The sequence below is a fragment of the Grampus griseus genome (assembly GCF_964374135.1).
Source record: "Grampus griseus genome assembly, chromosome: 14".
NCBI lineage: Eukaryota > Metazoa > Chordata > Mammalia > Artiodactyla > Delphinidae > Grampus > Grampus griseus.
Window position 1 is genome coordinate 70,373,799 of NC_139008.1, and position 288,358 is coordinate 70,662,156.

At 43.8% G+C, this 288,358-nt stretch overlaps 2 protein-coding genes and 1 long non-coding RNA gene across 3 annotated transcripts; 1 reads left to right on the forward strand and 2 right to left on the reverse strand.

Moving 5' to 3' along the window:
- Positions 1 to 4,371: 4,371 nt before the first annotated feature.
- Positions 4,372 to 10,033, reverse strand: LOC309832368. The gene is made up of 3 exons (XR_014297682.1): positions 9,853 to 10,033; positions 7,840 to 7,993; positions 4,372 to 4,732 (listed from the first exon to the last, which is right to left on the reverse strand). It is a non-coding gene; the product is annotated as an uncharacterized lncRNA (long non-coding RNA).
- A 5,658-nt stretch (positions 10,034 to 15,691) lies between these two features.
- On the reverse strand, positions 15,692 to 227,293 carry CHD6 (chromodomain helicase DNA binding protein 6). The gene is made up of 37 exons (XM_082671502.1): positions 227,256 to 227,293; positions 162,909 to 162,965; positions 144,788 to 145,308; positions 129,661 to 129,808; positions 127,711 to 127,860; positions 114,684 to 114,746; positions 113,808 to 113,866; positions 112,802 to 112,919; positions 108,744 to 108,830; positions 108,405 to 108,539; positions 104,650 to 104,771; positions 103,139 to 103,382; positions 101,773 to 101,949; positions 100,956 to 101,099; positions 97,753 to 98,008; positions 96,755 to 96,965; positions 86,447 to 86,642; positions 72,238 to 72,402; positions 70,791 to 70,970; positions 69,651 to 69,761; positions 67,817 to 68,019; positions 66,540 to 66,739; positions 65,475 to 65,634; positions 59,999 to 60,088; positions 57,622 to 57,725; positions 51,948 to 52,077; positions 50,216 to 50,276; positions 37,210 to 37,270; positions 36,269 to 36,485; positions 34,483 to 34,691; positions 31,796 to 33,379; positions 28,867 to 29,018; positions 28,098 to 28,304; positions 26,635 to 27,087; positions 24,815 to 25,009; positions 23,727 to 23,846; positions 15,692 to 18,515 (listed from the first exon to the last, which is right to left on the reverse strand). Exons 2-37 carry the CDS (start codon positions 162,939 to 162,941, stop codon positions 17,619 to 17,621), a joined length of 8,163 nt encoding a protein of 2,720 aa, XP_082527628.1. The 5' UTR covers positions 162,942 to 162,965; positions 227,256 to 227,293; the 3' UTR covers positions 15,692 to 17,618.
- Positions 155,975 to 157,111, forward strand: LOC309833148 (cytotoxic granule associated RNA binding protein TIA1-like). Its single transcript, XM_082671308.1, is given in 2 exon segments — positions 155,975 to 156,995; positions 156,998 to 157,111. Coding segments are annotated over 2 exon segments (1,035 nt in total). The 5' UTR covers positions 155,975 to 155,989; the 3' UTR covers positions 157,027 to 157,111.
- Positions 227,294 to 288,358: the final 61,065 nt, after the last annotated feature.

A 288,358-nucleotide genomic window follows, 5' to 3' on the forward strand; every position in this document is an offset into this window, starting at 1 on the left:
CTTGATCTCTTCTTCTAAGGACATCAGCTATACTGGATCAGGGCCCACCATATGACCTCATTTTACCTTCATCACCTCTTTAAAGGTCCTACCTCCAAATACAGCCACATTCTGAGGTCCTGGGGCTAGGGCTTCAACATATGAATTTTGGGAAAACACAGTTCAGCCCATAACACCTAATCTACGGTGAGAATAACCTGCACAGTGGTTGTCTCTGGGAGGAGTGACGCATGGGGCTTGACTGGGCAGGGCTGTGGTGAACGCTCTGGGGCTGATGGTGAATTGTCTATGGTAATAGGGGTTTGGGTCACACAGGTATTTGCGTTTGTCAGACTTGCTGGAATCTTACACTTCAGACTTGTTCATTTCATTGAATGTCAGTTTCACCTCAAAGAAAACCAAAAACAAATATTGATTTCTAGTTAATGATATGCAAGTGTTTAGAGGAATAGTATAGTGGTACCTGTAGACTGCTTTTGAATTGACTGATGAGTAAATAGATGGAAAGATACAGCAATGTGTTAACAACTGCAGAATCTAGGCGGTGGTTTCATGTGGGTGTTCATGTTCATGTTCTTTCAACTTTTCTGTATGTTTGAAATTTTTCATCACAAAATATTGGGGAAAAAATATTAAAAGAATAAAATTTCCACTTGAAAATATTAGCCAGACATTTCTCATAAAGCATCCTCATTGCTAGATCAAGGTCCACTCATAGAGGGAACTACCACAGCCCCATGCCATCATTTGTGGATGAATTCCCCCTCAATATTTTAGCCCCAGCCCGCCTAGTCCAAGGAGGAAGGGGAGGACAACAATCCAGGGAGAGGCCCGAGGGTGCTTGCTAGGGAGTTCCGGAGACTAGCTTAGGTGCTCAGGCTCCGCGTCCAAGGAAACAGAGGTGCAGAGCTGTTAAAGCATGGCTGTTTAGCACGCAGGGCAGTCTATGATCTGTTTTCTTGAGCCATCATGGAGAAATCAGGCTTGTGGGGGGGTGTTAGGGTGGGCATGTGAATGATAGGGAGTTAGCAGCACATAGTAGGTACACAAGTGCTGAATAAATATTTGAATGAAATTGGAAAGAAGCATTCCAAGGCCGTAGCCCTCAGGAGATGGTGAAGCTGCCGGGCCGGTAGGGCGGAGTCTGTCCCCGCCTCTTCCCTGGGCCCACCTCTGGCCTGGCCTGAGATACCTTGAGAAATGGGCCCGGGAGGAGCCGCCTGGCCGGTAGGTTCCTGGACAGCCAGGGTGAGGGCTCCTTGCCACGTTCTTAGGAGAGAGCACATCCAAAACAATTTCTTTTTCTAAAAGCTCGGCGTTAACGGGTTCCAGATGTCTGTTTGTTATATAATGGGGTTTGTTTTAATAGCATCAACTTCCAGATGTGCAGCCTGGAATCAAGAAGCCCTTTGGCCCCCGGAGGACACTGAGAGCCAAGCGGAGAGCTGCCCGGGGGAGAGAGGCAGACGTACGTGCAGGACCAGGCATGGGAGAGGAGCTGGCGGTGCCTCCCGCTGCCCACTGGGCCACTCACCTGCCCGGCAGCTGTGCCCCGACTGAGGGTGGGGTGGGGAGCATGATCCAGCCTCCTACTGGTCAGCCCTGACTCTGAAGAGGGGCCCCCGGGGAACAGTCACAGAAAGGCGGCCTGCGGGAGCATGTGCTCGGGAATCCGAGTCACACCAGTGCCGCCGGGTGACCTTGGTTACGTCTCTTGGCCTTGCTTAGCCTCACTGTCCGCGGAGGTGAAGTTGATTAACACCATCCCATCATGAGGGGTCACTGTGGAGACTGAAGCAAGGTGAGGGGCACAGATGGGGTGCTGGGAAGCCTTGGACCTTCCTGCTTGGTCAGAGTGGAAGGGCTGGGCCCTGTGACCCAGCGTCCCTCCCCCCACCACTCCCCCCACCCAACCAGCAAGCCCTTGGGCAGCACAGGCGACATTTTCCCTGGAACACTGGAAAAGTGTCATCCGTGAAGCGCTCCCCACTTCCCCTGGTGGCTTGTTCCTCGTTCCGTGGCCCTGCCGCTCCAACAGACAGAACATTCTTCCTTTCGTGGAGCCAAAGGCGGTCTTTGTGTGACCCCCCAGAGGTCCAAGGTCCATCCCTGGAGCCCTGCCGAGCATGTCTACTCCCTCTTCTACCTGAGGGCCCTCGGGTGCCAGAGGACAGTGACCAAGCCCCCCAAGTCCTCTTGCTCTCAGGGGGCGGCAGCTATAGCATCCCGTGGATGAAGATTAAGGTGCCCTGAGGAGGGATGTTCAAGATCCTGAACAAGAAATATCAGAGAACCTGAATGTAGTCTCAGGAGACAGTCATGCCCTTACTCACGACAGGAACATTCAGTCCCTCAAAGAAGATAACCAGCCCCAGATTAACCCATAAAAATAATGCAAGTCCAACAAATTTTCAATCAAATGGGGGAGGTTTACAATATAAAGTTGACATGGAAAGTAAGTGTAGAATAGCTATTGTTATGGACTGAATGTCGGTGTCTCCTCACCCCAAATTCATGTATTGAAATCCTACCCCCAATGTAATGGCATGAGGAGGCGGGGACTTTGGGAGATAATTGTAACAGAAGTTAGAGCCCTCATGAATGGGATCAGTGCCCTCACGGAAGGGACCCCAGAGAGCTCCTTTGCCCCTTTTCTGCATCATGAGGACATAGTGAGAAGTTGGCAGACTGCCTGCCCAGAAGAGGGGCCTCACCAGAACCCGATCATGCTATCACCCTGATCTCAGACTTCCGGCATCCAGATCCACGAGAAATAAATGTCTGCTGTTTGAGCCACCCCGTCTATGGTACTTTGTTAGAGCAGCCAGAACGGACCAAGACAATCATGACATCCCTGTATATGAAGATCAGTAAGGGAGGCCTTACCCTCCCAGCTGTTAAAACATATGGTGAAACTCTAATACCTTAAACAGTATGGTACCAGCACCAGAATAGCAAACAGATAAACGGCAGGGAAAATTGAAAGTCCAGAAATAGACCCATCCACAAATGAACACAGAGTGTGGTAAAGAAATGCATTTCAAACTAAAGCAAATAGGAAATGTAGCTGGTTACCTTTGGGGCAAGGGACTTGGTGTGGGAGGATAGTGAGTGAGAGAGGTGCTGGGTGTTTTTTTTTTGGCCATGCTGTGAGGCTTGCGGGATCTTAGTTCCCCACCAGGGATTGAACCCGGGCCCTCGGCAGTGAAAGCACAGAGTCCTAACCACTGGACCGCCAGGGAATTCCCTGATTTTTCATTTTGTATCTTTCAGGATGGCTTGACTTTTCCAACCCTATTATGTATTATTCTTTTTTTTTTAATGTCAGCATAATTTTATGTCAGTATATGTTATCTAGAGATTTTGATTCCTCTTGGGTTTTCTCCTTTGTACTTCTCTGTTTAAAGGGAAATCTAATAAGTGTTATAAAACTGATAATAAAATGATATATAACAAACTGTTGAGCCCAGGGGAGGGCTCTCACCTTTTATGTCATACATTTCCATGACATTTGGACTACTCTGCTTCCTCCTGCTCCTCTTTTTTTAAAATTACAAAAAAAATTTTTTTAATTTTTAGATTACAAGTATGACTTTCAAAATCAAGAAGAGAGGAAATGAATTTTGAACAAAATAAACAAACCAGTGCAGAAGTGATGGATTACTCACTAAACAGGACTGGACAACTGGCTCACCATTTGGAAAAAATAAAGTTAGATTCCTACCGAAATAAACCTCAGATGGCTTAAAGATTTAAATGTTGGAAGTTAAACCAGAAAAGAATCCTAATCCATATACAATTTTAGGATAGGCAATAATTTTCTAAGACAACGTCAAACGAACAGATTGATGAATATGACAACAAAAGTATGTCAGGTTTCTTTCCATCAAAACAAAATAAAGGTCAAACTGCTGCAAAAAAAAAAAAAAAAAAAAAAAAAAAACCAAGATAGCTACGTAACAAAGAATCAAGAGTTTCACTATATAAAGAGCTCTTACAAAAATTCCCACCCATAATTTTTTTTTTTTAACCAAAGCCAAGAATAGAGGGAATCTGACCACAGCGAAACCTGAGTTTCCTGGGGCAGGTTGGAGGTGGGGACGGCAAGGCTGAGCCAGAGGGTTCCTTCTGATGGGAACAGGGAGAGCTCAGTGGAGCAGCTCTGGGGCCAGGTTGGGTGCCCTCCATGTGGCAGGGGTTCCCTGCGCACCCTGGCATCCACAGTCCTATCTGGCACCAGCTTCTTCTCCAGCCCAGCCTGCCACACACCTGCCCCGCCCAGCACATCTAACATTTCCCCATTCCTTCACACACATCAGGCACTTCCCATTTCCATGACTTTTGCAAATGCTGGCGCCTTTGTCTGGATCATCCCTCTCTCATCTCTATCGGAAAAATACACCCAACGGCTCCCTGAAGTCTCAGCTCAATGTCCCCGGTCCTGCATAATTATCTTTGATCCACCCAGCCTCCCAGGGGTCTCGCTTCAGGCTCCTGCAGCACCAGCCCATCATTCCATCCACCTAATCGCGCTTTTCTGCTTACCTGTCCTGGTCCCCTGCTAGATGACAGGGGTCTCCCCGGGCTCCCGCTCCGCGACTCCGGGTCTGCCGTGGGGCAGGTGTTCAGCTAATACTGCACGAACAGATGAATCGTACCACGGGTACAGAGCAGAGCACTTGACCTGACACGCCCCACGCTAGGTTAGTTGAGCTTCAGGGTAAGTCATTTCCTAAAACAGAACAACTTTATTAACAAAAGGGACACAGACCCTTTGACTATTATGTAATTATACACAATTATATAACACATTAAAAATACATTGAAAGAGAGGTGCCTAGTTACAGTTAGAGCAAAAGAAAGACACCCACCAAGGGGCAGTGGTAGCTGAACGCACTTGAACTACTGAAAGCCATTGCTGAGTCCGACAATCATGGCTTCATACCAGATCTATGCCAGGCTCCCCCTTCCCCTTGAGATACCCATGGTCTCGGGGCAGGGTGGCCGAGGGGAGAGAAAGAGCTATGATAGTGACATGCCCAAGTTTTGTGGTGTCACAGGAAGGAAGTGCTGTCTGTGCGCGTGGGATGATTACAGCTCTCAGGGTAGACATGGGGGACCGTGTGACGCTCAAGGCCCCCAACAGTGTGCGTTATGGTAATGGTACTGGGACATGAGCTCACAAGGGCGGAGGTTTTTGTCTATTTGTCCACTGCTGAATGTCCAGCATCTGGAACACCATCTGGCGCAGACTAGACCTTCAGTAAATATCTGTTGACTGAATGACTGGAGATAGTCCCGGCACAGTGTCTGGAGATGGTGCCGAAGTCACCTCTGGGTCTCCCTCTGCTGAATCCTACTGAGTTAGATCACGGGGCTGTTTTCGCTGGAGGCTCAGCCTGCAGAGAACGCAGCTTGGAGGGAGCAGGGGGCAGGCTGGATCTGGGGCGGGGGAGCAGGGGGGAGGCGGAGGCACCTTCAGAGTTTGACAAGGAGGCTCGCAGGGGGCCCGGGTGCCTGCAGCTGGGGGCAAGGACCACAAAGGCAGGCGGGCAAAGGGAGGAAGGAGCTCAGAGGGGGCAGCTCCAGGGACTGGGCCTGGGCAACAGAAGCTGGCACGATGCTCTACCAGCCCCACGGCCCGGGCCCGGAGATAAAACACACAGAGAGGGCAGCAGGCTCTGAGGGACCAATAAAGAGGACTTGCCTCCAGGCTCTGAGCACGGTAACAAGAACTTGAACTCAGGGCTCAAAAAAATTAGGTTCATCCCGTTGGCGAGCGGCAGAGCCAGGACTCAACCTCATGTCTTTATAACCCGAGAGCCTGACCTTTTTTCACTCTGCTAAAAAAAAAGCAAGGCCACTGGCACAAGGCGAGCGTGGAGCCTGAGGCCAGAGCCAGGCTTTGGTCTGGGTCAGCATCGCACCAGACCTGGGGGCAGAGCCACGGGGTGTTCTGGGGACAGGGCCAGACCAGGGCTGGGGGTCGGAGTGGCTTTCTGGGCTCTGAGACAGTAACCCAGGGTTGATGCAGGGCCTGCTGGCGCTCCCACTCCGCCCTCCATCCCTGGCCCCGCCTGACCTTCCTCCCCGGGGGTGAGGAACAGAACGGAGTGGGCCTGGCCCTTATCCTGGAGGAGCTGCAGCTGCTCCTGCAGCCCCATCCCAGCACACAAAGGCGCCTTCTTTCCCAGCATGAGGTCTTGATTTCACGTTGCCCTGAGTCCAAAAGCTCCTCTGAAGGAAGTGGTTCCCTCCCAAGGGGTGTGTGTGTGTGTGCGCGCGCGCGCACGTGTGTGTGCGTGTGCGCGCGCGCGTGTGTGTGTTGGGTGTGAGGGAGCTGGGTCATCAGGGTGGTCAGACCCTCTCCCTCCTCCTAGGTGTGGCCTGGAACTTCTCAATATGCATCCTTTGTGTGTATGCACGTGCATATGTGTGTGCGCGGGCCTGTATGTGTGAACACGTTTGAGCACGTCTCTGCAGTGTCTGTACATGTGCCTGTGCATATTTCTGTATACACAGCACATGCCTGTCCATGTCTGCATGCCTATGGAGCTGTGTAACCAAGTCCGTAACCAAGTACTTTTGGGTGTGTGTGTGTGTGTTTCATGTGTGTCTACACAAGACACCTGGGAGCAGGCCCCCATCTCTGCTGCCCCTGGCCATGCCTCCCCAACCCTCACCTCCGCCCTGAACGTGTGCAAGCCTCCTCCCCACCCGCAAGCCCGCCTCTGCGTTTGTCTGGGAACCACCTGGCCCCTTTCAGCTCCAGGAGGAAGACAGGTTAGTTCAGCTTGGCTTGTCCCATACATACTTTCCCAAAGTTCCCTGGATCCCAGCCGAACTCTATAAAAAGGCTCTTGGGGAATAGCCGAACAGGAAGGTAGAGACCCTGCCGAGAGGCCTCAGGACCCCCGCGCCAAGCCCCAGGAGGAAATGGAAGCATCAGTCAACGGAGCTTCAGCCAGAGAGAGGGCCTCGAGTCCTGAGGCTGAGCCTAGACTGAGGACCCTCCACCCGCAGGGAGAGGGACACATCATCTCAGGGCAGCAGAGCTGGCAGGGACCCCAGGAATCCCACTGAGCACAGGGAAGGAGAGACCCAGAGAGGTGCACTGGGCCGTTCAGAAACTGAGTCCCTTCTGAGAATCCTGCTGCCCCCGGAGACCCTTCTGTGGATAAACTCTGGGCCCTCCCACCGTCAGGGAGGTGGGCACTGCTCCCGCTCTCTCTCGGCCTTGCAGGGAGGCTCCGTGGCCTGGCTGTGCTCTCTGCTCTTGGCCTGCAGAGAGCTCACAGCCGCCGGGCTCCAAGTCGGTCAGTGGGCGTTCGAGCAGCCCCCGCATCACAGGGCGGGGTTTACTCAGCACCCACTTGACTTGGGGTGCGGGGCCCTTGGGCTGCTTCCTCCCAGCCCCTCAGAGCACAGTGGGCGGGTGGGCTTTCTGCACTGCTCTCCCCCCACCGATACCCAGGCCCCATCTTCTATCGGCGCAGGGCTCTGGCTGGTGTCCTGGGTGTTGGGAGGAGGGGTGTCCAATGGGGGCAAGAAGGTCTGACCCCAAGTGAAGCCTGGGGCACAGGCGACAGCCACTCTCACTGTCAGTGCATGGGGACATGTTGCTGCTGCTGGGGGTGCCACAGCCACGCGGGAAGGGCAGCCCCACGGGCCCCCAGGGAGGAGGCCAGAGGTCTGCAGGGCTGACATCGCATCCTGCTGCCGAGAGCCAGCTGGGCTCCAGGAGCTTCCCCGCCGGTCCCCACTGACAGATCCTCCTCTTGCCCTCAGGAATCTTTTTCTAGATGGGGCGAGGGGCGGTATGGGATGCTTTGCTCTTACCTGTCCCATTGTGTCCAGGCAGGGGCTGCTTGTGAAAGTCAAAAGACAAGAGGAGATTCTTTTCTTTCCTTTCCTTTTCTTTTCTTTTCTTTTTTCTTTTCTTTCCTTTCCTTTTCTTTTCTTTTCTTTTTCTGCTCATTGTCATATCAAATCCCTGAGAAATGAGCACAGACCCGCTGACTGGCTTAGCACGAAAGGGAGGGGAGCCAGAGGGCGCAAAGAATAATCGAGAACCCCAAATCACAAGGTCAGATGTGAAGAACATTCCCCCCCATAGTCGAATGGGCAGAGACAGTGCCACTTTGGATGGAGGTCTTATCTCCCAACTCCTGCTGCTTACGAGGCTGGGGTGCCGGGGCCAGCGGAGCCAGGGGGCGGGCGGTGGACCATGGCTGCTCCCTGGGCCTGTTCGGGATGGTGGGCCGTGTACTGAGAGCACAGCTCCAACCCCCCCCCATACCCCAGTCCACGGTGGGGGGCTGCGTCTGCATCCCCTCCCTGAATGGAGGCTAATCATCTCCAACTTGTCTAGGGAAAGGAAGGAAGTGGCCACAGGAGCTCAGCTGGCGGGAACTCCTCACCAGGCCCCCCGCCCTCCAGCTGTCTCTCAGATGCACACGCACGCCAGGAGGACAAGTTGAGGGCCCTTTCCCTAGGGACACACAGCTTGCTTCCCGATGGGGAGACTTGACAAGGGACCGCTGTGAGAGTTGGAGGGTCTCCCAACTGTGGGCCCGGGGACTGGGCTTGGGGGCTTTCCTCAGCCCCCTATGATCCACCTGAGAGGCCTGCACATCCCCCCACCCCAGTCCCCCCGAAGGCATTCACTGGGGATTTGGCAGCCCCCCTGGCTCTTTGCCAGCCTGGAACGTTTGGGATCTGTGAATGGAAAAGCCTGGATCAGAGCTGGAGTGGGGATGGGGGAAGGGGTGGGCCGTGGGACCGGGATCTTGCTCTCCCGGTCGGGCCTCCTCTCGGTCAGAGCCAGGACTGAGGCTTAACACCTCTCCAGTCTCCTCTCATCACTGCCTGCAAGCTTGGCTTGGACCCCTCCCCCATCCTGCTCTCCTCCCCCACTCACACCTGCAAGGTGGCCGCAGGTGAGATCACTCACTCTTTCTAAGACCCTGAGGATTCTCAGGAACCTGCATGCGCTGGGGGATGGAGAAGGGTGAGGCCCAAGTATCAACACGACAGGCACACGCACCCAGCCAGGACCCTAGCTCCAGGGGCCCAGTGATGAGACGGAGGAGATTTCGCATGGCTGCTTCAGTCCAGGGGGTGGGAGTGGGTCCCATCAGATGTTGGCAGGTCCCCAGGGCCGCCCCATGTGCGACTGCAGTGCCTTCCTGGACATTCGGGGTGGGGGGAGCTCAGTCCTCCGGGGGCTGCTAGCTGCCAGCACGGCACCGACGTGAGCTCCGGAGCCTCTCCTCGTGTCCTGCTTCTGAGAGCCAGCTGAACACCCCAGTGGGGGACAGGATAGTCACCTCCCTTAAAACACATCCTGATTCTGCTTTCTCACATGTCACCTGGGGGCTGTATCGGGAGCCTGACAGCGCCCATGGCTCTGCCATCGCTCAGGTAGCAGACTTGTTCCCAGCGCCCTGGATCCAGCCTGTCGACAGACATTTGTCTGCCCCTGGAGTTTCTGAAAAATCTGAACTTATTGCATACACTTAAAAATCTGGGGATTCTATACAAATATCTGAATTTCCATCCTCTGTTGAAAAACAATCACGGTATCGGGCAACACAGAGCCCCATTTCCTCTATGGTACCAACTGGCTGCAGCTGGTAGCCGCTGCCCCTTAGTCAGGGCAAGAGGTTTCCAGTTGCCATTGGTCTTACGTTTAAGTCTTAAATCTTAAATTTATTGCCTTAACTCTGGCCTGTGTCACTCATGTATGTCACCTGCCTCACCCGGGAGGCATGCGAGTTTATGAACACTGCAATATATTGAATAAAAGGGCCGGCCCATGAGCCACTGAGGTCTCCCCAGAGGGACGCATACCTGTTTCTTAGTTCTCCTTGGGCATGGCCATTCAGGTCGGGACACATGCCCACAGCTCTCTGTTCCATCACTGTGAAAAGCACCCAGCACGGCTCTCTTCACCCAAGAGTCATCCTCCCAAAAAAGGATGGAGGCGGATGGGGCTTGACTTATTCTAGGTAAACCTTCGGCACAGCTTTAAAACTCCTTTCTACACTTTTGCCCACTTGCATTGATGTCAAACTTACTAGGAAGCCATTAGCCGAATCGCCCATCTTCCTCCCCTGAAAACTGCGGCACTTCCTCCCTCCCGTGCCCTCCCCCCTGTCATCGCCCACGTCTGCGCCCCGGCAGATGCTCCCCACACACAATCCATGCTGGCCGGCAGGAGCCTTGGATCCATTCAGTGTCTCACGTCCCTCTGCCTGGTGCTGGGTCAGGAGAGGGCAACGTCCGGCAGATTCGGTAGTTCTGTGGGTCAGTCCTGTCCCCCAACCAGACTCTGAGGCCCCCAGCAGCAGGGTGGTGCCTGATCTGATCTGTGTCCGGAGCACAGCCCAGCCTGCCGCACAGCAGGACGGGCCGGAAGTCCCCAGGCAGTGTCCTAGGGCCCCGTGCCTTTGGGAGGCCAGTTCACCAGCTCTCTGTCACAAGAGGGTCGAGCTGGCCGTGGGCTGGGGCCCTTTGAAGTGTGCCGGCTGCCCTTAGTCACAACGTGGGAGGGTTTGTGACGGGAACTCACTTGTCCCTGCAGAGACTTGGTCCCAGCTGCTCTTTCCTGTTTCCTCTGAACTCGGCTTCCAGGATGTGGCTGCCAGTGAGCCTTGGCTAGGGCACCCGCCGGCGGCTCCCAGCCACTGCTGCCTTGCACTCAGCTCCCCGCATCTGGTCTTCCTGTTGCCTGAGCTCCGGGTGGGACCACGACCCAAGCTGGCTCGTCCGCCAGGCCCATCTTCAGCCCACACTGCAGAGAGTCAGCCCACAGCCCCTGACGGAGGACCGTCCTGGGGGCCCCTTCCCACGGCGTGGGTGGTTTTGCATTCTGGTCCTTAACCCACATCGTGTGTCTCCCTCTGCCTGTGTCCTCCGAACGCGCGTCTTCCTGCCCTTGTTGGGTCCTTTCTCTAAAAATTCCTTCTCTATCGCTGGCAGCTTCACATCTGTCCTCTGGCTTCCTTCTTCTTTGCCCCAAATAGGACATGGCGTGGAGGAGAGAGAGGGCAGGACAGGCGGTTCTGACTTTTCCTCTGAAGTGAAAGGATGCCCTGGGGGTTTGGAGGCGGAAACTCGAGACAGGCCCCAAGTCCAGCACTTCTTTGAAGTCTGTTTTATCTCAGAAGTAGATGTCACTCTTCTATACTAGTGTATGGTTCATATTTATACAAAACCACGTTTGAATTAATATAAAAATACTTTAAGTGACTTGGTTTTTGCACTGAATCTGTGAATACAATGGATGCTCCAGGACAGGAGTCTGCAAGCTTTTTCTGTAAAGGGCCACAGAGCAAATATTTTCAGCTTTTCAGGCCACGTGGCTCTGGAACAGCCATTCAAGCCCGCTGTGTGGGGTGGAGCCAGCCCTGGACAGTACGTAAAGGAACGTGGCTGTGCTCTAAAAAAACCTCGTGGTCTCTGAAACCTGAATTTGGTATGCTTTTCATGGGTCGTGAAATAGTATTCTTTTGATTTTCCCATTATTAAAAAACATAAAAGCCCATTCTTGGCGTGTGGGCTGTACCAAACCAGGCGATGGGCTGTGTGCTCTAGGAAGACTGGGAGGGGCCTGCGCTTTTGGATTCAGACGCCCCTCTAGGTTGCTGTCCTTCCACTCAAGGTGCCACTGGAGGAGGTGACAACCACCTGGGCCTCGTCCTCGTCTGGGGAACACGTTTCGGATGAGATCATGGGCGTCGAGGCCTGGCACAGTGGGCCGCAGAGCAGGCAGCGGGAGGTGGTGCTGGGGACCCTTAGCGGACGTGAGGCTGGGCCTCGCGGGGGAGGGGAGGAAGGTCACCAGGGCCTGGTGGGTGCAGACGGCACCCTAGGGTGAGAGGCGAGCAGTTTTCACACTAAAAAGCCAGACCGAAGCTCTCGCGGTTGGGGTTTCTGGTCCTGCTTTCCAGGTCCTTAGTCAAAGCTTTGGAGATGGTCTGTTTGCAAGTTGCCTCAGCAAAAAAAAAAAAAAAAAAAGTACAGTTTGGGAATTCCCTGGCGGTCCAGTGGTCAGGACTCCTCGCTTTCACTGCCGAGGGCATGGGTTCAATCCCTGGTTGGGGAACTACCTGCAAGCCAAGCTGCCTCTCTCCTCTTAGCCTCAGAGGACTCCTCCCCTCCCCCCAGACCCTTCTGGCTGAGCAGTTACACATCCCCCTGCCAGCCTTCTTTTCCACCTTCTAAGGCTGGATGCCTCCCCTTGGACCCAGGCTGGGAAGTCCAAGCACCCAGACGCCATGACCGCCCCCAGGCTCGCACAGCAGGATGGGAAGGAAATGCCTTTTTTCCTGGGTGACCTGGCTCCTCTGGCCTCAGGGCTGGCCACTGTAGCCAGGGGGCCGCACGGGCCAGATCAGCCCCTCTCCCCTTGCTCATCATCCCTGTGTACTGCTGTTTTACAAAGCTGCACTGAGGGTTAGCCTCCTCCACGCCTCAGACTAGATGCCCACCCTGACTCCATTATTGGCCAGTTTATGGCTCTGGAATTGGTTTCTCTGTGTCCCCAGATCCCTTGCCATTTATCAGCTGGGTGATTGGGTGTTACTTAGCCTCTCTGGGCCTCAGTTCTCTCATCTGTAAAATGGGTGTAACCTCAGTGTTACTGTGGGGATTGGGAATATGGCCATAAAGCACAAGCCCCACTCAAAGAAGTTCCTAGTAAATGTGCATCATTACATTAAGGGACCGGAGAAAACAGGATGCCTGGTCCCTCAGTGGTTTGAAATCCAGATAAACCAAAAACACCTTAGCATAATTACTTACCAGATATTGCATGGGATATACGTGTACCAAGAATATTAGTTTATCTGAAATTAAAATGTAACTGGGTGTCTTTTTTCCCCTAAATCTGGCAACCCTACCCCAACGGAGGCTACACAGACCCGGGAGCTGCCCTGTCCCCCAGCCCCACAATAGTCTCCTCACCCCTTTAGTTCATTCTGATCAACGGGCTTGCGTGAAAAGGCCCCTTCTTGGGCTTCCCTGGTGGCGCAGTGGTTGAGAGTCCGCCTGCCGATACAGGGGACGTGGGTTCGTGTCCTGGTCCGGGAAGATCCCATGTGCCGCGGAGCGGCTGGGCCCGTGAGCCATGGCCGCTGAGCCTGAGTGTCCGGAGCCTGTGCTCTGCAACGGGAGAGGCCACAACAGTGAGAGGCCCGCATACCACAAAAAAAAAAAAAAAAGGCCCCTTCTTTCCTGTGTGTAGGGTCATAGGGACAGAGGCAGTCAGAAAACCTGTTTCCTGCAGGTGCTTTGAGTCCAACCACAGATCTACTCTGTACTCGCCTCAGGGCTTGGAGCAAGATTCTCCTCACCCTTAATTCCCCTGCTACACCCCTAATTTAACTATCTTATCGTTCAGGGACTGGCAATCCTCACCTCCCCAGCTATTTAAAAGGAGTAAAGGTACATGACTCAAATATAACAAGCAGTTGCACGCACTTGACATTTATCATTTCCATCAACTCCATCAACAACCCTATAGGTTCAAGTTATAATTAGCCCTGTTCTACAGAGGAAACTGAAGCTTAGAGAAGGTGGGAATGCTGCTCCTGCCTCGGCCAGGGGAACCACAGCTCTTCCAGGGCCTCCACGCTCCTCCCCCCGCCCCCATCCTAGTTGCTCCCTTTGTCCTTTTGACCTTGGGAGCTGGGGACACCAGGATGGGCTTCCACAGCACCAACTTCAGTCATTTCCAAACGCATCGCGGGGAACACCTTCCTCACGGGAGCCCGTACTTTATTCATCCCTTTCCCTCATTTCCTATCTTACCCCACGGATACCCCGCTGAGCGTGGATTACGAGGGTGGTCACGATGCCGGCCACTTGGTAGCACAAGCCGTGTGTCCTGAGGACCTGCCCTCACGCTCCTGTCCCTCGGAGACTGGGTTTTGAGTAGCCACGGTCCAGAACCCAGGTGATAGTCACTGAGCTGGGTGAACCCCACTGCTGACCTGAGAAAGAGGTCCTTTTGTGGTTTCTAGACCTGGCAAATGAACAGTAATTCTTGCAAGAAACCATTTTAAGGTATAAATGAATAGAGCATAAGGTTTTCCAGAGGGTAAGACACAACTGTTCCATGTTTCCCGGTGCCAATTTTCCCGAGCGTAATTCAGTCAGAGCTGGTCTCTGAGGCTGAGGGGTCCCAGACTAAGTATCACAAAGGTTGGAGTGTCCTGGCCTCAGGCTGGTGGGGTTGAGGGGTTGTCTATCCCAGCTCTGTTCTCTGTGGTTGAGATAGCTTTGCAGCCTCTCCGCTGGCTTTCGTGAGGCAGACTGGACGCCAGCATCCCTCTACCCAGCAACCAAGATGCTCTGAGGACAAATGAGGTCACTTATGGTAAACACGCACGAAACATTAAAACAGTAGCCCAACGTACATGACTAATTGTACTCTCCCACCCTCGTACGAGGAGGTAGAATCTACTGGGGCAGGCCTGGAGGTCAAGAGTGAAACCAAGACTCTTTACTACTTCCACCCAGGAGGGCTCCACAAATCTAAAGATCTACAAAGCAAGCTGTAGCAGAGGTCCGTCAGGCCTTCTGGAACCATGGCCCACCCACGCTCCAGGCTGTCCATCCACCACCTGTTGGTACCAGCAGGAGACCCAGCAAGGGTGAGGCAGGTGGGGCTCCTCACGCTCAGCCTCACCGAGACTCTGGCACTTCCCTGCCAGCCTCACTGATGACTCCTGACACAGCGACCCAAAGCTGAGGATCACGAAGTTCTCACAAGCCGCAAGAACTTCGGCTACGGAGAGGCATTTCTGTGTTTTGGGGCCTGTTCCAACCCACAGAGGTTCCCTCTTGAAGCCCCAGGTGTGTGACCTGAGGTGGGGCCCATGAAATGGGGCTTAAGAGAGTGGAGGCATCAGCTGCGAGCGTTCAGGCCCCAAGTCTGGGGAGCAGGTGCGGTGCTGCACCCCCTTCTACGGCATCTGTTTTAACTCGGTGTTCTGGTAGCTCAAGAGATAAATCAAGCCAACCCTCCTGAACGATATTTAACAAGCCCCCAACAGGGTGCCCGGCATAAACTGGGCACCTAGGAAAGACAGTGGATTCCTGTGTGCATATGATGCCTTCATAAAAATGCCCAGGCAGCAAGAGACATCCACGTGCCACTGAAGTCCTAAAATAGAAATGTGACTTTTAAACTTTTTTTTTTTTTTAAATCCAGGATCAAGACCACAGACAATTTATTATGTAAGACATGGGGTGAAGAATGATCCAGGAAGGTTATGGCTGTGAGTGACATGGAATTAGATGAAAAGGCTCAAGTTTGCTGAAGAGAGTTTAAATTTGGCTTTTGCTCTTGGAAACGTCAAAATAATCATAAGAAGCACTTATGCCTTACAGAGCAAATAATCCACAGAGTGTCATTTTCATTTTGCAAACAGGGACACAATAACAGTCAAAGAGAAGCCTAAACACCCAGAGAGTTAACATACAGGTTCGATAAGATATAACACGGGATTTAGCATGCTGGTGGGTTTTTAAATCAAATCCATATTGAACCCTGTGACCTACTGTAGGCTCTAAGTGGAACCTGGGGAAAGCAGCTTTTCCATACAAAACAACGACAACAAAGAAAACCCAGGCTCTGCTGGATGTCTATAATACTCATTTGCAGTAAGGCTTTCAAGATACATGAATTTTTATAGCATTTGTATTTTAAGGATTTAGGGCAAATACAGTTTTTTTTTCTACTTGATAAAAAGAAAATTAGTACTTAAAAGGTTCAAAAAATATATCAATTGAGTGATTTTTTTTTTACATAAATAAATTATATTGATTTTCAGGATTTAACAGCTGAAAAAACCTCTTCTGCTTCCACTGGAGGCAAAACTGAACAAAATGTTAGTTAAATAGAGAGAGCAGCATTTCTAAGAAATCTGTTGTCAGCATTAGAGATCATCTATGCTACAAAGATGTCATTAAATAGAATTTGTTCAATTACTGGATTCTTTCTTCTTATATGATCAGTTTATAGAATTTCTGATTTATAACTCTGATTCATAAAACTGGGACTCCAATTTTTGAAAATACAGCTGATTGATTTTTTTTTTCCGGCCACGATTTAACAGACTTCTTTGAGATGCTCATTTTGACATTTACATAATTTATAATCCCAAATGTATAAAAGACAATGACAAAAGCATCATAAATAAATAATGCAAACTGAAATAGTTATGTCAAATTTTTGGACCTTCTGATAAATTATAGCAAAACTGTAACAGAAAAAGTAAAAAATACAGTAAATTGTGACAACAAAAGGTGAAACTGGTACTAGTAACACTTCCAACATTTCTGACGGTCCTGCACAGCCCTGTGCCCCTGGGGACTGAACCACGAGCTTCTTTCAAGTCTCAGAGTGTGAACTGTGGGTGAAAAGTGACACCATCAGAAGGGAGGGACCACGTGGGAGGGCGAAGGAAAGCAGGTGAGGGTTGCTGGGGCCGGCGGGTTCTTGCGGGCCTGGCCTGGGCAGCTGAGGAAGAAGGGGGAATAATGTTAATTTGCAACACGGTCTCCACTAAATTGATGCTTTGGGATCTGGGTCCGACTGTAAAACATAAACCGAGTAGAGAAAAATCTGGAGAGAAGAAAAAAACTTTTCACAGTCGCATTCCAAGAGGTGGTACAAACCTCAAACCCTGGCGAGTCTAAGAGTGTTGAGGGACTGTTTGCTTTGCAGGCTCCAGAAAGAGCCTGATTCTTGGCGAAGGGGAGCGTGAAGTTAGGAGCCGAGAGGCCTGGCAGTGGCCAGAGCAGTCCCTAAGAGGCCTCGGCGGGGGCACAGCTAGTCGTGTGCAGTCCTCCACCCCCATCGTCGCCGGCAACGGCTCAAGGTGTGTACAGCTCTCTCGTACTGAGAACCCCCTGTTAACTTGGGAGAGGGGGGATGCGTGTGTATCAAGTAATGCCCCATCGGTATTTCTTCTTGCTGCAGGTGCCTGAAAACCCACAAAGGTGTTACTACCAGTAAGGTTTCTGTTTTAGAAAGAAATGAACATACGTGGTTTCAACCATTAATTATATACTTCTGCCTATCCTACTCGTTTAGTAATCATGATAAAACTGGGAAATATTTTAACTAAAAAATATGCACCAGCACTTCTTCCTCTGTGCTTTTTGGTTCCCCAACACATTCTTCCCATTCAGCACAGCTCATGGAAAAAAGAGCTGCTCTCTGCCTCTCCTTCGGCCCTTCTTCACTGGTAAATCCCTAGACGGTTTTCCTTTGCCATTTTTCCTCCTCAAATAAGTGGGAAACTTGGAAGAGAAGGGGGCAGGGCGTGTCCCCACGTCTGCACTAACTACGATTGCTGGAATGAACGACTGGGTAACGGAGTGAGGATTCTGCGCCTCCTACACTAGGTCAACGACACTTAGCTGATGACGTGGCAAGACCCTGTGACTATTAACATCTGTTACCATAGTTCTCAGACAGGAAATCAGGTAGGTAATAGTACTTATGGAAACACAGGTTCTTATGACAGTGAAGTGAGGGAAGTAACAAACCTTGATGGGATAAGAAACTTACAAGTCATAAGAATTTCTTCAATGAAAAAGTTCTAATTGGTGACACTGTTAGAGTCTTGGGGGCCCCCTTCGCCGGCCTGTGCTGCGTGTCCTCTCTCTGGAGGCGCGGGGGCCCTGGATTCGGGGCAGCTCTGGGCACCGCCCGGCTCCCTCTCCAACCCGGGTGCAGGCTCTGGGCTGGGGTCCGGGTTGTCCCCTTTTGTTTTCTTCCTCATCCTCTTCTGGCTCTCCAGACCTACTATTTCCGAGTGTCTGGCCTGCTGCATGGCCGGCAGAGCCATGCCCATGCCGGGGGAGACAAACATGGATGGGTAAATGAGTCCGGGGGACACTCCTGGGATGAGAAAGGGGTTAAAAGCCACAGGACTACTCGTAGTTATTGGAGGTTCGGCCTGATCGGAAAATGGACTAGGACCGGGCTTGTCTTCGGCTGACGTGTCCGTTTTGACATCACGGCCGCTGGGCTGGTCTTCTGCAGTCTTTTCAGCCGCCGACGTGCCACTCTTCGTTGTGCTTGACAAAGGCGCTGGCACAGCCGAGGCGCAGGTGGTGGCCATGGGGGCATTGAGGAGCCCCCCGACCCCAAACATCTGCGGCACGGCGGCCATCCCCGGCAGCACCATGGGCAGCATGCTCAACGTGCTCTTGACCTCTTCGCCCGTGGGCATCGCTGCAAAGCTGGCCGGGAACCCCACCAGCCCCGTGAGGGGAATGCTAGGCATGTTTCTCATGTTCTGAAGTCCGACCAGGTCCATCCCGGCGATCAGGCCATTCATGAAGAGAGGCCCCATCCCGGAGGGGGAGTCCGCCACGAGGGCGGGAGCCTTCAGGAGCTCGCTCCGGGGCCGCCTGCCCCTCCGGCGGGGGCCTGAGTCTCGGAGAACAGGCTCAGGAAGGGTGTGATTGAACTTGTTTTCCGGGAGAAACCCCTGAAAAAGGACAAAGAGACACAAGATGCTGAAGGTTACTGGATGGCGGGTGAGCAGCTGGGGGCTCCTCACCGGCCTTTCCTGTCCGCCTGCCCACCCTGAGCTGCACAGCTCTGTGCCCCAAGGGCCTCTCCCTTGAGGCTGAGAGCCTGAAACCACCGAGCCGCTTCCACTGTGCTCACGGTAGAGGGCCGCCCGCCCTGCGGAGTGGCTGCCGGAGCACTGGGAGCTGGAACCAGCCAGAGATCTCAAGTCTTAGTCAAGACTTTCTTATATCGAGGGATAACTGACATAATATTAGTTTCACGTGTAACATACAAAAAAGGACAACTTCATGAGTTTCCGTGTCATCCTTGCACAGGGCTGTGCCAGTCTTCTCTGCTTCACCCTGATCTGAGCGCGTGTGCCGCCTGGGCTGGCAGTCGGGACCTGCGGCTGCGACCCCTCGGCCAGACCCCACATTCGCCTCCCTCCTGACACAGGGCGGTTTTTAACTGAAGCCACAAAGCAGGGCAGGAGGATGGGGCTTGGGAGCAGGAAGATCTCAGTCCTGACCTAAGCCCCCAGCTGTGGGGGGAGAGAGGACAATGGCACCTAAGTCAGATCCTCAGAAGACGCCACAGGTCTCTGCTTAAGAGGCAGTCACAGCGGCAGGTGAGTGGGCGACACGGGTCAAGCTCTCAGCGGGCTGCGTGCACGTGTGTGCACATCTGCCCCGACATGAGGAGTGGCTCAGATGCGCCGCTCCTCTCGGTAGTGAGGGTCTCAGCAGTGAGGGAAACTGGCCGTCGGAGGTGCTAACGAAGGGGGTGGCGATACGGAAGAGCGGCAGGGCTCTCGGCTCTCTGCTCTTTTTGGCGGTGACACGAAACAAGCATCTGCCCTGTGTCAGGCGCTGGGCGACGGGCTCTGTGTGCAGGATCTCAGTTCGTCACCACGCCCACCCTACGAGTCGCTACTACTGCTACAGCCATTTTACAGGGAGTTCAGAGATTCATACACACGTGAAAAACGTGCACTTGAATGTTCCCAAGTCCCCAGGAATAATGCTATTTTTGAGGTCTTGTATTTGTCCTTCGAAGAATTTCCCAAAGAATATTAAAGAAAAACCAGGTCATCATGGGCAAAAAGCTTTACGATGGTGAACTTTGTTTGAGGAGAAAAGTCCTCTCAAAAGGCCTTGCTTTAGAAAAGCAGAAGAGGGAATTCCCTGGCAATCCAGTGGTTGGGACTCTGCACTTTCACTGCCGAGGGCCTGGGTTTGATCCCTGGTTGAGAAGGAATGAAGATCCCACAAGCCGCACAGCGTGGCCAAAAAAAAAAAAAAAGAAAAGCAGAAGAGGGAGAAACCTCTGGAACCGTTGTGTTTAGTCACCTTTCTTTCTCACAAATCAAGAAGGGCAGGATTTGCCCCCAGGGCACAGTTGGTGAGTGACAGAGGCAGCAAGAACCCAGGCCCTGTGGCCCTAGCCCACCTGATTCTCACACGTGACCAGCCACTGACACTTTGAAAGCTGGTTTGTCCTCAGCTGCTGCTTGGGTCTGGGGATGATGCCTGGGGAGCTATTCCTGCTGGTTCCTGTCTCTAAAGAGAGACGGTTGGATGTGATGGACGGAGCCAGGCTAAAAGTATCATTTCTCACTGGTTTATCTTGAGCCCATCAGTGCAGATTGCCTCATTCTGGAGACCACAGCCTCAGGCCCCTGCTGGGAAGCCCATCTCAGCCCAGGGCCTGGCCACGGTAACCACCACTCGACTAACAGGCTTTCCAAGACCTGTTCCCTGTAGCCCAGCCACAGCCGAGAGCCAGGGGAAGGTCCCAGCTGTGTCTTTTCCCTTTATACTCCCAAATGCTCATCCTCACCCTCCTCATTACTCTCCAGTGGGAGGGCCTGTTCAATCTTAGAAGCCTTTCTGTTGGGAAGAAAAGGAACCTCGAACTTGATGAATAACACTTCCATCTTCTTTTCAAACAATCTGCTATATATAAAGCAGACGTTCTTTAACATGCTTTACTTTGAGCTCATCAGGGCATCTGGGGCTGGAGAGCTCACTTCGGGCAACCTGCATCCTGCAGGACCTTTGGTCCCTGTGGCCTTGCTCACCAAGTTCAAGTCGCACTCCTCAGGTACCAGGATGTCCCCACCCTTGTTGGGAACCACTGATATAGACAACGCTGGGCCCTTTCAGAACCGGGAACTTGCCCAGAAGGCCCAGGCTGGCTGCCTGCCCCGCTTCAGAGCGGGGGAGCAGCAGCAGAAAGGCCTGGCTGAGGAGAACAGTGCTTCATCCCCTGCACAGTGAGGCGAGCCGGCAGAGGAAGTCGGCCCCACCTCTTCCTGCGGGTGCAAGCATCACCCTAGCCAGCCCGTGGCTGCCCACCCAGGGCCGACACCCCTCCCAGCAGCTTGGCGACCACACACCGCGGGCAAGGCGGGCTTTGGCAGCTCTCCTTCTTGGTAATTACACCCTGGGAACTGACCTGCTTCCTCTTCCTGGGGAGGGTCTGGGGAGGGCAAGGAGAGGCAGACAAGAAGGGGCAGACGCTCAGCAACGCTGCAGGCGTGGATGACCGCACGGGCACTCCAACCCTAGAACATCTTTCTTCACCAATACACGGCAGCATTTATTCCAAAGCCTGCGTGTTCCAGCTCTAAAACTTAACTCCTGGGCGGAGGCAGAGAAGGAGGTGGTGACCAAAACCTACTTACTCCTCCCAGGAAGGTGAGTAGGCTCGGCCAACAAACATTCCCTGAGTGGAAAGAGGCCTAACAACCAAACGCAGTATGAGGACCCTGGTTTAAAAGTCCTAAAAACAAAACAAAGCAAACCAGAAACTAGCCCTGAAAGACATTTCTGGGACAAGTGGGGTAATCAGAATATGGGCTAGCTACAACATATTACTAATAATGACGTGTGTGATGGTGGTAATAGTGATGGGGGAAAACATTCTCAGGAGACACATGCTTAAGTATTTAGGGGTGACATGGCATCTCTGCAATTTACTGTCAAATGAATGGCTCAGCAAGAAACAAGCAAAAAAAAACCCCACTACACACAAGTATGTAAAACAAACATAACTTCACGTATAAAATAAGAGGCATGTGCGGGTGCGTACACACATTTAATGATGAGCGACCACTATGTGCCGGGCGGGCATCCTTTTTTTTTTTTTTTTTTTTTTTTGGCTGTGTCGGATCTTTAGTTGCAGCACGTGGGATCTTCGTTGCGGTGCTCGGGTTTCTCTCTAGTTCCAGCGCTCGGGCTTCTCTCTAGTTGTGGTGTGTGGGTTTTCTCTCTCTAATTGTGGCACGTGGGCTCCAGGGGACATGGGTTCTATAGTTTGAGGCACGTGGGCTCTCTAGTTGAGGCGTGTGGCCTCAGTAGTTGTAGCGCATAGGCTTAGTTGCCCTGTGGCACATGGGATCTTAGTTCCCCGACCAGGGATCGAACCCGGTCCCCTGCATTGCAGGACAGATTCTTTACCACTGGGCCACCACGGAAGTCCCCCAGGGGGCATTCTTAAAGCTGAGTCCCGCGGCCTGACCGCAGCCTGTGTGATGCTGTCTGTGGGGCTTGGCTGCACACACGGCAGAAAAGGCTAAAGGCAGGAAGAAGTTCCTTGCGGGATCTGAATGTGTTTCTAGGAGAAATGGTAAGGTGTCTAGGGGACGGACACAGAGGGCAGCACACCCCAGAGGCTCCGGTCCCAAGGACCAGGCAGACGCGTGCTTTCTGTTCAGGCCTTACTGCAGGCAAAGGACCCCGAGGCAGGGCCTGAGTTCATTTAACAAAGGAGGGAAAGCACACCTCTGGTAAGAGGCTGGCTCATAAGGACAGCTCAGAAATGAGTTTTCTGGCAGGGGGTCAGCATCTGCAGGGGAGTGATGAACGTTAATTTCCAGAGAATGTGAGGGAAATTGTTAGACATGTAGAAAGAAATAAGAAAGTCAAGGGGGAAACCACGTCCTTAAACCAAGAGGTCAGAGACTCCACCAAGTAAGGACTGGGGCTGTCTCCTGACAAAAGGAGAGCGAGGGGCCGAGAGAGACAGAGGGATGAGAACCGATGCGGAATCAGTCTGTACCGCACGAGCGGGTCTAACGTGTGGGTTCCAGAGGATAAAGCAAGAGAGGGGGGCAAAGGGCAGCTTTTCCAACGCGACAAACCTTCTAACAAGCAGTGGGCCCCAGCCATCCTCCCCGGTGGCCACAGCAGCCTGTGGGGATGAGCGAGGGCAGTGTTTGTCGGGCTGCTGGAGGAGTGACCCTCCAGGCGACCAAATCAGAAACAAGCTCCTTGGGAACATTAACGAGCAGGAAATGACTAGGGTGGGTGGTCTCTTGGAATTAAAAAAAGAAACGGCATCCAGGAAATCCCCCTAAGAAGGGAATTCATACCCAGGAAAGCCGTAGCTGGCAGAGCGCTAAGGAAGGCGTTCAGGAGAGCCTGCCAGTTCAGAGGACAACCCGGGGAAGGGCAGAGCCCCATGAGGATCCTCAGAAGCGCCCTATTTGGGCAGAGCGCACTTTGAGGAGGTTAAAAGCACATTTGTGTATCATCTGCCCAAGCTCAACACATTTTCAGGTTGAAATGTTACCGCCCCCTAGAGGTTACGAGTTTTCTATTCCAAATTTGTACTCATCTGTAAACTATAATTAACTCAGATTCGTTCCACTACAAGTATCTGCAGATGTCTTTGAAGTCGCTTCCAGGCTCATGATTCTATAATAGGAAGAGGGCAATGCTTGGAGTCAGCTGTTTTTCATTGCCAGCAAGGATGGAATAGGAGGAAATGTCTTAAATGGTAGCCAGAAAAACTTTGATTGGAAAATGAAAATTTCCAGTAATGAAGTTCGTTAAACGCTGGAAACAGACTCCTGATAAGGGTTAAAAGGTATTTTTCCCTGAACGGTCTAAAATGGGGGCGGTGGGGGGAGCGCGGGGCAGGGGGAGCGGGTTGGGAATCAGGCTTTGGGAATGGTTTAAGTACAGACTTAACCCAAAAGTTTCGGAGGTAAAGGTTGAAAACAAACGACCACGGAGGCCATGCTGCTGGTGAAAACACCCCAACACCACTTATCACTGCTTATCACCCTCTGCAGCTCCTGGTCCCCCTGGTAAGGTTGCCTGGCTACCGCCTTCCCCTGCTGGAGCTTTCTCTCCGAGTCTGTAAGGCCGGGCTCCGCCGCGAGGTCTGTATTCCTTACCCTCAGGCCTGGCTCCTTGGGGACGGCAGGAACCCTCTCTTCCCCACTCAGGGAGTTGACGTCTAATTTTCCAGGATCCTTACAGCGTGGCCTCCTCTGCTTGGGTTTGTCTGAAAAATTCTAGGAGGTAAATGGAAATCAACATTACAAAACGTTCTGCCACAGATTCTTCTGATGAGGGTGGTGCCTCTCAGCTGGTTTTGCTATTTTCTCGCTCATGGCCCTCTGCACAGGACCCGTCAGGTTAGGCTGAAGGGAACGGCCCCTTGGCCCTCAGCCAGGCTCTGTCCTTGAAGCCACAGTGTTCCTGCAGCAAGCCGGAAGACAAGTCTCCTGTGGGGGCCTCCTGGCCCTCCAGACCAGAGCACCTGGCTGACCCACCAGTTTCCCAGGCCACCGCTTAATCCCTCCGCTTTCCCCCGATCACTGTCTCGGATTCCCTCTTCACTGCTCCCTACTTGGCGGGCTTCGTCTGTCTCTGGAGGGTGTGCATCTGTGAATGCATCCTTCTCCTTTCCTTGGGAGCTTTCTCCTGCCACGTCTTACTAATGAGATGTACCCAGGACAAAGGTGGTGGTGCGGTTGACGAGCAAACGAGAAACAAAAAAACCAAGAGAAGATTTCGGCGCTCAGGAGCCCTCTCCTCCAGGTTCTTAGTGTGGAGGACTGAGGGCAGAGGCAGTAAGAGGAACTGAGGAAAAGTTACCGAGCAGTAACTGAAACTAACCCATCACCTCAAAGTGGAGATGCAGTAACTTGAAAAGAATACACGGGAACATTTCCACGAAGTGGCAGCGCTTATGCAACCTAAAGAATTCTCTGTGAGCTCATGAACGTGATCATTTGGGGGAAGGGAGGGCTGAGCTTGGGCAAGTTCTGTCCTCGTAAGATTTCCGCGTCTACTTTCCGGCATGGCATTCTGATCTGGGCTGTAATTTCTGTTACTGGAAAACGTAACCCGAATTTAAACTGGTTTTCTCCACTTTACAATGATGTCCTCAGTGGACACCGACTTCCCTCAGGCTTCCTGGTCCTCCTGGGCCCCCCTCAGCATCTTCGCGTCAGACACGGCACTGACACACACTCACCGCGCCAAAGCCAGGGACCTCGAGGGGGCAGTCTGCCTGCTGCCGCAGCCAGTCCAGCAGGCTCTTGCTGGGAATGGCTTTCTCGGCCTGGCTGCCGGCTACCGGGGCCGGCTCCGGGGTCGAAGTGGCAGGCACTGGCCCTTCAGGAGGGTGTGAGGTGCTCAGGGGGGCTGGCCCTGGGTCTTCGTGGACCTCCTGGACAAAGGGAAGACAAGTACGTGCAGTTCATCACGACAGAATGAAAACTAGTTTCTCAGAGGAAAACACATATGGTGCTGTTTGCATCTTCCCGCCAGAACATGACTCTGCCTGTGCCTGACTATGAAGCCCCCACAGAAGCTCTGACGTGTTGGGCGTTCCCTCCACCCGACGGCTCCTCTCCCCTCTCGTCTCCGCGGTAGACTTCCGTACCGTCCTGTCTGCTCAGGTTCCCTCTTGCCACCTTTGTCACCATCACTGACAGTCCCGGTGACACTGGCCACCCCGCTCCTCTCCCCCCTAGCACTCGTCACAGGTTTTCCCACAACAGAAAGTACCATGCTGCAGCTGCCTTACCTAGTTCTCTCTCAGCACTGCCAAAGCCTGTCTTACTCATCTCTGTATTCCCAATGCCTATATGGGGTCTGCTGATAAAGTACAACGTCAGTGCTGAATAAATACCTGCATAATACATTTTTCAAAATACTCTGAGGCCAAGGAAAAAGGTTTCACTTCTTCCACTGGAATTCTACAATCATTATAGGAAAACTGGTTTTGCACCTCTAAAAAATGAGACAACCTTCTTATAGACTTGGAGGATTGGACAGGGCAAGAACCTGCCATTTCAGCTTCCCAAATTATATAGAAAGTCTAAGAGGGAAACGTATACCAAGTGATACAGCAGAGCTCTCTGGCTCTAGAGAACCAAGTCCTTGGTTTGGTTCCCTGATCTGCCATTTACCACCTGGATAATCTTGGGCAAATTATTTAACGCTTGTAAGCCTCAGTTTGCTCATCTCTAAAATGGGAATAGTAACAACACCTTCACAGGGTTTTTGTGAAAATCACACAGAACAATCATGTAAAACCCTGAATGCAGTGCCTGGCAAAGGCACTCAATAAGTACTGTTCGTTATTACTCCTTTTCAAGTAAGAAAACATGAAACGTGATTCCTGTTTCGGACTCAAAATTCAATAGATGGGAAAAATCAAAATACAAAGAGAGAAGTCAGTGGTCTTCGACACATTAAACGAAGTCTGAGGGGACTCCTCTGGACCAGGTGTGCAGTTTCTGCCCTTTTCTGTTGTTTACAAGGATCTCTGAGCTGAGAACACCTTAGTGTGACCTCAGGAAGCCTCACAGCGACCCTCTGTGGTAGAAGCTGCAGCCCCCTCTTTACAGAGGAGCAAAGGGGGGCGGCTCAAGGTGGCCAGCAGCTCAAGCAGCAGAGCCAGGATTAATGTTCAGGACATCCTGACTCCCAAATCCCAGCTCCTGGAAAGCCCACTGACCTGGAACAACGTTGTTGCAAACACAGCCCTGTTTCTGCTTTACTCTTTGGATCACCAGTGGCTCCGAGACACTGGAGGCTGGGCTGTTACTGTGTGAAATGGTGAGACCTCCTGGTTCGTTTTTCCAGGTTGCATGCAGGTTAAGGGCCCTCGATGGACTAATACCTATTTCTAAAAGAGACTGAGAGCAACTGATGACGAGAAGATAAGCAGGACAATTGAAATAGGGATAAAAGATCCATAATCAAAAAGCGTTGTGTCTGAGGAAAAAGGGTTTGTCGCTCAGTGTACAGAGGTCAGTGTTTGTACTTAGTGGCTCATATACCCACCAAGATCCCCGCCTGGAGCGTCGGCTCCTTCAGAAAGATGAGGTCCACGCCTCCGTCTACATGCTTCCGCCTCCCTCTCCGCCTCCTGGTGGCAGCGTCATCTCTCCTGAGGCTTCCGTTGACGATCTGTCCAGTCACTGGATGGATCAGGCCGGCTTGCAGAATCCCAGACAAGTCCATGCCAAGGGCTCCCTGAAGTGAACCGATAGCCCCAATCTTAGGGGTGCTGGCACTCACTGGGAAAGGGGATGTGGCCCCCGGGGACCCCTCCGATGGGCAGGAGAGGTCTATCGCTGACTCTCCGTGCCAGCCGTTGAGGACGATGGGGGGGTGCCCGTGGGTGGCGGGGAACTGCTCCAGGCCCCGGGTCTTTGCGTCCCTCTCCACCTCGAACTCATAAGGACGCCTGTGCTTCTGTTCCTCCTTTGTGAATACCGAAGCCAAGAAGCTCTCCTGCGAACACACACATGTGGCAAGAGAGGGTTGAACGCCACCTCTGTGGCTGAACGCCAGCTCTTTCTAGGCCCCATTTCCTTGGGGCTAGTAATCACCTTCTCAGAACTTCTTCTAACTCAAACCTTCTCAAACTTTACTACTAAATCACCTGGACAGCTTGTTGGAATGCAGATTCAACCTCAGCGGGCCTGAGAGTCTCTGCATTTCTAACAGGTTCCCAGATGCTGTGAAAGCTGCTAGTCCATGAACTATATACCTAGAGTTGCAAGATCATAGTTTAGGGAATCTCAGCCTCAGCTGTACACCAGAATCAACTGGGAAGTTAAAAAAAAAAAAAAAAAAAAAAAAGCCAATATCGAGTCTACACCCTGGACCGATTCAGTCAGAATCTGGAGCTTCTCAAGGTCCCCAGCGGAGTCCAGTGTGCAGCTGAGAGTGAGAGCTAGTGTGCCAATAACCACGTGTCCTTAAACTTGACCTCTGGGTTTATAAACCACAAATAAAACTCATGCCTGCTTTGACTCCCCTCCTTTCTATCTGCTGCCACCGTTCTCAGTCCTCAAGTGTTGAACATCCCGATCTGTTCACGCCTCCCCTTCCTCATATAGTCATCAGTCATCACGACATGCCAGCCAACTCCCCCCCTTTCTTTGGAGCCACTCTGCCACTAAGCTGGTCTAGAACTTATCTCTTCCTCAGATGCCCACCTGCCTCCCAGCCCTGGAGGCACAGCCCCTCCCTGACCCCCATCTCCCATGAAGCTGCACACCACTCCCGTTGAGCTGCAAACACACTTTCATCACGCACTTTCCTGCTCCAAAACTACAGCCTCTGCTGCCTACAGGATAAAATCCAGATTCCTCAATGAACACTAATGGCTTGACCCCAAAAAAAAGAAAGAAAAAAATTCCTATCCACTCAGTATTTGTTGAATAAATGACTCAATTCAGAAGTGCAAAGCGTCCTCCTCCTTTGTTTCAAGGTCAAGAACATTCTTACAGCCTCACCTTCTGCATCTGGGCCACCAACGCTGCGCCACTGCTGAAGATATGTTCTGATGCCTCTGGCTCTGAAAGGCTGCTGCGGGGACCAGCGCCGCTGGTTAACACGGGGGTGGGCAGCGCGGCCGAGGGCTCATACTGCTGGTTGGAGGGCCACTTCCCCTTTAACACCACATGGCAGATGTTATCCAGGCGGTTAATTATCACGCGATCCTATAAAAAAGAACAAAAGCTCTGAGGAATAAGTACCAAGTTACCCAAATTCACAAAATCCCCTGAAATCAAGTGGCAAGTTTTTTAACCAGAAGGAACTGATTAGAAAAGGGCGCACACAAATGGACTCACTTTACAAGTCTTAAAAGAAATGGTATCGGGCTTCCCTGGTGGCGTAGTGGTTGGGAGTCTGCCTCCCGATGCAGGGGACGTGGGTTCGTGCCCTGGTCCGGGAGGATCCCACATGCCGCGGAGCGGCTGGCCCCGTGGGCCGTGGCCGCTGGGCCTGCGCTCCGCGTACCGCAAAAAAAAAAAAAAAAAAAGAAATGGTATCGTCTAGACAACGAAGATTACAAGCCACAGCGCTGTAAATACGAAGATAAGCTGACACGTCTGTCTTATGGTCTAATTAGGTGCATGTATCTTTAATGTCACACAACTAGTATCTTTTAAAGATACGAAACATTTGTCTGAGTCTGTTTCTCAGAAATATTCTAAAAGGTTTAAAGGAAAGGCGTCGAAGCTGAGGATGCTCTGGGTGGAGTGTGCAAGCTCTGGGTACCTTTGGCCACTCGGAGAAGGAATAGAGGGTTTTCTCCTGGAGCAGCTGCGCAATGGTGGGAGCCCGTGCCTCCTGCAGGTTGTCCCTGAGGTCCCCTACGATGCCCGAGGTCGAGTTCTTGCTCTCCTCCTCAGAGTATTTCCCTGGATAATCTAGGAAGGAAGGTTAAAAAAATGAATTAGGCGCTCGGGAGATACTAGTGATCTGAAAGATGAGGAAGTCTGATCTTGTGTTTTAATTAGCCCAGTGTGTGCTCATTTATTTTTAATTGAATTATTAATTACCATACTTTCTATTTCCAGAAGCACTCTATCGGTTAAGCCATAAAGGCACGACCTGCTCTAGGGCTACCCATGCAAGTCATCCAATAAGAGTTTGCATCCACAACCGAACAACGACGACGACGATGAAGGACCGCAAAGAGGCTTTCCCATTTGGTGCAGTGGGTGAGAGGAAAGTGAACATTATGCTCTGATACAGAAGTGGGGAGAGTGTAGGAAATGTAACACAGCAAGAGGCTGGTATTAATGATGAAGGAAGAAAAGTCCTGAAACTTACAACGAAGGTAAAATAGACCTGATTTATATAAAAAATGATGCAAAGAAACCCAGAATGTTTAAAGTACTTCACTGATGGAAAGAAGTGGAAATGCCACTCATTCGTTCAGTCTTCAGTGGTGAATGTTTACTATCACTTGTGAAATGGACCTTCAAAGACCCACTTAACGGAGATGACAGGGAATGAACTGTGTGTAGCATAACGTCCAAGAAAAGTTGTGAACCTCTTTCGTGGTGAAATGACACGGAACGTCTATCCTCTGAAACGTGGTGGTCTCACTTTTGACTGTGCAACAAGTCTCCCAGGGGGCCGTAGAGACCCCCCCCCATCCCCCGACCAGGAGCAGGGCCTTGCTAGGCCAGGGGATTCAAGGATAAACAAGACAGATGTGGCCCTGGCTTTCTAGGCTCTTACAGCTCCATGAGGGAAAGACAGTTGGGAAAATGCACTAATTATAAACGAATAGTTACAATTATAAACCAGGGTGAGGGCCATAAAGGGAAAGAGACAAGGTGTCATGATAGGGAATAAGAGGGAAAACCGACTGGTAGGAGGGAAGGCTGGCAGAGAGGACCTGTCGAAGGAGAGACCCCCAGGAAGATGAGGAGGCAGTGGGGAAAAGTACAACAAAGATGAGGCGGAGGGGCAGGATCATCGGGAACATGCTGGGCTCTGCAGGCCAGGACAGAAAATTTGAATTTTATTCTAGATCCAATGGGGAGCACCGCTGAAAGGCTTTAAGCAGAAAAGCTGAACTTAAATTTTAAGAAAAAAGCGGAATGCTGTGTGAGGGAAAACCCTGGAGAAGGAGCCAGGAGCCCGGGCGCTGGCCCTGACAGCTGTGCCAGTTACTGCTCCTTCAGCGGCCAAGCTCCATCCTCAGAAATAGGGCAACCCCCTCTGCCTCACCTCTCCCACATCTCATGTGTGGAGGAGACCCCTGGGGTCTGTCAAAGCGTCTTTAAAAGCACTGGTGCTAGGGACACCCCCCGCCCCCGGCCGAGTGTGCGCGATGCTCACCAAAGCCTATCAAGTTCACTGCTGTCTCCCAGCCCAGCCCAGCCAGAAGGCACGGCCACCAGAGGAAGTCCAGGCCAGCACAGCTCTCCTCTAGCCCATCCTCACTGGACTGTCTACACTGCCCAGGACTGAGTACTCGCTGATTTTCCCCACAACAGAGTTCCAAGAGCAATGTATACATGTAATTCCACACGTGGCAGGGACCCTTCGTGGCCTGGGGCAAGGTCTGGGCTGGCTCCTTCTGGGTCGGCTGGGGCCACAGGCTGATGAAGCTCCTTTCAGTTCAGTTTCTATGTCCTCAGCTTGGCTGGCGTGTACATTTTAATTTGGGTTCAAAACCTTTCCCAAGTTATCACGAGGCTAAAACCAAAGGTGGGAGTTCAAAAATAAAAAGGAAGTGGGACAACCCAGGGCAGGGTTTCCCTCTTTAGATGAAGTCACTGTCCTGCGGGGAGGGGCTGGCCTGACTGAATCCCTGAACATCACTTGGCCCCTGGCACCAGGCCAGGCACCTACAGGGTAATTTTTGTTTTTCTGACAAGGATAAACAGAACTATCTTTTGTTCACCTAATATGTCCTCTTGGGTCTGATGACATAAAGACAACAGTGAAAAAGTTAAGACCCATTTGTTGTTGCTCAGGATCTCTAATCACTGTATTCACATCCCTGCAAAGTATATACAAATCTCAGGGTCACCTAGATTAACATTTTAAAATCCCTTCATTACCTAAGATTTCCCTATTTAAAAAGATCAAATCTATCTGCATTTTTTATTGAGTGGCATGTAATTTGGTTATTCTTATTTCTGTTGAGTTACTTAAAGGAATCTCAACCCAATGCACCGATATTACAACACAGGGTTTTGACATACACGTGAACAAATGGTGCAGTCTTTGCTCACCTTAATAAAGATGACGGTTATTTGTATTTTTGTGGCGTTCCTGAAAAATTACCTGCACCTCCGTTAAACTGCAGGTTCTTGGCGTTCCCTGGCTGTTCTACTTTAACCCACTTTGTAGCACTTTACCTGGTGGAAGAACGAATTCCTTCCCCTCAACACTGTATCTGGCATCTATCATATAACAGCACACAACCCCTGCCCAAATCACGCAGCTGACACAGCCAAGGTGCTACGATTGCCTACAATCATCCTCAGTTTTCTGGAATGATCAGAGTTAAGCTACTCTGCCTCATTTTCAGACCAAGGCCTGTGACCTTCGCTTTTAAACAACACGGTGAGTGTAAGCAGGTCCCTTCCAGAAGCTGTAAAACCCTTAACACCCCCCCGACGCGCCCTCCCTGTCTTGCGAGAACTGGCTTATCCAAAATACAAGATCCCACACACTGTACCTTGACTCTGGCAGTTCCCGTCTCTATCATAATCATCTTTACTCTCAAAATCCACGTCTTCCGCCTTGAGTTCACTCCCTTCCAGATATGTAGGGAAACCTTGTTTCCCTTCTGCACTTTCTTTCCAGGGTTCTTTCAAAAGTTCATGCTTCACCTGAAACAGCTCTGGCGGAACAGCAGTGAGCTCGCCCCCAACTGTGACATTATTGGCTTTGCTTTTGTATGGGTCTGGGTTGTAACCCTGGGGTTTCTCCACTTCAAACTGGTCATTCTCAAGGCCGTGAGTCCACCTCTCCATGTGTTTGCAGTGACACTGACAGGCTGCGGGAAGAAAAGCGCCCTGCGGTCCAGGATGCTGGCTTCTGGCCGCCAGGCTTCCTTGCTTGGCTTCGTCCACAAGAAAGCTGCTGTGGCTCTTCTCCCCTGCCACACGAGCAGTGGGCTCGGTAAGAGGCGACACCTCTGGCCTTTCCCGCGTGCCTGCGGCCAGGTCTAGGTTTTCCTCCTCATTTTCCTCCTCTTCTTCCTCCTCATCACTGTGGTTCCGACCCAAAATCAATTTACTTTCTAAACTTTTGCATTCTAATAAATCAATTAACTGCTGATCTGATGACAGGTTTCTTTTGGAGTCATAGACACTCAGATTGCACATGTCAACAAACCCGCTCTCATTTCCTTGGTCCAAGGAAGGGGAGGCTATGCATTTGGTTTCCAGCTGCCCAAGGCTTTCAGGTCTCTGCCCTGCCTCGCTGCAGCAGAGTTCCCCTTCCTGTGAAAGAGACACCAGCAAATGTTTTCCATTTTTAATGTTCATTTGAGCTACTCCTGCTTCTAATGTATCCATAAAAGAGGGGCCTGAGGCTATTTCTGCCTCGTGGCCACCAGGCTGGAAGTTGCCATCTCTGCTTGTTGCGAGAGCCACGGCATCTTGTCTGGACTCAGTATTGGTACCTGGGCTCTCCTGAAAAGAGACTGGCTCCTGGCTTAGTGCTTTCTTACCATACATCATGCTCTCCAAGGACTCAGGCAGTAGACTCTCATCATGGGTGATGGAAATGACATCCTGAACTTTAGAAATAAAGTTTTCACAAGTCATGTCAGATAAGCTGCCCCGAGGTGGACCAAGATGATCATCCCTACCTTCTATTTTCACTAGATTCTCAGGTTCATTTTCAAGGGACTCGGAAGTCCTGCTCATTTGAGTATACGCAAGAGATTCATACAGTTTGGAGTTGGTCTGGTAAAGGCAACAGAGACTCCCTGGAGCCTGGGGGTCGGTTCTTTTGTGTTGGGCATGGTTTCTGTAGGCGTCCAGGAAGGACAGCTGGGGGTCGGTCATGATGTAGTAGTCGGTGCGGTTCAGCCCGTGCTTGGCAGTGCCGATCAACAGGTCCCGATCGTGCTTTCCACACTCCCACCAGACGGGGAGGGAGAGGCTGGGCCTGCAGAGCTGAAGGCGCTCGTGCAGCTGAGGACACTGCAGCACTTGCTCCCGGACCTTCCGCAACAGTTCAATGCGGTACAGGGTTCTCGCGGCCCGCTCTTCAGTGATGGGTTCAACGCAGATGCTGGGATCTGGGGGGCCTGCAAAGGTGAACACAGAGCCTGTCACTTAAGGTGGCCCTTGGACACTTCCTGCCCACCTGAGCACCTGCATCTTTGATCTTATAGTTTGACTCCCTGGGTCCTCAGCAAGGCAGGGCCTTAGTGGCCCCACTAAACTGAAAAGCTGAAAGAGAAGGGAAGGTTTTTATGAAACACGGACAGACCAGTGAAGGTGAAAGAAGAGCCTGAAAACTCCAGTTCGGGAAATATTAGTTCCCGGTCAATAAGGAGGACTAGGTACCTTCTAACTAGGTACTTTACGGCTGTTATTTAGTTCTCACAAGAACTCTATGCTATACCATCGTTAACCTTGTGTAAGGATGAGGAAGGAGGCTCAGATAAGCTAACTTGCTCAAGGTGGCAGAACCAGGACTCCAGTCCAGGTCTTGTCAGCATGACTCCAAGGTCCAGATCTTTCCGATCTATGCAGCTCCCTGGCTTTAAAGAAAACAGCCTAAGTGTGCCACATGCAGGCAGAAGGTGGGGTGTCTGTACATGCTGCCGCCAGTCTAGAACCCACACTGAACAGGCTCAACATTTGTTTCAATTTTCCCAGAATACAGTCATACGGTCCAGAGCGAGTTAATCTATGAGTACGAGACTGAAGAGGGACACGGAGGAAGCTGCTGCAAATTCCAACCAGGAAGAAATTTCTTAGAAAAGGTCTCTAGTGGAGCCCAGGGAGTTTAAATGACGGCCACTAGTTTTCCATAGCTACAAGTCAACACATGAGAAAACATTTAAGATTTAATCTAAGGGAAGTGCAAAGCTCATAGTAGGATAATTCTCTATGAGACTTACAAAAAAAAGCACTTTGGAAAAGGTAATTAGTTTCTTAATATTTCTGTGACATTTTAATCCGAATTTCAATTTTCGTTGGAATCACATCATTTTGGGAGAGAGATTTTATTTTATGAGGGTGGACCCGATTAGAAGTCCATGGATTTGTGAAAACCCACTGGTCTTTACCTGAATTCTTCATGTTGGCTCCGCGTCTATAGTTATACCTAACTCTGTACCTTGAAAATAAGCACGTTCTCTCCTTGTCCCACCTGGGATACAGTGACAGAGAGTGTCCTCACCACCATCCTTCCAGGCTGGCAGACGACAGACGTGCCGGCACATGGCCACGAAGCTATGGAAATAGTGCTCCAGGCTCTCGTCCGACTTCTTGTCCAAACGGGAAATGATGCGAAACTGCGTCCAGTCAAAGGTTTTCTTTTCTTGATCATAAACGACACCAAAGGAAGACACTGTTCTGTAGAAGTCGGCTTGCTCTCTCCTAGTCCACCTAGAGAGGGAATCAGAGAAGGAGAGTGAGCTGTTTTCTTTCTTGTTTTTTTTTTTTCAGTTAAAAAAAGCCAACAACTACTTACTGAGCACCTACTTGGGAGAGCCCAGGAAGTCAAGAGAGCAGGCAGAGCGGGTCTATTTTACTGTTTATTTTTATTCAGGTTGACTTGGGTGGAGGGGCTTATAACACAGCAGCCCCTCAGCCTCTACCGCCACCTTCAAATCATGTGTGCGTACTTGAGACCTTACTTCGCCAATTTTATTTTATTTTATTTTATTCTCATTATTATTTTTGGCCGTACTGCACAGCATTTTTAGCCATTCTGAGCAGCGGGATCTTAGTTCCCCGACCAGGGATTGAACCTGCGCCCCCTGCAGTGGAAGCATGGAGTCCTAACCACTGGACCACCAGGCAAGTCCCCTTGATTCATTCATTTTACAAATTACCTAGTTCATTTCCTCTTGTGGGAGATAAAGATTTTAATTTAAAAGCACTCTATATGCTTAAAAATTCTGCCATACGACAACAGAGAATCACAGAATCCTGGAGGGACCTTTCAAGCCCTTAAATTCACTTCCTTCATTTTACAGAGGGAGAAACTGGTCCAGAGCGGGGAGGAGACTCCCTCAGCCACCCACCTCCCTGACTCCCATCTCACACTGGCTTCCTTCCTGGTCTTACGTAGGCAGGTTGCCCACAACGATAATCCTTCCTAGGACACGAAGGTTCTCTAGATTTTATATCCTGCAGGATTAAGATAATGACTTAAGGAACATGGATTATTATATACCACTGTAGTCTTCACCAGGGGCTCTTGGGCACAGTACTCAGCTAGGAGAGGGGTGAGAGGGTCAGTGGAAGAGTGAGAAGCAGGGAAGAAGGGGCTCTGGTTCTCTCTTTGGAGCTAGATGGGAGAAATCTACTCCCTGAATTACCAAATTTCATAAAGCCAGGAGTATACAGAAGTATCAATAATTGAATTCACTATGTGGCATTCTTTCAATTCACTGGATGTTACATCAAAAGGACGGAGAGATATAAAGACTCAAAGAACAGCAGCTTTGTTGATTTGCTCTCCTGGCATCGTTCTTAGCCTGTGCTGGCCTTAGGCAGCCATTTTTACCTTAATTCTCAGATGGGCAAGTAACTCCTTCCTTCTGGGCTGGCATTTTATGGTACTTATTGTTCTCAAAGGCTCGATAAGGACTGTTGGCTACAATAAGACAACTTCAATGCACACTATTCACTTTGCCGCTGAAAGAATATGATCTGATACATGCTAGTGTGGTGTTTAAATCACATCCCCAGAGACTGGGGTCCAACTTAGGGAAGAGGGTAAGGTTGGAAGATCACACAAGTCTGGGAACTGTGAACAGAGGGTGTCCTAGATATCACCAGACTCCCGAGTCAGCACGAAAACACCACTGCAGTTGGAGGCTGGATTTAATTCACTCTAGAGACAACCTGACTCCATATGAGAACACTGGACACACCTGCCCTCCAGCTGTTGGGTTCCCTTTGTCACCTTTACCCATTGGGCAGCTCAGCACGCCCTTTTGGCCACTGGCTTTTACCTCTTTTGGGCTTCCTTGTTGATGAGATCCATCTCTGAGGACCTCCGGAACATCTCTTCCTGGACCCAGTATCCCTGGTTTCCTGGTCCCAGGATTTCAGGTCGGCAGAGCTCCTTGCGGTTACAGCGCTGGTAAATGGTGACCAGGCGTCGGAGACGAGCTGTGAGTGCAGACGAAACTGGCCAGGGTGATTTGTCTGGGTCGGAGCCATCCTGGGCTTCAAACATCAGTGAGGATATCAGTATTTACAAACAGAACTAAAACAAAGGCAACTGGGTTTTTTGGTTGCTGTTCTTCCCTTTCATTTAAAGAAAACTAAAGCTGACTTAGTAACTTAGTGGAAGTAGCTGCTGTTCAACAATCAGCTCGGGAGCTAGGCACAGCCGGAAGGGCTGCAGTTGCACTTTAGAAGCAGCTTTAGGTACGGTGGGTTCTGCTCTCTCTCCAGTACAAACGTGCCTGTCTGTGGGGGCAGAACTGACTCAAGGGCCTTGCTCTAAGGCATCGGCTTAAGTGGATGCTCTGTGGCCATCTCCATTTAGAACTAAAGGCTTCTGTGTAGCTGGGCCTTCTAAACATCAAAGCCTCCGTTAAGTCTGAATTCAGAAAAACAAACCAACAAGAGAACACACCAAATACCCTTAACTTTTCTCAAAAGAAAAAAAAAAAATCACTGAAACCACGATTCCTTTTTATCTCTCAGACTCCATCCTGACTTCATTTCACTGTTGAATTCAGTGCCAGGTGGAGAAAGCTGGCCAGAGCCACATTACCGCTCCCTGGGTGACTCCCGCAGAGTTTGACGAAGGTCAACTTAATTGGCTTTTAAAAAGAGCCTCCTTAAAAAACAGCATTTTTTTCTTTTTTATTACACATGAACTCCAGGATAACTACAAACAGGGACCTTACTTTTCTTTGCCTTCAGAAGGACACAGTCTCACCTGCCCGGCTGTCATCCTTCTTTTCACCAAAAATGCCATCACCTCCATCACTGGAACTCTCCTAGGGATAAATGAAGTCATGCCGTCAGCACAACTGCAGCTCGGAAGAGACCAACTCAGAAACCCAGTCCCTACACAGAAGGAGTAAAGATGCACAAGAGACATCCCCTGCTCAAGAGCATCTCAAAGATCAAGGTAGTCCCTGATGAATAAAGCTTACTTATGCACAGAGTCTTAAAAGAGCCAGAAAGCAGTTTATTTAAAATAAGCATTTTTCCCCCTTGGAATTGTGTGGAATGATTCTGCCCGTAGAGAATTAGCTTTAAGAATGATGAACTGGCATGCTCCCCTGGCAACTACATTTTACACGCACTCTTTTAGTTGAGAATTAAATATTTGCTTTACTATCATCACTTGCAGTCTAATACTGTCATTTCACAAAGCATGGGCCTGCATTTTTGGATTTCTGCTGTGAAAAACTGTCATGCTCATGTTCATTATGCTTCATTTACTTCACAGCAATAGACGCTATTTTCCTAAAACATGACTGCTCCAGACAGGAGACCTGATGGCACAAACCTCCAGGAATTTAAAATTAAAATCATGATCTGAGGCTCAGAATCTGAAGTAATATCACAGGCACAGAGCTTATCCAAGTTGGAGTATATGTCAACCTGGCTCTAATGGAGTCCTTTACGAAGCCTTTCTTGGTCCCAGGAATGGAACTTCAGAGGCTCCTTATATACAAAGCATGTGGGAGTTTGGGTGTGGGCGAAGAGACAGTGCGAGTCTTCAACTTACTCCATTTTTAACACAAAAACTTACTTTTTTTTTTTTTTTTACTGAAGTAAAGTTGACTTGCGACATCATATTAGTTTCAGGTGTAAAACAGTGATTCGGTATCTTTATACAGTAAGAAATGATCACCACCATGGGTGTACTTTCTATCTGTCACCACACAAAGTTATTCTAATATTATTGACTACATTCCCGATGCAGTACATCACATCCCTGTGACTTATTTATTTTATAACTGGAAGTCTGTACTTCTTAATCCCCTTCACGTATTTCACCCATTTTCCCACCTATCTTATTGTTTTTCTTTTATATTTTTTAAAAACCAACTTTACTTTTTTATTTATTTTTTTACAAACTTATGTATTTTATTTATTTATTTTTGGCTGCTTTGGTTCTTCGTTGCTGTGCATGGCTTTCTCTAGTTGCGGCGAGCGGGGGCTACTTTTTGTTGCCGTGAGCGGAATTCTCACTGTGGTGGCTTCTCTTGTTGCGGAGCACGGGTTCTAGGCACGTGGGCTTCAGGAGTTGCGGCACATGGGCTCAGTAGTTGTGGTGCACGGGCTTAGTTGCTCCGCAGCACGTGGGACCTTCCCAGACCAGGGCTCGAACCCGTGTCCCCTGCATTGGCAGGCAGACTCTCAACCACTGTGCCACCAGGGAAGCCCTCTTATTGTTTCTCTGACTGCGTCTTTTGACGTGAATGACAGGCGAGAATAACCCCAGGATTCATGACTTCGGCTATGGTGGAGCACAGGGTCAGATTCTGTCAGAATAAGGGTCAGCAATCTGCAGCCTGTAGATTGTTTTTGTGTGGCCCTTAAGCTAAGAATGGTTTTTAAGGGAAGAAGAAGAGGAGGAGGAGGAAGGAAGGGAGGGGCAGGAGGGGGAGAAACAGAAGGAGGTGAAGAAGATGTGACTCTACTGGCCCCCAGGCCTAAGATATTTACTGTCTGGTCCTTGACAGAAAACTGGGACACAGCCCAGGAGAGCAGCACCTCGGTTCAGGAGGGATGGACACACACCTATGACTGGCAATAGTTAAAATTCAAACCGCTCTCTTAGGCCCCTAATACCGGGGAAGGACCTGAGAAAGGCAGAGGGGCAGGGGTTCATTTTCTGAATGCATTTCTTTCTTACTAAAGTAGTGGTAATAGCTGACGTTACCAAGAACTATGTGTGACCGTGCAAAACCCTTTACACGGCTTATCTCCTTTGGTCATCAGCACTGCTTCCCCAGGTAGAAAGTATTACTATCCTTATTTTACAGAGGCAGAAAACAAGCCCTAGAAAGTTCTGTAAGTTGCCAAGGTCACATGGCTACCAAGGGGCAGAGCTGGGCTTCAAACACGGTAGTCTGATGAGAACCTATACTGTAACCACTGAGCTGCCCAAAACAGAACAAAAAGAGAGTCCCGGCTGAAAATCTGATTTAGAGAGTGCAACATATTTAGAATTGGAGAACACTAGTTTAATCTCTCTTCTTTGCCCATGCAATATCAGTGAAGAGAAGGAACTTCAAGCTGATCTACTGTACCATTCTGAAGTGACACTTAAACATGCCAAAGCAGCCTTTCCCACTATTTAGGCAGTTAAAAAGCCAGCAAAAACCAACAACCAGGCCTTCCATCCTTCCTGCCATAGAGAACATTTTTGGGTATTCTTAGAGTACCCGTGAAGACCCTTATAATGCTGAAAGTTGTAATCATAGACTCTTCTAGACTGAGAAGTGCTGTACAGACTATGAGATGTGGGGTCAGGCGCCAGGGCTACCACGCTCCTTATTACGACGGATGTGTGGCTGCCGTGGGCACCGACTCCACAGGGGTAGCTCCGGGCTTGGTGTGAGGCAGGCACACCTGCCATGCAGGCTTCCTTTCCACCCTCCCTAACAGTTTCTGTTGGCCTTAGGCAAACCCTCAAGTAAGGAAAGATTCTGGAAGCCGTAAGTGCCTTTCTGTCTCCTGCTCTCTCTCGATGGCAGGTCCCCTCTCTATCACTGACAGAAAGGAGAAGACCTGGCTTAGCAGCAGCTGAAGTGAAAAAGATGTCATAATCTTGTGGTCACATAACCAATTTAATGTGAGTGTGACAGAGCGGTACCGCAGGGAGCACATGGAAAGCCCTGCCTCTGAAGTCTGCATGTGAACATGTAGTATCCTAGTTTCTGCCTCTGTGAATCAGTCTGAAAGAAATATTCATCTCAGAAGAAGTATGAATCAATCATTTCCAAGGGCAGGATCCCAGAGAGTGCTGACAAGTAAGACTGTCAAAGTAAGGGCAACAGGTTAGTTCCAACCTGCAGTTTCTCCATCTTGAGCACGCCTGTGTTTGGAGTCTGACAGTCCACTGCTCTCTGGCCTTGGGCAACGTGTTTCGACCTCTCTCAAGCTCATTTCTTCATTTGCAAAATGGAGACAATAGTACTTTACGGGTGATCGTGGGGCACAAATGAGTTGATTATGCAAAGTGTTTAACCAAATGCTGGCACAAAGCAAATGCCCGATGCACGGCAGCCGGCACCGAGGAGATACCCACGTACAGGCCCAACTGCTAGAGGATCCTTCAGCGTTTCTCTCTTTCAGCTGAAGTGTGTTCTCTAAGGATAGCTTCATGACACAGTGGCCAACAGCAGCAATGACAACAAAAGTCTACAGGTAAGTACATGGCCAGATACTATACTGAGTACTTCACGTGCGTTTTTCATTTATTCATTCTAAACGACTAAATGACCCTTTTTAGACAAGGAAATTGTAGAAGGAGAGATTGATAATCTAATACTACATATAGTTATTAAGTGGTGAAGATGGAATTCAAACCTAGAAGGCCTGACCCCAGACGAGGAGCTCTAACCACGGGGATGTATTGCCTCCGGGGGCTGAAGACACACCTGGTTGGATCAAATGCACTGTCAGTCACTAAGAGTAACTTAGCTTCCCGCGTGGCACTTCTCCGCCAAGGATGCAGGGCTGTTTCCTGATCTGAGAACAGCAGATCCCCCTCGCCTGTGGCTGCTCCTCCAGGCCCGGCTGCCTCCCCTCTTTGGTCTGGGTGTGGGTGCAGGCAGTGGCATGGCAGCACAGACCTGCAGACCCAGGGAATTTCCTCTAAGCCCTTACAAAACTCCAGGGCCAAAAGAGCGGTGATGAGCTGCCATCCTACATTTGTTTGCCAGGAACTGTGCTGGGTTCAGGAGCTCTGACAGTGGGAAGGATGGAGTCCTTATCCTTCTAGAGCCCACATTCTGGCCATTACAAGAGACATAAAATAAATACTGGCCATGTAGTGTGATGAGTGCTCCTAAACACAGTGGGAAAACCAGAAAGGGTCACCAACTCTGCATGGCCCAAATCAGGTAGGGGAAGGACATCTGAGAGGTGACTTTTGAGCTTCACACTGAAGGACACAGGAGTTCGCCAGGAGGAGAATATAAGAACTCTTTGTGCAGAGGTAACAGGATGCGTGAAGGCGCAGTTAAAAAATATCCCACAGCAGTTTTCATTTTGCAGAAAAATCAAGCATCCTACTACCTTCATAAATTTCATGTAGAAATAGAAAGTAGACACACATCAAATGTCATTAACACAAAATTCAAGGATTTTATAATGGAAAGACTGAAGGATTTAGAAAAAGATGTGAGCGGGCAGACACTGCTCCTGAGGAGTATGACTTCTTTTGCAGCTCATTAAAACTATTTGAGCTTCCCCCGTCTAGAATAGGGATAAGAACAACGCCTAACTGAAGGGGAAACGTGCTTTGTAAGCGTGGAAGTAAGCGTGGAAGTACTCCATCTACATTCAAATATCTCTATTTGAGTTCAGAGACCCCTTGATCTCTCAACTCATAAGAATAGAGTCATTGTTCAGTTCCTCATTGAACTTTTCTTATAGTGGGATCTGACCATTTTAGGCATTAAGTTTCCCTGCAGGAGTTTCTTCCTAGTTCACTGTGCACATGAACTCACCCTCCTTTTACAGAGAGCACCTGCTGTAGGAAGTGCTGCAGAGCGAGGACAAGACTGCTGGTTAGAACACAAGGACTACACCAGGCAGAGCTGGGCCACTACTTATTACTATCTCAGTTAAAGGAGATGGTAACCTCCCTGCATACTGGGTTTGATAGAGAACGATTTCCTTTACCATTCTAGGCTCTAGACCATCCCAAACACAAGTAAACTTTCTGACTAACTGCTTTAGAAGGCATGTCCACTGACTAGCTGCAACTGTTTACCAATCAAAAGCTCTACTGGTATTAAACAGAAAGGGTGGGGGAAGGGAGTAGACTAATCATCTCACATGTCCCTCTAACGTTCTGTGGTTCTCCAACTGCCACGTTTGAAGAGGACAACAGCACAGTGAGCTCTGGAAGGCACAAGAGTAGCAAGGGGTCTGGAGACAACATGATAAGAAGAAAGAGGAATTAAGGATACTTCACCTGAAAAGAGACTTAAAGAGATTACGGTAGCTAGTTGGTCTCAAAATTTTTTAGTCTTATCGGAGAGGAAAGTAAGAACAGTTTTGCTCTTTGCAGGACCAGAAGAAAACTAGACAGAGTCCATGGAACCAACTGGGAGTCAGATTTCTGGGTCAGAATAAGGAAATACCACCCAACAATGAAATGGGCTTCCTTGGAAGATAGCACATTCCCCCTTTCCCTTCATGGATTCCTGGAAGCACCTACACCTGCCTGGTATGCCCCCACAGTGATGTCGCAGTAGAAGGGATGGAACACTGAGACCATGCAGACATGTGTTAGGGTCCTTGCAATGCTGAGATTCTCCCATCTACTAACCAGGCCCCCCTCCTATGCCCAGGTCTGTTTAATTCAGATGAATTAACTTAGTGATGGATGATACGCTCTTTGGGCTTCCTTAACCTGCTGATCTGCCTGAGAACAGAACTGGGAGAAGGAAACACCCAACCAGTGTCTTCAGTACAAGGGCTGGGGCGTGGGGAGAAGGCTTGGTTCAGATGTTGGCTGTTCCTCTACGTTTGTTATTCTAGCACATGGACTAGAAGTCGATCTTAATCTGTTTATAATCTGTTCACCTCAAAATCTGGGAAAGGCACTCCCCATTCCTTCTGCTTTTGATTATATTCTATAGTCCAGGTTTTAGGGATCTGAAGAGCAAAATAAATAATACAGGCATTATTTTCATAAATGAATTTAAAAAAAAGGAGTCCCAGAGGAGTTTAACCATACTATAAGGAAACTTGAGTTATTTTACCAATTCTGCCACAACTCCCACTTCAGTGCCCAGATCTCTCCAAGACTGAAGTAAGCATGAGTTAAGCATGTGAACTTTACCATGAACAGCTTTCAGAGCTGGGTCTGGCCTGCGGTTGGTCTGGGGGCTGCCTTTTCATAGAGGATGCTGCTGGGAGAAGGGGTGTGTACGTACAGCTAAAACACTTCCTACTCTCTTGACTATGAAAAGAATATTTGATCAGAAAAAAAAAAAGCCAGAATAGCTAGAGAATATCTAGTCTGAACGCTATCATCTAGTAGCTGTGAGAATCTGGCAATGTCCTTTAACTTCCTGGGCCTGAATTTCCCCAGCTCTCACATGAGGGCAATAACACCTGAAGCTCTTACTTTACATGGCTGAGGTGAGGATCAACTGAAACAAATGGGAAAAGTGCTTTGGAAAGAGTAAAGTTCCATATGAATTTAAGGTACTATTTTCATTTCTTTGGTACTCAAGTTATTTCCATGGGAAAACACATCCCACATTCCAGACAAAGGAAGTAACTGTAAAAGCTAGGCAGAGCTTCTACCAGAATGGCACAGCTCAGATTTTAATTGTCAAGACCAAACCCAACTTCCTGCAGGTCCAGGGTCTAAAGCTTCATGCTGATTTGCTTCAATCCACTGCTTCGCAAACCTCAAGGAGATATGGAAGCATATCTTCAAAAAATAATTATTTCTTACTTTGGGAAAGTGATGTCATTGTTACTGTTAAAGCAATCAGAGCTGATGGAAACCAAGGTAAATACCATTCTCCAAACTAGAACCAAAAGAAGAGAATTGAAAACTTTTGGTTGGTGATCAGGAGGAGAAGAAAGATTATTCTAGTAATGGAGTCAGGCGAGGACAATGCTACAGTAACCTCTGGGATACGGAACCCATGAAATTCTAACAGATTTATTTGCTCCACTGAAAGCCAGAGAAAATGTGGTCAAATAGTGCTGGGGCCCTAGTAAGGTTTTGGTCTGCTTATTCAAAGCCCTAGAAACTCATCTGTAAAATGCAATATAGACTTCTGCTCTGGGAAGATGCATATTTCCCTATTCCACACAATATTTACAACTAAAACCCCTGGACATTATATATATAACAAACCTAAGGAAACTCTGAAAGGTGAAGAGAAGGCAGACCAACCAGGGACTTTGGGACACATGGGATGACACAGTGGTGAGTTTCCTGGGTTTCCTTTTTTGCCTTATATATCCTAGATCTGGAGGTAAAGAAGCTGGCTATCTGGAAATGACAAAGGGTACAGACAAAAAAAGCCGCAACAAAAGCCTGCTCTCTCTAGTGAAGGACTAGGAAAAGGGCAAGCTAGGAATGGACAAAATGTTAAGACAAGATGTGCTACACTTCAGCTCAACATAACAGAAAAAACTTCTGCTCACCACATCCATGCCGGCAGAGGCTGAGTGGGCCTCTAGAGTCTAAAGGTGGACTCTAGACTTCCACCTTTGCCAGGCTGTAACAGGGCTCCCCATTCCCCTGCTGGGTGGTGTCAAAAAGCCAAGTAGGGAGCTGGGACTTTTATCCCTGCTAGGTGGTAATAAGGTCCCCAACACCCATGGTGTCAGCAAAGACCATGTGGAGATCTAAACTTCCATTCCTGCCCAACAGTAATGAGAAACACCCCTGCCTTGGGTATCTTCAGGGGCTGACTGGGAACATTAACTTCTACTCCCACCAAGCAGTAAAAAGGTGGTGTACTCTGCCACCCACCCTGCCCCATTCCCCTGCAACAGAGATGTCAGAGGCAATCAGTTACAACAGAAGTTTTAAATAAGATCCTGAGTTTCACAATGTAATACCCCAAATGTTCAGGTTTCAATCAAAAATCACTTATCACATCAAGAACCAGGAAGATCTCCAACTGAATGGGAAAAGACAATCAATAGACACTAACACTGAAATGACAGAGATCTTAGAATTATCTGACATAAGAATTTAAGGCAGTCCTCAATGAGGAATTCTGAACATACTTGCCACAAATGATAACACAAAATCTCAGCAAAGAAAAAGAAGATCTCAGCAAAGAAAGAGAGATCCAAAGAAGAACCAAAGGGAAATTTTGGATTTGAAAAATACAATAATGAAATGAACCAGACCAAACAAAAACAAAAACACAATGGACAGGCTCAACAGCGAATAGAGGAGAAAGAGAAAAGAATCAGTGAGCTCTAAGAGAGAAAAATATAAAGTACCCAGTGTGACCAACAGAGAGAAACAGATTAAAAAAAACATTAAACAGGGAATTCCCTGGTGGTCCAGTGGTTAGGACTTGGCGCTTCCACTGCTGTGGCCCAGGTCCGATCCCCAGTTGGGGAACTATGATCCTGCAAGCCATGAGGCACAGCCAAAATAAACAAAACAAAACAAAAAACAGAACCTCAGGGACCAGTGGGACTATAACAAAAGATTTAACATTCATACCATCAGAGTTCCAGAAGGGGAGGAAAAAGGAATTCAAGAAATAATGGCTGAAAACTCCCCAAATCTGGTGAAAGACACAAACCTACAGATTCAAGAAGATGATAAACACCAAACAGGATAAACTCAAAGAAGTCCACACACACACAAATCACAGTTAAGCTTCTGAAAACTAAAGAAAGAAAAAAAAAAAATCCTGAAAGTAGCAACAGAGAAATGACACCTTACCTAAGGGGAAAAACAACTTGAGTGACAGAAGATTTCTCATCAGAAACCAGGGAGGCCAGAAGGAAGTGGCACAACATTTTTCAAGAGCTGAAAGAAAAGAACTGTCAACCCAGAATCCTATATCCAATGAAAATATCCTTCAGGAATAAAGGGGATATTAAGATATTCTCAGATGAAGGAAAAATAAAAGAACTGTCAACAGTAGACCTATCCTAAAAGAACAGCTAATGGAATTTCTCTCAACAGAAAGAAGAAATCTTGGGACACCAGGAAGAACAAAGTAAATAAAAATACAGTAGATGTTCCTTATCCTCTTGAATCTTCTCAATTATATTTCAGAATTGCAGCAAAAATTATAACATTGTCTGATATGATTCTAAATGTATGTAGAAGAAATATTTAAGACAATTATATTATAAAGGGACAAAACTAGAAGTAAGGACACTATACTTCACTTGAACTGGTAAAATGATGATACCAGTGGACTGTGATATATGTAATGAAATATCTAGAATAACCACTAAGAAACTTAAAAAAAACCCAACAAAACATACCCAACATAGATAAATCAAAAAAGGGATCAGAAAAAAGGTTCAAATAACCCACAAGAAGTCAGGAAAAAGAAAACAGAGAATAAAAAAATGGAGAAAACAAAATGTCAGACTTAAGGCTTAATGCATCAATAATTACATTAAATGTAAGTGGCTGAATACATCAACTATAAGACAGGGTGCATTAAAAAATATAACCCAACTAAATACTGTCTACAGAAAACTCATTTCACATAGGCAGGTTGAAAGTAAAAGGATGGAAAAAGTTATATCATGCAAACATTTATCAAAGGAAACCAGGAGTAGCTATATTAATATCAGATAAAGTACACTTCAGAGCAAAAAAAACCTATCAGACACAAGCAGGTACATTATATATTGACAGCAGAGTCAACCCACCAAGAAGACATATCCTAAAGGTGTATACACCAGACAACAGTGTTGCAAAACACGTGAGGCAAAAACTGATAGAATTGAAAGGAGAAATACACAAGTCCATAATTATAGTTGGAGACTTCAATACTCCTCTCTCAACAACTAGACAGAAAATCAGCAAGAATACAGAAGAACTCAACACTATCAACTAACAGGACTGCATTGACATTTATGCAGCGCTCTGCCCAACAACAGCACAATACACATATTTTTCAAGTGCCCATGCAACATATACCAAGAGAGACCATATCCTGGGCCACAAAAATAACTTAACAAATTTAAAACCACTGAAATAATAGAGTGTATTCTCTGAGCACAATGGAATCAAACTAGAAATAAAAACCAGAAAGATTATAGGACAATCTCCAAATACTTGGAAATTAAATAACACATGTCTGATAATCCATGGGCCAAAGAAAAAGTCTCAAGGGAAAAAAAAATTAATTGAATGAAAATGAAAATACAACAAATTTTACTATTTATAATAAATAGTAAAAATCGTGGGGCCTAGCTAAAGTAATGCTGAGAGGGAAATTTATAGCACTGAATGCATACATTAAATAAGCCCAAAAGTCTCAAATCAGTAATCTAAACTCCCACCCCAAATATCTAGAAAAAGAGGAAAATAGAACAGAGGGGCTTCCCTGGTGGCACAGTGGTTAAGAATCCGCCTGCCAATGCGGGGGACACAGGTTCGAGCCCTGGTCTGGGAAGATCCCACATGCCGCGGAGCAACTAAGCCTGTGTGCCACAACTACTGAGCCCGTATGCCACAACTACTGAAGCCTGTGTGCCTAGAGTCTGTGCTCTGCAACAAGAAGCCACGCACCGCAACAAAGAGTAGCCCCCGCTCACTGCAACTAGAGAAAGCCCGTGTGCAGCAACAAAGACCCAACACAGCCAAAAAACAAACAAACAAACAAAAACAAACAAAAAAAACAACACAAAACTGGAAGGAAAAGAATAATAAGGAGCAGAAATCAATGAAATTTAAAATAGAAAACAGAGAAAAATCAATGAAACAAAGTTCCAATTCTTTAAAAAGATAAAGCAGACAAATTTCTAGCCAGAATAATAAGAAAAAAAGAAGACACAAATTATTAATATAAGGAATGAAACAGGGAATAGCATTATAAATTCTGCAGACATCAAAAGGATAACAAGATGATACCTCACTGTAGTTTTGATTTGCTTTTCTCTAGTAATTAGTGATGTTGAGCATCTCACACCAGTCAGAATGGCCATCATCAAAAAATCTACAAACAGTAAATGCTGGAGAGGGTGTGGTGAAAGGGAACCCTCCTAAACTGTTGCTGGGAATGTAAATTGATACAGCCACTATGGAGAACAGTATGGAGGTTCCTCAAAAAACTAAAAACAGAACTACCATATGACCCAGAAATCCCACACCTGGGCATATACCCAGAGAAAATTATAATTTAAAAAGATACACGCACCCCAATGTTCCTTGCAATGCTATTTACAACGGCCAGGACATGGAAGCAACCTAAATGTCCATCTACAGAGGAATGGATAAAGAAGATGTGGTACATATATACAATGGAATATTACTCAGACATAAAAAGGAATGAAATAGTGCCATTTGCAGAGATGTGGATAGACCTAGCGACTGTCATACAAAAGGAAGCAAGTCAGAAAGAGAAAAACAAACATTGTATATTAATGCTTATATGTGGAATCTAGAAAAATGGTACAGATTAACTTATCTGCAAAGCAGAAATAGAGACACACATGTAGAGAACAAACTTACGGATACCAAGGGTGGAGAAGGGGGGGTAGGATGAATTGGGAGGCTGGGATTGACACATATACACTACTATGTATATAACAGATAACTAATGAGAACGAACTGTATAGCACAGGGAACTCTACTCATTGCTCTGTGGTGACCTAAATGTGAAGGAAATCTAAATAAGAGGGGCTATATGTATATGTATGAATTTTTCATAGTTTTCCTCCTTTCCATATTTGACTGAATCATGTCAAAAGAACTCAGAAGCCAACTTGAGGAGTTTTCCATAGGCCATATTTTAACAGCATTAAGAAACAGGGACTTCCCTGGCGGCACAGTGGTTAAGAATCCGCCTGCCAATGCAGGGGACATGGGTTCGAGCCCTGGTCTGGGAAGATCCCACGTGCTGTGGAGCAACTAAGCCTGTGCACCACAACTACTGAGCCTGCGCTCTAGAGCCCACAAGCCACAACTACTGAGCCTGTGTGCCACAACTACTGAAGCCCGTGTGCCTAGAGCCCGTGCTCTGCAACAAAGAGAAGCTACCACGAGAAGTCCGTGCACTGCAATGAAGAGTAGCCCCCGCTCGCCGCAACTAGAGAAAGCCCGCACACAGCAATGAATACCTAACGCAGCCAATAAAACATAAATAAATAAATAAATAAATAAATTAGTGACAACACCAAAAGCCAGTGAAGATGAGGAGAAAGTGGATCATTCATACATCACTGGTGGGAATGTAAAATGGTACAGCCACTCTAGAAAACAGCTTGTCAGTTTCTTGAAAATACTAAACATATAACTACTACATGACTCAGCAATTATACTCTTGGACATTTACCCCAGAGAAATGGAAATGTAAGTTCACACAAAATCTGTATGCAGATGTTTACAGAGGTACTTGCAATAGTGAAAAACTGGAAACAACCCAGATGTTTTTCAATGGATGAAGGGAGAAATACTACTCGGTGATATAAAGGAATGAATTATCATTACACACAACAATCTGGATCCATCTACAGGGAATTATGTTGAGTGACAAAAGCCAAGCCCCTAAGGTTACATACTGCATGACTCCATTTATATAATATTCTTAACATGACAGAACTACAAAAGTGGAGAATAGGTTAGTGGTTGCTAGGGATTAAAAAGGAGGTGAAGGTAGGAGGGATGCAGATGTGGCTATAAAAGGGCAACATGGTGGATCTCTGTGGCGGTGGAAATGTCCTATATCTTGATTCTGTCAATGTCAGCATCCTGCCTGTGATATTGTATCATAGTTTTGCAAGATGTCCCCCTGGTGGGAAACTGGATAAAAGGTACACGGGATCACCCTGTATTGTATCTTACAATTCCATCTAAAATCTACAGTCACCTCAAAAGCAAAAGTTTCATTAGAATAAAAGGGCAACGCAGTCTGTGAGTTGACAATTTTTACAGTAAAATGCTGGGGAAAATGCAATGCAACTGCAGCAATGCAATCAAGTTCCCAAAGACCAATATACCAAGATGGGGATTTCTCTCTTGATATTAAAGATAGTGGATTACAAACACAGCACATGTGACTCACCATTTGTTTCTGGAGGCCATCTACTTTGTCTTCTGTATTGTCTTCTTTATCTGTGTTGCCTCTAAATAAAATTAAAAATAAAAAATAAAAAGCATCACACACCACCTAGAAGCTATTTTGCAACTAGGATGCTTGCATGAAAATCCCCCAGAATCACTGACCAAAGAGAATATTAGTAGATCCCTTGCCCCACAGGCCTCAAAATCTTGGTTTTTCCAGTGTTACAACTTCTACGAGCAACGACTTCCACTCAAATGAGACTTTAGCACGAGACTCATGATCTACTCAGGCAAGTTCAGAGGCCGGCTATTCAACAATGATGCTATCTTTAAAAAGGTAATTACTGCCCATCAAGAACTGTCTGGATAAGCGGCTTTGATAAAAGAACAGAGTCTAAGGCTGACAGCCATGCAAACTAGGAGTCCTGATGTGCTGACCCCCAGATCCCACAGTAGGATGCCGTGGAGGCAGAATCGCTCCCCACATTTAGCGGCCGTCACTTCCTTGAAAGGGAGCTCTGCCGTGCGTGCTGAGGAAGGACACTGCCCTCCGGACCATCAGCTGCTCGTCCCTAGATTAGCTGCCTAACATCTTCTCCCTTGTGAGCTTAACTACTGCTGATGCCTACCTGTTTTTCACGATCCCTGGTAAAATCAACTTTGAAGGATTCCTGTCTCAAATATTCTTCTCTCTGTTGTTCAGGTCCTGGGGGCAGAAGGAGCCTCCTACCTTCATTGCTTAACCACAGAAAGAACAGCCACCCCCAAAGATACCAGCTGTAAGCCACATTCGGGCACCTCCCCCAGGTGGTGTTTTCCCTGACCCCGTGTGCCCAACATTAACACCACTGGTCCTTCGGGCATTTGTTAGTATCTCTCTGAAAGCATCTTTATTATCTTCGGGGCAGAGAACGTTACAATAGCTAGGGCGTTCACCAGGAGCTAAGGACAGATGGAAAATGCATTTCATCCTTTTCTCTGCCTTAGCACATGGTTAGGGGGCCTGGCATTGTGCACCCTCATGTCCAGGCTTGCCCGTGGCCCCAGGAAATGCTACTTTTGGGGGGAAGATCAGGCCAAAAGCTTACCAAACACAAGCTAAGAGATATATGCGATGTTTTCCAAATATATATATATATGAAAACCACAGCTTTTCGCTATTTAGCTTTCCTATGAATTTACACATTTTGGAGTTATGCCCAAAGTAATTAAAACTCGACAAAGGGGATGCTTCCATATTTTTTTGCGCACAACCCAGTGACAAGACCTGAATGCCACGGCCATCAAGCAGTGGCTCCTAAGTCCACCTTACTCATGGACCATGAAATCTTTAAATAACACTGGAACTTCATCTGAGGCACTTCAAGGTCAGGAAGCCTGAACTTGCTGTACCGCTTCTTAACTTTCTGCCAAGTATGAGAAGTTATGAGAGGTCTGAATTCTTCCGAGAATCCTCTGACCAGACGAGCCTGATTAAGGAGTAGGCAGGATGGTGGGCAGCTTGGGGAACTCAGGAAGGACAGGAACTGGTATCTGGTTCAAAGTGTTTGGGATTCAAGGGAAAAGCCTGAGGCATCGTAGGATGTAACCAAAGCAGCAATTCTGGAAGGCAGTTCAGGTTTAAGGGAGATGCCAGACCGTGAGGAAGAGACTATTTTAGAGTGCTGGATGTATGCGGTCAGAGATTCGTGGGGCGACAAGTCACACTGTGGTTGGCCCATGAAGCGTCTCACCTTTCGGGAATGTCTGAGGTCCCATCTGTAACACCCTGCTCTGCAGAAAGGGACTTCTCGTCTGGCATCCCAACCTTCTCCAGGAAGCAAAGTGCTGGGTCTGCTCTCATGGCATTGTACCTCTCGTAACCTGATCAGGGGTAATGAGGAACAATGAGGTCATGTCAGAACTCACAAGATCTGCCTTGCGCCCTAGACAGTCATTTTGTTTCCCTTATTAAATAAAACGCAAAACAAACAAAAAAATACTGATTTAAAAATGACCGGATCCTGTAAGATTTCCTGTCAGGGGAAGATCCTTGCGCTAAAGTGGACACCTTTGAGGAAGTAGTGCTCGCCCCAAAATGAAAGCTGATGTAAATATTCTGCGTCCGTGAAGACACACAAGATACAGATACAATTCCTACTTGTTTGCGTCTTTTGGACAGCAAGGGAATCAGGCAAGCTGGTTTTGCAATGTCTTCCCCTCACCAACCCCCCAACTCTGGACACCCTATTATCTTGTCATCTCATGAACAGGCCTAGTTTTCTTATGGTCCAATTTTATCCCATGTGTTAGAAAGGGAAGCTGAGCAAAGTAATGGATGCAAAGGATGAAATATAAAGAGGACTACTGTGATTGTCGATTGGATTAAAACAGACCCGTTCCCTCTATATTCACAAACTCAGTATGAAATCCTAATCTACTGGCCAGGGCTTTGGAACTGCCTCTCACCATATCCCCAGAGTCAAAAATAGATGGAGGATTTCTGATCCAGAACAGAGACCTCAGACAGAAGGCAAAATGATGAAAAAATATCCCTTTTAATTTGATGATGCCATGCACGACAATTTGTTATTTTATTGAATCTAATGTAATCCTATAATGAGACAGGAATATTTATTTGGTCACAGCTATTGTCATATCGAACTATTTTGGGGGGAAACTCCTTCATGATCATCAAAACCCTTTCCATGTTGCCCCTAAGTAAGTCAATTTCTAACTCTGTAGTATGTACAGAGAGACCCCATCACAGGTGATATAAGGTGCTGTACCTAAAATGAGCACCGGCTTGGCTGCTAGTAACAGACTTGATTCTACTCTGTTGGGTATTTCCCTTCTATATTGGTTTTTGTTCCGGTATCACTGTTGATGCTGTTCTAGCCCTCATGTGTAGTCAGCACCTGGTACTTTTTATCTGAGGAGCTGCAGGTGCTTTATCTTTTAATTCAAAGTGACATTTCTGCCATCTCCATGACAGGTGCTGCCTGCACGAGGCATATGGCAGGAGAAACTGGGGCCTTATGTTCTTCTTTATTCACTTATTCCTTAGGGCAATTGTTTGATTACTGTAAGCCTCTCTCATGAGACTGTGGGCTCCCCAGGGACAGAATCTGTATCTGTTTTTACTCATCATTATACATTCAGTACCTAGCACAGGGCCTGGCACTGTATACACTCAACAAACCACTGACTGGATGTGTCAGTTTGGCCCAGACTCTCTTCCAATAATCACTGTAGGAAGAACCATTCTCACCCTCTCCCCATGGTCTGCCTCAGCTCACATCACAACAGAAATGCCCACCATGCTCCTGCTGTCTTGAGGACATGCCTGCCATCGTCTCTACCTGCCCCCTCCCCAGGAAAAGAGGGATGCTTTATCTCATAGCTGAGATGGTGAAACCTTCCTCCTCTGACCCTTTATCATGGAGGGAGGTTAACTGTCCATGAGGGTCCTGCCCTCACGCATGCTGTGCTGGACAGGGCCTGAAGCAGGCCGGTCCCTCCAGGTGCCTACTACCTGGGTGAGTCTCTGCTCTGCAGACTTCTTCTTGTCATGTGCAGGCCTGAAGTCTAGACAAATTCGGCATTTCTATTTCTCAACCAGCTATGAAGCTGGAGGCGAGGAAGAGTGATTGACCCAGTTCCCTAGAAAACCCTAACAACTGTCCTGAACAGACAGTAGTAGGAGCTGTAATAGCAACATAAAGACATAAATAGAGCAACAGGTGGCGTAGGCTGCTTGCCTCTCTCCACTTAGTCTAGAAGTTCCTCTATAAGAGTATGAACAGAAATACTAAAATCCATAGCTTGATGAGTATTTCATAAATCCAGGCTGCCTATTTCCTAATGCGATCAAGAGCGGTCAACAGCATCATTCAGCACAGATTTGCTGCAGGGTCCTTCTTGCTGTAAGCGGAAGCTCCAGCCAGTTCTTCCACGGGGGTCAGCTCGGAGATGGAACCGGGGCTTTGGTCTTCCGATCTGAGCAGGGTCGTAGCAGGCTATGTCTGGGATGGAGCAGAAGATCCACAAAACCTTGGACGATGAACAGCTGTGTATTTCTTAACAAAGAAAATGGCTGCAGCTCTACAGCTCATACTATGTCTCCAGGGCATGGAGGCAAGGCAGAGAGAGCTCCTGATAGAACCCTGAAAAGTAAACGCCAGACAGCTTGGCTCTCTGAAAATATCACATCTCCATCGGCTGCTGGGTATCTGGGAGTTTGTCACCTGGTAAGACACGTTGTGTGGGTTTGGTTATCCTGTGGAGAGGGCTGTTTCGTGGGGTGATGAGGTGTGTTACCCAGGTGAGGACAGGTCTAAGCCTAGGCGCACAGAATGTCTGCTGGAGCAGACCCAGCAGAGCAGCCCCCCGCCAGGAGCAGGATCTGATCTGGACTACGCAAGACACCAAGGAGGATGGGCCCACGCAGCCAAGCATCGGCATTGGTCCAACCCAGCCTAGGTTTGACTCCAATGTCACTGTCCAACTACACGGGTCTGGTCCCATCCAAGAGGGAGCCAGTCTGCATGTGTGGCTTAACACCGGTCCCCCAGCACTGGGTACAGAGGCTAAGTCTTCCCCATCTTTACAGCGTGTCTGCTAAGCTCATCACATTACACCAGGTACTTCAGGCACTGCATGCATCACCTCCCCGGCACCTGCCCCCCCAGCTCTGACCCTGAATACCAGAGCTCACTCAACTGGGAGAACCTGAACGGAGTGGGTGATGCACCATCTTCAAGTCTCACAGGCGTGCTCAGGAAACACTTAGGAATTATTAACTTGCAACCCTGCGAGCTGCTTCACTGAGCAGAAGAATTTTAGATTTGGAAGTAACCTTAGATATCATCAGATTGACGCTACCATTTCTGATAAGAGACTGGTTCGTTGTGCTTCACGGAGAGGTCACATGGTTCCTCTTCTCATTTCAGAGCTGAGTTCTAGCCCTGCACTGTCCAGCAGAGGAGCCACATACGGCTAATTAAATTTGAACTAATTAAAATTACATGATATTAAAAATACAGCTGCTCAGTTGTATTAGTGACATTTCAAGCGCTCAACAGCCACACACGGCGAGCGGCATCTGTAGAGGACGGCGCAGAAACGGGACACTTCCATCACTAGTAGTAGTTCTAGTGGACAGCACTGCTTTAGCCTAACCTCAGTGATTTGAAAAATTTTCATTGAATTATAGCTGATGTACAATATTATGTTAGTTTCAGGTGTACAACAGAATAACTGGACATTTAAATACATTATGAAATGATCATCACAATAAGTCTAGTAACTATCCGTCCCCACACACAAAGCTAATACAGGATTACTGACCATATTCTTTGTGACTTATTTTATAAATAGAAGTTTGTATCTCTTAATCCCCTTTACCTATTTTGCCCACCAACCCACTTCCCTCCCTTCTGGCAACCACCATTTTGCTCTCCATATCTATAAGCACCTGTTTTGTGTGTTCATTTGTTTTGATTTTTAGTTTCCACATATAAAGTGAGGTCATGTAGCATTTGGCTTTCTCTGCCTGACTTATTTTACTTGGCATATTACTCTCTAGGTCCATCCATGTTGTTGCATATGGTGAGATTTCATTCTTTTTTATGCTCAAATAATATTTCATTGTATATATACACCACATCTTCTTCATCCATTCATCCATTGATGGACACTTAGGCTGCTTGCATATCTTGCCTACTGTAAATAATGATGCAATGAATATATCTTTTTGGATTAGTGTATTTGTTTTCTTTGGGTAAGTATACAGAAGTGGAGTTGCTGGACCGGATGGTAATTCCATTTTTAATTTTTTGAGGAACCTCCATACCGTTTTCCATAGTGGCTGCACAAATTTACAATCCTGTCAAAAGTACTCAAAGGTTCCTTTTCTCCACATCCTCGTCCACACTCGTTCTTTGCTGTCCTCTGATGCTTGTGGGTCACCAACCCGGGGGTGTGGGTCCCAGGCTAGACTGCACCTCCGCCTCGCCTACGATTCTTGTTGTGGCTCCTTCTTTACGTCTCCATTTGGGGAACGTCTTTTCTGCTAGTCCTCAGGTCATTCTCAGACACAGCTACTCTGTAAGCAGGTGTAATTTCCACATGCCCGTGGGAGGACGTGAGCTCAGGACGTTCCTACTCTGCCATCTTGACTCTGACTCCCTTACCCCAGTGGTTTGATAAAGGGCTCTCAACAGCACCAGACCCTCCCCCAAAGCCTGCATTTGTAACACCAGAATCTACGTTTTGAAGGGTTCTTCATTAAAATAGGTACACGCGTGGTTGTTACGTAAATATTGCAGGTTGGCCTGCAAATGTTGAAGAATTCTACTCACAGGGCGTGTGTTAGAAAGAGAGTTAACCTTCCAAAGGCAGAGGAATAAGTGACAGTGGACAGCACCAAACACCTGTTATGCACTAAGCACTGTTCTAGGCCGCCCACATATACTGTCTCATTTAATCTTCAAACAACTCTCCAGGTAGGTTGTCTTGATACCCTCCCCAGTGTACAGGTGAGGAACTAGGTCAGAGAAGTTTATGACTTGCCCAAGGTCACACATTTAGTCACTGGCAGAGCTGGCAGTGAAAGCCAAGTACACCTAACTCTTCCCACTTTAACCCCTGCTCTCCAGTTCAAAAATTTGGCTAATTCACCTGGCAGGGAAGGTGTGTATTAGGCACATTACAGTGGATATTATCTGGGACTTTCATTATTCATTTTAACAGTTGGCTGAAAACAAGGGCAGGTAGTTAGAACAAGGCCAGAAATGAAGAAACAGGACATTTATTTCAGTTTTTCCAAGCTATTCAAAAACCTACCTCAGTCCCCTTTAGTCTCTAGATTACCACATTAAAAAAAAAGAAGATGTCTATGCCATCTACTATTCTTGAATTTTTATACCAATAGGGCAAAAATTACACACTAGGAATATGTAGATTAGCTAGAACGACCTTAGAATTCTGCATACATGTGACATGCTAAAACCTAACATTTCCCCCATTTATTTACTGCTTTACTCAAGAAACCCTGGGGCCTACCACGTGACAGGCACTAGGCCGGAGGCTGGGACCGTAAGAGTGAACAATCCCACGCACAATGGGGCGGTGAGGCTAGTGAGGAAGATACACACTGAACAAAGCCCTTGTGGCCACCCTTTCAAAGTGCCTCACTGATACTTATATTTGCTATATTTTCATGACTCACACATTCATCTGGCCAAATTTCTGAGAGGACAGAGGTGAGGCTCTACTTTCTAAGAGAGACATGCAACAGGCCTATGGAATTTTTCAGGACAGAGAAGATGTTCACTGAAACACTCACCGTGTTTGAACACGCCAATCAGAATCACTGAAACACTCACCGTGCTTGAACACGCCAATCAGAATCACTGAAACACTCACCGTGCTTGAACACGCCAATCAGAAGCGACTTGTCGGCCTCGGCATCCCACCAGTCCACTGGGATCTCCACGCAGTCGATGTCGGGCAGAGGCACGTCCAGCTCCCTGTGGAAGGAAGGGCGTGGACTCAGAGTGCCGTCAACACAGACAGAAAACAACACAAGAGCTCCCGGCCTGAACCCTCATACTAAGCCACATCCCGGGCTGCATGCTGAGAAGCTGAAGCAACAACAAATGAGAGGATTCAGATAGCTGGGGGCCAAGATATCTTAACCAGGGCTCTGCCCCTGGTTTACAGAGGGAGCTACATCAGCAGATGTACTTGGTATTCAGGCTCCACTCAGACTGAATGACGCAGAATCTGAAAGCACCTCGTGGAGAACGCACAGTCAGCCAGCCTGAGGGCTCTACCCGTGTCAGGTGGCTCTAATGTGCCTCTTCGGCTGACAGCCATGGCAAAAGCCAGCAATACGTTGGTTATGTGAAGGCAGAACACCCCTTCTGACTTCATACATGATACATGCATTCAGGTGTCTGAATTCATACAGGATCAAATGCTGCAAAGTGCCCAAATCATCTGGATTCAACCTTTGGAGACCCCAGGCACCATTTGAGAACAAGCTAGTCTGCACTGCTGCACGCGGGGTGTGAAGAGAGCCTTTCAGAGGCTGGCAGCCACAGCAGGAGGCACTTCCTGGTGAGGGTCTGCTAACGGACTGCTGGGTAAAACTTCTGGCCAGAGGGATGAACACAGCTCACCCCAGGGAGCTGACATGGAGGGATCAGCCCCTCGTTGAGTTTCTGTCCATGTTCTGAGAGCCCACATGGACCCTTAGCTGACTGGCTTTATTTGTCTGAGCACCATCCTTACTCTTTTGAAGGCTCTGGGGTTTTGGGGAGAACATCCATCTGGATGGCTCTTCCCTCCCACCTCCCAGCTGCCTGGGATGGTGCCTCTGCAATGCTGAAGTTTCCTCTCCCATCAGGTTCTTCTTGTTGTGACACAGGGCTGCCTGCCCCTTGCCGGGCCCAGCTCTCCCTGTGGGGATGGGGCTCCTTGGCCCCCACCTCTCCAGGCAGTGCTCCCTAGCTGGCTCCACTTCAGGGCCCAATGCTCTGCCTGCGTGGTGCCGTGGGCTGAACAAATTTTGGGGGATGAGCTGTGATTCATTCCTCACAGCACTTTCTGCACAATAAGGCATTTAACCTGCACGGGACCAGTGACAGCTAAGATTGAGGGAAGCAGAGGGAAGGAGGGAAGCAGGGGGAAGGGGGTGGGCAATGGACCTACTCGTTCCACGTTCTACTAACTTCCCTCCAACTACGCATCTAAGAAAGCACGTGATGGGGAGGAGTAAATTCAGATACATTACTTCTGCCCAGTTAACACTGGATATAAATAAGCAAGTTGAATTCTGCTGCATATACATGACTGACAAATTGAACGTTTTAGCAACACACCCCACCTCCCTATCCTTACTAGAAATGCCCATAGTAACTACCAAGTAGTAACAGTCAATGAGATGACTGGTCCTAATTACAAAATGCCTCAGGGGTAGGACTGTCATTGCCTGTCACCTCTCTCCTTCTTTAGTGTTCCTGTGACCACTGAAGTCATTAGCACTGCCCAGTGGAAAGTAAGAGAAAGAAACCAGGGCCCCAGGGAATCTCAAAGCACAGTTCAAATACCAACACTTGCTATGTCCCCTGGGAACAAGCAGCGTTGTGGGGGCCAGAGCAAACTGCCAATCTGGGGAAGGTGAAGGAGGCCGTCTGGGGATCCCACTTATACAACGTGACTTCTGACAGTCCAATCAAGTAGTAGCTGGGGGCTCAGCAGCCTCATTCCCCCCAATCCTGGGATATTCCCACAGGATTCTACAGCTTTGGAAACACTAGCTTACAAAACTAAGGCACAACACATCAAATGGTGGCAAAGTATTAGTAATACGACTAGCAAATAAAGGAGAACCACTCAAAGGTAGAAGAGGACTAAGGCCAAGAGTGGGATTCCAAGTAGAGCTTTTAGTCTACACCTGTTGGATCAAGTATCAAAGTCACTAATATCTATCGAACAATGATTAGTTAAGGTAGAGAAATGACTGCTTTAAAAGCAATTTTACAACACTACTGGGAGAAAAAAACCCCAACTAAGAACCTCACCAAGAGCTGTGTTTGTAAGCAGCTGTTTTCTCCTTTATTTCACTCGTGGATGACCTGGCTGAATCATCCTCATTCTGCCTGCCTGCTCTACCAGAACTGGTCCTGGGTGGGAGGGAACACGGGCCTCTTGAAACACAGGCAGGTTTGTCCATTTCCATCAACAGGCACTTCATGGCAATTCTTTAACACTGGGAGCTAAGGTTGACCTTTTTTACCTGGCCGGAGTTCCTTCAAATGCTTTATCCGCTGCTTCTCCCAGTATTTCAGCTTTTAGGTAGTACAGCATCCGGACTCGCAGTAGTACCCTATGATACGTGAACACAGTAATGAAACACATTAGAACCCATAAGCTGCCTATGAACTGCCATCCCCAAGCTGACCTGGGGGAATTCCGGGCGCTCCCGGGTTGTTAGGGCTATGAAGTTATATATGAGAAAGGACTAGAAAAAGAAAACACCAGGTATTAATGGCAGAAATTATTGTGATATTTCCATTCCACTCAAGAAAACGTATCTCATCAGTCATCTGCTAAGGTCATCCTGTGGGCGTGGGAGGTGAGGGAGGGGAGGTGAGGGCAGCAGAAACAGCATCCCACCTGGTCCTTAACAGCAGCGGTCCCCAACTTTTAAAAAAAATAAATAAATAAATTTATTTATTTATTTAATTTTTGGCTGTGTTGGGTCCTCATTGCTGCGCGCGGGCTTTCTCTAGTTGTGGCGAGCAGGGGCTACTCTTCATTGTGGTGCGCGGGCTTCTCATTGCGGTGGCTTCTCTTGTTGCGGAGCACGGGCTCTAGGCGTGTGGGCTTTAGCAGTTATGGCACGCGGGCTCAGTAGTTGTGGCTCGCGGGCTCTAGAGCGCAGGCTCAGTAGTTGTGGCGCACAGGCTTAGTTGCTCTGCGGCATGTGGGATCTTCCTGGACCAGGGATTGAACCCGCGTCCCCTGCATTGGCAGGCGGATTTTTAACCACTGCGCCACCAGGGAAGCCCAGTCCCCAACCGATCCCTGGCACCAGGGACCGGTTTCGTGGAAGACAATTTTTCCATGGACCCAGGGGGTGGGGGGTGGGATGGTTCAGGCGGTAATGCAAGTGATGGGGAGCAGCAGATGAAGCTTCCCTTGCTCACCCGCCCCTCACCTCCTGCTGTGCGGCCTGGACCACTACCAGTCCGTGGCCTGGGCGCTGGGGACCCCTGCTTAAGAGGTCTCACCCTGTCCACACGGCCACAATGATCTCTCAGGCAAAGCTGCCTTCCAAGAGGCTCGTTACTAGTTTCCTAGTTTAGTGACGGGTGAGGTTATGTTGAATGGTGCTGTTTTCAAATAGTTTCACTTGCACATAGTTACATGTTACATGAATATTTTAAAGTCTTTTTCATGGCGATACTGCCAGAGAGCAATCCCGTCTTCTCTCCTGTGATTCGGCATGGACCACGCTCAGGCTTCATGCAACTGCCCCAGCATGTCTGAGATGAGGCAATTAAGTATTTGTTGGGCAACTGGTGTGTCCTGCACCGTGCTGGTACCGTGAGTATGTAACACAAGTAAACGTTAGTTTAACCTTGTTCTTGAGGAGCCTACAACAGTCCAATCGTGAAATAAGGCCAGCCACAAGAGAATCAGAGCACAGCAGACGGCCGTGGGGGTTAGGGGCGGGCGGCTGAAGGTATGCAAAACACAGAGTGAAAGGCAAGGACAGGCACAGAGAAGCCCACCACATCTGAGGAGATGCTGCAGTGAGGGTTACAAGAGTACCTGTCACTGTGTCGACACCAGGCAAGAGTGAAGGCGAGCTACTAAAGCAGAAGCCCGGTTTACACGTACTTCTGTAGAAACTGATCTCCATGTAAGTTGTTTAAAAAGAGCAACGAGGGCTTCCCTGGTGGTGCAGTGGTTGAGAGTCTGCCTGCCGATGCAGGGGACACGGGTTCGTGCCCCGGTCCGGGAGGATCCCACATGCCGCGGAGCGGCTGGGCCCGTGAGCCATGGCCGCTGAGCCTGCGCGTCCGGAGCCTGTGCTCCGCAACGGGAGAGGCCACAGCAGTGAGAGGCCCACGTACCGCAAAAAAAAAAAAAAAAAAAAAAAAAAAGAGCGACGAGAACACAAACAGCATGTAAAGTAAATACTACTTTAGAGAAGGTAAGAGGAGGCTGTGCGTTCCCACTGCTGGGCCCTGCACAGAGCATCTCTGGAAGAACCCAGTTAACAGTGGTCGCCTCTGGAGAGGGAAACAGGGGCGCTGGAGTGGGAGGAAAACTTACTTTTGACAAAAAATATTGGTTAACACGTGTATGCATTACCTATTCAAAAGGTGTTTAAATAACGAGGGGTTGAGGTCTCTAAAACAACGAAGTTTCTTAGATCTGGGTTGGAAGTGCCACTGTGGGCTTCAGTTGTAGGTGGCAACATAGAAGCCCAAACTTTTAGATGGGAAAGAACCCTTACTTTTCTGCCATACCATTCCTTACCTCAGCTGTCAATCAACTCAATTTCGAGATGTTTTTTCAAAGCTCAGAGAATGAGAACTCTAAGAATTTGCAATCGTCCCTGATCCTTCTGCCTAGCTGGCAGTAGCTGACGGCCTCCTTAGCAAGAACTGGAAAGAGGCTGTCTTAGGTACAGGATTCCTGCCCGCCTGGATCTACCTCAATCAGAGGAAGGCTTCCAGAAGATGTAAGATACAGCTGTTTCTGTATCTCCAAAAAGAGGCAAAGGTGTTGACATCGGGCAGTATCTGCAGCACAGGAGAACAGAACTGAAAGCCAGTAGCATTCACCTATACTGCAAATGAGAAGTAAATCAACTCAGAGGACGGACAGACAACTCCTCTTAGAGAGCCACTTCCTCGCAGGCTGAGATGATAACCCCAGGTGGCATCTGACCTCACAGGGAAGGAGATCTGGAGCTGGTCTGTGACACCCTTCACTTCAGCCAAACAAAACCTATTAAAACTTTTGGCTGGCGGTATTCCCTTTTCTTTCATTTCCTTCTTCTTCTAGAAAACTATTCTCTTGGTATGAAATATACTTACAGAAAGTGCATTTTGCATAAATGTACAGCTCGATGAATTTCCACATACCAAACGCACATGTGTATCCAATATCCAGATCAGGAAGCAGAACATTTCCCCGGAAGGCCCCCCCGGTACGCCCTTCTGGTCACTATACCCACTCTGAACACACAGTCACTGTCCTGACTTCTTAGAGCTTAGATTCGAAGCAGCTGCTTTTTAACCTTTTGAAGTTCTTTTGATAACAACTTCACGCCCCTAAATACTACATGTACTACTAATTACGCAAATGCTTTGAGTACTCACTATCTGTCAGCATGTATCAGCTCACTTAATCTTCATAACGATGCTGAGGTAGGAACTATTATCCTCATTTTTAAAATAATTCACCTGCAGGTAAGTAATGGGGCCAGGATTCAAATCCAGGCAGTCCTGACCCCAGAACCTTTCTTGATATTGGGTGATATCACATCTGATATTGGGGTGGCAGTAAATTTGCTAATTAACAGAGTCCACAATTCTAGAAGCTCACAGTCCAGTTATGCTAAAGAAACTCTGCCTGTTCTCTGGTGCACCTCAGGACAGAACCAGGACCCAAGATCAAAGGGTGGAAGATTCAAGGAAGCGGATTTTAGATTCAATATACAGAAGGACAATTAATTAGAATCATCTGGTAATTAAATGAGTACTGCTGAGAAGTGGTAAACTCCCATCACTAGGAAGGCTCGAGCAGAGGCTGGAGGAGTCCCTGTTGGGACACTGCCCACAGAATCCCCACGCTGCGTGGGAGGAGCTGCAAGACCCCTGCCGGCTCTGAATCTCTTGGCTGCTGAGCCAGGACTAAAGAGGACAGTACTCTCCGTCAGATTCAGATGAATAAACAGCAGTCAGCTTCTTCAAACCCAGAGAAGTGCTTTACTGCATTATTCTTTGATTCTCGGGGTAAGGCCCTCACTCAGGAAAGACCTTGGGGCTGGTGGTTAGAAATGTTAAGGAATTCCTCAAAGGTCACAGTTAGTTCGGCTCAACATCTGTGATCATCTGTGCGGGTGTCAAGCGAAGTTCTATGTTAATCTCTCCAGCTGGGGATGCGAGAGCCAAATGTTGCTGCTATGACTTAATAAGGCAAAACCCGAGTCCTTCGTGCTGCTCTTCATCGTTTACTGAATAGATTCTGATTCTGTCATGGCTACAAGCACCGCCATTCTCCAGCCTACGAGGCTGACGGCCACAGAGTTACCTGCTTTCTGTATTCCTCGTCACACGTGATGGATTCTTCTTCAGTCACAGCTCTCGTATTTGACCCTTTCTCCCCAATTCTACAGTCAGCACCCTAATCTAGGTCATCACGATCAATACTTAGTATTATGACAGAATTCTCCTAGTTGGCCATTCAGCTCCAGGTAAACACCTACTCCATCTTGCAAATTGTTACCGGATTAATTTTTCTCCCCCAGTATCACTTTTTATCATGTCTCACTTGTTCAAGAAATATGGTTGCTTAGTACTTACAACAGACTCCTCAGTGAGCCTGCCATACCAGGTCTCCCATCAAGGAGCCCTCGTCCCTGCCAGCTTCCTTTCTGCTCCCTCACAGTGACTCTGATCCAGTCAGTGAACATGCCGTTGGGTCCTGCCCCAGCCAGGCTCTGCTATCAGCAGCAAGTGCCCTTTAAGTCTTGTCTTGAGACCTACTGCCCCAGAGAGCTTGTACCTTTGTGTGCGGTAGTTTTTATTACAGTATTGGGCATGAGACCTACCTTCAAATATTTGGAGGGATCAAAGGACAGGGTTAGACTTCAGCAGTAAAGGAAAAATAACCACAACCCAACAACTACAGAACCATTAGGTTGATGCTACAGGGAGGAAGAAAAGACCTAGCAAAACATCTTGATTTACAGGATAATACACTCTTTATAACCAGAGGTGTGCAAGCTGAGGCCTTCTCACTGCCTACCAGGAATACTGAGGAGGTAAGTCTTGCCTGGCCTAGGAAGCTGGGCTAGATGGTTGCCAAGGGTCCTTTTACTTCTAACAGATACACTGTACAGCGATGCAAGTACCCACATGCAAACCTGTCATTGTTTCGTGGCTGGGTGCCCTAACTCCCCCAAACTAAACTTCACAAGAACAGTTTCATTTTCTATCACTTTCTCCTTTATTTCCGCCTGCCCCACCCCAGCTCTTAGCCTCGGGATATAAAGAATACTATCTCAAATGAATGTCCACCAAACACCGGGAGGCCATGAATGTCAAAGCAAATCTGAAGAGGAAGCAACCTGGCAAGCGGGTACGGCTGAGAGCGGTGGCCACCAAGGCCAGTCTTCTGCTCTCCCTGATGTGCCCTCAGGGGTGGAGGGAGGGAGAGGAAAAGGAGAGTGAGCAGTGAAATCACCAGCGTCCTCTGTGGATTTTGAGAGTCAGGTCAGAAGATCCTGTACGAACTGCTCTGGTAAGAGAGGCCGGGTTCCGGGGGAGAAAAGGGATGATTAAAGGAGGTAGAGAGGCTTCAATGCGACTGAACCCTGACCCAGTTTCGAGCACACAGCCTATCCGCCTTTCCAGACCTTGCACGGTGGTACAGGGGCATCAAGTGGCCTCCCACAGCCCCGTGGGGGGTCCCAGGAAGCCGTGCTGTCAGAGCGGAGCTGCCACCAGGGGTGAGGGGGGCACACTCACTTGTTGCAGTGCTGTTTGAGGTGCTTCTTGTAGCCATCATCGTGCAAGACCACCTCGGGGTTGCAGGTGGCCAGCCAGTCTGCGTTCTTTAACTCCGGGAGCAGCAGCTGGTTCTTCGTTTTCTTCCCCTTCCTCCCTCTGGGGACTGGAGCGGACAACCCTGAGACAGAAAGGTACGGAACGTGAGCCGAGACGGCTTAAACGCAGCTGTCGGAACAGAGCTGGGCTAGGGTGGCAAAGAGGCAGCCGGGCTATGCACGGTGGCCCTGGACGACAGGCCCCACTCCTCCGTCCCCCAGGCAGGGATGGCGAGGAGACAGCCGGTCCCCTACCTAGTAACCCCCAGGACCATTCAGTCAGGCAGCAAGAATCTACCGAGTGTCCTGCAGGATCAAGAAAGGTGTAGCAGGGCTTCCCTGGTGGCGCAGTGGTTGAGAGTCCGCCTGCCGATGCAGGGGACACGGGTTCGTGCCCCGGTCCGGGAGGATCCCACATGCCGCGGAGCGGCTGGGCCCGTGAGCCATGGCCACTGAGCCTGCGCGTCCGGAGCCTGTGCTCCGCAACGGGAGAGGCCACAGCAGTGAGAGGCCCGCGTACCGCAAAAAAAAAAAAAAAGGTGTAGCAGAACTTGTGCCCGTGGGGACCTCACAGCCTAGCCGGGGAAAAGGAATGCTCGGTCTGAGACGTGAAGGTGAGCTGTGTCTCAGCACAGGGAAGGAGCAGTACAACGAAACGCACAGACAGAGGTGGAACTGAGGCAGGGCACGCTGTGTGAGTCCCCATATCAGAGAAGGAACCCCTGTGACACCCAGGTTAGTGGGCAGGACCGGCACGTGGGGAACTTCAAGAGGGCCCACCTGCACTTAAACGAAATATCACAGCTAACACTGGATGATTCTGAGGGAGAATGGACGTGGAAAACACCAGCATCCTTTCCCACAGGTAGCCTTCTGGAAATACACCGAGGAAGAGATGTGCCCAAAGCACGGCAACACGGGCCCACATGGGAGGAGAGAGGGAACCACAGGGGTTTGCTTCTCGGCTACGGCCCGTGCCACCCCTCACCTGAGTGGTTCTGGAGGGTCTGGGCCTGCCCATCTTTGGTAGGCGTGATCAGTTCCCAAATGAAACTCTTGATCTTCTCGTCCCCCTTGTAGTGCTTGACACAGTACACCAGCAGGGCCCGGCAAATCATCTCCATGTCCTTCTCGTTCAGATGCCACTTGAATCGTCCATGGGTCAGAATGTCCTTCCACCGGCCCCAGCTGAGAGTGGAAATACAGAATGGTGTTAGAGGGCGGAAGGGCCACGCATGCCTTCAACATTGCAGGACAAACAGGAGCCGAGTGCTTCTCGACCCCTGCTGGGCTTCCTGATCACCCTGAGGGCTTTGTCCTGAAAGACCTTCGAGGATCGCATACTGTAGCACACCAAATGTCACTGAGGTGACCTGGACACTGGACACAGAGAGCTTCATACGACCACTAGAATGTTAAGAAGGGAGGGATGAAAATATCTGGAGCGAGGAATAAGTCTGGAATTAAAACAGAGTCCAGGACTTCACTGGTGGCACAGTGGTTAAGAATCCACCTGCCAATGCAGGGGACATGGGTTCAATCCCCGGTCCAGGAAGATCCTACGTGCTGCGGAGCAACTAAACGCGTGCGCCACAACTACAGAGCCTGCGCTCTAGAGCCCGCGAGCCACAACTACTGAGCCCACGTGCCACAACTACTGAAGTCCGTGCGCCTACAGCCCGTGCTCCACAACAAGAGAAGCCACCGCAATGAGAAGCCCGCGCACTGCAATGAAGAGTAGCCCCCACTTGCCGCAACTAGAGAAAGCCCGCGCGCAGCAACGAAGACCCAATGCAGCCAAAAACAAATAAAAATAAATAAATCTATTAAAAAAATTATTAAAAAACCCAACTGACTCCAGCTGCAGTATTTGAAAGCAATGGTGAGCTCCCAGAAGCTAAACCCTCTACTTCTACCAGAGCCAGAGCCCTGCATGAATCATGCCTTAACTCTAACATCTGCTACACTGATTCCTTATATGTCCTTGGGGGAAAAAGGCAGGAAATCAGTACCAGGCAGTAAATTAGTACCAGAGCTCTGCCGTAACAAGCATATGAGAAAATCACGGCCCGTCTACAACATGGCAGCAGAGTGCAGTGACTGAGGGGGGCCACGGGCAGAAGGCACAGCTCCCTCTTCTGCCAACAGACCCTCCATCAGCCCAGACCCCAGAGGTGAGTGGAGAGACACACTGGACAAATCTCAGGGACTGAACCAAAGAGGGGAAAACAACAACAAGAACAAACAAGTGAAGCCAATACCCACCCAAAGATGAGCAGGTTCTTCTCCACCCGGAAGCACTCGGCTCGGAGGTAGCGTCTGGTTTTGTCATTGAGGCGCCTGGACCTCGTGGGCCTCTCATCAGAGTCACTGTCCAACTCTGAAAACTCCATGAGCTCATCCTCCTCAAAAGAGTTGTAGTGTTTGGTCTGCTTCCTCACGCGCGGGCGGTCGATCACTAAGCTTTCCTGGAAACAAGAGAGGACTGCTGGGGAGAAAGTCCCCTTCACTCTCCCTGTATCACAATGCAGATCCTGCTGCTGTTCCTCAGGACACATTTGGGAAAGAACCACCCCCATCTCGTCCTCCAGCAGGAAAGCCTCTTCCCAGCACACCTGCCGTGTCCACGACTAGCAGAGGGGACACTCTGGGACTTGATGAAGTTGGTGTGTCCCTCCGCCCCCAGTGCTGGCCGCCCCCATCTGCTGGTTTTGCAGTCTAACAGGGGCCTGGGCAGGCGAGGCCCCCCAGCGCCAGAGTGGCCTCCTGTTCTTGCCAAGAAGGGTGGGAGTGGTGCACCCCAGCTGTTGTGCCCGGCATGCGGAGGCCGCCTGTGCTCTGGAGACAGGAGGAGTCAGAGAGTTCCACCTGCTCAGCAACTTTTGGAAGACGAACACAAGTTACTGCCACTTCATTCTGCCTTCCACTGGTGCCACTAACCTTTTGTCTTTCATGGAAAAGATAACCTCTAGCTCAGGAAACTCACCCATTCTGGCGGCTCCCTTGGCCAAGACCATCACTTCTCTGGTCTCCATCACTTCATGCTTCTCGCCCCTCCCCCCATGCCTCTTCCCAAAGCTCAGCTAAGCTCCTGCATACTGTCTCAGGGCAAGAGCTTTTTCTTCCCCCTCTTGCCCACTGTCCTGCACACAGAGTACTCCCTGACTGTGACACTGTTAAACACTATAAACAGGTTATTAAGGGGACTGCAGAATCCTCCTACCAGGAGAAAAGAGGTTGGATGAAGCAACCTCTGGCGATCCTACGGAAGAATAGTTAAGGCTGGATGCTGGTTACTGAATCAGCTAGATGTAAGCAGGGACAGTCTCCTGGGTCTGTGAGTCCATGAGAGTTCAACACTCACCCAAGAAGACAGGCAGAAAGTGATGTGTGCTCATCCCTGAGGGAGGTAACTGGGTCAGAGATGGAGGGAGGGGAAACTAACACGTATGGGCTGCCTCACATGGGCTGGGCAGCCACCTTCACAATGTTATCTCTAACTCTGCCAAGAGGGCGTCACCACCTCCTTTGTTCACATGTCTTTTTTCACTCTCTCAGTGAGGTCAGTTCCCCTGCCCAAAGACATACAGCTGGTCAGTGGCAGAGCCAGTATTCAAACTCTGGTTTTATTCCAAGGCCATTCTCTTTCTCATGTTCAGAAATAGGAAAATTCAAGATACTGAAAAGAATGGAGGTGAACCCAACAAACTTTTCTTCACCATGCTTTTTTCCTCTAATGTTCGTCGGAGGTAAAGTTCCTTGCATAGGAAGTGTTGAAATAGAGGAAAACGGTCACATGCCAAGGATAGGATTTTGGCTTGGGTCAGAGGGCTGATCTTGACCTGTCTGGCCAGTTCCAGTTCTAATTGTTTTTATCGAATTTCCTGGACACCCAGCAGACTGTATGCCCCATTAGGTCACTTTAAAGATAACATTTCTCAAGCTCTATGTGCCAGGCATGTTTTAAGTGGGTTACATACAGCACCTTATTTAAGAACTAAGGCTTAGGAGTAAATAATGATTTGAGCTGGTAGGAATTTACGGTCCCATAAGACACCAGTGAAATGTTCAATGAAATAAAATATTCTCAGTGCTGTACCTTCTCACTCTTTGCTTCAGTGTCCAGTTCAGCTATTTTAGCCCATTTCTGCCAAAAGTTTGGGTCATCTAAGGAAATATCCGTTCTGTTTCCTGAAGCCACAAAGCTAGCCTGTGAAGAAGAAAGAGCCAATAAACTGTACTTGAACACAAATTGTAAAACACCTGTGTGATCTCAAATGCACCAGAGACTCAAGAATATTCTCCATCCGCATTCAAAATCAAAACCCCTAACAGAGCTGCCAAAATGAAAGTGAAAATCTTGAAGCTATTGTTTTAAAATTTTATTTTAAAGGTGGGGTGAGGATATTACAATTTCAACCTACAGGATCATTTTTTATAACTTAAACTCGGAAGCAGGAGGACAACCCCTGGGAGATGATGGCAATGTATGTCCAGTTGCCCGTGAAACGGCTGATTCTTAAAACTTCCCTGGATATAGATTTTCTTTCAGTTCACCAATCCCCAGGTTTCCACTCTGGGCAAGGCCCTGGCTGGGCCATATGAGGTGTACAGAGATGAGCTATGCCTCTAAAGCACAAAATGTCCCTGAAAAAGCCCTTCCCCCATAAGCCACCAAACAGGTGATTTGATCACACAGGTCATGAAGCTCACAGAACCCACGGTGAGAGAACCTGAGAGTGATCTGACAAGTGGTCTGGTTAGTTGAGTTCTAAATCCAGCGACCTGACGGGCAGAGGAAAAAGGCACCTAGACTAGAAGCTGGGAATCTTGAATAAAATCTCTTGTCTCATGAAATGAACAAAGTACGTGTTCACTGGAATTTCAACTCCCAGATCAAGGAGTGCTCTCCAAGGGACTCGGGATGACCATTCGAGGGTTCTGGAGCAGTCTCCGTGAATAGTGAAGAAGGCAAACTGCAAACCCAAGTGTCTATCCTGCCCACGGAAGATCAGCTCCAAGGATTCAGAGTGGTGATTTCTTTTCTAGATTGTGACCCATTATTCAAAGCCTCTCTAAGAACCTGCATCTTCAGGGTGGCACACAGAACAGTTGTGTAGCCAGACCATTTCAACGGTTTGCATTTAGACAAACAGAAGCCGGGCTAATGAGGGTCAAAGAATAAAGACTCTTCTTTCCACTGCCACCCCACGTGGACTCTGCGGAGAGGGCCTTATACCTTGGCAAAAGTGGATCCTTTCCCTTCAGACTGGATGGTGATGGTGTGGGTTCTCCTCTGCAGAATCTGGTCTATGTCTTCTTCACAGAACTTGGAGCCTTCATCTTCCTCATCCATTAAGGCACCATAAGCACCTTTCCGGAGCAAGTCCTCTACCTCCATTTTTGAAAGCTGCTGTACCTGGACAGGTCACCAAAGGCTACTCACAAAGTGGGAAATGCACAGGAGAAAAACAGCCTGAAATCTGACCTTCATGATTCAGTACCCAGTTCCTCCACTAATTGCACATGTCAGAAGACTAAAGACACAAGATTTAGAAAATGAAAACCCAGATAGACACTCAAGAGAATGATGGGGAGGGCAGGCAGACAATCCTCCAGGGAGCTCTGGAATAAAACCCAGCACACGACCCAGTGGCCCTAACATTCCTCAGGATGCTGGTTATTATCAAGTGTCACAAACCATTAAAACTATGCACCACTGAAGAGAATATATTTCATGTTTATTTTATGTTTTAGTTTGAGTCTGTATCTTTAAAAACCTCCAGATGTACCAAATGAGCTAAAGAATAATGAGTTATTCATTATTAAATAAATACAACAGTATTGGAAATGATGTCACTTCTTAACTAAAGAAAGGATCCCATGCCAAGCGTTATCTTCTCAACTGCTTGTTGAAAACAGGAAATGGGAGTTCAAAACACCCTTTCCTGGTTCTAATTAAGAATCTGGTTCTCTTTATATCAATCACAGGAGGGAATTCCATGACTCCCAGCACTGGTAACTTGAAGTATTAAACTTAGCAACATACGCATAGCTAAGAGGATGTAGAACATCTGGACTAAAGACAACTCAGAAGGGCCAGAGATTAAGGAGATATTCGGCTTTGTTTGCCTAGACTTTAATACAATTCAAGAATCTTAGCAGCAATTTTTATCCCCTCTAGAGGGGAAAAGAAGATTGTATTAACTGCCATAGTTCAAGCTGATCCTTCATTCATTCATTTTTTCATTGATCATCATGCATTGAATGTCTTTAACATGCCAACTACTGTTAGGGGTGCCGGGTAAGATAAAATAGCTCACCTTCAGGGAGCTCGAAGTCTGTAGTATGAGATAAAAAGCATGGTGATAATTTGGAGTTAAGCGTTCAGATCTACTGATTTCCAACAGGCAATGTGTAAAACTCTATTTACTGAAATGTTACTGCATGTTGGGCAATCCTACCACCCAACTGCTCCTACAGATTCCTTTACTCATCTATAAAATGCAGAGACCTGAACCTGAATTACCCTCTATTGCAGGGAATTACCCATTAAAGATGTGCGGCCTGACTCAATTTAGTGAAAGGGAACCTTAAAATGGCTGTAGGAATGAAGAATTCAGAGAGGCCCTGGGCTGCATGATAAATTCTTCTCTAGGCTCGAAAGCAGGTACCAGCATACTCACTCCATTCGTGCTGCCTTTTCGGTTGATGTCCTGAAGGACAGCCTTGTCCAGACCCAGCTTCAGGCTGGCCTTGTCAAACATTTCCCGCTCGTAGGAGTTCCGTGTAATGAGGCGATACACCTTCACGGCTTTACTCTGGCCTATCCGGTGACATCGGGCCTGAGCCTGGGAAGGAAGGAGGGTCACACACATCGTGTCACCAGACAGAACGGAAGCAGCCCAAGGAACGGGGAAATGCTTATATTCCACGTGGGGAGAGTGGCTGGCTCTCACAGTTACGAGTCATGGGACTGATTCTGGAATAGAATTCACCCAGATGCCAGCTACCCCTTCAAGAGCACCCATTTCATTGCCCGTTATTTACTGAGTGACTGCTGTATGCTGGGACAAAGTGATGAGAAGGACCTGGCTTCCTACCCTCCCTAGCCTGTGGTCTGAGTGCAGGCACTCATTCCCAGGATGCTGTCTTGCTCTCTGGGGAAATGTCTCACCCAGAGCAAGCAGCACCACTCTTTAAGTTTTCTCATTTTAATACAGAAATTTTCATAGATGAAAGTAGAGAAAAGTATAAGGACCTCTTATGGTCAACTCTTGCTTCATCTCTGCTATGCCTCTACACTCCAAGATTACTATGAAGCAAACCCTTGGCATCATATTGATTCATCCTCACATATTCCAATATGTATTTCTAAACATAAGGACTCTTGTAAAATGTATTACCATCGCTATACTTCAAAAAATTAATACTAAGTATTAACTATCTAGTGTTCCAATTTCCCTGCTCATCTCATAATATTTCTTTAAGTTTGATTGTTTGCATCAGGATCCCAATAAAGCCCATGCAGTGTAACTGGCTGATATATCTCTGCCTTTGATCTCTCCTATTCTTCCAAATGCCAGTTACTTGTTGAAGAGACCAGGTATCTGTCCTACAGTTTCTCACAGTCTATATTCTGCTGCCTGCACTTTGGCTGTGTCACTGAATGGATTCCTCTGTTCCCTTTATTTCCTCTAAACTGGAGTTATACCTTGAGACTTGATCAGGTTAAGATTCTACCTTTGGCAAGTGTAATCCATAGTTGGTGTATAAATTTCCATCAAAAGGTACATGATGTCTGGTTGTCTTTCTTTTGAATTGATGATCATTGCCTAGATCCATGATTTCATTAGCGGTTACAATTCCCCTCATCAATTTTTTGGTTACCCTGATGTACAGTTCATATAGGAGAGACAAGCTAAATGTCTGATTCTTTCTCTTTATTTAATCAGTTTCCAAATGAACACCCTCCAAAAGTGACTAATGAAGAGTTTTATAATTAGTTTCTTAAGGAATACAATGCAAGTATGCATTTAAGTAATATCTGTGCTATTTTTTACTGCATTGCTGTTTTATTTTTTTAATAAAATTTATTTATTTATTTGTTTGTTTATTTATTTATTTATGGCTGCGTTGGGTCTTCGTTGCTGTGTGCAGGCGTTCTCTAGTTGTGGCGAGCGGGGCTACTCTTCATTGCAGTGTGCAGGCTTCTCATCGTGGTGGCTTCTCTTTGTTGCAGAGCACGGGCTCTAGGCACACAGGCTTCAGTAGTCGTGGCATGCAGGCTCAGTAGTTGTGGCTCTCGGGCTCTAGAGCACAGGCTCAGTAGTTGTGGCACACGGGTTTAGTTGCTCCGTGGCATGTGGTATCTTCCCAGACCAGGGCTCAAACCTGTGTCTCCTGCATTGGCAGGTGGATTCTTAACCACTGCACCACCAGGGAAGTCCCTGTTTCTTAATGCTATTCAAATACGGCCTATGGAAAACTCCTCAAGTTGGCTCCTGAGTTCTTTTTTCTTTTTTTTTGTGGTACGCGGGCCTCTCACTGTTGTGGCCTCTCCCGTTGTGGAGCGCAGGCTCAGCGGCCATGGCTCACGGGCCCAGCCGCTTCGCGGCATGTGGGATCTTCCTGGACCGGGGTACGAACCCGCGTCCCCTGCATCGGCAGGCGGACTCTCAACCACTGCGCCACCAGGGAAGCCCGCTCCTGAGTTCTTTTGACATGATTCAGTCAAATATGGAAAGGAGGAAAACTATGAAAAATTCTGGTATTATATTTGGAGGTGTCAGTATGAACTCACAGTTAGGGGTGTGTGTGTGTGTGTGTGTGTGAATATACACATAGATAAAGAAAAAGATATGGATATGTCTGTATTTATATTTGTATGTTATATCAAAGACCAGCAGTATCTAACAGCTCCCTTGCTTTCTGGTATGACAACATGTTCCATGCTCCCATTGTATATTTCCTGCCCAAACCTGGATTCAGTCATTTTTTCAAGTAGTCCAAGAGCTTCTTTCAGTGGGAAGTGGCAGTAGAGACAACAGTCTGCATGCTCTAGGGACGCTCCCTGCCACTAGGTTGGTCATTGTTCCTGGGCCTACTCAGTGGGTAAAAGCAGAAGCGTTTGTGTGTGTGTAGTGCATACGATCACGGGCACACATAAGACAAATTACATCATGAAATCATACTGATGTTTTCATTCAAATTTGGGACTACGGGGTTTTAACTTCATTAACTATACATCTGTATTGCTTTTTAACCATGTTGAAAAGCTCAGTTCTTAACCATGCCAATATCATTACTCATCTGATTTATCCCGCAAATACATGAAATATCAGAAAAACGGTATCATCATGATCACCACCGAAACATAACTACTGAAAACAATGTAAGGTTTACTGCCCTCCCACACTGGGATATATCCCACCAAGAATGTACGAACTCCAGTGTTTTAAATTTTAAATACACACTGGGGCTTCCCTGGTGGCACAGTGGATAAGAATCTGCCTGCCAATGCAGGAGACACAGGTTCGATCCCTGGTCCGGGAAGATCCCACATGCTGCGGAGCAACTAAGCCCGTGCACCACAACTACTGAGCCTGCGCTCTAGAGCCTGTGAGCCATAACTACTGAAGCCCGTGTGCTTAGAGCCCGTGCACCACAATGAAGAGAAGCCCCCGCTCGCCACAACTAGAGAAAGCCCGCGCACAGCAACTAAGACCCAACACAGCCAAAAATAAATAAATTTATTAAAAAAATAAAAAATAAAAAAATAAATACACACTGGCAGATAAGTTTCTTTTTCACAGTGGCAGGATCAGCACTTTCTGTGTAATCTAGGACTGAGCAAATGTGTAAATATACTGAGGGTAACAGGAGCCAGGGTTTTCATTGCTGAAGAAGGAAGTTACAAATATGGAAAGAAGAAAAACTAGAACAACTCTGTGGCATTAGAATGGATTTGGAGGTATCAGTATTAACTCATGGTTAGATGTGCACATATGTGTATAAAACCACACAAAGACATGAATGTGTGTGCATCTGTTTACGTAGACACATGCATGTATATACACACATATACATATGAATGCATGTTATGTATATATATTCCCTGTGTGTGTATGTATGTAGTCTAGCTGTGTCCACTGAGAGGGCCTAGAAGAAATGGCATCCCAGTAGCAAAGAACATAACGAACCCTCAGATCTTGGTTTCTAAACTCCATTCTCCATAACAAGAGAGAACAAGGCATGTTAGAGAAATGATTAATTCCAGGGCCAGGGTAGTCAAAGTACAGGATGAGCCTGAAACATATCACTGTGCCGGAATATAAGGAAGTACTCAAAGAATGATGGAGACGCATCAAAATAACACCTGAAACCTACGAGGCTTCCGCTGGTTAGGTCCAGGACTATCTGAACATCAAAGTAAATATCGTATGGAATATAACCCACTGAATAAAAGAAGAACCCATGAGTACATACTGACATAAATAAACTAATGGGAGAAAAGGGAAAACTCTTCCTCAGAGTAGAAAGTAACTAAAAAATGTAGAATGACTGTTAGAAAATCACCACTTTGCAACCATAACAGTGATGGCTGATCCAGGCAAAAATAATCAAAGGAAACTAAAACCAGTGGGTGAAACTTTGATGAGGAACAGGATATTTACATAGTCTCAAAGCTTCTCTCCAAAGCTACTTAGTAATTTCAAAGGGAAAAATAGCAACTTCATAGTAGAGAAATCCGGCAGACGCCACTAACTAAGCTCAAAGTACTTATTATCAACAAATGGACATCATGTTCCTCTCGACATGACACACTGAGAAGACATATCACTTCGAGGTATCACTAAACCTGAACTCAATCCTGAGGAAATACAGACACAAAATAAGGGCCTATCTATAAGATATCTAGCCTGTACCCTTCAAAGACATCAAGGTCGTGAAAGGAAAAGAAAGATCAAGGCACTGACCCATTAAAGGAGACATGAGAACTAAACAAAGTGGGTGATCCTAGTTTGGATCTTGGGGGACTAACAACTATAAAGAATGTTGAAAGAAATGACAAAATTTGAATATGAACTATGGATTAGAGATACTATTCTTATTTCTTTATTCTGAGAACTGAACCCTGGTTATATAAGAGAACGTCCTTGCACTTAGGAAATACACACTAAGGCACTCAGGGGACAACTTACTCTCAGATGGTTCAGACAGAAAGTGGCGTGTGTGTGCGTGCACACACGTGTGTAGGTCTCTATGTACTCAGAGAGACAGGAGAGAGTTAGGGCAGAAATGATAAAGTAAATGAGGCAAAATGTTAGCAGTTGGTGAATCTGGATAAAGGGTATATTGGAGCTGCAAACTGAAATTATAACACAATGAAGATACTGAAAAATGAAATACAAACATTTGAGCATAACTCTTGGGGTTATGCTGTCCATATCATATAGAGCTAGGTTCAACTGTTTCATTTCGCTTTTGAATTTTAGGGATTGATTTTTCCCACATTAATTTAACCACAATGAAGGGAGTGGGAAAGAAAAAAACTAAACCAAGTAACCTTGGAAATTGGTATTTTGATTGTATACTTTAAGACCAATGACCTAAAAAACACTTTAGTCCAATATTACGCACAAGTAAATTTTTTTGTAGAATATGGGTTAGTAATTCTGAAACTACTTTATGCATATACGAAGATCGAACAAATGAGTAAATGTACTGTGTTATGACAATGAGACCAGGCTTCTCACAGCCAGAGAAAGGAGTTATGAATTCGGAAGAGTGCAGAAGGCTAGAAGGAATCCTGTGATGTTGGACTGGAATCAGAAATCTCACTACAGATGGATAGACAGGGAATAAATACAGAGGTGTGGTACCAGCGCTTGTGTCAGTATGCACATCTGTATTTCCTAGCTCTGTCTGCTCAGAGTCTAGAACCAGTAACACTCCAGTGGCAATGGGCACACCTAGTAGCCAGACCTTGGTTTCTAAATGCCATTCTCAACTAAAAGGAACCAGGGAGCCTTGGAGGAACAGTCAGTTCCATGGATATGGCAGGAAAAATGTAACATGAACCTGAGTGTCTTGTGGTGCCAGAAAATAAGAAGTGCTCACAAACTGACAGGAGCATGTCTAAAGGACAGAGGAGCCAACCTGAAGGGCCTCCTAATGACCAAATCTGGACGGCAAAATAAACAGTGCGAGTAGTGCATTATAACCTATAACGTAAAATCGATATCCAGGAATCCATACCAATACAAATACATAAAGAAATGGGGGACAAAGGACAGCTGTTCTTTACAGTAGGACTCCAATTCCTACTGTAGAAGGAATGACTGAAATAGAAAATTACCGTTTGCCAAACACCATCGTAATAATTACTGAAGGCAAGAACCACTGATGAGTGCTAAAATTAATAGGCAAAAGTATGATAGGAAACAGGATATTTATAGCATCTCAAAATATCTCCTCCCAACATACTGACTACGTTTCAAGATAAAAATAGTAACTTTACAGTGGAGAGACCTGGCAGACACCACCTCAACCAAGTAATCAAGGTTAACATCACAAGTAATAAGACATATCGACATCATGTACCCCCTGAGAAGGATATAACATCACTTCTATGATATTCTTGCCAAAAATACATAACCTCAAATCTGATCATGAGAGAAACATCAGGCAAACACAAAGTGAGAAACAATTCTACAAAGCGGCTGGTCAGTATCCTTCCAAAGTGTCAAGGTCACGAAACCTAAGGAAAGACAGGAGATGTCACAGATTGGAGGTGGCTAAGGAGTTGTAACTTCTAAAGGAGATGTGAAATCCTGAATTGGATCCCAGACCAGAAAAAAGAACACCGATAGAAAAATGAAGGAATTTGAACAGGGTCTATAGATCAGAGCACTGTATTGATATTAATTTCCTGGTTTCGATAATTACACTATGGTTATACAGAATGTTAACATTAAGGGAAGCGGGGCAAAGGATCCTAGAACTCTGCACTATTTTGCACCTTTTTTAAAGTTTAAAATGATTTCAGAATAAAAAGTTTTTAAAGTTTTGTTTTATAACGCTATAAAATACTTAGGATGGTTCCAAAGTCAAATATACAAAAAGGCATATTCAGAAAAACTAGCTTCTATTCGTCACTTCCCTGTTCCCTCACCGCCTCCCCCCAGGAGGTAACCATTTAAAATCTTTCCATGGCGGGGAGACATGACAGACAGACAGACAGACAGACCCTTTTTAGATAAATGCTAGCATACTATACATACTTTTTCCACCTTATTTTTTTTCACCCAACAATATATCCAGGAGATGACTCCATAGCGGTATGTAGAGATATTCCTCATTCTTTTATCAAAGCTGAACATACCCTTTTAGGCAGCAAGTCTCCTACTGATGGACAACTAAGTTCTTTTGTTTTTGGCTATTACAACTAGTTGCCACACCTTCTTTTACTATCTTTAGTGATTGTAAATCTTCATTATTAGGAGAAAATCTGATGGATAGCTCTGGTAAATGAAGGAAGTGATCAAGGTAAATAATATGGTTTGTGGAAACTGTAAGGCAGTAATAATATGTGCTCATTAAGTACTGACACTGATTTTCTTTGTTTTGGCTTACCTGGTGTTGAGGGCAAATTACAAGAGGGAGTTTAAGAAATATTCTGAGCAAAGGTCTAATAGAGGAGAGCTACAGACATCACTAATTTATTACCTTCTTGGAATCCATATCCCCATTTGTCCTCAATACCAGAACCCTGACTCTTATACAAGGGCAGCGATGTATTCAACTGAAACCATCTCCAGCCTCCCAGGGCTGGCGAGGTAATATAGTTCTGGACAATGAGATGTAACAGCAGTCTATCAGGGATATCTGGAAAAGTTCTGCTCTCTTGAAAAAAGTGTCACACCTTCCTTCCTTATTTTTCCTACCTGGGGTCTGAAGTATCCATCTTGGAAGCAAGAGCGTGTGAACCACACTCACTGAGGATGGGGGAGCAGAGAGACAGAAGGGACCTGGGACTCTCATGTCACCATGAAGCCACCTCACTAGTCCTGGGATACCCATGTCTGGAAAACAAACCTCTGCTGGGGCTGGGGGTAGGCAGGGGGCACTGTCACAAGCAGCTAGATGGTACCAGGAGACAAACACATTCTCTACCAAGACGACTTACCTGAAGGATAGCAGGATGAGTCCTGCCACATTTAAGAGACTCGCCATTTTACAGTCAAATCTCATATATTCCTCATTTTCCTTTTCAGAACTCACACACACAAAAATGTGGTAAAGAGAAACACTGAGAACTAAGTCAACAACTGAGGTGAAGCGCAAACAAAACACACCAGCAAAGGTATAAACATAGAACCCTTGGAGCTAGACCACCAGTAGGAGGCAGTGGTGCTACCCCTTGTCCCCAGGGCCCTCCATCCCAGGGGAAATTACAGAGCTCCAATGCTCTCCTGCATGATTTGTAGGCACCTAGTTTGTTCTGTACTTTTTAACACATTTGAGGTGAACAAAAGCCTACAAGAAACAAGTAGTCAGGTTCAGAAAAATTTTAAACAGACACAGATCCCAATGACTGTGATGGGTAGAAAGGCGGAGTCTCCAAACAGTGACAGATTTCCAACTGATTCCAGCCCTCAATTCACTGTTGTCAGGTGCAAGTCCAGAACCTTACACCACGTCTTTACAATCACGTGAAAATTAAATAGCTGGTACAAAGAACCAACATAATGTTGATTCCTCTCTTGATCCTTATATTACTCTTTCAAATTATTAGTTCTATTACATTTTAAAGGTACATTTTCTTTAATACTTTGAAATACTATTTGTACCTGAATGAAAATCTACATCATCAGAGAGGTTAAAAAATCACCTATAGTCCCACAAGAACCCAGCCACGTCTAGCATGCTGGGACACTTCCCCAGTTCATTTTCTACACATGAGTATTTTATTTCACGTCCAGCAATTTTACATTTCTCCTGGCACACAGAAAGTCTGTATCCGCTGGCCACCTACTCATCAGAAGAGGAGTCAGGGGCTCTCAGTGCAGTATGGATCAGTGGGCACTGACTGGGAAGCTGCCCTCCCTCAACTATCTCCTTTGCAGGCCTACTTTGGAATCTGAAATTTCCAGCTCCAGATCTATCCTTTGGGGAGAGGTATCAACCCCTCTGAAAATGTAAACACCTCTGGGAAAGAACGCCGATATCTGCTCATTGCACTGTTATTTCCACTGCGTGGTTCAAAAGCCCTGAGCACTTTTCCTTCCCCGGGGCCTGGCCTGGTGTGTAGGGCTCAATAAATGTGTCGTAAGTCAGTCAAGACCTGGCTGAGAATAGGAAGCAAGGAGAGGCAAGTTAACAGCATGGGAAAAGGGGGCTTTGGGCAGCAGAAAAAAGGAGCAGGGAGTGAGAAAGAGAGGACACTGAAAAGAGAGGCAGGAGAGTACTGAAAAGAAACTTGACTCACTTTATTTGGGACTGACGCTGTACTGCAAGCACCTGTCCCACCTGCCTCAGGTGCACCACCGACGCTCACCCCACTCTAAGTCGTCACACTTCTTGTTCCCTCTGTCTGGAACATTCTTCCTACTGATTTTATAACTTAAGATCCCCGTCCCCATCATTTAGGTCTCTGCTCAGATGTCACCTTTTTTGAAGAAGCCTTCCTACACCACCCTCTACATCAGGGCGTCCAATCCCCATTATTCTTATCCTGTTTCATTTCTTCGTAGTAAGTATCGCTATCTGGGACTATCTTACTTATTTTTCGTTGTTTTTTTGCCTGCCTGCTCCACTAAAATGAAAGCTTCACGAGAGCACACACACCATGGGTCTCGGTCACTGCTGTGTCTCCAACACTTTAAACGGTGCCCGGCACATTCCAGTGTTCAACAAACATAACAAACATTCACTGAACGCCTGGACCATGTAATGAAGCACTCACAAAGCCTTACTTTCTCCCAGCGAGGAAAAGTAAACTAAATAGAGTTTAGTCGTCCAAAGTGCAGGCATACATTCTACCAAGCAAGAGGCGGTGCCAGCGATATGATGGCGGCAGAGGGAGTGGCAAAGGGAACCGGCACCTCTGCTTTCTTGGGGCGGAGTGTCAAGCCCCTGGCTCCTCAGGCTGGATTCCCTCCTCCCTTCCACAATCCTCGGCACAGGCAGGAGCCGCATTACCCTGTGGTTGTGCTCTCGGCTAGGACACCTGCGCCCAGGCTTCCTGAATTCTCCCTTCGGGGACAACCTTATCCACAGGAAGGACGGGACCTGTGCCGTGCTACCACTGTCACCTTGTGGCCTCTGCAAGGGTGGCACGGTACCTTGCTTTTCCCACAGGCCCACTCAGCCCTCAGAGCTGGCAGCAGTGAGAAGAGGTAAAGAGAAGAAGTAAAGAAACCAGTTTTTCACTGCTCTTTTCCCTTCTCAGGCTACGGTAAGCACCCTTTGCCATTTTTTGAACTCAGGGGTTACAGGTACTATAGAAAACCTACACAAAACCTGCTGCAGCTGACGTACCAGGACTGAATCACAGCTGTCCCTCCTGGGTGAAGGCACAGTTTGATTTTTCACACACACTGATGCTAACACAGACATGTTCAAGGTTTGAGAGAGGGTGTGGCATTTACTTGATCCTCTAGATAAGACCTCCCTAATAAAGGGAGCTCAAAATTGATTTACTAGAACGTACTGTCCTGGAACCTAAGGACCCTGTGCCTTCACTTGTCTGGAAAGGGGAGCAGAAGGATTTGGGAAGGGCTGATGGAGTAGACACGAGAGCAGGAGCCCTAGTTCTCTGTCCTCATATTTCCGGGAGGGAACGTCGGCTCCCAGGTAGGAACACAACAGTCTCTTTCGCCTCCTTCCTCTCTACTCCAAAGGAATGACTGATCTCATCAGTGAAACGGGAGATCCGGTCCGAGTTCCTATAGACTCACCCCCCCCATCCCCTGCGGAGGGCAGAGTCCCCCCTCTGTCACTGCAGGCATACGAGGACAGCCTCTGCTCTGCAGGTGGCTGCCAGCAGTTCTCAGTGGGCAAGGTTAACTGTGGGATGAGGGTGCACAAGTGCAGGAGTCCTCGGAAGTCTAAGTCTGGCTACAGGTCAAGCTATACCATCTAATCCACCATCACAATTTATTAAAGCTGATGCTTTGATCCTTTGCACTCCTGGGTCTACTTCTTAACTGGTTCTTTTGGAGGCAAAAGGGAGAGAAATACAATTTACTGGACTCCTCAGACTCTAACGAGACCAAAGGAAACAGGATGACATCCAATGTCATCTGATTTATGAACACCTAGGTTTTAAAAACATACATATTTCTCTAGCAAGTCCTAAGCCTCTAATTCTACCCCCAAAGCACAGGAAACCCCAGCCAAAAGACCAGAAGGCTGAATGAATGAACTTTTAATAATAACAAAAAAGCACCAGAAAAGGTAACTCTGCTCTCTGACTTCCAGCTGAGTTTTCAGACAGTGCAGCTCTGTTTCCACAGCCATGGAAGCTGGCTTGTCTGCAGGCTTGCCTCAGGGACTGGGCTGAGCCCAGCCTCCCCCTAAGCAGGTTGGCTTCCCTGTCAAGGCTCGAAGGGGGTCTGCCTAGGGGTTGAGAAGCAGTGTCCTGGCACTGTCACTGCTTCCCCATGTTGTCCCGACTCCGGATAAGCACGGACTGCACCACATCTGTCCAGGCTGTTTGAGACCAGAGTGAACACTTACATGTTCTACCATCTGAACTTGACCTCCGGAGCTATGCTAAAATTCCACTAGGGTAGAGGGTAAGACCACGCTCATAATGGGACTCTCTTTTCCTGGCCCTGATGTTTATATCAGGTAGCATGTGCTTCAATCCACTCACAGATGAATGTTCTATGCCAAGCCCATTTCTAAAGGAAATACGATCATCTTGTATCAGAGTAGGAATTGTGGTTCTTCAATAACCATGAAGAACTAAAGATGACTGAAAGCTTTCACTCATTTACAAAAAGTATCAGAATATGTGCATATGTGTGAACGACTGTGTGCAAGTTAACATGACCTAACTTCCCAGCAAGGACAGTACCAGGGAGCCGCCTGGTTGAGTTTTCTGCTCTGTTAGGGATAGGAATGCATTTCGCTGATTTTCACAGCTGATTTAGCTGCAGTCCTGTGAACCACATGATGGTCTCAGCACCCTGCTCTCCAGACTCTGTCTTCTACATCACATTCACAGCACGTGGGTGAAGGGCAGATGCCAGGGAGAGTGTGCTGAGTGCGCACCATTCGGGTGGCAGTCTCCAGCTCTCGTGCTCTCCTCCCCACGCCAAGCAAGCCGAGAACCTAGCTCCGTCTCTGGGGGCAACTCAGAACAGCCCACCAATCCCACTCCCCAATAAGCACAGACCCAATTCCCTGCCCGAAAATTACTCTATTCTTGCCAATTCTTTCATTCCTACCTAGTCTGGTCAGACATCTCGAAAATAAAGGAGGGTTTCCTCTTGGTTACCAAGCTGTAAATAAAAATAACCAAAAAAGCAGCCAGTCTGGAAGACCACAGGTGGAGGAATTCTAACTCTAACGTGGACCTGGGACTGTTCACTGACATCGACGCTCATTTACCTTCTGCTACGTTCTTCTACAAGTGTTCTCCACTCCTAGCTAAGTCGCCCGAGTGTTCATGGTCTTTGTTTCTCCACTGAGGTTGAGCGTTAGAAGTTCAGAAACTGACTTGGCATACAGAACTCTCACACTATCCAATTTCAGTTTGGACTTTACTGCTATTCCTTTACGCATCTCCTGCTACTCCTCCAGCAGGGGCCATTCCAAAGTTGCTCCCTTCTCCCCAGACCCTAATTCTGGACAGCGCCACCCACCCCATCTGGCTGGTACAGACAAATCAATCACCTCAGAGGACTTTACCTTCTCCTTCAGGCCTGGTCATTCTCGTTCTTGCTTTTTCCATTTCTTGGCATTTCACCTTCAATGTCTAGACTTCACTAGGTGAAGGATGATGATTCCAAAATCTCTGCCTCTGACAGTGACCTGTCTCTAAATGCCAGCCCTATGCTTTCAGTTTTTCTCCTGAAAGTCCTTCAGGCGTGCCCAGCTAACACGGCCTCCAAACGGCCACCCGTTTCTCATACCGTCACTGGCCCAGGTTCCGAGCCTCACAGTCAGGTGAGCACTGCAAAGGAGCACAGAACTTTACAGGGGTCAAGAACTTACTACTTAAGGAACCATCTGTCTCAGGGTTGGCAAACATCTTCTATAATAGTAAATATTTTAGATGTTGTGGGCTATGAGGTCTCTGTTGCAGTACTCAACCCTGCCACTGTAACATGAAAGCACCCAGAGATAACAGGTATACAAATGGGTGTGGTTATATCCCAATGAAACTATTTTAAAAGCAGGCGGCTAGCCCGCTGGCAATAGTCTCCCACCCCCTGATCTACATCACTATCCTAATCAGGTTCTTGCTGGTGACCTGATCAAATAGTTTCTACTGATTATTATTACTTTGGCATTGACTATGTTAACTCCTTTAAAAATTGGTTATTTGAGAAAAAAAATATTGGTTATTCGTCATATCTAGCAAGTCATCTTTGACCGAAATATCCCGTCACCAGCAGAAAGGCCTGATGGGGAGCTGGCCATAGCCACTGATTTTTCAAGTTGGACGTTGAACATAGTGCCACAGAATTTGTTTTACGATGATTTTTTTTCCTGCGTTTTACCCAGCTGTCACCAACATAATAATTTAGAGCACTGGTTTTTCAACTAGTAGATTGTTTTCTTCAAACAAAATGTTATTTTGAAACTCGTTAAATGAAAAAGACAAAGCAGAATGACTCTGTGTGACATGGTAGGTAGAGAAGAAGCCCGGATACCCATCACCTTAGCTCCTTTTCTCTGCATCCCTTCCCGGCAGTATCCCCTAGGGCACCTCCTCAGTTTTGTGAAACAGCAGCCTTCCAACTTCTCTTATCAATCACCTGTATCATGAAAAAGGTTTTGAGGTCCCCAACGCTCTCTGAGCCACACACTCACACTCTGAGTATCAGCAGATGTCCCAAGAGCCAATACACACTCAGGATGAAGTTTGCTGTTAATGATAATGGATGTAAAACTGTCATCTAAAATAGCCTTCTTGACAAGTTAGAATCTTTCGGACTGACTTATTGTGCAATCTGGCTAGAATGTCATTGTTTTTACTTTCACACGGGGTTGATGAGGAATTCTGAACCAGAAGTGTTAGCTCTGTCATTTGCTTGTTTACACTTGCTTTTAAAATGTATTAGCTCCAATCTTTGCCATAATCTTTTCAAGCCACCATTATTCAGTTTGGTTAAAACGAGCAAATTTAATCTGCAAATACGCTTAACCGGGCCCACATCAACCCTACTATGCTGCATTCACTGGAGAGCAAATGAGCTACTGGGGAAGCCTCAGTCACCCCTGCCACACCAGGGAAGTTTCCTAGCCCTCTGGGTCATCTCATGTACTGTATACGACATATGACCACCTAACAGACAAAGTGAGTGAAAACGCCAGAATCAATCCGTATGTCAAGAATTAGAGAATTAGTCAAGCTTCGTATCTTTCTTTATGTCTGATGATAAACAGTAGTTCCAATCTACATTTGGAGGCTACCACTGTGAAATACCATTTGATTTGTAGTAAAAGGGAAGAACCACTTGGATTCGTGGGAAGGCTCGATATTTACTTTTTATTCAGTTGTACCCTGACCGAGGCCCTAAGCCTGCCACCTGGCCGAAGCCATAGCAATAGCATGGAGCATGGCAGACACTCTCTATAGCTAAGCCGGGCCCTGTCATGATGTTCTTGGATTCAGGGACAGCTAAGGCAAACAGCAATCATCCTAACGGTTACCTGCAAGTCATTTTGTGGGTTCCAGTCTGAATCAAATATGATGCAGGTATCGGCAGCTGTGAGATTGATCCCCAGGCCTCCCGCTCGGGTGCACAGAAGAAAGACAAAGCGGTCTGAGTCTGGCTTACAGAACCGGTCGATGGCTGCCTGGCGCAGGTTTCCCCGTACTCGCCCATCAATTCGCTCATAGGTGTATCTGAGGGGACCCAAACGAACGAAAGCCCAGGTGTTAATCATGACTTCAGTGGAGAACAAGAAACAACGCAGGAAGCTGTTGACTAACGGCCTTAAACCCGTCACTTCTAAATATGGACCTAATGTCAGAGGTCTCAAAGAAATCCCCCCTCTACATATGCAGCAGGGCAGACACCTAAAACTGCCCTGCAATATGTCCCCCTCTCTCAAAACAAACGAAAACCAAATCAAAACAAAAAACCAGCCAAACTACGGAGGACTAGAGGAACTGTAAACATAAAATATCAATCCCCACTGCCCAGGCAAACTTACTCTCAAGTGTTTCCCAATTTTCTTGCACTGAATCTAATCATAAGACCAGGAAAAGCAAATAAAAGCCTCAACCATCTACTTTCAGTAGAACTCGTAACACGGAATCAGAGTGCGAATCAGGCTCCATCTGCTTTTGGATGGACTGAAAATGGGAAGCAGACTGGATGGACAGGCAGTCTTTTCATGTCTGGGTTGGTCATTTCTATCCTAACAGTTCCTCAAAGCTTCAGAGGTAGAAAGCAAAACCTCCAGGTTTGTAGCTGAAACCAAGGTCTTCTGGGCAGCATATTGCCAAGCAAGTAGGAAGAAATCACAGGAAAGGTTTCTGAGCTGTGTCAGGTTCGAAAGAAGCCAGGAGAATCTTTAGAGGAAAATAAAGTGAGGAAGCAAAGCTGAATATCATTAAGAAGGCATATACCTGTGTAGAAAGTTAAGAATTAAGGGTGGAAAGCATGGTGAGGAGAAGGTAAAAGGAAAGAGAGTAGGAAATTAAACTGCTATGGGAGCCTATTAGCATCTGTCCATCCAATTAGAAAACACAGAAGGTTTGTTTATGATGGAGATCATGTAATCAGCACAGAATTAAAACATAGTACCAATCTGGATAGCTGCTTAGTCTTATTTATTTCTTATTTACCCCTTGACAATGAACAAATTAATATGGGGATGCTACCCTGGGCCCAATTTTGACCCACAAGCAAGAACTGGTTGGTAAAGTATATGTAATAGGAACCATGTGAGAAAAGGACGACACCCTACACCCCACGATAGTCAAGAACATGAATCCTGACAAAAACCTTCTCAGCAGCCCAGAATCTGGGAAATCAGATCTCTAAAAATTCAGATAAACAATTGGTAAGAGACTAAGGATAGATCCTCTAGGGGTAGATGACTCTGGCGGGGAGTGGCTCTAGATAACTAAATTGGGCAACATAATCCTGACTTCCTCGAGTAAAAGGAAAATCCACGTGAGAAATCACCCAAGGAAATACAGGTAGAGAAAGCAGACCAATTCAGGCTCAGAAGGGACACGTACAAAGCAAAGACCCAAGTCCAAAAAGACTGTCTTCTTTTTACAAAGCTAGAGTGCACCCACATCTGGAATTACAGGTGCAGATTCTTCCTTTCTTCTTTTTTAATGCAATAAACTTAAGAATAATACATGAGACTACAGTAGCAAATAAAAGCAGTGGTGGTTACAGGATTGTCATGAAGGCAGACTAAGAAGATTTTGTCCTAAGCTAAAAGCTAAGGGTCATAGGTTGAATTCTATACAACTATGAAGCAGTCAGATAAAATTATCATCTTTATTAATATCAGCCACAGCAACAATATTAGCAGTAAGCTCCTAAGTGCCAAGCTCTGTGCCAGGCACTGCGATATGTGATACATGCTTTATATGCATCATCACATTTACTTCTGGCAATAATCCTGTGAGGCAGTTCCCCATTTTACACTTGAGAAAACATCAAGAACAAAAACCACCACCACCACCACCACCACCACCACCACCACCAACAGCCTCACAAGCGAAATAACTTGCTTAGTCACCCAGCTGGTAAGTGAGATCCATTTGACTCAAAAGTCCACACTCTTAACCAGTTTGCTGTATGGCCTTCACATTGTACCCTATATTTCAATGCAGTAGGAAGATTTCCCTAAAAACTTAAAAGACAAAAATAAAGGTAAGTAAGAGACTCTGGTGAACTTGGAAAACCTGTAACTCTATCGGAAGGTTAAGAAGAGAAACTACAGATATCCAAAATGACTGCGATGAATCAATGCACCTAGGAACTGAACCGAGTTACTCGTACGTTTGGCCACGTATGTGATGCAGTGGAAGAGGCACAGGATTTGGAGTCAGAAGACAGGGCTGAGATTCAATTAAATGATAGCTGCCACTACCCCACCCTCACACACGTGAACAATTAGTGCTGCAGGCATACAGGACTCAATGTTCTTTGACAAGACACCCCTAAACCAGCAGAGAGGAGCCAGATGCCCACAGATCTGAGGTGGGGAATGAGCATACTGTTAAGGAGGAGGAGCAACCAATAAATAGAGATGATATAGCTCGGCAATCACCTAGGGAAAGAAATTCCCATAAAATTGGATAGTGTTTGGCCATCTATGATAGAACACAGTTTTAGAAATTGGGCAGGATGATTAGAACGTTAATTCTCATTTCTATCACTCAGTTTTGAGGGACTGCTCTCGAAGAACACAAAACTAAAATAAAAAGCCGGTGATCTGAGAGTTCAATTAAATTGTTCCTCACTCCCCTCACTCCTGAGCCAGATCCTTTGGCCATGCCCTCACCCCTGTATGAGCACGGCATGAAATTAAATGGGAACAAAACCAAACTGACAGCTGGCGTGACAACAAGGCTCAAGAACAAAGAAAATCTTGAAGGCTAGTAAATCTGAGTGAGGAAATCAGACATCATTAAATTTTCGCACCAGACATCAGTGCAGCAATTAACCCTTTGTGTCAACTGCATTCTGAACAAAATCCCTAGGAGCTGATGTGGTCGATCAAACTGTAATTCTGAGTCGCTGTCGAATATCAACAAGAAGCAGGTGGCACTCTGGAAAACCTCTGGGTACTCGGGGGGTGGGGGCGGGGGTGGTGGTGGTGGAAATGACACGTTTTTGGCACAACAGGAAATGTTTACCTCAGAAAGCCTGAAGGGAAATGAACAACCTCATCTCCCAGCAATAACCAACTGGAGAACATAAAGAGTGAAAAAAACACACAAAAACCTGCCGTTTGTGACTGCCATAAACATATAAAATACTTACAATTAACCTTAATAAGAAATAAGCAGGAGTTGGCAATAGGGGTCATGTCGGTTTGGTCACCATGTCCCTAACACCTATAGAGGTCTCAGCACAAGGTTGGTACCTTATAAATATTTACCAAATCAACAGTGTATACAGAAGACCTGAGTAAGTGCAGTGAATATCATGTTCTTCAATTCTGCAAAGACGTCAATTCTACCCTACTACGTGTGTAAAAGCCAATCAAAATCCCAACAAATGGATATAGGTACACATAGATAAATACAGATATGTAAATATATAATTTTTTTTTCTGTAGTGAGGACTGGAGTAGTCAGGGATATATTAAAAAATAATAATTCTGGGGACTTCCCTGGTGGCGCAGTGGTTAAGAATCTGCCTGCCAAGGCAGGGGACACGGGTTCAAGCCCTGGTCTGGGAAGATCCAACATGCCACGGAGCAACTAAGCCCGTGTGCCACAACTACTGAGCGTGCGCCCTAGAGCCTGCGAGCCACAGCTACTGAAGCCCACGCACCACAACTACTGAAGCTGGCACACCTAGAGCCTGTGCTCTGCAACAAGAGAAGCCACCGCAATGAGAAGCCCGCACACCACAACGGAGAGCAGCCCTCGCTCACCACAATTAGAGAAAGCCTGCACACAGCAACGAAGATCCAATGCAGCCAAAAATAAATAAATAAATTTATAAAAAAAGAAAAGAATAATTCTGAACAATTCTGAAGTTCATCTGTAATAATATATGAGCAAAGGAATAGAAATATTGATCAAAAGATAGAAAGGGGGCTTCCCTGGTGGCACAGTGGTTGAGAGTCTGCCTGCTGATGCAGGGGACATGGGTTCGTGCCCCGGTCTGGGAAGATCCCACATGCTGCGGAGCAGCTGGGCCCGTGAGCCCAGAGCCTGTGCTCTGCAACAGGAGAGGCCACAACAGTGAGAGGCCCGTGTACAGCAAAAAAAAAAAAAAGAATAGAAAGGTTACATACACACCCAGCAAACATCTCAATATATTTTATGCATACTGTCTTATATGAATGGGGGAAAAGATGGACTATTTAATAAACAAACAATCAAAAATATTTGGGAATAAATTAAATTAGACCCCCATTATATGCCCTCTACCAAAATTGTAGAAGGACTGAAGACTGAAATATAAAAAATAAATCAAAGAAGTCCAATTAAAGATTATGAATTATCATGTACATTTAATTCTTTTATCTCCTCAAATGTCTAGAAAAATGATAGGTAAAGGGATTTTTAAAAAAATGCATAATAATGCCTTCCCCCCAATAAACCTACAAACAGAACAGGAGAAAATTCTGGGACTTGGAAAGTAAACCAAGTGATATTTGATTTGAAGAAAGCAGAATCCCAGGTGAGAAATAACCTAATTCAATATGGCAGAATATCCAAAGGGATCAGGCATTGGTGGCACCAGGTATCCCTGAAAGTGGAGATACAGAAAGTCTAAAAACAAGGGAACTAACTGGTTGAATATCTGTTGAAGTATCTGTTAGCCTATCCATCATCCACCCCAGTGCTGAGAGGATAAAAAAGATCTGTACCTCTCTCTACCTTAGGAGACAGCACACAGTTAAAGGCAGAGGTACCATACTAAAAAAGGGAAGAGAAGCAGAGATCTTGAGACCTCCCTACCTCTCTCCACCCCTTCCCCACAGTCAGCTCCCAGTTCAATCAAGTTCCCACCCTCTGGGCAGGAGAGAGGAAGAAAAACATCCCAAAGCACTGACACTGGAGGTTCCCTGATGAAATGGTCCAGCTAGACGGACAGTGTTCACAGATGGAGAATAAGGTAGCCAACAAGCTGGCCCACATGCCCAGAGCTTCTAATCTCTGGATAGTGCCTACCATCTGGCAGCCAAAACCAGACATCTGAGGAAAGCCTCTGACCTTTGAGGCTTTGCTTCTGGTGTGGAGGGGCAAGGTCTTAACACATCAATCCTCCAGTAAACAACAACCACAAAATCTGGGCAAAATACAAAAACAAAACAAATGAACAGAAAAACCTATCTGAGGGCACCAGAGGGTTAAGGAAAGCAGGCAGATTTTGGAGAGAAACAGGAAATTGTGGTTTTGGCCAGACAGAAGCCAGAGTTATGGCAAAAGTGCAGGGCAGCTATAAATCTTGATGAGAAGCCACTATCTTTCTGACCAGAGGCAGCAAGAGAAGGAGTCTGGGGCAACCAGGACTGCCAGAGGGTGAGGGGGGATTGCCAGAAAGTAAAGAGACAGAGATGGTGAACCCCACACACCGGGTATAAACTCTTTCTAAGTCTCTGGTGGACCTCTGACCCACACATGCTTGGGGCAGACTGAAAGTAGTCTGAGCTGAGACTGGAGCTGCTACCTACCAGAGACGCTGACAGCATTTGCATTTTGAGACTCACCTACTTAACTGCCTCCAAATAAAAACCATCAACATCATCACAGCAATATAACAGAATCCTGAATCTCCACAACACAATATTCACAATGTCCAGGGGAAACATGACCCATTCTTAAAGGGAAAGACAACAGATGTCAAACCTAAGATGTTTTAATTAACAGACAAGAACTTTAAAAGCAGCTCTTATAATTATGTTCAGCGAAGTAAAGAAATGTACATAATGAATGAAAAGATAGGAAATTGCAGCAGTGAAACAAAACATCACACTAAGAAACAAATAGAAATCTTAGAACTAAAATAGAATCTCTAAAATAAAGAAAGCAATGGATGGGCTTAATAAGCATGATGGAAATGACAGACAAAAGAGTCAGTGAACTTGAAGACAGACAAAACAAGAGAGAGAAAAAGGACTGAAAAAAAAAGAAAAAACAGAACAGAGCCTATGGAGCTGTGAGACAATATCTAAAGGTCAAACATACAGGTAATTGGAGTCTCACAGAGCAACAAGAAAACAGGGCAAAAGGAAAAAAGAGAAATCAAAGAACTATTGACCTAAAGCTTTCCAAACCTGATGAAAGATCTACATTATAAATTTAAGAAGGTCAGTGAATTCTGCACAGGATGAATTTCACACATCAGTCAAACTGCTGCAAATTGAAAATTAAAAGAAAATCTTAGTCGTCAGAGTGAAACAATACATTATATACAGGGGAACAGCCACTTAAATGACTACAAAACTTCTCATCAGAAATCACGGGGGTGAGAACACAATAGAGTAACTTCTAAGTGCTGAAAGGAGGGGGGGAAAAAGCTAACCCAGAATTCTACTATGGAAGACAGAGACATAAACAAAAAGAAAAATTTGACTTGAGAAAACAGACACTGTAGGAAGATTGTAAAAAATCTATCATCATTAATCTCAGAATGACAAAACACTGCACCTGTGTGATAACCGGCTGAGTGCTATAAAGACTGAAAAATTACAGAAGAAAACTAGGAAATTAAAAATATAATTACACAGTGAAAATCTAGGGATTAAAGTTGGAAGACAGAATAAAGGTATTCTACCAGAGGTACAGCAAAATATAATGAGATGGAAAGTAGAGAAAAGAGAAAATTAGGTGATCAGACCAGAAGGTCTGACATGAATAACAGGAGTTTCACAAAGAGAAAACAAAACAGAAAGAAATAATGAAAGATAAAATACAAGAAAATCCCCCAGAACTGAAGGAACATAATTTCAAATGGGAAAGACCTACAAAGCATCCAGTTCAACAGACACCATACAAAACCCAGTTCATTGTCAGATTTCACAGGACTGGGACAAAGAGGGTATATCAAAGCTTCTAAACAGAAAAAACATGTCACATACACAGACCAGGAATTGGAAGGGCTGTGAACCTCTCAACAATCCTGGAAGCTAGAAGACAGTAAACTAACATCTTCAAAATTCTGTGGGAAAGTGACTTCTGACCTAGTACCTCAAACTCAACCAAACTACTGCTCAAGAATGAGAGTAAACTGAAAACATTCTGACAAAGTCTCAAATTCACTTATCATTCACCCTTTCTCAGAAGCTCCCAAAAGAGGTACATGGGATCCACCAACAAGATTTGACTCAAGAGGGAAGGAAAGAAACTTGTCAGTGTGATAAAGGAAGAGAGATCACAGATGGCAACTGTGTACTAGGCAGGAAGGGTAACTGCCCAGAGAGAAGAAAGAAGGTCCTGGGAGAGACGGCTCAGAAACGAAACTGATGTGCTCGAACGTAACAAGAGGAGATTTAGACAACCAGAGTAAATTTTGGAGCTGAATTATAATAAGTATATTTAAAAATATGCACCGAATAAAAAATAATTTTTAGCTTCAGGGAAAAATAAAAATTGTGCAAGAAAGAAACAGTAAACAGCATACTACATGGCTGAGCTATAACTCAGCATTTACATAAATCATAATAAACACTGAATATTAATTTAACCCAAAGTATTGCATGGCAGGTTGGGAAGATGAGAGGACAGGAGTTGCACATGTGGTAATTACGAGGGGCAGTGAAAGAAGGGAAATATTCATCTTCCATAGTGAGAACAGATAATACTTAAAACGGAAAAAAAAAATTACAGCTACTAACATTACTTAGAGATATAGCTATAAATACCAAAAGAAATAGCATAAGGAGTTTAAAGTAAATGCTTCAGGTGGGGGGGAACTGGGGGTATGTGGTGGTATCAGGAAATGCTATTTTTCATAGGTCTAACAGAATAATTTGGCTCTTTAAATTATGTGCATGTATAACTTTGAAGAAAATTTAAAAACTAAATCAAAAAGAGAAAAGTAATGATGATATTAAAGTCAGAAGATCCTGTTGGGTGCAGAGCTGGGGTAAAGAAGTCATAAGAGAGTGAAAAGAAAATACTTCAGAATACTGCATAGTTGAGAGGTGGGGGAAGCCTTTTTAAGCATATTAATTTAAGCATAAATAAGTACTTAAGTTTATTTAAAGCTGTTTTAAGACTGAGAGATTTGACTATTATAAAATTTAAAAGTTCTAAGAATAAAATAAACAAACAAAAACCCATAGCCATAAAGAAAAAGTCAAGAACAACACTGGGGAAGTATTTGCACCATATTCTTAAGTAAACAAGCCATTCTTATAAATTAATAAAAAGGCAAAGAGTAACAAAAAAAATGGAGAAAGAACATGAATAAAGCAATGCACAAAAAGAGAAATATAAACAGCTAATAAATATGAAACTGTCATTAATAATCAGAAATACAAATTAAAACAACAGACCATAATTTTGGCTTACTGAATCAGCAAAGACTAAAACGCAAAAACAGTATTGATCAGAGTATGAAAAAAAAGTCATTCTCATACGCCATTAAAAGACACAGTAAAAATGTCTTTCTAGAGGGTGTTTTGGAAATATGTATTAAATGCTTTTTAAAATATACATCATAATGTGTTCTAAGGAAATAACTGGAAACGTTCACAACGAATGCAAAGCGATATTCACAGAGTTCCTTAAAATGCTGAAAAATTGAAAACAACCTATAAGACAGAGTATCATGCAGATCATCAAAACTATGTGTTAGAAGAAGAATTAAAGAAAAAAGTTCAAAGTATGTTAAATAAAAAGGTGAGTTACAAAGCAGAATGTAAAATATGATCCCAATTCAAACAAATCAACAACAATAAATATATGTATGCACAAAGAAAAAAAGACTAAAAAGATAAATGCCCAAGTGTGAATGGAAACTTCGAGCAGGTGGTGGTATTATAACGTGTCCCTGGTTTCAAGAAAAACTGTAATTTTTAGACAATTTGAAAACAAAAATAACCAATAAATGATAAGGAAAAATAGCATATAAGGGAGCTAAATAAAGACACCTGAACTTAGCAAAAGTCTGTTCATTACACATTTTGGGGTATCTTTAAAAAAAACTGCAAACTAGTAGTTGCATACATTTTGAAGAGTGAGATAATATATTTACATAAGAAGCAAGTGTTCTGGTAATTCATATATAGTGAATTCATAAAATACGAAACTGCTTTCTAGTTTCAATATATTCTTCAAAGAAAAAAAACAATGTAAGTCTCAAGAATTCCTAACCTAAAGATCTCCACTACAGGGCTCTGAGAAATTCTTTTATTGCCTAATCCGATTTTGGAGAATTATTTATGTAATATTAAATGTCAGCATAACCCATAGTTAAATTGGTCGTTTCCTTTAATACTTTTTCTATAAATTACATGTTATAAGGACAAACAGACTCTTTAAGGAGCAGAACATTTAACACAACAGAGATTTGCTATGATGACTATATAAAAATAAGGATGTCCTTTAAACCTAGCAATGCCTTGGCTAATAGTTTCTAAGATCTGGAGAAGTCTTTATGATTAAGAGTAAATTTTAAAAATCCATTTGCCATTCAGATGATTGATGTATCCCAATGACTGGAAATGGAAGGTACAGTGTATAATGTAACAAATGTAGTGCCCATATAGACTCCAAACAACCCACACATAACACCCCAGGCTTTTCACCTGCATAAGTAATGGAACTTAGGTTCAAGGAATTACAGGAGTATGAACAAAAAAATAAGCTGGGATGCCATAGTGAGTGCTATCATAAAACTTTAGAGTGTTTGCTAAGACATAAAACATCCCCAAGTTCTTTTTCTGGCAGTTGTCAGCTTGTGCCCTCCTTTCAGCAACTTGATACAGTGATGCTTTCCAGGGTGTATTTTTCTCATCATTATTAAGGGAAAAAAACAACAACATTATTTTCTTAACCTTCTGTAATGCTAACTGAATTGTTTCTTCCAACTAAAGAGAATATAAATAAACATGTAAAATTTATTTTTTAAGCAAAGCAAGGGCTCCACATCATAGGCTAGGAAATTCACTCTAGACAGTTAAAACTGGTCATAAGATTCTACTCTGAATTTTAGTCTATCTTTATGAGAAGATTTCTTATGTCTCTTTTTTAATGCTTTTTTCTTGTTAAAACATAATTTTTGAATGAATCAAAAAGGCACCAAAGAAAAGGAACTGCTTGCAGTGCTTGATGCACAGCTCTGACACAAGGCTCACCTTCTCTGGATGAGATAATCTTCCAGGATGTCGAGACAGCGCACCATCTGGGAGAAGATGAGTACTTTGTGGCCGCCAGCAATCAGCTTAGGGAGCAGTTTATCAATCAGCACCAGCTTCCCTGCTGCCTGAATCATGGCCTGCAGCTGAAAGTCGGGGGCATCAGGGCTGTGGGTTTTCCGGAAGTCCTCCAGAATTTTCTCCTCTGCCCCTGAAAAAGAATGGAAAAAAACTATTCTCTGAACAAACTATAAGAGTAATAGCTACCCTCTGCTTGACAGAGCCTAGAAAAAAATGAAATGAATTCTTAGGTCCCAAACCAACAGTCCAGTGAGGCAATGCTGTGTGTCCATCCCATGCCCTCAGCAGAGGGCTCTAGAGGCGGCAGGGCTGTTCTGCAGAGAACACAGGTGCTCTGCTTTCCTGGGAAGTCTGACCAAGGAGAGGAAGGATCTGAAATACCAAGCTGACTTAGGCAAGTGAAGAAACCTTCAGAGAAAGCTGACAAAAAGACACACCTCTCATACCATAAAAGCTTGGGATCAGTAAATCCAAGCCATATTTTGATATAAAATTTTATAAAAAGTTTTATTGTAAAATAATAAAAAAAACCTTCCAACACGTTCTCTACTCAGTATAGTTAACTGTTAATTTATCTGCAGAGGGTTTTAATCTCATTGCACCATGATCATTTTTTCAATGAAGTAACACATCTCCCTGCACCAAGTGGAAAGTGTGGACTAGACCGCAGGTACACAAAGGACAGCAGGCTGACAATTGACATCCACCTTCTGATGGGCAGAGAATTGGTAGAGGTAGGCTCAAAACAGGGCTCTGTATACTCACTGGCCAGACTGCTTAGGCAGATCCATCAACCTCTTTGAACCTCAGTTTAATACTCTGTAAAAAGGTCAGAATACACACCCTGGCATTCCATGGGAACTTGATAACATTAGACTGCTGGCGATCAAGATGCCTGCCCCATGTCCCCCACTCACCGTTGATCAGGTAGGGGTGGTTACAGCACTTCCTCAGCTCCATCATGGTGTTGATGAGATTGGGCATGTTGTGCTGATTGGCCCCCTTGGTCAGGAAGGAAAAGTTCTTCTCCAGGATGGCACGGTAGTACTTCTTCTGGATATTGGTCAGCTCTACTTCGATGATCGTCTCTTGTTTGGGAGCAAGGTTCTTTTCCACGTCATCTTTCAGCCGCCGAAGCATCATTGGTTTGAGGATAGACTGCAGTTTCTTCACCTGCCCAGGAAAATGAGACCTGTTCACCTGCCCCAATCCCGATTCAATAACCGTTACTGGGGTATTCCAACATTCACTACAATCTCTTGAGCACCTAATCATAGTACTGTGGCAGCAGATTAAATGAAAGATCATGCCTGATCCCTGAACATGACGAGCTTATAATAGGACTGAAGGGAAAAAAGGGATCTGGTTTTAATTCGCAAGCAATTACTGAGAACCTATGTGGCAACCTTACAAGATACAAAGGGAGAAAGATACAAAGACAGGACCTCTTCTGGATGGAGAAAACAAACCTCTCTCTCTCACACGCACACTTGTGCAGCAATTACCTGAGGAATATTTTAAGCCACGTTAGAAGGTACAAGTGATACCTTACAAAGGGAAGATGCTGAAAGAACAAAGTGAGAGGCAGACGGAATCTGGGGGTGGGCAACATGGATGAAGGGGGTCAAAAGGTACAAACTTCCAGTTATAAAATAAATAAGTCCTGGGGATGTAACGTACAGCAAGGTGACTCTAGTTAGTAATACTATATTGTATATTTGAAAGTTGCTAAGAGAGTAGACCTTAAGACCTCTCATCACTAGAAAAAAGAATTTACGTATGTATGGTGATGGATGTTAACTAGATTTATTGTGGTGATCACTTTATAATATACACTACATATACTGAATCATCATGCCATATATCCGAAACTAATATAATGTTGTTGTCATTTACATCAAATTAAAAAAAGAAAAAGAAGCAGAGGCAATCTGGAAATGGATTCCTCCTACATCTAAATAACGACAGCAGCAAACAAGTTTGGGGGTAGCACTATGTAGAGCATTAATGTGGTAAGGTGACACCTCCCACTCCATCATGCAAGCTGTCATCTCAGGGGCACTTTGAGCCTGATCATATGCTTTGCTATGATTTGTCTGTTCTTCTCCTAACGGTCCAGGCCTGGACAGCAGATCTCTACACACTTGACCGCACTGGCACAGGGACTTGCTCACTCTCTCAAGAAGAGGGCAGAGAAGGGATTCAAAGTCAAGGCACCTGAGTTCACCCTGAGCTAAAACATGATACCAATAAGATTAATCCTGGTGGGAAAATAAGAGAAAAGGCAAGTGCAAAAGATCAAGTTTCAAGTCATAAAGAGCTGTTCAAAACTTTCAGAAGGGGTAGATTCTGCAGAAATAAATTGTGGGCTGTACCAATGCTTCCTGATGAAATATAAAGTGATTTACAGAGAGTGATTTAGAAGAGTTACTTCCTGGAGCAGGTTTTAAACAATGATGAATATGCTTTACTTTATAACCAGATATATAGACAGTTGGTGCCGTTTTTGTGGTTTGCTCCTAACTAACCCCAATCTTAAATCTAATCCATTTAATGAATGCTTTGTTTTAGCAATCATGGTACTTAGGATTGTAATCCCCCAAATGGATAAGGAATTACTATGTAAGAACCCAAAGAGGAGAGACACAGCTAGGTAATCGTTAAAGACAGGGACAAATGCCAATCTGCCACATGCTGGATTCAGCTTTTGCCCTTCACTTGGTTCATACCTTGAATCATTTAGAGTATACTACATGCCAGACACTGCTGGTCAATACAACAAACACAACTTTGCAGAAGATGTGGGCCTTGTCCTCAAGGAGATCATTGTCTAGGAAGAAGAAAAAATGCATACCACAAAATAAGTGCAATGGGAGAAGAGGATGCATTTCTAATGGTCCACAAATGGAGAGAGGGTTGGAGCTGGCTTTTGAAAGATCAATAGATACTGCAAATGTCGAGAAGTGGAATTAAGTTTGATTATTCACTGCTCTCAAAGTCTGACTCGCCACAGAAGAAGAAACAAACAGACTGGGACCACAGAGTGTACTCTTGATTTCTCTGTTAGTGAAATTCCCAAACCTTCTCAGTTCCCAAATTCTCGGCCCCAACCCACTCTCACACCATTGCTAGATTAATTTAGCAGAACTAATTATTCCTGCAATCAAAGCCCTGTACTGCTTCTCTAATGCTTACCAAACCCTTCAACCTGTCTTTCAAGATCTTCCCACAATATGTCGCTAAACTCCTCCGGCTTCATACTCCTCAATTCATCCATCCTGTTTCCAGCTCAACCCAGACGATTCCCAACTACTGAATAAATTCCACGGCTGATTATGATTATTTTTTTCCTATGCAAAGCAGTCATCATCTCTCTCTCTCTGCCTACTGAAAACTTACCCACCCTTAAAAGTCTATTCTCAAATTATACTTTCTCCATGAAGCCGTTCCTAATTTCCAAACAGATGTGACCTTTCTCGCCTTTAAAAGTCCTCAGCTCTATTAACTGTTCCTCTTACGGCATTTAAACTTGTCTGCCTCATTTCTGCAATGTCCAGTTGAGATTTCTACCCGTAGTAGATAGATTGGTTTGTTTTGAAACAGCTTTGAGTCTAATAAGCTAGACGCAGAACCAGATCTTTGAAAACAGGACATTTAGTTGATTTGGAAAAAACTGGACTTGCCCACTACTCTGGTATATACACCTGCCTTCTTTTCCTCACTACCTGTGTATTTTGTTGCACTCAAGAAAATGAGCCTGGAAACATGTTGCAGGTGATGGAGGAGGGATGAAGGATGAAGAAGGCAGAGGAGGAGGGAAGCAAGCCCCTGAGGCCAGAGCTATGAACAAAATCACTGAACTTACATATGAGATCAGTGAAGGCAGGAGGCCGGATATAAGGCATTTTGGATGTTGATTCATTTATTCTCTGGAGTTATAAGAACTGCTAATAATCAGTTTATCCTCTTCAACATAAACAAATGAAATAAAGGAGGCAATGCTCATTTTACGAGAGATGTGAGAACTTGCTAACTCCTGTCCCCATGGTGACTTGTTTTTCCCTTGATGGTGAGGGTCATTACCACATTGTCTCCTCAAATCCTTCAGGCTCCTATTTACCTGCTCCTCTGTTTTCAGATCTCCAAACTCCTCCAAGAAAGCAGTCTCTGAAGGAAACTGTGACGGCTCCAGGAAGTTGAGCAGACTGAAGAGCTCCTCCACCGAGTTCTGCAAGGGCGTCCCTGTGAGCAGCACCTTGTGTTCCTGCATGGATTCACAGCACGGGATGAACAGGGTCTGAACCACCAAAACAGCAGGTTTTGGTGGGAAAATGATGCCAGGGCATTCTGGGCTTTATTGGTGGCAATTCTGTTTTGCCAGATGATGATACTTCATCATCAATATAGGAAAGAGGCAGAGGTTGGTTATAAAACATGTGACTCTACAGAATAAGTGTGACAACATCAATAACCAGATCAACCTTCCTTTCACATCCCTGAGCCCAGGAGCAATTTCACGTTAGTTAAAGCACCCATTCATTCATCCATTCATTCATTTGATATTATGGAGTGCCTGCCTGCCACAGACTGGGCACTGTGCCGAGGAGTAATGCTGAAGGCCATCACCTTTGGTACCAGATCATTCAGGGACCTGGAAACAAGCCAAAACATCTTACATTTCCAGGTCACAAAAATCATGGTATTTAAGATTTCCCTGGGTCCCTCTGGGAATCAGTCTGTGGCAAAGGCCAAATTGTTGACCCAGTTCATAACGAAAAAAATTTGCTTCCTGCACGATCAGAGCCATGGTGGGCAAAAAGAAAATCTAGGGTGAGCAGACTGTGCACAAGTAAGCTGCATGCAGATGGCTAAAGAATGCTTCCTCTACTGTGAACAGAAGGGGCCTGTGTTTATGCAAAGAGCCTGCCAACTCTCACCAGGGCCATGAGCTTCAGGCCCTCCAGAAGTTTGCAGTTCCTATTCTTCAATCTGTGGGCTTCATCAATGATCACACAGCTCCAGTGAATCTTCTTCAGCTCTGGGCAGTCTGCCAGGATCATCTCAAACGTTGTAATGACGACATGGAACTTGAAGACTCCTGACAGTGGGTTTCCCTGAGATGACAGAAGCAAAGACAAAGCTTTACGCAGGGCCAGAGAATCCAGCTACTGGGTTACCGGCTGGGTTAGAGGAGGCAACACCATAAATGCTAGGATCTAGGTGAGAGCCAATAAGCACTTCTTCTTCAGTTGAGAAGAGAGAGAATACGACAATGAACCAGCTATTTAGACAAGAGAGAGACCCCATTACATCAATGAAACAAAAGCAAGAGAGCACGTACCCTCACAAAAGTGAGATAGAGGAGCCATGTGGAAGGCCGAAAAGGAAGCTTTTTATTTATTTACTGTCATGATAAGGAAAGCAGATGGGTGCTGATTCACACATTCCCAGCCAGAAGCTGGTCTATGCATAGCTGGAATGCCCAAGGAAACCCTCTTTGCTACTTTTCAGGTAAAATTAATTTCACCTTGTAACTTGGGTTCTAGAACAGATTCGACATCATGATCCTGACTCACCCAGGACAAGTGCTACCAGGCAGGACACACCTTTGTCTTTCAGCCTATCTGAGTGCTACCATCGCTTTAAAAAGCAGAGCTTCACGTTACAGCACGTCTTAAATTTCTTCTCAGTGTCTCCTCCTGCTGTCTGTGAAACCTCTGGGGTGAGCGCTGCCTTTCCTCTGAGTTCATTTAATTTTCACCTTATTTATAAAAACCAGTGCTCCGAACAAACATACAAGGATACTCAGCAAAGTGAGATGTTCAAAAACAAAAATGTCTTAAAAAATTCTATTGTGCCTTTAACCATTTGTTTTTTCTTCATCCTTCCACGTCAAATCTGTTAACCTTCTCTCTCTCTCCAAACTCCCTGGCTGAGAATCCTTCCTTTGTACACGAATTCCTCCGCTCACTTTCTTCACTGAGCACGTAACAACTCAGATAAAACCTTGTGCATGTAAAAGCAACTTCGTAAGCCAACCAAGAAGCCAAGCTTTCCGTGTCCTAAAGAGCCTCTGGTATATGTCAGAGTGGAAAGCATGCCCTCCAATTCTGTGTTTTATCACAAATTAAATTACCAGGAAGGAGTAAGAAGTCTACCGCAATAAACATGTGACTCTACAGAGTAAGCCAACAGTAACCCAATGCAGGGCATTAAACTCTGGAAGACAAGGGACAGAAAGGCTGTTTTGAACCATGACGTCAGAAAGCTGTCCCAGGTCTCTGTGACGGGTGGAGGGCTCACCTGTGCATCTCGGTACACCATCTCATACTGCTGGATCATCTGCCTGCTGATCTGGCTGCCGTGGTACACGATGGCGTTCATCTCTGTCCACGTCCGGAACTCCCGCTCCCAGTTAGTGATGGTGGAGAGCGGGGCAATGATGAGGAAAGGGCCGTGGATTCCCCTGAGGAATATTTCTGAAAGGAATGTGATGGACTGGATGGTTTTCCCTAGGCCCATCTCATCAGCCAAAATGCAGTTTTTTCTGCAGAGTAAGAAACACAGATATTTCATCATCAATATAGGAAAGAGGCAGAGGTTGGGTATAAATAAAAAGATACTTCAGAAGCGTACCTTGACCTGTAAGGTCATCAGTGAAGGTTTTATCAGCATTTTCCAGAGATACAACGTAAGCAAGTTTCTATTATCATTGTTCACACCCTGCCTACTTCCAAAAAGGAACTATTGCAACTTGTGAGAAAATACATGAAATAGGTCCATTTAAGTATAAACTAAAAATACCAAAAATTAAAATAATACTGAAACAAGGAGAAAAAAAAAATGCCTCAAATCTAAGCCAGTTTCTCTACCTGACAAACTTCATGGAAGCCAAGGCAAAAACAGAAACATAAGTTGCATGATTCTCATTGTCTATTACTTGCGTTATCAAAGGACAAACTTTTAACCCACATACTAAGTTCCGTGTCAAGAGTTAAAAACGCTGGTCTCTTGTGGTGATCCAGAATCATGGACTGCACACAGCTGTGACACTGGAAGAGTGTGACCCCTGAAGAGTGTGGCCCCTGTCCGGTCTTGCTTCTGACTGTACAGGTGGGCAACCCCAGACCTGGAGTGTCTGAGTGAGCTGTGCCCTGACTCACACTGTGAACAGGTGGCAGAGACAAGGCTAGAACACAGGTCTCCAGAGTTCCAGCTTGGTGTGCTGTTCCACTACATATTGTCTTTAAAAATCGACACCGGGGGTACACTCTAGAATGTTAAGAAAATCTCGACTCATCTTTCTCAAATTTCATCTGTTTCATTTAGATTCTGATAGGAACTAAAGCACAGAGTTGAAAACTGAGTATTACAAGTCTAGGCCACCCATGGCTCATAAACAAGTAGCAGAGTCGGGGCTAGAATCCAGATCCATTCCCCTTTAGAGCCAACTTTTGCTGAAGACTGGGAGATAAAAAACAGTTTTAAAGGATCTTCTGGGTTTTGTTTCATCTAGGTTGAGCCCAACCTTTTGGTTAGACTGGCAAAGAAAAAAAAAGGACAAAGTCGGTGATGTCTAAAGATCACTCCTCTTGGTTGGAGAAACCAAACCAAACCAAACCAAATCTGACATAAAAAATAAAGTCCTGGTGTGCCTGATGTGCAAAGATCACCACCAAACCAGTGGCTCCGACGCACTCCCTTGCCGCTCTGCTATTGCTACTCCATGCGGGCTAAGCCCACAATCTCCTTCCAGGCACAAACATCTGGTAGAAACATCATCCCTGAAGACAGGACCGGTTCTGCTTCCGCACCTGTTATACCAGTTAAAAAGAAGCCAGTTCATCCCCTCCAGCTGGTACTCCCGGAGCTGGTTACTGTTCTTATACTCTCGAGACTTCTCAAGTTTCTGCCAGGAGTCTGAGGCAGGTCGCTCCTAGGGAAGGAGAGCAGAGAGCACAAGACACAGAGAATGATGCTTCAGGAGCAAAATGTGCAGAGGGACACAGGGCAATGATGGGGAAGGTGGTAAATCTCAAACGCTGCCCTACAGCTGGCTGCAAACTGCAGCTACTGTCTTCTGATTAATGAGCCAGTCCTGTATTTTCTAGATTTCAGCAGATTAAACTAAGAACACCTCTATAAAATTTGCAAGCAATTAATGAAGAAGAGAAACAGACCCACCTAAAATCTTGATAAGTATTATATTGCTTTATTGAGACTCTTAGAAATCACTCCCACTTACATTTTAATTTCCCTACAAGCCAGTATTAGTCAGGTTTTTTAGTTTTCTATAGACAGAATATTTTTGTTGTTGTTTGTCCTTGTGGTATCAGCTCAGGAAAATATACTGGGTCAAATATTTTCTTGATTAGTTTCTAGAGTAAAGCCCAAAGCCTATATAATCAAAACTGTAAATTCTTTAAATTCACCATGAACATAATAGCAATCTTATTTTATTTTCCCATATGAAACACCAATTTCTAAATGTAATTGATCTTTATTGATATGAAATGGCATTTTTATCATATAAGTTCTAATATATCCAGGGAGCTTTATCTAGAGTCTTCATTCTGTCCTACTGCACTGTCTCTTATTGCAATAAAACCACACTTTTGAATTACTACAGCTTTATATCTGATGGGGAATTATTTTTCAGAAATGTCTTGGCTATTCCGTCTTATTTAGTATTCTGTATAACTGTAGAATCAATTTCAAGTTCCCTTAAAATTCTATTGGAATTTTGATTAATCTGGGGAAAATTTTAATTTTTAGGTATTAAGTCTTCCCACCTAAAAATTTTGTTTATTTATATTATTTGGACATAGACTTGATTATTTTGCTTCTAGACAAATTGAGCCCCTAAGTTGACACTTCAAGGTCTTAAAAATAAAAACTTTTAGCTATGCCTATAGTTATATAAATGAGAATTTTGAGATTTAGCTTTTCTAACAGCAATTGTAGTCTTTGGTAGTTCTACTTTGGAGTACTACAATAAAGTTTACTCCTGAAATATGCCATTAACTAAAACGAAGCCTTCCACTTGTGAAATTTAATAAAATATCCCCAATCATTTCATATCACTGATATTTGGAGATAAGTGTAATCTGTCCAATCTGTTCAGACCACTGAAAGTGTGGTCTTTCAGAAACTTACACACCACAACTTACCTACAAAATTACTATAGCTGTAGTTAGGCTAAGCCCCTTGAAATAGAACTCTGTTGAATATTACTATCAGCACATAGGCAAAGGTGTTTTTAGAAATAAAGGGGAAAATAATTTATTATGTCAAAAAATTAATTTTAAAGAGAAAGCTCTTAAGCAAAGATATTCCTATAGAAACTCTCTTGCTCTGTTCCCTTAAAGAAATTACATTCTTCTCAACCTACAGGAATCATTCAGCCTGGATCCCTGAAGTCCATGTAACTCATTTTAATGGCACTCTACTCTACTACATACTATGGGGAGACTTCCTGGAATGTTCCTCATCTCTAGCGACTGAAGTGGCTCACTCCTAGCATTGCAGATTTCTACTTTGCTGCCTTGGTAGTGCTCCTGATGTAGAGGCATCACGCTCTAACCCAGTCACTCCTCTGGGTTTTCCCTCTTTCTCCAGTGCTAAAGGTTTTAGTTTTACATCACCATTAACATGACCAGCCATCTAAGGATAAGGCTTGAAATCAGCTAGAAATTCCCGATGCCTAGTCCAGTTGGCTCCTAAGTGGTACAGACTACAGCAAGTAACTTACCCCAAGGCCCCACAACCTTTAGTGGCTACTATTAAATTCAGAAGAGAACTGATTCTTGGAGTCTCCAAGGTGGGTCTTGACTATTAAATGACTGCTACTCTCTTTGCACAATCGTTACTGACACTCATTTCTTGCTCTCCCAAAATTCCATATCTGACCTACATGTGACCAATTTTTTACCAAAAAGCTTTTAGTGATGGAATGTCCTATTCATCAAGAGTGGTAGGGCTATCTCTAAACTTCAAAGCCCAGGATAATATCCCTTAAAAAAAAAAATTATTCAGTTAAAGTATCATTTGGAGCCAGCCCTTCTATTAGAACATAAAAAGACAACTTTAATTATATTTTGAGCTACCATTCCAATTTAGGATGAGAAAAATTTCAAAACATACCTTCTAAATGAGAGAACAAATAAATTAGAAACCAAAAGAGACAGGTGTGAAATGATCTCATAGTTCACTGAGAGATGAGGAGGACAGGAGCATCACAACAGCAAAGAAGGAAAGGAAAAGGGAAACTGACTGAAAACACTTGCATTCATATTCTCGCCAAGCGCAGGTAGTCAGTCTGAAGAAATAAGTGGGATTCAGGCTGAGAGAGTAAGAATCTTGATTACTTCTAGACGATAACTTAGAACTAGCTTCACAATGAAATTCTCTCGACTCTCTGCTCCCCCACTGGTTTGCTTCTGCTTTGGGCCACATGCCCCAATTAGCCTGGTGCCATATTTGTCCTGCACACACATGCTTCTTCCGTCAGCCTGTGAGCTCCTGGGGCAGGGCCTGGACCTACCTTCTTACTCTGTCCCACACAAGAATCAACCTACAGCAGGTGCTTAGTAAATGACCAACAAGTTGAATTTTAAATGGACAACTGTTATAGGAGAGGGTTGAGAGAAAAATTCATTAATCAATCATGTAGACAAACACTGTAAAATACACAGGTTTCTAATCACAGTTCCGCATCTCAAGATACCTCTATACCCTTCAGAGCCAAGAAACAAAAGCAAAACTGCTTTTGGATGGACTCCGACAGGGATCTAAGTTCAGTGTCAAAGTCTTGCCTTTGAAGTCCCAACTTTCCCAGTGATATATATAAAAACAACAATAAGGAACTGCATAAGAGTTTTTCATATAAAAATAGTGATTTAAAAAAATAGAAAATGATCATTCCAGTCTATAGTTATATTCTTTCACAGCTCTGATTCTTTTCCCAAGTTAGTCACATCTTAACTGGGCTCTATCCCAATTCTGCCTCCTCTGACATTTTTGCAGCTTGGTGGTAATAATCCAGAATCAGAAAAACAAACCAATTCAACAAAAACGTACTGAAAACCTGTTTTCTCTGCAAAGTCCCAGCGATCTATAGAGAAAGGACAGTTCTTCCCTGTAAGAATATTCCACTTGAGTAAAGGCAAAGGATAAAACTGAAGAAAAGAGATCACCAATGGAGCAAGGGATAAGAAACAGGAACAAGAAAGATGCTAACAACTTACTGAGCTTCTTTCCCAAGCCAGGCATTTCTTACCTTCTATCTTACTGACTCCATCTGACAGCCATACACCAAGAAATCAAAGCTCATAGCCAAGCTTCTGAAATGTCACATACATCAAAGTAGAGCCGGATGTAAAGCTGACCTGAGTGCTAGCAAAGTGTGATGTGGGAGAAACACACCCTGAACCGCAGTTTCAATGGGAGTGACCAATGATAAGACACCACAGAAACCACTCAGGAGAACAGCCCAGGGGACACCCAGGATTGCCAAGCTCCTAAAATCACATGTTACAAGAGGTGCCGAACAGTGACATGGGTACATTACCACATGCTTAACTTCAGGGAGAACTTGCAGAGATTCGAATTCTTTAACTTTCGCAGGATCCACATCTTCCTCCAGTTCCCATGTACTTTCTTCGTAAGGCAGTGAGCACCACTTCACCAGGTAATGTGTCACTTCCTAGCGGGAAATGGGAGAGACACTTACGTTCTTTCTACTACATTACAGGAATCAGTCCTACACTGACAGACCTATGAAAACCTCCCTACAATACAGCACGCGAATGCCACGAGAACAAGGACCACATGCTAACGAAACGTGCAAAATATCTTCAGCAAGCAGCAAAGACACTTTGTAAGAGTCTCGAAACAGCAAAATACCCACCTCTCCGGTTTCTGCATCCTTGGTGTGGGCCACCTCCAAGATGCGATCAACCTCCACGTAGTCTGGGTTGAACAAGTCTTCGTCAGGCTAAGGCAAACAAAAAAGAAGAGCTAAGAAGTGTCCCCCAACCCTCCAACCCAGCATCCAGTGTTTTAAGTGACCCCCCCCCCCAACTGGGCCCCATTGGGCGGGAAACACAGAATGAAAAGGTTCGCTTGAAAATAAAAGTCACCTCACCGACATTTCTTTACTGTCCCCAAATCCTCCTGTTCAGGACTGAATTTAAAGAAACGACCCCACCTTACAGGTTGCCCCAGGGTGAGATTTTCCTGTTGGTCATTACAGTACTGAGCAAAAATCAGCACAAGGAGGATTTCCAGAGATATCCCTCGGAAATCCAGAATTATAATTTGTTTTTCTTCTTAATACCAATAATAATAACAGTTAATATTGGAAGGAGGCATGGAAGGAGCTTCAGGGGTACTGATAATGTTTTATTTCCTGATCTAGGTGCTGGTTACACAGGAGTGGTTATTTTGCAAAAATTCACTGAGCTGTACCCTTAGGACTGCTTACTGTTAAACACACTACGCTTCAAAAAAAAAAAAAGCGTACTTACAAAATAATAAGATTTAGAAATATTTAATGTGTGTCCAGTGCTTTCATTTTAGCCTATGAGCTACTTTATGGAGTAGCAGGTGTCGTAATTATCTTTACAGATGAGAAAACTGACTCAGAGAGGTTAAATAAGTATCATGACCAAGGTTGCAAAGCCACGTGAATCACAACATTTACCCGGGTCTTTCTTGCCCAGAAGCCCTCCTCCTGAAGTGCAGGAATGTTCTTATTACCCCTTAAGCTAGAAGGCACTTTAGGAGCCGTCTAGTTTCATCTTCCAATCAACGCAGGAACACTTTTTTTTACAGCATCCCTGCAAATCCACCCTTGGATTCAATTATCCCCGTGTTCAGGAATTTATTGCCCTCTGAGACCTGACCCACTGCCAAGACAGCTTTACTTCTGCCTGTTCAGTAGTAGCATCATGATCTTTATCATTATTACTATTAAATTACAGCCTAATTTTCCTCCTGTAACTGACTCATTGGTGTGAACTGCTTCCTCTAGAGCAGCAGTAACCAAGTTGATTCGTCCCTATCGGAACACCTCCCTAACCCCAGGTGTTCAATGTTCTTCAGATGCCACATTTCTAGATCCCTTGGTGATGCAGAGCTAACCTTTGTGGAATAGTGACTACGGGTCGGGCACCATGCTTAGCACTTCTATCAACACTGTGTCATTTAATCCTCCCAGGTAGTCTGTGAGGGTGATAGTATTAGTACTGATTTACATAAACGGAGGATACTGAGTCTGAAGGAGCTACTGCAATTTGCCCAAGGCAAACTGCTATCAGGTCATTTTCCCCACTCCAAAGTTGTAAAGATCTTTAAAATACCAATGTGTGACATTACATTTACTTATTGCCATTTTCATTATTTCATTCATCCTCGCCTGTCCAGGTAAACCTGAACTTTGATTCTGTCATGTATTCTCCCAGCACTGGGTCTGGTGTTGAGGAGTCAGGGTCTCACAGGCCTCCAGCCCTGTGGGGCGTGGGAACTCACAGCCTTTCCAACCCCACTCTCCTTCACACGCACCCCCGGCTACCTCATAAAGCGGCTGGAAATAATGGGTATGAAGAAGCTCTATTCAAAACTAGGTTATTATTTATTTCATAAGAACATCATTTACGCAAGTTATTAACAAAAATGTTGACGAGGTCAAGACTGAAGGTAGCGTTACAGCAACTACTCTCCACTCTCACTCCTCGTTCCTTTCATGACGGCCTCCAATCTTCTCAAAAGCCTTTCCTTCCCCAAGGGTATGAATTCCCATTACAGTATTTCTACACATCCTAACACAATTTTCTATTCCCAACCAAGGGAAAAAAAATCATTCCCTCGGGAATAAATCAGAAACCAGATTCATGGGGCTTTGTAGGCTACATTAAGTAGTTTGGACTTTATTCCAAGACAACAGAAAGTGCTGAAGGGTCTGGAGCAGGAGTGGCATAGAAAACCCTCCTCCCTTACCTGGCCACAAACACGTGGTGACTGAGCGCTGACCCTGCGCCTAGTACCACAGATAGGAAGTACCACGAGGAAGGCGTGGCCCTGTCTGTCTCGCAGGGCTCAAAATGGAAGACACAGACACGTAAACAAGTCACTACACTGCAAATGCTCGCTAAAATAGAGGCGTGAATAAGAAGTTCCAGGAACCGAGGGAGAGTATCCAACAGGGCTTCAGGATGGTTTTTCCAATTCTAGTCCTTCCTTTCCAATTCTCTACAGAGGAACAATGCCATAAAACACCATTCTCACAGGCTTTACAACAATCCTGGAGAGGCCTGGGGCCAAACGTTAAGGCTAAAGAAAAAGGACTCCATATTGGGACAAAAAGAACACTTATTGACATTATCCTAAAATAGTTTTTCGTCATTTGCGGAAAAGGAGTACAGCATGAACAATGAATTGGTAAGAATGTGCAGCAATCTGCTAAAATTTGATGGCATCTCGGTGCACTCTTAAGGTCTAGTATTTGTGACTACATTTAAAAAATAATTTTTATTGTTTTCTTCACAAGTTATCTGTATAAAATCTGTTAAAGAAAATAGAAATCACCACAATCCCATCAAATGGAGAAAATTACGTCATCATTTTCACATACACTCAGACATTTTCTATGCATTATTATGGTGATTCTTCTCTCTTGTACCCCCCAAAAATGGAACTGTCTCATATAAGAGCTTGACATTTTCAACTAACAATAGTTAACGTCACTAAGCCTCTTCCTATGACGTTAATAATTGTCCTCCAATATCATTTTTACTAGCTGCATAGTACTGCATTCTGTGGGATGTATCATAATTTAACAAGTGTCTATTAACTAACATTTTGTTTGTTTTCAATTTTTCACCAATACAAACAACTGTTTATCATAGCTAAGTCTTTGCACAAAGACTTGATAGCTTCCTTAAAATAAATGGTGGAAACAGAACCGCTGGGACAAAGGATAGGCAAATATTGAGACATGTGATGTCTGTTGTCATCCTGCGTTCCTGATAGGTCATCCTAAGTTATGCTCCCAACCAGTGACGACGACAGCGTCTCTTCCCTACACCTTCACCAGCAGTGAAAAACACTTATGTTTAAAACCTTCAAATATTTGATAAGTGAAAACTAGAAGATTCCCATTTTAATTTGCATTTCTTTGACTGCTAGTGAAACTGACTACATTTTTGTATGGTTGATAAGTAATTTTCCCCTCTTTTCTGAATTCCCCATTAATTTGTCCATTTTTTTCTATTTGGGATTTTGTATTTTTCTTTTTGAACTATAAGAGCATTTCTTATCATTAAAGCTATTTGTCATGTGTATATGTATGTGTATCATGCATGTGTGTATGCAAATATAAATAAGGTTTCCATACTGGACTAAGAAGAATGTATGCCTTGTATGTATGTGTGCATGTACGTAATTAGGGAATACGTCTATGTACATTATGTACTTACTTAAAGATTTATTTGTGGTATTTTCTAACTTACAGGCACTACAGATGTTTTGATATCCAAATCCATCAATCCTTCCTCTTGCTGTAGGTACCATACTTAGAAATACCCAAGTTTATATATTTACTTACTTTCTAACATTTTAGCTTTGTTTTTATTTTTTACACCCAAACTTTAAGTCTTCTTGGAATTGCCCTTTTGGGGAGGGGAGAGCAGGAAATGAAAGAACTGTGTGCACATTCCTCCTGTGTGTACATTCTGCCCTAGAACGTGACCTAGATGCACGTTCTTATGAGTTATCAGTTTATAAGGTTTGATCCTTATTCCTTGGTGGATAATTTGTTTTCTTTGGCTTAAATCCGGACAAATCTTGTCACAAATCAGCAGGCACCTGAGCCATAGATCTACACAGGACTTCAACTATTAAGAAACTTAAACCCGGTATTTAATACTGCAAGAAAAGCAGTGATCAAATTAGTAAACATTGCTTCACCTCAGTAAAAATGTGCTTCATCTGGGCTTGTTTATTCCTAAATCGCTTGATCTTCTGTGCGATGCGAGGATCCTTTTCGAGTTCTTCCATTGTGGCCCATTTACAGTGTAAGTAGGAACTATCCAAAGACACACAAATTGTGAGACAAGCACAGAACCAGCAAACCATCAAGCGTTAAAGTGTTTCAATAACCGGGTGGCCGTCTAACACAGCAGCAGTGGAGTGACTTGCTGTGGAACTGCTGTAGGCTGGCTCAGAAGGGCCTTGCCCTTCAGGACTAAAACAGAATACAAAGCAATGCAGCAATTCCAAGCAATTCTGTGGCTTCTAGAGAAACTGGCTCAGAGCAGGGGGAGGGCAGGTGTAGGCAGGCCATCGTTAATGCACATTAGTGAAAGTGGGCACACAGCAGAGAAAGAAAGAAAAACCCAAGTGGGTAGAAAAGTATAGGCTATAGGACCGTGGTTCTCCACTCTGGGTGCAAATGGGAACTGCAGAGGGAGTTTTTAAAACACACCAATCCTGGGCTTCCCTGGTGGCGCAGTGGTTGAGAGTCCGCCTGCCGATGCAAGGGACACGGGTTTGTGCCCCGGTCCGGGATGACCCCACATGCCGCGGAGCGGCTGGGCCCGTGAGCCATGGCCGCTGAGCCTGCGGGTCCGGAGCCTGGGCTCCGCAATGGGAGAGGCCACCACAGTGAGAGGCCCACGTACCGCACAAAAAAATATATATTAAAACACACCAATCCTTGAGAACTACTCCCAGAGTATGAGCCAATGGGTCTCGAGTGCAGCAAGGGCTTCAGTAGTTTTAAAAGGCTCTCCAGGTGATTCTATACGCAGCCAAAGTAAAGCACTGCCGCCTAAGGTGAACTTGAGCCAGTCAAGGTCTGTGGGTCATGCCTTAGGGGCCGTTCTTGGAAAATATAAAAGATAATGGTGTGATGAAAGAAGAAAGTTCTATTCATTTAAAATACACATACAAATAATACATTAAATAGACGTACAAATTCCTGTACTTGACGTAGAACAGCTCCAAGTCGAATGGGGGTTCTCCGGGGTGAACCTGTAACCAAAAGCAAGCAGTTATCAGCCCAGATCCCCATGGATCACCCTTATGTGTCAAACGAAAAAGGTAAATCAATACTTCTTCCTGGTTTTAGAACATATTTCTCAAGGACATTTTCATTTTCCCAGGTCTTTTTCTGACAGGTCTGGAGCAGGCTTTCTAAAGGCTGAACACACAGTAAGCTATAAGGTTAGAAAAAAACAAAAATGATCCTCCTGGTGTCATTCTTAGGTCCAGGCTGGGAGAGCATTCAGCTGATAAAGCCAAACTGGCCCAGGGCTCTGAGAGCTGCTGCAGAAGTGAGAACATGCATTTCCGGCGTCCTCCCAACCGTCCCCCACAAACTCCAGTGATGTTCACTCTCAAAGTAAGGAAGTGTACTTTCATAAACACTTGAGGTAAAGATGAAACTATGCCTTCACTGGCACCGGCATACTCTTTCACGCCAGAAATTTTCTCTAGAGGTTCTCTACACAGCCCTGAGATGTTGAAAGGAAAAGATGTTTTCATTGGGAGTCTTTTCCCATCTCTTCTTCTTGGCCCTCTGATGACTTTCAGTGGGCTATGGCAACTAAAGGATCAATACCTTTTGCTAGGATCATAAGGAAAAAAAACATCGGTTTGGGCCATACTCAAATATTTCAGAATTTTATGTCTTAAAATCTTTCACGGAGGTGAAAATAAGTGTCAACTAGCCAAACAGTGCTCTTGCCTAGCTCTCAGTCCAGCCAAGAATGACCACTCCAGAAACATCTCTCCACAGAGGGTGTAAACTGCGCTAGTGATATACAAGCCAGAAACATCAGCCACGAACCTCTTGGACAGTCTTAGATGCCAGGATCTTCTCAATGATGTTTGCGTCATCTTCTGGAGGCTCCTGGAGATGGAGGTTAAAGAGAGAGACAATTACGGCACCACAGGAGCCATGAAATAATTCTAGAAGAAATATTGTAATAGGCACTACTTTGTCCAAAAGTTCACGTTTGAGTACTGAGGTCTCCCTCCTATCAGCCCACAGAGTGATCAAAAGATCACACACATTCTAACCTCTGGGCATAACACCCTATCACCTTCCCCTCCCAAGTGAGCAGGGAAGTTATTCTGCTTCTTGATTTGCTTCAGATTCTTCATTTCAGATCTGCCTTTAGCATCATTAAGATTGACCCTAAGACTTCCCTTCTCTGCCAAAACTGCTTACACGTTGCTGCATAAATTTTCAGAAAGGCCTAACACAGAAGAGTCTGGGGGCTTTAGAATCAGAGGGTCCCAATTCTGACACAGCCCAGCTATTGACTTTGGGCTAGTCAATTAACACCTCTTAGTTCCAAGTCTATTAAAACAGGAGTTAAAAACACGTATCTCACTGGGTTACTGGGAGGATAAAACGGCATGTGAAAACATTTTTTGGACAGTAAGCGCTATGCAAATGCAAAGTATAATTATTCTTTACTAAATTGTACCATCTTTCCCCTCTGTACCTGGAAATGGCTTTCTGTTTCACTGATCATCCATTGACTACAAATCCCAACTGGAAACAAATTAATTCCTTCCTTTCTGCCCTAGATACACATCAACATTTCCTAATCGCCATGAAATCTCTTTCTACAGAGTATTTGACTTAAAAAAAAAAAATCTGCATTTAAAACACAATGAACTTAAAAAAGGATGCACTGGATCTACAAATATTTCTTTAAAATTTTATTTTGTTTTAACTTTATATAAAGGGTGTCATGGTGGATGTAATCTTCTTTAACTTAATATGATATTGCCAATATTCATCCATGTTGTTCATGTTGCTTTAGCCATTCAATTTTAATGCTGTATAATATTCTATTGTATTAATAAACCAGAGTCTATTTGTCTTCTTCCTTTGATGGACATAAAAAAAAAAGAAAAAGGATGCATTGGGTCACAACTCTCCTGTTAAATGTTCTTCCTCGGACTTTATTTGGGCAGTTTTATTTCCATCGTTTCATATGCACTACATAACCTTACCAGATCCAGTATTTATCACAATATGAGATTTAGAACAGTATATGAAAAGAACACTCATCAAAACAACCCTAACTCTCAAAATAACTATTTGGGTTCCTTATCAGAACTTTCCAAAAGGATGGTTTATGCTGCACCTCACTGCCCATTCTAGGGCTCAACTGTCCCAAAGTCATACCATTACAGAAAACATATTTTCTAAGAACTTAAATGAAGCTTTCCCCAGAAAGGTGATGGTAAAAAAAGATGAGTAGGGCGGATGGCAGAAAAGAAGTATGGGAATCAGCAGGCACTGACAGATGCTCCCAAAGGCTACAAATATTTATTACGTCCCCCCCGGACACATGGCATTGTGAAGTTAATCCAAAATGACAAGTCTTTTCCCACTGCTCAACCAGAAGACAAGTGAACTGGGCCTACCATACAATAGAAGGATGGGGCGGGATACAGACTAAGCTTTTGTTTTCCTGTCAGTATGTTTCTTCTGCTTGATTCTTCTGCACAAGTAAGAAAAGGAGAAGGAGGCAGTTTACTGTGGATTGCCCGTCTTCTCCCACCACAATATAAGCCTTGTGAGGGCAGGGATCTTTATTTCTTTTACTCACTAATGTAGCTAGATACCTTGAAAAAGCCAGGCAACAGTGGGTGATCAGTGAATATTGGTTGAATGCTAAACGACAGGGAAGAGGAAAAGAGACACAGATGGAAATACACAAGGAAAGATAAAGCATTATTCTTAATCTACATCATGTGATTAAAAAGTCTCCCCCTTCTCCATATACCTAGACTTATCTTCTACTGTACAGATGGGTAACAGCAAAGCGCCCAAGCTAGATGTACTTTCCTGAGCAGTAAAATCACTACCCCAACCTTGCAGCCAAACAGAGCTCTATGACAGGTGGACAGCGAACAAAGGAACAGGGGCTGAGTTACAAGAAACTAGATTAATGAACCAACTTCCTTCCTAACTTCCTACTTCATTTCCTTCCTAAATTTCTCCCACATTATTTATTGAGTGCCTTTTGTGTTTATGCACTGGTCTTATAGAAATAAATGAGCTACAGTCTTCATCATCAAGGAACTGCCAGACATGCTAACATAATGCTTTAAGTGAGGTATGGCATACATACAGCATGCAGAGATCTCAAGTGTACAGTTGTTGAAGTTTAAGTCCCACCAAGATCAAGTTATATAACATTTCCAACATCCTGGAAGACCCTCTTGCCCCCACTGGAAGTAACCACTATTCAGACTTCTACCACCATTGATTAGTTCTGTCTATTATTAAGTTTCATGTAAATGGAATCATATTGTGTGTGGTCCATTCTCCTGTATTACTGTGTAGTATTTTATTGTATAAATACACCACCATTTATCCATTCTATTGCTGAGGAATATTTGGGTTGCTTTCAATGTTCACATAAATGCACTCATTTACGGTGGATATAACACAGGAGTGGAATTGCTAGGTTATGAGGTTGGTTATATGTTTAGTTTTTTTTTGTCTTTTTTAAAAAAAATAGATTTATTTATTTATTTTTGGCTGCGCTGGGTCTTCCTTGCTGCACATGGGCTTTCTCTAGTTGCAGTGAGCAGGGACTACTCTTTGTTGCAGTGCGTGGGCTTCTCATTGAGGTGGCTTCTCTTGCTGCGGAGCGCAGGCTCTAGGCATGCGGGCTCAGTAGTTGTGGCTCGCGGGCTCTAGAGCGCAGGCTCAGTAGTTGTGGTGCACGGACTTAGTTGCTCCGAGGCATGTGGGATCTTCCCGGGCCAGGGCTCAAACCCGTGTCCCCTGCATTGGCAGGTGGATTCTTAACCACTGCACCACTAGGGAAGCCCGTGTTTAGTTTTAATGGATATTGTCAGAACTCTTCCCAAAGTGGCTGTAACAATTTTTACATCCAACAGCAGTGTATGGGAGTCGCAACTGACTTGATACTGTCAGTCTTGAAAATTTTAGCCATTCCCAGTGGATGTGCATCATCATCTCTTTGATTCACATTTCCCTGATAACCAAGGATGCTGAGCATCTTTTCATATGCTTACTGGCCATATGGATATCCTCACTGTGAAGCTCCTGTTCAAGTCATTTGCCTATTTTAAAAATTGTCCTTTTTTCTGATTGGCAAGAGTTCTTTATATTTGTGAGAGTTTAATATATATCTTTATTTCTCAATAAGAGGCCTCTGTCACAATCCATACAAACATTTCCTACCAATCTATGGTTTGCATTTTCAACCTGTAAATGTATCTTCTGATGAACAGAAGTTCTATATAATACACCTTATCAATCTTTTCTCTTATGTATTTTTGTGCTCTGTTTAAGGAATCTTTGCTGCCACCAATGTCATTCACTAAGCCATATATGTGGTTGTAAATCTTCTTGTAGCCACATTAAAAAACAGATGAACTTGATTTTAACAATATTTTATTTAAACTAATATACCCCAAATATTATCATTTCAATATGTAATCAATGTAAAATTATTAATGGAATAGTCTACATTATTTTTCTCACACTAACTCTTTAAATATCTACTGTGTATTTCATACTTACAGCACATCTCAATTCAGACTAGGTATATTTCAAGTGCTTAATAGCCACACACAGCTAAGTACAAGCCATGCCGGGCAGTATATACCACTCTATTTTGTTCCATTGGTCTATTTGTTCTTATGGCAACACTACCCTGTCTTCATTGTGGCTTGATTACAAAGTCTGGATTATGGTAAGTATTCCAATTTCTTGGAAAAGTTCTTCCTTTTCAAGACTGCCTTGGCTAATCTAGGTCTTTTGTACTTCCATCATCAATTTCTATCAGAAAAACACCCTGCTTAGATTTTGACTGGGACTGAACTATATAGACATCTTCACAATATTGAATATATGTATGTCATATATTGCTCTATTTATTTAGGTCTTCTTTAATTTCTTTCAGCAATGTTTTTCATATAGAAGGCTTGTATCCTCTGAGAGTTATTACAGGGTATCTAATACCTTGATACTATTATAAATGGTATTTTACAATTTTCCTTTCCTGATTTGATGTTGCTTGTTTATATAAATAGTTTTGTTTTGTTTTTTTTACTATATTGTAAATGGTGCCAATACATTTGCTCGACACAAGGTTACCACAAACCTTCAATTTGTTAAAAAAAAGTGCAATATCTGTGAAGTGCAATAAAGCAAACAGCAATAAAATGAGGCATGCCTGTATTTTTTCTTTCATTAATTAATTAATTAAGTTTTGGCTGCGTTGGGTCTTCGTTGCTGCACGTGGGCTTTCTCTCTAGTTGCGGCGATCGGGGGCTACTCTTCGTTGCGGTGCATGGGCTTCTCATTGAGGTGGCTTCTCTTTGTTGTGGAGCTCAGGCTCTAGGTGAATGGGCTTCAGTAGTTGTGGCACGCAGGCTCAGTAGTTGTGGCGCACAGGCTTAGTTGCTCCAAGGCATGGGGGATCTTCCCAGACCAGGGCTCAAACCTGTGACCCCTGCATTGGCAGGCGGATTCTTAACCACTGTGCCACCAGGGAAGTCCTGTATTTTTTCTTTTTCCTTAGTTCAGTAGCCAGGACCTCCAGTGTATTTCTGAATATAAATGAGAATAATAGAATCTTTTTCTTACTCCCAAATTCAGAGGGAAAGTATTCAATACTGCACCATTTAATATAATATTAGCTGTCAGTTTTTATCTACTGACTTTTAAGATGTTCTTTCAGTATTTGGTTTTCTACAGTTTAATATATGCTTAGTATGGTTTTCTTTTTTACATTTTTCCTGCTTGGGGGTTACCTGACATTGAATGTACTGGCAGATATATTCATCAGTTTATGGGAATTTCTCGTCATTCATTTTATCTTCAAACACTCCTCTGATTGACTCTCTCCTCCACGTCTAGGACTCTAATCAGATATGTATGTGTTAGTCCTTTTCACTACACCCCAATTGTCTCTTTATCCGTTTATGCTTTGCTCTGTTCTTTCCATTCTTTTTTCTGTGTGTCAGTTTAGAAACTTTCTGTTGATCTGTCTTCAAAGTCACCAATCTTATCTTCTACTGTATCTAATCTGCTTTTAAACTCATCCACTGTGTTCTGAATTTTATAAATTGAAAATTTCAGTTTTTCAGTGTTGATCTGATTCTCTTTATAGATTCAATTCTCTGTTGGAATTCTTTACTTTAGAACTTATTTTGTCCATCTTTTCCTCTAATTTCTTTAACATATTAATCATGGTTATTTAAAAGTTCTTTTCTGCCAACTCTGTTATCTGGATCATCTGGGGTCTGCTTCTATTAACATATTTATTTTCTTGATTTTCAGTCAATTTCCCAGCCTTTTCGAATGCCTAATAATTTTTTACTGTATAATGAGTACTGTGAATAGTGTGAATAAAAGAATCTTAGCAGCTCCAAACAATATCTTCTACTACAAGTGTTTCCTATTTTCTCTTATACAAACAGGGAGAAGGAGTGGGTCCCATTGGTCCAATCAGGGACTGTTGGGTCAGGACTGGGTTACTGTTAAGATTCAGTCCATCTCTTGTTTTACCTGTTCCTTGAGTATGAATGTCCAAGGTCATTGACTGTAAGTCCAGCAGGTTTTTTTACTCCTGAGCCCTGAAGTCTCCAATTCCAAGCAGGTTAAAAATCTCTCTTAAAGGAGAGTCAGTATTTTTTGCAGTAGACCCATCCTTTTTTAGTGAGATTTTATCTCCTAAAAGTAACGTGAGACTGTGAGATTTCAATATGCCTTCTGGCTGAGCCACTAACTTCTTGGGCTACCCCAGAATTCATCAAATGTCTCCAGGCGAAAGCTCCCTGTTTTGGGAATTCCTTTAGTTTCCAATCATTTCACCAGCCCTGCATAATCAATCACCAGCAGGGTCAGATGGTTTCTCTTCAACCCAGAATAGTCTCTGTTTGGGCCCAGCCTGATCCTCAGCCCCTGCCCAGAATTGCAGAGTGCCTCCAGAGGAGAAACAGTCAGCAACTGTCAGCTCATCTAGGAATAGCTCTTCTCTGTCTGGAATTTTAGTTCATCTAATTCTTCTTGCTTCCACAGCTATCTGATGTCTTTAAAAATATGTCCTTTGCAATTTATCTTTTTTCCCCCCTTGCAGCAAGTGTTGGCCTGCCATGCCCTACTATATACCCTTATCTGAGAATAGAATCCTCCAACACTAACTCTTATTTTTGGAGTTCCCTAGGGCCTAGTTTTTGGGCTTTCTTTTCTTTTTTATCTATACTCATTCTCTTGGTGATCTCATCTGGTCTCATGGTTTTAAATACTGGCTACGTTGTGTTGGCTGCCATATTTATTTATCCTCTCCTATGATTACAGACTCTTGTATCTAATTGTTACTTGTCATCTCCACTTGAATATCTCAGAGATATTTCACACCTAAGATGTCCACAAACTAAACTCCTAGTCTCTTAGCCAACCCCCCACCCCCACCCCTTCTACCTACAGTTTTCCCCAGCTGAGTTAAGAGGAACTCTATCCCTCTGGATGTTCAAACCAAAAATCCTGCTGTAATCCTGACTCTGTTCTTTCCTCTCCACACACGCTATCTCCTGTTGAGTTTACCTTCAAAGTACATCAGGAATCCAGCCATTTCTCACCCCCTCCTCTGCTTCTACCCTGGTCTAAACCACCTTCATCTCTTACCCAGATTATTCCCAACTGCCTCCTAAGTAGTCTACCTGTTTCCACTCCTGTCCCACTGATCCATTCTCAACATGACGTTCAGAATGGCCCTTTTTATTAAGTCACTCTTTTGCTTAAACTGCTTAAAATGCTTTTCTTTTAATTTGGAGTAAAACCAAAAGTCTCCCAAAGGTCTACAGAAGCCCACAGGATGTGTACCCAACCTCTCATCTCCTCTGTCACCTTTCAGGTCTCCTTGTCCGTCCCTCATACACACCAGGCATGTTTCCACCTCCGGGACTCTGCTATTCCCTCTGCCTGAAACACTCTTCTCCCTACACGACTCCCTCACCCCTTTACTTCCTTCACTTCTTGGATCAAATATTACCTTTGTGAGGCCAACACTGACCACCCTACTTAAAACTGCAGGCTTCATTGCTGAATTCCGTATCACGCCTATCCTGATTTTTTTTTCCCATACCACTTACCACCATTGACATACTACACAATTTTGTTATTTTCAGATTGATTATCAGCCTCTCCTTAGTTATTTCTACCCTTTGGAGGTTCTGGGCTTAGCCCTTTGGCTTTCCATCCCACGTAGGTTCAAAATCTGGCAAATATCTGGAGGAGGAGATCGGTTGTGTGTATGCTGCAGGCCTCCTCTCCATTTGCTGTAGGCTCCCTCCACGAGGGCAGGGATTTCTGTCTCTTTTGTTCCTTGATGTCATCTCCAGCACTTAGAACAGTCCTTGGCGCTCAACAGTGGTAGGTGCTCAATAAATACTTTTGAATAAATAATGTTAAGAGATTTTGCAATACAACATGGGAATAGTAGTATAAAGCAAGTGCTATGGGAACACAGAGCCAGAGTACCTGGACAAATGAGGAGAGGCTTTGGAAATGAGTTGGCTGTCTATTAGCATTAAACTTTGATAATTGCTGAGCACCTTTCCTACCTACTCCCAGTTCTGTATAACCCAGACTAGCAAGCAAGCATTCATACGTGTACACCCATGCTAAAAGAACAACTGTCTCTCCTCACCAGCAGGTTGCTTCAAATAGGCTCTTACTCTTACCTACCATGAAGAGCAGAAAAAGATGGTTTCCGATGATAGGATTTTGATTGCTCTCAGAGTTTTAAACTAGGACCAAATCCAAGGAAATGTTAACATGTGGATGAAGAAAGCACAGGACTTTATTCTGAGGATTAAAAGGATGGTGGGTTTAAAGCATTCTTCATTATAGAAAATTTTCAAGTAAAAATTAAGGTATTTGAAATAAAATTTCAATTTATTTTTTTGGCACTAAAGAATAGGGGGAAACACACTAGTATTAAAAAAAAATCAATGGTTATCATCAAAATACTGACAGCAGGTTTTTATCCTATCCTAATAAAAGGGAAAAAAGAGAGTAGCGTTTCCAAAATACACATCAAAGTAGGAAGAAAACTGGAAAATCAGGATTTTTTTTTCCCCTAAACAGAGATTGTGCATAAGCATGACCATGTGTGTATAAACACTCAGTGTATACAGATACACACAGATATAAACCAAATCTGCTTGCCAAACGTACTTCCATGACAGCCATCTGTTCTCAACTGCTTGGAGTTTTCTCAAATTATCCTTCAAAGGAGACCATTTTAGTTCATTCACTTTCATGTCAGAACCTCATGAAATTAAAAATTTATTTTCTTAGGGAAAATTTCAAAAGTTTTCAACCCACATACCCCCGACCCTCAACCAACCACCTGATTCACGTCTATTCAGCGAGCCGTAAGGAAAGGCTCTAGCAAGAAGAAGCAACTCCAAAACACAAGCATTTACCAAGTGCCATGGAAGGTCCAAAGTAGCATCCGACAAGGTGCCCAGTCCCAGGGGCTCACACTCAGTGAAAGCAAGATATAACATATTCTTCTTAGAAATGTACCAGTGGTAAATTCTAATCAGTGTGACAGTAACCCTAAGTCCAGCAGCAAGAGTGCAGAAAGCAAGAATAGCTTGGACTTCACAGAATAGTAATGTTTTAGTTGGGCCCTAAAGAATGGTGGCTCATAAGAGGACTGCAAACAGGAAGGAAACTCGAAATGCACCCAAAGGATGAAAGCACCAGGATATGGGAAGCGGGATGCAGACTTGGAACACTAAGGAACCAGTCTTAGTAGAAAAAAGCATTACACAGAATGAGGAGTGGGGATAAATGAGGGCAGACAGGTAGTATGCAGCCACATTCCTTAAAAAATCAGGCCGGAGTTTTGATCTAAAACAGGAGTTAAGAGGTAACCACCTTAGATTCTTGAGTGGGACACTGAAAAAAGCCAAAAACTTCTCTGGTATTATGGGAAAATGAGTCTAGTAATGGATTGGGAAAGACAGGGACCTGGGGCAGGGAACGACAAAAGTGCAAACCGTGGTCATTTGAACACTGGCCTCAGCACAATGGGTGGCAGCAGAAGCCAAGAGGAAACAAAGACAGGAGACAATCTGAGGAAAGACGCGGGGTGGGTGGGGAACAGTGGTGTGGCCAGCGGAGAAATGGGAAGAATGAAAACCATCCTCTCGGGCCGAGTGCATAGGAGCCTAAGCAGTGAATCACGCGGGCTGGTACAGAGCTAGAGCCATGCCAGCCAGAAGCCGCCCTGCCAAGGGGCCTGCCCACGGCTGTCGGTGTCAGAGTGAGACGTGGATGAACACCAGTGGGGAAACTATGCCAGTATGAAGAACTGGAGAAAACAAGAGCCCGAGAAAAAAGAAAAACACTTCACTCTTGTCTTTCTAATCCAGGAGTTAAGAATCACACCTGTTTCTGTAATAAGTTTTAAGCATATTTATTCATTATTCACATATTAAATAAATACATGACAAGTACAACTGAATGCAAGTCTTTATGTTAGTTACTACCCAACACAAAGTACTACCTATGTTAGGTGAAAACTGTGATAAATTAAAAAGTGAGGCTTGTTTTGTAGAAGTGTACAATCTAATGGCGGGAACAGTCAGGAGTGATATTCAGAACAGAATGGCAGAGGCACTGACGAATCAGAACAGTCACAGGCTGTGAACAAGTGGTGGGAGGATTCTGGGGGACATCAGGCATAATATTATAAATACTCCACAAAACAGAAGAGGGAAAGTGTCATACTTTCATCTGAATAGTTCCTGGGAGTTAATGTAAATTTGACTTTATTGAAGCTCTTTCATGCCAGAGAGATACATAAAAAAAAAAATTAAAAAAAAAAAGATTATAAGCCCTACCCTAACGCAGCTCATGGTTTAGATGAAGGAAACAAAAACTGGCAGGTGTTTAAAGGACAGTGATGAAGTTAAACATATTAGAGTCAGACAGAGGAGGGGTACTTATCCCCAGCTCAGGGGGGTGCAGGGAGCTTCCTGAGGGAGGCAACAACTGCGGTCAGCTCGCCAGGCACGGGAAAAGACCAGACAAAGCAGAGGGCACCGTCTGCAAAGCAGCAGGAGGCGGCACAGGAGAACACCAGGAGTGGATGCCTCATTCACATTCAAGTCCTTCTGTCTCAAAGGCAAAATCATACAAACCACACAAACTGTAGGAGGCAGAAACTGAGACAGCCTTGGAAAAATCTATACACTAAATGTACCACAACTGTGAAAGTCTGTCTCAGTTCCAGGCACTGACATCAGTTTGACAAAGAATAAGAAGGCAAAGAGTCACAGTCAGGCTGGAAACATACCTCCAGCCCTAATCCCATATACCAGCCAGGGGACGGGCCTCTAGACTCCGAAGCAGGGCTGTGCTAATCTGCCAGTCCTGAGTTAGACTGAATCATGCGTAAAGATGTTTTTAGCAACTCACCGCTAGGTTAAGCACTGCTGAGGTTGCAATTTGGGGCTGGGACAGGGGCCAGCAGCCACAAAAGTGGGCTGAGCATGCTGATAAGACACTACAAAGAAAGCAAGGAGGTAGCAGTGGGGCCTTTTTGGTGCTGACTGCACACACTTCTCTGCCCCAAGCTAAAGCCAGCAAGCAGGCAGACACCCTTTCAAAGGGCCTTGGGAGAAGGATGAAGGAAAAGCCTCATCTTCTCCCACTGATTTTCTGTGCCACTGGACACTTTGAGGATTGCTTGGAATCCTAGATGAGATCCCTGATTTCGGGGCTTTGTGTTGGCCTGGGAAATCTCTGTTCAGACCCCCCCACCCCAGGAAGCCCACTGTGTAAAACAGGTGCAAGTGGAGGGCTCCACAGAGCACTGACCGTGCAATCCGCTCGACCCCACGCAGGCTGTCCAGTCTGCCCTGTGGCGTGGAAGCCAGAGCCACATAGCTGCCTTGCTAAACATCAATGCCAAAACCTCGTACAGGGCCTCTTTCTTGTTTAAATTTAGTCACAATTTTTGAGGCGTAATTAATGCAAATTCAGATTCCAGCTTATGTTTCACCACTATAAACTTTCTCTTTGCTGTACCCTTAAGAGGACAGAAAGAGCCTTGTTAGGATATATATAAATTTCCTGAACTATTTCTGTCTGATCAGCTAATGCTGCGCTTCAGGCACCAGGGGAGAAGACAGAACAACAACTGAAATATGGTTAATGACTTGGGCTAAATGGCTACTAGGAGAAAATAAAATCCTTTGGAGTGTTTTAACTACCAAACCAACCATAAAATCTCCAAGGAAGGGAAACCCACTGTAAAACAATGTAATCCTATCACTTCACAGCAGTCTTGCAAGGGCTATTCTTAACTATTGCTTGAAAAGTAGTATTATGTGAAAATGCATTACTCTGGAGGCAAGGTGGTTTACACAGATAAAGCATCATGAGCTCCAGTAGCCAGCCACACAGTGTCCAGGAGGAAGGACAGGTATCTGTGCTATTGCTGCACACGCAGAACATGAATCCTGCCAAGTCAGCAACAGCGACTCCATAACAAAAGACAGCCTGTGTCTCAGAACGTGCTGCCGGCAACGAGGCGCCTCCTACACGCACAGCCTGTTTCTTCTCTTGCTTCTGATTCCTCCTCCGTAAGCTCCTTGGCACAGACCTCCTCCTTCTCCACATTTACCCTCTGCCTTTCTAGCATCGGGGGTACCAGGTCCTAATGCTATCCTTTTCCTGCCTGATACTGCTGCCAATGGAAATTCCTAAACTGTATATACGGGCATCCTGCTTCTCTGCTCGAACCCAACGATGCCTCCTGCCCCTCATTCAATCCACAGTATGAATGAAGGCCAAATACTTTAGCTGACAGCCAAAGCCTGCATAACATGACTCTTCCTACCACTCCAGGCTCGTCTCCCACCACTCCTCAAATCAGACCCCACCACCTGGCCGAGCTCATCAAGCTGCCATACCACATCCTCTGGGACCATCAGGCTGTGAGGCTGTGGTCCACATCAGAAACGCCTCCCCTAAAACCCTGACCTCTCTCTCCTGTCCACTTTTCCTTCTGTGTAGCCACTGTAACCAGCAGCACAGACTTCTAAGACTGCACTTATCACAATATCAGCACAGCCATATGCCTCTTCTCCCAGATAAAACTCCCTGGAGGCAGGGACCATGCCTTGATACTCATCCTCGTATCCTAGGACCTGGCCCTGCAGTGGACTCTCAATACACATTTGTAATCCAACTCCCAACTGTAATTACCAGTTCATGTGATTCCATTCATGGAACAGCTATTTACTCTGTATCAGACTTTTATATTCTACTGGGAGAGACAAAGAAATAAAATGAAATCAGAAATCAGAACACAATTATAAGCTGTAATAAGAGCTATGAAAGAAACAAACAGGAGTGAAATAAACATTAGGATGAAGGGCAGGGATCTACTTTAAATGAAAGAGTCATGTAAAGCATACGGTAAAGAGCATTCCAGGCAAAAGGGACCCTACAGGCAAAGGCCAGTAGGTGGGAAAGAATTGCTAATTCATGGCATTAAAAGAGGCAAGTCTTTTTAGCTGGAGAGTAATGAGAGAGATGGCGAAAAGCCATGTATCTGAAAAATGAATCTGGTGAATTAGGGAGAGTGTGATGACAGAGGGGCCTGCTAGGCACAGTGAGGAGTCTACACTTTATTCTAAGTGCAACAGAAAGCCACCTGAAGGATAGAACCAGCAGTTAAGGTGATCTAACTTACGCATAAGAAAAGAGCCACAGTACAGCTCCATCAAGTAGTCAAAATGACTGTCCAGCCGAGGCCAGCAGCCCAATCTTAAGGCCGTACCTCCGCCTGCCAAGCCAGTGTAGAAGCTGAGAGGGCAGATGTCCGGCCGGCTCCAAGGACAGCGATGGTTTCCCCATCATCATCCACCACTTTGAAGTCCAGGTCCTCGTTGTATTTTCTGCGCTTCACTTGCCGTCCTGAGCGTCGTTTCTACAGGACAAACACACCCGCCAGAGAGACTATCTGTGAGTCAGAGGGAAAAGCTTGCACAAGGACACGCTCACCTACACTCACAGTCGAAGGAGACCTCTCTAACTTCGCAAAAAGAATCTTCCCTAAACATAACTCTTTTCAGGACTAAATTCACTCAAAATGGGACCCAGGTGAGGGAGGGGATTTAAATCACCAGGATCCAGTGAGAAGAAGGTGTAGCCTCAGAATCCAAGGAAACGTGTTTTATGCATCATTGCTTCCCCCACCCCGCTTTCTGGAATCGGTTTCTATTCCAGTAAAACAGGGATGGGAAGTAATTTCATCATCTTTGAGGTCCCTTCCAGCATAGCTGGAAGCTCAGGGTTTATGACAGTGATTTAATAGTTATTTTGGTTTTGATTTTTTTTTTTTGCCAAATTCACCATACTTACCATGTACTTGTAAACAACTAAATAATACCAATTTTATTAGGACTTATTTTGAGAATCTCCTAACACCCTTTGAAATGCAAGCAGACATCTTAAGTGCGACAAAATAAGATTCGTGACTCACCATGAAAGGACTCATCTATAATTAAGTAGCTTGTGACCTTTTAGAGAGAGAACATTCTACAACAAAGCAACCCAGTGGCTTTCCTCAAACAGAAAAACACATGGTTCATCTCTACATACACATCATATCCAAGCAGTAGGAACCCTTCTGGGAACCATTCACCAGCTAGCTTACTCTTAGATACTTAAACCTTACAAGACAAAACGAAAAGCCAGACCTCACCCCCCCTTATCAGCTAAAAGATACCTCCTGGGGCTCTCTCTGTGTTCCCATCATTTCTTCACTGTGTCACCTCTATGACATTTAATTTTTCATGAGGGATTCCACATAAAAAGCTCTCCCCCCAATCCCACGTACAAATCACCATCCTAGAAACACTGAACCCCCTGCCAACTCCCATCAACCTGATGTACTTGCTGCTCTGCCTGTCAGGACACTTAAGAGCCACTAACCCAAGTTTACAGGCAGTGAAAGGGGGGTCTCTGATCTGACACTCCAGATACTACTACTTATTTACCACTACGACCTTAGGAGCTGACACCTTCCTACAACGAAGATCACCTAGGAATCTATGAGGGTCCAGATGATTCTTAAGGAGCAGTAAGTGGGTCTTACCCTAAATGGCCCCCATGCAGTAGCACAGCCCAGATAAACTGCTGTGGATGTCAGAGGAAACAGCACTCTCAAATATTAGAACTCACGTCCAAGAGAGGCAGCCTCAACTCAGACAGAAAATTCCTACCAATGTCCTGGGCACACTTTGGCATGTTTTCAGAAATCTCACTTAGGTGGGCAGCTCCTTGTTTCCATGTTTCCTTACCATCTTGGCAAAATGAATCCATCCCTGGCTTTTCCAGCATCTGGGATTACGAAAGTGTCCTTGTGTAGACTGGCCCAGCACGCTGAGCCCTAAATGTATTACCTACACAGCAAAACAGGCCCTCTGAGCCTTACCTAGTTTGGATCACAACTCCACTTGCCACATTCACTCTTACTGCGGCCTAATATCATGCTACTTTGCAAGAAGGAAGCAAACACCACTAAAAAACTGGGAGATTATTAGTATAAGGACCAGGATGCTAAAGAAAAGCCTGTGGTCACCCACTAAAACACTGAAAGCCCAGCCCAGGTCTGTGTGCGAGAGATGCAGGCTGGAGACAGGGAGAGAGGACCAACAGGATCAGTGTCAGCAAGATGCCGCCCGGCAGCCGGAACGCCCACCAGGGCTTCCGGGCACAGCTGTACCTGGCTGTCTGCAGACTCAGTGGACTCCTCGGGACTCCGCAGGGATGGGTTCGGCAGGCCCTGATCCAGCTCTAAACTCTCCACTGTGGTTTCACTTTTCCTTTTTCCTTTCTTCTTTTTCTCCACTGGGGTTGGTCCTTGCTCCTTGCTACAAGGAGAAATTCAGAATTAAAACTGTGGGGCAGTTTTTAAAACTAAGATTTCTCATGTGATTCCAGTTATGATAGCACATCCTGGAATTCCCGGGCCAGGATAGGCTTTAATGGAAAATCTACAAGAGTTTCTTCCCAGAAATTTGCCGAAATACGGGAAGAAATATCTACACAGGTTGATGCAAAATTCACTTTTTTTATACCCCCTATCATGACTACTATAGATATGATTAATGTGATAAGAAATAAAATAATATGAACAACTCCAAAAAACCTCACTTTCAGTTTCACATAAATGTCTTCTCTAGGAAGTTTAATTGCTTCACAGATATTGAGAATCATCCACTTCCAATCTCCCTTTAAGTTACATGCGAAGATGTAACTTCAATCTCCCTAATCCGTCATCACCCTCTATTGAGAATGGTCTATGCGTACGAACTTGGAGTACTAGGAGCTCAAAACCGAAGACAACACTGCCCACCCCCTGAGGAGGTTGTAACGACAGAATTCCTACAGACCACCTAGAGCTATAGCCCAGCGCAGCAGATCGATGCTTCCTGAGAGAGGTGGAAATGGGCAAAGTCCATCCACCCTGAAAGGCCCTACTAAGATGGCAACATCTCTAATAAGCCTTTTCGGGCCCTGCTGGCTGATGAAATCTCTTTTCTACACTCCCAAGCACCTCAACTGTGCTTTGCATAAGGTATTCAAACTTTAATCTTTCACCAAAGTTAGTCATTACACGTGACACCAGGCTCAGAACCATAGAGGACCTGGGATCCTCTGCAGTGGCTCGATCAACATTTGCTGAATGGATGAGTATTTTACACTTCTCTGAGCTGTCCTATCAGACTCTAAGTTCCCAGAGGACAGAGTATGCACTTGATTAAGTTTTGTATTCCTCACAGTGAGCAGTCTTATACCTAAAACATACTAAGTATTCAATATTTACTGGATAGACAGATGGATTCATCAATGGATAGATATGATTACGTGTCATTGGGGAGATTTGGAAAAACACATTTGAGCAGAGATATACACAGAATTTTGATAGACAGAAAAACAGGAATAATAACAATTACAGCTAATTCGTATATAACACCTACTACATGCAGGCACCGTTCTCTAATCCTTTACATGGAGTATCTCCTTTACTCTTCACAACAACCTTGTAAGGCAGATAGTATTATCATCTTAATTTTATCAAGAGGCACAGTGAGTTAAGATTTCCAGGGTAACATGGCTAGTAAATGGTAGAGAAAGTATTTAAACCAGGCATGCTCGTAACCACCATGGCATTCTTGGGGAATGGAAGAGTGTTAAAGGCACATTTAGTAAAAGACAGCCTGTGTGGCTGGATGACAGGGCAAGTGAACAGAAGCACCAAGTGATGGAGCTGGAAAGAAACCAGGAGTACACGAGGATAGAGAGCTGAGACTCACCCTGTGGGAAAAGGGCATGATGGCAAGCCCGGGCAAGAGGGAATGAAGACCTAGGCGAGGTATGCTCAATGAACACTCATCGGTGAAAAGGATTTGAAAGATCCAGCCGAAGTAGTACCAGTAAGTCTTGGCAGAACGTGGAGAATGAGGAAGAGCCACGATTACTGGTATTTCCCATCAGGTGAGTTACTGCAAAGTGTGGGGGAAGACAGGGACACCACCGGCCTTGTTCAGAGAAGGGAGACCCAATGGGATGAACCCGTAGCGGGATAGCACCCAGCAACAATGGAGAGCACCCATCACATGAGTGCAGACCCAGCCCACCCTCGACTCCCTAGGCTGAAGACTGGCTTCCCTATCAGCAAAGTTCTTTATGAAAATTTTTTTGAGGAAATGCAACTCAAGGGATCCTGCCATTTTAGAGAACTGTACATTTTAACAAGAGACCTGTGCTCTCAAGCCAGGGGAAAAAGTACTTCTTATCAGTTTCAGGACAGGAGACTCAGGTAAAACAGTTTAAAAAGATGCCAAATTTTCACAGGAATATTTATCTCATGTTACATGGCTTCTCACTAAGAAAATTACATAGCAATTTATATTCTACAAAGCACTTACGTGCTTCTGTCTCATTGAACTGTTACAACCACGGTTCCGTGAGGGAGCCAGGGCAGATGAGCTTCATATTCCACATAAAGAAACAGGTTTAAAAGCAACAAAGGCCCCAAAGTTAGCAGCGGAGCAGAGGCCTGCGCTCAGTTCATGTGACTCAGCCTGTCACTGTTTATACCATATCATGTTTCCTGGCTCCTTTTTTTTTTTTAGCCCCAGGCTCCCTTTCAATAAATGCAAAAACTTCAAATCTCCTTTAATCTTATTTGAATCTCAAAATTATGACCAAAAGAATTGTTAACAAAACATTCCAGTGACCCAAATATACAGAAAAATTCATAAATCCATAGTTGGTTCTCTTAACAAAAGAAGGTTTGTGCTTAATTTTTTGGACACACGTTTAAAGACAGCTAATATACCGAAAGTCACCATAATGACCACGTGCTCAGAACCCCATTTAATCTTCTGTAAAATCCTAAATCCTTCTCCCAACATCTGAAATCAATTTTATCTAGCTACTAAATATAACTTCATATTGGAAAACTCTGTCTGTATATGTTTAATCTTCATTTTAAATATTTGTATATAGATGGGCTAGAAACATGCTTCATTGTGAAATATCCCACTGAAAACTAAACCAAGCTCAAGACACAATTAAGGAATAGAACCTCCTCAAAATATTTTTTTAAAGGAATTTATTTTTTTATTTTTATTTTTATTTTTTGGCTGTGTTGGGTCTTGGTTGTGGCATGTGGAATCTTTTGTTGCAGTGCACATGCTCCTCTCTAGTTGTGGCCTGCGGGTTTTCTCTTCTCTACTTGTGGCACGCGGGCTCCAGTGCTTGGCTCTGAGGTTTATGGTGCGCGGGCTCAGTAGTTGTGGCACGTGGGCTTAGTTGCCCCACGGCCTGTGGGATCTTAGTTCCCTGACCAGGGATCAAACCCGCATCCCCTGCACTGGAAGGCGCATTCTTTACCATTGGACCACCAGGGAAGTCACAGAACCTCCTCAAAATGTTAAACCTGACAACAAGGCTTGTATTTATTTGCCTTCCATGCTTTCAGAAACAAATTAAATGATGAAAGTAAGGAGGAACTGTAGTCAGGCACCTCCAAAGTCTAGTCTGGTGCACCACGAGATTTCCTAGCCAGAAGCTGAGGGTGGGGTGGAGTGGAGGGAAACTTCTTAAATATATGTCAGTAAAACTGGAGAATGTCTGGAGACATCTGCTTACCTATCTGGGGGTAAACAAGAAGATACTCTACCTGGGATATCTTCAAAGTGATTTTCTGGAGGTTACCTTTGACAACAGAATCAATTTTGAGTTCAAAAAATTCTTCCTGGAGCTCTTCTGATAAAGACAAATATCAGGAAGAAAAGATTTCTTATAAGCCTATAAATGGGATTTGCAAATAGGACATCAAGAAAGTATCACCTGAATTCATCCTCCAGGAAGACTAGGTGAAATGTGTTTTTCCCGTCTTTGGAATGAGCTTTGAAAACGTTATACTTGAGTGTTATCAAATGAAGCCATTTTAACCTCCACATTGCTATTTTAACCTCCACCTACAGATGCATTTGGTCCATGAATGTTTCGTTTGCTCCTCGAAGTTCTACGTTCTTCAAAAATGGTGGTCAAATAATATGTAACAAAACTATGTAGGTATGTATGTATGTATGCACCCTTTGATCCAACAATTCCATCTATAGGAATATACTCTACAGATACACCTCCAACAATATGAAAATATATATGCACATGGTTATCCAGCATTATCTGGTAATTTCAAAATAACAAAAAAGACTTAAATGTCCGAACATTAGTGCTGAATAAATGAGGATACATACAAAGAAGTACTATGTAGCTGTAAAAACAATTAAGAAAGAATTCTGCAAACTAATATGGAATGATTTCTAAGATACATTGTTAAGTGAAAAAAGCAACGTGCAAAAGAGTATAGTAATATGCTACTTTTTGTGAAAGAATAAAGAGGAAGTAAGAAAACTTGCATATATCTACTTACTACACAGAAAGAACCAAAAAACAATGATTATCCACAAGGGATAAGTGGAGGGAATGAGGTGGAAGGAGTGACATTTCTCTATCTTTTTATATAAAATCTGACTTTTGGAAGCATGTTACATATCAAAAAATTTAAAAATGAAAGATGAAAACAAGCTGAAATAAATGAATCTAAGTATTTCCAGTGAATAACATAACCACACAGAACAGATGGAAAAAAAACTCATAAATTTATAAACACAATATTTGACTATATACTTTCAGCTTTGGGGAGAAGTAGGGAGAACAGCAAACATATCCTGAACTCTCTCTGGTAGGTGTATAGGTGAAGCAATTCTGAAACTACTTTAGTTGTGGTATAGGATTAAACAAATGAGTAAATGTGTTGGTGTTAGGAGCTGCGGTTCTCACCCAAGAAGTGGGAAGACATGAATATGAAATGGTGTAAGGCAAGGAAGATATTGTGGGATGAATCTAAACTGGAGGCCTCAGTGTAATCACATGTTTTCTAAAATAAGTATCTGTATGAACACATGCATATAAATGGGTACATATGCATTATGAATATATTGTGTGCACGTAGGTGTGTACATATGTGCATGAACGCATGTGTATGTCTTGTGTATTTTTTCCTTAGCTTTGACAACGGAAAGAGCTGAAAAGCAAAGATGCTCCAAAAGCAATGTGCACACATAGCACTCAGATTTTGGTTTCTAATACCAAAGCTCCCCACAAAAATGGCTGATTCCAAGGCAGGGGAGTTATAAGATCAGCCTGAAACATCTTGTTTTGTCAGAGAGTAAAGGGAGTGCTCAACAAAATTAAGGCAGCACGTCGAAAAGGCACACACAGGAGTCAGCTTAAAGAGCTCACAGTCACAACTGGGGCCATTTGAGCACCAAAGTAATCAAGGTCAGTAATGAATTATAAGCCATTGAAAACAACAGGAATCCATTCCAATGACAGACAGACAGATAAATAATGAATAAATGAGGGAGAAAGGGAAGCTCTTGCTTTCAGAATACAAACAGTAAATGGAGAGGAATCGGTGGAGTTGGAAAATCATTTTGTAACCACTGTCGTAAAGATATGTACAGTCCAGAATCATCGAGGAATGCTAAATCTGGGGGGAGAACAATTTGAAGAGGAACAGGATATCTGCATGATCTTACAGTGTCTTTCCACAGATCGCCTATTAGTTGTACATAAACAAAAGCAGTAACTAGACAAATGGTTACACATAAGAAAATGGTCTTACTCCTAGGAAAGATATACTCGAGTATTTAGGGATAAAAAGGCATGATATTTGCAACTCACTCTCAAATGGTGGAGGAAAAAAACATATAAATATATATAAATATAAATTATCTGATATATATCTATTCCACGGCTGAGGTGGATACTGTTCGCTCAGCATCTTTTTGCTAATAATCAGTACTGATCCCCCAAACCACGACAGTGAACAGAAGGTCAGGATGGGCTATGGTATCCTAGTTCTTTTACCACAGTGATGGACACATGACCGAGAGAGGCGAACCTGGGACTCTTTCCCTTAAAAAAAAAAAAAAAAAAGATTAATTTTTGGTAGGAGTGGGCAGGAAAATGAATCTCTTTCCTCCTAGGGTACAAGGCTGTTAAGCTATGAGCCCACAGTTACAGGCAGGCACAGTTCGACCTTGAGAAGGAAAGCAGTTGTCAAGGATGGAGATGACACTCAAAGAGATGCAGAAGGCGGGAGACAAAGATCTCTGTGGAATCCTCAATGGTATAGCCCCTGGTTCTGATTCCTTAAAACCACTGAACTCACTTGTTATTATTTTTTCTTTAACTTAATTCAAGTTGGGTTTATGTCACTTGTAACCAAGAGAGTTGTAAAATAATACAAAGGCCGAATAATCCCACCATTTAATGGCACTTGAGGCTGGATCGAAGCAGTGTAATTTTTATAATCCTCGTTTTTCCAGCTTTCAGAGTTAGAACAAACTAACTTAGAGGATGGAAAAAAATGGCAGACAAGATTTTAGAGGCTCAAAGTCCCTTTTTCAGTAACAAAACCCAAATTGATTTTATAATAAAACATATATCCATATATCCGTTTTAAAGAAGCACCTATCAAGTATTTATGATATGCAAGAAATTTCCAACATATAAACTATACCATTCATGCAGGACAACTGTTGGGAATAACCAATTAACAGTTTATTAGTAGGCCTCGGCCCCAAAGCCCTCTCACCCTGTCTTCTACACAACTTCATTGGCCAAGATTTTATACATCTTTACTTTCCGCAGTTGCATTAGGAAAATAAATACCTTTTTTGCCTTCCATATACGGAACTGTACTATTAAATCACTAGACAGACAGACTTCCTCAACTTTCCTCCTAGCTCTATCTCCAGTTCCCAACCTCCAGCTTTCTTTGCTAGAACTGAGAGTTAGAAACGGAGTGCTGGATCTGAGTATGAGCAGGAAAGCCTGGGCATGTGTCACAACACTGTACGAGACTCACCGCTATGAGTCTTTTATTACTTTGCCCCCATGGATTCCAGCTATTGAAAAAATTTAATCTACCAAACCAAGTGCATTATTTCAAAATGACTCACCTTCCTATTTTAAAATTAAATCTTATAAAATGTCCATCGAAGTCCTAGCAGGAAACAATCAGTTACTGCCACAGTGAGTTGCCTTTACCCCCAAATTCAGGATGACTGAAAACAGCTCAGAATGCCAATTACTGCCTCCGCAGATGTGCACACACCTGGGGAGTCCAGCCCGGGATCCACTGCCCCACTCGAGGAACAACTCTCCAGAAAAGCTCCCGACCCAGGCCTTGCCACGGGCTCTGATCCTCTTCCCGGAAGTACAGCACTGAAAACGTGGACATTACCCCAGAGAGCTCATTTGCACACTTAATCCAACTTTTACTTAATGCCCATATTCGTCCAGCCTATACAGAGAGAGCTGAGTTCTGCATAGGTTTTTTAAGATATTGGTTAAGAGGCTTCCCTGGTAGTCCAGTGGGTATGATGCCGCGCTCCCAATGCAGAGGGCCCTGGTCGGGGACTAAGAGTTTGTGTGCTGCAACTAAGAAGGCTGCATGCCGCAACTAAGAAGTCCGCATGCTGCCACTAAAAGATCCCGCATGCTGCAACGAAGATCCCGTGTGCTGCAATGAAGATCCCATGTGCTGCAACTAAGACCCGGCACAGCCAAAATAAATAAATAAGTATTTTAAAAAATAGATATTGGTTAAAAGAAAAACACATACCCAAAACAAATGGTTTGGGTGCAGATATAGTCATCTGTAGACAAAATGTGAACCGTATCTCCTTGTCCTCAATCCCTTTAATCATATCATTCGCACCATCAAAACAAAGATTATACAAGTCTGTGACATCATAGTAAAAAATGAAACAAAAACATTACATATAAGATGAAAAAAGCAGAGTTTTAACAGATAATCTTATTAAAAGTGATTAAAAGCAAATGAAAATAATTTTTTTTAATGTAGAAGGGCTTCAAACGAAACATACAATCACCAAATCCCACTTTCCAGGGAGATTTGCTTTTGACTGATACCTCTCTAACTCCAAATATGTTCATGCCTCTAGTTCTTTATTTATCAACACTAAGCAATAGCTACTCACATCCTGATACAAAAGTTGATGAATTTAGACCTCATATTATCTCCCCTATTACTCAAGTTTTTTTATGAGTTCTTTTAGTTTAGGCTACCGTGCTTTAAATTTGTATTAGTCCTTTCTTGTTTTCTGACTGTTCCTTTTTCGTGATAGCCCATTCCTGTTTGCAGACAAGACATCATCTTGAATCTGAGGACACTAACTTAAAATCTTTACAAGTCCTTTTCCTTGAATTGTTTCTTCTGAGGACAGTTGTCCTGGTCATTCCTCTTTTTCCTGCTTCTTTGCTGCTTTTCCTCTATGGTCTCGGGATCTTTGGTGGACTATTCCTATTTAAGATGAATGAGGTTGATAATGCAGGTGGCGGATGAGGCTCTCTGCTGCTGAGTAAGTCACTTTCTCCAACAAGACTCAACCCTGAATGGGAGGCCTGGCCTGGGACTCTGCACACACAGGTGGCTGCCCCTTTCTCCCCCTTTTAGGGGTATGGGCAGGGAAAGGCAGAGAAGCCTGGGCTCCTGTGCCCCCTTGTTGTGGATGTCAGTCTCCACTTGGAGCCTAGACCCTCTTCCAGAGCAGACTGCTCAATATCTTTAGAGTAACTGTCTGACTTCAGCCTGGAGCTGAATAATCATGCAGCTACTCTGCCGACAGTCCCTTGATCAGCCACCTCCAGTTCTGGCCCTTCTCCAGGGCTGCCAGGGCCATTGTGAGGAGGAAGCACTTCTACCTCTGCTACAGACATAGCTCCTGCATGTGCTCTCAGCTGGGACTCCCTCCACAGTATTCACCCATCAGTATGATACTATGGGCCTCCCTCATCCAGAAATTCGTAACATCTCTTATCTTCGAAGAATTTATTCCCTTCTGTTCTTCCTGTCATTTCATTAAAGATCTGACGAGGAAGGGAAAATAAATGCATGCTCGGCCTACCATTTTAAAACTGGAAATCCCACAAAGAACATTTACTTAAATACCATTTTGCTTTAAGTCTTTTCTCATCTATTAATTCCTTTAATAACTAGCTCAGTACTCACCTCTTTTAAGGGACTCCCTAGACCAGAACTGAAAGACTCTATTTTTTGTTTTTTTTTCTCTTGGCCGCACCAGGTGGCTTGTGGGAGCTCAGTTCCCTGATCAGGGCTAGAACCCAGGCCACGGCAGTGAAAGTCCAGAATCCTAACCACTAAGCCACCAGGGAACTCCCTAAATACTCTTAATCCTCTAAATCCTTTCAGCTAATTCTATATACAGTTATACTAGGTTCTTTCCTTTGTTTATATTTTTCCCTGTTTTTGGAACACTTGCAAGGCTGTTTCTCTAACTTGAGAAAGTTCCCCAATGACAAGGCTCATAGATGATACCCCTGTGATACCTTCCTTCCTCCACTATCCCATTCCCAACAAAAGTACTTATAAACAAAACAAGGCACACAGGAGGCAATAAATACATACTAGATAAATAAATGAGAAGGTATTCATCAAGCATTTTTGTTTAAGTAACTGTTTCCTTACAGCCTGAGTAAAGGTCTACTATACACCAGATCCTAATTCAGAAAGCCCTGGGAATTACAGAGTAAGCACTCCAGGAGCTCTCAGAAAAACAGGAATGGTGACTTAGTCCGAAGCTTTAGAGGTGGGTCTCTGACATTATCATTTAGATTTCTTCCCTACTTAACATAACGCCCAGTGGGTTCCAAGCAGAGGGTCTCTACTCAGAACTCACTCATGTCTTTATATTTGTCTTCTTTCTTCTAATAAATGATCAGAATACAAAAAGTCTCCCAACAGAAAGAAACTTGTCAACGGACACTCTTGGGCCTCCATAAAGATCTGCACGCTGAACAAAGACAGGTGATTGACCTTCGAACAGTGAGGCACAGCTCAACTGGTTGAATTTTATTACCCTTCCTGCAACACAGTTATCAGCTGACTCACCGCTCAAACAGTGATATAATCAGGTTTGGAGCTTACCTTTCTAGAAGCAACCATCAAAGACAAAAATCAGAAAACGTAAAACTTTCCTACCAGGATGTTATCAAACCTACCGAATTTGAGAGGAAGATCTGCTCTGGGTTGACAAACCCAAACAAATGGGGGTAAAAAGCTGAGGCACAGAAGCTGGGGCTAATGAGACCATTCATTTCTTTTCATCGTTTTGGTTTTTTCATTCCTAGCAGATGCTAGATAGCCCTCCACTTGGGCCAGCACACTGATTCACTTCTTGACTTTGAGAGAGAACATAAACCATTCTGACGTGTGGAAATTCCAAAACTTATGCTCTGCCCTCAACCAACAACGTGGACACCAACACTCAAGACCCTGACTTACAAAGGCAACCTCCAGCGCAGTCAGAGCGCCTGGCTCCCGGTTTGAGGGCAACCCAAAGGGCCACTGACCTACCTCCTGACGCCCTCATGCACACTGGAATGGCCCATCTTTCCTGCTCACCAAGCCGTGCTTTAATGCCATGAAGCTGACTTTTACTAAAGGCCATTTCAAAAAAGAAATATGAAATTCATAGTCACATAGAAGCATTTGACGTAAAAAAACTGTTGAGGACAGTATCCACTACGTCACATAATGTTCTCAACTGGTAAAAATTTGACTTCCCTGAGGAACTGGCCCAGTACTTTTCTAATCTCAAAGCATTTTCCCAAAGCCTTTATCAACACTACCTGACCTCGCAAACCTGAGGCCTGCCTTCCTCTCTGAGCCCCTCGCTGCAGCTATGCGGGCCGTGGGTGTCCACGTATGTACAGGTCTGCGTATGTGTTTGTAGGTGTACGTGTATTTGTGTATATCTTCTTATGCCAGCGGCCCCATCCTCTTCGGGAAAAGGTACTATAATTAAAAAAGAGTAAAAGCAAATAAACTATACTTGTGAATTTTAAATTTCAGAGTCAGGGAAGTGACAGAGAGCCTAACTTGGCTTCCTGGAGGAGTCTTCTTGCTTTTTATGTAATAAAGGAGTGAACTAGGCTCATACTCCAAGATAGTTTGGAGGGAAAGGCAGAGAGGGTAGTTTTTTTTTTTAACATCTTTATTGGAGTATAATTGCCTTACAATGGTGTGTTAGTTTCTGCTTTATAACAAAGTAAATCAGCTATACATATACATATATATCCCCATAAGAGAGGGTAGTTTTTGTTTTTGTTTTTTTAAAGGCTTCTCCAGTATACTTGAGTGTTTTTATCCGCTAGGCAGTACGTAGATATTCGTCACTACTAATATCATCCTTGAAGGAACATCCGCTAGACTCTGTCATCTGTTTAGGAGGGGAACTGTGTTCAATCATCTATCTGCTGCCTCAAATGCAAAGAGAAACAGCATAGGAAAAAGCTGGGGCCATCTTAGTCCTTGAGAGGATCCTACGGAGTGTGCAAACTAAAATCCTGTAGAAGAGGGGCCGTTTCCTACAAATGAAAAACCAATTTCTCTGACACTGGAATTGCCCCACTGTTATCCATTCCTGACCTTCCCCAGCAAAGTGAAAAGAGGCGCAAAGCTGTGGAGAAAAAAGTGGGTTTTACAGGCAGGTGAGCCTAGAGCCAAATCCTGACAGCGCTGCTCATTAGCTTGGTGCCTTGGACAAGTTACCTTGAAGTTTTCATTTCTAAAATTATAAAATTTATAAGAATAAAATACTTCATTATAACCACCTACTGTTATTTAACAATGGGATCTTATATGGATCTCATTTTCAGGGAGAAGAGCTCTATCCATTTGTTCTAAGAAAACAAATTATATATATAAAATATTTAAAAATAATATATAAACCACACACACACACACACACACACACACACACACACTCACACACCCCTTCTATGTGTCCAACAACCAACAAACCTCTCTGCTGACCAACCCCAGGGACATAAAAGACACAAAGCATGGTGGTCCTGACCTCAGGCACTTCACTTTTGTTGAGGAGACAGGTCATACATACAAGAAAATACCGGTTTATGATTGAGAGACAGCCTATTGCAGAGGTTAGTGTATAAGACTGAGAATCAGGAGGTCTGCGTTAATGACATACCCTTGCAAACAAGTCACTTCTTTGTGGGTCTGTTTCCCTGGCTGCATGCAGCAGGGCTGGACTAGATCTCTTTTATTCTTCAAGGTCTGAAAGTCTTTGATTTGTGATACAAGTGAGGCCCCAAGGGCTGTGGAAATTCAGAGGGGACATGCTAGCACAGGGTGTGGGAGCTCTGTGGAGGAACTGGGTGGGACTTGCACTCAGAGCTGAAGAACGGGAAGGGCTTGGGAGTCTGAGAGGAGGACAAAGGGCATCACATGCTGGAGAAGAGCGATCCAGAGAAGGGGGAGCCAAGTACCTCATTTAAGGCCTGAGGAGATGCACCTAGCCGGCCAGGTCTGCTGCCAGAGACCAGGAGGCAGGGAGAGGTCAGACCCCAAAGGGTTTGGATAACAGAGAAAAGAAGGAGTCTGGATTTTGTCCTGGAGGCAGTAGGAACAATCAGAAGTGTCTAAGCAGGTGTAATTGTTAGAGGGAATCCCATCTCCCTGCCCTCCATGTTTTCATGCTTCCCTACTCCCAAGGAGTGAACAATACCGGATACATATTTTCGGCCCTTCTTAGAATTCCTCTCACTGCCCTGACCTTCTCTCACTGGGGACCTATGGGACTGGTGAGACTTGGGAAAAGGAATGAAGCACCCAGGGCCCAGGGTCCTCCCTCTGCTTCAGGGACATGCCTGCAGTTCTGGAGGATAAACTCAACTGAGTGAGTAACAGGAAGCCCGATTCTGGCCACAGGCCAGTGCAAGTCCTTCAATCTGGTCCATCAATAATAAAGCTGATAGCTCCTATCTCCATCTCTGCTGACTATTTCCCAGCTGATCTGGAAAGGAGAGAGGGAAGAGGGGGTTTGACTGACCACCGCTACCAGCTACAAACATAAGTAAGATAACAGCAGGGCCTCAGAAAGATTAGCCAGGTGGCAGCTGGCAAGATGGACTGAAGCAGGAAAAGACCAGAAGCCCTTAAATCAGCTGTGAAGCTCCTGCAATAATCCAAGCACCCAGCGAATCATCTGTAACCACGGAGTGTCATCCAGGGGCTAATCAATAAAGGCTCAGATCAAAACATGCACTTAAGCCAATCTGCAAGAGAGTAAACCAAAGAGCACAAAAAATAAGACTTAATTACCAACATATTTCTTATCAACTAATGTCCTTTCAGAACTAGAACTGCTTTTGCTGCCTAGTGGGAATCATAAATTAAAGGAGCCAAAGCAATTTTATAAATATATAAAAGACAAGAAAGGCTCACCAGTCCAGAACCCTATCTGGGCTACATGGAAGAATTCCACGATGTTAACAGGTCAGTCTTACACAGCCCCCAAATCAAGGAAGGTTGAGAGCCTCGTGAAACTTGTCCACATTCCCAAAGAGATAACCAGCCCTGTCTGTTAGCATCCTCTCTGAGTGTTTCTCCTGGATTTCTAAACCTCAAGAGGTTCTGCTGTCTTCTAAGTTGGCAGACTCAGAAGCACTTCTCCAACACACTTATATTTTATACAACCTAACTAGATCAAAATCATTTCCCTCAATATTGCTATGCATACATTTGACATCCAACCTTGGTTTGTGAAATGCCTCCTCCTCATTGCCCCCAAATGGAATCTACGGCAATGTCTGTATACCCGTCACCTTGTTTCACATCCCACACAAAGTAAATACGAATTCCTTTAAGAAGAAGTTGATAAAATTGTAAGCACCAGAGACCAGTGGCTAAAGTGAGCCCTGATACCCATGACTTTCTACCAAACTCCTTATTAGAGCTGTCAGACCCTCCTCTAACGGCCCTAATTCTAAAACACCATCCTTGAGGATTCTTCTTTGTTTCCTGTAATAACCAAAGTAAGTCACTCCATTAGCTCATGTCTGAATCTCCTTCTTCACACATGCTGCCACACTGAAGAACCTCTTCAGCTTCTCCAAAATAATTTGGAAAGTTTTTGGCAGAAGAAAGAAACTCCACTCCACCCACATCAGACATCAGTGTGTGCGCACAAGGTTCACCCGGAAACAGGGCCCATACGTTGCTCGTTAGTCAGACTCCTGATTTTACCTACTTCTTTTGACCTTGCGGTGAGGTTATTTTATATCCATTCACTGTGAACTACATTCCTGGGATCCCACCCAAGCCTCTATGATAAACAAAAGGTAAAATCCCCTGCCAGGCAGAAGGGAGTGAATATTATAAGGCGGTTTTAACTTGGATTAGAAAATTATCCATCTGGTCCCAACAAACTGTCCTTCTGAAAATGAACCGAACCATAAAATAATTTCTGAGTAGCAGCACACGCCACCTAAAATGCTTTCTCTCTTTAAAATGTACTTCCTTTATGCCTGACCCTGTACAGGTCTGATGGCCCCATTACTTTATATTCTGTTAGCAATTGCATCAACCCCTGCATCTTTATGGGTGCTCCTGGTCTATACTCTGCCTCTGCACTTACATTTTAGAAACTTAAATTCCTTAAATTCCCCTTAAATATATAGAGGTTACATAGTTTTTATTTTTTACGTCCACAAAAAGTTTAAATATTCTCCACCAAGAATTTAAAAAGAGATGAAACGAAGAACATTACATTTGTATACAGATGACAAATATTTAACTCCCCGAATAAAGTGTACGGTTGGATCCTGATAGGATCTACAGCCAGGGCCCCCGACATCACCCCGGCAGCCAATCTATCCCCATGCCCTCTGCTCTCTCTACAGGTCACTACGGTCTGTCTCCTCTGGTCTCAGTGACTCACCGTTTCCTGAGCACCTGCTGACATGTCAGGCACCGTGTTAGATACCGAATGAGAGAAACAGACCAGGCGTGGGCCTGCACTAGAGAGCTCGCAGCCCAGGGGAGCCAGGCAGCCCTTTTCTGCCTGGAACTCTGCGCACACCCACAGCTCTCCCAGACCCCAGCACTGTGCGCCCTCCTGACAGCTGCTCCTCTCCAGCCTACACTGCAGCCGTTCCCCAAATCGCTGCCCTCCCTGTATCACACCTGTGACGCCCCTTCCCTGACACCCTGTGTGTGCTAACATACTTCACTTCTCCTTAATCCAAAGGGAATGGCAAGAAATTGCAAGCACAGTATTAATTAAGAAGGTGAGAAGGTGGTTTACTTTGGCTGAAAGTGGGGAAGTCATGTCCAGGGGGGCTGGAGTAAGGCCAAGGCCAGCCTCTCTGTGGAGGCAGAGCCCGGGGCTCGGGACGGGAAGAAAGGGACACACCTGGCCTTCTTGGACTTCGTCCTGGCTGCAGAGTCAGGGCCGCTCCTCTTCTCTTTGGCCTCCTTGGGGCCCGAGGCCTCCCGGGGCTTCCGCACCTTCTTGGCCCCGTCCTTCTGCTTGGGCTCCTTGGGCTCCTTGACCTTCCTGGGCTCCTTGGCCTTCCTGGGCTCCTTTGGCTCTCTAGGTTCACGCTTCCTCTTTGGCTTGGGCTCCCTGTCCTTGCTTCCCTTTGCTGCCCCTTCTTGCTCTCCTGGATCCTTTTTCTTCCGTTTCTTCTTCACGCCAGTGCCGCCTCCTCCACTGTCCTCCGTCCCGTTATGGGATGTCGTTTTCCTGGGGAAAAGGGTCTCAGCGTCCTCTTCAGCAGTGTGCAGGTCCTTCTGGGGCAGACAGGGACGGGCAACATCTTCAGTTTTGTCCTCCTGATCAGTGCTGTGGTCAAACGGGGAGGGGGATTTGTAGTCAAAATTGACGGAGGCATCAGACATTGGGGAGTGATTCAGAACTTTTAAATTTGACAACTGCAAAAGAGAGAGAGACAAGCATATTACTCTTCCACTGCAAGCTTCACACAAATAGTGGTATTAACTTTGAATGCATGGACTTGTTCCACATCTCCTGAGTGCCTGAGATGTGGTAGTTCCTCCCGTGCTAGGTCATGGGCACAGAGTGGCAAACAGGACACACATTATGTTTGCTTTAGCCCTTGTGGAGCAAGGCCCTTGTGGACTAAGTTGTTAGTAATATTATGTAGGTAATTTGTATGTAAAAACCTGAAGGATTTCCATGTTACGTGCAGAAATCTGAAACACCTTTTTAAGCTCCGTTTCTAGAACTGGCGACAACAGTCTCCCACAAAATACCTTTAGATTCTGCTAGCAGACACGAATCCTAGGCACACTGTTCTGACCCCGAGTGGCATTTATCATGCTGATATACAAGTTACTGTTCAAATGTATTCATGAATAAAGGTGATGTCACCGGGGTGATAAGGATGTGGGGTCAACCTCAACGTGCTGCTTTATTTCCCCAAATCTCTGCTCTCACATATCATCAAGCAGCATTAACATTCACCTGGTTTGACTGTCAATGAGAACATCTGGATCATTCAAAACTACACCTTTTATTTTTAACTAGAAATAGTGTTCTTCTGTATGATCATCTAACTCTGTCACCAGACTCAGCAGCAGATAACCTTTGACCACTTGCAAAAACCAACTAACGTACAGGAGGATGCTTTACTGTGATACATGCCTTTAGAAAGGAAGTGTCATAGGTGCTGAAGGCAACGCTAAAAGAACATTTCCCAGCTGTTCTGGAGCACCACCAAATAAAAGTGAAGCCTCCTAACATGACAACATGGAAACAGCCCTTTGGAAGCAGAAGGTATTATCTCATGTGTTCAGGCCTGGTGTCACAAAGTACATTTGTCATTTCATAACAAGGCTGGGGTTGCCAATAATCTGATAATAATGTGGGTGCTAGTTTCAGGGAACAAAGAAATAACTTAGGGAGAGACAAGCAGGCTTTCCAGGAAGATGGTTACAATCATCTTTGGATGATGGCTTAGGACCAGCCCCATTTGTGAGTAGCTTGCTCTCTTACCAAGGGGCCTGGCCTGTGCTGAAGGGCACAGACACTTGCCAGATGGTGTGGTTTCTCTCTGGCATTCTGGTTACCAATCTCTGCTCAGACTTCCTGGCCCACCCTGGAACTAACGGGGAGTGCAAAACTCAGCTGCGTATTTCCCTGCTGTTCTTCCCAGTTCCCTTTCATAGTCTGATACTCCCAAACATAACACTGAGAATCCCAGGAGAAAACGATGAAAGAAAAGGAGGATCCTTTTGGATTTTTTATCATAAATAAAGTCCAGTGTCATAAACAGCCTAAATCCAGAGGGAACTGGTCATTCTGGCAGGACTCACTACTTGGGGGGGGGGGGCGGTAACAAAAGGGAAAACAATTCAGTTTGACTCCCTCATTGCTGATTCAGTGCTTAAGGCTTAGGAAAAAGAGGAACTAACTAAACTTAAAAGAAATTTAAATCAATAAAATACAAGAAGATGGTTTAGATCGTAAATTTTATAATTATGTATTTTCTACCACAATAAAAAGACAGAAAAAGAAGGGAGGAAGGGAGCTAGGGAGGGAGGGAGGAAGAGAGGAAGAGAGAGGGGGAGGGGGAGGGAGAGGGGGAGGGGGAGGGAGAGGGGGAGGGGGAGGGGGAGGGGAGGGGGAGAGGAAGGAAGGAAGGAAGGAAGGAAGGAAGAAGGAAAGAAAGAAAAAAAGAAAGGAAGAAAGGAAGAAAGAAAAAGAAAGAGAAAAAAAGAAAAGACAGCAAGAAACTCAACAGTACTGTAACAGGTACCCAGTTAAAGCTGGGATCCTATGACCGCATAACCATCCCTGGGATGTTACTTAATTATGTGCCAGGGACACTTGGCCCTCAAGGAATAAGTTTTTGCTTATAATGCAAAGGTGGACACACTAAAAAAGCAAGAGACACAGGTTTGTTTATTTAAAAGGCTTTAAAAGACAATACACTGAAGACCTAATTCCATCAAGGCAGCACTCTGTAGGTCAAAGTGAGACTCTCTCCTCAACTCATACCTCATGTCAAGGTCTCTCTTTTTGGGGCTCTCCAAAAAGCTGAGCAGGTATCTCAGGCAGGCGTGGTGGTAACTGGATATTCAATCATTAGGCAATAACAGTAATAGCAGCTAGCAGCTACTGGACAGACATCAAATGGATATGCTCAGAATTATGCAAAGCATGTTTCATGACATCTCTAATCTTTTCAACAATCCTACAAACTTAGCATCATGCTGCCTATTTTGTATATGGAGAAATGAATGATTATTGATGCTACGTGATGTGCCCAAGGCCATACAACTAGTGAGCCGAGAAGCCTGGATCTGAATCCTCTGGCCAAATGCTTGTTTCGTTGAGTATTTCACCACATGTCAGGGAACCAGGCCACCAGGCCAGCATGATTACATTTGGTTAGAAACGTTAAATGTGATGGTGTGCACAACCGCTTTAGGAAAAGGTCAGGTAGTTCTTTATAAAACTAAACACATACCTACCTGATGTCCCAGCAATTCTATTCCCAGGAATCCTAGAGAGTTGTCTAGTCCACTTCTCATTTTACAGATAAGATAATCTGTTTATAGAGATTTAGAGGTTTAGAGAGAGAAAGCAATTTGTCAAGATGTATTCCTAGGAAGTTGGTAGAGCTGGGACAAGACGTGAGGCACAATCAGCCCGTGTTAAAAAGGAGGAAGTGTGGGCTTCCCTGGTGGCGCAGTGGTTGAGAATCTGCCTGCTAAGGCAGGGGACACGGGTTCAAGCCCTGGTCTGGGAGGATCTCACATGCCGCAGAGCAACTAGGTCCATGAGCCACAACTACTGAGCCTGCGCATCTGGAGCCTGTGCTCTGCAACAAGAGAGGCTGCAATAGTGAGAGGCCCACGCACCATGATGAAGAGTGGCCCCCGCTTGCCACAACTAGAGAGAGCCCTCGCACAGAAACGAAGACCCAACACAGCAAAAATAAATTAATTAATTAATAAACTCCTACCCCCAACACCTTCTTTTAAAAAAAAAAGGAGGAAGTGTTCCAGAAGGCAGGTATTAGTAACCAAATATATGAAATTATAATCTTGAAAGTCAATAATCCACCAGAAATGCTTTTATTTATAAGGCACCTTGTTGGGAGCCTGGAAAAGATATCTGCTGAGGATTAAAAATATAAGACAAAACATATTTCTTCCATGTTTCTCAAGGTCAGTGGGGGAAAAGGTAAAGAGCCTAAATAAAGTCTTTGTTTCAACTTCCACTAAGAAGGGCATTAAATTACCTTTTTTTTTTTTTTGCGGTACGCGGGCCTCTCCCGTTGCGGAGCACAGGCTCCGGACGCGCAGGCTCAGAGGCCATGGCTCACGGGCCTAGCCGCTCCGCGGCATGTGGGATCTTCCCGGACCGGGGCACGAACCCGTGCCCCTGCATCGGCAGGCAGTCGGACTCTCCACCACTGCGCTACCAGGGAAGCCCTAAATTACCATTTTGAAAATGGCCCTAAAAGGAACAGACTTCAGATGATGCACCACAGTAACAACATTTTACATTACATTGACAATTTAAAGAGACTAGCATCTAGGAACACAAGGATGAAACTGAGAGAGACTGACTGATGAAACATGCAACAATGATAACTCATAAACTGCACTGATAGTAATAAAACATATTTCTTTGATCAAAGACCATCAACCTACAATATGCCTAGAAAAGACACTTAAAAATGTGAATCTAGATAAACAGGTTCTGGGTCAGTTGTAAAGGATTTAAGAACTAATGGAAAGACTACAGCCTAGGTCAATGCTTCCCAAACAGAGGTCCAAGGACAAACCTGGGTTATCCCCCTAAGAATCTCTCAAGTACTTGAAAGTCAAACTAGAATCTAAGAAAATCACCCAGGCTACAAAATGGATAGACCCTGAAAGAATTATGCTAAGTGAAAGGAGCCAAGCACAGAAGACCACATATTGTATAATTCCATTTACATGAAATACCCCAAACTGGCAAATCCATAGAGACAAAAAGAAAAGTAGAGGTTGCCAGGGGTTGAGGGAAAAAACAGAGTGACTAGTAAGGGCATAAGGTTCTTTGGGGGATGATGAAATGTTCTAGAATCAGATAGTGGTGATCTTTACACAATCTTGTGACTATACCAAAACCACTGAATTGCATGTTTTAAAAGTGTGGATTTTACAGCATGTGAATTGTATCTCAATTTTAAAAAATTCAATGTAAGAATATACTGAAAAGGGTCCTCTCATATGTTGCTGGCAGGAGCATCAACTATTAAAAGATTTTTTGTAGGAGAGAGTAGCAATAATACTAAAATTTTAATTTTGGATATGCTTTTAAAGTGAGCAATTTCTCTTTGAGACATAAACTAAGGAAACATTTAGATACTCCAAAGGTTTATGTATAAGAATATCTGATACAGAATTATTTTTAATAGAGTAAAAAACTGTAAATACTCTATTTGTCGACCTTTAGGAAAATGCTTAAATTAACAGCACATCCATCATACAGAATACTACTACACAGCCACTGTTACACAAAGTTTTAGTTGACATTTAAAAAGTGTCCACAACATGTGGGAAAGTAAAAAAAGAAAACCTATGATCTAATCCCATTTTTGTTTTTTTAAGAAGGCTATATCAACATTAGCTTTTCTTTTTTTTTTTTTTTTTTGCGGTACGCGGGCCTCTCACTGCTGTGGCCTCTCCCATTGCGGAGCACAGGCTCCGGACGCGCAGGCTCAGCGGCCATGGCTCACGGGCCTAGCCGCTCCGCGGCATGTGGGATGTTCCTGGACCGGGGCACGAACCTGTGTCCCCTCCATCGGCAGTCGGACTCTCAACCACTGAGCCACCAGGGAAGCCCAACATTAGCTTTTTAAAATAAATTTAGGACACATACCATCATTATGTCTGGGAGATAACACTGTGGGCAACTTTCACTTCTTTTTTCAAAAATTTCTCTAAGTTATTATTTGTTTGCCTTTACCTGTTTCCCATGATTAGAAGGTAAGCTTCATGAGACAGTGACTTTGTGGTGTTCCCCAAGATCTTTGTGGCTTACAGTAAAACTCAATCATATGATTATTGGATGAAATTAATATTTTCAATTTGAAAAAAGAGAAAAAAGACATCTACAAAATTGTATGTGTAAACAAAAATGACAACAAATACCTGTGTACAGAAGAAAGAATGGGAGAAAATAAACAAAATGTTAATCGTTTGGGGCTGTGCAAATTTGGGTTTTTAAAATTTTTTTTATTAAACAGACATCTAAATTTTCAATAATGAGAATATTGCTTTCAATATACTTATAATAGAAAAATTTTCACATAGATGTAATAGACTTTAATAATGAAGGAAAAATTGTTTGCCAGACAATTCACACTCCTCCAAATCATCAGTATTCAGGAATCAAAGGCAGAATATGAGAGGCGCCAGCACTATGATTACATCTGACTGAGGGCAGGGCAGAGTGTACTTTGCACTCGGGCTGGAAAGGCCCCTGCACACCCTTCACCCAGAAGCGCTTCCTCCAATTTCAACCCAGCAGTGAGCGGCCCAGGGAGCCCCTGCTGCCCATCGCTTCAGGGTCTTCCACCTTCCCCAGGGAGAGGAAAGTGTTTTCTGTGTAGACTTACTTAATATCAAGAAATCGACTAAATATAAAAATAAGCAGACAAGGGGCTTCCCTGGTGGCACAGTGGTTGAGAGTCCGCCTGCCAATGCAGGGGTCACGGGTTCGTGCCCTGGTCTGGGAAGATCCCACATGCCGCGGAGCAGCTAGGCCCGTGAGCCATGGCCGCTGAGCCTGCGCGTCCAGAGTCTGGGCTCCGCAACGGGAGAGGCCACAACAGTGAGAGGCCCGCATACCACACACACACACACACAAAAGCAGACAAGCTTAACTAAGTTTGAGATCTGTCTTTTTTTAAAAGTCCAAATAACAAAATGAAAATACAAAATAAGAAGTAGTTACTACTACTACTGAGTTGGTCTGTGGACATTCCAGGTGGCAAAGCTACTTTCCAGTTGGAATTAGAATTGTCTTATTGTTTCACCTTCTCTTTCTCCTTATAGTTACGGCCTGCCTGTGGAATACAGTAAAGACAGAAAACCCCACATATCCTTGCCTTTATCACACTGCAATTGCACTGGGACTCATTCATTTGGCAAATACATTTGTGCTGAGGCTGAGTGAGCAAGACCCATCTGAGGAGGGACAAGGACAATGTCAGTGTGTGCATGTGTCTCTGTGTCCCCTCTGTGTTTGTGAGTTTTTTCCCTGTATTCAGCATATTCAATCCTTCCACACCCAGGAGTTCTGTGCTTTGGGTGATGAAGCAGGTATTTCAGTCCTACATGGCTCCTCACATGGTCACAGCTGGTTCGCACCAGGAGGAGAAGAGTTCGGTTTCAGGCAGAGGTGTCCAGGGCGCTCTTGGATACACTTTCCAAGGGAAATGTCTATGAGAATAAATTAGACCGCCCAAGAAGAATGGATAAAGAGAGAAGAGGAAACAGGACCTAACCTGCGGAACACTAATACTTAAGGTCCCCGGAGGGGGAAGAACCTACAGGCAGGGCGAAGGAGCAGTCAGGCCAGTGATGTAGGAGGGAAAAAGGGTAAGAAAGTGTTGCTTCACAGAAACCGGAGGATGAGAGCATTTTAAGACAGAATGATCACAGGTGTCAAATGCTGCTGAGGAGCAGGTAAGCTAAGGACTGAAGAGTGATCAACAGATTTGACGATCTAATTTCTGCAAAGCTCCTCTACCCCAAAGCCCTTGAACCTGTCAGTCAAGTCTCCACCTCTATTTTCATATTTTTGCTTTTAAAACAGGATGGGGTGGTGGTGGCTTTTTCTCTTACGATGTTTCAAGACTCTTTGACTACTTTAAATCTTTAGGCAAAGTCAACCTAAACCTTGTTAATTCCATGTGGTGACAAAAGCTGGGCGCAGGTAGATTATTGAATTAAATGCTGACAGGAAAGAGTCAGGAAGAGAGAAGGAAAATACTTAATAAGTGCCTGTTTGTTAACAAGTGTTGTTTCTAGAAACCACGAGGTTTTTTTCCAAATACCTATGGCTTTTATGAGTAAACCAAAGGCTCAAAGTGATTCAATTATCTAATCTGTCAAAGTGCAATGATGTTTGTTTCAGCCAACCAAGGCTAAGAGAGACCTCTTCTAAAATGTTTTTGTGACATCTTCTAAGCCAAGTAGATCAACAAATACAGAGAGAATAAGACTATTTTCCTACCTCTTCCTTCCTGGCCCACCTGTAATTTCACTGTAGTCCTGGGTTACTAGAGCCCCTGGGCCCAGAACTTAAGCAAACCCTGGCCAATACCATTTCCACATACCAAGGCACAGCAAGACCATTGCCCGGAGTTAGGAATACTATGTGTGGGCAGGGAACGGTGCTTTTCATATATCTCGACCTTTAGTCACAGCTACTCTGAGTACTCAGAGTTGTTTTGATATTTGAAAGATAAAATAGATGTCAGCAATGATCATTAATAATGCCTGATTTTATTAAGTAATGAGTATCAGGCAATATACTAGGTTTCTTAAACAGATTATGTCTCAAAACAACTCTAAGAGGAAGTATATTATCGTTCCAAATATGACTCTATTTTATAGAGTAGAAGTTCAGAGAGGTTAAATAACTCACCCAAAGTTACACAGCTAGTGAGTACTAGAGCTAGGATTTGAACCCGGGTTTGACTCCTGGTTTTAAGAGCCACTGCTCTTGACTACTTCACGATACTGCCTCATGTTCTGCATACACCAAACGCAGAATAAGAATTAGCAAGACTCTCTAACCACCTCTACTTTATTTCCATCATCCACTCCCCAGCACCAAGGGTATCTCCCTAACCTTTCCCCCAGAAAACCGTTAACTCATTAACTTTCCTCTTCTATCCATTTCTTTATAAATCCATTTGTTCCCCAGACCAGAATGGGATAATACATGAAGAATCAAACAATCCAGCAGAACATTTAAGATTAAGTAAGTGATCTCTTTTCAACTCTACCCAGAAGGATCCCAAGATGAGGGTTAAAGAACATCAAATGTGGGCTTGGGAGCTACCAGAAGACCTACAACCACCATCCTAAGAACACATTTTGTTAGCAGTGGGTACTATATTTCCGTTTTCATCCCAAAATGAGAACTTTTGATCCTTGGTCACTACATGTTACGTAGTTTCCCAAAACTGGCAAAATTTATCCAAAACCATATCAATAGTAAAGGGACGGTATAACTGAGGCAAAAGACAGTGAGTTAATGAGAAAACCATAAATTGTATCAAAAGTGGAAAGAAGTTCACTGCTGTTACTCCTGCTTTTTTCCCACAATACTCAGAATACCAGCTTTGGGTCTCAAGAGTGAATCCAAGTTAGATGGAGGGAGGCAATTCTCTACGCGACACTTGTCAAACGTCACGGATCCTAGATCTTTTGTTGCCACTTTGATGTTGGCCCAAGGTCTTGTTACCAGAGATTCCCAGAACCCTCTGGTCAGGACAGGAGATGAGGCAATTCTATTCACTGTTTAAAAGTGGTTGTGGGGCTTCCCTGGTGGCACAGTGGTTGAGGGTCCGCCTGCCGATGCAGGGGACACGGGTTCGTGCCGCGGTCCGGGAGGATCCCACGTGCCGCGGAGCGGCTGGGCCCGTGAGCCATGGCCGCCGAGCCTGCGCGTCTGGAGCCTGTGCTCCGCAACGGGAGGGGCCCCAACAGTGAGAGGCCTGCGTATCGCAAAAAAAAAAAAAAAAAAAAAAAAAAAAAAAAGTGGTTGTGTTTATTCCAATGTTTTCTGCATGTAGACGGACTCAAAGCCACTTTATTCATAGAATTTAAAACTCAGCCGCTTATTTCTATTTTTAAAAAACTGTTTCGTGTTTGTTTCACCTAGTGATATATCGAGTAATATCAGTAACATGAGCTGAAAGAACCACTATGTAATATATAACTATTATGTAATATTTTAATTAAAAATTGTATCTACTTAGACTACTATTTATGTTGATACCACAGATAAATACCATACATAAATGCCCTGGTAAACCCTAGGATTCTAGTCAGGATATACCACTAAGGTCATCTGGGCCAAACGCCCACTTCCTGGCCTCTGACACACAAACAAACAGCTTTCCAGTCTCTCCCAGGAGTGGGGAGCTTAGTGCCCACAAGGTGCAGGCCACAGCTGGGCAGCTCAACTTCTCAGGACGGTCTTCTTCAGATGGAGCTAAAGCCTGTCCCCCTATAACTCTCCATTCTCACCTACAGCTCCAGCAACAGACAGAGTCAACCTCTTTTGCAAGAGACACTTTTAAATATTCCCTTCTTCAGGCTACGTAATCTTAGTTTCATCTATCATACCTCATGTTGAATGAGTCAACATTCTTTTATCATCCTGATCACTTTGCTCTGGCCTCTCAAGTATATGTTTCAGAGCACAAAATGAATTAGAACAAGAAAAACAAAAATATGTTAAGCTATGTCACAAGATAGGTTTTAGAGCCCGTGGATTGCTTTAGCATGCTCAGCAACGTCTTGCAGTTCAGTCGTCGGTATGGCCCGTCACCAGTACCTATAAGAGAAGCAGGATCAACTCCTCCACTTCATTAACTTGCCCCTCCACCTATCTAATATTAACTTTTAAATAAAAACTCTGCCCTGCTCATCAACATATACTATGAGGTGTAAATGAAAACCATCTCACTGACGTTACGTAATAACTGGCTGACATACCAAAGGTCTCAATATGAACTTTGAAAAGAAAAGAACCTAAATTCATGTTGGGATAATTTTGGTAAAGAATGTTTTTATTGAAATGAAAGCTTACCTTAAATAATGTTTAAAAAATTAAATTTGCAGATTGTTTTAAGAAATAAAAATCTGCCCATGTATCATAAATGACAGTAGTTTCGAGGGCTTGGGATTCTCTTCAGTAATGTGTTATTTTTAACAGCAGCAAAATATTCCACTAGGTAGATGTGCTATGATGTATATACAGGCCTACCTCACAGATATTGCAGGTTCAGTTCCAGACCACCACAATAAAGCAAATACTGTAGTAAAGTGAGTCACACAAATTTTTTGGTTTACAGGTACATACAAAAGTTATGTTTATACTATACTGTAGTCTATTAAGTGTGCACTAGCACTATGTCTAAAAAAAAATCTACATACCTTAATTTAAAAATATCCTATTGCTTGACACTGTACTCCGATTTAAAAAAATTAAATTACAGGAGGTCCAAAGTGCAAGATTCTTCTGCGCCTGCGCGGTCGGGGTCACTTCCCGGGCTGCTCTAAGGTGCCCGGCTCACCGCCATCTTGACCCGAGGCTTTGTTGTTCGCGCTGGGCTGGGCGGTTTAGTGTAACTGCTGCTGAAGAAAGGGACGCAGTAACCTCTAGTTGGCCGAGAAACTCCGCCATTTTACAGCCATGGCCGCTCAAAAGATTTGTGAGGTAGTAAAGGGTAGAGAGCTGGACCCGGAGGCGCCACCGCGACAGCAGCAGCCATGGAGGACTAAATGCCTAAGACTCTATATGTCGGTAAGCTTTCCTGAGATGTGACAGAAGCTTTAATTCTCCAGAATGATTATGGATACAGCTGGAAATGATCCATATTGTTTTGCAGAGTTTTATGAGCGTCGTCATGCAGCTGTAGCACTAGCTGCTATGAATGGGTGGAAGATAATGGGTAAGGAAGTCAAAGTGAAGTGGGCAACAACCCACAGCAGTCAAAAGGAGGATACAAGCAGTAGTACCGTTGTTAGCACACAGCGTTCACAAGGTCATTTCCATGTCTTTGTTGGTGATCTCAGTCCAGAAATTACAACTGAAGATACAAAAGCTGCTTTTGCACCATTTGGAAGAATATCAGATGCCCAAGTGCTAAAAGACATGGCAACAGGAAAGTCTAAGGGATATGGCTTTGTCTCCTTTTTCAACAGATGGGATGCTGAAAACTCCATTCAACAGATGGGTGGCCAGTGGCTTGGTGGAAGACAAATCAGAACTAACTGGGCAACCCGAAAGCCTCCAGTTCCAAAGAGTACATATGAGTCAAACACCAAACAGCTATCATATGATAAGGTCGTAAATCAGTCTAGTCCAAGCAACTGTACTGTATATGATGGAGATGTCACTTCTGGGCTAACAGAACAACTAATGCGTCAGACTTTTTCGCCATTTGGACAAATAATGGAACTTCGAGTCTTTCCATATAAAGGATATTCTTTTGTTCGATTCAATTCCCATGAAAGTGCAGCACATGCAGTTGTTTCTGTTAATGGAACTACCATTGAAGGCCATGTTGTGAAATGCTACTGGGGCAAAGAAACTCTTGATATGATAAATCCCATGCAACAGCAGAATCAAATTGGATATCCACAAGCTTACGGCCACTGGGGCCAGTGGTATGGGAACACACAACAAATTGGCCAGTATATGCCTAATGGTTGGCAAGTACCTGCATATGGAATGTATGGCCAGCTATGGAACCAGCAGGGATTTAAACAGTCTTCTGCACCATGGATGGGACCAAATTATGGAGTGCAGCCGCCTCCAGGACAGAATGGCAGCATGATGCCTAATCAGTCTGCAGAGTCGCAGTGTATGAAACCCAGTGAAAAAGGACTCCAGAACCTAAAGCCAGTGGCTTAAGGCTACAGGGAGTGTAGTAAAGCCCTTGTTTACTTAAAGATTTATCAAATCAGTCAGTGCAAATGTCAGATACAATGTATTTATTTAAAAGATTCATTTTTTAATCATGAAATTACCATCCACATTGTTTTAAAAAGAAACAATATGCTGGATGTCTGCCAATTTTTGCCTTCATTACCTTTTTTGATAAAGTTTCTCAAATCCTTGTTTCATATACAAATGCAGGGATTGCTGCCACTTTTTAAAAATAGAGGCAGAAAACTGCACAATGTTGAACTTTTTCCACTGAAGTAGTGGGCAGTTCTAGTTTGCATTCCCGATATGATTTAAAACCTGTAATATAAAGACTAAAAAAAAAAAGAAAAAAGGAAAACCCAAACTGTGCCGAGTCCAGAAGTTCTTTGTAATCTTCAGCTTATGCACAATTCTATTTTAGGTTTTTCTGAAATAGGCATTGTTTGAGCTGCCCCATCTCCAGTTTTCCCTTTGGGGTTTTTTAATATAAGATATTAGTTTACATCATTTTTGTATCTACATTTTTTCACAATTTGTCTTGCCTTATCAAAGTTCTATAAAATATACTTAAATGGAAAAAAATGATCTTTAGATTGAAAACTTTTCTCAGATGGATTGATAATTGCATTCATCTTGTGTTTTATATGAGAAGGTGCCTCAAGAACTCCCTGTTGAATTTGTTTAAAAGGGTTACCTTCTGTGATAAACTTTGCTGTGTACAGGAAATATAAAAATAAAAACTTGTTACTAAAGAAAATCTCTGAAATGTGATAAGTTCTTATGAACCCATGTTAATTTCATGTGTCAACTTCTACATTTACATGTATCATTTCATTATGTAAAATGTTTTAGCAATTTAACATTTTGCACAGTTAGCAACTTTGTATGTAATTTCCTCCTTAAAGGCATCATGCAGAATTGACAGGAGATTCATAAGGTTTTGTTTGCATATAAATATCAAATGCACACTTTGGTAGTCTTTGAATACAAAGTTATCTGCTCTTGTTTTTCAAGAACTTTGAGACACAAAGTTGTATGTAAAGAAATATATTAATTTGCCATATTCTAGTTATACTTACTCAAAAAGAGTAAATCAACTTGATTTTAATATGTACAAATGATAGCTGTGAAACTGTAGAATATCCTTATGTCAGTATTAGGGTTTCTTGTGAATTCCAAAATTAGCCTAAATGACGAGACGGGCAAAGCATTTTTTAAATGTTCAGAGGCCAAAAGATAAACAAACAAAAACCCGTGAAACCCTACCTCCTTAAACAGCCTTCAAAGAGGGGAATCCTCAGTGCATTCATTACTTTGATTCTTTTGGTACCTGTTTTCCTGGAGGTCCCAATTTTATTATTTTGGGGTGGCATTCAGAGGTTTAATCTTTGATGGCATTGTTCTAGTTTTGAAATTTCTAGTACATTTCAGTCTCTTAGAAGAATTGTGGGAGATTTTGTTTTGTTTTGTTTTCAGCAAAAGTCACAAACTCTCCTCTTCTTTGACTCACAAAGGGGAAGGGTCCCCAGTGTACATATTTGGATGCTCGGTTGTTTTTAAGACCAGAGAGCTCCTGGTGTTTTATTTAGGAACAGAAAAGGCCCATATAATCCTAAGAGTTTCCTGGCCTGTATCCTCCAGGTAGGAGCAGATGGCTCTAAGCTGGTCTCTAAGCCAATACTCCTGTAAACCAGAGCCCAGGAAAGACAGCTCATAAATGTATAATTCTCTGGAGCTCAATTCTATGCAGTTGTACTGATGTTTCATCAAGTCACTGTGTATTTTTTAAGTGTTGACACATTAAAACTTGCTTTATAGAAGATGAGCAAATTTTTTAAACACTTGGAAATTTTATTTCCTTGTTAATTAACCTTCTACAGATCAGGGCATGCAACCAAAAGCAGCTTAAATACTCAAAAAATAACAGGATGCTGTTTTTAGATTCTTCTGGTTTATGTTCCTATTTTAGGACCCTCGCTTTTCTCTTATTCAAAAATATTTTATGCCCTATACATCTGTGGACTGCAGGGTAAATTATTTGGGCATAAATAATCCAAGCAAAAGTATAGTTTTTCTTTCATTTTGACTATCTCAAGTAATACCACTTTTTATTAGCCAATATTTTCTTACTGCACAATTCTAAAATGTACACTGACTACTTTTTGAGAAGAAAGTACTATTACTCAAAGGCTTACTACTGAACAAATCTGTAATTCAGGAACATTGCTAACTTTGCTTTAAATCTTATTCTCAGTGTTAAATCATTTAAAAAATTTACAGTCTAAAAATCATACTGGTATTAGTATCAGGTAAGGAAATTATAAAGTTTTTTAAATGAATTCATTCTCTGCAATATGCATTCAAATTTTACTTTAAAATACATCTGTTACTGTGAAGAACCTAAAGTGGTTCACAATTAATGGGTCATTAAATCCAGTATTCTTTGCCCTGACTGGATATTAAAGTTCCTTTATGTTTTCTATTTTAAAAAATTAAAATAAAAATACTTTGTTGCTAAAAAAAATGCTAACCATCATCTGAACCTTCAGCAAGTCATAGTCCTTTTGCTGGTGGAGGGTCCTGCCTTGGTGTTGACAGCTGCTGACTGATCAGGGTGGTGGTTGCTGAAGCTGGGGTGTCTGTGGCAATTTCTTAAAATACGACAACAATGAAGTTTACCACATCAACTGACTCTTCCTTGCACAGTTTTCTGTAGCATGCAGTGCTGTTTGACAGCATTCTACCCACAGTAGAACTTCTTTCAAAATTGGAATCAATCCTCTCAAACCCTGCTGCTGCTTTATCAACTAAGTTTATGTAATATTCTAAATCCTTTGTTGTCATTTCAACAATCTTCACAGCATCTTTACCAGGAGTAGACTCCATCTCAAGGAACCACCTTCTATGCACATCCATAAGAAGCAACTGTTCAAGTTTTATCATGAGATGGCAGCAATTCAGTCCCATCTTCAGGCTCCACTACTAATTCTGGTTCTCTTGTCTTCTCCACCACATCTGAAGTTATTTCCTCCACTGAAGTCTTGAACCCCTCAAAGTCACCCATAAGGGTCGGAATCAACTTCTCCCAAACTCCTGTTAATGTTGACATTTTGACCTCTTCCCATGAATCACAAATGTTCTTCATGGCATCTAGTATGGTGAATCCTTTCCAGAAGGTTTTCAACTTACTTTGCCCAGATCCATCAGAGAAATCACCATCCATGGCAGCTACAACCTTACAAAATGTATGTCCTAAATAATAAGATTTGAAAGTCAAAATTCCTCCTTGATCCATGGGCTGCAGATGGATGCTGTGTGAGCAGGCATGAAAACATCATTCATCTCGCTGTACAACTCCATCAAAGCTCTTGGGTGACCATGTGCATTGTCAATGAGCCGTAATGTTTTGAAAGAAAATCTTTTTTTCTGAGCAGTAGGCCTCAACAGTGGACTTACACATACAGTAAGCCATGTTGTAAACACATATGCTATCATCCAGGCTTTGTAACTTCCATTTAGAGAGTATAGGCAGAGTAGATTTAGCATAATTATCATGGGCCCTAGTAGTTTCAGGATGGTACATGAGCACTGGCTTCAACCTAAAAGTCAACAGCTGCATTATCCCCTAACAAGAGAGTCAGCCTGTCTTTTGAAACTTTGAAGACAGGCACTGACTTGCCCTCTCTAGCTATCAAGGTCCTAAATGGCATCTTCTTCCAATAGGAGGCTGTTCTGTCTAAACTGAAAATCTGTTGTTTAGTGTGGCCACCTTCATTAATTATCTCAGCTAGATCTTCTGGATAACTTGCTGCAGCTTCTACATCAGCACTTGCTGCTTCACCCTGTACTTTTAGGTTATGGAGACAGCTCCTCTCCTTAAACCTCATGAACCAACCTCTGTTAGCTTTAAACTTTTCTTCTACACTTTCCTCACCTCTCTGAGCCTTCATAGAATTGAAGAGAGTTAGGGCCTTGCTCTGGATTAGGCTTTGACTTAAGAGAATGGTGTGATTTGTCTGATCTTCTATCCAGACCACTCAAACTATCTCCATGTCAGCAATAAGGCTGTGGTGCTTTCTTATTTGCGTGTTCACTGGAACGGCACTTTTAATTTCCTTCAAGGATTCTTCCTTTGCATCCGCAACTTGGCTAAACTGTTTAGCACAAGAGGCCTCGCTTGCGGCCTCTCTGCTTTCCATGTGCCTTTTTCACTAAACTTAATCACCTTTAGCTTTTGATCGAAAGTGAGAGCCGAGCAACTGGTCCTTTCACTTGAACACCTAGAGGCCACTGTAGGGTTATTAAGTGGCCTAACTTCCATATTGTTGTGTCTCAAGGAATGGTTGTTTCCTGGGCTCAGAAACCGGAGGAGGAGGTGAAAGATGGAGGAACAGCCAGTCAGTTGGTGGAGCAGTCACAGACATTTATCAGTGAAGTTCACCCCAAAACAATTACAATAGTAACACCAAAGATCACGGATCACAGATCACCACAGCAAATATAATAATAATGAAAAGTTCCAAAATACTGAGAGAATTACCAAAATGTGACACCGAGACACGAAGTGAGCAAATGCTGTTGGAAAAATGGTGCTGATAGCCCTACTCAAGGCAGAGCTGCCACAAGCCTTCAATTTGTAAAAAATGTAATAATACCTGCACAGTAAAACGAGGCACGCCTATAGTCTCCTTTTTGAGGGACATTTAAGTTCGTTTCCATTTTCGCTATAATAAACAAAGTCGCAATGAAACCTACACACCCATCTGAGTAAATCCATAGGGTAGAATCCTGGCAGATGGAACTGCACTCTCTACAGTGTTTGTGTACTAACTTTTGACTCTACAGAGCCAGGACAGGAGGAAACCAGCGTGTAGATAGTGTTTAGGCACTGCTCTTCTTATTAAAATTAGCAGCAGGTGACTCAATTCTTTCCCCAAACAGGCCATTTTGTTTTGGTTTCACAAGGACCTATCCACTGGGAACAGAACAGAGGGTAGTCCTTGTAACCATATCCCTAGGTCACCCTGTATCCGACTACTCAGTGCTCTACAAGCAGAGAGGAAAGTGGCTGGTCCCACCCAACCTCTCTACATAGGGTCCCAGCTGAAGGGCAGGGATTCAGATCTCCCCAGTTACCAGGTTGTCATTCAATTCTGTAAAAGGAAAACCAGCCCATCAGAGACAGCCTGTTTCTAAGAGACAGAGGCAGGTCCCCTCATCTCACCTCCCTGAGCCACACTGGTTTAGGTCTCTGGGATCCTCTGAAAACGTAATCACCTGGAACACATAAATACCAACTAAGGAAAAAGATTTTAGTAGGATGCGTCACAAGGGCCAAATGTTTTTATCAACTCCCCTCCAGGAAACCAAATGCCAAACAGTTAATGTTCACTATTTTCTGCAGGGACAAACTTCCAATTAGTTCACTATTTTCTGCAGGAGAAAACTTCAGCACATCATGATAAATAAGAATTCTGTAAGTGAATGCTTTTAGTTTAACCAAACATCGAAAATAATAAATATGTAAACTATAAAGAAGCGATCACTTCTCCCTTTATAAAAACTTGGTAAGCTATTTCTCTTTCGCATAGCTAATTCTGAATAATATTCTGATCTACAATCTTCATTACATTTATTCCTATATAGAGCTGACCTGTGCATAGTAAAAATCTATATATTAAGTCATTCAGAACAGAGCTCTCAGTTACCACGTGGAGAATGGGAAACAGGCAGCAGAGGCTAGGAGATAAGCCCAAACTGCCAGCATCTCCTCTTGTAAAAAAGCACCAGTGTATGCTGGATGCATTCCCTTAGAAGATATGTGACCACTTACCTGCTTCTCTTTCTTCTGTATTTTCATTATCATCTATTAAAGGCAATTATTTTATTTCTGTAAAACATAAAAAAGGCAAAGATTATGCTAAAATCCAAAATGAAACATTTTAGATTATCTCAAGATTAAGCTGCGACACGTGAGGAAAACACAGAATAGAGGATTACTTCTCCAGAACACTTACAATTAGTGGTCTTCTAGCCCAGCACCCCCCAGAGGCCTACATATAGGCCAAAACCTACCTTCTCCCATCCTGAACCCTAGTTTTTTGCTCCAGATGGAGTAGAGTCAAAAAGATACTGTCTTTGTAGATAAAATAAGTTATAAAAGATGCTGGCATATTAAATTAAGAAGGAAATTAAAAGAGGAGCCAAAAATAATGACATGACTATATTGAGGGGGGTGGAGAGGGGGTAGAACTAAGCAAAGACCTCATTTCTTTTGGAAGAAAATCAGTAAGTAGTATCTACAATTGGAAATCAAGAAATAGAAATATACACAATATGGGCCTCCCTCATGGTGCAGTGGTTAAAAATCTGCCTGGCAATGCAGGGGACACGGGTTTGAGCCCTGGTTGGGGAAGATCCCACATGCAGCAGAGCAACTAAGCCCGTGCGCCACAACTACTGAGCCCGCGCTCTAGAGCCCGCGAGCCACAACTGCTGAGCCCATGTGCCACAACTACTGAAGCCCGCATGCCTAGAGCCGGTGCTCCGCAACAAGAGAAGCCACCGCAGTGAGAAGCCCCCGCAGAAGCCCCCGCTCGCAGCAACTAGAGAAAGCCCGCGTGCAGCAATGAAGACCCAACGCAGCCAAAAATAAATAAATAAATAAAAAGAAATATACACAATAAAATAGAGCTAAAAGAGTTAACAGTCGTTGTCTTGAAGGAGAGAGGAGCTGGTGTGAGACAGGACAGGGCACCCTTGCATTTCATCATAAGCTCTCCTACATTACTTGATGTTTTAAACCATGTGCACTTTAAATTGACAAAATAAGTTCCATTCCAATATTTCACATGATCTTTTTTTAAAAAAATAAATTTACTTCTTTTATTTTTGGCTGTGCTGGGTCTTCGTTGCTGCGCATGGGCTTTCTTTAGTTGCAGCAAGTGGGGGGATACTCTTTGTTGAGGTGCGCGTGCTTCTCATTGCAGTGGCTTCTCTTGTTGCGGAGAATGGGCTCTAGGCACGCAGGCTCAGTAGTTGTGGCTCATGGGCTCCAGAGTGCATGCTCAGTAGCTGTGGTGCACAGGGTTAGCTGCTCCGCAGCATGTGGGATCTTCCTGGACCAGGGCTCGAACCCGTGTCCCCTGCACTGGCAGGCGGATTCTCAACCACTGCACTACCAGGGAAGCCCTCATATGATCTTTTTAAGTGATTTTACTGTACCCAGGACTTAAGCCCCATCCCCACTCCAACTGTAATGCCCATGATGACACCTGAACTTTTTCTCATAAATGACTTTTCAGCACCATAGCAACAAGAGCCCAGCAAGTGGCTTGAGAGGTCACTGAAGTGCACTAAGGGCATCCCAGGGAACAGAAAGAACGCTATTTTAGGAAACCCAGAACTTGGGGCTGCCTGAATCACTCACTCTCACCTTCCCCACAGACAAACAATGGAAGGATCACAGTATCCCGGCTTCTGGTTCTAGTCCGGATGTAGACACCACCTCATATTTATTGTTTACTTTGACTTCCTGGACATCCCAGAGAGCTAGGAAAACATCCCAGAGGCACACAATTATCCTTATGTTATAATTATTTCTCATATCCAAATGAATGTGATGTGCAGGCATCAAGGAGAACTTTAAAGGGAGACAGTCCCACCTTCTAAGTGGGCTCATGGTGTGTATGACGCAACTGAGAAAAATGAAGGATTTCCATCATCCCTGGGGCCACAATTACAGTTTACCAGTTTAAAGTCTGGTAACTTTAGGGGTTTTTTTCCTCCAAGAGTCAGAAGCATTTTCTATTAAAAGGACCATAAAATGCTACCAGGATATTGCTGCTTGCAAAGAGCATAGCATCCAAGGAGGTAACAAGCTGCAAAGTGGGTGCAGGCGGGGCCTAGACCAAGGGGGAAGGAGAGGAGGGCAGAGAAGGACTGGCCAAATCAAGAAAAGGGAAAGTCAGCAAACAGTGCTTCTAAGGATCAGTGTGAGGACTAGCATGTGATCGAGCAATTACCTCAAGAAAACCAGAGATTCCTGAGAAATGGCAAGGGGAGGGCTCTGAATCAGGGCAGTTCAAAGAATTTTACCACCTAAACTCCATTACAGTGGAGTCGGCACTAGGTAAACTATGTTAGTACAAGTTTATCTTCTTTATCTCTCAATGTCAAATTATCAGACCCCAGAAAACCAACACTCTCAACTATCACAAACTGCTACAAACTCTGAAACGAAGAAAGAAGTTTGGAAAATAAATTCTGGCGAATAAAAAGGGATATTATAAATAACCAGACACATACACTCAAATAAAATTCTACCCGACAAAATGAAATCAATCATTTACAAAACACAGAAAAAGTCCAGTGCCAATAAAAATTACTTTTTAATTTATAAAAGAAATCAAGTATAATGCAATAGAGACACCAAAAAACACCATTTCTGATCAAGTACCACAAACTAGCATGCAAATAAGACAGGGCCCCGACACTGCCAGGAACGCGGGGGAACACTGTGGACCCTGGTCCTTGCGATGGCACCTTTCATTGTTTCAGGCTTTCTGAAAGCACTCAGGCAACGTGCCACTAGATCTATGAACTGCCACAGTCCATTGATCTGCCAGTTCCGCTTTCAGGGATCCATCCCAAGGAAATAAGCCAGCAGGAAATAAAGCTGAGAGGAAGCTCAGCGGTGAGGTAGGGCACAACGTGAAAACGCCTGTCACGGCAGAGCTCGGGCACTGCAGAGGGCCATGGAGGTCACACGGGCCCACCATTCCCTGGGCCCGTGTCATCACAGGGCCTGGGAAGATCAGAGACGGCACATGAGCACAAGCTGGAAAGACTGGGAAGAGGCTGACGCAAGTGTGGCTTGAATGTGGTTACTCAGCAGAGACAAGGGTTGGAGGAAAAGAGCTGGGTGAAAGATTCTAAACCAAATCTTACTGCCCCTCCACCATCTGTTCACATGCAAGATACTGCCACCTGCACCCTCAGGGATATTCACGCTGCACAGATAACCCCCACCCCATTCTCTGAGAGAGACAGTGTGTGTGAAATCCAAGTGCATCCCAGTGACGATGCTGTAAGAATAACTGCTCTAGTTCACTGGAAGCAGTCTTTGGCCAACCTCACATTGTTACTGTGAAACCATCTCTAGCACCTGGACGGACAGCTACACACCAGCTCACAGCCACTCCACAAGATAACAGATACAAACAACATCAATAGGGTCTTCCCTGGTGGCGCAGTGGCTAAGACTCTGAGCTCCCAATGCAGAAGGCCTGGGTTCAACCCCTGGTCAGGGAACTAGATGCCACGTGCATGCTGCAAACTAAGGAGCCTGAGAGCCGCAACTAATGAGCCTGCCAGCCACAACTAATGAATGCACGTGTGTAACTAAGGAGCAGGCAAGCCACAACTAAGGGGCCCACCTGCCGCAACAAAGACCCAGCGCAACCAAATAAATAAATTAAATTAAATATTTTTTAAAAAATCAATAGGTGTTCAATAAACATTTTGTTGACTTTTATTTCTCCAAATAGCACCTAGTAGTTTACAATGCACTCTTTCTTCAGTTACCTCTACTTTTTTTTTTTTTTTTTTACCTCTTTGATGACACACGTTTGAAAAATACAAAACCACCTAGTCTTTTCGTGAAGCTAAATGTTATGTAGCAGGAATGGAGGACCAGATATACCCTAAAGCAGGTACTTCTGCACACCACTGGACATGGAGCCTCTGCTACTGTGCTGCCATCACCCAAAAGTTGTGATTAGAGAGATCTTTTGGGCTCGATAAAGTAAAAATTAAAACAGTAATTTCAGAGTCCCACAACTTAATTAGAAGCATAATACAAATATATTCTGAAACTCCTAACTGTGTGGAAAAACCAGGAAATTTGTTAAGAGGAGAAAGTGTATGTAAAAAAGAAAAGTGTGTAATTTCTGAATTACATGAAAACTGGGAGGACTCCTCACTGCCTTTCAATGCTTATGTATGAAAGTAGCATTTAATTACCTTCACAAGAAGGTTAGCTGCTAATAATATAAAAAGCAAACAATATAAAAATTCCCATTCCTTCTTACACTCACCTACCTCACGATGCTTCAATTAAGAAAAATGGGTGCCAGGTTTCAATAATAATATTTTGAAATTTATTACTTTTTCTCTTTCCAGTTCAAAAATTCTGCCCAGTGCCTGCGCCATTTCCAAGTTCCTCAGTGCTGTGTTATGGACACTTAAAAAATAATAAAACATCAGGTACACACCATTTTACCATTCATTTACGGAAATTATTTAAATTTACTCTATCTGGAGAATTCTGCCACCTGGGGTCTATTTCATTACAAGAGTGTGTGTTTACGGAAACATGGACAAGTGCACACACAGCAGACCCTGCCGTGGTCCTTATATCCACAGGGACAGCAGAAGACACAGCTGATGGCAGGAGGGATGGGGACCTTCGCTGTTAACAGGCCACCAAATCCCTTCCACGCTATCAGGCACTTTGGGACAGAGAGTAAGTGGGAAGCTACTTCAAAAATCAGATCTACCTCCAATTTTCCACAATGACCATGTACTTTTATCATCGATTCATGGCCCCCTAAGGGCAGCAGGCACAAATGAGGCAATTCCACAGTGCTGGCGGGGGGTGTGGGGATGTGAGAAGGGAGCAGGCACAGGACATGCGGAATAACAACCCACCTGAGAAAAGCGAATCAAGAAGGCAGCGAGGAGCTCCTAGGGGCCACCTCTTACCGAGACTCGGGACAGACATCCTGGACCACAAAGAGGGTCCGATGGACGGGGTATCCCTCAACTTCTCACTTCCCACCTCCCCACCCAACCTGCACAAACTAGACAGATTTATCTCCGTCCTTTGCTAGGCCAGAAGCAGCCCACGGGAGGGTAACAGCGAGGGTCAGAAGTGCCAAAAAGCAGAGGAGATCCAGGCTCTAAGAACGATGAGCCAGAGCCGGTAAAACCTCTTCCAGACTTTGTTTCCTCACCTATAAAAAAGGGTGACAACACCCACACCTCAGAGAGCATCAGAACGTAAAGGGCTCAGAATCCAGTGTCTGTCGCACGGTGCACGTGAGCTGTCTGGCAGCCTCTAGTGTTGCCTGTCCTGTGGGCTTCCTGCCAGGGACAGGAGAGAAGGTGGCCCCCTCTCCTGAGGACAACTACCCTTCCATCAGTACTGGGGGTCCATCCTCTCCCACTTCTCAGCCACCTCACCCTCTGGATTACTTTGCAGTCAGTCTCTCCTCGTTTCGTTTAGGCTGCCCCTCAGCCTTCACCCAACCCCTGAAGTCTTCCCCAGCCACGCTACTCCCCCCACCCCCGCCCGCACTCTCTTATCTTCTCAGCCCAGTTTAGCTGAAGAATCCTGGCACTTGTTGCTACCTGACATTATATTATGTCTAGCTGACTATAAATTTATTACCTGTGAGACGCACACACACGAGTGTAAGCTTTGTTTTGTTCGTGCTGTACTTCCTGAGTCTGGACCAGCACTGGGCTCATAACAGGTGCTCCATAAACATCTGTTCCATGAAGAATCACTTCCTTAAATCGTCACTAAGCCTCTCTCTTTCTACAGCTCTTCTCTCAACAAAGAAACAGGCTCAACTCTATCTCAGAACAGTAACTATACCAACAAATCCCACACCTGCATTTTCACTTCCTCCCATATTACTTCCCTAAAGCTGTTCTTAGCAATGACTCCCTAGCTGCCAAATCCAAGGCTTTAGCCTGACTTCCTTGCAGTACTTTAAACTATGGACCATTTCCTCCTTTTAAAATTCTCGTCTCACTGGTTTCTTGGAAGCCATTCTCTCCTGCCCTGCCTCTGACTGCAGGCCTCCAAAGCTCAGCTTCCTCCATAGGCTCCTCCTATTATAAGGCCTAACCCTTAAATGTCAGTGCCCCCAGGGCTAAACACGCTTAATACCACAAGGGCTCCCTGAGTTCTCCACTCAACTCCCAGACCTCAACTCTACACCAGGACCACTGCACATTTCCAAATCCAAGTCCTCCTTCTGACCTCCAGGTAGGCATGTCCATCCACATCCTGGCCAGTTCCAATTAGGTATTCCACAGATGCCACAAAAAACCCCCACAACTCAGTGCTGCCTTTACACACACACACCTGCTCCTATGTCCCCCACTAGAGGCTAGATTCCCATGACCTGCCACCCAGCCCAGAGTTCAGTCATCCTTAACTACTTCCCTTTCCCTTAACTCCTTCCTAATTCCTGAATCCCGTGGTTCCTCCCCAGTCCACCTCTTTAGTTTATTACCACTTTTTTGGCAGGGGGATTTTTTTTTTTTACCAGCTCTAGCCTCCTAAGTGTCTCTACTCTAAGTACCTTCTACCCTCATGCCATTACCCTCATTGGACCAAGAGTATGTTTTCCTAAAGTATAAACAAAATCAGATCATATCTCTGCAGTGTCTTCAAAAAGGAAAACAAATTTCTCATGGCACAGAGCCCTGCATAAGCGATCTGGCCTCTATTCCGAGTCTGCTGCTCTGATGTTACCTTCCACCATTCACCCAACTGTGCTGAATACTTGAGGTTCAAGCTATGCCTCACCAGGGAAATCCTTCCACTGTCCTTCCACTCCTCTCTTATCCTTCGAAACTCAACTCTGGTGTCATGTTCTCCGGGATGTCTTACCCGACTTACCTAAACCCTGAAAGCAACTCGTGAGAAGCACCAAGCCATAGCAGCTATATCACCATGTCATCTTTTCCCTGTCTGTGCATGCCATCGGCTAAGGGCCTAAGCACCCTCTGGGGAAGGGACTCTGTCCTGCAGCAGCAGGCTCAGTGCCTGACATTTGGACTCATAAATGACTATCTGTGGAATGAGTGAGTGAATAAATGGGAAAGCTATGTTTACAGAAAAGGCTTTGAGCTCCTACTTTCTTCATCATAATTGGTGGCCTCTATCTTTTTTCCTTTCCTGTTTATTCTGTTCTTTTAGTCCAATTTCTCAGCATTCATCATTCATACCTTTTCAAAGTAAAAATGTACTTAGCTTAAGAATTCAAAAATATAAAGCTTAAAGCAAAAAATATTCCCCTGACTCTACTCCCCGCCATTCCTGACTCACTCTTCCCAGAGGTAGATCTGTAGCTATTCTTTCTACTACTTTCCAAAATATTTCTAAACAACAGTGATATACCGCATTAACAAAACGAAGGATAAAAATCATAGGATAATCTCAATAGATGCAAAGAAAGCTTTTGACAAGATTCAACATCCACTCATGATAAAACTCTCAACAAAGTGGGCACAGAAGGAACATACCTCAACATAATAGAGGTCATATATGACAAACCCACAGCTAATATCATACTCAACAGTGAAAAGCTAAAAGCATTTCCTCTTAGATCAGGAACAAGACAAGGATGCCCACTCTCGCCACTTTTATTCAATATAGTATTGGAAGTCCTAGCCATAGCAATCAGACTAGAAAAAGAAATAAAAGGCATCCAAATTGGAAAGGAGCTTCCCTGATGGCAAAGTGGTTAAGAGTACACCTGCCAATGCAGGGGACACATTGGTTCAAGCCGTGGTCCGGGAAGATCCCACATGCCGCTCAGCAATTAAGCCCGCGAGTCACAACTACTGAGCCCACACGCCACAACTACTGAAGTCCGCGCGCCTAGAGCCCGTGCTCCGCAACAACAGAAGCCACAGCAATAAGAAGCCCACACACCACAACAAAGAGTAGCCCTCACTGGCTACAACTAGAGAAAGCCCGAGCACAGCAACAAAGCCCCAACTCAGCCAAAAATAAATAAATTTATTAAAAAACAAAAAAAAGAACATATGACCCAAGCTAGCCCAACGTGAGCCTTGCCTGGACCTTCAGTAGAACTTTTAAAAAACAAACTGGAAAGTAAAACTATCACTATTTGCAGATGACATGATACTACATATAGAAAACCCTGCAGATTCCAACAAAAACCCATTAGAACTAGTAAATGAATTCAGTGAAGTTGCAGGATATAAAATTAATAATAGAAATCTATAGCATTCCTATCCACTAATAATGATCTATCAGAAAGAGAAATTAAGAAAACACAATCACATCAAAAAGAGTAAAATAGGGCTTCCCTGGTGGCGCAGTGGTTGAGAGTTCACCTGCCGATGCAGGGGACACGGGTTCGTGCCCCGGTCCGGGAAGATCCCACATGCCGCGGAGCGGCTGGGCCCGTGAGCCATGGCCGCTGAGCCTGCGCGTCCGGAGCCTGTGCTCCGCAATGGGAGAGGTCACAACAGTGAGAGGCCCGCATACCGAAAAAAAAAAAAAAAAGAGTAAAATACCTAGGAATAAATTGAACAAAGAAGCTGAAAGACCTGTACTCTGAGGCTATAAGACATTGATGAAACAAATTGAGAACAACACAAATAAATGGAAAGATATACTGTGCTCACAGGTTGGAAGAATCACACTGTTAAAATGACCATACTACCCAAAGCAATCTACAGATTCAATGCAATCCCTATCAAAACCAATGGCATTTTTCACAGAACTAGAACAAATAATCCTAAAATTTGTATGGGACCACAGAAGACCACAAATATCCAAAGCTATCTTGAGAAAGAAGAAGAAAGCTGAAGGTATCACACTCCCTGATTTTGAAGCATACTCCTGAAACTAACAAAATATGTCCATCAACTATACTTCAGAATAAACAAAATTTCTAAAAAACACGCTAATAGTGCTAGTATATTGTTTTTTCCAATTTTAAACATTATTCTATCAGCTTCTCCCTATAAAACAGGAGTTGGCAAATGTTTTTATAAAAGGTCAGGTAATTAACATTTTAGGCTTTGCAGGCCACATGGTCTCTGTTGCAACTAATCAATTTTGCCACTGTAGCATGAAAACAGCCACAGACAATATGCTAACATATGGGTTGGTCTGTGTTCCAAAGAAACTACAAAACAGGTAGCCCCCTGCTATGGAAGATGAAGCATACCTTCCCAATATAGTTATTATTACCATTATTATTAAATCAATATTCAATTCACAGCTAAGACATGAACTATATACTATGCTAAAATTTTCTTTTTTGTGTAATTTTTTCCCTAAAGATAGTAAGTACCTTTAAATTTAAAAATTTAGAAATTTGCTTTGTTTTCTATGAATCACTAACTTATCTAAAAATGCTTCTCCAAAGCCTTAAAATTAAAATTCCTCTCAATCTAAGTTCATTTTTTCCCCCTTGGATCATTATATCTGGAGTGTTACAACTCTCTTCAATCTGTTTCAAAGGCACATTTCCTAGGACTTCTCATCACCATCCTCCTGGGGGATTCATTCCCTTTGTCCCTCTCGAGTGAACTCCCAAGTTTCTTTCTTCTCTCTGAGGGTTTACTCTCTCATTCTGGTGAATCACAATGTCCACTAACTGACTAGGAAATATATGAACGAGAGGTAAGTTTCTGAGACCTTCATGCCTCACTAGGTTTATAGTCCACCTTGATGGCTTGGTGGGTAGCAAATCACAGGTTGGAGACGGATATCACCTCAGAATTTTGAGAGCATTTCACCACTGTCCTGTTCCTTCCACCACGTGTTAAGGAATCTGAACCACTGTGATCCCTAATCCCTTATCTGTAACCTCTCTTCCTCCATAGAAAGCTTTAGCCCCAGGGAACATCTTTTCACAATGATGTACTGTGGGGCTGTTTTAATCCATGAGTTTGGGCACCTGGTGAATTCTTTCACAAACTAGAAACACCTGTCTCAGTTCTGAGAAATCCTCTTGTATTATTTCCTCATAATTTCCTCCCTAATTGTTTTCTTGTAATGGAACTTCTATTATTGTATATGAAAGACAGACCTTCGGGGCTGTACCTCTAATTTTCACATTAAAAAATGTTTTTAAATCTTGTGTTCTGCTTTCTGGGGAGGTTTCCTCAACTTTATCTTCCAACTCTTCTTCTTCTTTTTTTTTTTTTTTACGGCTAACATGTTCACCATTCAATAATTCGTTTTTTGGGACTCTGATGTTTTACTCTTGTAGTCTCCTAAGGCTGTGCCAAGTAACCAACAATAGAAGAGCGTTCAAACGACAGGCGGTGGCTCTTTCCTTTCAAAGACGACGCTGTGATCTAGTAGAAACACTTCTACTCAACCAAAACAGTCCAACTGGCATGAGAAAACGCCTCTGTAACAATTTTAAGGATTTTTCTATGTTTTCAAGGCTCTGAATGAGTTTTATATTTCTATCAAAGGTGGCACAGCAACAAAAAATGAGGATTTTGGTTCAGATACATGAATTTTTTGATGCCTGAAAGTTTTTTTGGAATGTAGAGAATTTTTAGATTAGATCTATTTCTCTGAAAAGTTATCTTTTGTGTATAATTTAGGCTAGAGCTAATCTGTATAGGGTGAGCTATGATGCTCTCTGCAACAGGCTAGAGATAACACACCACCTTAATTTCATGACTACAAGTCAAAAGCATTCACATCTCTCAAGATGAAGAGGGCCATGAGAACAAAGACATCTATTTTGAATACTACTATATATCTAATTCGTAGGACAGTATTTTGTGAATGAATAAATATATTAATATTACACATGGATTTATCAATGGTGGGTCAAAAGAGAAGGATCATACTGGTATATATACCAGGTTTAGTCTAAAAACCCTTCTCTCCAAAAATGTAGGTGCCTAATTCGAAATACCTGCCGACATAACTAGGGAGAAGACACCAGTACCATCGCGACTTCCAAACTGATGCAGTGCTTTGTTTTGCCAGCTTGAAAGTACAATTACCGCCTCAAACATTAACTTAAGATGCTTCGCTCCTCAAAAGAACAGTGTTTTAAACATTCAAAGTGTTACACTAAAAGCTTTGTTACCCTGTATATGGGTAATGCAAGCCAAAAAGCAAATCAAGAGTAGTGACTTTAATCCCTGTCTATGAGAGAAGGCATAATTAGCAGTAAGAGCAATAACCTTCTAGAAAACTCTTGTTACTGGATTAAGAGTATTAGAAATGTCCATTTTAAGAGGCTTCCTATTGGTCAACTGCAAAATAACAGGACTTTAAACTCATTGCTACTGACTTCAACCAATGTCTAGCACTGCCATAATTCCTCACAATAATCTGTTTTACCTAGATGGTGTAAAGGTGTAAACTAAGGAAGCTCTCTAGAATCGACTAGAAACATTTCAATAGTGCTGCATTCACAGAATCAGAACTGAATGGGACCTTTGGGATCACACAGCCAAACGCTTTGATCTTAATGATGAATGAGACACATCTGCATAATACCAAAGGAAAAAAATCAACTCCAAACCCCAGTTCATCTCTTCAATCAGAGAAAATCATTTCAACTCCTAATCTGGTGATGAAAATCAACTTGCTCGATAAGAATCACTATTAACAGTAGTAGTAGAAGCAAATGGCCAGGCATTATCAGAGCTTATCAAATAACACATTGTAAAGTAAAACCTAACTGCACTTTTTTTCCGTCATTAGACCCTACACCATAATGTCAACTGACCCAGATCAGGAATGATCCCATCTGTGAACACAGGACTGAAGAAACCGATCTTCTGACAGCCAAGCCCACTCAAAGTTCAGAGCCCTGAAAATCCAAGCTATAACCTTATGTAGGAAGACAGAGGGCTTTACAAATGACACTCATATTCAGTCTCAAGAGACCTCACCAGTAATGCAATATCTTTTTGAATCGTTACACTTTAATGCTTTCTGTAGAGGAAGAGTAATACCTGTAGGCTTTAGTGAAGATATCCAGGTTCTGAACATAAGGGTAGCATGATTTGTACAATTTATTCAATATCTCTGGGTCTTAGTTTCTCATTTACAGAATAGGGACAAAAACTATCTTTTGGGAGAGGAGATGGATGAGTTCTACTTTGGACAGGCTAAGTTTGAAGGAACAGTAAAGGGTGAAGCAAAGTGAAGGGGTGGGGAACTTAAAAGCTCAGGAAATGCAATCCTTTTATCTTAAGAGTGATGAAACTAAGGGTCAGAGCAGTCTGATTGCCCAAAGGCTCACAGTTACGCAAAAAGTACAAGAATCAGGGCTTCCCTGGTGGTGCAGTGATTGACAGTCCGCCTGCCAATGCAGGGGACACGGGTTTGTGCCCCGTTCCGGGAACATCCCGTGAGCCATGGCCGCTGAGCCTGCGCGTCCGGAGCCTGTGCTCCGCAATGGGAGAGGCCACAACAGTGAGAGGCCCGCGTACCGCAAAAAAAAAAAAAAAAAAAAAGTACAAGAATCAGATTTCCTGGGTTCCAATTCAGCCCTCTTAGCACTATATCAAGCTGCCTTGTAGGCAAATGAAAACGGCGGGAGAGGTCAGGGCTGGAGATGTTCTATTTGGGGCACGTGGAGACTGGGCAGAGATTAGAAAGATATTGTACAGACAAATTACTACAGTCTAGGGGAAGGGAGGAAGGGAAGGTGGGAGGGAGGGAGGGAGGGAGGAAAGAAAAAAAGCAGGCCGTAGCAGAGGATGGTTTCGATCCATCCTTGGGGTGAAGAGGAAGCAATTAAAAGTCTGATAAAACTATCATTCAAGAAGACCTTTTAAGCACATTTTAGACAAGGATGGACTCTTCAGATAATATTACATACAAGTGAAAAAAAATATTTCATACAAATAATTCATACGATAAACGCAGATAAAAATCTTTAGGGATATAACTGCCAAGTAATTCTGTTTAAGTTCTTTATCTACTTTCATAAAGCCTGCCATTTGAATCCTGAATTGATAAAATTGTTTTGGAGCAATTTACAGTAAGGGAAAAACTCTATCTGATGGCTAGCCAAGACAGCAGGAAACGAAGTAAACACATTAACAAAATCATAACACAGACAACACAGCAGAGTTTTTACTTTGGGGTAAATAATAGAAGAAAAATCACATATTTATGGTCATTCGGGCGCAGTACTCTTTATTCTACAGGATACAGGAGAGCCAGCCCAAGTGCAAACCAATCTACAGTCTGAAAACATCTTATCAAATAAATTTGTGGAATTCCTAGTACTACAAAGACGGGCTTTTCCCCTACTTCTACAACTCTGCTGTGTTAAGAGTAAAATAAAAACCCAGGATTTTTCCAAAGTGGTTTTTTTCCTATTGTTCAAAAATGAGACAAATAATGGATTCTGAACCTGACACAAATTCCCTACTATCCAGTTTTAAGGTGCAATCCTGAAACTGAACTTCCACATCTTACGTTAAATCACCTGCTGCAAACCCAGGAGGATGCTGCACCCTGATGGATTCCACGGTCGTTTGTCTCCTAAAAGCTGTACAACTCTGGCACCTCCTGCTCTTTCCTTAGCGTCTATGAATTTTTCTTTAACAGAATCTGAGAAGGATTTTTTTTTAAGCTCTAGATTTTTAAAAGATTAAGTAGCTCTTAATCCTCTCCCACCCTCAACTCCCCCCTTCCCTGAAATCTAAAAGGAAGAGAGCACTGTGATAAACACAGAACCAGGCTGTGGGTGGGTATGTGAAACAAAACTCTGCATGATGTGACGGACTAGGGAAAAAGCTCCCTTGCGAAAGCAAGCACAGACAAGCACTGGCTGAATGGTGAGGCGGGTGGCTGGCAACCAGAATCTCCTGCCAACAAAATGCCCTGGTTCTCCAAATCTGCTTGTGCTACGCTAAGAGCAGAAACTGCAGGCAATAAGAAGAATACTCAAGAGGCCACCTGAGGCAAATTTAAGCCAGCTGACTAAAGTCTGCTAATACCATGTATGTTATGTGTGGTCCATCTAATCTGCCTAAACATTGGTATAGATGTATAGATGTAGTCACCTATTTTAAATTAATGTATTAGCAAACAACGTATTGTTAAAACTACTGACTTCTAACACCTAAATAATCACTTAACTAGAAGTAAAACTCAGCACGTTTTCAGATGGTATGTGGTACTATTTAAGGAGGACTGGTCTGGGAGATGACAGAATTCACGTCCAGAATGAGCAAGAGAACCACAGAGAAGGGCCAGTTAGTTTACTTGGTAAATAGTACCAATTCCCAGATCAAAAGACAATCATTTTGAAATATAAATTCAACTTCGGCGAGCAGGGGCTACTCTTCGCTGCAGTACGCAGGCTTCTCATTGCTGTGGCTTCTCTTGCTGCAGAGAATGGGCTCTAGGCGCGTGGGCTTCAGTAGTTGTGGCCCACAGGCTTAGTTGCTCTGCAGCATGTAGGATCTTCCCGGACCAGGGATCGAACCCGTGTCCCCTGCATTGGCAGGCAGCTTCTTAACCACTGCGCCACCAGAGAAGTCCCTAAATTTAACTTCTTAATACCCATAATCTCCCACTCATATTACACTATATTTATATTACCTGTTCCAATGCTCCCTTCCATCATCAGCACAAGCACTGAGAACCAGATGTAGTGATGTGATTTAAAATTGTTCTAGATACAGAGGAGCAGTTGTGGAGGACAGCAAATTTCCAACCTGCCACTCTGGAGTACACGTGCAGAATGAGATTCATACCTTCCATCACAGGCACCTTTTCCTTAAGATACTAAATTTGCTAATGAAGCTCTTTATTGGTAGCATAGTACAAGCTCAGGTTAGTAATAAAATGAAATAAATAAAAGTCAGGAACCTCTCTCATTAGCCTGGATATGAAATCCAAGTAACAGTTCTTGAAGCCTCAAGAGAATCCTAAAGGAGTTGGTGACAAAGCTGCATGTCACAGACAAGTAGAATAAAAGCAGCCCTCACACAGAGGAATACAAAACAGTAACTCCCCAGAGGGCCAAGGGACTGCATCAGTCCCTGATGCCTAGGACAGCACCTAAGATATAGTCAATACCCATATATTTGCTTGGCGAGTACTGTGGATTGAATTTATAAATAAAGGCTCACTGGCTAGTTTCACCACTCACTATTTTCTTCCCTCTACCCTCAAATGACTTAAGGGCGAAAAAATATAAGGAAACAATTTTTGCAAGGGAATCACTCCAGGTTTTCAGCCTGCTGTGTTATGTGTTTGTAGTAACTCTCAGCCTGGACAAAGCCTCTCTAGATATAAGAGTGCCACCAGCGATTCAAAGCACAAAAACAACCATAGCCTATATATGTGAAGATACCAAGCTCTGTACACAAAAGTAGGCAATTCCAAGTCTATTACTGTTATTCACTTTAATTTGATTTAGCAACGATTGGGCTTTACACAGCTGACTCTAAAATTCACCCTGAATTCTATCCACAGTGTAATGTCACAGTTTCTTAGCAACCTTCGCTTTCTGGAAATTTGACTCCTATCCAGATTCCATATCCATCTTGTGGATCCAAGTTCAACTCCTAACTTGGTGAATTTTGCGATTCTGCACCCAGAGTTATCTACTCCTGAACAAACCACAGTACTGACCTGCTTCTGCTTGCAGCTTTTAAAAGCCACACATTGAGACTCTCCTATCACCACAAATTCCTGAATCAAACATCTACGGTTCTCATTCCCATTAACGCTTACATGGGAGTTACCACTGTGGGCCCCCAAATTTCTTAGCCAGGCAAAAGGGGATCTGGTGATTTAACTGCTTCAAGAAGAAGGGTATATGGTGACAAAGATAAAAGCAAAGATAATGCTTACAGAGGAGAGCAGTGATATTTTATTTAAACTAAGAACAAAGAGGTATCTGAAAAGCCATAGAAAGAAAAACTTAGAAGTTCCTGTTTGAATACTTGGTAAGAAGAATGTCAACAACGTAAGAAGTGTATGTTGCTCTATAGAAGACCTCAGCATTAATTATTTGATCCCAAATGGAAAAAAAAAAAGGTAGTCTGGCAAATAATATATATATATTTTTTTAATTTATCTTTTTTATTTTTGGCTGCGTGGGGTCTACGTTGCTGCGTGTGGGCTTTCTCTAGTTGTGGTGAATGGGGGCTACTCTTCATTGCAGCGCGTGGGCTTAGTAGTCGTGGCTCACAGGCTCTAGAGTGCAGGCTCAGTAGTTGTGGCGCACGGGCTTAGCTGCTCCGTGGCATGTGGGATCTTCCCGGAAAAGGGCTCAAACCCGTGTCACCTGCATTGGCAGGCGGATTCCTAACCACTGCGCCACCAGGGAAGCCCTAATATTTTTGCTGAATGAATCAGATACCTGTTTTTTGACATTAAGTTGAACAGCCCTCAAACAGGTTTTAAAAAATAAAAATAAGGTTGAGGGACTTCCCTGGTGGTCCAGTGGTTAAGAATCCACCTTCCAATGCAGGGGACGTGGGTACGATCCCTGGCCAGAGAACTAAGATCCCACATGCCGCGGGGCAACTAAGCCCACGTGCCGCAACTACTGAGCCTGTGCGCCACAATTAGAGAGCCTGTGTGCCGCAACTACAGAGCCTGCGTGCTCTGGAGCCAATGCGCCGCAACGAGAGATCCTGCATGCTGCAACGAAAGATCGTGCATGCCACAGCTAAGACCCAACGCAGCCAAAAATAAAAATAAATAAATAATTTAAAAAAATAAAGTTGAGATACCCTGGATTATTTTGTATTTTCCCTGTTCTAGCCTGGATCTGGATCTTGTTTTTAAGTTTATACTTTTGGAATCAGACCATACCACACTTTTACTTTTATTTAAGTATAATATGCATTAAAATAAGTATAGCTCTTCACATACTGAACACCTGTGTAACCAGCATCCACATCCAGAAATAGGACACTCTTAGCAATACAAAAGCCCCATCCATGCTCCTTTTTGGTCACTACTACTTTTCTCCAAGGGTAACCACCAGCCTGACTTCAAACAGTACAGATTAGTTTTGCTTGTTTCTGTACCTTATAAAAGTGGAATTATAGAGTACATACTCTTGTGTCTGGCTTCAGTGCCAGTTATCAATTTATTGCCTCTCAACTCCAAATTCACCCTTCAGTACCTGCTCTGTGATAATGCTCTGGACTCTTAAGCCTTTTCCCTTTACAGAAAGCATGATGTTAAGCTTGTGGTCAGTAGAGGGCGTTGGAGGGGCATCGCAGGAGGAAGGAAGCTTGTCTTTCAGGTTCAAGGGTGCAGTGCTTTTTTGCCCAGTGAGAGTATGTAGGGACATCTAGTGGTGCTCTGTCCCAGTAGCATCCCCAAAGCATTAGACTGTTTTCTCATATTCAAAGATCACCTGGAAGCTTTAATTTGCCAGCAAAGGTCCTACCCATACTTGAGGATAATGAAATTACCCCATAGATTTTTCTTCTCTAGGATAAATATCCCCATGTATTTAATACCTCACATATTTTCAGCTCTCTCCTGTTCTTTTTTTAAAATCTTTATTGGAATATAATTGCTTTACATCTCCTGAACTTTCTATGTTGTTTCCTCCTTAATCTGCAAAATCAAAAGCTGAACTAAGACACTTTATCCAGCTAAAGTAGTATCGACTCATAAATATCCATCCAAAACCAAATCAAACCTCCTGGTGAAATGCTACAGGCACTCCTATTAAGGAGTCTGGGAAAAGACAAGGACACCATCCATCAAGCATTGCTCTGGACATTCTAGAGAATACATGGAAAAATTATGAGATGTATAAACTAGAAAGAGAGATACAAAATTATTATTTATATATGATGTGACTGTTCTTCTTGTAAGCCCTTAAGAAACAACTTCAAAACTATGAGAACCAAGAAAGAGTTTATAAGGTCAGTAAAATATATATATCTGTACAAACATCACCCACTTTGTAGGAAACAACCTCAAGTTTTCCTCAAGGATGTAGCTGCTGCTGTTCACATCATGCATACCGAGCGAGACCTACTCTACTGCTCCGGCTGTGACCACCTACTCAAGGGACTGATGCCAAGGCCCACTTACACAGGCCAGACATGAGGCCAACCTCCCACTGTAGAGTCTGGCACCATGTTGGAACTGACTCAATCAGCCACATGAGGGTAACTCACATGTAGCTTGTCTTTATTAACTCAATTCTAGCCAGAATTGTGTTAGTATGTGCCCAACACAATATTCATCTTGAATTTCTATTACACCAAATTCAACTTCTTCCTCTGGTTTTATGGTTTATCATATCTCTGAGGAGCTGGCCACCTCACTAAGCAACCAACAAGAGCAGATATACAGGACAGTCACCAATGAAGCTAAAGAATCGACTCTGGGGCTTCCCTGGTGGCGCAGTGGTTGAGAGTCCGCCTGCCGATGCAGGGGACACGGGTTTGTGCCCCGGGTCGGGAAGATCCCACATGCCGCGGAGCGGCTAGGCCCGTGAGCCATGGCCGCTGAGCCTGCACGTCCGGAGCCGCAACGGGAGAGGCCACAACAGTGAGAGGCCCGCGTACCGCAAAAAAAAAAAAAAAAAAAAAAAAAAAAGAATCAACTCTGTTTCTTCAACTCTAAAATGAGGGTATTTGACCTCAGATTTTAAAAACCCTTTCCTAAGGATCCTATGCCCTAAAATTGTCTAATTCTGTGACCCAGTATATATAATAACCACACACCAAGAGAAAAAAAACTATGGTAAACGAATCCTGCAAAAACACTAACATATTCCCCTTTTTACCAAGTTCTCCATTCTCCAGGTGAATAAGAGCTAGGTTTTTTTTTTTAAAATATAGAAGGGTAATAATAAATTCTTTTTTTTTCTCCAAGAGAAACTTACTAAAAAGGAAAGAAACTTACTAAAAAGGAAAGAATGCATGGAAGTCAAGAGGATGATTTAGGAAATCTGCTTCTGTTAGAAGGCATGAACATCTTTAACAAAATGTGTTAAGTACTTTAAGAAATTCTATAAATTTGGGAAAAGTTAACCATGGAATGATGATTACCAAAATTACATAAAAGTGTCAATATTTGAGTCTGCAAATAGAATAAATAAAATTAAGAAATATGTTGTTTTTAAATCCACCCTCGCTCTTACACCTAGAGAATCAATCCCTTGAGGCCTTTCCTGTTCAAGTTTACCACTGGTACACAGCTGCTGGAAGCTTCACACACAGACTAAAAGACACTAGATAAATCCAGCTCATTCAGCTCCTGACCTGAGGAGGCTTCCTCATAGTTTTGTATTAACTCATCCCTATCAGTGATACCCAACTGCTTAAAACATCAGATTGTTACAACAATGTTCAGATCCTTGAGGATCTAATCATTTTCTTATCCACACAGATTAACTTCTTACCAGACTAATACAAAAGAAGCACCATTCGAATATAAAAGCATAGAGAAAGGCAGTGACTTTGTTGGTGAAAGAACATGACCGCTCAGATTATTCATTTGAACTGACACTTGGTAGAAATAATGAATTTACTTGCTCAAGTAAAAACAGAATGGGGGACGCAAAAGAGGGGAAGAAAATTATTTCACAATTTGTTGAAATATGAGACACAGTACTTCAATTTAAAAAAAATTACTTAGCAAAGAGATAGCAGAGATATACTTGGGACAAATAGTCTATAGTACCTCCTGACTCTTGGTTCTATAACTGAGACCTACGGCTGCTATTTATTATGATTTGCAGAATTTGAAAAATTGTTTTTATGGTATTGGATATGAGCTATATGGCTTTCTGCTCCAAAAACAACCTGAAATTGTGTAGCTAAGATCCAGGTGGCTGATTCACACAGGATACTACTCTGGCCATTGGACCCTTTTTGCTTTAAAGTTCAAGCTACTTGCTCTCTGAACAGACTGTGACCTCAAGCTGTCTGCCAAGTTTCTCTTGTGAATTTACCACCTATTCTGACCGCCTGATTCTACCCCAGATGATAATACCAGAGTCTGAGGGCTGTTTCCGCCACCTCCAACTAAGGTCCAGTTAAGAGATTCACAAAAGGTTTCTGAGTAAGAAGGACCTTCCTAAAGGGAAAACCCTACATACTTGCCCTTCCAAGTGGACATGTTATGTGTATATATGTGTCTCTCTATATATACAGACACAAGCAAACAAAACACATGTATATGCAGATTATTTATATACAAATATAGATTATCCTCCAGGGATAGTAGGACAGTGCACCTGAGCTATTTTTCTAGACGGAGACACTACATAATCCACTCTGTCCTTCTGCTAAGAACATAAACCCTGCAACCGAACTGTCTGGGTCCAGAATTCTAGCTCTTGCCATTTATTAGCTGCGTGACCTAGGCAAATCACTTAATGTCCCTGACTCAGTTTCCTCATATGTAAAACAGGGATGATAATCATGTGAGGATTAAATAAACTAGTACATGCAAATAACAAAGTACAGTGTCTGGCACATAGGAAGTACTATATAAGGTTAAATATTACTACTGATATTCATACAACAGCCATCCAGGTAGAATAACAGGAAAAATATAGGACTACAGCAGTGAGAAAAAATGACCTATAAGAATTCAAGTGACCTATATGGACTCATGATCCATAATCCCCAACCAAAGTAACCTCAGAACTTTCTTATCCTTGGAGCAAACCCCAACGTAGATAAAAATATTTCGCAAATGCATGATAATCCAGGAGTCTAGCTCAAAATCTGTTCCCATACTTCCCTGGTGGTCCAGTGGTTAAGAGTCTGCCTTCCAGCGCAGGGAACGCGCGGGTTCGATCCCTGGTCGGGGAACTAAGATCCCACATGCCGCGGGGCAACTAAGCCCACACACCGCGATGAAAGATCCCGCATGCCGAAACTAAAACCCAACGCATTCAAACAAATAAATAAATGTTAAAAAAAAAAAATCTGGGCTTCCCTGGTGGCGCAGTGGTTGAGAATCTGGCTGCCAATGCAGGGAACACGAGTTCGAGCCCTGATCTGGGAGGATCCCACATGCCACGGAGCAACTAGGCCCGTGAGCCACAACTACTGAGCCGGCGCGTCTGGAGCCTGTGCTCCGCAACAAGAGAGGCCGCGACAGTGAGAGGCCCACGTACCGCGATGAAGAGGGGCCCCCGCTTGCCGCAACTAGAGAGAGCCCTCGCACAGAAACGAAGACCCAACACAGCCAAAAAATAAATTAAAAAAAATAAAAATCTGTTCCAGTAAAACCTGTTAAAGATAACTTATTCAAAAACAAATAAATGGAGGGGAATTTACCTAAACATTTTTTTTTTTTTTTTTGGCCGTGCTGCGCAGCAGTGGAAGCACGGAGTTCTAACCACTGGATCGCCAGGGAATTCCTAAACATACAACTTTTAAACATTCCTTTCTACACTTCTTTCACTAAACATAATCAGACAAAAAAGTACTTTGCATAAATGAATTTTTCAGACACCTCATTTTACTCTGTTTTTTTTTAAAGTTCTTAGTCAAAACTTTTCATTTCATTTTCTACAAGTCTCTGTCTTCTTAAAGTGTAACAATAGTGAAATAAATGATTCAGGCAACAATCATCAGTAAGGGTTAAATTAGGACCATTTGATGAAAGGTGGACAGACCTGGAAATCCGCAGGCTGTCAGAAATTCACCCCATGGATTTTTGTTGGCCAAACGGGGTAATACAACTTGACAACAAAAGGCTATGCCAACATGAACCCGCCAATTAATCTTAGCATACAAAGTAGGACAGTCAAACATTATGGCTTTCTAATGTGAACGGGAAGTACAATATACCACCTATGAATAATAAAAAATCTGAATGATTACAAATATAGTTTAGCCTCCAAATCTAACTACCTGTTTACAGGTAATATGGAGAAAGAGTAACATGTTATATGATACAAGGATACAATCAGCAAAATCCATAATGTGGGGAAGGGGAACAACCCAGTTTCTTCAACAAATAAATGGTGTAACAGCAACAACAACAAAGAGGGGATTTATTACAGATTAAAAGAAATTTATTACGTGATTAAAAGATATCAATCAAATGCATTAGGTGGACCTTATTTGAACCTGATTCAAAGAGTTAACTGTAAAAAGCCATTTTTGAGAAAAATCAAGGCAAGAGATTCAGTATTAGGTAATGTTAAGGAATTAGGTTATAGGGAATCTGTTAATGTGTATGATAATGTGCTTTTCTGTCCAACAGATATACACACTAAATATTTATAGGTGAAATGATAGGTTATCGGGACTTTCTTCAAAATACTCTAGGTCAAAAAGAAAGTGAGAAGGGACACATAAGAATGGCATAAGGGGCTTCCCTGGTGGCGCAGTGGTTGAGAGTCCGCCTGCCGTTGCAGGGGACACGGGTTCGTGCCCCGGTCCGGGAGGATCCCACATGCCGCGCAGCGGCTTGACCCGTGAGCCATGGCCACTGAGCCTGCGCATCCGGAGCCTGTGCTCCGCAAGGGGACAGGCCACAACAGTGAGAAGTCCGCGTACCGCCAAAAGAAAAAAAAAAAGAATGGCATGAGGATTCACTGTATTATTCTCTCCAGTTACGTGTATGTTTGAAATTTCCCATAATAAAAACTGTTTTTTTCAAGGTTAAAGGAAAGAAGAGACAGGAATTCATAACCAGATCTAAGTTTGGCCACCATCCACGAGGCATGAAAAACTGCAGAAAGCCACAAACATGAAAAAAGCTGACAGTAGTGGCCCCTAAAGACTGTATGTGAGATACTTTGGGCAGATTTCTTTTGTCAGCACAAATTCTCTTTACAACATTCCTCTCGAGGTATGCTTTCCATCAGGCAATGTACTATTACCAAGGTACAAACAGGATGTCCTGACACCAAACTGAACTCTTCAAGCCTCTACACCCTAAGAAAAGTTATTTAAGGAAACTGACTACCAAAATATATATATATTTTTAATGGCGTGTATGTATTCCTAAGTCTTTAGCAGTTTATCTATACTTTTCAGTTTTTTCCAACATTTGTATAAATAAATATTTTTGTATAAGAAATACTCTTTAGTATAATGAAAAAAAATCGCTGTGGTTAAAAAAAGTTTATTTAAACTTCCCTTCTTTCAATCCCTTCTCCATTCCCATTGCTCCTAACATAGTTCGTGCTATGTTATTATCACTTTATACTTGGTATCACAGCAGTTAAAACATTAACTGATTATACCACAGATGTGCAGGTCAAATATATCACCTGTTTCCTTCCAAAACTTAAAAAGTGTATGAATAATTAACCTTATCCCACATATAATAGTAGTGTACTGAATTTAGAGAAGAGAGTACTGTTCAAGTATCATAACCAATAATCTAACAAAGGGGTTCAGTAATACAGGCACCAAGGCTATTCAAAGGAGAATTCTTTTTCATCTGTAATTGTGTGTTTTGTACCTTCTTGTTAGGTAAGGAAAACAGTGAATCCAGAAAATTGCACCTTACCAGTTTTAACAATATTTTCCCAATAGCTGTCTGCCAAATATTTTAAGTAACTCTCACCAGGCTATCATCACCTTTCTATAATTCCCCCTGGGCTTTATTCATCTATTGAACATGATTTGGTCAATAATGGTGGTAAAAAGGAAGAGACTGTAAAAATAAACAACAATAAATAATGCCTAAAGGTAAGGATTAATATAGTTTTAAAATATGCAGTTGACCTTTGAACAATGTGGGGGTGAGGGGTATAGACGCCCCATGTGCAGTTGAAAATTATGTATAACTTTACAGTCGACCCTCCATATCCAAGCTTCTGCACCCATGGATCATGTAGTACTTTAGCACATATTTAGCAAAAAAAAAAAAAAAATCTGCATGTAAATGGACCCGTGCAGTTCAAACCCATGTTGTTCAACGGTCAACTGTAACTAAAAATGATCTGTAGGACTCCCCTGGTGGCGCAGTGGTTAAGAATCCACCTGCCAATGCAGGGGACATGGGTTCGATCCCTGGTCCAGGAAGAGCCCACATGCCACGGAACAACTAAGCCCGTGCACCACAACTACTGAGCCTGCACTCTAGAGGCCGCGAGCCACCACTGCTGAGCCCACCTGCTACAGCTACTGAAGCCCGAGCACCTAGAGCCCATGCTCCACAACAAAGAGAAGCCACCACAATGAGAAGCCCACGCACTGCAACGGAGAGTACCCCGCCTCACCGCAACCAGAGAAAGCCTGTGCACAGCAACAAAGACCCAATGCAGCCAAAAATAAAAATAAATAAATAAATTTTTTAAAAAAAGAAAAAAAAATGATCTGTAAGATGAAGTACCTTTGGTCCTAGGGAAGGCTGATCTGGGAACTCTATTTCTGTATTGATCTCTATGCCCTGGGAATAGAGAGAAGGTACAACATTGCATTATTGCTAACAAGGTAGAAATTAATTAGCTCTGCTCCCTTTTTGTTGTTAATATTCTGAGCAAAGGTTACTTCCTTATTTAATACAGAAGTAGTTATATTTATCCATCCTGAGATAGATGGTTTTCAGATAGCAAAACCCTCCTACTGAAAGAACTTAGCATCTAAAAACTTAAAGATGCCCTTCTAACATGCACTGCTAATAATAACTGAGAAGCTAGAATGCAGCAACTAACATTTACTGCATTATTTTTCTTAATCATCATAATAATCTTATGAGATAGGTACTGTTATTATTCCCATTGTATAGCTGAATAAACCAAAGCACAGGATGTTAAGAAACTTGCCAAAGAAAACAGAGCCAGTAAGGAATGGAAAAATATCATCCTCATCATTACTCAAAACTTTTTAGGAATAAACAGAAGAAGAAAAGCTACTGGCAACTCATTCCAAAATCCATTAGTATCATTAAATCTCAGAAATTTTTAATTTAATTATTTGCTGAGCATCTACCGTGTGCTACTTATTAAAAGACACTAGAGGAGAAGCAGAAGACAGCTATTTCCTCTCTAAACCTTACTGTCAAGGTAGAGAGACAAAATATACATATAAAACTAGTAGAGGAAAAAAAAATGTAATGCAAGAGCTACCTCTTAATAAATTCATCCATGTCCAGGCCTCACTTTCCACTCCAGAGCATTTTTTAGATACATCACAGTTGACTGGAAAACCAAAGACAATATTCCCACTAACTGGTGGCAGCAGGTGGGTGGAGGCAGTGTGGATTTCTGGCTAAGGAATAAAAATCATTTAATAAAATCAATTCAATTCTAACTAAATATATATATATATATATTTAAAATGTAGTTAGAAGATCATAGAGATCCAAATATGAATAAGACACTCTACCTACTTTAAGAAATCATAGTCTAGTGAGAAAATACAAACCTGCTAACAAATGGCATTTGGTGTGGATGCCAACAGAACTAAGGAAGAGTTTCAGGTACAGTGGGAGCAGAAACAAAGGAGAAAGTAACTATGAGGGCAAGTTCTGATAAGATAACTCCTAGGGATGCTGTAAAAAGAACAGTAAGTTATAGAAATGTAAAATTTTATAACTGGAAAAAGTAAAATTATGTTCCCAGTCCCATAACAGATCCTGAATATTTTATATGCACAAATGTGATCTTCCTCCCCCCAAAACCTACCCTTAATGTAATCTCAATATCAATATTTAATGTCCAACTCAGTCTCTACTGTTCTATAATAATGTCCAGCAGTTGATCAAACATTACAAGGTATACAAAAAAGCTAAGTGGGTATGAAACAGAGACAAAGCTATCAAGAGAACCAGACTAAGAGATGACCCAGATAGGGAATTTAAGATAACAATGCTTAACATGTTAAAGAACTTAGTAGACAATACGCATGAATAGATGGCAAATTTCAACAGAAGGCCAGAATATGTAAGAAAGAGTCAAACAGAAATGCTATCTTTTTTGGTAAAGGTATCAGAGATGAAAAGTTCCTTTGATGGGCCCACCAGAACACTCAATATAATCAAGGAAGGAACCAATGAACTTGAAGACAGATCACTAGAAATCACCCAAACTAAAACACAAAGAGGGGGGAATGGGGTGGGATAGGAAGGACACAACAGAAAGAACATTCAAGAGCTGTGATATGATCAAACGATACCACAGACTTGTAACTAGAGGTGGAGAACAAGGCAGAAATAATGTTTGAAGGAAAAATGGCTGATAATTTTTCAAAAATAAAGTCATCAAACCACAGATCTAAGAAGCTCAGAGAATCCTACAGAATAAATATAAACAGTAAGCAAACAAATAAAGACAACAAAGAACACATACCTGGACACTTCACAGTTAAACTGCTAAAAACCAAAGTTAAAGAGAGAATCTGAAAAACAGCTGGAGGAAAAAGACATTACCTTCTGAGAAAAAAAAAATTCAACAGACTACTTGCAATCCAGGAGATAACGGAGTAATACCTTTTAAGTACTGAAAGGGGAAAAAAAAAACTTCATGACCCAGAATGCTATAGTCAGCAAAAATATCTTTAAAAAATGAAGGCAAAATAATGGCTTTTCAGATGAACAAAAGATGAGGTAATTCAATGTCAGCACACCTGCCCTACAAGAAACTGTAGAGAGGTTCTTCAAGTAAAAGGCATATGATACTTGACAAAAAATGAGGATCTAGCTATTAACATAAAAGTTAATAGCTCCAGAAATGATCAAAATGTAAGTAAATATAAAAAACCTTTCCCCCATAGTTTTAATTACTCCAAAACTATCTAAAACAAAAATAGTAACAGTGTATTGTGGAGTTTATAATATATGTAAAAGTAAAACACACGACACCAATAGTCACACAGGATGGAAGGGAAAAACTAGAAGCATACTGTATTGTTAGCATGTGAAATGTGAAATAGTATATTATGTGAAGGTAGACTGTGATGTATATTGTAAACCCTAGGGCTATCACTAAAAATTTTTTAAGAGGTACAACTAACATACGCATAATAGAGATAAAATGAGGGTTTAAAACCCCTCAGTCTAGAAGAAGAAATAAAGAGAGAAGGGGGAACAGATCAGATGGAACAAAGAGAAATCAACTAATATGATGCTAGATTTAAATCCAACCATATCAGTAATTATGTTAAATGTAAATAATCTCAACGTCTCAATTAGGGGATTCCCTGGTGGTCCAGTGGTTAAGACTTCGTCTTCCAATGCAGGGGGTGCAGGTTCGATCCCTGGTCGGGGAGCTGGGATGCTACATGCCTCCCGGACAAAAAGTCAGAACATAAAGTAGAAGGAAGATTGTAACAAATTCAATAAAGACTTAAAAAAAATAAACATCTCAATTAAAAGGCAGAGATTATCACAAGACCCAGTTACATACGTTCTGTAAGAAATCTACTTTCAAGACAAGTTAAAAGAGATAGAAAATGAAATTTCCAATCAAATGATGGAAAAAGATAAACCATGCAAGTATTAATCAAAAGCAAGCCAGAGGCTCCATTAATATCAAACGATGTAGACTTCAGAAGAAGGAATATTAAGAGTCATTCACATAATGACAAAGAGGTTAATTCATCAAGAAGATATAATAATCCTTAATATGTATGCACCTGACAACAGAGTGTCAAAGCACATGAAGCAAAAATTGATAGAACTCAAAGAAGAAATATATATATAAAATATATATACTATAATTTAAATCAAATATAGCATATAATTATATATATTATATTTGGAAACTCAACACTCCTCTTTCAGTAATTCAACAAGTTGACAAAGAATGGGTAAGGATATAGACGGTATGCATAACACTATCAACCAACTTGCCTAATTAACATTTACAGAACATGCCACACTACAAAGGCAGAATATTTATTTTTATTTTTTTGGCTGCGTTGGGTCTTTGTTGCTGCATGCAGGGTTTCTCTAGTTGTGGTGAGTGGGGGCTACTCTTCATTGTGGCTTGCGGCCTCTAGAGCACAGGCTCAGCAGTTGTGGTGCACGGGCTTAGTTGCTCCGCAGCATGTGGGATCTTCCCGGACCAGGAATTGAAACTGTCCGATCCTGCATTGGCAGGTGGATTCCCAACCACTGCACCGCCAGGCAAGTCCCAAAGGCAGAATATTTTTCAAGTGCATGGGGACATTTACCAATATAATCTATATTCTTGGCCATAAAACAGATCTCAACAAATTTAATTAAAAGAATTGAAATTGGGCTTCCCCAGTGGCGCAGTGGTTGAGAGTCCGCCTGCCGATTCAGGGTACACGGGTTCGTGCCCTGGTCCGGGAAGATCCCACATGGTGCGGAGCGGCTGGGCCCGTGAGCCATGGCTGCTGAGCCTGCGCGTCTGGAGCCTGTGCTCCGCAACGGGAGAGGCCACAACAGTGAGAGGCCCGTGTACACCCCCCCCTCAAAAAAAATAATTGAAATTATACCAGAGTATATTCTCTGCCATAAAGTAATTAAATTTGAAATCATCAAGAAGAAGGTATCTGGAAAATCCACAAGTAATGGGAAATAAAACACATTTCTAAACAACCCTGGGTCAAAACGGAAGCGACAAGGGAAATTAGAAAAACAATTTTTTTTGGCCACATCGCACGGCATGTGGGATCTTAGTTCCCTGACCAGGGATCGAACCCTCACCCCAGTGGAAGCGCAGAGTCTTAACCACTGGACCACCAGCAAAGTCCTAGAAAATATTTTTAACTGAATGAACATCAAAACACAACATATAAAAATTTATGGGATGCAGCTTAAGCAGTGCCTAAAGGAAAGTTTATAGCACTAAAAGTTTATTAAAGAAAAAAAAAGAAAAGAAAAAAAAGAAAAGAAAAAAAAAACGGCTTACTCAAATTAAGCTTCCACCATAAAAAACTAAAAAGGGAGATCAAATTAAAGTAGAAGGGTAAGTTGCTGCAGCCACTATGGAAAACAGTGTGGAGGTTCCTCAGAAAACTAAAAACAGAATTACCATATGATCCAGCAATCCCACTTCTGGCATACATCCAGACAAAACTATAATTCAAAGAGATACATGCACCCCTACGTTCACAGCAGCACTATTCACAATAGCCAAAACATGGAAACAACCCAAACGTCCATCGACAGATGGATGGATAAAGATAGGGTACATGTAAACAATGGAATATTACTCAGCCATAAAAAAAGAATGAAATAATGCCATTTGCAGCAACATGGATGCACCTAGAGATTATCATACTAAGTGAAGTAATTCAGAAAGACAAAGACAAATATGGCACAAATGAACATATCTACAAAAGAGAAACAGACTCACAGACATAGAGAACAGACTCGTGGTTGCCAAGGGGAAGGGGGGTGGGGGAGGGAAGGAGTGAGAGTTTGGGATTAGCAGATGTAAACTATTACATATAGGATGGACAAACAACAAGGTTCTACTGTATAGCACAGGAAACTATATTCAATATCCTGTGATAAACCATAATAAAAATGAATATTTTAAAAAGTCTAAAAAATAAAGTAGAAGGAAAGAAATCATAATAAGAACAAAAAACAATGAGGTTCAGAACAGAAAAATAAGAATAGAAAAATTAATGAAACCAAAATCCAATTCTTTGAACAGATCAATAAAGTTGATAAACCTCTAGCCAGAATGATCAAGTAAAAAAGAGAAAAGACAAAAATTACCAACATAAGGACTCAAAAAGGAGGCTCTAGGAATCCTACACACAGTTAAAAGGAAAATAATATTAACTTTGTGCCTCTAAATTTGGACATCTTAGATGAAATGGATGAGTTCCTCAAAAGACACAAACTAGCCAAGCTCACTTGAAAAGAAAAGAAAAAAAACCCTGAACAGCCTTCATCTATTAAAGATGGTGAATTTGTAGTTAAAAACCTTCTAACAAAGAAAACTCCAAGTCCACACTGCTTCAGTGGTAAATTTTACCGACTAATTAAAGAAAAAATTACAGACATACCTCATTTTATTGTACTTCACTTCATGCACTTTACAGATATTACATTTTTTACAAATTGAAGGTTTGTGGCAACCCTGTGTTGTCAGATGATGGTCAGCATTTTTTAGCAATAAAGTATTTCTTAATTAAGTTACATACATTGTTTTTTAGACATAATGCTATCGCACACTTAACAGACTATAGTATAGTATAAATATAACTTTTATATGCACTAGGAAACCAAAAAATTTGTGTGACTCACTTTACTACAATATTTGCTTTATTGCAGTGGTCTGGAACTGAACCTGCAATATCTCCTGTATACCAATATTTTAAATAGACTCTTCCAAAAAAAACAGAAGAAGAGGGAACACTTCCCATCTAATTTTGTGAGGGCAGCATTATGCTGACACCAAATCCAGCAACAGCAATACAAGAAGCCACAGTTCAAAGACAAAGATCAAAACAAAGACACTAAAATCCTTAACAAAATACTATCATATTGAATATGGCAATGTATAAAAAGGATAATACATCAAGACCAAGTGGGATTTATCCTGGGTATGCAAGAGGGATTCAACATCAAAAACCAACTAATGTAATTCACTGTATCAACAGACTAAAGACAGAACCCACATGATCATCTCAACAGATACACAAAAAGTAACAAACTCCAACATTCATTTATGATGAAAACTCTCAGGAAACTAGGAGTAAAAGTGAACTTCCTCAAGCTAATAAAAAGCACTGACAAAAAAACCTACTGTTAATGGGGCTGTATAATTTTCCCCTAAACTCAGGAACAAGGCAAGGTTGTCTAATCTCATCATATCACTTCAACAGCATACTGGGGTCCTAGACAGTGCAATAAGACAAGAAAAAGAAATAGAAGGCATACAGATTAAACAGGAAGAAATAAAATTGTCTTTATTTGCACTCAACATAACTATCAATACAGTAAATCCCAAAGAATCTACAATAAAGTTTCTAAAATCAGTAAATTAGTTTAATAAGATCATAGGATTTAAGATCAACATACAAAAGCCAACTGTATTTCTATATACTAGCAAGGAACAATTGTAAATGAACATTTTTAAAGTACCACTTATAATAGTACCCCAAAACATAAATACTTAAGAGATAAATCTAAATTAAGCACAACCATATAACTGCTATAAATCAGCTTTAACTTGACCAGTCTCTCCCCCTATACAGAAAAGCTATGGGAAAGCCTAAATAGCCTAAAACTTCAGAATAAGGCCAACTTATTTTCTTCTCAACTCTCTGGAATGTTTTGCCATGAGTCAGCTTTCCTTCCAGTAGACAGTCTCTTCTCTCACATTTTTCCTTGAAAGAGGTTCATCCTGAGAACTCATGCTGTAAGGCTGGTTATCTTGGAACTAGGAAACTGAAAAATGGAATGCTGCCCCAGAAAATTTTAAACTTGCAAAAGCCAAGTTAAAAGCTTCCCCTCTGGGGAACTGATGAGGCCAGAAACTGACAAGCTTCAATACTAGCTAAAATCCCCAGATGACATATAATACTGTGTAAAAGACTTGTCTTATCACTAAGCTTTCCACACATTCATGGCCTCCATTAGTAAGGCAGTATTAGGCACTCATGTATTTCAAGACATGTCCCTCATCCCAACACGTCCCTGACACATTTAACTGGACCAGAGGTGGGCGCCTAACCTAAGGGTGGCCAATGCCTAAACAGGCCAACAACTGAGGACATGATATTTCTGGGGTGGAAAAAAAACCTGCTGGGCAACGTCGATTTTCTCTCAGAAATCTGAAATGGAAGGTACCGAAAGAATAAGGCATAAGCAACAGGAGTAGGAGCTGAGAAGTTACGAGTGTAAGGCAAACTGGAGGCGTCATAAATGGCTTTGGACATGGAAAAGTTAGGAGAGAACATAATATATAAGTAATAAAGCTATAAAGCTATAAAGTAGAAGAGAACAATAAGGTAGAATGAGGAAAACAGTAGGTGGAAAGAAAAGGGTGGGGTGGGCCAGCTGAGAATCCTGTAAATGGCCAGGTAGGAGGAGAGACCATCCAAGAAAGCCTGCTACTAAGGTCCTGGAACTGTCCTGGATGCAGCAGGGTGACTGTATTAGTCATCTATTGCCTCAATAATTCTGTACAACAACAAACTACAAAATCTCACTGGCATAAACATTTAATTTTCCCTCAGGCATCTGAGTTGCGTTGGCTCTGCTTTAAGCTACAGATGTGCTGTGGTGGCTCTGCTCTATGGTCTCACTCTGAGGCCCACACTGAAGAGGCTACAGCTACTCAGGGTTCTTCTCACGGTGATGGCAAAGGCACAAGAGGACAAGCCCACCAGCATGAGCACACTGCAGACCTCTGCTTTCATCGTGTTCACCAACAACCCACTGGCCTATAAAGCAAGTCATATAGCCAAGCCCAAAATCAAGGAGTAGGGACATAATGCCATCCACCATGACGTTATGGCAAGGGTATGAATGTAAAATACTACTAGAGAAAACTGAAGAATTGGGGTCAAAGACTCAAAGACACACTACATTGGGGGCACCCACTCCCCAGTGCAATGTTACCTATGGATCCTACCTCATCCTTCTTCTCTTAAGTAGGATATCATCTGAATTATTTTGTTGAATATTTCTAATTTAAAAAGGGCGGGCAGGGGGGACTCAAGAAAGTCAGGAGACATGTCTAGAAAATATGGCAGCAAATGCTCAAGGATTTCCACAGATGGAAGGTGCCAACAAAACATACCACTCTACCAAGTTACACCGAATCTCAAATCAGTCTGTTGTGGGTCCAACAGTCGTAGGCGCCCTATATCCACAGCATTTGAGCATTGTCAGCACCTTTGTGGTTAAAAAACACTTTCCAAGAATAGTATTATCTACCTAGTTTATAAAAAAGAAAAAAAATCAAGGACCACCAAAAAAAAGTCAATGGAGTCAAATCTAAGAGTAGAGGAGAATGAAAGGGTAGGAAACAAAGTAGAAAAATGTGGAAAGTTAAAACATTTAATTTGCTGAAGGTATGAGAAATATTGTTTACTAAACAGAGAAGAACTTTGTTAAGAGAGATACAACTGAACCAAAATGGAGTCACCTGTGGAACAAAGACTTAACACCTAATTTACAGTTGCAATCTCTCCCAGGAGTGGAATCTTAAGCCAGTCCATCTGGAATTACCTGGTCAGCCCTAGTGCTTGACAGACCCCTGCAGTCCTCTAAAGGAAAGTGACCTTGCCACCAACAATCCACTCTTTGCTAGTGACTTCCTCGTCCCACCCCCTTCTGCAAATTAGTCTTTCATTTTGTACAGCTCTTTAGAGCTCCTTTCCATCTGCTGGATGGGATGCTGCCCAATTCATGAATCGTCGAATAATGCCAATAGGATCTTTAAAATTCACTCAGTTGAATTTTGCTTTTTAACAGATTCGAAAGAGTTTTGTTTCTTCAAAAACTAAGTAAAATTCTGGGTACACTTTTGAACTATGACCCATTTCAAACAACTAACTTACTCCTTATAAAAGAATTAACATATACTCAGTAATATCTGTTAAAGGAACCTCATTCATCAGTAAACACCCAAGCAAGTCGAAGAGAACACGAGTATTATATTAATATAAACAGAAATTAGAGCCACAGTGCACACAACCTTAGAATGCTGTTCAAAGATTTTTATTTTTATTTTATTTTATTTTATTTTTTTGCTGTACGCGGGCCTCTCCCTGCTGTGGCCTCTCCCGTTGCGGAGCACAGGCTCCGGACGCGCAGGCTCAGCGGCCATGGCTCACGGGCCCAGCCGCTCCGCGGCATGTGGGATCTTCCCGGACCGGGGCATAAACCCGTGTCCCCTGCATCGGCAGGCGGACTCTCAACCACTGCGCCACCAGGGAAGCCCCCAAAGATTTTTAAATGCTTATTTCTGACCCAGACCATCCTGGCAAAAATCAAACTCATGGTCAACCAGCCCACAGCTAAGCAAAAGAACAAACAGGCGACGGAACTGCACTGGCATTTACACTGATGCAACATGAAAACACTTGGGCATTTCATGACTTCCCCAAATCCCCGCTTCACATTAGGCTGGGTCTAATATGATGTGAGCTAACACATCTCATTCAACTCTGCATGAGTTCTCTTAATAGCCTAGAAGCTTTAAAGTTCTAATTCTGAAAAAGGGTCTTACCACAGCAACTCTGGGACACACACCATTATAATAAACACTATTACACTAAAAACCAGATTTCCAGTTCCCATCCCAGGTACCTATAACAAGCCTCATCTGCCACCATAGAATCCCAATATGGATTAAAACAAAAGCAGCCCCTACAAAATTCATCCTAACAAGACTTCTCTCTGTCTCCAATGAAACAAGTTTAAGAGGTGACTATCTAAAAGCACCTCCTTAAGATACTTCCTTAAAAGAAAAATCCCCACCCTCCACCCTCTCAGGTGGCCATCACAACAAAAAATTCAAAATAAAATCCTCTACAGAAAACAACTTTCCGCCCACAAGGAAGAGGAAGTTTAAGGTGATCTGATTTAGAAACTGCTCTTTGGTATTCAAATGTTTTGACATGGAGAATGCCAAGGCTGTTTAACTTCAGCTAATCAAAGCAAAGGGTTAAACGCCAGGAGAGGGAGATGGTTTGCTCAGCACTGGAACAGATTATTAAGAGTTATGAAATCACTCTCCTTGTGACATTCACCTGGCCTTTACAGGTTGGATTCTTTTCTTCTTAGGCCCTATTTTCAATCTCTGTTAATTGACAAAATACCAGTCTTAACAGTTTTAGACATATTACCCAAGGCTCACAGGTTTATGTGTACACAGACAGCTACTACGAGGAAATCAAGAGACGGCAATTTAAGAGCAAGCCCAGCCCGCACAGGGGTCACAGCAGACTCTGGTCTACAACACTGCTCCCCACTTGTCTTGACGTGGTTCTGACCCCTGAGTTTCCCAGGTGACAGCCCTCACACAGCGGAACAATGCTAGAGCAGGTTCTGAAACATGGGTATGATGAACTGAACTGTGTCCTCCCCCGTCCTAAAACTCATATGTTGAAACCCTGACCCCCGGTATCTCAGAATGTGACAGTATGTGGAGAGCAGGCCTTTACAGAGATAATTATGTTAAAAATGGGGGTCACTGGAGTGGGCCCTAGTCCAATATGGCTGGTGTCCTTTTAAGAAGAGATCAGGGCTTCCCTGGTGGCGCAGTGGTTGAGAGTCCGCCTGCCGATGCAGGGGACACGGGTTTATGCCCCGGTCCGGGAAGATCCCACATGCCGCGGAGCGGCTGGGCCCGTGAGCCATGGCCGCTGAGCCTGCGCGTCCGGAGCCTGTGCTCCGCAACGGGAGAGGCCACAGCAGGGAGAGGCCCGCGTACCGCAAAAAAAAAAAAAAAGAAGAAGAGATCAGGACACAGACAACACAGAGAAAAGACCACGTGAGGACATAGTGAGAAGGAGGACTGCAAGCCAAAGAGAGAGGCTTCAGAAGAGACCAAACCAGCCACCCTGATCTTGGTCTTCTAGCCTCCAGAACTGTGAGAAAATAAATTTCTGTGTAAGCCACCCAGTCGGTGGTATTTTGTTATGGTAGCCTCAGCAAGCTGACAGAAGGGGGAACACACTTTGCTACAAAACCCCACAATTAAGGAGAGATGCTGCATCAAAATCCACCCTTAGGAAATTTTCGATGGCTTAACGGGACATCTCAAGTCATCTCAATTATTGAAAAAAATACCACATTCATTATAAGCATCTCTGTAGTTTTATCTAACCTCATAGAAGTCTTCCACAACATCAACAATAAAGCACTGCAGGAAGTTTTTCCTTGGCTACAGCAATCACCAAATTTGACTTCCATTCTCTGCCTTCTCCATAATGATGCATTTACAACCGTTCACTAGAGTGGTCATCTCCCACAGCTCCACCTAAAACAGAAGCCAAACTTGCACACCAAGGTTTCCCTCAAAATTTCTTCCCAAAGTGATATCTTTGGCATTCTTACACATCTTAATCAATCTAAAATCAAAGCATCACTAATGCAGGTCTCTGAAGATACCATGCTGCTTCACATCTCCACACTTGTACTTGACCACCTGGAAAAAGTGTAATCCTCTGACAATCTGAAGACATTCCACCTCCTCTAGAAAATCTTTCAAAAACCATTTTCATCCATAAAAGTTGACCAATTCTTCACTTTAATTATGTGTATTATGTCTAATCATGTATGTGTCTATCTCCTTCATTAGACTGAAAGTCCCTGATGCAGGACCTTCTTCATCTCTAGTCCCAAGCCCTTGCAAAGCTCCTGGTGTATGGCGCCTGTAAATGGGTACTGAATAAACAAATGCCACCAATAAACCCATACCAGCTCTCCGCGGCATAAATCACATTCTGGGTGTCTTCCTAACAGTCTGACAGGTTATCAGTGCTCTCCAGCAATTTGTATGAATCTCACAATTACAAAGCTGAGTAAAAGAAACCAGATATAAAACAGTACATTCTGTATGATTCCATTTAAATAAAGTTCATGAACAGGCAAAGCTAATTTTTGGTGACAAAGTCAGAATAGTGCTCAGGGGAGATTGTGGGGGAGTAATGGGCATTACCAGAGAAGGGGCGCAAGAGAACCTTCTGGGGTGCTGGAAATGTTCTCCATCTTGATTTGAATGTGGGTGGTTACAAAGGTATACACACATGTTAAAAACCCATCGAGCAGTATATTTGATATCTGTACACTTCACTGAATGCATGTTATACTTCAAAAACCCAATTTCTGTGTATGGCTCTCACCTACCCTCCATACAAAAAAGTCAGTGCTCAACAAACTTTCGTGGCTGAATGCTTATTACCTTCTCAGTAACAGCAATCAATCAACCATTTATATATAAGAGAAGAAAAATCTCACCGAGCAATTGCAATCAGTCTTGGGTTGGAGCTAGGCTACAGGGAATACCATCATCTTCTCACACAAGTAGAAAACTCTGCTCAGAGTTGCAGTGTACCTGCAGGTGCTACGTGGGTAGCAATTTTGTCCCTCCTACAATCGGCCCAAAGTATAATCTCTAGTAGTTGTCCAACCCTACCATTGAGGCATAGGATCCCAATGGCATTTCAGGACACTAGTGAAAAAGGGGAGATTTTACAACTGGAAACTCCTTCTACTACATCATTAAGAATCTAAACACACTGGCAATAATATCAGAAGGAAGCCTCTGTTCATCTCTCTAGCAATTTTCACTTAATTATTCTGCAACTACTTACCTATCAGGCAAACTCCTATTCATCTTTCAAAACACAACTCAAATGTTAACTCTTCTGGGAAGTTCTTCCTAATCTCCCATACTCCTTAATGTTCCTTTTACTGTTCTACTTACATTGTTTCACTGCAATTTAAACATTGGTTGTGTCTATTTCCCCTACCAGATTGTGATAACATTTGTCACCCTGGCACCGAGTACATCACAGGGCACTTAGGAAGCATGCAAATGTCTGTAAAACTAACTTGAAATATGACTACCACTTAACAAGTCCTACCATTTAAGTGTCCAACTCTAGAGTCCTAAAATAAGTGGTATTTCCCAGATAGGCACAGTCTGTACTCAAGAAGAGGGAGTGAAAAAACTATAAATATTCTCTAGGACAATATTATTTTTAGTATTGTGGTCACCAGCCTCTAAGAGTGAACTTCAGGGTAGCAACCTGGAGACTAAGCAACTTAAATGAAGACCATGGGATCTCCCAGGTAGGCTATACTCCTCAGAAGTTTGGTGCAGCAGACATGGTCCCAGAGGCAGTGGGTTCACCACTTCAAGTCAGGGTCTCCAGTGCCCTGCATTTACATTACATGTAAGAACAAGTAACTGTGTGACTCTGAACAAGTTTCTTTACCTCCCTGTATCTCAGTTTCTTCAACATAAAATGGGGTGTTGGGGAGCACTAACATAACCTACAGCCTCACAGTTTTAAAAGATTAAGTCTGAGAATATAAAATGTTTAGTTTCTAGCATGCAGTAAGCACTCCATGAATATTTGCTCTTATTATTCTGCTGCTCTGGGATGGGATGCCTCAGTTTTATTTGGTCCTACCATATTCCTGCCCTGCCTGGCACTGGGGTCAAAAGTAAGCAGAGGCAGGGACTTCCCTGGTGGTCCAATGGTTAAGACTCCACACTTCCACTGCAGGGGGCACAGGTTTGATTCCTGGTCGGGGAACTAAGATTCTGCATGCCTCAAGGCGCGACCAAAAAAAAAATAGTAAGCAGGGGCAAAATCTCCTCTCTGGACCTTTCGACCACTCACTTCCATGTCTTCACAGCTGATTCCCTCTAGCTATAGGCAAGGCCTCCCTTTGACCATGTATAGCCCCCAACAAAGCACAGCTACACCTCATTCTTTAGACCCTCTCTTCTTCCATTCTCCTAATGAAAACTTAGTAGTTTCCTAATTCACTTCCTCAGTGCTCTATCCCATTTTAACAGATCAATGACAGCAAATTAATCAAATATACAGATCCCACTCTCTCCAATATTCTTATGGATAAACCCAATCTTCCCTCCCACCATCTCCCCACTCACCTTCTTTCGGTGGGGAGAGGGTTATGTGTGCTGGCATCACAAAACACAGAATGAAGATGCCCATTTCACCTTCCTTGGGAGGCAAGCCCTTTGGCTGCCACCAAACCAGTTTTTACCTGTGGGCTTAAAACGCTCACTGCAGCCCTCCCCTGCCATAAGCTCTCCAGCCTTCACCCCTACCAAGGAGTAAAACAGCCAGTTTGTTCAAGTGCAAGGGCATTTATTAAAACAAAATCCAATGACTACAGTAACTACAGGGGTTCAAGGTTAGGACTCTGCCACATCTTCCTTCTCACCTCTCTGGTGGACTGTGGGTAGTCTCTAGACCAGCTGTGCCTTGGCATTGCTCTGCTGGCTGGCTGTCATGCTTTTGCAAGTCAGTGGGTCACAACCAGCATTTCTTTTTACAACAAAAAATATATAAAATAAAAACAGCTGAATTTTACAGTATGCAAATTATCTCAATAAAACTACTTTTTTAAAGAATACAGAATAAAAATAGAGTACATCACAAGCAGTACGAATAAATACTGAGTATTAAAACACTTGAATTACATATACGAGTATATACTGTGCACAATATTATGTTGTTATTACTGTGAGTAAAAATCACAACCAGACGATGAAACCCTGGCTTCAGCACTCAGATGTGAGCCTAAGGTAAATTTTCTGTGGGTAGGCAAGACAGCAAGCAGACGTTTTGGTCTCGGTTGTTTCTAGACTTTAGACTGCCTCCAGCTTAGCTTAAAACATGCATTCTCAATGGGGCAATATCGCCCCAAGGGGGCAAAAACTGGTTCTCAGGGGTTAAAATACCTTACTTGTTCTTAAGCAAACATATATGCAGTACATAAACAGATACACTGTGTATTTGTGGTATTAAATCTTCATGGGTAGGAGGGTGACAATACTAAAAAAAGAAAAGTCTAAAAAGCCTCCTTAAAGAAGATGTACAGATTGCCAACAAACACATGAAAGGATGCTCAACATCACAATTCATTAGAGAAATGCAAATCAAAACTACAATGAGGTATCACCTCACACCGGTCAGAATGACTATCATCAAAAAAATCTAGGGCTTTCCTGGTGGTGCACTGGTTAAGAATCTGCCTGCTGGGAGACTGGTTCAAGATGGCGGAGTAGAAGGACATGCTCTCACTCCATCTTGCGAGAGCACCAGAATCACAACTAACCACTGAACAATCATCGACAGGAAGACACTGGAACTCACCAAAAAACACACCCCACGTCTAAACACAAAGGAGAAGCCACAATGAGACGTCAGGAGGGGCGCAATCACAATAAAATCAAATCCCATAACTGCTGGGTGGGTGACTCACAAACTGGAGAACACTTATACCACCGAAGTCCATCCAGTGGAGTGAAGGTTCTGAGCCCCACGTCAGGCTTCCCAACCTGGGGGGTCTGGCAATGGGAGGAGGAATTCCTAGAGAATCAGACTTTGAAGCCTAGCGGGATTTGACTGCAGGATTTCAACAGGGCTGGGGGAAACAGACTCCACTCTTGGAGGGCACACACAAAGTAATGTGTGCATCGGGACCCAGGGGAAGGAGCAGTGACCCCATAGGAGACTGAACCAGACCTACCTGCTAGTGTTGGAGGGTCTCCTGCAGAGGCGGGGGTGGGGGGGTGGCTGTGTCTCACCGTGAGGACAAGGACATGGGCAGCAGAAGTTCCGGGAAGTACTCCTTGGCGTGAGCCCTCCCAGAGTCTCCCATTAGCCCCACCAAGGGGCCTGGGGAAGGCTCCAGTGCTGGGTCGCCTCAGGCTAAACAACCAACAGGGAGGGAACCCAGCCCCACCCATCAGCAAACAAGCTGATTAAAGTTTTACTGAGCTCTGCCCACCACCAGTCCCTCCCATCAGGAAACTTGCAAAAGCCTTACATAGCCTCATCCACCAGACGGCAAACAGCAGAAGCAAGAAGAACTACAATCCTGCAGCCTGTGGAACAAAAACCACATTCACAGAAAGAGAGACAAGATGAAAAGGCAGAGGGCTATGTACCAGATGAAGGAACAAGATAAAACCCCAGAAAAACAACTAAATGAAGAGGAGATAGGCAACCTTCCAGAAAAAGAATTCAGAATAATGATAGTGAAGATTATCCAGGACCTCGGAAAAGCAATGGAGACAAAGATCGAGAAGATGCAAGAAATGTTTAACAAAGACCTAGAAGAATTAAAGAACAAACAGAGATGAACAATACAATAACTAAAATGAACAATACACTAGAAGGAATCAATAGCAGAATAACTGAGGCAGAAGAACGGATAAGTGACCTGGAAGACAGAATAGTGGAATTCACTGCTGCAGAACAGATTAAAGAAAAAAGAATGAAAAGGAATGAAGACAGCCTAAGAGACCTCTGGGAAAACATTAATCACAACAACATTCGCATTATAGGGGTCCCAGAAGGAGAAGAGAGAAAGGATCCAAGAAAACATTTGAAGAGACTATAGACAAAAACTTCCCTAACATGGAAAAGGAAACAGCCACCCAAGCCCAGGAAGTGCAGAGAGTCCCATACAGGATAAACCCAAGGAGAAACACGCCAAGACACACAGTAATCAAATTGGCAAAAATTAAAGACAAAAAAAAAAAATTATTGAAAGCAGCAAGGGAAAAATGAAAAATAACATATAAGGGAACTCCCGTAAGGTTAACAGCTGATTTCTCAGCAGAAACTCTACAAGCCAGAAAACAGTGGTATGACATATTTAAAGTGATGAAAGGGAAGAACCTACAACCAAGATTACTCTACCTGGCAAGGATCTCATTCAGACTTGATGGAGAAATCAAAAGCTTTACAGACAAGCAAAAGCTAAGAGAATTCAGCAACACCAAACCAGCTCTACAACAAATGCTAAAAGAACTTCTCTAAGTGGGAAACACAAGAGAAGAAAAGGACCTACAAAAACAAATCCAAAACAATTAAGAAAATGGTCATAGGAACATACATATCGATAATTACCTTAAACGTGAATGAATTAAATGCTCCAACCAAAAGACACAGGCTTGCTGAATGGATACAAAAACAAGACCCATATATATGCTGTCTACAAGAGACCCACTTCAGACCTAGGGACACATACAGACTGAAAGTGAGGGAATGGAAAAAGATATTCCATGCAAATGGAAATCAAAAGTAAGCTCGAGTAGCAATACTCACATCAGATAAAATAGACTTTAAAATAAAGAATGTTACAAGAGACAAGGAAGGACACCACATAATGATCAAGGAAGCAATCCAAGAAGAAGATATAACAATTATAAATATATATGCACCCAACATAGGAGCACCTCAATACATAAGGCAACTGCTAACAGCTATAAAAGAGGAAATCAACAGTAACACAATAATAGTGGGGGACTTTAACACCTCACTTACACCAATGGACAGATCATCCAAACAGAAAATTAATAAGGAAACACAAGCTTCAAATTACACAACAGACCAGATAGATTTAATTGATATTTAAGGACATTCCATCCAAAAACAGCAGATTACACTTTCTTCTCAAGTGCACAGGGAACATTCTCCAAGATAGATCACATCTTGGGTCGCAAATCAAGCCTCAGTAAATTTAAGAAAATTGAAATCATATCAAGCATCTTTTCTGACCACAACGCTATGAGATTAGAAATCAATTACAGGGAAAAAAACGTAAAAAACACAAACACATGGAGGCTAAACAATATGATACTACATAACCAAGAGATCACTGAAGAAATCAAACAGGAAATCAAAAAATACCTAGAGACAAATGACAACGAAAACAAGACAATCCAAAACCTATGGGATGCAGCAAAAGTGGTTCTAAGAGGGAAGTTTATAGCAATACAAGCCTACCTCAAGAAACAAGAAAAATCTCAAATAAACAATCTAACTTTACAAGTAAAGGAACTAGAGAAAGAAGAACAAACAAAACCCAAAATTAGTACGAGGAAAGAAATCATAAAGATCAGAACAGAAATAAATGAAATAGAAACAAATAAAACAATAGCAAAGATCAGTAAAACTAAAAGCTGCTTCTTTGAGAAGATAAACAAAATTGATAAACCATTAGCCAGGCTCATCAAGAAAAGGGGGAGAGGACTCATATCAATAAAATTATAAAAGAAAAAGGAGAAGTTACAACAGACACCGCAGAAATACAAAGCATCCTAAGAGACTACTATAAGCAACTCTATGCCAACCTGGAAGAAATGGACAAATTCTTAGAAAGGTATAACCTTCCAAGACTGAACCAGGAAGAAACAGAAAATATGAACAGACCACTCACAAGTAATGAAATTGAAACTGTGATTAAAAATCTTCCAACAAACAGAAGTCCAGAACCAGATGGCTTCACAGGTGAATTCTATCAAACATTTAGGGAAGAGCTAACACCCATCCTTCTCAAACTCTTCCGAAAAATTGCAGAGGAACACTCCCAAACTCATTCTATGAGTCCACCATCACCCTGATACCAAAACCAGACAAAGATACTACAAATAAAGAAAATTACAGACCAATGTCACTCATGAATATAGATGTAAAAATCCTCAACAAAATACTAGCAAACAGAATCCAAGAACACATTAAAAGGATCACACAACATGATCAAGTGAGATTTATCCCAGGGATGCAAGGATTCTTCAATATATGCAAATCAATCAATGTGATACACCATATTAACAAACTGAAGAAGAAAAACCACATGATCATCTCAACAGATGCAGAAAAAGCTTCTGACAACATTCAACACCATTTTTGATAAAAATTCTCCAGAAAGTGGGCATAGAGGGAACCTACCTCAACATAATAAAGGCCATATATGACAAACCCACAGCAAACATCGTTCTCAATGGTGAAAAACTGAAAGCATTTCCTCTAAGATCAGCAACAAGACAAGGATGTCCACTCTCACCACTATTATTCAACAGAGTTTTGGAAGTCCTAGCCACGGCAATCAGAAAAGAAAAAGAAATAAAAGGAATACAAATTGGAAAAGAAGTAAAACTGTCACTGTTTGCAGATGACATGATACTATACATAGAGAATCCTAAAGATGCCACCAGAAAACTACTAGAGCTAATCAATGAATGTGGTAAAGTTGCAGGATACAAAACTAATGCACAGAAATCTCTTGCATTCCTATACACTAATGATGAAAAATGTGAAAGAGAAATTAAGGAAACACTCCCATTTACCATTGCAACAAAAAGAATAAAATACCTAGGAATAAACCTACCTAGGGAGACAAAAGACCTGTATGCAGAAAACTGTAAGACACTGATGAAAAAAATTAAAGATGATACAAACAGATGGAGAGATATACCATGTTCTTGGATTGGAAAAATCAATACTGTGAAAATGACTATACTACCCAAAGCAATCTACAGATTCAATGCAAACCCTATCAAATTACCAATGCCATTTTTTACAGAACTAGAACAAAAAAATCTTAAAATTTGTATGGAGACACAAAAGACCCCGCATAGCCAAAGAGGTCTTGAGGGAAAAAAAAACGGAGCTGGAGGAATCAGACTCCCTGATTTCAGACTATACCACAAAGCTACAGTAATCAAGTCAATATGGTACTGGCACAAAACCAGAAATATAGATCAATGGAACAGGATAGAAAGCCCAGAGATAAACCCACGCACCTATGGTCAACTAATCTGTGACAAAGGAGGCAAGGATATACAATGGAGAAAAGACAGTCTCTTCAATGAGTGGTGCTGGGAAAACTGGACAGCTACATGTAAAAGAATGAAATTAGAACACTCCCTAACCATACACAAAAATAAACTCAAAATGCATTAGAGGGCTTCCCTGGTGGCGCAGTGGTTGAGAGTCCGACTGCCGATGCAGGGGACATGGGTTCGCGACCCGGTCCAGGAAGATCCCACATGCCGTGGAGCGGCTAGGCCCGTGAGCCATGGCCGCTGAGCCTGCGCGTCCGGAGCCGCAATGAGAGAGGCCACAACAGTGAGAGGCCCGTGTACCGCAAAAAAAAAAAAAAAAAAAAAAAAAAAGGATTAGAGACCTAAATGGAAGACCGGACACTATAAAACTCTTAGAGGAAAACATAGGAAGAACACTCTTTGACATAAATCACAGCAAGATTAAAACAAAATTACCATATGACCCAGCAATCTCACTACTGGGCATATACCCAGACAAAACCATAATTCAAAAAGAGTCATGTACCACAATGTTCACTGCAGCACTATTTACAATAGCCAGGACATGGAATCCACCTAAGTGTCCATCGACAGATGAATGGATAGAGAAGATGTGGCACATATATACAATGGAATATTACTCAGCCATAAAAAGACATGAAATTTCTTATTTGTAGTTATTTGTAGTGATGTGGATGGACCTACATAGTTTGTCATACAGAGTGACCTAAGTCAGAAAGAGAAAAACAAATACGGTATGCTTACACATATATATGGAATCTTAAAAAAAAAAAGATTCTAATGAACCTAGAGGCAGGACAGGAATAAAGAGGCAGACGTAGAGAATGGACTTGAGGACACGGGGAGGGGGAAGGGTAAGCTGGGACGAAGTGAGAGAGTGGCATGGACATATATACACTACCAAATGTAAAACAGACAGCTAGTGGGAAGCAGCTGCATAGCAGAGGGAGATCAGCTCAGTACTCTGTGACCACCTAGAGGGGTGGGATAGGGAGGGTGGGAGTGAAATGCAAGAGGGAGGGGATATGGGGATATATATAGCTGATTCATTTTGTTATATAGCAGATACTAACACAACATTGTAAAGCAACTATACTCCAATAAATGTGTTAAAAAAATGGACATAAAAAAATTTTTTTTAAAAGTAAAAATAAAAAGGCTCCTTAAAGGGAGTGATAATGAAAAAAACCACGTTGAGAAACATTTCATAAAACCTAACTTCCAAGACTCCACATTCAGACGGAAATGGTCTTGTTAGCAAAGCCTTGCCTTTGGTTGGCCTATTTCCCAGTAAGTGTGGGGGGGGGGGAGAGGAGGGAGGGGTAAGCGTTACGGAGGGCAGGAGCTGGTAAAGGACATGAGCCTAGTGTTCCTAGTCCCTTGGTCAAATACCATCTCATTCTCACCCCCCACCCAATTATTCAAACCAGGGCTCAGATTTACACAGAAAGATACCGAGTTCAGTTTTGCATGTGGAACAGAAAGGTGAAGCTGCAAAGTATGTGGTCTGAAATGAGGGTTTGGAGCTCAGAAGAGAATGGGGGCAGAAACAAAAGATCTTAGGGTCATCAAGAGCTGAAGCAAGAAAGAAGTCTGCCCAGGACGGAGTGTAAAGCAAGAAGAGTAAAGGAGCAAAAAGGACACGACCAGTAGATTATTTAAAGGTGGGGTGGGGTAGGGAAGTTCTTAATAGTTAAAAAAAAATTAAAGCCCCATGAAATATGCAGAGACAAGATCATAACGATCAGTGGTCCTAAAGCAATGTCCTCAGAAGACAATTCCTAACTCCTAATGTTTCAGGTGATTTAGAGATAACTAGGAAAATCTTTTCCCAAAGTCTCATCAACACTACCACATTCTCTTTATTTTCTTAACCATTTTTTAAATTGAAGTATAATTTACAATTTTGTGTTCGTTTCAGGTGTATAGCAAAGTGATTCAGTTATGTATATGTGTTGTGTGTATATATACATATTCTTTTTCAGATTCTTTTCCATTATAGGTTATTCCAAGATATTGAATATTGTTCCCTGTGCTATACAGTAGGTCAAACGCTACCACATTCTCTTAATCAGGTACCTAGGCAACCTGAATGGCTTTAATCCTAAAATGGACAGTAACTCTTTGCTTAGGACAAAGCCTCTCCAAGCATCAGGAAGATGTGTACAAGCAGGTCTGCACTGGGTGCTAGGTTCTACTTTAGAACTTTGCTATCAGTCTAAGAAGGCCAACTCCCAGACAGGGGTGGGGGGCATGGAAGGAGGTAAACATGGAAGCTGGGCCACAGCATGCTTTAAAGGGAGTTTTCATTCCTATTCCTGAAACCCTGTGACTACCAGAGCACACTAACCCATACTGAAAGGAAAGGACACATGACAACTTAATACAACGCACGATCCTTGACTGAATACTAGATCAGGAAAACTAAAAAAGCTAGAGAACAAGTGAATGGTAAGATTTAAATATGCACTACACGTTGGTTTTATGTCAAGTATCCCGAGTGACGCGACTTTATTATAGTTATGTACCCTTTCTCTCAGAATAAAGAAGCAAAAGTATTAAGGGGTGAAGTGTCACAGTGTCCGCAAGGAACTCTCAAAGGATATGGCTTTAAAAAGAACTATATATACAGACAGGAAAAAAGACATAAAGCAAATTTGGCAAAACATTAATCATTGGTGAATCTAGGTAAAGGTGAGGTGGTGTTATGGTACAATTCTCATTAACTTTCTGTAGATTTGACATTTTTAAAAATACAAAATGGCAGGGGGGTATAAATGCTGTCAAATATTTTTAAAGTTCTTAATTTCTGTTATGTTCTAACTCCCCTCCATTAGAATACAGAATGAAAAGTTGACACAGAAATGCTTCACAGCATTTTAAAATACTGTCCCCATGCATAAATAAATTTGTTTGGCAAAGAGAAATTATTTCAAGTGCACAAACCAAGTCAGTTTCTGTACCACATCCTGAGTTACTACCTAGATTAACAGAACCTGGGTATTATTTTTGAGGTTTACCTTTCACATGTTGTGGAAGGTAAACCTTAAGAATACTTTAAGAATCTAGGTACTCTATCTAGATTCTTTATTTTAAAGGGTATATTAACACTACTGGGTTTTACACAAACGCCAAGAGTTAAAGGCCAACTTAATTATCTGGGCTAATGAGAGACAGCACAGATAAACCAAGTCCATATGAAGACACTGTTTTAATCACTGGATTTTAACTTCCTAAATCTTTAATCAGAATTACAAGGAAGTAAAACTGACCAAAAGGTCTCATCTCCATCCACTCTCATCCCTAAAGGAATTTCTACTTAATAGCAAAAAGGAAAGAAACAAATGAAATAAAAATGCCCTAAGAGCTCAACTATGGGTACTTGAACAAAAGAAAACTGACTTTTATCAAGGCAAATATTTATTGAGAACTTACTACCCACAGATCTCTATGAAGAATTCAAAGTACAAAGATTGGACCTTGTACCCAAGGGGCCACCACTTTATTGGAGAAGACATACAGCAAACTGAAGAACAATAATAATGGTTGACTCTGTCTTCCCTTATCCCTGCTCCCAATGCTTTAATTCAAAGACTTATCTCCTAGTCAGGCCACTGCAATGGCCTCCTCGTTCATTAACCGGCTGTCACGCCTCTCCAAACCACTGGTACTTAAACTTGGATGCACACTGGAATCACCTGAGAAGTTAACAAAAATCCAATGCCTGGATGTCTCTTCTAGAGAATCTGATTTTCCTGTATGCAGCCTGGGCACTGGCATTTACTTCAAGCTTTCCAAGTGATTCTAATATGCAGCAAAGTTTGAGTGCCACTGTTCTAAACCAATCGCTGCTACAAAGGGTAGAATGCAACCTACTCTCCTGTGTTAAAACCTCTGACGATTCCTCATTGCCAACACAAATCTAAACTCCTTACCACGATCTCCAAAGTCCTTCGACATCTCCAACCTACTCTTCCAGCCCTACTACCCACCCAAATCCACCCACAGTGAACTAACCATTTGCCTCTGTTCCCTTGCAAGACACTTCCTATGCATAAAGGGCTTTTCACATCAGACACCAATCCCAGTCTCTGATCATTAAACTCCAAATCAGTTTTCAAGAACCAATCTAAAAGTTCCTTCCTTTCAAAAGCCTTCACCAACTCCCCTGGGGAGACGGTTGCTTCCTCTCCTTGCCTTCTAACAAAACTTTGGACATGGCTCTAACTTGACATTTATTATGATGTTTGTAGTAGCAGTTTACATTTCTCTCTTTTTTTTTTTTTTTAAATTTTTGGCCACGTTGGGTCTTCGTTGCGGTGCGGGGCTTTCCCTAGTTGTGGAGAGTGGGAGCTACTCTTCATTGCGGTGCGCAGGCTTCTAATTTCGGTGGCTTCTCTTGTTGAGGAGCATGGGCTCTAGGTGCGCAGGCAGCACGCAGGCTCAATAGTTGCAGCACACAGGCTTTAGAGTGTGTAAGCTTCAGTAGTTGCAGTGTATGGGCTCTAGGGCAGTGGTCCCCAACATTTTTGGCACCAGGGACCAGTCTCATGGAAGACAAAACTGTGGGGGGGGGGGCAGAGGGATGGTTCAGGCAGTAATGCGAGTGATGGGGAGCGGCAGATGAAACTTTGCTTGCTTGCCCGTCGCTCACCTCCTGCTGTGCGGCCCGGTTCCTAACAGGCCTTGAGGACCCCTGCTCTAGGGCATGCAGGCTTCAGTAGTTGTGGCACACGGGCTCAGCAGTTATGGCTGTGAGCTCTAAAGCACAGGCTCTCAGTAGTTGTGGCACAGGGGCTTAGTTGCTCTGCGGCATGTGGGATCTTCTGGGACCAGGGCTTGAACCCGTGTCCCCTGCATTGGCAGGCAGATTCTTAACCACTGCGCCACCAGGGAAGTCCCTGTCTCTTCTAATAGACTGTGCATTCCTCGAGGGCAGAGACCAAGTGCATTTATCTTCAAGTTCTAGTGCCCAGTAATGGCTGAAACAAAATGAAAGTTCAATAATTGTTTACTAAATGAATGGGCATCACATACTTGTGGAATAAACGAGTAACAGTACGAGAAAAGACAAAGGCAGTTCAATATGAAATGCCAAGTCAGTTACACAGGCAAAACCTGACTCCAGAAGTGTAGAGGGGAAAGAGGGTGCTTCTGGCACATACAGAGGGGGAAGGCCCCATGAAGACACTGGGACTTATTCTCAATCTCAAAGGAAGGAAAATATTTAGACAGGCCAGAAAACAAGGGGCAGAGAACTAGGAGCATGGGAAACCGCAGAGATATGGCCCATTGCACAAGAAAAGCCATTCGGCTCTGCCTTGGGTTTCTTCAAGAGATAACCTTAAAAAAATTTTTTTTTTAATTTAAAAAAGTTTTAGAAATTAATCACGCTTTTCTTAGTTATTTAAATCTATTTTCTGTCTTCTTATCCTGCTTTATTTTTCTTCCGAGTCCTTACCACCACTTGATACATTACAGTTCGGCATATTCAAATAACCACTAGAACATAAGGTCCCTAAGAGCAGGAACTTGGTTTTGTTTACTGCTGCATCCCCAGGGTTTACACCAGTGCTGGGCACGAAGTAAATGTTCAACACATATTTGCTGAATGGATGAAAGAACATATTTATTATGGCCTGTGATCTGATCTTTCCTTTCAAGCAGAGATTGGCTACCTCACCCAGTCTGCACATATCCAAATCCTGTGTATCCTTCCGACCCAAATAAATGCCCAGTCTGACTCAAAGCCTTCTCTGACTCCCCATCCCTCCCCTTTCTGAACTTTCAAAGCCCTTTATCTTTCTCATCTTGGACACTTTTTATGGGCTACCTCATAATAGCACAATTCTCTGTGCACAGGTATTTATGTATATATATCTTATCGCCCCTGTAAATTCTTCAAGGGTAAGCTCTAGGTCATTTCCCCCCCAAGAGCATCGTGCCTTATAGAGTTGCTCAGTAATTCCTACTGAATAAAATGAAAAATTAAAGGTGGTATTAAACCTCTGATATCTTTTTTATTTTTTCAGTTGCCCCGGGTCTTAGTTGCGGCTCACGGACTCCTTAGTTGCGGCTCGCCGGCTCCTCAGCTGCAGCAGGTGGGCTCCTTAGTTGCGGCAGGTGGGCTCCTTAGTTGTGGCATGCGAACTCTTAGTTGCGGCATGCATGTGGGATCTAGCTCCCTGACCAGGGAGCCTGCAGGGAACCCGGGCCCCCTGCATTGGGAGCACGGAGTCTTAATCACTGCGCCACCAGAGAAGTCCCAAACCTTTGACATCTTAATATTAACCTCAGAAAGATTAAAATCAGTAATGATTTACCTCCATTCATCTTGGCCCTGTGATACCCGATTCTTTAAAATTATAATATCTAACACTTAAATCATGCTTTCAATGTGTGAGGTATTGTTCCAAGGCATAACATAAATTAACTCATTTAATCCTCAACAAAACCATATGGGACAGGTATAATCTCCATTTTACAGATGAGGAAACTGTGGCATGGAGAGGGTCACACACCCAGTGAGTGGCAGAGCTAGGATTCAAGCCCAGTGGTCTGGTTAGAGAATCCATGCACTTAACCACTATGCTGGAGTGTCTTACGACTGCTGGGCAGCCTCCTATTCATAAAGCTAAATGTGACCTTCTGAGAAATTTACTTTGAAAATATTAGAGATGTGAGGATATTGACGGCAAGGAACTGTCCTCATCACGTGAAAGATGGAAATCCAGAAGGCAGTAAAAGTAGAGAACAGATGACAGAAGAGGAATGGAGGATGTGCAGCACAACACTGGGAAGGATAAATGCTGTTAAGAGATAGACAGCCTTGGACCTAAAACTGCAGGAGCATCTGTAAGAAGGAATGGAACAGAGAGGTAAACAGAAGCTCTGGCAGGAAGTTATCATGGACAGAGCCCATATTCTAGATACAGTTGGTACTGAGATGGCACAGCATAGAGAATGGCAGCAAATTATACTGCTTAAGAATGTAGGGCTCAAACTGCCGAGGTTACTAGCTCTGAAATTACAGACAAGTAAACTCCTTTGCCTGTTTCCTCAACTGTAAAATGGGCTAATATCAGCACTTAGCCACGAGGATCAAGGAGAATAATCCATGTACATTCATCAGGATGGGATTGGTTATGCTGCAGTTAAAATTCCTGTTTAAAAAACTCAGTGGTTTACACCGCCCCTCCCGGGAGCCTGTGCAGCCCGCCACTGCCAGGGTCCCATGATCCAGGGACAACTTCCCCGGGAGAACGCACGGCGCGCCTCAGGCTGCTGCAACGTCACGCTGGCCTCTGCCGCCACCGGCTCGCCCCGCATCCGTACCCCTCCCACCCCCACCCCCCGGCCTGAGTGAGCCAGAGCCCCCAAAGCAGCTGCTCCTTTAACCCCGTCCTGTCTGAGTGAAGAACAGACGCCCTCAGGCGACCTACACGCAGAGGCGGGGCCAAATCCAAAGCTGAACCCCGGGAGCTGTGAGAACAAAGAAGAGAAAGGGAAATCTCTCCCAGCAGCCTCAGGAGCAGCGGATTAAAGCTCCACAATCAACTTGATGTACCTTGCATCTGTGGAATACCTGAATAGACAAGGAATCATCCCAAATGGAGGAGGTGGATTTTGGGAGCAAGATACATTTTTTTTTCCCCTCTTCCTCTTTTTGTGAGTGTGTATGTGTATGCTTCTGTGTGAGATTTTGTCTGTATAGCTTTGCTTTCACCATTTGTCCTAGGGTTCTGTCCGTCCGTTTTTTTTTGTTTTGTTTTACTTAAAAAAATTTTTTTTCTTAATAATTTTTTATTTTAATAACTTTATTTTATTTTATCCTCTTTCTTTCTATTTTTTTCTCCCTTTTATTCTGAGCCGTGTGGATGAAAGGCTCTTGGTGCTCCAGCCAGGAGTCAGTGCTGTGCCTCTGAGGTGGGAGAGCCAACTTCAGGACACTGGTCCACAAGAGACCTCCCAGCTCCATGTAATATCAAATGGCGAAAATCTCCCAGAGATTTCCATCTCAACGCCAAGACCCAGCTTCACTCAACGACCAGCAAGCTACAGTGCTAGACACCCTATGCCAAACAACTAGCAAGACAGGAACACAGCCCCATCCATTAGCAGAGAGGCTGCCTAAAATCATAATAAGGCCACAGACACCCCAAAACACACCACCAGACGTGGACCTGCCCACCAGAAAGACAAGATCCAGCCTCATCCACCAGAACACAGGCACTAGTCCCCTCCAACAGGAAGCCTACACAACCCACTGAACCAACCTTAGCCACTGGGGACAGACACCAAAAACAACAGGAACTACGAACCTGCAGCCTGCAAAAAGGAGACCCTAAACACAATAAGATAAGCAAAATGAGAAGACAGAAAAACACACAGCAGATGAAGGAGCAAGGTAAAAACCCACGAGACCTAACAAATGAAGAGGAAAGAGACAGTCTATCTGAAAAAGAATTCAGGATAATGATAGTAAAGATGATCCAAAATCTTGGAAACAGAGAAAATGCAAGAAACATTTAACAAAAACCTAGAAGAACTAAAGAGGAAACAAGCAATGATGAACAACACAATAAATGAAATTAAAAATACTCTAGAAGGGATCAAGAGCAGAATAACTGAGGCAGAAGAACGGATAAGTGACCTGGAAGATAAAATAGTGGAAATAACTACTGCAGAGCAGAAAAAAGAAAAAAGAATGAAAAGAACTGAGGACAGGGCTTCCCTGGTGGTGCAGTGGTTGAGAGTCCGCCTGCCGATGCAGGGGACACGGGTTCGTGCCCCGGTCCGGGAAGATCCCACATGCCGCAGAGCAGCTGGGCCCGTGAGCCATGGCCGCTGAGCCTGCGCGTCCAGAGCCTGTGCTCCACAACGGGAGAGGCCACAACAGTGAGAGGCCCGCGTACCACAAAAAAAAAAAAAAAAACAACAACTAAAAATAGAACTACCATACTACCCAGCAATCCCACTACTGGGCATATACCCTGAGAAAACCATAATTCAAAAAGTCATGTACCAAAATGTTCACTGCAGCTCTATTTACAATAGCCAGGACATGTAAGCTACCTAAGTGTCCATCATCGGATGAATGGATAAATAAAGAAGATGTGGCACATATATACAATGGAATATTACTCAGCCATAAAAGGAAACGAAATTGAGATATTTGTAGTGAGGTGGATGGACCTAGAGTCTGTCATACAGAGTGAAGTCAGTCAGAAAGAGAAAAACAAATACCGTATGCTAACACATATATATGGAATCTAAGAAAAAAAAAAAAAGGTCATGAAGAACCTAGGGGTAAGACAGGAATAAAGACACAGACCTACTAGAGAATGGACTTGAGGACACGGGGAGGGGGAAGGGTAAGCTGTGACAAAGCAAGAGAGAGACATGGACATATATACACTACCAAACGTAAAATAGATAGCTAGTGGGAAGCAGCCGCATAGCACAGGGAGATCAGCTCGGTGGTTTGTGACCACCTAGAGGGGTAGGATAGGGAGGGTGGGAAGGGAGGGAGACGCAGGAGGGAAGAGATATGGGAACATATGTATACATATGTATATGTATAACTGATTTACTTTGTTATAAAGCAGAAACTAACACACCATTGTAAAGCAATTATATTCCAATAAAGATGTTAAAAAAAAAAAAAGCTCAGTGGTTTAAAGCATGGGTTTGCTTACAACATGTAACTACTGCAGATTTTTTTCAGGAAAAAAAAAAAGGTATCTGCCTAGAAGTGTCTCACATGACCTCCAGTCAAATTTCAGTATCCAAAGCAAGTCACAGAGCCATGCTCAACTTCAAGGAAATGGAGAAGTGCAATCCCACCATGTACGCAAAATAAAGAAGAATATCGACGCACATCCCTAACCACCACCACACCACGAAAGAAGCTCAGACCACACGTGGCACACAGTAAGCACCCAATGACTGGTAGCTGCTGTTACTATTATCATGACTACTGAGGGCTCTGGGAAAAACTTATTCTAATAACCCTAAGGCATAAAGCTGAATGAACATGCAGATGTGAAAACAGCCTCTCATGCACGTTATTTGCAATAAAGCAAAGGTGAATTTATAAGTATCTCACCGTGATATGATGGAGGGACATGCCAAAAAGTTTCTAGTAAGCAAAAAGTAGTAAACAAGAGTTACCAAAATAGTACCACTATTCTGACTCCTTTAAGACATGTAAAATTTCAGTGACAATATATTTTATTTTGGAGAATATATGAAAAAATTATGCAGCCTTTCACAAATTCACTTCTAATCTCAGAGCACTGCTTCCCCTACTCTCCCTGTAAGTTCTTAAGTGAAATTCTCCTGTGTGGGTTTTTAGGACCCTAAGCATCAGAGTTAGGGAAAGAGTCTTATTTAGTGAAATGAGACTTGAATTCTAATCCTAACTTGACCATAAACCAGTTCTATGACCTATCAAAATTTTTGACTAGGACACAACTAGTTACTCTGTTCCATCATCCATAAGATGACAATATTGACTAGATGGCCTCTGAAATCCCTTCCAACTCTACTCTTCTGCAATCCTGAGAAACCAAAAAGAAACTCTGGTTTAGCAGAATCTAGTTAAGATGCTGAATCATGTAAGACTTGACAACACTTAAATCTTAAACTAGAAGTAACTGCCACAACCACAGCTATGATGGTAGCAACAGAGCTTAGTTCAAGAGTGAACAACGGAAGAAAAGTCAGGAGCACCCGGGGAGAGCCCTGATAGCATGAAATGTTGCAGGGAGAGCAGATAAGGGTGGACAGAGCATGACTATATGTGTAAATAAGGAGTCTGGTATTTGAGCATGGTTTATGAAATCAGTCTTTTAGTAACATCTCATACCACATTCCAGCCATAGCTCTGCAAATCAGTGAAGGTGACAGGAACAAACCTGAAGCAAAGAACCTCCAAAACTTCAAGACTTGGGATCTGTCAACCACCAGATCTCAATTCCAACAGACTGGGTTTTCCAATTCCTTAAGACGCCAAAGCAGTAGTCCAAATATGTGCCTAGGGATCAAGAACTTGAAATCCTTCGGAGAAAGTCAAACAAAAGAGCTCAAAGCTGCATGTTACAAAATGTTAAGCTCTCCCAATCAGTGATACTTGTGTCTCAGTTAAACAGTAGCCCCTGCCCATACAACCTACCATATACATTAACTCACTCTGAGAGTATAAGACTGTCCCCTACAACAGAATTTAAGGGAAAACAGTGCTGCTTTTTAATGAACACCAATGGAAAACAATACAACATTAATTCATGCCATAAACAAGAGACACTGCTGCATCAGTAATTTGCTCTTCCTGCAGCCCTATTTATTATCTTTAAGAAGCCTTCTGATTCTAACATCTGTGAGTGTATAAAGCATATGGGAACCCTCCTCACTGTCTCTCATGCTTCAAGAGTCACTGCTAAAAGACTAAAAATCTCCTGCTTGAAAACTTAAAACCTGGCAAACAAATTTAATAAAATTACGTTTAGAAAGATCCATTTTATTATGTCTAGACAGCATTCTAAAAAGCTATAATTCTACATGTGGATCTTCATTTACTTCTATAGCCATACTTCCTTCCACTTGTCAATCACAAAATAATTTCCAGTTCTACAATGACTATTAATCAATATATTAGAATCACTGCTATTCTTGATTTTAATGAGTTTAAAATTTGAAGTACAAGTAGATGGGGCTGGAGGCAGTATTTTCCCCAAAAAGCGGGGGGTGGGTGGGTGGCAGGGGTGTTAAAGGGTCTAGAGTTGTGCTGTCAAATGCCAGAGCCACTAGCCGTATGTGGCTATTTAAACTTAAATTCACGGATATTAAATAAAAATTTAAATTCTGTTCCTCATACTAGCTACCTTTTAGGAGCTTCAAAAGCCACATGTGACTTGAAGTCCTGCATAGATATAGGACATGTTACATCGTAGTATAGAGTTCTACTGGACAATGATGATCTAGAACAATGTTTCTCAAATTTAAAGGTACACAAAGTCATCAGGATAGTTTGTTATAACACATACTACTGGGTCTCCACCCCAGGTAGTTTATTTCGGTTGTCTGGAACGGAGCCTAAAACCTGCATTTCTAACAAGCTCCAAGATGATACTGATACTGCCTATCATCTTGAGTAGTACTCTCTATGGTAAAGGACTAGCTTTTGTTTTTTCCTAATCCACCACTGACCAATACTTTTATAAAATACTAGAAAAGTTAATTATCAGGAAAAAATACTTTAAACAAGGACTATATCATAAACTTATACTCTTTAAATTATCAGATTCAACAGACAAATCATTTTTCTAAAAAATGTAGTAAAAGCAGCTAAATACCTTCTCTCAAGTTCTGAACTTACCTCATCACAGACAGGTAACAAACAGTTCACAGACCTGCACAGATCCAGACTAAGTGTGAGTAGCCCTTAGATCTAGAAGAACTTTTTTTTTACGATTATCTTTTTGGAGCCGATCATTAATGATCTCTTTCATATCCTCTACCATTTCCTCAAGGTATTTTTACAACTCCAGGCAAAAATGTTATTTCCATTAAGCAGAAACCTCCCCCCGGCCCAGTGTCTTAAAACAATAATATACAGGGTCTGCTCAAAGAAACAACCTGACAGGTCATCATTTATGTGATCCAAATCTGTCACATGGTCAACAAAGATGATGGCTTGACTTTTTCATGCTAACCCAAGGTTGAATTTAGACTGCTAACACTGCAAAAGTTAGTAAGCCAAGATACACAATGAACATTAATAGAGTCTCTGCGTTAAATCACAGAAAATTTCTTTCGGTAAATAAAATCAACGATCTGGACCTACCTTTCCAGACACAATCCTTAAAAGGATTTCTTATGAATACTGATGATTTCCCCAAACCCAAAATGAACAGTCCAGGTACGTTTCTTTACTCTTGTATACTTAGGGAAGGAACACATCAAACAGAATCCCCTTTTAGGACTCAATGCCCTTCAGCAAACTACCTAAAGCTTAGGTGTTTTCCTCAATCCATATACCAAACCAAATAAACTGATTTTTCTTTTACTCAACTTCTGGTCTGGCCCAACAGATGGACTTCTATGAGAAAATCTCCAGGATAACTTCAGGTCGGCCACTTGCTAGAGACTACTCTTAAGAATTTTCTTATTGCTCTATAATTTTGTTTTACCAGTTTGTTTGACTATTACTTAAATAAATTATAAAATAAGGCTCTGAGAACTTTAATATGTGATCCTTTTTCCTATAGTAATATCTGGTTTAACAGAACTTCACATATATGCATGTTCTGTATAAAATAAGGTTACATGCTCAACTAGACATTATTTTAAGAAAAATACCACTTAAAATTAACAACATTAACAGGAAAGTTACAAGGTATATATCTCATATAACATCTGAGGAATATAAAAATGGGGGGAGATTTTTTTTAAATGTACCATTTTAACCATTTTTTAAAATAAATTTATTTCTTTTTGGCTGCGTTGGGTCCTCGCTGCTGCACAGCGGGCCATCCCCAGCTGTGGCGAGTGGGGTCCACTCCTCATTCCGGTGGTGAGGCGTGGGCTTCTCATTGCAGTGGCCTCTCCTTCTGCGGAGCACGGGCGCACGGGCTTCAGTAGCTGTGGCTCACAGGCTCCAGAGCACAGGCTCAGACCCGCGTCTCCCGCACTGGCAGGCGGATTCCCAACCACTGTGCCACCAGGGAAGCCCCATCTTTTTAACTGTTCTGCTTACAGTGTCAGAAAGAAAACCCTTTTCCTCCTAACATATCGAATGAAGCACTAACAGAATGAGTAAGAAGTAGAATCCAAAGCAAGATAACATCAGGAGCTTCTGCCACGGCCACCCCCTCCAGTCCCATCTGCAGAGGCAGATGGCTGGGATCGAGAGGCCCAGGACCCTCTAACACTGTCTTGTCACCTGCTCCAACCTTCACTCTATCAGGCTGCATGGGCAAAGCAATGGGACAGCTTCCCATGTATAACAATAAGGTAGGGAAGAATTTGGGGGTAACCCTTGCCTGGATGTCACCCTGAAGGATGCAGAAGGACCTCCCCAAGCCTAGGACAACTGATCCAGACTGAGACTGCAGGAACTGCTAAAGGGCAAAAAAGATCCAAAGAAGTCAGCCTCTGGGCAAAAAACTTTTGCTCAAACAAAACAACTGTTTTGTAAGGACCTAAATCAATGACCCTTAATATTATTTTTGCATGCAGGTGGGAAGAGATGGGGGAGAGGAGAAGGTGGGAGCGGGTCGGGGGTGGGGGGGAACCACAAATCCCTTTAAGAATCATAAGAAACGATGGATTGGCTTCCCATAAACATGCACACACAAACAATATTTCGCATACTATTTTGGGCAGTTCACAGATGAGCTAAAGACTCCCTTTGTGTCCATGAATCCCAAGATAAAAAGCATCAACCTAAATAGGTAGGAACCAAAGGTCAGTGCTACAATAGCTAGACCTTCATTTAACCTGAAGCTTGACCTTTTACAGAAAGACAATTTTGGAATTTAAAAATATAGGTATTCCAAAAATAAAATGCCTTGATCACATAGCTGTACAAGAAAATCCAAAATATATTAACAATTTTACTGATAATATATTTGATCCATAAAATTAGATCAGTGAAAACTCCCTACAAGAATCTTTAATAGAGGAGTAAAAAAGTAGACAAACAGAAATCTCCCTTGGGAATTCCCTGGTGGTCCAGTTGTTAAGACTCCACGCTTCTGCTGCAGGGGGCACGGGTTCGATTCCTGGTGGGGAACTAGGCACCAGCATGCCGCCCCACCAAAAAAAAAAAAAAGAGAGAGAAAAAGAAATCTCCCTTTACTCTTTCACAAAATTCAAACATGCACCCATCACTTTGTAAGTGTTTGGATTCATGTCCTGAAGTTATCTTAAAATTCTGCTTCCCAATTTTCCTGAAATTTTCAAACACTGTCTCAGTATGTTGTTCTTCTGAAATAGCTAGTGGATAAAAGCACCATGGAAGTCTACTGAAAAATCAGGTTTTTTTCTTTGCTAAAAATTGTTAAGTCCTTCATTATTACTATAAAGGAAAAGGTTCATCAATTTTTAAAAACTCCTCAAAATATGAGCTATTTATGTCATATATTATCAAAGATCCTAACAGTCTCGATGGCAAATGACACAAAGAATAAAAGTAGGAGAATGTAAGGAATCACTATTACAAACTAGAAAAACCAACTAATACAGGTACCACAAGCAAAACTAAACATTTTTCTCTGGATTTTATGCAAATAATCTGGTTCAGAAATTGGAAAAGAGGTGGATATTTTAAAGTAACTCCGGTTTACTACCTTCAAGACTTTTATGGAAGTAACAGAATTTCTCATGAGCCTCCACAAAAGCCTCCACAAAATGAACTAAAGAGAAGAACATTTTGGCAAGGAAAAACTGACTGCATTCTCTCTCTGCACTTCATGGTTATTACTGTACTAGGCTAACTGTGAACTCCTAAGTGCCCTAGAAAGACCTCTCCTACACCATGGAGACAAGGGGGGGCCGGGTGCCCTCACTGTATTCCAACTTGCCTCTTCAGTGACAAATTCTCGAAATGGAGAAGTAAAAATGGACGGGTGTACAGAACTCAGGCAAAGTGTGCTAGTTAATCGAAAGCATGACAGCACACCCCAGCTTTTTAAGAAACCTTTAGAGAGTGCTGGTGGTGAAAAGAATATGTGCTTTGGATCAAGATGATGTGGGTTCAAATTCTGACTCTAACCTGAACCAGCTCTGTGGCCTTGAACAAGTTACTTCATTTCTTTGAGCTGCAGACCATGGAGCTCACGGAGTGGCTAAGAAAACGAGGATATTTTTTCTCATCTCTGTAGTCCCAGCACCTGGCTAAGTGCTGGACACAGACCAGGTATTCATTCATTCAATGCTAGTTTTTTTGCTTCCCTCACAAGTGTGTTATATTCTACTGCAAACAAAAATGTTCTCTAGGGAACAGATATCTAAGCTCTAGCTATTTTCTATGTATTTCGAAGAGTTTTCAATATAGTAATAACCTGGTACGGGGGAATGCAGGCAGTCCCGTGGAATCCACTGTAGCTTTTCACCTGAATTAGACTAAAGCTTTGTATGAAGGATGGAAGTATAAAGAGAAATACTAAATAATTTTTAAAAATAAAACGATTTCGGGGGAGAGGGATAAATTAGGAGTTTGGGAATAACAGACACACACTACTATATATAAAATAAACAAGGACCTACTGCATAGCACATGGAACAATATTCAATATCTTGTAATAACCTATAATGAATAAGAATCTGAAATATATGTATATATAACTGAATAATTTTGCTGTACACCTGAAACTAACATATCATAGCAAATCAACTATACTTCAATTAAAAGAAAATTTTCAAGAAACTCACTAATGGAGGTATGTTTTCTCTTAAAGGTAGTTGTTATCAGTTATTACCCAAAATTTTATTTATTTTTTCATCCTGCTGGCACCTGAGCTTATGTACATGAAATAAAATGGTATTGTTGGACAACTTAAAAAAAATTATTTCAGGGCTTCCCTGGTGGCACAGTGGTTGAGAGTCCGACTGCCGATGCAGGGGACACGGGTTCGCCCCCTGGTCCGGGAAGATCCCACATGCTGCGGAGCGGCTGGGCCCGTGAGCCATGGCCGCTGGCCGCTGAGCCTGCGCGTCCGGAGCCTGTGCTCCGCAACGGGAGAGGCCACAACAGTGAGAGGCCCGCGTACCGCAAAAAAAAAAAAAAAAAATTCAAACCTTGCTATACTGAAGGGACAGAGAATAGGGTGAGAACATACTCTCCTCAGTTGATTTAGATACTGTCATTGTCATATACCAAAGATATTTATGCAGGTAGAATCCTTAAATCCTAAAACCGGTTCCAAAGGGTTCAGAACATGAATCCATGTGTGATCCACTTGGTTATTACAAAGTCTTCCCATGAAAGCTGAAAAACATAGGCACCTGCAGTGAGAATCAAGCCTGAGATTGTGGAACCCTTTTTCCTCGTGATTTAACCACAAACTCTGCTTGGGGCATTTTCCTGACCCCCAGGGCAGCATTTAGGAGAACTGGAAGAAAAGCTGGTGAGGTCAGGGAAGGCCAAGGTCAAGAAGGGGGGACGGTGGTCACAGGGCTGGATGAGGAAGGGGGGGCGGTCGTCACAGGGCTGGATGAGGGGCAGACAGGGCTGGGGGCTCAGAAGGAAGAGGAGGAGGTGGCCAGAGCTCTGATTCTGAGGAGTTTAAGCTGCACTCTTCCCCCACTGGTCACCACGTGGCTGCCTCTGGGGACAGTAACTTGGGAGGCAGCATTTGTGGTGATGTCCCATCAGCACCTCACACACAGCACGTCCTTCTGCCGGCCCTGCTCCTCTCCAGGGCCCCCCAAGCCAGGACACCCCCAGTCTGCCCATTTCTCCCCACTGCGGCCCCTCCCGTCCAGGCCACCAACATCTTGCCCGACCACTGGTCACTCTCCCTCGGCTCCCTCCTGCCCTCTGGCCACCATAGTCCACCCCTCCCCAGCAGCCAAGGGATCTTTCTAGAAAGCCAGTTGGACAAGCCCTTCCTTGCTTGGCCTCTGCAGCACTCTGAATGAAGTCCCGGTCTCTTATCACATCTCCAGCTGCTCTCTGGCTCCACCCTCTCGACACCCGCCCTGCCCTGCCCCCGCTGGCCTCAGAGTCTCTGCCCCAAGCCATACATCCATCCAAGAAAACTGAAAAACGTCTTCGAAACTTCTCTAAATCAGAGATCCCCAAGACACAGTAGCCCAAGGGCCTGTTGTTTCTGATAGATTTTCTGTAATATAATAGCAAAACTCACAAATAAGATGTAGTTTCTAAAGAGATAAGCTTCTGCTTCAGATTTTCTTTGGTATTTGAAATAGTTATGAGAAAAGTAAATCAATAAATACAAAAAACGAACTGCCAAAGGATTTTCCAGAAATGTAGTAACGTCACTTGTGGCCTCCCACTTCACTTTCAACTGGCCGTTCAATTTCTCCCGTGATTTGCCTGAAGTAATATACTGATGAGTTCAGAGAACTTCGGACTATACTAATAATAAATTATAAAAATATTTAGAAAGCTATAAAACATTAAAAAGTTGTGGGGAAAGTGATCATATTCCAAGACTTTGCAGTGCTATAACAGAAGAGCTAATGTAAAAAGCAAAAATATAAATGCAGTGTAAAAGATGAGACTCCAGGCAGACTGTAATACTGTGATGAGACACAGCTAATTTCACAACAGATCTAGATTTACTTTGCCCATGGCCACACTACAGCAAGAACAGTATCATAGTCTGGTTACTATATGGGAGAGTCCAAAGTTAGCAAAAAAAAGGGCAGGGGGGGGATTGTAAAGGTTAGCTTTTAATAGTCCATTAATCAAGAAAAAAGCTTAAATAATTCATCTAGGAAATCTGCCCTGGGACAGAAAAGATGTCCAAAATTAACCTTTTTACAACTCCACATTTTCCCAGGCCTTTTGTTACAGTCATGCATTGCTTATATGAAACCACCTGTTCTGGTTGGCATAAACCCTTTTACTTGACATTTCACGCCTAATCATTTTATCACACATGGATCTCAAACCTTCTCTCTATTCCCAGAGAGCCACAAAGTTTAGAAAAACTATCTCCCTGAGGTTGCCAACCTGATCTTCCAATCTGGAATACCAACAGATTCTCCTGTGCCATGCACAGTCGATGGGTACAAATCCCCAGTAAGAAAGATAGCTCATAATTAGCCCTGAGAACACAACACTGTGGCCCTTGTCTGGACTCTTCTAGGGGTCACAAGCATATCCCCTTAAAGTACGTCGAAATTTGGAGCCTACCGGGATGGTATTCCTATGAGCCATTTGCGAAACAATAGTCGAATCTCAGGCAATACTGCAGACACTCTAAAAATTGTAAAAAAATGTTAAATGGGTATTTTCTCCGTTCACGGATCTGCTACACCAGAAATGAGCAGTGTGGAGAATAACGTGCACACACAGTCCCAAAGATGCCTGGCGATGCCAAGGATTCACTAGAAACCTTGGCCGGACTACTAATGGTCCATAAACCCTAATTTGGAGATCACGGGCCTACAGGTTCAAAATTGAATTATACTGCCTTATTAGATCACACACTACCGAAACCACAGTCACATCAATCATAACTGGAACTAGGAACACTTTAGGTACACAAATATGAGTCTGCTTATGCATTTTTAATTGGATCAAATAAAACAAGCTGCAAACAAACTCAAATTTCAATCATCTCACTAGTGAGGGGATTTCCTAACAGCGTCTTTTTAAAAACCAAGTAGCTGCCAACCCTCTACACATCTGACAGGCATATCTCTGGAAATTTGGGAACAGACTCCGTTACTTCTCAACAGCGAAGGAAATAAATACCCTGAAGGGGACAGATTCCGTTTTTGTTTTTGTTTTTTAAAGCTCAAACATGCAATCTAATAATGCACAGAACTTGGCTGCGGGGTTGCTGGACATCTCCAGGGTTCCAATTCTCGGGGCGAGTGCGCGCTAGTGCGTAAGAAGGGGGCGGAGGGGGTGCGCGCTCGGAGGACGCGCCGGGGCCCCCGCCCCCTCCCGGAGCAGCAGCCTGGCACCAGCCCACCCTCCTCCACCCCTGCAAAGAGACGCAGGACGCCAATAGAGCAACTTCTCCGCGGGGGCGGCGGCGCGAATAGCGGTCACCCCCGCCCCGCCGCTGCACGGCCGGGGGTCTCTCCTCGGCCGGGCCCCGGGGAGGCGGGAGGGAAGGGGGAGCCCTCCGCACGCCCCGCCCCCGCACGCCTGGCCCGGGGCCGGGGGCTGCCCGGACCCCCAACCCTCCGCGCGGCCCGCAGCGGCGCACTCCCAAGGACGGCCGCCTGGCCCGAGCGCGAGGCGGAGCGGAGCGCGGCGGAGGCCGGCCCCTCGCTTCAGGCCTCAGGCCGCCGCCTGCCCTCCGCCAGGCCGCCCGCCGCCGGCCCCGCTCGGACCCCGGCCCGGCGGGGCCTCGGCACCGCCGCATCCCCTCATCCTGGCTTCATTCATAGGGGCACCGCAGCCCGGCCGGCGGTGCGGGGTCGGGGACCCGCGGACAAGACCGACCCGCCAAGGCCGGGGAGGAAAATAAAAAGTTAAGAGAAGAACTTACCTAAAATGGCTCCTGCAGCAGCCAAAATACAAACAGCTATTATTTGGTGAAGTTTAGCTCAGACACCCTGCAAGGACACCCTAACCCGTCTCGGGCCCGCCTTCCCTGCCATGCCATTGGGCTTCGCCGGCCCAAAACACAGAGTCATTGGTCAGCATGGCTGCCGCTCAGACAGAAGCCCATTTCAAGCTTGCTTGCAGGGGCGAGTGATGGGCTCGCTCCATTGTGCTCGTATTTGCATGGATGTGATAGCGGCGCTGATTGGCCGGCGCCGGGGCCGCCCCGCCCCCTGCCTCGCGCCCCCCGCCTTAGAGACGCCGCTGCGCGCGGCCCCGCCCCCCGGGACAGAGCGGCGGGGCCACGGGGGCGGGGCGGGGCCGGGGTCCTGCGGGCCGAGGGGGCGGGGCGGGGTCCTGCAGCCGCAGACAGCGGGCAGGGGGCGGGAACCTGGAGCACGCGCGCGCGGAGCGGGGCGGGGGTTCAGCCAGCAGGTGGAGGTCTCTTAGGTAGCGGGCTAGCCATATGGAACACCCTGGGCTGGCGTCTCCGGGGCTGGGAGAGGTTGTGACTGGGGTGCCGCGACAGAGAGATTCCGCTGGGGCCGAGGTCCTGTTGGTCAGGAAAAGAAGATTCCGAGAAACCAGGCGAAGAGCCAAGGAGCCCCGAGCTCTGTCTCCAGCCGCATCCCTGCCGCTCCTCCTGGCTCCCGGGCACTCCTGGCACACGGGCTTCTTCCCAAGGACCCCCCGCACACCCGGGGAGTTTTTAGCCCCGGCGGTCTTGCGGCGCCGTGGATGTACCTCCGTAAAATCAGGTGTCGAGCTATGGTGTGTTTATGTTCAGGCCTGTCTCCCTCACCATCCTTGTAGCATCCTCAAGGACAGGGCCCAGCATATGGCAGTGATTCAACTAATTGTTTAATATTCTTTAATTCGTTCGTTAGTAGCAAATTTTTGAATGCCCACTAAATGCCAGGCATTGATCTAAGACAGGAGATACAGCGGTCAATAAGACAAAGACCTTGCTGTCGTGGAATGGACCTGCTAAGGAGAAAGAAAGACAATAAACAAATACAGGGGGAGAGGTAGTGATAAATGTTATAAAGAAAATAGATGCAGGCAGAAAGGAATGGGGAGTTGGGCCTGTCTGGCTGAATACTCTGTATGGCATCCATTACTGCCCCCCTCCCAGATGTGGCAGTCACCTCACCACCTTACCCCCTGCTTGCCTCCATCACAGGTGTTTCCTTAACACCCACAAAAAATAAAATGGTTGGCTTCTGACTGTGGAGGCTCATTTTACCTTAATTAAAGTAGGAATGATCTGAGTCCTGATGATTCCAAGAGCTGTTTGTCTGATACTTTTAAGATGAACATGGTTTGACTTTGTCAGAGGTAGCTGTAATGATTTAGCAGAGCCTTACTGCACCCCCAGAGAGAGGATATTTTTAGTGTCTTTGAAACCCCAGCATCCCTATGATTTTCATCCCATGGCCCTAACTCTCTTCCGAGGACCACTTCTTCCCTTCTCGGCAGACACCAGAGATTTCTCCAGTTTGAAAAATACAAAGATAGCAGCCCCCGCCCCCTGCCACCTGTCTACTTCACCTGTGCACATTTCTTTCATTTGACTCAAGACTGGCCAAGATGTATCACGGTCCTTCCCTCCTCCCTCCTCTTTCTTCCTTCCTTACACAAATATTTATTAAGCACCACCTATGTTCCAGGTATTGTTCTAGATATTAAACAAGGCAGACGACATCTCTGACCTCAGGGAGCTTATAGTCTAGCTGAGGACAAGGCAGAGTTTGACACATGGATCCTGAAGAGCTGCTGGTGAGTGAGTATGCAGAGAGCTGCTTGTCCCCGCTGACTCTCCCAATGCAGAGCGGACTTGCTCTCCTGAACCAGCGGCTGCAGGGGCTGAAGCAGGACCAGACAGCTGGTAGCTACAGCCTCTTCAGTCTGACACCAGGATCAAGGGTCTAAAACTGCTCATGGGACTTGGGTTTGTGAACATTAGCTTCTGGAAAGGGGCTGGGAGCAGTTATATCAGAGGCAGACTTGGTGAGTCCAACATGGGAGTCGAGTGGCCCTCCGTTCACACAATCAAATCCTGTGCCCACAAAAGATGACATAGCACAAATGAGGTGGGGGAGGAATGGGACTCCAGGCAGAGGGAGGAGAGTGTGCATGCCAAAGCATAAAAGCAAGGACACTGTTGTGAGGTGTGGGAGGGGGAGAGGGGAGGGAGGTAGATTTGTCAGTAATTCCTGTTCTTAAACTTGAGAAAAGTCAGTAGCACATAAGAAATTAAACACACGCAAAGACACAAATGTTATATCACTAAACAAGAAATCAATAGGAATGCATGATTGATTCACAAATGAATGGTACAGGTACAAGCAAAGGAAAGATTTGGTAGCTATACTCAGGAGAGGTAGCAGGCTTGACCTTCAAAGAGTCAAGTCTGTAGAACCGACCAAGGTTAGTGGAATCTGACCCTTAAAACACTTCCGCAGTATCCAGGGGCTAGAGGGGAAACACAGACAGCTAAGTGTCTTTTAGCTGTACCCATCCATGGGGACATATTAGCCTGGGTTCTCCACAATGCAGAGGCTGATTCTGTAGGGCAGGAGTGAGAGGCAAAAGGAGTAAGGTAGGGGACTTTCTCCTTCTGCCAGTCCAGTGGGTAAGACTCTGTGCTCCCAATGCAGGAGCCTGGGTTTGATCCCTGGTCAGGGAACTAGATCCCACATGCTGCAACTAAAAAGAGCCCCATGCCACAACAAAGATCTCATACATGGCAACGAAGATCCCACGTGCCACAACTAAGACCTGGTGCAGCCAAATAAATAAATAGTTTTTTTTAAAAAAAGAAGTAAAGTAGGAAAGAGGGAAGAGCTATTACCAGGATGATTATCCATGTGGCCTCCACTAAGTGTGGCTGATTGCTCCCACTCAAGGGATTATCCTCTGAGAAGCTACATAAAATGAGTCTCAGTACAGCCTGTGGGAGAGGGAAGGGAAGGAAATTTATCCACCAGCTCATCTTGACTGAATTCTTATTCATTCCAGTTTTTCACACATAGGTGCCAAGTGGGGTTCTGTGGTGTCCCAAACATCAGTGTTAAGGAGTGTGCAGCAGGGCCATAGGGCAAAGGATTATCAGGATGCAGCTTTGTGGAACTGGAGCCCATGCAGAGCTGGATGCCACAGCAGCGGCTGGGACAGAGATGGCTGACACTAAGAGGCCCTGAAGTTCTGACGTGGGGGTGACATCGGTGATGCATGACTTTCTGTACCACATAGTACATCCATGTTTACAAAGGGCCCCAGAAGAACAATCCTTAGGTGCTCTGAAGGGGAGACATGAGAGGGCTGCCAACAGTTCTGGAACTTTGTGACAGTAAGTCTAAAAACACAAGTTGCATCCTGCCTGACCATGTTCTCTCTTGCCTTCCTGCCTCTGTTCACTTGTCTGTTTCCTCCATTTGACTGTGAGCGTCTATATTGTTCTTGTTTATATATCTCTGGCAGAGGAAAGGCTACTTTCCCCCGCCTATTTCATTTTCCTCCTAGGCTCATAGCAAAACTACATTTCTCAGTAATCAGATAGGTCCTTGTGACCGAACTCTAACGGAATCTGGACAGAAGTGACACAAATATATCCCATGTCTAAGCATCCCCTAAAACTTCCTATGTGATCCTCCAAACTCTTCTCCTATCCTCATCTGCTGGCCAGATGCAAAACTATCCAGTGAGGAATCAAGAGGTCCCAGAAAATGGCAATGGCATGAGTCTGCGTCACCAACTGACCGCATGGAGCAGAACCCGTGTGCTTCCCTGCACTGGACTGTGCTATGAGGGAGAAATAAACTGTCAAAATGTCAAGTCACTGAAATGTGAAGGTTGTTTGTTACGGCCATTAGTACACTCTGACTAATGCAGTTCTTATCTACATTCATTTGATTCTTTGTCCCTCCAGGGCAAGGACTATTTATTTGGCTTTTTAACTCAAGTACTAGTACAATGTCTGGCTACATAGTAGGAATTGCTCAAAGTATGAATGGATATGAATGAGCTGATACCTGAGCCTGGTCTAAAGCATCAAAGGCAGAATGGCAGGTAAGGTGGCAGGTGGAAAGTGTTCCACTCAGGAGACACAGCATGTGCTGCAGAGGCAGAGAGACTGGGGTGAACATATGCAATTCTCAGCAGTACAAATAGTTCATGATTTGAGAGTAAGATGGCTAGGGTGAGGCTAGAGAGAAGACAGGGGCCAGATTACAAAAGGTTTTATTCATTACATGAAGGAGTCTGAACTTTTTCCTACAAGAATCATTCAAACAGGGATGTGATACCATCAAGTTTATGTTTTAGAAAGATCTCTCTAGCAGCCTAGAAGAAGGATGGATTAGAAAGGAAGAGGCCAAGATGTGGATTTCTTTAAAGTAACATTTCCCTTTGCTCTAAATCATTCTTCTCATGAGATGCTCCACTAAAGAGTTTGGGGGTCAGGTTGGTTTGGACATTGTGCATACTTGAGCCCCTCTTGGAAGCTCCCATTGTTCATTAAAAACTCTGAGAAGTCCTGCATTAACGAAATCTGTTAAACTTTAACATAATATTTCTCAAAATTATTTGGCCCTTTTCATTTAATACCTATTTAAAGTAGTATTAGGATTAGAGTTGCCTACATATCACACACACACAAAAGGACAAAGGGCATTAGTAACACTGAAGTTTATTTTTGTCTTGCATAAAAGAAATCTGGGAAGCAGGCAGTGCAAGGGAGGCATGGAGCTCTGTGGTACTGTCAGTAACCCAGGCTTCAGTATTTTTGCTCCACCATCATTGACTTTCATTCCCAAGGTCACTTCATGGTCCAAAGTGGCTGCTGGAACACCAGTCCCTATTTTTTTGGATGGAAAAAAGGAAAGACAGGAAAAAGTGGAGTTGAGTCATGTCCCTTAAACAGCCTTCCTGGAAATACTACACATCACTTCTGCTTACATCTCATTGGCCAGAACTCGGTCACATGGCCACACCAAGCTGCAGAGGAGGCTGGGAAATATGGTTTTAAAAAAATTTTGCTTGGTTATGTGTCAAGTTAAAAATTGAGGTTCTTGGGACTTCCCTGGTGGTCCAGTGGTTAAGACTCTGCGCTCCCAATGCAGACTGCCCAGGTTTGATCCCTGGTCAGGGAACTAGATCCCGCCTGCCGCAACTAAGATCCGGCACAGCCAAATAAATAAATAAATATTTTAAAAAATTGATGTTCTTAAGTTTCCATCAACAGATGAATGGATAAAGAAGATGTGCTATATATATATATATATATATATATATGATGGAATATTACTCAGTCATAAAAAAGAATGAAATATTGTCATTTGTAACAACATGGATGGACCTAGAGATTATCATGCTAAGTGAAGTCAGTCAGACAAAGACAATTATATATTACTTATATGTGTAATCTAAAAAATAATACAAATGAACTTATTTACAAAATAGAAACAGATTCACAGACATAGAAAACAAACTTATGGTTACCAAAGGGGGAAGCAGGGGAAGGGATAAATTAGGAGTACGGGACTAACAGATACACACTACTATCTATAAAATAGATAAACAGCAAGGACCTACTGTATAGCACAGGGAACTATATTCAACATCTTGTAATAACCTATAATGGAAAAGAATCTGAAAAAGTATATATATATATATATATATATATATATATATATATATATATATATATCTGAATCACTTTGCTGTGCTCCTGAAACTAGCACAATATTGTAAATCAACTATAATTCAATTTAAAAAATTGAGATTTTGTCACTAAAGAGTTGAGAGACTCACTTAGCAGTCTCTGGCACAATGTCCCACAGAAATAGTATTCCCAGAACATAAGATGGGATAAAATGACTAAGTAAGGAGACTGATTTTTTAAACATTTTTAACAGCTTTATTGAAGATAATTTGCATACCGTACCCCACACCTACTGCAAGTGTACAGTTTAATGATTTTTAGTAAATTTATACAGTGGTGCGACCTTTACCACAATCCAGTTTTAGAAAATTTCCACCTCCCCCAGGAGCTCCCTTCTTCCTGTCTGCAGTCACTCCCCACTCCCACTCCCAGGCCCAGGCAACCATTGATCTGCTTTCTTCTCTATAGTTTTGCCTTTTCTAGAAATTTCATCCTTACAGAACAGTGCAATATGCAGTCATTTGTGTCTGGCTTATTTCACTTAATGCAACATCTTTGTGGTTCATCCACGTTGTAGAATATATTATCTGTTTATTCCTTTTTATCACTGCAGAGTCCTCCATTGTATGGATAATGCCGTCTTTTTACAATACTTATCCACTCGCCAACTAATGGACATTTGGATTGTTTCCACTTTGGGGCTATTATGAATAACGGTGCTATGAACATTTACATGCAAGTCTTTGTGTGGACATATGTTTTCATTTATCTTGGGTGGATACCTAAGGAGATCGATGCTTACAATCGAACACATACGTTGAAAGGACATTCACTGATTGCCTGCAACTGGCAAGCACTGTACTGGGTGCTGGGGATACAACGGTGAATAAAATGCAGCACAAACTCAGCCTTCCTGGAGCTTGCAATCTGTGAAGAAGACAGACGTTTAGTCAAATAATCGTGCAAACAAATGTAAAACATAACAGCAGTGGTAAGTGCCATAAAGGAAGGTCACTTGGTGCCATGAGAGCCTGTGCTGGAAGGATCTGCCTTGATCAAGGAGGTCAAGGAAAGCTGCCCATTAGCTGAGATCTGAAGTATACCAGGATGATCACCCCAATGAATTTTGTCCTTCAAAGTAGTATCTTATGAGGCCATACACTTATTTCCAATAATGCTGCCCTTGCAAACAATTCTGAGCCAATTTATAAGCATGTTGGTCCCAGACCTCTTTGTCCTCAGATAAAGTCCTCGTGTTTTAACCTCTCAGAATGTTTTGTTTTCTGATTAGACCGTGACGAATCCAACAAACCACATAAGAAAATCAACTGCATCCCTTTAGAGTCACTCTCACCAATTGCCAAAAATGGAATTCCCTGCTATATCATGGACCTTATCCTCCAAGAGCTGGTGGAGAGGGGTTCATGGCAGTTTGCAAAAATAAACTCACAGAGGGACTTCCCTGGTGGTCCAGTGGCTAAGACGCCGTGTTCCCAATGCAGGGGGCCTGGGTTCGATCCCTGCTCAGGGAACTAGATCCCACATGCCGCAACTAAAAGATCATGCACGTGGCAATGAAGATCCCAGGTGTCGCAACTAAGACCCGGTGCAGCCAAATAAATAAATGTATAAATATTTTTTAAAATAAAAATAAAAAATGAACTCACAGATACCATCTGTAACAGGAGGAGAGTGGGCAGTATCAGCTCTATTCTCCCTTACAGCTCGAAATCATGTGCCTGTGAATTTGCCACTGAGAAAATGCCAGTGACCCATGGTGTGTGGAGGTAACTCCCAAAAAAGAAATAAAAAAAATATGTATAGCCAGTGGCACTGCCCTGGCCTGCCAAAAGCACTTTCCCCAAGACAAAACTGGATAAGAATAGTTAAGCCCACAGGCTTTGGAGACAAAGAGATCTGGTTTCAATTCCAGCTCTACCGCTGGTGACCTTAGGAAAGTCACTTCACTTAGAGTTTTTTGATTTCGATAATAGGGTTGTTGTGTGGATTAAATTATTTGCACAAATTTAGCACATGGTAACTGATGAACAAATTGTTAATTACATCCTTTCCTCTGGCCCCTATTTTCCCAAGTTCTGTGTAGATCTTCCCCCTTCTGTTGACTGGCTTTTTTTTTGCGGTACGCGGGCCTCTCACTGTTGTGGCCTCTCCCGTCGCGGAGCACAGGCTCTGGATGCGCAGGCCCAGCGGCCACGGCCCACGGGCCCAGCCTCTCCACGGCATGTGGGATCTTCCCGGACCGGGGCACGAACCCGTGTCCCCTGCATCGGCAGGCGGACTCTCAACCACTGCGCCACCAGGGAAGCCCCTGGCTTTTTTTGGAAACATATTAATTCCATTGATTCGACCCAAGTCCATCTCTGTCCTTCTTGCCTTTGTCCTGAGGGACCTTCTGTCTTTTCAAGTGCCTTCTGCTGATATATGACCTCCATCCCTTGTGTATTAATTGGGCTGATTTAACTCTTAAAGTGCTGTAGAGCTCTCTCACCCATGTACGGCACAACTACTATTTTGATTTTCTAAAATCTGAGTTTATATGTATAAATGACTGTGCTCACTTTCGGTAACTATGATTTATAGAAAGTCACACCTCAAATGTTCTTGGACAGGATTTTTTGAAAACACTGGTCACCCTACCCTGAAATAGCTCCATAAATCCTTCGTTCTCACTCAGAAGTGTACTTTCCTGCAGCCACAGACCATTTTAGACATAAAAACTTGCTTAAGCTGAAGCTTTTTACCAAGCCTCAAGTTGCTGTGGAATTCTTTTCCTTATGTACACAATTCTGCCATCAACATTACTGACCAATTTAGAGACATGACTATCTGCAAATTGACTATTAAAAAAAAAAGCAATGCTGTTTTCACTGTAGGAATAAAGCACTACAGTTTCTTTTTAATTAATTGATTAGTTTCCATGTTTTTGCCAGGGAAAAGTGTGGTAGCCATCCTCCAAGATGGCCCTCAATGGTCTCCACATGCTGAGATTCAAACTCTTATACTGTCCCCACCTATATGGGGTAAGACCAACTAGGAAGGGCTTGCAGTGTAAAACCTATTTGCCATCTCCAGACATTAACTTTGACAGTGACCACAATGATGTAGCCATTTCACCTGTAAAAGGGGGATAATGCCGTCTAGGCAACTTATTAGGGTGCCGTCAGGGTCACATGAGATGCATTTGGCATAAACCCAAGAATTATTACTGAGGATTTCAGGTGTAGTATTTTATACATGAGACATCAGAGTATAAACCCATTCTGTATAATTTGCATGTGTCTTAGTGATGACCAGAGGCCATATTCATAAACCAGTGTCCTCACATGGTTGAAATGTCAGTGCCTCCAAAATCTTTTGACACAGGGCTGTAGAATCTTCGAACTGCTAAGATGTGACGTCTTCCCAGACCAGACTACTGATCGGTCATAGAGAATTGCCAGGGCACTGTCCCTCTTCATGCATTTCTGAAATATTCTTTTGGATAAAAGCACACTTTTCATTAAATTTTTCTTGAATGGTTTTGAAGAAGTGTAAACAACGCCCTCAAAGGACTGGCCAGTGTTGAGCTCCATGAAGTACCAGCACTTCTGCCTTCTGCTTACCCAACAAGTGAATGGCATTTGCAGGAGAAGAGCTGGGCTACCAAGACTTGCTCAGACAATTTCATTCCAATTTAAACATGTGCCCGTGATGGATTCTTGACCTTGAAACTATACAGGAATCTAGCAGTCATTTAGCCATGGTTCTCAGTGTTAGGTCTTGACATGGCCAGTTATGAAGTATATGGTAATTTGTCACTGATCCTATACAAAGGAGCACAGTCTAAATGATTTACCTTTTAAAAAAATAAATAAATGGGAGCAGATATTCTTATAATAATGTAACTCCTATTCATTTGTATTCTGATGTGCTCTCCTGAGCAACAGAGCAGGGGGTGGCATTTAGCTGAGTACTGGCAATGTCATATAGCCCATGGTGTACCTTGTCTATGGCTCAGCCTGTGGTGAGAGACCATTACCAGTTCTGACAACTATAAATCATGATGGTGTTGGTGAGGGAGTGGTGATTTTATAGTTATTGCCACTATTAATGCTTTTGCTTCAGTAGTAGATGCTTTCTCAACTTATTACTAGTATTTGTTGGGCAAAAGTCTGGGAGAAGAACAAAACTTGTTAAAAATAAAGTTAGCCATATTTTATTAGTTTTTCCTTATATAATGGCAATTTTTGAGATTTTTTGTAATTTTCAAAATGGTTTTATGACCATCACACCATAAATATTTTCACTACTATTTGTCTTAATTCCCTGGGGGAAAAAAATCAACCTAGATGGTGAGAAGTATAGTTTTCATCCAAACCTCCTCACTGGAAATGGAAATAAAAACAAAAATAAACAATGGGACTTAATGAAACTTAAAAGTTTTTGCACAGCAAAGGAAAACATAAAGGAGACGAAAAGACAACCCTCAGAATGGGAGAAAATATTTTCAAATGAAGCAACTGACAAAGGATTAGTCTCCAAAATTTACAAGCAGCTCATGCAGCTCAATATCAAAAAAAACCAAACAACCCATTCCAAAAACGGGCAGAAGACCTAAATAGACATTTCTCCAAAGAAGATATACAGATTGCCAACAAACACATAAAAGGATGCTCAACATCACTAATCATTAGAGAAATGCAAATCAAAACTATAATGAAGTATCACCTCACACCGGTCAGAATTGCCATCATCAAAAAATCTACAAACAATAAATCCTGGAGAGCGTGTGGAGAAAAGGGAACCCTCTTGCACTGTTGGTGGGAATGTAAATTGATACAGCCACTATGCAGAACAGTATGGAGGTTCCTTAAAAAATGAAAAATAGAACTACCATATGACCCAGCAATCCCACTACTGGTCATATACCCTGAGAAAACCATAATTCAAAAAGAGTCATGTACCAAAATGTTCACTGCAGCTCTATTTACAATGGCCAGGACATGGAAGAAACTTAAGTGTCCATCAACAGATGAATGGATAAAGAAGATGTGGCACATATATACGATGGAATATTACTCAGCCATAAAAAGAAACAAAATTGAGTTATTTGTAGTGAGATGGATGGACCTAGAGTCTGTCATACAGAGTGAAGTAAGTCAGAAAGAGAAAAACAAATACCGTATGTTAACACATATATATGGAATCTAAAAAAAAGAAGGTTCTGAAGAACCTAGGGGTAGGACAGGAATAAAGACACAGATGTAGAGAATGGACCTGAGGAAACGGGGAGGGGGAAAGGTAAGCTGGGACAAAGTGAGAGAGTGGCATGGACATATATACACTACCAAATGTAAAATAGGTAGCTAGTGGGAAGTAGCTGCATAGCACAGGGAGATCAGCTCAGTGCTTTGTGACCACCTAGAGGAGTGGGATAGGGAGGATGGGAGGGAGACGCAAGAGGGAGGAGATATGGGGATATATGTATATGTATAGCTGATTCACTTTGTTATAAAGCAGAAACTAACACACCACTGTAAAGCAATTATACTCCAATAAAGATGTTAAAAAAAAACAACAAAAAACACAAACCTCCTCATTGGGGTCACAGGGGGTATAGCAGAGAAAACATTGAGACACAGCTCTGATCCAATATCTCCCCTGCACAAATACTCACATATTGCAAGTTTGCTTATTCTCCTTACTCCTGGGCATTAACAAGGGCAAGGGCAAATCAGGGTCACCACAGGCAGAGCTCTGTAAACGAAGTAAAATTCCTGGAAGGCCCATTGACATCAAGCAAGTACAAAGTACCACAGGCAAAATGGAGTCAGGATTAGGAGCCAGGAGCTCCAAGTCATTTGGAGTTAGGATCAAAAAAATAGGTGGTTGAAAACAAATGGCAAAGATGCAGGTAGGATGATCTGTTTTGGTAAGTAGGTCCAAATGGTTATCTGTGTGTGTGTGTGTGTGTGTGTGTGTGCGCGCGCGCGTGTGTGTGTGTGTGTGTGTGTGTGTGTGTGTGTGTAGTCTTGGAAGCATATTGTTTAGTTAATTAAAAGAGACAAGGTAGATAAGGGTAGCTCATGAATGATTAGATGGACGGTTGGATAGTTAAAATGATGCATGGAAAATAATGAAATATCTGTGAAGCAAAGGAAAGCAAAGCACAATAAAGTGAAGAAAAAATGATGCATGAATGATTGGTGGAGGAATGGATGATCGAATGGATAAATGGGAATAATGAAATTAGGATGGATGGCTAATATGACAGATGAATGGGTGGTGGGCAAGTGAATGATTAGTTGGATGAATGGATAAATAAGTGGACAATGGATGGATGAATAGATAGGTAGATAGATACATACATACATACATACGTACATGGGTACATAGGTACTAGATGAGTGAATGGATGACCAAACTGATGGATTGGTGGATGAACACAAAGACGGACTAATGAACAGATGGATGAATGAATGCATAAATGGACAGATGGTGTGCTAGAATAATGGCTCTCAAAGATGTCTTAATCCCTGAAATTTGTGAATATTTTCGTTTACATGGCAAAGGGGAATTAAGCTTACTAATCAACTGACCTTGAGATGGGGAGATAATCCTGGATTATCTGGGTTGGCCCAATGTAATCACAAGTACCCTTATAAGAGGAAGGCAGAAGGGACAGATTTAGAGATTTAAAGATGGTAGGCTGCTGGTTTTAAAGTTCAAGGAAGGAGACATGAGATCAGGAATGCAGGTGGGCTCTAGAAGCTGGAAAAGGCAAGGAAACAGATTCTCCCCTAGGACCTCCAGAAGTACTGCTGCTCTACCCACATTTTAATTTTAACCCCTTAAGACCCATTTTGGACCGCTGAACTCCAGAACTGTAAGATAATAAATCTGTGTTGTTTTAAGACACTAAGTATGTGGTAATTTGTCACAGAAGCAATAGAAATGGATGAATGTATCAATGAGTCAATAAGTGGATGGAAAATGGATGAATACTTGGATGATTAAATGCATGAATGATAAATGGATGAATACACTGATAGTTGGGTGGACGAATGGATGGATGGAGGGATGGGTGAATGCATACACGAATAAATTGTTGGTTGGTTGGAGGGGCGGGTAAAAGAAAACTTGTTTCTCCATTCATAACACTTCTGACACCAAATGTGTGGGGTTTTCCCTCGCATTAATCAATTCTGATACTAACTACCTGGAGTTAGCACAGACCCCCACAGGTTAAGGGCTCATCCCCACAAGACTGCTCCCCCAACTTTGAACGCCAGTCACAAGTAGAGTGTTCCCAGGTTACTCACACTTCTATCCAACTTGGCTACAAATCAGGGCTGCCCATGACTCTCTCCTCAGGTTTGATAATTGGCTATAATGGATCACAGAACTCAGGGAAATGCTTTAGTTATGTTTACCAGTTTATTATAAAGAATATTGTAAAGGATACAAATGAACAGGCAGATGAAGAGGTATATAGGGCAAGGTCTGGAAGGGTCCTAAGCACAGGATTTTCTGTCCAGGTGGAGTTTGGTGTGTTCTACCCTCCCACTATCTGGATACATTCACCAACCTGGAACATCTCTGAACCCCACAGCTGGAATTTTTATGGAAATTTCATCACTGTAGGTGTGATTAACTCAATCTCCAGTCCCTCCCCCCTCCCCAGAGGATGAAGGGGTGGGGCTGAAAGTTCAAAACTTCTAATCATGGCTTGATCTTTCTGGTGACCAGCCCCATTCTGAAGCTATACAGGAGCCCACCAAGAGTTGCCTTATGAGAACAAAACATTTTTCTATCCCCCAGGAAATTCCAAGGGATTTAGGAACTCTGTGTCAGGAACCAGGGGTAGAGACCAAACATATTTATTACGTCAGAGAGGGGTAAATGAATATATGGATACATCAATGGATAAATGAATTGATGGACACATGGATAAATGAATGGATGAATAGGTAGGTGGGTGGACAGATAATGGATATATAAACAAATGGTGAGATAGAATGTGAGTTGGTGTATAGATGCATGGATAGATGGATGGTTGTCTGGGGAAGGGGTAGATGACACATGGATTGATGATTTGTATGATGGATGATTAAATGGATATATGAATGGGTAATGAATGAATAGATAAATGAATAGACACTTGGTTGGAGACCTGATTGGATGGATAGGTACTTGCATGTATGTATGTATGTATGCATGAATAAATAAAAACCATCTTACGCTCAAAGACAAAAGCACTATCTTTGACCTGAAATGTGGACTTTTTGTCCATTAGGGAAGTTTCCAGTTAGGAAAGGAGAAATCCAGATGGACTGTAAAATGTGTACAAAGTCCTGAACTTGCACTAAGCCTCCATCCTCCAGTATGAACAATTTAAAACAAAAGACTTAGGGAGGGCGGGAGGGAGGGATACGCAAGAGGGAAGAGATATGGGGATATATGTATATGTATAACTGATTCACTTTGTTATAAAGCAGAAACTAACACACCATTGTAAAGCAATTATACTCCAATAAAGATGTTAAAAAAAAAAGAAAGAGAAAAAAAATAAAACAAAAGACTTTTGCACTTGATGGTTTCTCCATTTGGAATGTAATATTCTTCCTTCAAATAATTAACTTCTACTCATTCCCTGCATCATAGCACAAGCATTGCTTTCTCAAGGATGCCTTATTTATTATGCTCTTACAGTATTGCAAAGCCTTCCTTTGGAGCACTTTTAAAATTTCAATTTTGCATTTATTTGTATGATCATGTGATTAGTATCTGTCTCCTCCACTAAACTGTAGCTGCAAAGGGCAAGGATCAAATTATTTGGGCATGCCATTTTATCCCCATCTCTTAAGTCATGCCTGGCACATAGAAAAAAAAATGTGGGGTTTTTTGGTAAGTACTTTTTGAATGGATTAAAACCTTCCTGTGGCATTCCTACTCATATCATCAGAAAATATCTTGATGGGTTGCTGGAGCATTATTGATAACATGGTGGCTAAGTCTGGCTTTCCTGATGGAAGCTTTTGACAAGGAATCTAACCCTCCAAAAGGGAGGAGCCAGGCACTGAGTTCAAGTCTTCTTCTGTGCTAGAGAGGACCAGGGCCCTTGTCTCTGCACCAGGCCAACCATGTCTTTACCTTAACTCAGGTCCTCCTCACTCAGCTGTCCTGGAAACAACAGCCTCTCTGACTTGCTGAGGCCCTCTAGCCATCTTCCATCCTGACCTCCATCAGCACCAGCTCCAGCCACCTGCCCCTGCCCTGCTCCAAGCCAGCAGATTCAGAGGCCACACCTCTTCCTAGTGACTAGTAGAACATCTCCGGTCACTCTGATCATCCTTCTTTTCTTCATCTCCGGTTAGTTTCATTTTGATCTTTTCAGGTCTCTGCTAGGCTTCAGTTTGAATTTTGTGATATTTTCTTCCTTCCTGTGTCCAGGGCACTGAGGGTCTAAGAGAACTGTACTCAAATCACCTCGCTGTATGAACTGGGCAATTTACTTAACCTTTCTGAGCCTGTTTCCTAATCCATGAAATGGATGCAATAAATCTATGTCCCAGGGTGGTTGCAGAGGTTAAACAAGATGATATAAATGAAGTATCTAGCGCAGTGACTGGCAACGGTAAGTGATCATCAATTATTAATTTTCCTTCTTTTCCCAAGGTTTTTCTCTCTTGTTTCTTCCTGAGGCACAATGTACTCTCCTTTTCTATTTCCCAGTTTTCTGTCTACAGAACGTTTTCTAGTCTTCATAAAAATAGCACTTCATAAAACAAAATTGCAAAGTATTTTTATATTTTTCAAATAACTTAATTCAATTATAGACTGGTCAATTTTAGTTATTTGAGCATTACTAAAACCATCTGAAGCTGATAAATAAAGTTCTATATTCACATTCAGAAAATAAAGAGCTAAAGCAATACTTTGGAAAACGGTAAGGAAAAGACATATTCCTTGAGGCCTAAGATCTCATATGGAACATGTCAGCCTATTGCTGCTTCTTCTGGCTCGGAGACAATGCACAAGGAACTCTTTATATTTTAAATTTCACTTCACACAGCAGCCATGAAGCTAGTGGAAGAATGGAAGCCCACATTTTCTGGGAAGAAGGATTTGGCAGGTGGTACCTGTGAGTTACCCACAAGGTGCCCACGTGCGTGATTTCGTGCTAGAGATCTGAAAATTCACAAGGAAATTAAGAAATTAGTGAGAAAGAGGTTATCAACTTATTTTTGGAATAGTGGAATAATTATGGTGAAGATCTCGAAGCTAAAGGAAGAATTCAAGACAGGGTCATAATTAACTATTACCAACATAAGCACAGAGGAAAACAGATGGTTCAGGGCTCAAATACTGACAGCACCACTTTCTGACTTAGTAACTTTGGTCAAGTTACTTACTCTATTTCTCTGGGCCCCATTTTCTTCATCTGTAAATTAGAAACTAATATTGTTGACATCATAGAAATGTTGTGGTTATTAATTAATGCATTAAACAGTGCCAGGCACCTAAAAAGTGCTTATTTAGGGGGTAAGTGTGATTATTAATTATTATTAGTTATGGGGTTTCTATTCTTCTTCACCACCTATTATTGAGAAAGGTACTTGCATAGCAGTGGAAATGTTGGGGATCATCTCCAAGAAAAGGTGGTAAGACTGACCTGTCTCAGAAAGGTCTGGATGAATTAACTCAACTCAGACCCTGATTCTCAGACTTACAGCTCAGAAACCTGATTTTGCCAGTACTGAGAACAGCTTCATCTCTAGGGCAGACTCACAGTTACCAAACTCTTTAGACCTATAAACCAGATCGTAGTCAATTAATTTTCAATGAGAAACACAGCTTTTGAGAGGACTAGCATACTCAGGTCTGTGTGATCAGAGCATTTTCTCCCTGGGCTCACACCTATGTGGGAAGCCAAGTCTTCATAAGAAGACTTCACCGTGGGCTTCCCTGGTGGCGCAGTGGTTGAGAGTCTGCCTGTCGATGCAGGGGACACGGGTTTGTGCCCCGGTCCAGGAGGATCCCATATGCTGCGGAGCGGCTGGGCCCGTGAACAATGGCCGTTAAGGCTGCACGTCCGGAGCCTGTGCTCCGCAACGGGAGAGGCCACAACAGTGAGAGGCCCACATACCGCAAAAAAAAAAAAAAAAAAAAAAGAAGACTTCATCGTAAGAAACTTAGAGTCAGAGACTAGGAGTGAGACTAGGAAGATCTATATAAAGTAGTCTCAGTCCATGCTACCCCAAGCCAGCAGTCTCATGTTAGGAATAGCCTTTCCTCTGCTGTGCATTGTGAAACTTTATCCTCTTTGCCAAGCCAAAAAGGAAACATTCACTGGTGATTTGGACTGCATAAAAAAATTCAAACTTCTGTACAACCAAAATACCAGAAATGAAGGCAGAAGACAAATGATAAACTGGAAAAATATTTGTAACACATATGGCCATCAAAAGGTTAAAATCTAATCTATATAAAGAGCTCTTACGAACCAATAAGAAAAGAGCAACACTCCATCACAAAAACTGGCAAAAGATACAAATAGGTAGTTCACAGAAAAAGAGTACTAATGCTTTATAAATTGTGAAAGGGATCACACTGTGCTTATGACTAAATGCTTTATAAACTTTGTCAAGCTGTTATTTTATCATTGCTATAACTTACCTTTTTTGTTAATGAAATATATATATCAATATATATGGCTGTATATTTGTATGTATCTGGTATTATATTTATATATGATTAATAGCCATTAAAATGTATTCTTCTACTAATTACTTCTATCTGTTGCCTATTTTTCTTTTGAAGTATTATTTCTCTTATTGATTTAAAAAGCTATGTATCCAACTACTACCCTTTATACACATTGAATAAAGTCATGGGGGAGAAGCAGAAGAGAATCCCCTTTAACCAAATATCCACTGTGTGCCAGATTCTTTCACATAAATTATCTCATTTATCCTCAAAACAATCCTAGGAAACAGGTGCTCTAATCTCCATTTCACAGCTGAGGACCCCGTGGCTCAGAGACTGGGTACTTGCTCAAGGACACACAGCTAGCAAGGACTATCTGAACTCTGAAGTAAAAGCTGTGCTCTTCTCTCTCAGTCATGCAAGTGCCCTCCCAGAAGGCTCCCAGCTCTCCTGACCGTCACGTAATCTCTACCCTGCTATAACATCTGGGAACCCAGACGCAGGGTCAGCCCCAGCTCATTCTTGAACCAACGCCAACCGGGGAGAAGTAATGGGTAGTCTAACATTAATCATACTGTCCTTGTTCCAGCACCTTGTGAGTTTGGGGTTGAGTCCTGGACACCTGAGTACCCACTGAGTTGCAATTTCCCCTCCTCACCCTGAGGCCAGGCCAAGTCAGATGCCTACACTTAAAAGAAAAAAGGAACTCATACTAAAGAGGAGTAAGCTATCACTCATCTTCTCTCCTTAAGAGGAAGAGTTGTAATTTGATCAGGTCAGATGCAAGGGCAAGGGGGTCAGGACCACTAAAGTCATAACCAGGAGTACAGCCCTTTCTTCTGCCTCCCATCCACATCTGCTACATTTGCAGCCACATTTTCATACGCACCCAATGCATCAGTTCCATCTGATTGCCTGCAGTGCCCCAAGCAGGCTTTGCCGTAACGTACCTCCATGCCAGTACACAGGCTTCTCTCTTCCACCTAGTAAATGCTTTTACATCCTTCAATTACCAACTCGCCTCTACTGTGAAGGACCCTCAGTCCTTCCCCGCCACTATAAAGGACTCCCAGAGCCCCCCTCCGTTAGGAAGGACCTCTAGACCCTCTTTCCGAAAAAGCAGAGGCAGAGCCTCATTCTCTATGCTCCGCAGCCCCTGTGCTGACTTCTGCCATAGCCTTAACCGACTTTTACTGTGTCTGGGTTCGCCACCCAGCTCAAACAGGGATTTTCTCCAGGGCTTCAGTCACCTCAGCGCCTCCAGCGCCCAGCACAGAGTGATGAATGGACGATGGTCCTTCGGAGCCTAAGGTCTCTCCCCCCCCCCCAGGGTGTGCCCAGACTCACGGGGCTGATTTCTGTTTTAGATCTCACTCTAATTTGTTTCTTTGAGTAATTTGCTTCCTTCCCAACTTTCATGAAGACTGGTTCCTGTCTCAATCTTGATATAAGGGCCTGATATACCTCTTGCTTTGTATCACCTGCCAGCTGGACTCCCAACACTAATTCTGGCTGCTTGCTGGGAGAGTCCTAGAGCCTGGGCTTTAGTGTGAACCCTGCAACTTTTTAAATCCTTCCTGAGCCAGCAGAGTTTCCCCAGCTCCTGCCATACTCCTGGGGTAAATTCAGGACCAGGCCCTAACCCTTCTGGCCCTCTCCATGGTCTTATGGGCGTGAGAAGAGGCCTCCTCATGACCATAAGACTCCAACTTTGGTTGCAACTTGATCCCCTACCATTCCGCCCCGCTCCTACACCACTTCAAGCATGTCAGAAGGCAAATCAGCTGAGTCATTCCTGAGCCCAGCAACATCACAAGCGAAATCAACAGAGCAAAAGGAAATTAGCTCATTGCACAGAGAGGCACTTAGACCAGGCAGGCAGTCCCAAAGCCCCAGGCAGGCCAGGAAAAGGACCACCTAGATTGTCACTGTGTTGTCCTCTCAGCTGTTGCCAGTCTACGGAGAGACTTGCTCTCGGGACTTAGCCTGCAGACCCATTCACACCTGAGCAGTCTCTGGCATAGGGGAAGGACCATGGGACCCTACTCAGCTGTCTCCAGGACCCTCATTTTTACACACCTCTTCAAGATGAGCTGCTGGACCAGGGGACGGAGGGGGTGATGTATCCTGAACTCTAGGGGAAAGATCTTTGAGGGTCATCGCCGAGTTGGTCTTTAGATACTGATATCCACTCTGGACCAGGCCCAAAGATTAATAAATCATCATTTCTGCCCTGGAGGTCCATGGTGCAGCAGATGAAGATGTTCAAGCACTCCAGACTGGGCTCTCGTAGAGAAAAGGAAATACAAGTTGAGACACAAGTCCAAACAAAGCTCCCTTGTGTGGAGTGTGGTTGAAAGGAGAGAGCACTGGCTAGAGGGTGGGGAGAGCTGATTTGATTTTAAGAAGTACGTATTGAGAAGTTCAGATGGTTGTGATACAGAGGGAGCAAAGAGAGATGAAGCTGGAGAGGTAAGGTATAGGAGAGGACTTCCTTTTGAAGACCAGATCTCTACGGCAGAATGTTCGCTGTGCTCAGGAGAAGGAACAGACCTGGAAGTGAAGATGACAGGCTTAGGTTGGTACACGTTAAGTCTGAAATGCTGGATTGGAATGGAATCCATTTGCTCTGTGTGTTTGACACTTCTTTAGCCTTTCTGAGCAAAGTGGCCATAAACCATAGGCCTTGTGCAGGACTCTCTGGATGAGCAGTGATCACAGACTAATCACACTATCTTTTGGGAAGTTTGCATCTATAGGATCAACTTACGTAGCAGAGTGGCCTGCAGAAGCAGTGAGGCAGGAAAGTCACCGGGCAGAAGAGACTGTGGGGTTGACAGAAGGAGCCTGGCGAGAAGCTATGACCCAGTGAGAGCAAATAGTTGGTAGGGGTAAGAGAAATCAATACACCCACCAGAGGGAGAAGCCAGGAGATGGAAGTAGAGATAGAAAGGCGATAAATCATGAGCATGGTGAAGTAACAAAGGCAGGGAGCAATGGTGCCAATTTATCAGGGAACAACGGAATGTCTGGAAAAATAACAAACATTTTCTATTCATCCACAACTACTGGACTCCAGGGAGAGGTCCAGCTCCTCTCTCCCTGGCTTTGCCTCCAAGCAGGAGGCATGCCAATATGCATGGGCCACAGGCCAGGATACTAACTGGGCCACAGGGCCAAGGGTGAATCTCCCTCCTTTACAATTAGCTCTTTTTTGAAATACAACCTCTGGTCCTCCCATGTGGCTGAGAAGATAAATGGCCTGGATTTGTTCCCATTTAAGATCTGTGTTTCCAACCCATCAATGAAAGCCTGAGATGGGTGGGTAAGTCAAGACCTGCTGTGGAACTATCCTGCTCAAGGATGAATATATCATCCTTGGGGTTGACATTTCGTGCCATTGGAGTGTGGACTGGGGATTGGCCCCATGGTGGGGATAAGACAGAAAGGATATTGTACCATTCAGGTTGTCTGGTTTCCAACAATAGAAACCACATCCAGTTGATGGAAGAAATTTTCACATGCTGAGGTATGGGGAAGTCATTCTGGTTCATACACGATTTGGCTTGAACTTTACGCTAACTAGAACAGCCTGTCCTATGTCCTGTCAGATATGCATTTTACATCTGCTTTAAGCATTAAAGAATGCATTTAAAAATAAAAATGGAGTGTCTCTGGTTCAGGCATCCAAAATGGGGCTGGGTGGCCATCGTGGATGTGGTCTCAGACACGTTTCCTGCATCGCTGAGAACTTGAGTTTTCTGAACTGTATCAAACTCAAGGACACCACCAGCCATTCTCAAAACAGTGTCTACTAGCAGCTGCCAGCTCCAACTTCTGGTCTCAAAGTCTCCCCCGTGTAACTGTGTGACCATTTTGACTCCCAACCTATCCTTGTTTAATAAGCATCCTTACTTCTTGGCAGCTCCAGTCCTAATTCTTGACAAACAACTGTATGTAATTTTTAAATTTTTGCCTATACTGTATAAGCCACTTCCATTTTGGAGTCTGGAGGAACACAATTCAAGCAATTCTTGAGTCTGTGTCTCCCGGGCTATAGTCTTCAGTTTGGCTCAAATAAAACTTTTCTATTCCTACTTGTTTATTATTTCTGTTGACATAGTGGTCCTAAATAGAGACAGTGACTCATTGGAAGAATATCAAGTAGCTCGTAGAACTGACAAAAGGGCTGGAAAACTGGCCTCAGAAAAGCCAGCTGAGATTCTATTGCAGGCACAGTCCAGTTAGGTCATTCCCGCCAGTGCTGCTGCCACTAGACAAACACCGCCAACGTGCTGGGCTCTGGCCTCCTCCAAATAGAATGGGTACTCAGGTGCTCAAATGGTGAATGTCCTTTTCTGAGGTCAGTTAGGTCTCCCTCCAGCCCAGGTCAAAAAAATCCACATTGTTCAATCCAGTGCAAGAGGCGAGAACCTCAGAAAAATGCACACAAAAGTGTGCATTTATCTGGCCTTGTTCTCTAGGCACATATTTCTTTCAAAGACTTGGGGAGAAGGAATGAGCAGAAGTGGTTGGGACAGGATGGGTTTCAGGTCTCAGAGAATCCTGCACCTCCTCCAAATTCCATTATCCCCATCATGACTTAACACAGTTGGCAGTCCTGGCCAAGAGAGCTCTGAGCCGAGACCTGAAGGGTGAGTAGCAATTAGCAAGGCAAAGTGATGAAGGGAGGGATCTTCCAAGATATGCAAAGGCTTGGTGCATTTAAGCCACTGAAATTGAGGGACTTCCCTGGTGGTGCGGTGTTAAGAATCCGCCTGCCAATGCAGGGGACACGGGTTTGAACCCTGGCCTGGGAAGATCCCTGGGAAGATCCCACATGCCGTGTAGCAACTAAGCCCATGAGCCACAACTGCTGAGCCTGCGTGCCACAACTACTGAAGCCCACACGCCTGGAGCCCGTGCTCCACAACAAGAGAAGCCACGGCATTGAGAAGCCTGTGCACTGCAATGAAGAGTAGTAGGTCCCGCTCGCCACAACTTGAGAATGCCTGCGTGCAGCAACAAAGACCCAACGCAGCCAAAAATAAACAAATAAGTAAATACATTTATAGGTCACTGAAATTGTTTCCATATGACTGGGAAGATAAGCAAAGGGGATAGTGGGATGAGATGAGCTAGAGAGGAAGAATATAGTAGAGAGTTTGGATTTTATGCTGATGGCAATGGGATGCCATTGATATAAGTTGGGGACAGACATGATGATATTTGTGCTTTAGGAAAGACAACTGACTCCTGTAAGGATGTTAGTTCCACGAGGACAAGGACTTTGTTTTGCTTTCCACTGTATCACCAGCACCTAACACACAGTAGGAGCTCGATTCATTTCATAATTGTGAAATGAATGAATGAATAAATGACCACTCTATGAAAAATGTAGCCAGATCATCAGTTGAAAGGTGACACAGAGTCCAAATATTAAATAACAGGTGTTCTGAACTATAGTGATGGAGAGAAGTGGCCAGATTCATGCCATGTTTGGGAGATAGAATAAATTAGATGTTGGTAGGCGTGTAATGATGCTGGTAGGGGGAATAAGGTAGCCAGGATGATACCCTGGTTTCTAACTTAGATAAAGGAATGGCCAGGGTACCATTACCTAAGATATGAAAGACTGGGGTAGAGATGAACAAATTCATGTGTCAGAACATTGTTTTAGGTGTCTATGAGACAGCCAGGTGGCAACTTCCCTTGGGAAGTTTATTACAAGAGAGGTCCCTGGGAAAGCACACCTACACCCAGATAGACGACAGGTGGAGATGTAGCAGTTCATCTGGAGAGCAATGCTAGGGTTTGTGGCAGCTGGGACACATGAGCCCAGGATACTGAGACCCTGGGAAGTTCCACAGCCCAGATTCCAGTGCTGTCTCTGCCCTTGACTCCGCCATTAAAGATTTATGTAATAAATGTTTAAATAAACATCGAGGGCTTATTCTGTGCCGGGTCCTGATGTCTTCTCTTCCTCCTCTCGTTCCCAGGCTCACCATTCTGTTACAACTGCAGGAGGACAGCCAGCCCTGATTTTTTTGGGAGACTGAGCCTAAACACTGCACCAGAACCTCTTTCTCAGAATTATGTAAGCTAGGACAGAATGCTGGAGCCTCGATTTAATACAACACAGACTGATAAAATTGAGTGCTCAAATCACATACTTGCATTACTTTTAGAGTTAAAATTGCAAAATGAAATTAAAACAAATCGTCTAACAAAATGTTTGTTTATACACATTTTAATGACTCCTTATGTAAGAAAGAGAACCTTGCTTTGTCACTGTGTTGTGGTCACATCACTCCCATTTCTCTGTGCTCTCTTGTGAGGCCAGCCTGTCTTGTAGTTGGCAGCTGGGAAATAAGCCAGGAGAAGGCAGGAGGGTAGGGGAGGAACTGAGTAATTTGCGTTACTAAGTTGCCAAATAGTAACTGCCCTGTTTTTTGGCTTCTGCAGGGTCTGGAGGTGTGGGGATACTGGGGCACTACTTCTGCTTCCAAAACTGCTCTTGGTCATGGTGGTGGGGATTACTGCATCCCTTCACTCTACAAAAGTATGAGTCAAAGAGAACAGTAAAGACAGGAACAGGTTTGTCAATTATGTTGAGACCATGGTCAAGAGACAGCTGTTGCCAGTAGAGAACACTTTTCTATTTTGCTTGGTGTGATAATGTCTGTACTTAAGAAGGAATGAAAATAATGCATGCATTTTGAACCTTGACATACACTTATTAAGTGCTATTTAAATGCTAAATTCATTTAGTTTGAAAATGAAATCATACTCTCATAAAAGTCACTGAAATAACGAAGCATGTGCTGTACAAGGTCTTTCTGCTCTCAGATCCCTTCCTTGTCTTCTCCCTGCTTTGCTCTGTCACAGCAGGGCTGACCCCGTAGCCTTCTTTCCCAGCCTCCTCTGTCAGTTGGGTGACAGTTGGGTTGAGCATGGGAGGCACTGGTAGAAGACTGGAGAGCAGGAGGAAAGGAGAACCCACGGTGTTTATCCCCAGCTCTACCACGGGCGGCATCCTCAGCAGTAGTTGTGCCTTCTCTGTCCCTCCAGCCTAGGTGTGGTAGTGGCTTCCTGTCATTGTTAAGCTCTGAGTTGCTCTGCAGTCCTCCGTTTGGCTTATCAGTTCTTCCATCATTTATGTAACCAATTCTTTGCCTTGAATTCTCTCTCCTTTAAATATTCGGAGTGGTTCTGTTTTCCTGGTTGAGCCCTGTCTGATATGGGTAATATCGATGGAGAGGGATCACGGATGGGAGCTTTTTGTTTTTTAAACTGAGGATGGCCACTTTCTGAAAGAAGGTAACAAAGAATCAGAAGCTGTAGTTTGCCTGGGAGTTGTGGGCATGTGGCAGGGGGATGAGCCTGAAATTTCCTGCCCCTGAAATGAACCCAGGCGACAGAGCGTGGTGGAGAAAGGGCTATCCCTATGGAATCGGGTAGGGCTCTTAGTGGCAAGCAATAGATACAGACTTGGGCTAACTTAAGGTTAAAAAGGATTTATTGGAAGACTATAGGAAAAGTCACAGAATTGTCAAGAAATCAGAACAGTCAGCTTTCGGAAAGATCGGGAACAAGGGGAGCTCCAGGATCTAGGCAGCAGGAATTAGCAGCCTCTTTAGGAAGCTTGGTTGGAGTAGCTCTACTGCACAGGAATCACTTTTGTCCTTGGATCATTCTGCTCCAGATTCAAAATCCAGGGAGGAAGGGAGAGGGTCCAATTAGCATGAATTGAGTGCCTACGATGGTCCGGGGAGAGGAGTACCCCAAGGCCAAGTGCAATGTAGGCAAGGAGTTTCCCCCCAAAGAGAGCAGGTGGAGAGCTGTGTTGTTTGCACCGTGGGCCCACAGTAAAAATAAAGAGTAAGGCAGGAAGAGGTGGCCCCAGAAGGAAACAGGAGTGTTCCCTTCTCTAGCCAAGAAACTGAGCGAGAACCCAGATGAAGGCCAATCTGAGGGCGGCATGGCTGTAGCTGGAGATACTGGCTGGGGATTGGATGATCCATAAGGACTTGCTTCCACCTTTGAGCCAAAGACAGCTGCCTGCTTCCATGTAACTTGGGGCCTGACAGGGGAATCCTCAAACCAATCAATTATGGGAGTGGATGAGATTGGGGGGGATGGGGGATCGAGTCAAACCGGAGGCCAAAGCACAGGGCAGGGATAAGTCTTACTTACTTTGTTTCTCCAATATATTAGTACAGCTCTTGTTTGTACTCAGAGCTCATTAGGACAGAGTTATTTAGCACATTGTATCATTGTTCCTGGAAGCCAAGCTCCAAAAAAGCACTCAAGGGCTCTGGTTAATAGAAGGATCATATTTTCACTCTTTAAGGTGGAATTGGTAGGTGAAGGCAGAGGCTCATGAAAGAGACTGGAAGAGATTTACAGGGATCAAGAGGGTAGCAGGGTTGCCAGCCTAGTCTAAGCTGTGTCCACGTGTGGGGTGTAGAAGTGTCTGGTTATATCTCCATAGAACTAATGGGCTTGCCAACCAGATGTCTATTGGCATGAGGCTATAAGGGGCTTCATGGGAGAAAAATCACCCTAAACGAAGAGGGAACCAGAGAACAAGATGACCTAGTGAGTAAGGCCTTCATCCTGGGCAATTCTGAGTTCAGAGAGGGGGCTCCCACTTAGATTTGTGTCCAATGGACATCATACCTGAATCTTAGGGTGGAGTGGAGAGAGAGAGAGACTGAACTCGAAGAACTGAAAACAGACTGTAATATGAATTACAAATAATCTGAATAATCTGTTCTGAGATTCTCCCCTGGAAGTGGAAGTTTTACGTTTGAAGCTGGGGGCAAGAGCCATCAAAATACAGGTTATTGGTTGAAGAACATTCCAAACAGGGCGTGGTGACAATGATAACATAAATAGCTGCATCTTCCAGGACTAGCCCAGTTGCTGTCTTTTAAAAAATGTCTAGTCATCTTCAGCTTGGTAGTGCATCTGCAGTGGAAAAACCTTGCCTGGTACATGCATTTATGATAAAGAAGCCTTGTTTCTTAAAGGCTGAGTGCAGGGTTCAGCCTGGGGCAGGGGGTGAGGGGGTACCCTCCCTCCCTCTCTCCCTCACCCCTTCTTTTTCTCCCTCCCTCCCTCTATAGCTCCTTCTCTCCCTCTCTCCATGCTTATCTCCCTCTCTCTGTCTTTCTCTGTCTTTCTCTTTCTTTCCCTCTTCAGTCTTTTCCTCAACAATTTCAAGACCCTGCAGCAGTTACTTTCACAAAACCTGGTGGCTTATGCCTTCCAAGAGGGGAAGTTTGCAAATTGCAACAGAGTGTTGTTTTGTTTTGTTTTTCTTTGTTTTAAAGCTGAGCAGCACGATCACAGAAGCTGCAGGTTTGCTGCCTACTCAGCAGGACAAACAGAGCAGAGCTTGGAAGATGAAAGCCAAGCCTACCAAAGGAAAGGAAACATGAAGGAAGCTCATTGAAAGGGGGAGGAGACTTTGCTTAAGCCATTGGAATGGGAGAGGGACACTGCCCCAAGCATGTGCTGTTTCCCTCGTCCAGATGGTGTCATTTGCCCTGCAAAACAAGTAAGAGACAACATGACTTGGATGCTCAGAAATAAATGTGTGAGTAAGTCATTTGGGAAATGATGCCCACAGCCATTGTACTTAAACAGGAGAGATTCAACCATATTTGAAAACAACTGCCCTGCATTGCTAGCCTCCAGTTCATTTGAATACTCTGTGTACATTGTATGTTTACCAGCCATATTTGCACAACGAGAATTTCCACCTGCTTGTTGTTTACTTAGGGCACATACTGTATTTACATGGTATAGACCAGAGTGGGAAAACTAGTCATACCAGTTTGGGACTGGAAAGAGTGGAAGCTCACATGATATGTTCATCTTGGTTTCCCCAGACTCATTCCCCCTGCCACAGGTGTTAGCACATGGTAAACACTACATCTTCATCATCATCATCACCATCATCATCATCATCACCATCTTCTCATCTCATCTCATCATCTCAGGTAGAATGGTTTACTATGTGCTAGGCACTATTCTTAGAGCTCACAACGTTCAAGGGAAGTATATACTGTTACCAACCAGGGTTCTCGGCCTTCCCCAATCAATAGAAATGGACTAGAGGACAGACAAGAAATTCAGGCAAGGCTTTACTGGGGCTCTGGTGACTGCAGGAGGGAGTGAAAACAAGTAACAGGTTCCCTTGCGCACTCTCTGAGTAGGGGGCAAGCTGGTTCGTTATATGGGGTGAGGGTAGGGGGTGTGTCCAGGGGTCAGGCCAGAGGGCTGGCTTACGTGTTTTGCTCACCCCTTTGGTGGTGTTGAGTGCAGGAAGCATGCACAGTACCCTGCTTTTGCTCCCGACACCATTTTTGCTCTCTGCTCTTCAGAAGTGGCTGTTGGTTTTCTTGGTCTTTTTGTATCTTTTTGTCCATAATTTGCCCCAACTGCAACATGCACACAGTCATTTTTAGTCCCTTATAGTTTCTTTGTATTTTGTAGCTCAAGGAGACATTTGTCCAGGTGCAAGCATGGCAGCACTGCAGCAAAGGGTCCCAGGTCCCAGGCCTGTCTCAGTACCACTATTATCTCCATTATACAGATGAGAAAACTGAGGCAGAGTTTCTGAAACTTGCCTATGGTTAAGTAGCCAGTACATGCTACAGCCAGGATCCTAAAGCCAGCATTCAAATCCAGGCAGTCTGGGGCTTCCCTGGTGGCGCAGTGGTTGGGAGTCCACCTGCCGATGCGGGGGATGCGGGTTCCTGCCCCGGTCCGGGAGGATCCCGCATGCCGCGGAGCGGCTGGGCCCGTGAGCCATGGCCACTGGGCCTGCGCGTCCGGAGCCTGTGCTCCGCGGCGGGAGAGGCCCCAGCAGTGAGAGGCCCCGTACGGCAAAAAAAAAAACCAAAACAAACAAATCCAGGCAGTCTGGACGCATGTGTTTAGTGCTGGTTGTTATTCAAGACTTTCTATTCAAGATGGTAAATTGAACAAGTGTAACTGATTACTAACCTTCTTCCCCCAAATCCTATTAAATAATCTTACTAAAGTAATAATAGTGCAGGAGTTTTTTAAAGGTTTAAATCTACAAAGATGAAGAGGGTGGGAGAGGGGATAATGTCCCCAAGCAGGAATAAAATTTTAGAAGCTGGAGAGCAGATGAACGAATGCGGGTTGACTTAGGAGACCCAGAAAGCTATCTTAAACTGGCTGTGGGAAAAGCCAAGAATCAGAGACTTGTTTTCACAACAGAATTCCCCCCCTCCAAAAAAAAAGCTCGGTGATTGGTAGCACCGCCAGACGGGGCTAGAACAGGAAGATTGGTTTAAAGTCTAAAATGTGGACCCCCAGTTCTCCTCCACAGCCCCAGCAGATTATTCAGAGAAGGTAAAATTGGACTTCTATATTTGGGGATACCAGGTACAACTGAGGCCAGGGGTGTCCCCTGCTGAAAACAATGTTTTCAGACTGAATGTTGAAACTCCCACTCGTTTCTTCTTTCAAAGCTGCTAGGATGCCAGGATCATACCCTCTAGGCAGGATTGTGGCCAACCCTCCTCTCTGAGGAATCTGCCCAGCCTAAGAAGGGTCTAACAAATGGATCCTGGGGGTCACCTCACAGTGCAGTTCTCATGCCCAAGCCAAGTGCAAGGAGCTGCTGATTAGTTTTTTGGTGCTTTCCTCTTATGTGTTATCAGGTAACCTAAACTTCTAAACCTAAATCTAATCTAATCATCCAAACAACCACTAAACATCCCCAAAAATTTGAGAAAAGCTCCAACGTGAAAGATAGAGATCCAAACTAACAGGTGCAATTTGAAGGAATTCAAGATGATAGACAGGAGATAAGATTAGACACTGCACCCATGAAAAAAGAACAGGGTGTTATAAAAGGGGGATGCATCACATCAAGAAAGAAGTCTTGGAAATAAAAGCAGCTATAATGGAAAGGATGAAATCATTTTCCTTGGATGTTTAGTGGATGTTGCTGCATGGTCTTCGTCTTCCACTTGCAAAGTCCGACACCATTATGATTTTGATATTTTCTATGAAAATCGTTTGAACTCCCTAGAAGCTTTTGGGATCTTCTGTCACCAGTGATCTGATATTCCTCAAAGGTGTGATTTGGGGGTAGAAATATTTTCAGTGTTGGTTTTGGCTATTCTTTAGAATCTTTGTATCTGAAAACTCACATTTTCTGGGATATTTCAAGTATTTTCAATATTTTTCTACTACTTATTGGATAATTTCCTTCCATCTGTTCTCTCTGTTCTTTATTTTTAGAACTTCTATTACTCAATTGTTGTACCTCCTCATTGGTGCCCAAATCCTCTCATATTTCCTTTCTTATTGCCCATCTCTTTATCATTTTGTCTTTCAGAGAGATTTCCTCATTTCCACCTCATTTCTGGGCCAGTCCTGTCTAGGGAACCCCAGGAAGTCTGGATTGGAGAATCCAGGGAGGCAAGCCCTCCAGGGAGATTGTGACATCCTCTGATGTGGCATCCATCTTCCTATAGTGTTTGAGCTGTAGGTGTGTGGGATGGTATTGGGAGCAAACCCCTGTCTGGCTCTCTTGATGCTGTAGTACTGAGACCTTGCTATGACCCTCTTGTCCATAGCCCCTCCTCAGCTTTCCCAGTCTCCAATCCAAATCATTTTCATTCTGCCCCTAGAGCGGAAGCTATAGATAGAAGTGGGGGAATTGGGAATGTAAGATTGTCTTCTGAGTCCTGGTATATTAAAACATCCCTTTAAAGCCACTCTTGCTACTGACCATCCCAAAGAACTGGATTCTATGAATGCCCAAGAAATGACCAAGACTCCAGTTTAGGTACTCCCTTCAAAGAGCCAATGCCTGGGTAAAAGGCAGGGGTCAATCTGATAGTCTCCTATAGCAGTTTAGAGACTCACAACTCGTCAGAACATGGGACAGGAAGATTTTTGTTAGACCTCAGGTAACACACCGTTGCCTAGGCCTTGCTGCGTCCTGGGATGCCAGAGGACTTGTTTCCTTAGCAATGATAATCATGTGACAGGAACACAAAGAGATCCAGAGATGTTGCTTAGCAACTAGGCTGCACCTGCTGGGGCTCTAGGCCGGCAGCTTGGGCTGGGGAGCTTGGCTTTGAACTTGGAAACTCCCATCAGGGCTGGCAAAAGGGGGAAGACCTAATTTTGGCACATCCAGTTTTGGCCCTGGGCTTTTGCAGGGATGGCTGTAGTACAAATGGGGAAACGGAGGCAGAGGGGACTGGCTTTCCCATAGTAATGGGATGTGGGAAGTAGTGGCAGATGTGGGAAGGGCAGGGCTAGACAGGAGAAGTGACTGTTGGGCTGATGTGGGGAGCAGTTCTCTGTCTGACTCACCCTGGAGAAAACTCTGACATCTCAGACGATGGGTCTCCAGAACCTGAGGACGGATGTGTCTGGCTCAGGACCCAACTCCACAGGGCTTTTCAGGAAGTCTAATCAAGCCAGAGCATTTGGGCCCTCAGTATCAGTCCAAGGAGAATTTCCTTCTGCAAGAAATCAGAGCTCTTCACAATGGGCAGATATTGGTGGTGGTCAGGAGGTACAAGCAACCAGCCTCAGGAACCTGGCTCTTCAAGCACAGGGCCACAGGGAGCTGTCCATGGTTTGGGTGTCCTCCCCACCTGCTCTCCCTCTGACCTCTGCCAGGGCACAGTTGGCTGGAGGGAGGCTGTGGAGTTAAACTGCTCGGATTTTGAATTCAGCTTCTTTTCCCAAGGGCAAGGGATTAAATTTTGTGTTTCTGTTTCTCTATCTGTACACGGCAATGATAAGAATGAGCACCTCCTGGATCATCGTTAGGATTAAATGAGTTAAAGCATGAGAAAGTGATTATCACACTTCTTGGCATACAGTATAAGTACTCAGCATACTCCCAGCCCAACCCTCTGCCCCCAGCAACTGGCCCAAGAGACAGATTCACCAGGTTTTCTCTCATCTCTCTTGACGCTCCCAAAGCCCCCTTCCCCTGAGGAGCTCGCTGAAGGTCTGAACATCCTTGATCAGGACTTTGTTTACTGAGTCAATGCTTCTCCAAACCTTGTTGCCCCAAACACCCCCATTCTTTACGCTGGTGGTGCTAGAAAATTGCATGCGTAGCATGTTGCTTTAAGAGCTCATTATTAGAGAAATGCAATTCAAAACTATAAGGAGGGGGTTTCCCTGCTGGTCCAGTGGTTAAGACTCCACGCTTCCACTGCAGGGGGCATGGGTTCAATCCCTGGTTGGGGAACTAAGATCCCTCATGCCATGTGGCGTGGCCAAAAAATTAAACAAACAAACAAAAACACTACAATGAGGTACCACCTCACACCAGTCAAAATGGCCATCATCAAAAAAATCTACGAACAATAAATGCTGGAGAGGGTGTGGAGAAAAGGGAACCTTCCTACACTGCTGGTGAGAATGTAAATTGTTTCAGCCACTATGGAAAAGAGTAGGAGGTTCCTCAAAAAACCAAAAATAGAACTATCATATGATCCAACAATCCCACTCCTGGGCATATATCCGGACAAAACCACAATTCGAAAAGATACATGCATCTCAATGTTCACTGCAGCACTATTTACAATAGCCAAGACACGGAAGCAACCTAAATGTCCATTGACAGATGAATGGATAAAGAAGATGTGGTATATATACACAATGGAATATTACTCAGCCATAAGGAATGAAATAATGCCATTTGCAGCAACATGGATGAACATAGAGATTATCATACTAAGTAAGCCAGACAGAGAAAGACAAATATCATGTAATATCACTTATATGTGGAATCTAAAAAAAAAATGATACAAATGAACTTATATACAAAACAGAAATAGACCCACAGACATAGAAAACAAACTTATGGTTCCCAAAGGGGAAAGCAGGGGAGGGATAAATTAGGAGTTTGCAATTAACATATACACACTACTATTTGTAAAATAGATAACCAACAAGGACCTACTGTATAGCACAGGGAACCATACTCAGTACTTTGTAATAATCTATAATGGAAAAGAATCTGAAAAAAAAAATAGATATATAGTACATCCCTTCTCCGAGCCTCAGTGTTCTCATCTGTAGTACAGGAAGTGACAGCACCTAACCTCCTCTGTATGCGATAGGACCGACTTTTGATAAATGTTAGCAATGTTGACGTGTGTTGATAGAGGCAGGACCTAAGATTTCTCTCTTTCTGTGGATGACACCTTTGTGAGCTGGCTCCAAATGAGACTGTGAGGCCGAAGGGGATGACTGATTCCCGCGTGTCCCTCAAAGTGAGAGAGGAAACAGTTAAAGCAGCTAGTGATTGATGTGCCCCCATCTCTACCCTGAGCGGATGCTGGCAGCTGCAATAGCAGCTCTGCCCTCCAGGACCCAAGACCCTGACTTTGCTGCTCTCTGGTACCGAGGGAATCCCGGCCAGCCTGCCTCAGGTCTTCTCCCTGCCCTTCACTCCAGCCGGCCCTGGGGCCCCCCAGCTTGCCCCCTCTCCCTCCAAGCGGAGGCTGGTGCCTGCTCTGTTCCTTCTTTCTCAGCTGGGCTTGTTCCCCAGATGACCCTACAGCTGCATCTTTCCAAAATTAGCTGGGTCCTGCATTTGACTCTGGTAATAAATTAGCCAAATGGAGAAAATTGAGTAGTTAACTGGTTCACAGGAAGATAATTAGATTTGCTGAGTCCCTGTTATAGGCAAATAAAGAGGAGGATTGTTTCTCAATCGCCTTCATTAAAGGGAGTTGCTCTCATCCAGGGGCCCTGCCCTGGAGGTCATCAGGGCCCTGTAGGGTTCCCTAGCGCTCCTGGTGCTTCATTCCCAAATAGAGAGTCAGGTGATACAGCGTAGCCAGTGCAGGCTTCCAACTCTAAAAGCCTGGGCTTGAAGCCCCAGCTCCACCACTTACCACCTTTGTGACCTTGGGCATCTGATACAACCTCTCTGAGCCTCACTTTCCTCATCTGAAAATGGGAATAGTGTTGTGTGCCTCACAGGGGTATTAGAAGAATTGAATGACATAATGTAAAAAAAAAAACATGGTTCTTCACTCATTGATAAATTTTTCATTGATAAAGTTCATGAAGTTCATTGTTCGTTGATGAAGTGTTCATTGGTTGGGAGCTAGTTTACCACAGTATCATCATTACTGTTGCCACCACAGCACCATGCCTCCCTATCATGAGAACAGAACAGATTCTCTCAGCCAGTGAAACATACATGGAACCAGGGGAAAGTTAAGTCAACATTAAATCAAGCATTATATGCTGATTGATGCAGAGCTACACAGGATGGGGAAGACGTGAGGGTCTCTTCCAGCCTATTCAGCTCGTCCCTGTCTTCCTGATATTGGCTCTGCCTTTTGGTCCTAGGCTCTCTGGGTCACCATGTGGCCACCCATCTCTCAGCAGCAAGTTCTCAGAAAGGCCCTCCTAAACACAGCATCTCATCCCGCCTATGAGCCCCAGCCCCTTGACCTTTTAAAATTTCATTTACTCCTCTCAAGCCCAGCACCCTCTAGGGTTTATCACTCTGACACTTCTGGTAGGTATAGATCTACATGTAGAAGTCAAGGGAGTTCTCTGGTGGCCTAGTGGTTAGGATTCCAGGCTTTCACTGCCATAGTCCAGGTTCAATCCCTGGTCGGGGAACTGAGATCCCTCAAGCCCCTCGGCATGGAAAAAAAAAAAAAAAAAGGAAGTCAAAAGCCAGACCTTTGACTGGCAGTTCTGGAGCCAGACAGCTTGAGTTTGAATTCAGTGTGGGTATCTGTTGTGCCTTTCTAAAATGGGGTTGATAACAGTAGTACCCACGTCATAGAGTTATTATGACTAAATACATGTGTGGTGATTAGAGCAGTGCTTGGAATTTGTAAGTGCTCAAAAAGTGCTATCTATTATTACCATCTAGTTCTGATGTTGGATTAGGGCAAGGAGAGGTCTATAGATAGAACGGAGAAAGGCAGGGCCAGAGGGCTTCACCTGGGTGTGGACTCAGAGTGGAATATCTTAGAGACACTTGGACCACCTCCACTGGGAAGATTAACTTCTGGGTATAACTTCTCATATCCTCTTAGGTAACTATGTTGTATTGTCTCGTTTCTGCTCGAACCCTTGACAGTTAATCCTCCGGACTCACTCTCAGCGGATAATTTTGCTTTTTGTTTCACTGAGAATATACAAGTGATTGGAAAAGAACTTTGACAAGCACACATTTACTCCTCACCTGGACTCTATCCATATATCCTGCTTTTCTTTCTGTCACTACAGATGAACTGCCTGTGTTCTTTCCCAAGGCCAACCTTTGCCTTATCACTAGATCCCATCCTTTCTTTCTTACTCAAGGACATCACTCCAGCAATTTACTCTCTCTTTCCTGAAGCATCATTTTTTTTTCTACTGGAACATCGTATCAGCATAAAAATATGCTTTATTTCTTCATTATAAAAAACAAAGCAAGGGAGTTCCCTGGTGGTATAGTGGTTAGGATTCAGCGCTGTCACTGTTGTGGCCCAGGTTCAATCCCTGGTCGGGGAACTGAGATCCTGCAAGCTGAGTGGTAAGGCCAAAAAAAAAAAAAGAAGCAAAACCCTCTTGATCTCACCACCTTTCCAGCTATTACCTCACTGCTTGGCTTCCCTGTACAGCAAAACTTGTTGAAAGTAGTTGTTAATAATTGCTGTGTCCAAATTTTTCTCCTCCCATTCTCTCTTGAATCCACTCCACTTAGGTTTTCACAGCCACCACTCTACCAAGACTGGATTATTATAATCACTAATGGCCTCCATATTGCTAAATCCAGTGGTCGATGGACAGTTATTATCTTGCTTGACCATGAGTTGGAGAGGGGTTATCTGGCCACCAAATCTCTCTTTCTTCCTATCTGGACCATATCTCCTAAACTTATCTGTAGTTACATATGGCCACATGACTGGGTTCTGGCCAATGGAATGTGGGTGGAAGGGAGTTATGCAACTTCCAAGCCTGACTCATAGAAACGTCTTGTACTGGATACTTGCTCCTCCAGATCCACTCTTCACCTTCCTCACGCTGTTATGTGCCTCGGGAGGCTAACCGCTGGGGACTTTTATCAATGAGCCTTCTGGTTTCTGGTTGGGTTGAGTCAATGGGAGGTACCTGCAGGAGACTGAAGGGAGGGAACAGAGTGGGGTCAGGGTATTTGTTCCCCTGGCTCTCTCCTGTGGGGTTGAGTTGGCTGTTTTCCTCTGATTCAAATCAAAGCTTCAGTCTGGCATCTCTCCTCATGTAGTTCTTTCTCTCCCCCATTTCCACTACCATTTACTTTCTCTTGTCTCTTCAGACCTGGGGTGGTTATAGCTCCCACTATCAACCATATCAGAGTTACAGGAATCCTATAATAGTTTTCCTGCCCCTGCTCACAGCTTTTTTTTTTTTCTTTCTTTTCTTTTACTTTTTGGCCGTACTGCACAGCACGTGGGACCTTTGTCCCCTGACCAGGGATGGAACCCGTGTTCTGTGCCTTTGTCCCCTGACCAGGGATGGAACCCGTGTTCTGTGCATTGGGAGTGCAGAGTCTTAACCACTGGACCACCAGGGAAGTCCTACTCACACCTTTATAGGTAGTCTCTTTGTTAAACCTTTCTCAAATTACCCAACTTGAATGTGTCCTGTTTCTTGCCAGACTCTTACCAATACATGTCCCGTGCACCATCCTCAACTGCCACCCCCATTTACTGGCTGACACCGGCACCCTTAGTGACCTTGAAAACCACAAGGTGAGGGACTTCCTTGGTGGCGCAGTGGTTAAGAATCTGCCTGCTAATGCAGGGGAAAAGGGTTTGAACCCTGGTCTGGGAAGATCCCACATGCCGCGGAGCAACTAAGCCCGTGTGCCACTACTGAGCCTGTGCTCTAGAGCCTGCGAGCCACAACTACTGAGCCTATGTGACACAGCTACTGAAGCCTGCATGCCTAGAGCCCATGCTCCACAATAAGAGAAGCCTCCACAATGAGAAGCCCACACACCGCAATGACGAGTAGTCCCCACTCGCTGCAACTAGAGAAAGCCTGCACACAGCAGCAAAGACCCAATGCAGCCAAAAATAAATAAATAAATAAATAAATAAAATTGAAAAAGAAAACTACAAGCTGAAGATGACTCAGCCTCTGGCATCATGGGACCCTGATTATCATCATGGAGCAGAGAACCGCTTCTCCTTTCCTTTTATCCTTCCCCTCTGCTGCTGAATATACTTTATACGAGTGAGAAATAAACATATTGCCTATGCCACTGAGACATGGGGATGTCTCTATCACGGCAGCTTAGTTCTGCTGGGACTAATATAACCTACCTGCAGTATTTGGCACAGTTGATGATTCTCTGTTCTTGGAAACACTTCCTGTGCTTACCTTCCATGACGGTGCATTCTTCTAGTTTTCCTTCTACTTCAATAACTACTCTTTCTTAGTCTTCTCTGTTGCTTCTTCCTCATCTCTCCAACTAAACTGGATTTCCCCAGACTCAGTCCTTGATGCTCTTCTTTATCTCCACTTCCTGGTGACCTCATCCAGTCTCATGGCTCTAAACACCCCCAAATTTATATCTCCAACCCTGACTTCTCTCAAGAACTCTTGGCTTGCATATCCAACTTCTTGCTTGATATCCTTCTTTAGATGTCTAATAGCATCTCAGACATAACATGTCCAAAATTAAATTTCAGACCTGTTCGAAACTTGCTCATCCTATAGCACCACCATGTCAGGAAACAGCAACTCCATGCTTCCAATGGCTTAGCCCCAAAACCTTGGTCTATCTCTTTTTCTCTTATCCTATGTTCAATTTGTCAGCAAATCCTATCAGCTCTATCTTCAAAATATATTCAGAATCTAACCGTTTTACCACCTGTGCTATCTTGGCCTCAGGAGGTACCAGGATTTGAGACGGGAACCAGTCCTGCCACATCACTGTCAGCATCATCTATTCCTGAATCCTAGCCTTGAACTGGTTTGATTGTGGATTCTTCCAAGAACTCTTTTCTAAACCCCATCAAATCTTCCTGGTTCTCTCCTCAGACACAGACCTATAGACCGGACTGTTTCCAGAGAACTCATTCTCCCATCCCAGCAGACACAGGGCATCAAGACCTCCTATAAGGAACATTCAGCAGAGGAATGGGATAAGCACCATTAACAGCTTTTAGCACAATTTGAACTGGCTCTGGGGTGGGAGAATAAATAGTTTTGAGGAGATCTTCACCCCCAAAACCTCAAAGAATGGTCACTGGATCCTCATTGAGCTCTGTTTCCCTAGCGTAGAAACTGACCTTCTCCTTAGGATTCCAAAGATATTTATCTGGGTCATTCCCCAGATAAATATAGGTAAGTATAAAAGCTAGCTCATTCCTATCAACCAAAGGATGGATGTTGACACAGTCAGGAGCTCACCTGGGAAGTCTGGATCCCATAGAAGCCAGAGTGATGCTTTACTGACTCCCAATAATGTATTTTTTTTTTTTGGCGGTACGTGGGCCTCCCACTGCCGCGCCCCCCCCCCCCCCACCGGCCGCAGAGCACAGGCTCCGGACGCGCAGGCCCAGCGGCCATGGCTCACAGGCCCAGCCGCTCCGCGGCACGCGGGAGCCTCCCGGACCAGGGCACGAACCTGCGTCCCCCGCATCGGCAGGCGGACCCCCAACCACCGCGCCACCAGGGAAGCCCCCAATAATGTATTTTAAGCAGAAGAATGGCATGACTAGATTTGTAACCTAGAAAAGGTTACTCTGAAAAACAAAACAACAAAAACAAAATAAAGGGATTACCTTGGAGGCTGATGTGAAAAATGAAATGACGAGGGACAAGAACGTATGGAGAGAGACCAGGAAGGTGTGGCAGCAATCCATATGTTGAGAGGAGATGAGTGGGGTGATCTGAGGAAAGGCGATGCAAATAAGGATGGAGGGAAATGGCTGAATTCAAGAAACAGTATTCTCTTTTCTTTAGAAGGAGTGATCTTTCTAAAAAGCACCTCGAATAGCATGACTCTCTAAAGTTCTTCCATAGCTGCCCAGGGCCTCCAGGCTGGAGCTCAAAGTCCTCAGCATGGCTCATCTCAGCTCTGTGTACACCACAGGCTCTGCCATCCTGAGATGCTGTCAGTGCCCCGTAAGCACGAGGGGAGCTCAGGCACCCAAAGGTTTGCACAAAAAGTTCTTTCATGCCTCATGTGCCTTATTCCCAAAATTTCTGTCCTGTGGCTTCTGTCCCAACCACTAAAATACTAACACCAAGTTCATCAATGACTTTCTTGTTAAATCTAAAATACATTTTGAATTCTTATCTTATTTGATCTCAGTGAACTCAACATTTGGCTACTTCTGCTTCTTCAAATATATATATATTTCCCATTTTTATAGTATGTGCTCAGCCCTATTCCGGGTGCAAGGGATAGAGTGTTGGGAAAAGCAGACATTATTCTCGGCCTCGAATAAGACGTGAAGTGGTCCAACCAAGGATAGAAGTGGAGGGGGCACTTCCCTAGTGGCGCAGTGGATGAGACTCCATGCTCCCAATGCAAGGGGCCCAGGTTCGATTCCTGGTCAGGGAACTAGATCCCACATGCATGCTGCAACTAAGAGTTTGCATGCCACAACTAAGGAGCCTGCCTGCTGCAACTAAGACCCGGTGCAACCAAATAAATAAATATTAAAAAAAAAAAAAAGGATAGGAGTGGAGGAACACTAACAATTGAAGGAGAGGAATAAAAAGCCAAGCAACTTGGCCTGTTATTATTTATCATGGTTTTGGAGGTTCTAGAAAATGCCAAAAGAGAAAATGAAATAACTAACATAAGCATTGGAAATAAAAAGCTAAAAAAAATCTTATTTTCCTTTTTTTAAAATTTATTTATTTATTTATTTATGGTTGCATTGGGTCTTTGTTGCTGCGCACAGGCTTTTCTCTAGTTGCAGCAAGCAGGAGCTACTCTTCGTTGCGGTGCATGGGCTTATCATTGCAGTGGCTTCTCTTGTTACAGAGCACAGGCTCTAGGTGCGCAGGCTTCAGTAGTTGTGGCTCATGGGCTCTGGAGCGCAGGCTCAGTAGTTGTGGCACATGGGCTTAGTTGCTCTGTGGCAATGTGGGATCTTCCTGGATCAGGGATCGAACCCACGTCCCCTGCATTGGCAGGTGAACTCTTAACCACTGCACCACCAGGGAAGTCCCTAAAAATATCTTATTTTCTAATGTTATTGTTTAATAACAAAATGCAAGAGGTTCCACTAAAAAAAAATATTTGAATAAGATAATTTGATAAGGCGGATTCTTACAAGATAAATATATAAAAAATCCATAGCATTTCTCTCATTTTACTAATAAATACCTAGAAATGGAAATGGGGAAATATTCTATTAATAATAACTTCAAAACATCAAGAATATTTAAGAATGCATTTAATAAGAAAGGCATAGGAGGGAACCCCCTGTCTGTCCAGTGGTTAGGACTCATTGCTCTCACTGCCGAGGGCCTGGGTTCAATTCCTTGTTGGGGGACTAAGATCCCACAAGCCACTCGGCACGGCCAAAAATAATTACATTAAATTAAAAAGTCAAAAACTTAAGAACTAATTATAAAAAAGGAAAGGCATAGGAAAAGCTGTATAAAAACTGTACAGTTTATTGGAAGACATAGAGAAATCAATAAAAAGTGGAGGGAAAGCCTTATATAAAAACGTTAATTTTCTCCAAATTTATATGTCAATTTATTGGAATTCCATTTAGATTATCATAGGGTTTTGTTTGAATTGGATAAAGTGACCTCGTAGGAAAGAACAAATACCTGAAAACTATGAAGAGTCTTATATTATCAGATATTAATTAATAGAGAAAAGCAAATTGAGGTAAAAGATTTTACATCCACTAGACTGCTAAAGAATAAAAAGGAACTATTGCTGGTGAAGATGCGGAGAAATGGTGCTCTCATACATTGCTGATGGAAATGTAAATGATGCAGGGAATTCCCTGGCAGTCCAGTGGTTAGTACTCCACGCTTTCACTGCTGAGGGCCCAGTTTCAATCCCTGGCTGGGGAACTAAGATCCAACAAGCCATGGGGCAGAGCCAAAAAAAAAAAAGAAATGTAAATGATGCAGGCTTTCTGGAAATCAATCTAGTAACATCTATTAAAATTTAAAATACATACACCCTAAGAAAAAAAGTACATATAGCCTTCATCCTTCATCCAGCTAGCCTACTTTTAGGATTCTATCCCTCAGAAACAACAGCAACAGTACACAAGAACATATGTTTACTACTTCATTGTGTTAATAGTGAGAGAAATTTGGAAACAAAGCAAATGTCCAATAATGGGAGGATTGGGGAATCAGGTCTAGTACTTGTTTGAAGTCACCAAAAAATATGAATTAGAGCTATACTAACTGACATGGATAGAATTTCACAAGGTTGTATTTACTGAAGAAAACAAGATGAAGAAAGTATTTTTTCCCTCCCTGAAAATAATGAAAAAAACCTATACAGTAAGTCCCCTATATATGAACCTTCAAGTTGCGAACTTTCAAAGATATGAACATGCGTTCACATGTCCAGTCACATAAGTTAGTTCACGTGTCTGGGGTACATTGTCATGTGCGTGCATCCTCTACAAGTGTTTGTGCTTTTGTGTTCTTTACTGTACAGTACTGTATAGAGTACAGTAGTACAGTATCTTTATTTCAAGCCCAGGATATCCAGAAGCAAGTGTAAAAGCAGTGGTGATACAGCTGGTATTGCTAAAAGCGCAAAGAGAGACAAGAGGAAGAAGGAGTAACTGAAGAACCGAAGAGATTCATGACACAGGCACTGGCAAGGGGATTTTCTTTATTTGAGGAGGCACTGTTAATTTTTGAAGCACAGGATCCAAATGTAGAACAGTACACGAAGGTCGCAGCAGCCATTCAGAACGCAATCCAGTGCTACCTTTATCTATGACGAGAAAAAAAGAGCTACTACCCAGACATCACTGGATTATTTTTTCAAGAGGGTAGATAGAATTGAATCCAGCAAGGAACCAGAACCTAAGCCATCAACGTCAGGCGTGAGTGAAATTACAGCTTGCCCTCCATCTCCTATTGTTGACGATCCTTCAGCTCTACCATCTCCCACCTCCTCTCCCTCCTCCAATCAGTAACTCTTCTTGCCTGTTCACTCGATGCCAACCTCTGTATGCCATCTGTTGTACTGTACTACTGTACTTTTCAAGGTAATGTACTGTAAGATTAAAAATGTTTTATTTTTGGGTTTTTTAATGTATTATTTATGTAAAAAGTATTATAAACCTATTACAGTACAGTTCTATATAGCCGATTGTGTTAGTTGGGTTTGTAAGCTAACTTTGCTGGACTTACGAACAAATCGGACTTATGAATGCACTCTTGGAACGGAACTCGTTCGTATGTACGGGACTTACTGTATAATACTTGTGTATGTGTCTTAAATAAGTCTGAATATAATTATATAAGCATGAGGGGAATATGAAAGTTTATTAAGATAGGATTAGATTCACCTGTAAACGAACAAAACCCAAAGTAACAATGGCTTAAATAAGATAGTCCCAGGGGCTTCCCTGGTGGCGCAGTGGTTGAGAGTCCGCCTGCCGATGCAGGGGACACGGGTTCGTGCCCCGGTCCAGGAAGATCCCACATGCCGCGGAGCGGCTGGGCCCGTGAGCCATGGCTGCTGAGCCTGCGCGTCCGGAGCCTGTGCTCCGCAACGGGAGGGGCCACAACAGTGAGAGGCCCGCGTACCGCCAAAAAAAAAAAAAAAAAGATAGTCCCATTCTTCCCTCATGTTAAGGTCCAGATGTAGGCAATCTTGAGCTGATGTGGTTTTTCTCTTTCATAAAATCCTCTGGAACCCAGGCTCCTTCCAGCTTCCTGCTCTGCCGTAACTAGCATGTGAACTTCATCCTCAAAGTCCAGTCTACCCAGACTTATCCTCAGACTTCACGTCCCAAGCAGCAGGAAAGACAAAGTGGTTAGAGAAGGGGAAAGGATGCATGTAAGCAGTCTCTTGAGGAAGATTTCTGGATGTAGCCAAAAAAACCCACGCTCATTGGTCAAAACTTAGTCACATGAACACATCTAGCTGCAAGGGAGAATGGGAAATGTAGTCTTGAGAATATCTTTTTTTTTTTTTTTTGCGGTACGCGGGCCTCTCACTGTATTTCTTATATTGAACCACTTTATTGACTTCTCTTATTAGTTTCAGTAATATTTTCAGTTGGATTTCATGGATTTCCTAAAATGAAAAGAGTATAGTCTGGACATAAAGATAATTTGCTATTTATTTTAATATCGATCTCTTTTATTTCTTTTTCTTAACTAATGACATTGTTCTGAGACTTCAGAAACATTTTGATTAGCAGCAATAATAGTTAGCACCTCATTTAATGGAAACAATGTTTGATGTTTTACCATTAAGTTTGCTGCTGTGGCTTCTGATTTAAAAAAAAAAAGTGTATTCTTGGCCCTCCCGTTCTTTGCTTACTAAGATATTTACTGCCATTGTTGCCATTATTGTCATCATCATTATCTGAAATAGATGTCACATCTTAATTAATGCATTTTTGGCATATACTGAGATGACCATAGGCTTTTTTCCTTTCACCATCTAATGTATTACAGAATGCTTGATTCAACACACATTATTTAATGTTGAACCAATCATTCTTCCTGGAATAAACACTATGTGATCCTGATGCACAATTCTTTTAATATACTGCTGGGTATAACTTACTAATATTTTATTTAAGACTTTCATGTCTATAAATGCCTATTTAGACTTTTGTATTAGAAAACACACTGCATTTTTGTATTATAAATTACATCTTTTCCTGTGCTAGTTTAAATATCTAGTTAAAATGACATAGAAATAGTATTTTAAAATAAGATTTCCTAGAACTCATTCATAAAACCATCTGGGTGCTGTTGCTTGTGAGCTTAGATTATTTACAACCTTTTCTATTTTATCAAGGGGTTTTGGTTCTTTAGAATCAATTTTAGGAACTTATATTTTCACGAAAGCCATTTCAGATAAATTTTTAGACATATAACATAAATTTTAACATTTGGCATTGTGGGGATTTTTTTGTTTTATCCCCTATTTTGTTGCTCATGCTTGATAGTTCTAACTTTTTCTTCTTCTGTTTTACCGCTTCCTTTTTAAAAGAGCCAGCTCTTAGGTTTATCAACTCTATTTTTTTTTTGCTTTCTAATTTATTGATTTCCATTTCTATCTTTAATAAGTCCTCTTTCTTAAAATATCTGTGTTCTACTCTCACATTTATTGATGACTCTGCTGGGAGAATTCCAGTTCAAAAAATACGTTTTTTTCACAAAGACATAAAAATGCCATTATTCCATTATAATAACAATGAAATAAAACTGTTTACATTAGCTATGTGTGTAATACCCAGTGATGTCAAGTATGTGAGGGAAAGCTACTTTCAGACATCAATGATAGGAATGCATGCTGATACAGCCATTCTGGCAGGCAACTTGGCAACATGTATGAAAAGTTTAAGTGGGTATACATTTCAACAAACTATTCTACTTCTAGCAATTTATGCTTAGACAAATAACTAGTCCAGTAGGTATATATATATATATATATATATATTTGCAGCACGTGGGCCTCTCACTGTTGTGGCCCCTCCCGCTGCGGAGCACAGGCTCCGGACGCGCAGGCTCAGCGGCCATGGCTCACAGGCCCAGCCGCTCCGCGGCATATGGGATCTTCCCAGATCAGGACACGAACCCGCGTCCCCTGCATCGGCAGGTGGACTCCCAACCACTGCGCCACCAGGGAAGCCCGTAAATATATATTTAAAAGTATATTTTTCAGAATATCATTTCTAGCAGTGAAAATTAAGAGATTGAATAAATGATGTTATAGCCATATAATAAAAGACAATGCAGCCATTAAACAGGATGTGATAGGTTTATGTTTTGAGTTGATATAAAAAAAGCTGGTTAAAGATAACAATATATGATTCTAGTTATGTAATTACATTGCATGTAATCTGAAAGGCTATTGATTCAAGTGTGAGGGTGGATATTTCTGCCAACAGGCTATGCATCTTTCCTATTCACGATTTGAGCCATTCTTTCAATAAGTATGCCTTAACAGAAAAAAGTAATTTTGAAAAAAGAATTCCCAGTTGTTCACATATTCTGGGGTATATATAATAAACATTTACTAGATGCTATGCTGGGCATGGGAGGTGATGAGGAAAAGGAGAATTAATGCAGTTCTTCACTTGGATGGTGAAGAGAAGGTAATATTGGTTGCCTAGAGAGCACAGAGGATTAGTGGAAGGATCCCCCCATCCAGGAAGTAGAGACTTCAAAAGACAGAGCAGGAGCCCCTGAAAATCCAAAAGGGAGGGCAGGCATCTTCTCTTGCCCCAGTCTATCCAGATCTTTTAGGTTTCCTCCAACCCTGAAATACGGGCTCCTGTCTCCCTCTTTTGACTTAGCTTCCTACACATACTCAACATCTCTCACAAGTGCCCTGGGCTTCTGTCCTTCAAAACACCCACAATTTCCAAAATGTCTCACACATCCTTGTGTCCCCCTGTCTTTCCTGATGTGGTTCCTCTCTAGTCGTTCCTATTACTTTTCCCTAGAACAACATCCCTTGGTTCTATAAGATCCTGCTTGTGGTAGATTAGATGATTATTCAGCAGATATTCATTGCTTCTCACTACACCTCCATGGGAAGAATGTATTTCCTTGCACCTTGATTGTCAGCTTTGCCATATGACCTACTTTGGCCAATGGGATATTAGTACACATAAGGTCCAGAATGCACGGAATAGACCTGAACCAAATCCATGGCTTAGAGCCATGCTCATGTAAGCCCAGACAAGATCAAGGTCAATGCCCAGCAAACCTTCAGTCACCTGAGTGAGAAATTTACTAATACTGTATGTATTGTTGCTTGACACTGAGATAATTTCAGTGTTTTTTATGCAGCAGTGGCTGACTGATATACAGTTAATAAGGTCTTTCGCCCTTGCTTGTTGTGTTTTGGACTTATCCTCTGAGTTCCCCCTCAAATCCTACCTCCCATATAGTACAACTTCAGAAAAGCTTTTATCATACTGTATTGTGATTATCTGATTAACATGCACTGTTAAGCTTCTAAGTGCATCTCAACGTTCTGGGAGATCTGTAGTTGAATTCCTCTTTGGAAACCTAAAAACATCCATTGACACTCACTGAATAGCTAAAATTTGTGATTAGTGAGCAAGTTACACCAAAATCTATGAATCTGTGAGCACGTGAGCACAGGTTGCAACAAGTTGAATATATAACGCTTGATATTTTCATGCACCCGTTGGATAACAGAGAGAGGCTGGCCATTGAACCTACCTCAGAAAAGGCAGAATAATATGGTTGGGGATCACGACCCATGAATTCTACCCTCGGGGAGGAAATAAAGGGGGCAAAACACCTCCCTTCTTTGAAGCAGTGTCTCAGTCTGTTTGGGCCGCCATAACAAATTACCATAGAGGAGGTGGTTTGCAAACAACGTATATTTATTTCTCACAGTTCTGGAGGCTGGGAAGTCCAAGATCAAGGTACTTGGTAGATTTGGTGTTCGGTGAGGGTCTGTTTCCTGGTTCATAGACAACCTTCTTTTAATTGTGTCCTCACATGGAGGAAGGGGTGAGGGAACTCTCTGGGGTCTCCTTTATTATTTATTTATTTATGTTATCATTTTTAATTTTGGCCACGCCACGTGGTTTGTGTGATCTTAGTTCCCCAAACAGGAATTGAACCCGGGCCCTCAGCAGTTAAAGTGTGGAGTCCTAACCACTGGACCGCCAGAGAATTCCCTGGGGTCTCTTTTATAAGGGCACTAATCACATTGGTAAAGGCTCCACCTTCATGACTTAATCACCTCCCAAAGGCCCCACCTCCTCATACCTGTCATATTGGGGATTAGGTTTCAACACATGAATTTGGGGAGGGACACAAACATTCAGTCTATAGCAAGCAGTGATTAAAAATTATAGGACAGGGCTTCCCTGGTGGTGCAGTGGTTGAGAGTCCACCTCCCGATGCAGGGGACACGGGTTCGTGCCCTGGTCTGGGAGGATCCCACATGCCGCGGAGCAGCTGGGCCCGTGTGCCATGGCCTCTGAGCCTGTGCGTTCGGAGCCTGTGCTCCGCAACGGGAGAGGCCACTACAGTGAGAGGCCCGCGTACCGCAAAAAAAAAAAAAAATTATAGGACATCCAAAGCTGTTTTGATGTTTGAAAAAAGGAGAAGCCTTGACCAATAAAGTCTGAAGGCAGTGTGGGTGAGAACTGAATGTTGTTTATGACTGTCTGGGTAGGAAAATAATGGTTGATCAAATGATCTTTGATCACGCTCTGTCTCGCATTGTATGAAAATTCTCATTGTTGATGTAAAAAATACCAAATGCCAGAATTGTGCCTAGCCTGAAGGAAGGAGTCACCCATGATTCTGGCAAAACTCTCAATCACCAAAGTCTAGGGGACTTCCCTGGCGGTCCAGTGGTTAAGACTTTGAGCTTCCACTTTAGGAGGCATGGGTTTGATCCCTTCTCGGGGAACTAAGATCCCACATGCCATGCTGTGTAGCCAAAAAAAATCACCAAAGTCTAGTCCAGGGTCATTACTAGCACATGGCACATGCTTGATATAAGTGTGTGCTGAACAAATCAACAAATGAATATTTAAGTGTGCAGAAAGGGGACTGGGCATGTCCTCTGCAAACCAACCAACCCACAGAGATATTCCAGAATATGAGTGTCTTCAAGGACCCTGGAGAAACATGTGTGACCCCATCTCAAATCTGAGGTTGGTATGAACTTAAAGAAGTCCAGTTACATGTGCAATATTCCTGAAAAAGCAATTTTCCAATTATATCACAAGCCTTAAAACTGCCTGTACCCTTTGACCTAAAAATACTCTTCCTAGGGAGCGCTCTTGAAGGAATTAATCAGAGACATAGATAAAGATCTAAAATCACATTTGTTACACGGTTATTCCTAATAACAACAACAACAACAACAAAAATAAGGACTTGTTACCACAAACTCCTTTGTGACTTGTCAGTTACTGTGGGCACTGTCAAATTTGCTGTGTCATCTGTCTTCAGAGATTCAGGACAATTTAATTCAAAGGGGCCAGGACTGGGAGAAGGGATAGAGAGAGGGAAGGGGAGAAAGGTAGAGAGAGAAAGAGAGGAAAGGAGGAAAAAAAGAGTCAGGAATGGAGTCAGGGAGAGAGTAAAAAAGAAACAGGAACAGGGATGGAGACAGAACAAAGACAGCAGTTCCTGGTGAGTTGCATGTGGTGAATAAATGTTTGTGGAATAAAGACTTAAAAGAGGAAAGAGTCAGAGATGGGAGTGGACTGAGAGGCGGGTTCCCAGCTCCCGACCACATTAGACCTCATTCACCCTGGAACACCCGCCGCTGAGACCCTGGCACACAGGAAGAGGAAGCTGGCAGCAGGGTGGAGAAGAGGGAGGCAGGGAAGGGGCAGGGCTCTTGTCACTGCTGCTGAGACCCTGGGTGAGCAGGGCAGAGGGAGGAGGGCTGCCTGACTCTGTCATGGGCTGGGCTTGCAGGGAAAGAGCTCAGGTCACGTGGGGTGGTGGTGCCATGTTGTAAGACCCTTGTGGTGGGTTTGGATGACGCTGCCTCCCCCACCTTCCATGAACTCCTGTTTGCTGTGGGAGTCACCTTATTGATTTTCACTGGGAACTGCTGTTGCTATGCTGTAGCTGCCTTTGGATATTCTTGCCATGACTTTAGAACTTATCCTTCAGTTATTTCAAGTTTGTCCTTTTCATGCATAACTCAGATCTCAGAGGAGGAATCTTACCCCTTTCCCCTGTTGGTAGACTGGTGCATGTGTGTGTGTGTGTGTGTGTGTGTGTGTGCATGTGTGTGTGTGTGTGTGTGTGTGTGTGTGTGTGTGTGTGTGTGCAGTGCACGTGTGGTGGATTATATTTTCTCTGGCTCAGAATCCCTGCTTCCACTGAATGAGCTCAGTTTCAGGACCGTCTTGCCTTCTCATCCTGCCCTTCTGGTGCGCACTGCAGCATCGCATCCCAAGCAGCCTTACCCCAAACATCACGCCCACACAGTGTCTGTATGAGTAGCCGTCCTTACTGAAGGTCTGGTGCAACAGAGACATTTTATACTGCCCTGTGGCTCATCCCCTTCTCCACCTCAAACTCCCAGCTTTTGCCTCTTCTTACCCCTCCAGGTTTCCTTCAGAAGCCCAATTCTCTCCCTTTGATTTGAAACAACAATTTAAGTCTCCACCCTTTCCTCATCTCAGGGTCTACCTTTCACATCTGCAGCATGCTTACAGTGCTTTATAAACAAAGGGCTGCCCACTCTGTCCCACTTTGCAGTAGCCAAGAACCAGCAAGGACTCTGAAAGATGAGGCTGTCTTAGATTGAGTTTCCAGAAGCAGAGACTTGAAGAAGAGGATTCATGTAAAAATTATTTGTTTAAGAAGTGTTCCCAGAGGGCTTCCCTGGTGGTGCAGTGGTTAAAAATCTGCCTTCCAGTGCATGGGACACGGGTTCAATCCCTGGTCCAGGAAGATCCCACACGTCGCGGAGCAATTAAGCCCGTGCGCCACAACTACTGAAGTCTGCATGCCTAGAGCCTGTGCTCCGCAACATGAGAAGCCACCGCAGTGAGAAGCCTACGCACTGCAATGAAAAGTAGCCCCTGCGCACAGCAACGAAGACCCAATGCAGCCAAAAATAAATATAAATAAAATAAAATAAAATTTAAAAAAAAGAAGTGTTCCCAGAAAAAAAACTGGTTGGGCAGTGAGTGGGGAAGTGAGACCTGGGAAGAAAGGAGGCTAAGGAAACAGAGAGAGCAAGCAGAGTCCCAAGGCGGGGCAGGCCTGGAGCAATCTCTCATGGGAACTCTGGAGACATTTTAAAATTAACCCCACAGGGACTTCCCTGGTGGTCCAGTGGTTAAGACTGCGCTCCCAATGCAGGGGGCCCGGGTTCAATCCCTAGGTCAGGGAGCTAGATCCCGCATATACGCCGCAAATAAAGATCCTGCACGTGGCAACTAAGATCCCCGAGTGCCACAACTAAGACCCGGTGCAGCCAAATAAATAAATAAGTAAATAACAAAGGAGCAAGAAAGCTGGAGGGCTATACCCCCATGTTTTCAGTCATTTGTTAAGGGCTAATCCTGAAACCGGGCAAGACCCTGTGGGGCTTCTGGGCACAAAAGCCTTTCTGTGTCCCCTTCTCTGAGTTCCAAAGGGCAGGTTCAAACAGTTGCTAATCAGGGAAAGGAGGGGATGTGGAGATTAGGGAGGAGCAGTCAAGAAACAATACTGCAGCCTTGGGGTAGGGTTCTGCTTCCTCCTCAAGGGATATACATAATATCTTTGAGCTCTTCTGCAGAACTAAACCCCCCACCAAACGGAAGATGTTCCAGAGAGAAGGTCACAGTTCAATAACCTCGAGAACCACAGATCACGAGACCACCTGATGCCAGAAGATCTCCAGACTGAAGGAATGCAGGTCCTGCCTGCACCTGGATCCTTATCAGCAACCCCTCCCCTTGACTAAAACTCCTCACAACCCTCCCCCCACCCCAACCCCCGGGTTGGGACACACAGTTTTGAGGGCATTAGCCCGCTGTGAGCCCCTTTGCCTGGCAAAGCAATAAAGCTATTCTTTTCTAGTTCACCCAAATCTCTATCTCTGAGATTTAGTTTGGTGTTGGGGTACAGAGGCCAGATTCGGCGTCAGTCCTGGCGGGGGGTGGGTGGGACACACATTCCTAGGTTCTCTACCAAGAGATCAGGTGCAGGCTTCTGGGAGCGACATCACAAGGAGACCTAGTGTGCATAAAAACAGTCCAGGAGTCCTGGGGGCTCTGGGCACAGCACCAATAGTATCTGCTTCGGGGCCTCTCCCTTCCCCTCCCTTCCCCATCTCTGCGAGGGAAAGGTTGCCGTGTAGAGGATGATTTCCTCACTGATGGGAGTCATGCCACCCCTTAGCAGAAGCAGCTGTCACTGAGGATATGGTGTTGGCACGTGTGGTATAATGAGAAATATACTTGGTTTCCATCCCTGGTCCCGGGAGCCGAGCTCCTAAAATCCCTGTACTTTCCTAAGGGATAGGAGTATCTTTTGTTATTCACAACAAGCCCTCTCTACGACATCTGAGTTTATGCTAATGAGATGACCTGGGGGAGGAGGCCCTGCATAGCCTCAGGAAGGGCCTGGTCACTAGAAAGACTGAGTGATTCACAAGACTGGAACTTTCAGTCCCACCCCCTGATCTAAGGGAAGGGGTTGGGGGCTGCAGATCAAGTTCCATAAAAACTCTTGCGCAAGGAGATTTGATGAGCTTCTGGGTTGGTGAACACACCCACTTGCTGGGAGGGCAGAGCACCCCAGACCCACAGACAGAAGAAGCTCCTGAGCTCAGGACGCTTCCTGACTTCACCTCCGTGGACCTCTTCCGTGGGCTGCTCATCTGTATCCTTTGTGATATCCTTTTTAATAAACTGGTAAATGTAAGTAAATGTTTCCCTGAGCTTTGTGAGCTGTTCTAACCAATCTATAGCCGGTCGGTCAGAAGCAGAGGTGACAACCTGGACTTACACCTGAAACCGAAGAGGACCCTGTGGGGCTCCTGGGCACAAAAGCAGAATTTGACAAAAGACAATACCCATTCATGATAAAATCTCATAGCCAACTAAGAATAAAAGGGACCTTCCTTTTAAAGAATATCTACCAGTGAAAAACACTGCAGCATACATTATGCTTACTGGTAAGTTATTGAACACATTCTCTGTGGAATCAGGAAAGGGACAAGGATACGCTTCCAATTTATCATTGCATTGGAGGCTTGCCAGTAAAAATAAAATAAAATAAAGATTGAAGAAGAAAAAAAAAAAGCCTTTCTGTGTCCCTCGAGTTTTGTTTGTATGAAATAGCCTTCATTCAGTCTCCATTCCCTTCCCTGAGCTCTAAAGGACAGGTTCAAACAGTCCCTCATCAGGGAAGGGAAGGGATGTGGAGACAAGGGAGGAGCAGTCAAAAAACATAGTGCAGCCCTGGGGCAGGGTCCTGGTTCTCCCTCAAGGGATACACATAACAATATTTTTGAGCTGTTTTGCAGAGACTAAAAGCCCCACCAGGTGAAAGAAGTTAACAGTATGCTACCCACAAGCATGTAGACTCCAGACCAGCTGGAACCAGGTTGATGATGATGATGGCTCCCAATTACCTCACCACCAACCAATTAGAAGAATGTCCGTGAGCTGATCACGCCCTCCTCTTTGAACCATTATGATAAAACTCCTCACTACCCTCTCCAGGTCAGAGCACACAGTTTTGAGGATATTAGCCCACTGTGGCCCCCTTTGCCTGACAAAGCAATACAGCTATTCGTTTCTACTTCACTCAAAACTGTCTCCGAGATTGAACTCAGTACTGGTGTACAGAGGCCGAATTTTAGCATCACATCTGAATTTGGGGCAGTCTTGCAGGACTGAGCCCTTAAACTGTGGCCTCTGGTGCTAACTCTAGGTAGACAGTCAGAATTGAGTTCAACTGTCGGACATCCAGTCGGTATCTGCTAAGAGCTGGAAGACTTGCTTGGTGGTATTGAAAATACCCCAGAGCATACTTCTTCCTTCTCCCATTTTCCAGCCTCTCTCAGGCATGGGTTAGCATCTCAGGAGGGCTGCAGGGTGCTCACGGTCGGAAAGGAAGGGTGAGCACTCACACCAAGTCCTGGGATCAGCCCTTCAGAACCTGCACGTGGAACTACTCAGCTCCCCTCCTAGAGGGGGAAATAAAGTCCCCACCCCAGGTCATGGAGCCCTGGCTGCACAGGCAACTACTGCTCTGTTCCCTTTCAGAACCTGCCCCACCTGACTTTGGTTTGCTAGATGCCAAGGGCAAGTTAGCATCATGTTTGAGACACAGCTCTCCTGTCTGTGGCTATCTACCCCATGCTGGAAGCAAGGTAGCCGGTGTTGTTGTTGCCCAAGTCCTGGCTTTTGGGGATGGCCCTCAGACAGAGGATGAGAAATCTGCTGTTTTCCCCACTTCATGAAGTTACCCTCAGGGACTGGAGTCATAGCCACATGGACCCCTTGAGTCTGAGGGGCTGCTGGTGACCTCTGCGACCCTGGGCTGTCAAGAGTGTGCAACGGTGCCTCCCCTGGGATTAACTCTCCTAACGGGGGGAATGGGATGGGTGAGATACAGCTGGATCTTGGCCATCAATGCTTTTCCAGTAGACTTGCGCTTGCTCCAGCCAAGCCTGACTCTCTTTCCTCATTTCAACAGCACCCTCCTCTGCTGTTCTCTGCACAAGTGTCACTGTTCTGAACACACGCGCAGAGAACTCCTCTCTGCTCACCACAGAACTGGATACCATGTCAGGCATCTGGCCAGCCATGGCAAGGCTCTGAGAACCGGAGGCTGCTGCAGACTTCCTGCAGTTTCCTCTGCTCCTCCTCTCGGGTATTTTCCACATTCCAACGCCTGTGCATTGTGGAGGCAGTGACACTGAAAACACGTGCATTTCTTTCCACCTTGTCCCCAAAGCCTCAGAATGAGAGTAGAGAAATTAACAGGGAAAAAGCATGTATCCACAAGGACCAAGAGGGCTGGAGAGGATGCAGGAACAGAAGACAGATGACAAGAAAAGCTGAAAAGTCAGTGGTAACTGATTTAGGAGAGCAGAGAAGGCTGAAATCTAACCCTGAGAAGGGAGGTCGTGCACAGTAAGAGGCAGCAGGTGGACTCCTTGCCACAGGACTCCAACTGGAACAGCCCTGAAGATGGGGATGAGGGGTAGGACTGAAAATAGGAAGGGAGTCCTGGCTGTGCATCTGTTTGAGGCACAGGGAGACCCCCAGACCTCCACTCCCGCCCCACACAACCAGACGACTGCCCTCCCCTGCAGTGGAAGACGATGGGCAAGTCAAACTAAGAGGTTCTGGACTCGGAGACACGAGGCACAGTTGAGAACAGGGCTAAAAATGGGCATTCAGTGAAAGCCTACCTGGAGGTGGGTGGCGAACGCCTCACTCACTTTCCCTGCCCAGCAGCCAGAATGATGGTAGATCAGCTTACATCCTCTGGGAGGAAGAATGGAAGATTCCTCTCTTGGAAATCGACTAGGCCAAGAGAAAAGACCTATTAGCACCTGGTGTTTCCCTGGTGATACAGCCGAGTGCCCAACTGATCAGCCTACTGTAAAGCCCACGTGCAGACAAGCCCCACCCATGCACCCAGGACTCAGAATCGTGGTGCCTTTACTCATGTCAGAGACAACAGCTAAGCATCCCTTGACACGAGAGGGGAGTTTCTAACATGAAAGATAGAGACCTAAATACATTAATCACCCAACCAACCACCCTAGGAGGAAACAGGGAATGCAGAAAGCAAAAGAAAATTGCAAGAAAATTCTAAACCTTGTTTGTTTTGGGACCCAGGGCAGGCTGCCTCAAAGTATGTCTTCATGGCATATTGATTATTTTCAATTAAGGTTACTTGAGAAACAGCTGGTAAAAAAATGATTTACATAGAAAACCCCACTCTAACTCCCTGAAAAGTGGGAAATAATTCTCCCATATGAAAGTACCCTTCCAAACCAGGAGGAAAGCAAACTTATCACCAGAATTAGGGAACTCAAGGCTAAGAAAGCTATAAACAAACTTCATTACTTATTCTTTAGTCTGTTACCTTAAGCACAAGCCCCGCTGATTTATGAAATCCTCACAAATAATTATGTATTTCTTTGTCTAAAAATGATATATAAACAGTCTGCTTTGGCCACTTAGAGGGTCCTATTTCTATGAGACCTCTGTGATCACAAATTAATTTTTTTCTCCTGTTAATCTGTCTTGTGTCAATTTAACTATTAGAGCAGCCAAAAGAACTCAAGAGGGGAAAGGGGGAAATTTCCCCTTCCATGATATTTGTATCTACGAAAACTACAAACAGGAGTAACAGAAGAAAAGGAACTTAGAGAGAATAAGAGCTTTAAAAAATTCAAAACATCTTAGCAGAAATTAAAAAAAGCCAATAGATGATTTAGAGCATAATTTGAGAAATTCTGAGAGTAGAAAAAAACTACAAAGAAAGAGCAAACAGGACAGAAGAGCTAATAGAATTCAAGGCTTAGCCCAGAAGATTCAACAATTGACTGATGTAAGTTTCAGAGAAGAGAGAAAATGAGGGAGGGAAATGACCGGACTAGTAGACATGATAGGGAAAAAAAAAAGGAAATAACTTAATTCTCCTTTGGAGAATAGTTAAATAAATTGTACTATCTCCATACAATGGAATGCTACACTGCAATGAAACGATACTAAACTATAGGTATGTGCATAGATGACTCTTAGGAACAATGTGGAAGGAGATGCAAGCCACAGAAGAGTGCTGTTTCTGTGTGTGATGCCATTTCTATGATGTTCAGAAGCAAGCAACAGTCAGCAAGGTACAGTTTAGCGACACATACGTGAATAGTAAAACAATAAAGAAAAGCAAGTGAATTAGGAGAAAAGTCATGAGAGTGGTTACGTGGCTGGTGGAGTGTTAGGGCATGAGGGGTGGCCCTGGAAGGCAGGGCATGGGATCAGAAAAGAGCACATAGGGGACTTCCCTGGTGATCCAGTGGTTAAGAATTGCCTTCCAATGCAGGGGATGCGGGTTCGAGCCCTGGTTAGGGAACTAAGATCCCACATGATGCAGGTCAACTAAGCCCGTGCACCACAACTCCTGAGCACGTGGGCCACAACCAGAGGGCCCACACGCCACAACTACAGAGCCCACACGCTCTGGAGCCCACTCGCCACAACTAGAGAGAAGTCTGTGCACCACAACGAGGAGCCCGCGTGCCACAGCAGAAGATCCCACGTGCCGCAACGAAGATCCTGCATGCCACAACTAAGACCCAACGCAGCCATAAATATTTAAAAAAAAAAAGAGCACATAGAGAAGTTCCAGGTATTGATAATATCCTACTTCCTAAGTTGGGTGGTGGGTTCATGGGTGTTTATTTTACTATGATGCTTCATAACTAATATTATTCGTATTCTTATATATTGGGTTGGCTAAAAAGTTCGTTCGGGTTTTCTGTAACATGTTAACAGAAAACCTGAACGAACTTTTTTTTTTTTTTTTTTGCAGTACGCGGGCCTCTCACTGTTTTGGTCTCTCCCATTGCAGAGCACAGGCTCTGGACGCGCAGGCTCAGAGGCCACGGCTCACGGGCCCAGCTGCTCTGCAGCCTGTGGGATCTTCCCAGACTGGGGCACGAACCCATGTCCCCTGCACCGGCAGGCGGACTCTCAACCACTGCGCCACCAGGGAAGCCCCTGAACGAACTTTTGGTCAACCCAGTATATGTCAAATGTTTCCCTTTCTCTCTCTTTCTCTGACTGTCTCTCTCTCTCTCACACAAACACTATAAGAAAATTTCTCTGAATTGGGGATATGAGTTTCTAGATTAATAGAGCCTTAGAGTCCAATGCAATGAAGGGGAAAAATCCCTACACCAAAGTACATCTTTACGAAATTTCAGAACATCAGAGATATCATACAAGCAATAAGAGAGGAAAGACAACTCATATTAAAAAACTGAGAATCAAAACAGTTGGTTCTCTCATCAGTAAGACTGAAATTAGAAGACAACAAACCTAGATTCTGAAGGAATAAGATTCCTATCTAGAATTCTAGGCCCATGAAAGCAGCAAATGAGAGAACAGAATTAAGATAAACTCAAACAAGTAAGGCCTTAAAAATTTTATTTTCTGTGTATCCCTTCTCAAAAGGAGAGAATTGTGCTCCACCAAAAATGAGCCCGGAAATCAAGAAAGAGGAAATCATAGGAACCAGGACACGGGGATTCCAAGACAGAAAAGAGGCAAAAGGAATAAAAAGGATGCTAGTTGAGGGAAATTTCCCCAAAGCAGCAGGAAGCAGGCACAGCACAATCCAGTTTGGAGCAAGGGAACAAGAGAACTCCAGGAGAGATTTCTCCATGAAAAACATACAAATGACCGTTGCCTAATATTTAAATGAATGGAGAGGAGATTTACAGTTTTGTGCAACAGCTTCAGGAAGAATGACTGATCGGCACATAGAAAACTAAGCCAAAACCAACCAACCAAGATTCCACTTATATACTCCAAGGAAAACCAAAAGTTGTATAGGAAAGGGTATGTAAATGTAATATACAATGTGGCTCATGAGTATATAATATTTACATAATCCTGAATATTGATGGCACCCAAAATTACAAAACAACTACATAGGAAGAATGAAGGCATTGAAAGTATGTTTGTGGGTAAGAGTGCGTGGAATTTAAGAGAATCAAATCTGTATCTTCTGTAGTTGTAAGTAAATGCTTAAGTTCTAAAATGAAAAGAATCGACCAAAATAGTAGGATAGGGAACACTCCCCAACTCAGTTTGTGAGGCTATCAAACCCTGGACCAAAACACGAGTAGGACAGCCGAAGATAGGAATTTATAGCCCGGTTGACTCATAAACGTAGATGTGAAATTTTGAATTAATATTTAGCAAGGTGAATACAGCAGAAGCAAGCTGTTCTTACCTCATTAATGCAAAGTTTGTCCAACTTAAAAAAAAGTATTACTATAAATCATCACAACAATAGCTTAAAGGAGAAGATCTACATGATTATCTTGATAGGCACAGAAAAGGCATCTGATTAAATTCAGCACTCATTTATGCTAAAAACAATCTTAGCGAACTAGGAGAAGAAAGAAATTTCTTTAACTTGATGAAAATTTTCTACCTATAATTTATACATATAAAATACTTAAATGGTGAAGTATTAGACACATTCCCTTTAAAATCAGGAAGGTGACTTATCAAATCAACACATTGTACATCTTAAACTTATACAATATTATATGTCAAATACATTTGAATTAAAAAATCAGGATATAATCTTAAAAAAAATCAGGAAGATAACAAGGGTGTCCTATAAAATCTTTCTATTCAACATTGCATTTGGACAGTCTGGCCAGTACAGTAAGACAAGAAAAAGAAATGATATAAAGATCATAAAGGGAGAAAAAAACCGTATCTTGTTCTGAGGCAACAAGATTCCAGCCTGGAATTCTAGAGCCAAACTCAAAAATTAGAAGAATTAAGACAAGTTCAGACAAGTATCAAAAAGTGTATCTTCCACGCATCCTGTGTTAGTTTCTTATTGCTGCTATAACAAATTATCACAAATTTAGTGGTTTAAAACAACACAAATTTATTCTCTTACACTTCTGGAGGTCTGAAATTAGTCTTATGGGACTGAGGTGTCAGCAGGGCTTGTTCCTTCTAGAGGCCCTTGGGAAGGATCTGTTTTGTATTTTCTGGCTTCTAAAGACGGCTTGTGTTCCTTGGCTTGTGGCCTCTTCTGCCATCACCAAAGCACATCACTCCAACCCTTGCTTCCATCATCACATCACCTCTCTCTGCCTCTGTCATCACATAGCCTTCACTGTCTATGACAAATTCTGTCTGCCTCTTAAAAGGAACTTTGTGATAATCCAGAAAAATCTCCCCATCTCAAGACCCTTAATTTCGTCACATCTACAAAGTCCATTTTGTCACGTAAGATAACATAGTCACAGGTTTAGGAGACTGTGATGCAGGCATCTAGGATGTGGGTACTCAGTCTACTGCACATCATTCTCATGCAATCATTCACAGGTTACATGATTGTCTACATAGAAAAGGCCAAGATAATTTACAAACAGATTATTAGAAAAACTATGAGAGTTTAGCAAGGTGATTCAATTGTTTTCCTATAATTCAGACACAAAGATGTGGAAAATATAATTTTAAAAAGATGTTATTTACAGCACTAAAAAATTGTAAAGGACTTTTTGATAAATCTAACAAAAGATGTTTAAAACCTTTATTAAGAATTATTTTTAAAAAGACAGAAAAATCTTAAAGATGACCTAAATAAAGAGACAAACATATTGTGAACCTGGACAGAAACAGTATCATAAAGATTCCCCAAGGGAATATATAGATTTTTTTATTGCAATTACAATAAAAATCCTGACATGTTTCTTTGGCAACTCAACAAGCCAATTCTAAAATGTAAATGGCAATATACAAAAACAGGTAAGACACACATGAGAAAGAAGCAGAGGATGATGGACTCACTCTAGCACACAACAAGACTTATTTTATAATAAATATTTTATAATAAATATTTTATAATAAATAAGTAATTACCATAAAGTATGGTAATTAAGACATTGTGACAATGGATCAGGGGTAGATATCTACAGCACTGGAACAGAATACAGAGCCCAGAAACACAGCCATAGAGGGACATCTGACATCTTTAACAAAATGGCTTTGCAGATCAGTGGAGAAGGGACAGATTTTTCCAAAAATGAAGATGAGTAATTGGTTATTCATATAGGAAAGAATAAAACTGAAACACTTTCTTGGACCAAATACAAAAATCCAAGTGGAATTTAAGAACCCAGGAAGAAGAGAAAACTTTTAGAAGAAAATAGGAGAGCATGTATTATGATCTTTGTTTAGAGCAAAGATTTAATAAATTACAAAAAGCACAACCCATAAAGAAAAAAGCTGATAGTCAACATCATTAAAATAAAAAAATGCCTGAGTATCAAACAACATCACTAAAAATACGAAAGGACAAACTGCAGACTGTGAAAAAATATTTGCAACATACATCATTGACCAAAGATTCAAATCCAGAATATATAAATAACTTATAAATCAAAAATTAAGAACACTCAATAAAAAAATGAATAAAAGGGCATCCCTGGTGGCGCAGTGGTTGAGAGTCCGCCTGCCGATGCAGGGGACACGGGTTCGTGCCCCGGTCGGGGAGAATCCCACATGCCGTGGAGCAGCTGGGCACGTGAGCCATGGCCGCTGGCCGCTGAGCCTGCGCGTCCGGAGCCTGTGCTCCGCAACGGGCGAGGCCACAACAATGAGAGGCCCGCGTACCGCAAAAAAAAAAAAAAAAGAAAAGAAAAGAATAAAAGATAAAGAGGTAAATCATAGAAAAAGAAGCCAGAATGGCTAATAAATGTATGAAAAGATGCTCAACCTCATTATTAACTATGGAAATGCAAACTAAACCATATGAAGTACTATTTCATATCCAGCAGGTTGGGATAATTAAAAAGTCTGAGAATTTTAAATGTTTGTGATCAAACGAAGACTTGGGAACTCTTCCACACTGCTGAAGTAAACGTAAATTGGTACAAGCACTTTGGAGACCAAGTAGGCAATATCTGAAAGTGAAAATGCATACATCGTTCAACCCAGCAATTTCACTCATGGGTATATGAATCACATAGGATAACGTGAGTTTATACCCTAGGTTCTTGCACTTGTGCATGAGGAGGCATTTACAAAAATGTTCATTCCAACATTGTTTGTAATAATAAAAAATGGGAAACAATTCAAATGTCTGTCAACAGGACAATGGGTAAATAAATTGTGGTATATTCATATACTGACAATAAAAGTCAGTCTTATAAAAATAATGGAAGTTTGAGCCAAAGAATGATATGCTTTTGAAAGATCTCCATTTTTAGATGCTTTATCTTAGTGCTATATGAAATATAGTCCTTGGACAAGGGGGGTTGATTATCTGGTCTTCCATGAATTAAATATAGAATTGAGACTGTTTCAAAACTTTTATAGCAATTTTTTTCTTTCTCTTTTTTTTTTTTTGCTGCACCACACGGCTTGTGGGATGTGGAATCTTAGATCCCCGACCAGGGATTGAACCCAGGCCCTTGGCCGTGACAGCGTGGAGTCCTAACCACTGGACCACCAGGGAATTCCCTTATAGCAACTTCAGAGTGATTTTATGTATGTTGACTCTAATCATTAAAAAATGGGGTCACTATTTTGTATTTTATAATTCATTATAATTTCATTTTTTCTAGAAATAAACTCTTACTTACAAAAGTATTGGTGTGCAAAGAATTGAAAACAACCAACCAAACTGGTCCTGAACAATCTGAGATGAATCGCTCTACCTTAAGGAAAATTGATATCTATGTGATTTCTTTTTCTACAACGTGTAGGTTTTCTTGTTTATTGAAGATCTTGTGCTCTACTCCTAAAATATTAATGTCCAGCCTGGGATTCCAGAATTGTTTTCTTTGGTTTCGGATATTTGCTTTGCATATAAAGATGTGGTTATTCTCTGCAGGCATTTCCCCCACAGACATATGTACATGTAGTTGTAATTTCCTGTTGGTAAACAGCAAGTATTTATTTACTTATTTTTAAAAATTTTTATTTATTTATTATTTTGGCTGCGCCGGGTCTCAGTTGCAGCATGCAGGATCTTTAGTTGCGGCACGCGGACTTCTTAGTTGCGGCATGTGGACTCTTAGTTGAGGCATGCAACTAAGGGATCTAGTTCCCCCACAACGGATCGAACCCAAGCCCCCTGCACTGGGAGCGTGGAGCCTTACCCACTGGACCACCAGGGAAGTTCTTAACAGAAGTATTTAAATTTAGAATCGGGTGGCAAGGTTGATATACAGATGTGTAATAAATTGGATTGTTTTC

Bases quoted from the DNA above. Each gene is read 5' to 3' on its own strand.
- CHD6 (XM_082671502.1), bottom strand. From the start codon at position 162,941: ATGATAATGAAAATACAGAAGAAAGAGAAGCAG. The intron at 114,747-127,710 runs GTACGGCCTTAA...CTCCATCTCCAG, and splicing joins CACTGGCTTGGCAGGCGGAG to GAGCCTCCAGAAGATGACGC. The intron at 104,772-108,404 runs GTAATGTACCCA...CTCCTTCCCTAG, and splicing joins TCCCTGAAGTTAAGCATGTG to GAGCGACCTGCCTCAGACTC.